Genomic DNA, 288358 nt, shown 5'->3' on the forward strand with positions numbered 1-288358 from the left:
ACAATCTAATATTCCCAGGGTCAAGAAGAATTTACTGTGAAAGAAATCCTTGACCCTAAAAAAAGTGCATGTTATAGCTGTTGTGGTAAATGGTACCAACCCACACACCACAATGGAGCCTCTTGGTACTGCTGCAGAAAAGGAAGACTTGCTTTGACGGGAAGCTGCTTCTAATTTTCTCAGGGGAAAAAATGTTACTTTGAAGTATTGTAGGCTTGACATTTTTGGCAGATAACTTGAGGAAGTGCTGGTATGCTTTTAAGTGTCTTATGCATCTACTCACTGGTACTCAGTTAGTTTTAATGAGCACATATGTATCTATCAAAATAGACCTTGAACCCAAAAACTTAAGCCAGACACTTAGACAAACTTGTCCTGTCTTCTCTGCCACTTCTAAACAATCTTTTATCATTGGTAGATGATATAAGTGAGCCTGATACCAAGCAGGGGTCAGATACAGTTTCAGGAAACTGTCGTATCCTTCTTCACGTCATTAATAATAGAAAGAGCATGCACAGCCAGGAAGCAGAAGCTGGGGCTGTTTTCATTGTTAGTCTACAGCACAGAAACATGGACCTCTCCGTTTTGCCAAACAACAACCATCCTGATAAATTCCTGCAACTGGAAGTTAAATCTTTAGTGAAAAACTCTGCCTTTTTACCAGCCAACTGGGCAAAATTCCCAGAAGCAGCTTTACCTGGAGTGCAGCGGTGGCACAACAGGATCTATTTACAGGTAAGGTCTAAAAGAGGCTGACATGTTCCTGATTTTTCTACCTTGTTTTAACGATCAGGAGAAAAATTACATGATGGTGACAGTTCAGCTGTAGTTCAGCTTCCTGCATCTCTTAATCCACACGGTTAATATTCCTGTGTATTTTCCCGTGGACATCAGCAAGGATCAGGCTCCATGAGAAGGGTAACTTTCTTCAGCGGGGGTCCACTGACATTTTTCAGTGTATGAGGATTTCTACTGCTCTTTGTAAATTTTCTTTGCATTTTCCAGAAAGTCTACTGAAGTCAAATACCACTTAATTGTACTAAAGTTGTGCATGAAATGTGCTCTCCGAAGTGAGAAAAGCCCCAGATTTAAAACTGAAAGTGAAGTTATATCCCTTAAACTTGATGAAAAGGCACATTACAGGGACATTAGAGATACTTGCTACAAATGTATATATCTACATAGCTCACAATAACTTCCTTTTTATTTTCCTTATTTTTTTTCCCCTCATTGAACTTTGCCTTCCCAGTATACTGAAAGACAACTGTTGAAAGTGGGAAACATGCTGACTGCATTAATCCAGGTTATTATATAGTGGTAGCAGCAGTTTCTTGGTAAAAATGTAAATGTGCACTGCCTAGCAGAGGCCCTGGAGCTGGCGGAGGAGAAGTTCATGTCTGGATCAGCAGCAGTACAGCTGCATCAGCTCACACCCCTCTGGGCCCCACTTGCTACTCCACAGCGCTCCTTCCCTGCTGCCCAGGGAGCCCCTCGCCTTTCCCCACCCCTAGCATGAGCCAAAGCTCCAAGGTCTGGTTCTTGTCAAGGGATGGAGACATACATAAGTGGTTGGGGGTGAGGGGAGTGATGGAGAAGGGTCTACATTCTCAGGATCCTTAGTGTGAGGATCTGATTCCCCAGGGAAATGAGGACGAAGAGCCAAAAAAGCTTGAACCTGGGGGAAGGGAGGACAGTGATGCTGAAAGTCTCCCACAGCTACTTCTTGTTGCGCTTCTGCCTTTTCAGACATTTCTCCCCATCAGCTCTCTAAACCCCCTTTGCTCCCTCTCAGAGTCCATTCCAGTCTTCTCCCAACTGCGAAAGTCCTCCCCCCGTGATACCTGCTTCCATCCTCCTCCCATTCTATCCACTTCCATGCTCCTCCCTTACTCCCCCTAGCTTCTCCCCTGCCCCAGACACCCTTCCCTGCGCCTACTCCGCCGCCTCCAGCCGCTGTGTTCGTGTTGTATAATCTCTGCTGGCGGCTCCCCACGCAGAGCTGGGGCGGGGAACACGCGGCCGCCCGTAGTGTCCCACGCAAACAGCCCGAACCGAGGGACGGAGCCGGAGGGATGCCGAACTATAGGGGATGGTGCAATGCCGGCCTCACCCCCTCCCCCCGCCCAAGCCCCCCTTTTGTGCAGGAGGGAGGCAGCCACACACAGAGCCTCCGCAGCAGCAGGGATCCTTCTCCCCATTGTTGTCAATCAGGACGCGCTGTCACCGAGCCAGGGCTGCAGAGCTGCGGGAGGATTAAAAATGTGTCGGGACGGGAGCCCCGTGCTTTTTGACTTGCGCTCTGCTTTTTTGCCACCAGCGAGAAGGTTTTCCTGGAACTCTGTGTCCCAGCCCGGGATGGCTGTTACAAAGGAAATGTCTGTACTCACCATGACTCCAAAAATGGAGTTTGCAAAGTGGTATTATTTTATAAGTGTTAAACCTAGGATACAATCTAAACTTTTTAGTGTAATCATTAGAGAATTCAAACTGTTCCGATAAAATTCATTGTGCCATTCTCTCTCCCTTACGAGCTCGCCTTCTTTTTCTCCTTTTGCTGACAATCAAATAAAGGAAAAAGTAGTGATGAGTTCCAGACATTAGAAGAAACACTATGGCACAGTGGAGAACTAATGGTGCAGGAATAACATATTTCACTTTAAGATGAGAAAGACAATAGGGTTAAGGGTTAGTTAATTCAGAAATGGAAAAAGGGGGGTTGGGAGGAGGAGAGAGAGAATTAATTTCAGAATATGTGCATGATCTAAAGATTCCTAAAGTCATTAAACCTTGAGAGTAGCCTAAATTTCCCTCTTTAGAAGTTAATATTCTCTAAAGAAACTAATGCTACTCAGGTCTCCCTATGCAAGGTGACTGCATGGTGGTATGTTTGTGGTCTCTTCCAAACGTTTATTATGACATCACTTAAATTCAAAAGCACTGAAGTGCTTATGTGTTTTCTCCACCTTTAGGTTTTAAAATTTTTTTCCATTATAAAAAGCAGCTTCATGTAATGACAGAAAACTGCTGGTCTTTCTCCTCACTTTCCTCTTTGGTATCAGGCAAACTGAACAGCTTCTCCATTTAGCATGTACTTTCATCATCTACTTTGACTAAAACAAACCATAAAACAGTCCTGGAATTTTGGCCCTTCCTTGTGAAAAGCAGCATAAAAAGCACAGACTTTCTCCAGCAAATGTATCACTGCTGACCGCATTCTGCTCACCCTGACAATTTCCAGTCCTGCTGGACTCTCTGCCCCACAATATGTTTTAATGCCCAGCACACACCAGATGATTAATCCTCCATATCTGTTTCTCATGCATGTCTTCCCTGTAGTCAACGTGGTAGTTTTCTGCAATTCTCTGACTTCTCTTTCTTGTTGATATTTCCCCTTTCTCCCCCCTATTTTTGGAAGACAACAGAGAGCATTCAGTCTTAGCAGCATGCTACTTCTTGGCATGATGGTTTTTGGCCTTACATATGAGTTAATGCCTGTGTCCTGTCCTTGCTTGTTTCTCAGTATATGAGGACAAGAGAGTTTTTAAAAATCTGTAAGTTAGGTGCCGGGCTAGAATCACTTCTTTGTCTCCTGGCTCATACATGCATTACATATTTCCACTCTCTCTCTTATTCTTCCCTAGACATCTGCAACTGGCCACAATAAGAGCCAGCTGCAAGGTTTGCAGGAGCTTTGGTCTATACAAAAGTTTTTATATAATGCTCTCACAGCCCTGCAGAGCTGCATTGCCAATGACAGATAAAACATCTTTTTAAACTAAAAAATTCTTTAGAAGTAGTAGTCTCAATAATGCACAATTTAAATAGTCCGTATGAATATTCACTTTTGTCTAAGTATTCCTGTCACTTTGGCTGAAGTGTTTGTAACCATCTACTGCTCTCTTTCCTGCCCATGTCTGGTGGCTTTTCAGTTTTGCAGTATCTGAGGCTGCCTTAATGTCTCTGACAAGGAATCCAGATCCCCTTTATTTCCTTCCTTGAGAAAAGTTTCATATCTAGAATCATAGAAAGGTTTGAGTTGGAAGGGACCTCACAGGTCATCTGGCGCCAACTCCACAGCCATATGGAGAGATGTCTTCCCCTTGAGCAGGTGTCTCCAAAGCCCCACTCAGGCTGGCTTTAACATGGTCAGGGATGGGGCATTCACAACTTCTCTGCGCAACCTGTTCGTGTCTCACCATCCTCACAAAGAATGTGTCATCCTTATAGCTAATCTAAACCGGTCCTCTTCCAGTTGAAAGCCATTTCCCTTGTCCTATTTCTGTAAAAATTCTCTCTCCAGCTTTCTTGTCAGACATCTGTATGATGGGTGTAGAAGGGTGCTACATGGTCTCTCTGTAGCCTTCTCTTGCCCAGGCAGAACAACCCCAGCTCGCACAAATAGGAGAGGTGTTCCAACCCTCTGATCATTGCAGCCTCGTCTGAACCTGCTCAGGCTTCTTAGGAGCCCTTGATGTGACTGTCTGCCCTACTGTTTTTCTTATCTCCTTATGCCCCTTTAGTTAATCCTTACCTTCCCAACTGCTTTTCCATTGCATTTCCTATGAGATGTGATTTGTTGAACAAAGCTCTCAAGGGCTAATATTCTTCATAAAGAAAGAGCTTTTAATTTTCCAAATGTCTAGCAATACCTGTACAGTTGATACACCTACCAGAGGGATTCTTAGCTACACTCTAGAAGTTGTTTGCCTTCAAAATATTTCTCTACATCAGAAAAACGTCCTTATGAGTGCAGGGAGGGTCCTCCACAATCTCTTACAAAGTTTTTGCATTACAGGGGATTATATTATTAAACAAACTACTCTCAAATATAATGACCACTCTTCTAGTCCTTGTCATTAGGATTGAGAAGGCTGTTATGAAACCAATCCTGTGCTATTTGGTGGCTGTAAGTTTCTGTAGGACTGCCTTGGTTAAAACTTCTAGTTGTAGCAGCCCATCAACAGCATTTCTCACTTCCCCTGAGCACTTCCACATCAAGTGGAAACTGGGGCTGGCCATGGGAACAGAGAAACTGGTCCTGTCTGGAGGGAAAGAAAGGCTTGACTTCCAGGAAGTATATTTCCTTGATTTTTATCTGTCTCTTTGTTGTCTTCTTTCAGGTGGATGGGCTTTAAACCAAGGTCTAGCCTTAACTGTTGATGTCCTGGGTTTTGTGGGTGATACGTCATATCACAGGCTGAGAAAATAATGGTTTGGTGCTTGGGTTGTTCAGTGCTATTAATAACAATAGAAGTGGGAACAGAAGGATAAAGTCAAGATAAAAATGAAATAAAAATATTTCCTAGTAATAAAGGCTAAATTATAATTTCAGTTATGTGTATTGTAAGGTATGCATAACTTGAATTATAAAATAATCAGCAAGAAAAAAACATGGAGTAGGCACATGTTGACTACAGTAATGGAACTAACATCGACCCTCTATAGATCTCTGGGCTTTTCACAGAGTACTAGTACTTGCATGTGACAGCTCTCTGGGTCTGTCAAAGAGGAACATAGTCTTCTTAGTGGAAAACGAGTTATTAACCAGTTATAACAGTGTTCTTGCTCATGAGCTATACGTAGATCAAACACAGTTATGTGTTTGCAGAGTTGAGCACTTTTCATCTTGTTAAATAAGTATTTCACAAACGTATTTCATCTACAATTTTCAGTGTTCTCCATAACTACTGCTTATTTGAGTATTCACTATCCATTCCTTCAATTTAGTAAGTAGTAATATAAATTTCCTTTGATTTGTTCTGTCCAACCTCATTCACACTGTCTTCCTATATTCAGTGTATATAGCATGAATTCTGTAATGGATATTGATACCTAAATTTACTGTACTTTTCTCTTTCTTTGAACATTTGCTGCATGAGTCAGAGTCTGTGACAAAGGTTGGGAAGTGTTTTGAATCTTAAAAGAAAATGTAAAAAGGTAGCTTTTGCAACAATTAATACTAGCAAGCATATTTATCTAATCTTATGTTTCTCTCCTTCTAGAAATGCATATGTTTAATGCAATATTTTTCATATTTCTTTGTATGATATCTTAGTCTTAAAAGTTTTGGGGTTTGTGTGTGATTCTGTCCTTACTTTTCCCTAACTAGTCTGTAGGACATATCTACCACAGAAATTTTACAATCAAGCATCTGCTGTACTCAAGTACATTCTCCCAATTAGCTTGTCACTTCAATGTCTGTTCTCTAAAATTTCTGCCAACTATATCTTACCCCAAATTCTGGTCCAGCTTTCATGATAAAACCTGGTTGCCCCTCCCAATCAATTCCCTCTCTATATCTGCTCCAAGCCACCACACTCTCCTCATGCCCATGAAAAGAAAGGTACTTCAGACAGTAGGGGAAAAAATGTTGCTACAAAGCACTGTTTTTATAAACAAATTTTTGCATAGTGCCATCTATTCCAAGTTTTGGAGAATTTTATGGAAAATAGCTTTTAAAATTACTGTCAAGTCACATTCTTCTCACAACATTTTAGCCTAGGGAGACCAATCAACCCCTGGTGAGACAGTTCGCGTTCTTCAACAAAATGTTCTCCAAGTTCAACTATTTAGCAAGCCTGAGGGAAGAGTCATTAGGGTCAATGACAAATCTTAAATAAGAAATAAAGTAAATAAAATAAAATGCAGTCAGAAAGAAAAGGCAGTTCAAAACACCAGCTCAGCTGAAATCTGGCCAGTACAGCCCAGAGGGCTTCATTGCCAGCTGTAACTGCAATGCAGAGAGTAATATTATCAGGGGATGTGTGGAGGCTTAGGAACAGCATGTGGAAATTATGAACTAACAGAAGGATGGGATGTCGCTGAGGATCCACCCGCCTACTAATGGCAATTATTGATGGGAAACCTGCTTAGTCACTTCTGCAGGATTTAGTGATAGGAATGCCAGCATGATGCTTCCTCCTAAAGTTTCTTAGACAAAGTCGGTTGTTTTCTCTTCTCCACCTTCACTTTCTGAGGGAAATCAATCCTTATGCTTCCTTCCACACCTGCCTGCCTCAGACTAATGTATAGGAATCTATACATGCACACATGACACTGCAGTCATTCAGCAGGTGATGGCACACAGGAGCTGATTTTCACTGAAAATGGATCCACCAGCCCACAAAGTGGGCAGAAAATTACTCAAGCAGAAGAAGCCAACAGTTTGCTATCAACTTAGGGACCTTCACTGACTTGATGAGGTGCCCAAGCAGTTCCCAAAGCCAGTGTGCAGGAGATCAGATGCCCCGAGCTCCCACCAGAAAGGTGGAAGGAGAAGCAGAACATGCCCCCAGCACTTTCGCAGTTGAAGTCCATCCATCCTGGGGTGCCTTAATGTTTGGAGATCTCAGTAAAAGTGAAAAATTCAGGGAAAGTCATCCTTAGATGGAAGTAAGTTTCTCAGGACCTGTCTTCTTCATTGGCTGTTTACTATGTGCACTTTACCTTAAGGGCATTTTGCAGCAGGTGCTTTGTGATTTCTGAGAGCAGGAGAGAGGTGGGGATTGCCCCCTCCCAGCATACCTGACACAGGACCACTGGGTCAGGCCAAGGATCCCCTTGACTCAACATAAAGTTCCTAAGGATAAAAGTACTGGTGAGGAGGGATGAATATGCTCTGTGTTGGTTCTAAAATCCTAAGAAATGGGAGAGGTGTTAGTGTAAGACAAAGGCTTTGGAAAAAGCAGGTCTCTTAGGTAGCTGACACACTGTGGTACCACAGATCAGTACCAGGTCAATTGAAAGTCTTCGGGACAGAAGGTTGGGACAAATCTTGAATAGCTTGGAATAGAGAGTCTGATTGCATTCCTCCAGGCAATTACAGATTGAAAAGTATCATAACTACTATTTTACTGAACCCTAAAGAGGTCCTTAGTGCTGTTTTAAGAGGCTTGTGATTTCTCAAAAAATATTATCCCACCGGGGCTGTTATTCTTCTTCCTCTCTTGACACTCACATGTTGTAAAAGGTCTTATTTAACAGCTTTTGTTATTGGGAGAATGCTCAGAAATTTAATTACCTCAGTTGAACGAAGACCCTCTTCAACATCCTCACACTCTTGATCTGACATTCAAGAGTGTGAACAGAACTGTGTAAGTGTGTCTCACCCCTGCTATCAGAGATGCATTTCCAGTTGAGATTTTCACTTACACACCATTGCCCTGTGATCATTCTGCTTTGTCCTTACATCTTTGCTCCTGCATCATACATCCATGGCTTCCACCAGAACTATAATGTCCTACTGCAGCTCTCCATAGCACTGTTTCACTAAAGCAGAGGTCTTCTTACAGCAGGCATTGTAACATCAGTTCACATTTGCAAAAGAACTTAATGTACAGATTGTACCCACCTGCTTTCCCCAGAAGGAAGAAATCTGTCCAGAGTGAGCAGTCAGGCTCCCTTGTTGTAGAAGTTTGCCAGAAGGAGAAAAATTGTTGCATGCTCAGTTTTAAAATGATTCTGTTATATTACAAGTGATAATTCTGGAAGGGGGCCTGTATTGTAGGTAATGCAAATGAAAGCCAGGTTCTGATCTAACTTATGTCTTACAGAGAGAAAAGAAAACTGTCACCGAGCTGCCAGGCTTAGACTTGAACAGGGTCAGTCAAGAAATAATAGACAAATCACTGGGGAAACACATTACTCCCATCACCCTGAAATCCACAATCAAGAGCAACCCACTGTACAGTGACATTCATGTTGATGATGACTGGGAGGAGAAGAAAAAGACCCCTTCCTGGACTGTGCAAGACTATGACAGACAGTCACTGCACTCTAACTTGGCCAGCCACATAAAGGTAATTGCCTGCTGTGCTGAGTTTGAGCAAGTGAATTGGTGCGAGTTGTGTGGTGCGTGCATAAACCACTGTGCAGCCCTCTTGATCTTTAGGTGGTATTACAGAAGTAAATGTGGAGGTATTTTCTGGAACAGACATGACACTAACAGGAGTGGGATCAGGAAAGAAGTCCACACATCTGGCGAGATTCCAGGAATTTAAATTTTACAGTACATGACATCTGATGAGAGAAACTTAAACCACAACGCTGTGTAACTCAGCTCCCCTGTTTACATAGGGAAGAGCTACAAATGTGGCACCTAAATACTATATAGTCACTTTATAACTGTTTGTAGCAAAATTCTGTTATCAAATTACATCTTTTTTTCAGCCTCATCCACACCGTACAGGCTCCTGCCTCCCCGTGGGTTGGCATAAATCACTTCTAGGATTACTTTAGTTTTTGGTTTGGTTTGGGTTTTTTTTTGCTGTTCCATTTTTTTGAAAAGTCAGAACTGTGTTTCACAGCATGGCATCTTTTCTTGAGAAGACAACATGGTTTGTTCTGGGTTTTTAAATGCATTTCAATGGCTGGTGTCCTACTTTTGGTTCCTGGATGAAAAGTGTGGTTTTAATTTTCCCCAGTGCAACATTTGCAGCATCTGGAAAGTAGCACAACCTACATTCAAGTGAAAGTGTCTTGCATATGTGTTGTGATATCTTAAATTCATTAATCAGTGTCTGATGATAGCCAAAATACTTCTGGGTATGTTCTAATGACTTTGTGTGTAAAAGAGAGAAATGATTTCATCTTCTGATCTTTCTTCTAGGAAAATCCTAATGATCTACAGTTCTGGATGGGGGATATTTATACTCCTGGGTATGATACCTTGTTAAAAAAGAAGGAGCGAGAAAAAAAACATTCAAAATATTGCCGTATCGTTCTGCTCATGATACTAGCCATTTGCATTCTAATTTCTGTAATCACACTTAGTATTTTACTTACTTAACTTAGCCAAATGATGATGAATTTTTTTAATAAATATTTTTATTAAATGATTTCCTTCTCTGGTTTTATTTGAATTCAATTTTTTTTGGTCACAAACACAATTCATTTAATGTCACTTCTTCAAAATATTCCTGTACAGCACAGGGAATTGACCCTGAAAAGAGACAAATATTCTTTGCATGCCTGAAAGTCTCCTTACAGGTATAATTTAAAAAGAAAACTATATTCAATCTTTTTTTGTGCCTTCTTTAGTCTAATGATTTAAGTCAGTATGTGTGGTATGTTACATATAGAGAATCAGCTGACTATTTGTTCTAATAAACACCTACTACAGTCCTTGTCTTTTTATGATACATGTTTTTAGAATATAGAAAAGCATTATAAAGCATTATTCAAGATATCCCAAAGAATTAGAAAACAAATATTAACACATTACTTAGTCACTGAATGCATTGCTGCAATGTTGGAGCACATAGTAAATGCCAGCCTAAACACATAAATGTTTTCTTACACTTTTTCAAAGAAGAAAAACAGAAAATAGATCACTGTGTTTCTATCAAAAAATTCCATAAACTGTGACAAAGTTCTTCCATCACTAGTTCATATTCTTTCAATATATTTCTGTCATCCCAAAACATGGAGAGACAATATTTATTTTCAATAAAATCTGTGGAGTACAAGGGTATAAACTGGAATTAACACCCCTTAAAATATTAAAGTTATGTAACCAGGCTGTGAAAAAGAATATCTGTAAATTAAAGGAATAAAATGAAATGTTTAGAGCACTTAGACCGTTAAGTTAATATGCCTCAGAACAATTCAGAGGAATCAAAACATGAGATAAAATTACAAAAGAAAAAGTGAGTGAATAGGGAGACAAGAACTTCAAGTAATTATTTTCTTTCCGAAAAGATACTCTGGGTGCTGCAAACCCTTTATACCCCTGTATTTGGTATTAAGGAGCTATGAATACTGTTGAGATAGTTCCCTTTTGGAAGAGAATCTCACAGGTACACATAATCTGGAAAGTTGAGGTTATACCAGGTCTGCTTCTTATCCCACAAAAAATGCTTTGGATTAGTCAGGAATAGAACTAAGGTAGAAGGTTTGTACTGTGTCTTCTGAATTCTAGAATGTGCCCTACCTACAGCTGGTTTACAGTGCTTTAACTCATGTCAAGATGAATTCATCCTCAGACAAGTGTATTTCATTCTTTCCTTCTCATCTAGTTCATTGATTGATTCTTTTGTGTGCTGTAACTTCTTGGACCTGCTCTAGCTGACACTATAACCAGTTTGAAGATTCAACTTGAAAAAAAATTCAAGCTAAAAAAGCTTAGTGCTTTAATCTGATGTGCAGACAACAGTAAAAGAGTAGTAGCATTTAAATGCACGTGCATAAAATTAGTATCCCTGTTACAAAATTGTACATTGCTGTAAATATACAAGGGAACTCAGCCTCCTGCCTTGCTGCAGTTTCAGTGCAGATGGGGATTCTTGTCTGAAAGATCAGGCCCGTTCAGTTTACAAAAGTAAGAACTTGGGAGTATTTTACAAGACTAATAGCTGACATTATGAAGTAACTACTAACATTAAACCTACAATACTTGATTTTTTTCCAGCCCAAGTACATTTGCTTTAAGTGCCTTGCATATAATGCAGAGACGTACTTTTGTAAATTATTGAGGCCTGCAGGCTGGAAGCCTAAAAGCAAAGAGCTCTGTAGTTTCCAGGAAAACCGCCAATAATGCGAGTTTCTAAACTACATTACTCTGTGAGGGCTTAGTTGAAAGGATAAAGCCGTTTTCTCCACAAGTTAACTACGGGCTGTTTTAGTCCGATTTCACTGCTGTCACCTAGCGGAGAGCCAGCAAAGACGAAAAACGTGTCAGGCGCGAAGATGCCGCTTGGAACTTTTTTTTTTTTTTTTTTTTTTTTTTTTTTTTTTTTTTTTTTAATAATGTCATGTTTCTCTTGGATGTGGGGGAAGGGCTGCTCGATTTTTTGCGATCCTCAGGCATGGCCTGGGATGCGGGTTCCTTTGGTGACCCCTCGCGGCGGAGCGCGGCGGGCGGAGGGACCCGCGGATCCTGCTGCTCCCGGGAAGGGAAGGGAAGGGAAGGGAAGGGAAGGGAAGGGAAGGGAAGGGAAGGGAAGGGAAGGGAAGGGAAGGGAAGGGAAGGGAAGGGAAGGGAAGGGAAGGGAAGGGAAGGGAAGGGAAGGGAAGGGAAGGGAAGGGAAGGGAAGGGAAGGGAAGGGAAGGGAAGGGAAGGGAAGGGAAGGGAAGGGAAGGGAAGGGAAGGGAAGGGAAGGGAAGGGAAGGGAAGGGAAGGGAAGGGAAGGGAAGGGAAGGGAAGGGAAGGGAAGGGAAGGGAAGGGAAGGGAAGGGAAGGGAAGGGAAGGGAAGGGAAGGGAAGGGACGGCTCCTTCGTGCCCTGCGGGAGCGTCTGCCTGCCCGTGAAGGAAGGGGCTTGCTGCTGCGCCCCTGGGGGAGCGCTGGCATGGGAAGAGCCGATTGTCTGCGTAAACGCGAGCTGTGCTGGTGGTAATGGAAAATAAACAACACTCGGATACTTTGAGAGGAACCACCCTGCTCAACAGACTGAGAGACAAAGACTTTTCATCAGAGAAGAGTGGTGGAGCCTCGGGATCCTTTGTACTATGTGCTAACTCCAAAAATAGTAAATTAGATGCCCCTCCTTTAATCATTTGATGCAGTGTTGCTTTACTTATCCTGTAGAAAAAAAAATTGGTTGATAGACATTGCTGTGTATTGTTTCTTTTGTCATGTGAGTTTTTTGCTTTTGGGGAATTTAGAGTTCTTTTAATTCATTAATGACAGAGACTGAAAAAGACACATCATCACACAACATTAATAATAAAGGTATTGGTGGTTAGAGAACAGAATATTTAGTATATTCCAAAAATGCTGAAAACACTATAAGAAAAGGAGGCTCAGGGGGACCTTGTTGCTGTCTACAACTACATGACAAGAGGTTGGAGCCATATAGGTGTCTGCCTGTTTTCCCAGGTAGGAAGAGGAAATGGCCTCAGGTTGTGCCAGGGAAGGTTAGGAATGGATATTATAAAAAAATCCTTCACTGGAATGGTTGTCATACATAGGAACAGGTTGCCCAGAGAAGTGATGGAGTCATCACCTGTGGAAGTGCAAAAGAAACATATGGCCATGGTTTTGTGGTCATTACGGTGGTGCTGGTTTAAGAGTTGGCACTGATATCTATTAGAGATGTTTTCCAACGTTAATCATGATATGACTCCACAAATGAAACAAGTCTTACTGGAAACTTACTACTAGGTAAGTTTCCAGTAAGTATTCTCTGTGATCTACATTCATTGGTCTCTTCCTACCCTGAAAGCATGCTTACACACATAATTTCATACTTCACAGAATCATAGAATATGCTGAATTGGAAGGGGCCCATCAGCATCATCAAGTCCCACTCCTGGCCCTGCACAGGACACCCCAAGAATCTCACCATGTGCCTAAGAGCATTGTCTAAATGCTTCATGAACTCTGTCAGGCTTGGTGCTGTGACCAACTCCCTGGGGAGACTATTCCAGGGCATGACCACCCCCTGTGTGAAAAACCTTTTCCTGGCATCCAACCCTAACCTCTCCTCACTCAGCTTCATTCCATTTCTTCAAGTCCTGTCACTGGTCACAAGAGTGAAGGGATTGGTACCTGTTCCTCTGTTTCGCCCTGCTGGATGTTGAAAACCTCAGTGAGGTCTCCCCTCAGTCTCCTCCAGGCTGAACAGGCCAAATGACCCCAGCCACTCCTCATACCACTTCTCCTCCAGACCCTTCACCATCCTCACAGCCCTCCTTCAGATGCTCTCCAATAGCTCAATAACTCTTTTATATTGTGGCATCCAGAACAGCCCCCAGCACTCGAGGTGAGGCTGCCCCAGTTCAGATCAGAGCAGGACAATTCTCTCTCTTGCCTGGCTGCTGATGCTGAGCCTGATGCACCCCAGGACAGAGTTGGCCCTCCTGGCTACCGGGGCACTGCTGGCTCATGGTCAACTTGTCCTTAATAAGGACCTCAAGCTCCCCTTCCTGCAGCCCTCCAGAAAACTTAACTTCAACAGGACTTTAAACAGGTGCTTAAAGGCAGGAAAGAAGTCAAGTTTTCATGAGAACATAAACAATCCTGGTCTGATTTTTAATTTTTTATTCCAGTAGTAATCAACTAAAATAGCAGCAAAGACTCTTATGTAGTGAGTGAAACTTCTTAAAATACAAGTTGATACATCAATATCTTACCAGCGCCTCTAAAAAGATGTAGGACAATTATATAACTGTGGTAGAATACTACCTTTTGCTGGCAAAACTGGCATTTGCAGTAACATGCAGGAACTGCAGGAATTTGCTCTTATAAATTGCGCAGCAGCAACCAGGAAGCAAATGAGAGTTCTGCAGATTGTGCCCACTTATAATTGCACTGTCAATTACTGTATTTCACAAGTGATTTTAGAGAAATTACCTATTCTCCAGTAAATAAGGATTAGCTTTTAAAACTACCTAATTGAATCAAATTTTTATATGGCTTTCAGTACAACTACTCTCCCAAATCACTAGAATATATTGGAAGACTCTGTTGAGGAAATTCTTAGCCTTTCTCTTCCTTTGCTTCATTCTTCTCATCCCAAAAGTGTCCAGAAATATGCAACTAAGTTCCCATTTTATTTGGTTTTTCTGTCTGTGAGATCCTGCTTATATTGAAAAGATTTCTCTGTTCCAACTCTTATTTTCCATGGTATCAGTTTGGACTCAAAGCACTGCTACACCCCACTTCAGGTGCATGGGGTACCTACATATATTCATGGGAACATGACATGTGCTATGGTTCAAATAATTTCTCAGCAACCTGGTGGCACTGCAAACTCAGAGCTATAAGTCAAGTTTGATAGGCCTGTGCCCACTTACAGTCCATGATCTGAAAGGAGGACAACAGAACAAGGGTAGAGAACAATAAATTTCTTCATGTAATATTCATCTCTAAGTCCATGAATCTAAATCTGTATAATATTTAACTTGCAACATTTGGGATTTGTGGGAGCATTGCCCCCTCCCCTCCTCTCCTCTCCAAAAAAACCCACATTCTTTGCAGATTTCTGCTGAAGAACAGATGTAGTTCAGCCTTGAGCTGAGGTGGAGTTTGAACGAACACGTGCTTTAGGTAAGCAGCTTTTGACCAGATCGCTCTATCCCTCTTGATTTCTTCCTTTTGTAGCTGTCTCTTAGTGAGTTTCTCCCTGGGAGCAGCTGCTCTGGTCAGTGGTGGCAGTGCATCCTGACAGGCAACTCTCCTCCTTGTTGCAGTGATCCTGATATGGCCAAATGCTGATCCTGAGACATTGAATCCAAGAGCCAGAATATTATGTTACCAATTCCATATTGTTAAGGGTCCTTTTCCCTCACCAGAGTTGTTGTAAGTCATGTAGTTGTGGAAAAAATGCTGGTTGCTCTCTCCTCTGATATATTACATTCTATTTAGGCAACCCAGCAAAAAAAATCCTGTACAGAATTATATTTTCAATGCATTATTGTAACCAGTTGGCCGGCAATTTTTAGGCTGAGAGAGAAGAATGGTTAATTCATAGCAGCATGACTAGCTATGTCACTTTGATGAAAACACACAGATCCTGAATTGGTGTGCATTATTTTTTCCATCCATGTATTTAGCTTCACAGACAACCCAGTATATGAACCAGCCTTCCTGAAGAGGGCTTGTTTCTCTCTGGGGTTTTGTCTGTGCTGATTGTGCTCTTTTTGGAAATTCTCCAATAAGCCACTCTCAGCTCAGAAATCAATTTGCTGCAGCTGCTGTAGTAAATTGAAACTCTTGTAGCTGTAAGTGGGTTCATCTGTGGGAATTCTTCTTGCCTGTGGTAAGGTCAGTCTTCTTGGAGGAAGCATTGTGAAGTTAAGGCAGAAGGCAGAAAGTTTTATGGCAGCACAGTTATTGTTCAATACACAGCACAAATCTACTGAGCGTTGGGCTTATTTGCTTCAAATTTGGCAGACTGCTGTTTTTAATACCTGTGGGTGTGTGTGCCTGTTCAGTCTTTAAAGCTGCTTTTCTCTAGGCACAACTCAATACTGAAAACACAAACATAAGCATGCATTCTAAAGCAGTTTTTTTGTTGTTGTTGGTGGTGTTGTTCAGCTGTTTGGGCCTCTCTTCTAAAAATCTTGTTTCTTTCTCAGAGGGAAGTGATAAAGATAATGGAAATAAGAGGGGATGATTTTGTTGTGGCAGACGCCTGCTTTTGTTCAAAGTCTGAGTCCTCTTCTCTACACCCACCTATGCATTTTTTTATTTTCTGAACTGTGAGAATGATGATGTTTTAAAACTGCTTGGGACATAAAATAATCTGGATACAGAAGCCATTAGTAAATAATGTTCTGTGTGCTGGTGAATTGCTAAAGGAGACACTGTGTGCCTCATGAAAGTAGTTCTTAGGCTAAAATGAGCACAGGGCATTCAATCTTTAAATCTGCATTAGTTCTCTGGCTTTTTTAATGAGCAATGCCATAAATATTGTCTCAGCTCATTGAGAGCTGAACTAAGTGTTAGTAAACTGGCATGTTGGTAATTTGTGTAGTTGAGGGCCTAAATGTTTTTTACTTTCATTTTTTAAATGTCTGCTTCTTAATATTAACTAAGCATCTAATAATAACTGACTCATATTAATTAAGCATCAAGTTTCAGAATAATTTGTGGGGAAAAAAATTTCAAGTAAGGAATCTGAAAGCCCTGTTTTGTCTGAAATTGTCTGTGTTGCTCTAAAGGTTTGACAAGTTATTGCACCCCATAAACACTTCTGAAATGCATGCAATATTAAGTTACCATAGAGCACAGTTTATAGAGACTGTTTAAAAATAAAATAACGAGAAATTGAATGGAAAACCTCCTAATTTGTTAAGATTAAGCTGAGGATAAAGAGAAAGCTATGACATTAAATCAGGCTTTATCCCTGATTGAAATGTGACATAGAAAGTATACTTAGGACAAGGATAAATCCTGGGCAAGGCATTTAGAATTGAATGAGCTGATACAACAGTATTTCTGACTTTTTACATATGGGTTAAAATACTAAATATTTGAAGTAATTAAGCTGGAAGTATAAGTTTATGCAAAGCTCAAAGCTAGAGAAAAATGGGCTCTCCTGGGAAATGGAATAGAGATATTGTTTGCAGCCTGGAAGGCAGTGTGTTAAATTGGCAAGTTGTCAAGTCCTGAGGCAGTAGAAAACAAGTGAGTAAAAATGTTTATAGCAGTAATGTTGTGTGGAAATGAATGTTGCAATACCCTGCAAACTGCTGAGGGAGAGAAGAATTCATTTAGGGCCTGAGTGCCTGTCGGACCTTGAAGTGAGAAATGAGCTTCTCTGGGTGTTTTTTGACAAAAATAAAGGTAGGATCTGTACAGTGAAATCTACTGAATTTTACCATAGTGACTACATTTAAGAGTATGTGCCTTGGTCAGATACTTTCCCTAGTGCTGTGTCCATACCCCCATCACAAGAGGAAAGCGAGTGGCCTTGTTTTCAGAAGGCAATTCTATCATCAGAAAATCTGCTTCCATTCCAAGTGAGGTCTCCTTCCTTCCATTATGGTAGATTATTCCCTGCACCCCTGAGTTTGGCCACAACAATTGTGATGATGGCTCAGTCAGATGCTGCCAAAGTACCTGGCCTTCCTCCCTCTGCATCCTGGCAGCAGGCAGCTACCACTGACCTTTCCATTTGTTTGACACCTGTTTGCTGGATCTTCAGTTGCGCACCTCTTGCTCCAGGCATGCTCATCAGTGTATTTTCATTCTGAATTATGCCTGAATTAACACCTGAATTACGCAGAGGTCTGTAAAGCTGCATTTCTCACACAGCTGTGAGCTGAGGCTGTTGAGGGGATGCAGGGCTTTGGGCACCCTGCCTGTCAGACAGGCACTTCAGACAAGGAGCTGGACACTGAAGCAGCTCAGCTGGCTGTACTGGCAACCTGGGGAGTGAGGCAGCCCTGCAACTGGGGCAAACCAGGCAGGCAGAATTGGTTATCTCTCTTGGCTCCCACTGAAACTTTTTGTGGGATCAGTTCACTCCAGAGAGATGACCCTGACCTTTAATGAAAAAGTTCCTCCCCACTTTCTCCCCTGCAAATGTTTTAACATGTTATGACTGGGGGCTGAAAGCTTGCTGAAAATAAAACTTCTTTTTGCTGTTGTTTTCTTAATCTGTTTTAACTTCATTATTCAGCATGGTGATGTGGCCCATAAATGTGAGATACAGTGACAGGTCGCCAAAACCAAAATTATATATATTTATGTGAATTAGCAGGAGTTGTTTAATGTCCAAAATCAGTTTCAAACCTACTAATTAAGTAAACTGCTGCTGCATGCTTATGAAGTGTTAAGGAAGAAGCTGTTACTGATAATTTCCGTAGAATAAATTTGAGAAACCTGTTGATCAATGAGATGATGAAGAAGACATCCATTATAAACTTCTGCAAACCAAAGACTTAATTCTGTCACTAGTAGCACATGGTATACTTGATTGAGAGGTACTAAAGTCCAGGAAGTTTTCCCTGCCTGCTCTCTGTTGGAAGATGTGCTTCCAGATATACCTTTAAAACTTGATAACAATAACTTGCATGTCTTGACAATTCATTCTAAGGAATCTAAATAATATCCTACTAAAAAAAAAGTTCAATGGCTTAAGATTTTGTAATTTTTTTCCTTTCATATATGGCATTTAGAGAGAATGTCAGGATCCCTTGGTTGCTGTTCTTTGTAACATCAGCAGTGTTATTAGACAAATCCTCCTTTCACAGTACAGTTATGAGATTCTTCTCAAGTTTCTTTTCTGACACAAACTTAGCTCCTGCTTATCCATACTGGTTATATCTGTATATACCAACATCATATTTGGTTATCTGACATAGTTCAAGTTTATGGAGCCAACTACATCCACTGCTTGCTTCTATCCAGTTTCTATTCATGCTACACATTGACAGTATGCAAGTTTGGCAAGCAGGTTAGGGTTCAAAATAAATCAGTATATATTTGCAGCTCCCTCTGGCATATTCTTAAGTGCACCATATTTACACCACAGGTGATGCAATATTCTGTGGAGACTGGCTGACCACACTGAGCTATCTCAGCCATACCATCTGGAGGAAAGCAGCACCACCACCTACAGCAGAGTAATGCTTTGCACTAGGGCCAGCGACCTCAAAAGGTGGCCATTGCACATTTAAATGAGCAGACTTCAAAATGCATGGGTAAAGACTGATGAAAACAGGTAGACTCTGAAATATGATGCTCTCAGAGGCAGGATGCAGGTGACCAGGTGCTGTTAAGCAGCAGTCCTGGGCTGCTTTAAGAAGCGGGAAGCTGAGAACTCCTGGGGAGTTGGTGGCTGTCACTAAACCACCACCCAGTTCCTGGGTGCACAGATCCTACTCCTAAGGAACATAGCAGGAACTCAGAGCTGCCTGGCACAGAGACACTGCCTAAATTATCACCATGCTGCAAATAGCAGTAACTGGTCTTCATAAAAAAATTAAATTCCTTGCCCTCTGTAAAGAGGTGAATAATTTCGGCTCATCTTGCACATCATTTCTTCAATGTGGCAATGTTAAGACAAAAAATGAGTTACTATCTATTCTATAAGAAAGTGAATAATGTTCTCAGTAAATGTTGGTCATAAACAAGGATTTTGTTCTATTTTAATTATGCTGGCAGAATTTGCCCAAAACCCAGATATTTCTCTCTTTTTTTCCCCTCAGGAAGTAAAGCAGACAGCTTTGGGTTCTGTCTTCTAAGTACTACTGTTTTGCAGTTTCCAATGAAATTAAAAGAAAGAAAAAAACCCCAAAAATTAAAACCTATACAAGTTTGTTTTATAAAGTAAATTACTATAACTACTAAGCATTATAATGGCAGGATTGGGGTCTAGTTTACGAACACTTCTTCCAGAGAATATTAACACATCAAAGCAGTCAATAAGCTCTATTATGAAAGTACATTTTTTATTATGCAATATAAATTTGCTTTCCACTTAGTGTAACCTCTCCATTGACAGCTAAAATGCTCAGATGACAATTTACATGAAAAAAAAAGAGGTCTTCAGCTAATATCTATTCCATTGATGAAAATATTGGCATCAAACCAGGGAACACAAGTGTGATTACTGTTGTATTGAAAAATGCCGTAGAATTTATTAAATTATTTTTAAAAACTTATGTTTTCCTTCAAAGTTTAATTTGATGCTTTTTTGAAAGTAGAAATAAATGAAGAACCAGAAAGAAAAATGCTTATCTTTAATTTTGGAGGTTGAACTTTGATATTATCTTTCTATTATTTTTATTTAAAAAGCACCAAAAACCCCTCAACAAAATAATTTAACTATGTTGTTGTGAATTGAACTATATTTTGTTATGAAATACACCCTGGCAAAACTTACTGCTAATACAAGCCACAGATATAAACCCAATGCTTTTCTCCTAAGACATCGTAACATTGCCCTCCTGATATACATTTTTTCTAAAAAACCTAGGTTTTTTGGTGGCTTTCCTTTGGGAGATTGCTGATTGTTCAAATGCATTATTGCAGTCATCATGCATAAAATGCATTATTGCAGACAGACAAATGGCAGACAAGGAAGATAACCTTTTAGAAAGAATTCATTGCTGTAAGCGTACCAGCAAATGTTTGCCAAGAAACCACAACTAGGACATTTTATTGCTCAGACTTGGAGAGTGATGTGTGCAGCATTGGCATGGCAGAGGATCCCATGGTCTGTCAGGGCAACAGAGCTTCCACATGCAAACCTCAGCAGAAATATTTGGGAAAGTTCACCCAAGATCAGGAGAGTTTAGAACCACTGTGGAGGTGTCCATGGAACTAGAAGCAGGAATTGAAGTCACTTGAACTTAAGCAGAGGGCAGATGGGATCTCCTGATCAGAACAATGGTAAAAGGCTTTTAAAGTACAGGCATCAGTACAGATTTCTAGTTTTCAAAGTCAATCTCAGCAGTGGACCAGTGGACTTGAAAAATCTGTAAAGAGTTAAAGAATTGGTACTAAGAATAATATACCAATTTTTCCTGTTCTAATTTTGAGCACCATGCTCAAAAATCTAGAATTTTTGGGTGACTGAACCTAAGTCATCTTCAAGAAATGCTGATTTGATTTTGTAAAGCATGTTGAAACCTCAGGACATGTTTTTGTTTTCAAAAGTGGAAATTGGCCGAGCACAGCTCCCTGTGCTCAGAAAAGCCCCAAGTTCATGAGAACTTTCTACTCTCAGCTCTTGTTAGGCTTTTACATAGCAGGAAGTTGCTGGATTTGCTTCAGGCTATTCTCTCTGGAAGACATAGTTAGGCAAATGATGAGATTCTAAACACTGAAGTTTGAACTTTAAATCAGTTTAGCACTGGTACTGTTTTGTTTGTGTAGAACCTCACCAAATTCACTATTATGAGATGCAACTTCTGGTTTTACAGTAGCAACCCAGTTCTGGAAGCATCCCAGAATTCACGTTTGCTATATATAATTTCCCTAAGGGTTCTCATTGGTACCTTCCTGCCCTATCTTATACTGAATTCTTATGTCTTTGGTGCTGACTATGTTATCAACCAGTTCAAAAATAGCCTCCTCGGTTAAAATGAATGAAAAATGTAAGTATTATGGCATTTTAAAGGAAAGAAAGATGTAATGAGTGCTCACATATCTGCCCTCTGGCCTGTTCAGCATCACTGCTTTTTCTGTAACTGCACAAGGAGCTCTTGTTACCTCTGATACCTACTGTTATCCTGCATAATTTTAGTCCCTGAATACTTTATTAAATGTTCAGCCTTGTTTTCAGTACTTATTTTTCACATTTTGCATACCCCTTTGTTTTATTTAAGGCACTAAAAATATAAAATTAAGTCAGGTGGGTTCAGTTGTTGTACTTAATGTGTGCACTGCAAATGCACACAATGGGAATTTCTCTTAGCGCTGGCACTGTTTCCTTGAGAAACCAATTTTTTGCTTCCTTTGAAACCCAAGGGATTTTTACAAAGCAGTGCTCTAAACTTACTCATGCCTGCCCATTCTGTAATGTATCATTCTGCTGAAAACTGGTGTCAGTGGTGAGTTCTCTTCTAAGAATATGCCCCCATGCTAGCCTCAGCTTCATTGAAAATGAGGCATTGAAAAGGAAACTCTTTTCTTGTGCAGGATCTGTCAGCTACTGTTTAAGCATAAAGCAGCATGCTGAGCACTCTTCAGTGTGAAAAGGCTTTCAAAAACAACTCTGAAAACAGAAGAGATGAATCACTGAGTGTATTGAAGGTGAACAGAAGACTTATTTCCCATGTCCCTGGTTTAAAAGAGTGAAGTTAAATAAATGGAAGAGAATGGCAAATTTTAGATCTTCAATAAAATCTATAATTTCCTGCCTGACACTGCAAGAGACAGATAAGGAATGTTCTGACTCCCCTCTACTCCGGAAATCACACTTTGGGAAAAGGCAGATATGAGAAGTGTTGAGGTTTGAACCTTTCCATCAAAATAGGGAGGTCAATCTGTAGAAAATGTTCTCCAGCAAATAAATTCTGCAGCCTTATGCTGCTGGGGAAATACTACTTTGAGGGTAGTAGCAGGGATCTTCATGTGTGCTTGACAGAAAAAATACTTATAAGCTGTATTTACTAATAACACTGGTTTAGCATATTAATCACCTTTTGTAGCATGGCAGAAGAGAAATGCTGCAAATGACAGGGCATGGTATTATTGAATTTGATCTTATATTGCACTAGCTGCTGAACAGCTGAAATCTGTTTAAAATATTATTGAGAGAAAATAATTAGTTAGCTGAAAAATATAAGTTCAAGTGTTAAAATTCCTAGTGGTGATTTCTTGAATAAAAGGAGCCAGAGACGAGGATTAGCCACATACACACAGCAAGGACTAAGAAATGCCAATTCCTTGCTTTCTCATTTACAGCTACTGGTGAAATAAAGACAAATACAGCTAATAATAGACTTGAACCACCAATTTAATATAAAAATGTCTTTAGGTAACGACTTCAAATGTTGTTTACTGTCCTAGGAATAATGAGGAATGGGGTTGTCACCCCTCTTCCAATGTTTTTGTATTGTGCTGCACATCTATGCCTTCGCATCTATCTCCAGCCTTTCAAAGTTTGGTTTAGTTCGTTGCTGGCTTCTCCTTTCCTTCCTTCCTGTTTTACAAAAGATTATAGTGAGAAAAATGACAGAGGGTAAGTTTTGATGGCCACAGCAATCAGTCTTACCAGTCCAGCCAAAAAGAGCAGTGCGTGACTTCTTGCTAAACTGTTTGTGGCTGTTTCCTTTGGGTGATATGGTGATGTCTCTCCATATCAGTCCTGCTTGTCTCAGCCATGTGGAAAGAACTATACAAAATGGAAGTATTGGAATATACTACTTGAGGAATTCCTAGGTCCTTTGTTTATTAATTCAGAACAATTGGCAATTTATCCTCCTTGCCGCAGGGGAACTTTCGCATCTTTGTCCAGAGAGCACTCAGAAGTTCTTAACAGCCCATTCTTCTATGTCTGCCACATAGGCCGTAGCAGCTTGGAGGCACAAGGCATATAGAATTGTTACATAATAAATATGAATGGAATGAGAATTCATGGGGATCAGCCTGCTGTCATCAACCTTGCGTCTTCCAGCCTGGAAGGATGGGTGCCCACAGGGGACAGTAGCCTGACGAACGAGCCTACCTTTAAAATCCAAAGCCTTTTTTACTTTAGCTAGATTTTGCATAGACACAGCTCTTGGAGACAACCATAGTCAGGATAATACAAAAGACACATATGCTTATTTTATCATCAGAGAAATTAATTCATATTTGTCTTATGATCATCTGAAATTCAGAAGAGAATTTCAGATGATCATAAGAACCTATGAGAATATTTCTCGTAGAAAATTGTGGCATGAGACTGTAAAACTGTAAATTTTCTTCATTCTTACCTCAAGGCCACAATCTAAATCGATAAACAATCCTGAGCCCTGGATATGTTCTGCAATTTGTTACATGCTGATGCTCATCAGTGTTGTTAATGCCAGTTCTCCAGCAAGCAACGTTTCCTTTGTAAACATTGCATGAAATACAAATATCTATGTAAGCAGTGGGATGTTGCAAAGCAAATTTGCCAGACTTCACGCTTGATGCCATTGCCCTGAGAATGTTAAATTCTAAATGCATATGTCACAAATTGAATTTCATAGTTTCTCTCTTCACTACAGCAACTTTTAAGAGTAAAAATACATTTTTAAAAAAAAAGTTAAAATGGACTTAATTACAGGCACTCTATTTCTCTAATCACAACAAGCTTAATTCCCATGCAATGGGACAATGCATTTAAATGCAAACCTGAACTTTTACTTGTAGCATCTCTTAAAATATAGTCATTCTAAAGTAAAATACTGTGGGGTTGTCCTTATTTTATGCACAAAGTTAACCTTTTATAATTTCTGGTTTGAAACTTCTAGTTTAACTGTCCTAGTTCCATTAGGATAGCTTCTATGCTAAAAAGAATATATTCTGGTGAATTTGGGCCACCATGTACTGGGTAACTGAGCAGAGAAAATACGCCGCAAACTGCTCATTGAATAAGTCAAATGATAGACAGGAAATCAGGGATAATTCCTTCTTCAGCTGTGGGGTTCTTTTCAGCCAAGTGCAGGTTTACATTACTAATCAAATCTACAAATTGTTTTATAAGTAAAAAATGCTAGTAAAAATTATGATGTATATATTTTATATGATGTATTTTTAAAAGAGACCAACTGTGTTCTTGTAGAAATTTGTTGAATGGATTTCATGGTTGATATTTCAAGCACATATTTTTACTCACACAAATATCATATATTTTAAATCCAAAAAGTTTTCTTTCAATTTCTTTAATTTTTAAAAAATTTTTGAATGCAATCATATAAGATTAAGATAAAACAAAAAATCAAACTTTTTCTTTGGGAAATCCCTTATGCCTCTTGGAAGATTTGTTTGTTTGTTTGTGTTTCCCCTCAAAATTCTAGATTCTGTGAACAAAATATTTTATACAATTATTTACTATTTTTGACGAAGATAGAATTATTTTGGAAAAATTTCTGCTATTAATAGATATCGACTCTTTGCACAAACTATTGCAGCTACATAGGGCAGAAATGAGCAGGTAAATGATAATTTTTTTCAAAACTGTGATAGCATTTTCAGCAAATAAATCAGAAAGCCAGAAAAGTTGTTTCTTTCAAAGTATTTTTCTAATAAAAGGTATAAAACAAAACAGTGTAATAATAACTTGGTCCAGAAGACATTATGTGAGGGTTTGAATTGTAATGAAATGCTGCCAGAAACAATCTGACTGCAACCATGATGTTGTTTCACAAGGTGGCACAACTACTCTTCCTATTGTGCATGCATATTTTCTTCATCCAACATCTAATTAGGCTCCCAGTGTAGCTGTTAAAGAACTTACCTGTATTCAAATCAAGAAAGCATAAACAAGAAGTCTCGGGCATAAACAAGAAGTCAGGACCGTTCCAAGGCTAGTTGAAATCAATAAGCATCTTTCCGATGTCTTTTATAGGAATTTAATCGTTTATCCACGGCATGTTTAAACTCTCCTGTCAGGCTTTCTAATCCTGTGTGTGATTAGCTACAGCAGACAACATATTAAACTTCTCAGGAAAAATAATCTCATAATGCTTAGCTCTCATCTGGCTTTTTAGAAATCTTAGTATGATTACTAATACACTAATCCAGTAATAAGAACAAGAAGCTGACATATCCATAATCCTACCAAATTCAATGGGACAGCTTCTACATAAATTACATAAATTTAGTCTATCAGAATACTGATAGACTAAAAGAGTGGATTCTAATCAAAATTCTTTCTATTTTTCTCTCTTAATGTTAAGTATAATGATTTATATCCTTAATTCAGACTTTGGAAATTTGTCTCTAGGATCAAGTGGAAAAGTGACATAATATTCAAAAAGAAATTTTTTTCTGGCTTTTTATAATAATTGCAAAATAATGTTATTGCAATATTTGATGAAGATAGTGAGTCTTGTAAGTATCAGTATTTGTCCTTCATCTAGGCATTTCAAGTTGCAAACTAGAAGGATATTCCATTAGGTGACTTCGATGTCAAATCTGAGTAAAAGTCATATTTTAGTACAACTCCTAAAAAACTTAGAAAAAATGTTTGTTATCAACTGGTTTATAACCTTTTCAACAGTTCCTAAAAAAGAATTACGTAAATGCATGAAACCAATACACCTAGAATCCGGCTTCTGACCATACAGTTCTCCCTTCCTAGTTTTTCCTTTTCAGATGTCACATAGTTCACTGACACTGGATGTTGGAAGAGAGGATGTGTATGTTGTTTGTTGTCACTACTGTTTTTGGTTGGTTTATAATGAAAGATAACTATTCAGTTCTTCCTCTGGGAACAATAGCTGTTTGTGTCTGTAGACATCTTGCTATTATCTTTCCAGAGTTCTCTTCTGAGTGGAATTTTTTTTTTTTTAAATTCAGTTTGGATTTTTATTTACTTTGCCAGACTTTTCTTTTCAGATTGCTTGAGCAGCCTTAAAGCAGTGACCTCTATCTTTCCCAAACCATACAGCAAAGTATCTCACACTGCATGCATTACTGCAGTCTGCAGACTACCAGCAAGGTATTTGTGTATGTAGGATACTGCTATTGCTATTAGAAATTACTCCTTCATTTTATCTTCTCTTCTTTTCAAGGTGGAAAAAGAAAAAAGATTTCTTGTGGCCAGGTTAATCAAATGGTGCTCTTATCTTTGGTAGTAAAAAAAAATGCTAAAAGCTATTAGAACTAAAACTTTTTCAGTCTTATGAACATATTTTACAATTTTGAACAAAAACACTACACAGTTTATTTTCCTAATGCAGAAATTGCAGGGAAGTTATGTAAAGCAAGAAAGGTTTTTAGTTTCAATCTTGATTTTCCTCCATACAGGCTATTCTCAGATGGAGAATGGAGAATGTGTTCGCTAAGTTCTTTAAAAGAGAAATTTTCTGTTGTGCTCCTTACAGCTGTAGCCATCTCTTTACCAGGATTGAGGTACAGTGGATTTCTGTCTATCCTAAGCATTTGGAAACACAGCTTTGCTGACTTTCTTTCAAATGGCAACTTTGCTGACTTTCTTTTAATTCTTTCATCTCTCATTAGAGATGAATGAACGCAATAATGTGTGACAAAAGTGTTAAGACAAATCTGTTTAAACCGCTTGAGACTGTGTCTTCCATTCTAGTCCCTGGCTATGTACCACGGGGTACCTGAGAAGGAAGAGAGTAAACACTGTTGTCCACCACTTAGAACCTTTTAGTGCATCCCACGTAGAGATGGGAGCTATGTATGGAGGTCTTCTATTCATAAAAGACAGTGATTTTGCCTAATTTATTTCTCTTCTAAGAAGACAGGAAAACAACTACAAAGTACAGACAAGACAAGCAGTTTGAAATAAGAGTAAAATAAAGCAGGTTAAACAAATTTACACATAAATTGCCCATGTAAACTTTGGTGTAATAATATTTTTTTATAAATAATGAAGAAAATGTTAAATCTAAATGGATTTTCAGAAGTACAGATTTCCCAGCATAGTCTATAATATAATTTAAATTTTTTTTTAATTTAAATTTGAGTATGAAGCTCCACACTTTAATTAAATTGCAGATCGCGTAGTTTGTTTGTTTTCCCAGAATAAAATATGGGTTTACTAATAGGTAATGTTGTGAAATCATCTTGAATCTATAATTTTAACTACTGATGGATTTTTAGAACTGCAAATAATTCTAGAAGATATAAAGGTTTTGTTTTTAGTAATAACTGTTGCACTTCACTGATCTCAGTCTGGAACAGGACTGAATACATGAGCATCAGAATTGGCCCTGTGGACAGTAGTGGAGGAGCAAGATATTGCAGTTGGCCTCCTGCTGCACTATGTCTAATTTCTCTGCAAGGAAATTCTGGTAAAACTGTGTTGGGGATTAGGATTTTTGTTTTTTTCTCTCATGGAATTTTGTCCTATCTGTTTCCAAGAAACAATTACTACTGATACTTACAAGAAAAAAAAGATGTTGCTGCGAGGAGGAGGAGGAAGGAGAAGGGTGCAGCTTGCTACTCTCTGTACCTGAGCTGGGATCCATGAGCCTCTCCCCCCTCAGAGGGATGCTTCCTGTAGCACTGGCAGTTGGGAATCACTTCCCAAGCACTGCTTCGCAGGACACATGAAAAGGGATTGCATGAGATATTTAGCCTTAACTGAACCATACCAACTTCAGTTTGAAAACCCAGCAAGTCTGATATTCTTTAAATAAATTGCACTGCCTTGTATAGACAGAGGTAGTGAGCTATGCTGACCAAGGGTTTCCACAGGTAGAGGAGGGTGCTGCCAATTGGGATGTCACTTTCCCTGGTCCCACCAAAACTCACCTCCTCCCAGGCAGACTGCCAAGAAGGGAGGAAAAAGTCAACCAGTTTCCTCAGAGGTGTTTTGTTCTTCTGGTTCTTTTTGTTGCCTCTGTCGTTGGTTTTTTGCCTTATTACACAAATATATACTAGTAAAGAACTGTTCCTTTTCCCATATCTGCCTGAAGGCACCTTTATTTCTAAGTTATAGCAATTCAGAGGGAAGGGGTTAATTTTTTTTTCCGTTCCAAGGGAGGTTCCCACCTTCCATGGCAGACACTTGCTTTCAAACCAAGACAGATCTTAAGGATTTAAGTCGCTGATCTCTCTTGAAAGAAAGGGGCATGTTCATCTGAGATGTGGCTGTGTCCAGTGCCCAGTAAAAACAATTGAAAAGGCTTTAACCACATTCAGTCAGATGCTTGTGAAGGTTAATAGATTGGACATATAATTGCCTTTCAAAATAAAACGGTGCATAAAAATGCAAATGGTTATAGAGCCAGATGTTGCAATAATGCAAACACAATGTAAAAATACCAAACTCAGCCATAAACCCTGAGGAGTTTTGGAACATTATAATAAAGACTAAAGACTATTTATTTGTTAAGATACAATTAACGCATATGATTACCCAGGTGTATCAATGAATAAATATATGCTTACAAAAATGTTATAGGATGTTTGGCAATTACAACTACTGCTCTGTAAATGATGTCTGTATGCCTCCCTAATGAAACCAAATGCCCAAGGGGAATTTAAAGCTTGGAGTTCCTGTAAGTTTTCTCTACAAAGACAATTGATATTTCTTTATCTTTTGCAGGTGGCTGTGCTAGCTCTGATATGAGCTATTTTTGTGGGCTGGGCACATAATTTTCCATCACTTAGAGCCAAATGCTCTAATTAGTTTTTAATCTCACACACCTAAAAGGGAGTTATTTGCTCATTTGTGGGGATACTTTAAAGAATGAAAGTGGAAAAGTAGTGGAAAAGATTTTGTTTTGGATTTGAGCACTGCCACCCTATTGCAAATTTTTCAGATTTGTCTGAATAGTTATAGAAATAGCTCCAGTCCTTTCAATAATTAATATACAACAATCTTAAATTTCCTCTTTCTTGCATCAAATATATCTACTTCTCACCACTTTTTGAGGCTTTTTTTGTTGGTGTTGTTTTGAAAATGGCCTTCAGCCATTATTCTTTCTCAACTTTCTAATGGAACACCTAAAGGACAGCCAGATTTAGTCAGTGCTTTTCACCTATGGCTGCTATGAATACATATTGTGTTTTAGATGACCTTTACATGATTTTTAAAGGCTTTCTCAACACGGGTGCAGGACTGTTATTGTTAACCACTAGATGCCACCATTGCTCCTATAAAAGTGGTCCTATCTACATGTGTCCATTAAATCCCGCAAACCTTCAACAGATTTCTCTGCAGTGTATCAAAACAGCGGAATAATATTGAACTAAAAATGCAAATGCAGGTAGATACACACGTTATAAATTATTTTGACAATACACAACAACTTGCGGTCCATTTTCAACTCAGAAGTGTGTAAAGGGCTTTATAATCACCTCTCATGGGTTTACCTGCTCTTTTTGTGACAAAGAGTGCCAGATCTGAGGAGCTGGTGCAGCTGACACTGACTGTATATGCATAAGCAAGGGAAGTGGCTAAGTGTCATACATTGTACCTCTGCAGCCCCAGAGCAGTAAGCTGTCTGAAAATTTAGGACACCATTATTATGATGGGGCTGCGAAGGTCTCAAGGAGATTGTACTGCACATGACTCACCGTGGCTCAGAAACTCCCAACTGTTTGCAAGCAGCCGGGGGGGAGGGATGGGAGATTGTATTTTAAAATGCAAGGCTCATACAGAAAGCTGAGACTCTCATAACACCGGTAATTCCCAATGCCATTTAACGCCTTTCTGGAGGACATCCTCTCCACTTAGCTCGTCTGTTAATAGCTTGGGGAAGACTCAGGATCTGCTTGCTACCTTGTTGCTCACACAACATCTCGGGTAGTGATCCTTAGTCCAGACACAACGCTTGGGCTGTTGTTTTTAGTGGTGACAGCCTGTGTGCACATGGGGAGGAAATTAACCATGGTCTGTTTGGAAAGGACACTCAGTTCTGGGGAAGCCATAGAGTATGCTTCCTGAGCCTGATGCTTCCACATCTCAAAACCACAAAGAGCATGCAGCCTGCTCACTGCATGTGGCCAGTCACATGGAAAAACTGCAAATTACTTCAATAAGTGACCTCTTCACAGCTAAAGACTATGCAGAGTATACTCGCTTTTTAGGTGGGTAAAGCGGTATCATTTTCCAAAAAGGCTTGACAATTTTTTCTCACTATTTGCATACTTTTACTAACATCACAGAGCACCAGCCTCCATACTCCTCCCCCCACCCTGACATATGTCTAACAATTGATAAAGTCACAAGAAGTGATAGGCAAATTCACAGATGAGCCACAAAATGGGTGGTTTTCCTGAAAACTTGTAAATATATGTTACTGGATCTGTTGTATTGATGTATTTCAGTGAAAAGATGTATGGATGTGAAGAGCAATTTATGCCTTTTGTTGGAGATAGACATCTTGCACAATTAAATAAGGGATTCATACAAACATGGAGCATATGCAGGCAACCTTAAACTTCAGAATTAAAACTGTCCCTGTAGCCACAGTATCCTTAACGTTTAATTGCTGCTGCCAGTCATCCTGGACTGTGGACAGCGCTGTTACCCAGAGGTTACCCAGAGGTCAGGAGGATGAAGAAGCAATGCTCCAGGATCTTGGAGCTCATGAGAACCAAAGCAATATTAACAATACCAATAATACTAACACTACTAAAATAATGATATACTCAGGCCGTGGGAATCCACGCCACAGTAAAAGGCACTTTTAGCTGGGGAGTTGTTAACTGTCGAGGGCAGAAGGCAGAGGCTAGAGCGGAGGCAGCGGAGAGGGCATCCCTCCTCCCGACACGACACCCCGGACCGGGTGCCTTCCACGATCTGCTCTCCACAATCTCTGGAGGAGACGACCGGGCGGAACGCCCCGCGGCCGCCCTCGGAGGGTGCCGAGCCGCGGCCGCTGTTGAGACCCCGGCCTCGCCCGCTACCACAGCGGGTCCGGGACGCATCGGGGCACCCAGAGCTAAGCGCGGCTGCCGGGGGGGGACAGCCCCACCGCGCCCCACCCTTCCGCACCGCCCGGCGGGCGGCCCCGGCCCTGCCCCCGCCCCGGCGGGCAGGAGGGTCGCCAGCGGGCGGCGGGGCCGGTTCGGGTGTCGAGGCCGCGGCGCGGGTGATCCGCGAGAGGCATCTAAAAAAATCGTTTCCTTCCGGAGCGGCGGCGCCGGCCGCTTCTCCGCCGCTTCTCCGCCGCAGCTGGGGCGCCGGCGGCGCTCTCCGGAGTGAGGCGCTCGGCAGCCGCGGAGGAAGGCGGCGGGCGCAGCGCGGGGGCCGGGGCGGAGGAGGCTGAGCAGTGGGAGGGGCAGGGAGGGACCAGCCGCGGCGGGGACAAGGTGCCAGCGGAGCGGAGGCGCCGCCGCTCTTGCTCCGCCGCCCTGCCGCCCGCAGAAGTTTGACTCGGGAGCAGCGCAGCCGCCCGAGGCCGCCGCGGCGGGGCAGGGACCCGCGGCGGGAGACGCCGCGCTTGAGGCCGCCGCGGGACCGGGGTCGCCTCCAGCGGGACGCCGGCGGCGGTAGCGCTGCTCCGGGAGCCGCCCCTCCCGCGACATGGCAGCGCGATCCCGGAGACCCTGGCTGAGCGTGGTGCTGGGGCTGGTGCTGGGTTTCACCGCCGCCTCCTGGCTCATCGCCCCTAGAGTGGCCGAGCTCAGCGAGAAGAAGCGGCGCGGCGCCAGCCTCTGCTCCTACTACGGCCGCGCGGCGGGGCCGGGGGCGGCCCGGGGCGCGGCGGCGGCGGGCGGGCAGCAGGCGCCGCCGGGGGCAGCGGCGGTCCTGGGCGGCACGAGTTTCAGGAGCAGCCCCTGGGAGCTGCCGCCGGCGGCGGCGGAGGGCACAGTCTCCAGCCCCGCTGCCGGCGGGGAAGGGGAGCCGGAGGAGGAGGACGAAGGCGGCGAGAAGCGGAGCGGCCGGCCTGGCGGCAGCCACAACGGGAGCGGGGACTGGGGGGGCGCCCAGGGGTGCACCAAGCCCCGCAACTTTCTCTACGTGGGGGTGATGACGGCCCAGAAGTACCTGGACAGTCGGGCGGTGGCGGCGCAGCGGACGTGGGCGCCCTCGGTGCCGGGCCGCGTGGAGTTCTTCTCCAGCCAGGGCTCCGCCGCGCCCCCCGGGATGCCCCCGCTGCCTGTCGTTGCCCTGCCGGGAGTGGACGACTCTTACCCGCCTCAAAAGAAGTCCTTCATGATGATCAAGTACATGCACGACCACTACCTGGACAAGTACGAGTGGTTCATGCGGGCGGACGACGACGTCTACATAAAAGGTGACCGGGGCACATCCCGCCGGCGGGAGGCAGGGAGGAAGGGGAGCGGTGTCTGGGAGCCCGTCGGAGTCCCCCCGTGGGTCGGTTCCCGCCTGGGGCGGGGAGAGCATGGGGCGCCTCGACCTGCCGCCGCCCCGCCGGCGTTTGCTTCCAGCCCCAGTGTGCGGGGTACGGGGAGCCGCCCCATCCCCGAGGGAGCCCCGGCGTGCCCGGCCCGGGCCGTCTCTGCGGAGGCCGCGACTCACTGGAGAGCCAGAACTGCGGGTTGGACCGCGCGGGGCTCGGTGAGCGGTCCTTTGCATGGGTGTGTGGTCCCGGTTGTGCCGTCCCCTCCCTCGCTTCCGTGGCGATCCTGCGGACGAGCCTCCGCTGTGGTCCGGCGGAGAGGGTACCGTCTGACCGGGCGCGGCGGGCTGCGGGCACTGCAGGACTCGCCACCCGACCGCGGCGTGTCTGGAGGTCGCGCCGCGCCCCGGCCCCCCGGTGGAGTCGGTGCAGGACTCGTGGGGAGCGCTGCTGTCGCCGGTGCCAGCTCCCCGCCTGCCTCGACCCCGGGCTGGGCGAGCGCCGTCGCCGCGGGCTCCCGGTGAAGCTGCTGTTCCGTGCAGAGAGCGGCTCCGGGAAGCACCAGCCCTGCTCCCGTGCGAGTTTCACAGCAACGTTAGGACGTGATGTTCTGCAGCCTTCTTCCTTTTGGTCTGCGCTTGAGGCTAGCATTGTTTCTGCCGTGTCCCGCGCTTACGAAAGGGAAGCTGAAGTTGAAAGCATAAGCCCAGGTTGTGAGATTGGTTGCTTACACTGTTGTAAGTTCATTGGTGGTGGCTGTACCCATCCCTGTTTGTCACTTAATTTTTGAATCGTTTAATAGGCTTCCTGCTCATCAGCTGTCATTCACCTGTCAAATATTTGCAGACTTACACATGTGTATATGTATATACATTCAGTTGCAGGCTAAAGTTGTGTTTTCTTTGAGCTCATTTCGATGGAGTACTGAACCTGTGTTTAACTGATTACATGGTACCAAATTAAATCAATCCAGAAACTTTTAATTTCAAATAAATATTAAAATTTCCTAAAATAACTAACTAAGTGATGATAAATATTGTAGTACTGGAACTATTTGAAACTAACAAGAGTTTTATTTTCTTTTCAAGAATTAGTCTGTAATCAAACCTGATTTTCCTAGTTAATTTAGATTGGCTCTGGTATTTTCTAAAATTAATGTAATAAATCTTACCTGGTATTTCCCATCACCTCCCTTTCCTTCCCAGCCTGGAACTATAGTGTCCAAATTGTCCAACTTTAGGGACTTCTATACTAGCAAACGCTTTCCATCAGTATTGTTTGAACAGAACAAGTTCATAGTCAAAAATTAAGTTCTGGCCATATTCCAGCTTGTGGCTGGAAGGAAAATGTCATTGTAATGTTAATTTAAAAAAAACTGTTAACTTGTTCAAGGATGTTTTTTCTGTGAGGTCTGGGATATTGCTTTGGAAGTCCTTTCCTCTGACTCGGGTACCTGTTACATTTTTTATAAAACTTTGAAGTACAGGAAAAGAGATGGCTGGCAGAGTAGTCAGACAAATAACAGTAAATCTTGTCTTTTTTTTTTCAGGTGAAAAATTGGAGGAATTTCTTCGCTCACTGAACAGCAGTAAACCTCTCTATTTGGGGCAGACTGGTCTGGGTAATATTGAAGAACTCGGAAAACTCGGGCTGGAGCCTGGAGAAAATTTCTGCATGGGAGGGCCAGGAATGATCTTCAGCCGGGAAGTTCTCCGGAGGATGGTGCCACATATAGGTGAATGCCTTCGAGAAATGTACACCACTCATGAGGATGTGGAAGTGGGCAGGTGTGTCCGGAGGTTTGGAGGAACTCAGTGCGTTTGGTCCTATGAGGTAAGTGACAGTATAAATTAGCAGTGTGCTGTTTGTTTACAGAGTTTTTCATCTTGCAAGGTAAGTAGCTGTATCTGCAAACTCTTTCCACCATAATTATCTTCCAGTGCTTGCATCAGGATGTGAACTAGAGACTGTAAGGAAAAAAGAGAGGAAAACATTCACAGCATATTGCTGTAATCATATTTATTTCTACTTGTGTCCTACAGTTTTCATTGGTGACAATTTACTGCAGCCATGTTGTAAGCGTTGCTATGCTGTAAGTTGCTAGAGCATTACCTAGAGGGTTTCGAAACAATCCTTGACAGGAAGCTGTTGCATTTGGTATACATACTGTTCATGACAGATTGTTTTAAGCAGATCTTTTCAAGTTTAGGTAAGCATGAAGCATATCTGTTTGCTCTGCATCTCAGTCTCTTAAAGTACATTGTAGCATTTGAAGAATGGTCTGTATTTTCTTAATTACCCAGATGTATCTTACTCAAGTTTGTTATTTACAAAAGGAGAAATAGGTGTTGTTTGGCTGGGTTTGTCTTTTTTTTTTGTACTTTTATTTGCAAGGCTATCTTCATAGATAAAAATAGGCTGAGCATACAACTACAAGAAAGGGTAAAGGGTGAAACCTAATATGATAAATATTATTTCACTTATTTTGACCAGTTATTTAATATTAATATGTGCTTGCTCTTGTGGCACCCCCTCCATTAATCAGGAAAAATCCATTTAAATGGGCCACAGAAAGAGGCTATGTGATATTTAGTGTCAAAAAGTCAGAAAAAAAAATTTTGTGTAGCAGCGTTTTTCTGAATGGCCCAGGAAAAGGTGACCATTTATAAATGTTTTTGGTAGGTTTCAGTGTATGTAAACAGATGAACAAAAGAAAATGCGGCATGCTTGGTACTAATTAGGTAGAAATCTTAGAGGGGCAAATCTACTTTAGAATAGAAAGATGCTTTTCGAGCCTACTTCATTATGTGTTGTAAATGCTACTGTGAAATAATATACCTGTGACTCTGGCAGAGAAGAGAAGGCATTTATGATGTTGATGGAAATCCATGTAGAACTATATAGGACTGGTGGTTCCTGATCCGACATCCAAATTGCGTGGTACATCTTCAGCCTACTCGTACACTCTGATGCGTTTGGGCTGTGTCTGTACAAAGCTATTTTCCAGCCGTTATGGGCATGTGATGCTTGCTGATCTGTATCAGGTGGCAGCATTAAGATTCTGCCTTGACAGTTGTATCATGGAAGGGGTTTTGGTTTTGTTTTTATGGCTTGACTTGGGGAGAAATCTGTGGAAGAAAACTGATAATATTGTCACCATGGTTATAATGTATTTTGATGTTGAATGTCAGGAAGTGTTGGCTCCAAGCACTGATCTTTCTGGGGATGGAACAAAATAATACAGTTTTGGAGACTGGTTTATATGGCTGCCCAGAAGCTCAGTTTTTCATGGTAGGATTGAGACCTGAAAAAAAACTTTTTGAAAAAAACTCATGCTTGTATGAGATCTGGAATAGTGACACCAGTCTTGGTTGTCAATTGCTCTTGAAGGACCTAGGTCTATGTAATAGAGAATAAAAGAAAAAATGTGTTGGGCATTGCCATAGTCCCCACTACTTTCTGACCAGTATTTCTGGCTGATTCTGAAGAATCTTTGTTGCCAGTGCAGAAGCTGCTTGAGAAAATGCATATGATTAAGACAAAGCTGCTTAGGATGTTATCCCAGCATTAAACCTATTTAGATGGGAAGGAGTGAAATGAGATGTCTGGAAAGAGAAGCTGCATTTGTGCTTTGGCATAGTTGGTGCTGTACAACAGTATGATACTCCACCCGAGCAGATCTGTGTGTTGCAGATTGCTAGATTATTTGGTGAAAAGAGTAATATTTTTCCCTGGGGCACTGAAACAGTTTCTGTGTGCTTTTTCATTCCTGTGTTAGATCAGAAACACTCTCAATGTGCTAGAAGGGGAATATTCCTTCAGATACATGTGCACAAAATCTAAGATTGGGATCAGGACTTCCTGTATAGCCAGTTGCACTTTTGTCCTCTTGTTCTATGTAAGTAATAAACTGAGTCCTGTTGAGCTGCAAGATTATTATGAACTTAGTTGATTTTAGTAAGATAAATAATTTGTATTTTGTATGTATTTGTGAAGATTAGTGTAAGCTGGAAACAGTTACATTAAAATTCATGGGAGCTTTTTAACTCCGGAAGAGTTGAATCACTGTTGCCTCTAGATTTTTTCTAGATTTCTTTTATAAGAACTGGATTGGAAAGTCAAAGAGTTGCTGAGAAAACCTGAAATGCTTGATCTTTTCTGTGTGGCTTAGCTGGTGTAGTTGACTAGCTGCCTGTCAGAGTTTGTTCTGCTGCTACTTAGGGCTAGCCAGAAGCATGTGGTAGCTTATATGCATAATAAGCTTGCTGACAAGAAGAGGGTAACAACTTTGTTTTTGGTTTTTATTTTGGTGGTTTTTTAAATTTTGGGTTTTTTTAATTTTACTTTTTGTTGCAAGAATGAATAAGATAAGAAGATATTTGTGGTCCTGCAGTGAGCCATTCTTATGTTTTCAGCTTTCTAGAGTTAAATTCTAGTTCTGCCAGATTTGAAGCCAGGTCTAAAGACTGGGACTCCCACGTACCAAGTGACTCACAACTGAGGCGATGAGCCTCTCTCTGTGTCTGCTGATGGGGCTCCTGCACTCCAAATAAAGAATTAGTCATTAGGTTGCTGAGAGAGGGAATCTAATGACAGTGTTTTTAGGGTCCTTGTGAAAAATGGAGGACAGAAGGAGGAGGACACTCGAGTTAGTGTCTGGTTTTTGTTGCTGTCCTGTTCTGCTGGACTTGGGCAGCCCTGTGGTGGGCTGGAACAGGGGAGAGTCCACTTTGCTGAGCATGAGCATCAGGAGAAAAAGAGGTGGTCCTAGACAGGAATAAAGGACTAGCAAAGTGTTGAACTGCTATCTTGACCGCAGCTTAGATTCAAATTGTCCGAAAGCAACAGCTGAACTGTAGCCTAAATCTAGTCCATTTCCTTGCTTCATGAGAAGGTATCTGCTAGAAGTGTATTTTGGATGGATCATTGTCTTTCTACAGAAGATCCACTCTTGTTCTGGTATATTTTTTCAATTATGTTTTAATTTACCCTTAGTTTTGATGATGCTGTAATGATTGAGGTACAATAAACCTGACAAATTTGTCCAAAGTATCTCTGTAAAACAAAGTCTGTTCATTTTTGTAAGGTCATAGCATCTTCTGCTTTCCCAAATCAGGCCTTTTGATTTGTTTTCAGAATCTATATTTCAAGCTATCATTCACTTCCACTAATTTTGAAGCTTTCAAATGTTTTTATTTTAAAGGAATGAAGAAATTAGCTTGATTTTAGTGAGTCATATGTTTTCGATTATTTTAAAACAAAAATATAGCTAAAAAGCTAAGATGCTGTGTACTTCCTTGTTTTGGGATTTGAGTATAGAGGACGATTTGAAATAAAGGCTGAATTGCTTTATCTCTCTTCCCTTCCCCCTTGCTTCCCCCCCCCACACCACACCCCCACCCCCCGCCTTTAAAAAATATATTTTGGGTTTCAGAAGACCATTTTATAATTTATAACCTGAGATTTGAACAGATCAAATAGTGTAGTTCCATAAAATGACTAAAAAAAATGCTGTGTATGAAACAAGTGGCTATAACAATTGAAGAAGACTTTGTCAGGGTGTAAATACTGTTAGACAATGTGTTTTTTTAGAAAATAAAAGTTGTCAAATGCGACATAAAAATTGTCTAAAGACAATTCATTGATGTATTTGTAACATATATTCAAATGCTTGCAAATATTTTCTTTTTGTAGCCTTTTCTCCCTTTCTATGGATGAAAATGATGCAGTATCTTAAGGTAGAAGAGACTCATAAGGATTATCTTTATGTTCACTTTAGAGTTAAAAACTACATTCCTCCAAAGCATCCCATACAGTAGCGTTCCTTTGGTATTGTGTAGGTTGATGTTGAAAGAAAATATGGTACTTAGTACATACAAGTAGTCCACATAAATGATATATCTGTTTTTCCTTTTTTCTCCTTTGTTTCCAAAGTTCAAGGACGGCCATAGAATACAGTCTCATTACTGCAACATTCTTTTACTAAAAAGCTCTCAATTATCCTATTTGTTGTTGATTCCCAGTAGTTACAGTAAATATTGCAGTAAATGTCATGGGAAAATGCCTCTTTGGATCAAGCTGTGCACTCAGAAACTTTTCCTTTACAGTGCATTGGTATATTGACTGTCTGGTGGTACTAGAACTTTGTAAACCAGTTTATGTCTCTTCTTCTAAAAATACTTTATATTTTCTGTTTTAGTCTAAGACTTCCTTCCTGTTGTATTTTAATCTGTCATTTGAGGCTTTATCTCTCTCTTTGGTGAAGATCTGTACTAAGCTTTGAGTTCAACACTGCACCAAACAGAAGCATTAGAGGCATGGGTGCCTTTGATGGTAGGATGGTGTTTTGCTCATGTTAGGTACTGAAATGATCAGTCTTGAAGCAGCTATGCTCCACCCCCAGTTAAGTTGTTGAATTCAGACAGTGACATGAGGTAGTTACATAATTGCAGCCAATACTTTAAGAAAACATCAGTGATCCTAGGATAAAAATGCGTAGAAGAGTGGACGCCTGCAGTAGGGGTCTCTAAGTGTGTATGAAGAGAAATCAGATGATCCCAGAGGCCTTAGAACTTCTTGCATAAATGGACATTTTCTGATAGAGGATTGCTTGTGTGCTGCCTTAACTCTTTGCTACCAACATCTACCTGATTGGTGATGTTAACTGAACATATCAAATTTCTTTACTTTATGTGATTCTCACCCATTTAGAAAAATCATAATATTGTAGTATAGTGTTTCTGTGTGCCCATGCTACAAATAATTGTAAATCCTTAAATGCATATCCTGTTGCTTTAGCCATGGTGCCAAGTTGGGTCGTTACTCTTGCCCTGTGTGCCTCTGCCTGGTCCTCACTTCAGCTGCCAGCCCTGACTGTGCTGTGCAGATTTCCTGCTTTTTTTTTTTTTCCTATGGCTTTCTACATAACCTCCTGTCATTCATTTGCTCTTTTATGTGGGGAATTTGGGAGGGCCTGAGGGCCCTGCCTCTCTTGTCTTCATATATCCTGGGGATTCCTTGTCTTCTAAGCTCTTCTTGATCCTGTCATCATCAGCTTGGCTGGGAAGTTGAGGAAAGTCGTGGTGAGAAAGCAGAGTCACTCCTGATACTTGCATGTTTCTGAGTCATAGGTGTTTCTTCATGTGGCTCAGCACAACAGCAAGAGCTGGAGATACCTTTTCTGGTATCCTTGTTGTGATGGATAGCATTCCCATAGCTACCATGTAATGTGCAGAAGAACACACAAACCTATGGCTGTGGTCCACTGTATGAGGGCATCTGATACATGGAGCCAAGTTAGGAGGGCCATTTCTCACCTGGTTGAGTGCTAAGGTCTCTTACATTCCTGTCTTGTTTTCAGGTTTACTGTCCTGTGTTTTCTGCCCTGCCCCAAGGGGAAATATTACTTGTGCCATTTTGGAGTTTTACAGCTGTGTAATTGTGACTTGGTGCTGAGTTACCAAGTTGCTTATTTTCTGGGGCATATTTTCATGTCCCTGGTATGAAAAATGCATGGCTACACCTTCCTTCCAATGTATTTTTATCTAACAGCAGCCCTTTGTTTAGAGGACTGAATGGCTAGCTAACCGTTTTTGAGTCAGTTGCAAATGTTTGAATATTCTTAAAGCAAGTATTTAAAAACTTTTCCTCTAATAGTAAGTTCTTGTTTGACTTACTAAAGGATCCCACAGACAAGAAGAAAAAAAGTTCCTAAACTATTAGAAATGTGTATTTAGTTCTGCATATGGGTATCCTGACCCATGTCTCAGTGTCTCTGAATGTTTAAAGCTGACCATGTTGGATTTTTTTCCCTCAAGTTTGCTTTAATTTTGTTGGAAGTATTTTCTCAAGACGTTTGTGATATTGTATATATGTAGGTGGTACTTCCACAGATTTCTACTGCAGAAGTCTAGGTGTTCAAGTGTTTAAAAGAGTGTTTGTCATGAGCTGATGCAATCGTGGCACAACTGTTGTAGACATATCTCATTTAAACTCATCAGATCATCAGTCTTTACAGTGCTCTGTTATTGTACAAAGAATAAGCTTGATTTTTAGAATGAGAATAACAGATGAATAAATGCATTAGTGCCAACTTTAAGTGAATTTATGAAGCAAAGCAAGATGAAACACTTATGTTTACTTTTATTTTCTGAGAGCTTTCTACTTTATCTTAAAATCAAGTAAACCTAATCACACAGGAAGCATTTGTTTCTATAGATATTTCCAGAATTACCTATGCTTTCAAAGTTTTTCTGACAAGTTCTAAAATAACTGTATTTTACATGTACAGATCTGATTGTGGTAATGGGTCATGCTTTGGCTAATAGTTTTGTTAAACTGTCCTATAGCCTTTCTGAAGATTAATGTTAGTTGAAATGGAATAGTAGAGGGTTACTGAAAGTGTGTTTAGTTTTCTCAGAGACAGACAGTCCACAAGTTGTTTCCTCCTGCTCCCTCCTGACCCCCAGTGTAGATGGGTTTTGTTACTTGTTCTGGACTATTCTTTGTGTCTCTTCTGAACCCAACTCAGAAAAATCTCACAGAGATAACTTTCCTGACTTTGACTTTCCAGCTTCACATCTTTTGAGATCAAAAGACATATTTCTACTTAAATAGAAAATGCTCACAAAAGAGAGAGGCTGGAAGTTGTAAACTGAGGGAGTTACAAAAATTATTTGAAATAAAAACTTATAAAATGTACTCTTGAAATCTAGTGGAATACTACAGTAGGATATGTCTTTTTTTTTAGAAGAATAAGCTTCCTAGCTACTCTTCCAGTTTGTATTTTTCTTGGGAGTTTTTTTCAGGTAGACAACTAGGCATAAAATGTAGCTGGACCATTTGAAGTCTTTTTGCTTTATTTTATGCTTCTCATTACGAAAGCGCTTGCCAGCTCTTTTCAGTTCTTATGTGAGAAGGCATATATTAACTCATCATCAGCATATGCTGCTGTACCATATTCTCTGCAATATGTTTTTATTTAGTTACTTCATTGCATGGAATGACACAAAGTACTTGAAGTACCTCTTGTATTAAAATTGTACCAAGAATTGCCAGCTTTGAGGAGTTTATTCCATCAGACCAGTGCTGGGTACTGATTTAAGCTCAAGATGAGTGCCAGGTTGGTCACTTTTTAGTATATATTTGGAGCTGGGGAGCAAATAAATGTGTAGTTCCACCCTTGCTGCAATATTTTTAGCTTCTGGGTATTACTCTAAGCAAAGATTTTTGGCATGCCTGTAAGAAATCTTTTAAAGCACTCATATACTTTCGAAAATAAAGAACATCTTGAACTAGAGGTATAATTTTAGGAAATTCTGGAGGAGGACTAGCAGCCTGGTAGCTGATACAGGCTTCTTGGATGCTGTTTTATGTATGATTTAGTCTTAAAATGAACCTAGGAAAGGAGTTAGCTTTTTTTTTTAAATGTAGTGGTGTTGAGTTACATTTTCATTATCTTTTATGAAGTACTCTTGAGATATACCTTCAACACATTGTTGAAGTTTTACCTTTAGTAAGATGAACATTTAAAAATATTTTAAATGAGGCTTAAAATAAGTCTTCTGTAGTATGTTGGTTTAACCATGCAGTTGAATACTGAAAGCTGAAACCTGAAGTTCTGACTGGACAGGTTGTCTGTTTGGTTTTAATTTTTGGTTTGTGCTATTTTATTTAGAAACTTGAAGCTGTTCATTTTAATAATTTTAAAATAGGATGGTAGGCTTCTTGTTTGGTTGGTTTGGGGTTTTTCTTGTGTGTATGTGCTTGTTACTTTGAAGGCCTTTATGCTTTCAGGAGTGCTTTCAAGTGCACTGCCTTGCTTTTAAACACTTGAGTTCCTAAACTGTTTCGCTTTTGGGTTTTTTTTTATTCTTTAATTATTAGTATTTTTTACAAACATTTCAGGGACAAGTGAACACCTGAAGGACAAAAAAATCTGATCACCAGGGACACTGCTTCTTTTGTCTCTGCATTTGCTGTTATAAGAGAGGTGCTTGTTCATGGGGTCCTTTCTGAGTGCAGCATCTGTGAATGAGCTCCTCATGATGTACAAACAAATGCATTGAAGGAATGCAGCATTTCTTTAGCAGTATATGTGGCTGCAAGGCAGTGGAAATATATGTGGGCTTTGCTGCTACATGAGGCGTACACTGTAACTCTGCACGCACAGAAATGTGCATGTGTACGTATGCATGTTTAAAGCTTGTGCCTAGGTGATAACCAAGCTTCTGAGAGCACCAAAGTCCTTGGGAGAATAAGCTGTGCTTCCAAGTAGTTACTGCAGGCTCTCTACTGTAAAGCTAAAGAATTTAGCTTTCAGTTTGTTTTAAATTTATCTTTCTGGTTAGATCAGTGTCCTTCTGTTCTGTATATATTTGCCTTCAATTTAATATAGCTTTTTTCAGCCTTCCTTGAAAGCTTTTTCTTTACTGCTGCAGACTGTAGTACACCTATTATTACAATGACTTTTCATCATGAAAAGGCCCATCTTATGGACCAGCTCTTATCCTACCAGAATTGCACAAGTTCCTATTGTTGATCATGACAAAACACAATGACTTTTTATGCCATTTTTATCAGTTTAGAGAAAAATTTTCCAAAGTGCAGTTGAGTTCTAGAAGTCAGGGAATTTAGCTACAAAAAATATAGGTGATGACTAAGCTTTTAGGCAAGTGCCTAACTCATCAAATGAAACAGTTTTGTTATGTGCTTTTGATATATTTGTTGTTTTTAAATAATAATATGTTGGGTATGAATCTGGCCTGCAAGGTGATGGAATTAAAGCAGAGGCTAGTATTCTGCATCCTTTTCTTCTGTGCTATATTTCTGTGATTTATGTTTTCTTCATTTGATAGGGGGAAAAACTGCACCTAACTGAGCATAGTTGACTACCATAGAAAATATGGTCAAACAGTACGAAATAAATTTTAAAAATATAGTATTGAAGGGTCTAATAGGGACGTGTAAATGTATATGCATTTCTTTTGTGGGATTTAATACTTGAGGCTTGCTTAGAATTATGGAGTGTGTCTGTTACATCCTTGCAAAAAATGATTGTTGTTTTTACTTTCAAGAAAGAATTCTGTACCAAACCTATGCACTGGGCATTGCTCCATCCTTGCCATAGGAAGCTGGTGCTCATGTTCCCTCTTCCAAATCTTTTACCCTTAGTTTTTAGTCTATTAATAAAGTCCAAGAATACAAACACCTTTCTGTTCTTAAATTCCTAGCCGTGCTGTGGTGCTGACATATATGCTTGAAGGTGGCAACTCTATCACAGGAATGAGATATAAAAGATACACAGTCTTTGGGGGGCAGAGAGCCTTGAGTGAGCTAAGATTCTTTTTGCAGTATGATTAACAACTTGCCTAACTCATGGCTGGAAAAATGTTTTGAACAGCAGTGGCTTTATTACTTTAGTTGTACTTCTCCTAGAAAAACTGACTACTCATGTCTTGGATGGGTGGACTGCTTAATGGGTAAAACACTGGATGGCTGGGCCCAGACCATTGTGGTGAATGGAGGTAAATCCATTTGGTGGCTGCTAGCTCTGCTTGCCTGGGCCTGATTTTGATGCCAGTCCTATTTAACATCTTTATTGATGGTCTGGACATGGGGATTGAGGGCACCCTCAGTAAAGTTGTAGACAGTGCATTTCCTAGGTGAGAGTGTTGATCCTTTCGTGGGTAGGAAGGCTCTACAGAGACCTGGGCAGACTCAGTCAGTGGGTCAAGGACCACTCCCCGAGGCTCAGTAAGGCAAAGTGCTGCCCTTTAGTGTCAGCAAACCCCTGCTGCGCTGCAGGCTGGGGGAAAATTGGCTTAGGAGCTGCTGGGCAGACCTGGGGGTGCTTGTTGAGAGTCAGCTCAGTGTGAGCCACCGTGTGCCCAGGTGGCCAAGAAGGCAGTGGCATCTTGGCCTGAACCAGAGCAGTGTGGCCAGCAGGACAATGGACATGATCATCCTCCCGGACTTGTTGTGGCTGAGGCTGCACCTCGAGTCCAGTTTGGGCCCCTCTGACTCCTCCAAGACATTGAGGTGCTGGAGCTTGTCCAGTTAAAGTCAACAAGGCTCATGGAGGGGCTATCAAACGTGTCTTATGAGGAATGGCTGAGGTAGGTGGGTTTGTTTAGTCATGAGAAGAGCAGGTTCGGGGAGGACTGTGTCATTCTCTGCAACTCCCTGAAAGGAGGCTGTGGTGAGGTGGGAGTTGGTCACTTGTACTGTCCCTGCAGTGATAGGACCAGAGGAAATGGCCTTCAGCTGAGACAGGAGAACCAGATTAGGTATTAGAAAAAAGTTATCACTCCTAGGGTATTCAGGCATTGAAACAGATTGTCCTGGGAAGTGGTGCATGTGCTGTCCCTGGAGGTGTTTAAGAGGCATCTGGATCTGATGCTGAGTGCTGTGGTTTATGGGTACAGTGGTAGTGCTGGATGGATGGTTGGACTTGATCTTGAAGATCTCCTCCAACCTCGAAAATTCTATGATTGTGTGAATGCTTGAAGCAGGAGAGGGAAATACTGGAAGAAGGTAAGTTAGAGTAATAGACTGACTTGCCTTTGAGTTTGGCAAGTTAGAAAACAGCTATTACGAATCAGCTGCTTGTGACTGGGTTTCATCCACACAAGTAGGACTTCTTTCATGAGTTTTTGCCTCATGAAATAGGCAAATAGGACGTGGTGTTGAAGTTCTCTCTGTGTCTGTAGATGTGTGTATATACATATGTGTGTGTAGAAGTATTTAATTATATTTTTAAGTATAACACAGCTAAGGTAAGTTGCAGTTAAGTTGGCATTTGCCTTTTTACTCCACTTTGAGAAGCGAATAACGATTCAAAGACCATTAAATACTTGTCAATTTGTTACTTTTTCCGGAGACTGTTTGTTACTATAACAATTGTGGCACCTAGAACTGGCTGATAATGTAGGCCCCTCGTCCCCATGTCAGAATCCAGCATTAAAATGTTGTTTTGTTCCTGTTAAATATGCCAGTGATTTTCTATAGTATTCACTATAGTATTCACTCACTGTCTGTGTATTCCTAGTGTACTGAGGAATAATACACTGTCTGTGTATTATTCCTACTTAATCATCCACCTTGATCACAATGGGATTTCCATTAGCTATGTATAGTGTTGATAAAATGCTGATAAAATTTCCTGAGTTCAGAAGGCAAAAATCTAACTGAGGACCTCAGAACAATCAGGTCAAAATATGTTCCTGAGTGTAGGAACAGTCAAATTTTTCGTATTTCTCAATGCTGTGGTACCTTCTTTTTTACACAAAAATATGCTTCAGAAGTAGCATTCTTGCAGGGTAAGTCCAGAACTGGAGGAACTTCCTGCTCATGTCAATTTAAAAGAACTTTGCTGTTGCTTATTGGAATGTTTAGTTTAGTACTAAACTCATAACTTCAGTCAAAAACTTCGTTGTTAATTTTTCATTGCTAAACATCGTTTGGGGACATAATGCTTTCCTTGGAAATGGCCTCCTAAAAGATTTTTTTGAGGGTACTATCATAAATCCGCGATGTGGCCAAAAAAAACCAAATGAGCTGATGTTTTTACTAGTTTTAATAGCCATGTTACCTTCAGTGTAGGTACACTCTGTATTCTTTCTAACTTGAAATAAAGAAAAAAAATGATGCCCTGAGTTGGGGGGAGGAAGGGATTTGTTCTTTCCTTGTCAAGTTTTATTTAGTTATTTCTGTTTGACTTTAATTATATTATTCCTTTTGATCTAACCTTCTGTGTAGAGTAGACACTAGCCTATACAAATGAAGTAACTTTTTGCCCTTCTCATATCCATAATGACCATGTAGATAGGTAACAAAAATAGTTGCTGGGTTAAGTATTTCAGTTATATGGGAAAATAAGCTGTAGTGAGCAGTATAAAATGGAATTGTAAAGAGTTACTCTGTTTTTATAAACAGTTCAAAGAATTTTTTCATGTTTTTTGGTATAATTATTACTTTTTGTGCACTGGGGAAAAATACATAATAATGAGAGATGTTAAACAGAGTTTTTGGCATCTGTTAATCAATACAGAAAATAAACCGGCAATGCTTTTGTATTTAACAAATTGAAATTTCCATTCATTCACAGACTCTGAGGAAGTATACCTTCCACACATCCCACCCATTAATTTATTATAAACACATTGGGCTCTGTCTAAAATAATAGGATTTTCCATTTTATTTGTCCTGTTCCACTAGAATATTTTTGTATAAATGCAGTTTCCTCAATAAGTAGCACTTTAAACTTATTTGAGGCAAATATGCAGCCTTTTTTCTTCGGTGAGCTGTTATTACTTTAGAAAGCTCCTGTTCTTTCCCCTTGTATCTATATTGATAAGGTACTATTGGGCTTTTATTTGGTGAGGTATAAGGATTCATGATCCTCTTGTTCCCTTAATCAACTCTCATTTAATTTGCCTCAGTCCCTCTTTTTATTTATTTATTTCTTAAATGTATGATCAGGATTGTGTATGTGTGGGAACTTGTGTGTAACTTCTACTGTGGTGCTCAATGTTCAGCCTTGCTACTGTGGCTCTGGATTCTGTTTATCATTTTTAAGGCTTTGTCACTCTGTAAATTCATCACCACTTTTCAGTTGGTAACTACTGCCAGGTCAGTGTCATCTTTGGCTGTTTTCACCTACTGAACTTCTGACTGGCAGAACATCCTAGTTGTGCTAAAATTTGCTAGTATAGTAGTTGCATTGTTTAATCCTGTTGCTATTGGAAAACTGTGCCATCCTAAACATTATGTTGCAATATCAGCCAAAAAATGGCCTTTTCTTGTGTGAAGGGAATGTTCCTGGCTCCCACTGCAGCCTTCACAGCAAAGGCAGATCCTATGATAGGACGAGAGGAAATGTATATTATTGTGTGTGCATTTTCCACATGTCCCATGTGGAAAATGCAGCCGTTGTGTCCAGTAGGCTTGTACCCTCCTGGCAAGCAAATGGTTAGTGAATAAGAAGGGTTTCATTTCACAAAGACCTAAGTCACTTTATAGTACTTATTGAGGGCTTTGATTCCAACTAAAGGGGGCAATTCAGTGCATCTTAAAAGGAAGTTTGGTTTTTCAACCTTATGCTCTATCATTTGCCATTTTCTGTTCTGCTGTTCATGTTAGTTAAATGACTCCAAATAAACATGGAGATGATCAGAAACCCCCAAAGGTATATCTTTGAACACTAGAATTGTTTTTCAAATCTGTTATGTGAATCTAAAGCTGAACATCTATGGAAGACAAATATAAGTGGTTTCCCATTTTGCTCTGCACCCTTCATAGCAAGGACAAATAATAAACAAATACTGGAGTCTGCTGGCAGAGCTGATGTTTCTGGTTAAAGCATATTGACTGTGTAATACAGGTCCTTTTGTGCTACGAATTCATACCCAATTTAGAAAAAAAAATCTGCTGTGTACTGTTCCTCAATGTTTTAATTCATGAAGAATTGAAGTGGAAGATTCCAATTAATTGTTTTAAGGAAATAAAGGTTGAAGAAGTGTGTATGTATACGTGTGCACACACAAGTGTGTGTGTATGTAGATATGTATATATATATATATGACAAACACTAGAAGAGTATGCCATTACTTTTCAATGTGACAGCTTGAGGAAATTTCCTTGAAATATCTAAAATAATATACAAGATTTTAAAAGAGGTTTTTGGCTAGGTTGGCACTCATGTTCTTGTGAAAACAAGACTTGCATAAATGCGTGGATTTTTTCCAGTCCTGATGCTTCTTCAGAGCTTTTAAACCTCAGTAATAAGTAGTAAATATATGTGTGTTAAATCTTATGTGTGCCTATATTCCTTAGGCAGTTTAGTTCATGTCTGTGTGTTCAGGTTGGCACCAGTCCTGCAACTGATACCAAACAAATGGCTCAGTCATTGCAGTTTAGAAGCAGTCTGCTCCTGCCAGCTCTGGCAGCTTTCTTGGAAGAGAGATGTCAACTTGTGCCGAACTTAGCTTTTGCTAAGTGAATAAATTAATGCAAGTTTTAGACCTAAAACTGCCTTTGGAGTCTGCTTGCAGTGATCTTTTTTACATGCTGATATATCCTTTAGTATGAAAAGATATGTTGTGTGCCTTTATGGCATTTAAAGAAAGACAAGAGTCATAAAAATCTTGAGGAAGCTCTAGGGCCCTTAGTATGTGCAGATGTTAAAGCTACTGCCCGTGGAGGGGTTCTGAGCTGAGATGAAATGAGTCCACCTTCTCTCTTTGCTCTGATAAAAATCACTGTCTTTTTATGTCCTTCACTTACAGCTGTAGCAGGGAACCTGTGGCTTGCAGGAGAGATGCAGCTCTTGGATTTGTCATAGTCTGCAGCAGCTTTTTGGTGTTCTGCTTTTGGGTGACACAAAACCATATGGGAGCAGGAAACTCACCAAAGTGTTTGGTTTAAGAGGAGTAATTTCTCCCCTAAGGAAAGTTTGTCTCCTTTCCTACCTTGCTGCACTTGCTCTTTGTATACATCTCTTTGGCCTACTTTGTGGGAAGTCTCTTCAATTTAAAGTTCAATTAAATGTATGTCGCATACTGAATATAGTGACTTATTTTCTGCCATAAAATTGCCTTCTTGCTCAGAGCTTACATTCCCTTCATCCTCTGTCTCTTTCTGCAGCTTTGCCCTTTGTATTCTGTTGTATTCTGTTGCCACTTGTTCTCATTTGCAATAAAATTTTTGCTCCAACTATTGCCTCTGCTTTTGAAGTGATGTGAAAGCCTATAAAACCATACAAAATTGCTCCATGTTACTGTGGAAATGAAACTGTTTCAATAAAAGCTGTGATCTGTCTATGAAAAGAAAAAAAATCTTGCTAATGAAATAGATGTGCAAGGCAAACGTATTAAATGAATGATGTGTGCTGTTAATGTTTCCTTCAGTGGTTTGAACACACATAGAAAGGAGAGATGTCATTTTCAGTGCATGAAACATTAATCACTTTCAAAGGTTATTAAGGAAGAAGCATTTTTTTTTTCTGTAGTTTTTGAGCTTTTTTCCCCCCACCAAGGTCCCAAAAAAGTAGCTTTTAAGTAAGTTGCTTGCTTCAATCAAGAAATATGTCCACAGACATATTTCTCAGGTATATTATCTTCCTCAGATCTTCAGATTTTTTAATTAATACATGTATTTTCTTGAGACTACTGCCTCTTCTTCATAGTCTTATGTTTCCAGAGAAAGTGTTACAATATTTAAAAGGTTTTTTAGCTTTGTAGGGAGACAACAACTGGAAGGTAATTCTCTGAGGTTGGATGGAGTATAAGTTACTGCTGTGTCAACTTGTAGTGCACTCTATCCTGAAATGAAAGGATGTGAGACACCAGGTTGTTTTTCCTCATAGTGATGATGGCATTGAAGATGGTGCTCTACCTTCTTCCTTCTGTGTTACCCCATAGTGCTGAGCAGCTGAATGCTGTTGCCTGAAGTGTTGCTTTGACACCAGACAGATTTTAAGATAAATTCAGTTTTCTTGGGTCTTCCTGTACACCTCCGTGTCTTGAGTATTTTTTATTGTTTTTATTATTATTTATCTTCAGTATCTTTTTCAGTAGCTAAAGGTCATATAAACTTCTGTGGAATTAATAAGACAACATTTTTTATATATACCCTCTTTGTTCACTCATAAACCGTAGTTCTTCAGCTCTTAAATATTAATGACATGTAGTATTCTTTGTTACAAATTTTCAAAACCTGAACAATGTAATTTTCATGGGACACATCTTCAAGGTTTTCCATAATAAAAGGGCAGTAATAGCTTTTAGAAAGCATTTTTAATGTTTAATAATTTCATACACGTTAATACCATAATGTTCTCCAGATGGTGAAATCACAAAGCAATAAAAATGCTTTCACCCTGGTAATGTGTGTGTCTCCCTGAATGCCTGCAGCCATGTTCTCTGTTCTAAATCTTTCAGATGCAATCAGTTAAATGTGGTTAGTTCTCAAAATCAGTTAGTTGGATGGGAGACTTATGGAAGACATTAGGTAATTGAAAGAAATTATCTTGGCAGTACCTGGTGCATTTCCCTCTTTCCTTAATTCACACTTGGGGAATGCCTGCAGACCAGAGTGAAGAATGGAGCTATTGGGGTATGCTTGCTGAAATACTTCCTCTAGAAGAGATACCAATAGTGGTTCTGGCAACTAGTGACCCAAAGAAATCCCATATTAATCTGCTTGACAATCTTCATCTAACTTTTTTTGTTTTATGGTCTGCTTACATAAATCTCTTTGAAAATCATTACAGTATTGCCACACATTATTAACCAGCTCAACAATGTTGATTCATTTAGCTGGACGAATTCTTGCCCTGTTTGAGAGCTGAAATGTTTGGACTTCTGCACAAGTGATTAGAAAATATTCCAGTGTTCAAATGGTTTATAATCTTCATCAAGGTGACTTTTTTACAATGTGTGTGCATCGTAAGTAATTGGCAGTATGCAAAGTCAAATTGGTTGTTTGGATTGTGAACTGCCAGTGCATACTGTTGGCTTGGCTGCAGAGTTTCTGTAACAGGACTGTGAAGTGTTTCTGAAATGTAGGTACTGAAAAAAATACGTTCTTTAAGAGGGTATATGCTCTCAAGGCCAGGTGCTAGCAAAGCCCTGCAGTGCTGAAGAGTTGGAGGGGCTGGGAGCATCACATGCACGTCTTGGACATCTGCACAATCATCACTGAATATGGAAGGCAAGATTGAGAGATGTTTTTATTGGGCAAAATGAGGATACCTGAACAGATCCTCAGCTGAAAAGTTTTCTATGAGTTTTGAAGAGAGAAAAAAGAGAACAACGTGCAACAGTCTCACCATTGTGCCCTGTGTAAGGGGGGATGGATGTGAAAAATGAGAGAGTGAAAGACGAAAATGGAGAGAAAGGAAAAAATATGCTCATCTAGGAAGGGATAGAACCAAGTATCTCCATTCTGGGGTAACATGTATAGCCTTGTGATAGGGCCTTGAAGTTGAGGACTTTGAACCAAGTGCTGTTAGAGCTGAGAACAGAGGGAGGTTTTCTGAGGTCATGAATTATTTGTTTCCACTAAGGAGATATGTTTGGGGCTCTTGTAGGTGAATGAAGAAAGGATAAACTGGAAGAACTACTAAATGCTAATAATATCAAAATATAGTGGTAGTGATGATGTGATGTTCCCAGCAAAATTAAAATTGCACTAATTAAGACATGATATATATTTGATGGAGAAGCCAATGTGCTGTCACTCCTTAAAAGACCCAATTAATTAAGGGTTCACACTTAACGTAAAAGACGTTTGAATCAACTGCAATTTTAATAACAAAAAATCCTCTTCTTGAGCAGTCTTAGAAAACTAGATTTTTTTTTAATGGCTCTCCTGGTTTAGTTTTCTTTATTAATTTTATAATTAATTTTAATTTTTATAACTTATGTCATAGGCATCCAAACAGCACAAAATTAATAAAAATTTACAAAAAAGCAATAATTCATACATGCAAGAGTGAGAGTAAGTTTAAGTGTATGAAGCTGTATTTTATAGCAATTTGGTACTATTGCAGTTTTGGTTTTTGTTGTTGGTTTTGCTGGGGCTTTTTTTTGTTTGTTTGGTTTTTTTTGTTTCCTTCTATTGGAGTTTTTTTGTGTTGCTTTCTCCCTCCCCAGTTTAATGGTTTAGTGCTGGCGCTCAGACATCCTTGCTCTCTTCCAATTTCTTGGAACAATAAATCTGCAGCCTTTCACTGTTATCTACACTACCAACAAGTCACACCAGAGTCTGTGCAGTAGGCTGATGATGTTGTTCATCACCTTCACTTTCACAATGTGCTCATGTATCTTTCTTTCTAGTTGAATGCTGGACTGAAACACCCAATTTTAACACCTGGTTACCTCACGATCTAAGTCAGACAACTAGGTCTAGGTCTGCTAGGTCTACACCTGGTTAGGTTAATTTTCTGTAAAAGTTTTGGTATGGGTCCAGTCTAAGTGGGCAGCAGGGGAGGAAAACCATATAAAGTTGCAGCTTTTGTGACTCCTTATCAGCTTACAGTGATAATTTATAAGTGGAAGTTAGCCCATGTTAAATACGTGTTAGACTCATGTTTTCCTTCAGGTGCTGCATTTCAGGCACTGGATAAAACCGGAAGTCTTCTTCTAAAGTCCAAATGCATAGTCCAAGTCAGGAGCACCTCTCTGCAGAGGCTCTGGTACCTACCATTTGAAACAGGCCTTCCAGGTCATGGGGAGCAATGTTGTGTTTGAGGGCAGGATTTTCAAATTCATGGCATTTTTTTCCTCTCTATTTATTGAATGCTTCCCATCTTGCATGAAATATTTTTTGGTTTTGGTCAGTCTATTCTCTTCCTATGAAGAATGTCAATAAAAAAAGAAATAAAAGGACTGGAAAACATGTTCCTGTTTATTTTGTAGATTTACTGTTTTGTCCCCTTGGCAGTCTCACATCAAATTTCAGTCACCTTTTGATTCTACTTGGTGATTTTTTTTGACAGATCTCATTTTTAAACCAGTGTGTATGTTGTGCTGCATACTGTTGTTTCCTACAGACTTTCAGCTGAAAACTGTACTTCATTTCTATCAACAGTTATCTTCAGTAAACTTACTGGAAAGCAGCTCAGTTCTTAATATGATACATTCTAGAAGAAGTTCTGCAAGCGTGAGCTAAAGGTAAAATTCACATCTGGTGCTTGGCAGATGTGGTTTTTGCCGACTGTTGTGTCTGAACAAAACAAAGGAAAAGCAAACCTGTTGCGGTGCACATTTGGCCGCCAGTGATCTCTCTGACCCACTAGCAGCAGAGGGGCTGGAGGTGGGCTGGCAGCAACACCCCGAGGGATCTGCAGAGATCATGGGGAAGCCTCTGGTCCCGGGAGCTTGAGGATGCTGTGGTCACATGGCACAGCAACAAGGAAACAACGGGTGCAGCTGAAGTGCCAAAACTGTAGATATTTATTAAATAAATAAAAGGGCACAAACAAGGCTGCAAAACAAAACACAAAGAGGCTGCTTCAGAAGACTCCAAAGTGGGGTTGACACACATATATATAGTCTCTCATAGAATGTTCTAGAAGCCTCTGGCTGATCACAGGCTGTTGATCTGCATGGCTGTTCCCAGTTAGTCCCAGATTCCTTTCCGAGTCCCTTGCTCCTCACCATAAGCTTCTTGGATGTCATTAGTTGTAGCTTTTTATTTCTTTAGGCATGATGTTGGTTGTCTGTGGTGTGGCTGTGTGCCCAGTCTTCGGCCTGTCCTCTCCAGGACAAGATCCCACACAAAGTGACTTCCGAGCATCTGTTGCTTAGAAACTGTGTAGTTTACACAGTTACAGGGTTCTTTGTAGTTCACCTAAAGATGGTAGCTTTAAATGATATGGCAATTGTGTGGTGATTTATCATAATCAATGTTAGTAATTCTTCTTTGCTTACAGTTAATAAAATGTAATTTCTTTTAAATGTTTGCTAGACAGATGATATTCGTCTGTTTTACATCCCAAAATTTCAAGAGCATTATAATGGAGATAGCAATCCAACATGAAAGCAAATGATTGTCTCATTTAAAAAAAAAGCCTATAAAGCCAAGTGGAGGCATATGAGTTGTGAATGTTCTGATTTTTCCTTACTGTCATAGTCCACAACTCTTCAATTATGCCTGTCATCTATCATGAAAAGCTCTTTGGGAGGAAGCACTGTGAGGAAACTCTCCATCAGCACATGTGTTAGTTTTAGGAAGTGTTAGGATGCATCATCAGCTGGCTGAGGAATGCAAAGGAAAAGGCAGGAGCCTTCCTCTTGGCAGACAGAGAGGGACCAGAAGGTGTTTTGCCTTTCTAGGTGCAACCAGCCATGGACTGGTAAATGGTAGTTTTTCCTCACTTCAGCCCATATGCTGGCATCCTCCAAGACTGTCCTTAGTCACAGGAGAGTCCTCACAATCTGAGCAGTCCTTCACTTGCTGTAACACTGGAGGAAAATCATGTGTTTGTTTGTGAAAAAATTGGGTATGACCATGAAACAGAGGCTTTTCTGAATGCATTCTTCTTTATGCTCTGACGTTGCAACTCCCAGGATTTGTCCCATCAAAAAAAAAAAAAAAAAAAAGCAGGTATGATTTGCCTTACAAATTATCAGCTCCATAAGTATTAGGGTTTTAAATTTTGGTTCAAAATTATAATATCTGAATATTTCAAAGTATCTAGGATACATATGACACAAAGTGGCATTTCTATCCCTGACTGATTTTCAATAGAATATTTTTACAGACATTCATTGTGCCATTTTGTCACACAAAGTGCAGGAGAATCAAGATATTATTTAAGGGCAGAGCATACATATTTCCCTTGCCTGGGGTTGTTTTGTGTAAATCTGCTTGAGAGGCATAGGAAGAAAAAAGTTCTCACAATTATTTGGTCAATTGTAAATTGTGATTGCACATTTAGTACTCTGAGAACTTTTCTGCTTCATGATTACTTTATCAAAGCTGATTAATTCAAGGTTTTATTTCACCTTTTATTTATAGTCTATACTAATGGTAAACCCGTGTTATAAGCATACTTCCTCTGAATGCAATTTAAAAGGTGTAGGATTTTAAAAGGTGTAATTTAAAAGGTGCAGGATTTTTCTGTCACACAGTAATGGCTATTTTATTCTGTCCAGGTGCAAAAGGAACATGTATGTATATATAATGAACTTGCTACTTATGGAAAAGTACTTCTGTGACTGTGTGTAAATACCTATTCTGTCATTTCTTCATCCAACTTTTTGTTCCAAAATTCTTTTCATAGATTTTATATTTGTCATGAAATTTTATTGTTGCTGAAAAAGTTGTAGTCCAACATTTTCTCCCTGAGATAGTGAGACCCTATAAAAAAACCTGTATGGATGACAAACAGACTGAAGACTTTGTTACCAGATGAGTAGTGTCTGGATTTCAGCAGCTTTGCTGATAATCTAAGCTTTACTATGTGGCTATGTGCTACTTCTGCAAAGAGGAATCCTTTTTTATTAAAAGCTAAACCATAATATACTTTATTCAAAGATAACAAGCATGTTTTTCTTCATTCAAAGATAAGCAGCGTGTTTCCCTAGCTCAAACCTGTAGCATTCATGCGCTGTGTTACTGACAACTTAGCTTATGATTTGCATGCTCTTTTTTATTACTTCTTATGATTCCTGGGATGAAGTGTTGAAATTTTTCCCATTTGTTGCTGTATTTCTTTTGGTTCTTAAATTCTAGATGTTCTTCCACCATAGTACTTTTTGTAGTTATCCAGCAGTTTCCCAGGACCTTTAAATATTTGATACAGAATCTGTTATTTTAACAAGAATTAAACAGGAATGAATAGGGTTCCTCTGTAGGATTTATCAAGTTTCCCCTTTTGCTAGGTACTATGAGGATTTATGTTGGTTTTTTTTTCAGATGTTGGTGTGGTTTTTTCTTAACTTGGTCAAAAGTTATGTGTTAAGTTTATGATTAAAATGAAAATACAGATTGTTTGGCTAAAAGCAGTATTTAGGTATTACAGAGTTGAAGGATACATTGCTTCACTTTAGCTTTGTGGGAAAGAGTCTATATAGTTTTAAGTTTTCATCTTGTCTCTTAATAAACCTTCTCTTTTGGCCAGTATGTAAGAAATAGAGAAACAGTAAACTCCATTGAACAGTTAGAGGTGGACAGACATTTCCTTTGATGATACATCTTCAGTGATGCTATCTTCAATAGTTTCTAATAGACTTCCATAAATGATCAGATGAATTCACTGGCAGTGATTTAGGCTATGATGATTCGACTAGTTTGGTTTTGGTGGACTCTGTTCACAATTAGTAAATATGCTTATTTTCTTATGCCATCTCTGAAAGAGTTGGCACAAGAAGAGAAGCATTATGATGGTCTTCTCTAAGAAGGTTGCTAAAATGGCTATCTCATACTATTTTGACTTAGAGAATCAAATGCAACTGAATCTAAAAGGACTTAAATAGTAAAAACCTATTTAAGAAAAACTTTCTATATCATTCTATCTGTTCTCAGCTTTTCACAATCTGATACTTTACTTACTTACATTTTGAAGTTTGCTTTCTGTGTCCATGCTTATGTTCTTATGTTGTAAGAGCTCTGATGCTACTTCTTAGTTATGTTATGTTTCAGTGTGTAAAGAAACTTGCTTTTTAATGTTTTTAAAGTAGAAGAATGCATAAATCTGACTCCTTGGTTTGTTTACATTGTTGCTGGAGAAGATGGAAATACTTTATAGCAATTTCAAAAGTGTTTAAAAAAATCAGAAATTTTTCCTGTAAAGATTAAAGGTAGTCTTTATGTCAATATTCTTTGTGTTCAGAAAGTAATTACAAGTGCAAAGAATTTGTTTTCTTTACGTGGGAAAAAAGGGAAGATCAAAGTTTGAGAGATGCCCTCATTCTTCCCAAAAAGCAGTTACTGTTTAAATTGGTTTCAAGGCATGTTATTTACAGTGTCTTCTTGGCTATAATGGTTATGTTTTTGTTGCTTTAATTTGCACACACTCGTGAGTTTTATTCCAATCCATTAGTATGGCATAAGGGTAGGTTATATTGGGAAAAAATTCACTTCAGATATTTGGTTTTAAGTGAGACAGTTCTTATTTATTGCAGGAAATACAGTAAAGCTACATGACAGAAACAATAGCAAGGATAATCTGTTTATAATATGTTTTCTCTCAGTGATTAAATAGTTTCAGGCAATTCTAATTGCAAAAGCTGCTTTTTGGTGTTGAGTTTTGAAAAAAGGCATTTAAATTTTTTTTCTGTAATTTTATTAATTTTTCCATTTGAAAATTTATTTTTCTCAGTATTCTGTCAGCATTTATTTGTGCTAACAAAGTTTTTGAATAAACCCCTTCTTAATTCTGCATTTCTCTCAATATTAAAATACTATTTGTTAATATCAGTTTGAAATTAATCTTCAGGCTCATAATAAATGTGGAAATATGACAACAGAATTTAAACTAGTAATGATAATTTTTATCTAAGAAATTTCTAATTTTTTTTTGGTTATTATTCAAGCTACCTTCAAAAATTACTCTTGTCAGTGCTTGACAAAATTTACACGTTTGATATTTTCTCCGTACTCTAATTAATTGTGAGTAATTTTTGAATATGTTTTTGTGTTATTATTATGCTGGATTTGTACTTCATTAGCTGTCATGCTATGGCCGATTATATAGTTCTCATGGAGGCATGATGAAAATTGATAGTTTATAGTCCTGGAATAAGAATTGTAATGTTTGTATTTGATCAAGATAATGCGGTGCCATTTTTTTTACATTTCCAGGAAGCATATTTCTTCTGGCATCTCTTTTAAAAAATGGTTTGATATTGTAATGGAAATTTCCAGTTTCCAACAAATACCTAAAGGAAGATGGATTTATTTGTCCAGTGGGTTTCAGTTCAAGTTTGTATGCTGAAAGCAATTAGTCCAATGCACTTTCTGTAATTTCCTTGACCACAAAGTCACAGTAAAATACTGCTGTGGTTAGTCAAAGTACCATGGTTTGATGACAGCTCTGCAGATCTGTTTGGTCGACAGAGGTAAAATGTTGCAAAGGGACAAATAAGTGTTATGCTTATCTGCTTGTATCATAAGTAGTGATATGGCTGTAGGGAGTAAATCAATCTGGTTAAAAGTGGTTTTACCTCTACCTGACAGCTGGCTTTCTTCATCTGCCTGTGGAATACTCAGGGTTAAGGAACATGTGGAAAAAGTGGATAAAAAAGAGGTACAATTTTTTCCCTTAGCAGAAAATACATAGTAATCAGTAGACGGTTATTTTGTCAGTTACAAATGCAGGCCTGTTATTTACTGTTTAACAAGAAAAGGGAATGAAAATATTTTATACTTTTAGTTGTAGCAATTTGATATTAATCCTATTAAGTAGTGCAAATTCTTTAATAAGAAGTATATCACAAAATGCACACTGTAAAAATTTGATGTCATGTTAGTTTTCAGTTTTAAAATTTGTTGGGTAATGGTGACTGTTCAGTAGGTAGTACGTAGGAAGTAATTTTGATTTGCGCACAAAAGACACTAAGGTGCTGAACTGTCAGTGACTAATCGATGCTGCCTGATGCTAAGGAGATCTGTGCAAGTTATGCCTTGTTTGAGTGAAATGTCATGACACCAGTTCTATCTTTTCAAGTTTAGACGACTGCTGTAAAATGTGCCTTTGGTATACAAATATTTGTACATTAGTAGGCATTTTTAAAGTACATTTACCCTTGCTAAAGATAGCTATGGACCAGCACAGGAATTAATTTGAAGAACAAAAAGTAGGAAAAAAATGGGTTGTCTTCATAATTTCAAATATTCATAGCACTAACGTTATGGCATTAGAATTTGCCAAGATGTTTTATAAAACTGAAGTTTCAGCAGTCTTAAACCATAAGCAGAGAGAAAATAAGTGTGACTTAAGCTTGAAAAAGGTAGAATGATAAAAATCAGTAGCTTAAATACTGTTTTTAATCAGAGTCGAGTCTTGTAAAAAACACACAAAAATGTCTAATTTTCTGTAATGGTTTTAAGTGGCATACATTATTTGGTTGTATTGACTGGCTATTTCATTATAGCTTTCATAAATTTCATTCAAGCATAAGACAGGATTATAATATTTTTCCATTGCTCTTATGGCTGACCGACTCGCTGCTTCATATTTTTATCTCAAATATTGCTAATATTCTCTAAGTAAAAAGGTGTCTGTTGTATAAACTCTTTGACTTGGCACCTTTTAATGATATCAAATTGCAGCAACATTTTGTCTTTAGGAAGTTGGTCAGACTTCTCTTTGTCAGATTGAACCTAACTCACAGACTCAGGGCTACTTTTCTTTCCCTTTTGTAGTGTTTTTTATTTCCCACTGTAGAGAAAACGCTTAATTCATGAGACTATTAGGATGTACAGCTAGCAAAAATCATTGTCACTATATGCAGCAAACTCAAGTGTTTTAAAATATGACAATGCACAGTTGTCATCAGAATGAAAGACTTCCTGTGAGATCGATGTGCTTTCTGTCAGTAACATATATTGACAGTGAATGGTCTTGCAGTGTGGCTATGCAGCATTGGTGATCAGAAATCAGATCTGTGACTGTTCTTTCTGTTTTGAAGACATGTGAGCTTTGCTTGCCTGCTGGTTACACTGCAGTTGTGGTTAATCAAAGGAAGGGGCCCCTGTTTCGGGTCTCCTGTCCCTGACATCCCCTAGCACCCCAATTGCATTCTTAAATCCTATTGACAGTATCCCATGACTTCTGTATGAATATTTCTTTGAGTCCCAAGGGAAGTGTCTATGTCATGTGTCTCTGTCAAAGCTTCACACCTTCTTACTCAGAAATTATAGTGTTGTTTGCAGAAATGATAAAAGATTTAAGAAAGATGCCTGCATATTTATAATCGTATCTAGTGAGCACAATGAAAAAATATGTGTGAACTGGACAGTTCATAAGAACAACATTTTTCTTGTTACAGGAGCAAAATCTCCAAGCCTCAAATAATGTGTGTACTTTGATTTATGATATATGCAGAAAAACTTCACTTGACTAGTGTGGTGCTCCAAAGGTAGTTGTTTTTCCTCTCTGAAGGAGAAAAAAATAAAACCTGCTACACTACCAGGAAACAAATTTTCAGGCGTAATTTAACAACTAACGTACTGCACAGGCTGAAATCTGTTACAGCTTGATTTCAGAGGCTTACAAGCCTGGGGAGGATTGAATGAGCAAGAAAGCTGACTCTGTAGATGAGTCAGATTGCCTCTTTATAGAAATTTTTGTGTTACTTAAATTTATGTATGTGTTTTACAAATTAGTCTGAGGAAGTGAAGACTAAAAAGGGCTTTAAATACAGAAAACAGCAATTTTGCTCAAAATATGAGTTTTGTGCATTTAATATGTTTCTAGAAAGTATTAATTAGTTGAAATCAAGTTACTGCAAAAGCTTATGTTTTAAGCTCTTCCAGAGAGCACATCAAGTGAGATTTCTCTTTTTCAGAACTGAACTCCTCTTAAATTGTTCAAAAGGGCTTATCCGTGGTTAATATCAATATATGTCAAGGTGGATATTGAAAATGCCAGCTGTTGCATTTTTAAATACAGATGGCTGATCCAAATTCATCATTATTGAATACTTTGAGTGGTAATTTTGCTAGTTGTTTTTTTCCACATTGTCCTCTGTTGTCTTTTGGTGACTGGTTAGCTGTTAGAGACAGCAAATGCCTGTATTTGTATTGATTATAAATTACTGTCTGTATGAAACTTACAGTAGGTAATCTTGCTTAACTGTATACATACACAGAAGCAGGAATGTGATTCTTGTACCAAGTGCTGCCATATACTTGTACCAAGTATTTCAGACTTACATTTTAAATCACACAAATGTTGAACACATGAATGTTTTATGACCTGACTCTACTGAAGCAGTTCACTTGATATGCTTTTTTAATGCTTTTTGCAGATTGGAAGTTATTTGAAAGTTATTGAAAGGTGTTGTATCCATTATATCACTTTCTGATAATAAAATAGAAAATATATTAAAAGGAATAGCATTCCAAGTTGTTTCAAAAAGGATGGAGTGTTCTGTTGCAAAGCCCCTAGTGATTGAATATAGCCTAGTTACTGAGGATTACTTGGGTTAATTCCATTTTTGTTAGATCTGCTGTACAACAGGGATATAGGTCATCTCTTGAAGCAAAGCAGAAGCTACAATAGCTGTATGAATTACTGTAGCTGTAGCACCAATCTCCCTCTAGAGTGTGTTGAGACAGAAGAATGAAATGGAGACACTGCTGTGCAACAATACACTCTGAGATCAATGTAAAACTTAGGAGATTTATCTCCCTTTTTAGGGATTGCTTCTCCTTGTATATAACGTAGTTGAAATAATCCTGCAGCATAAAAAGACCATTTAATTAAATGTGGTCAGGTAATATGGCTTATAATAAATGTCTGATGTGAAAACATAAAATAAATGCAAAAATATTTCAAAACTCTGTGGAGCTGATTATTGCTTTGTGTATTATATAATAAAATCTGGAACCTTTTTAGGAAAGCTGTGTCCTCAAGTATGCTTGTTTAAAAAACTGCCATTTGCTATTAACCAGCCTATTTACTTTTATAGGCCTGGAAGAGTAATAGAGTGATGTAACTGGAAAAGTCATGAAGAGACTGTGCAATACGTTGTTATATGAATTCATAATTAAATTTGTGGTATGTCTTACCACCATATCCTGCTCAAGGCTAGATATTTACATCACCTGCTGCTCAGCACAGAGATTACTGCCAATATGGGGTGTTGCTCCCTAGTGGCAATCTTTGGTGTCTACCAAATTCTGGGACAAATTAGTGTGACAAGGCTTCGTGTTGTGCTCTGGGCATTTTTAAGCCCTGGACTAGATTCAGTTATCATGGTGTGTTACTAAATTACTGCCAGTAGGGCAAAAGGAAGCAACTTAGTTTACTTAATTAGAAATCCTTCCCAAACTGCTCTTTGAAACTTGATTCTGGAAGCTCAAGAATTAGTTTGCTTTCTAAAATGATTCTTCATTTGGCAGTGAATTAAAAGCATATATACAAAGTAAATGAAACCTATCTATTAAAAACAATTAAGGTTGCTTTGTCACGCACTTAAAAATTGAAGCACCAGGATGTAATTTCAATGCATATTGCTTGTGTTAAAATAGAATTTCTAATTAAAGGCTTGCATGTAGGTGTTTTTTCAGTGGAAAAATGAAAAATTTGGTTTTAAAGGATATTCATTAAATCATCACAAGCTGGTGGAGCATTCATTGCTGAACAGTCACATATAGTGACCTTGGTAAGGCAGCAGATCATGATTTCTTTTGCCTCTGTTAGACATTTCATCCAAAATGGCAACAGTCTTGTAAATGGGGTAATATAATGAGTAATGAATTCTTCTATCTAAAGCATATTTTAATTCCTTAATAATGTGTTATGTAGGCTATAAAACCACGCTTTAATACCATGCCTTCAAATAGGTTTAGGTAACTTAAAAAGTAATTCACTAATTGTCTAGCATTTAATGATGTTTGAAATGAAGAAATTTAGACCTATCAGCTGTGGTTTGTGGACCATTGGTTATTTTGTAGTCAGATGCATCTTTGAATAAAACAGAGATTTTGTGTAGCATCATCTAAAGTTGCTCTCTTAATTGCCTCTTCACTTCATGTATCATGTGATGAATCATTACATATTTCTTGGCTTTGAACTTTTGAACACAATTTAGCTTTGACAGCTCATAAATGTAAAATTACTTCTACAGGCACTCTTTGTTGACAGTGTAAAACTGAAGTACTGCAGGTCTCTGTATCTCAAAGATAACTGACTACAGCCTGCTTTGTCACTTCTGTTTGCTTTCAATATTACTGAGTTGCCCGTCAGATAATGCTTTACAAGTTAGAGGAAATTGAGTATTGGTTATGACAGTAGAGTACTCTCAAATGGCTGGAAATATTCCTTCATCAAATAGTATCTTCAACATATATAAATTTATTTTATAAATTGCTTTGTCTCTGTCCAAACTAAAGTGTAGAACAATAAATTTTTGGGTTGTTGTTATAAGAGAAGTGTTCAATGGGTTGAAAATACATTTTTCTGTTTCTTTGCATGGGAGGTAAATTCAAAAATAGTTGGCCGAATTAGAGGTTTACTTTTGTCCTACTTTTAAGAAGTAATTCCAGCAACCTTTAAAAACATGCAATCTAAAAGAGAAAATTATTTTTCACACTGATCTGTGGAGGATTGTGCAATAGCTTTTCCAGATGGATGATGTAATGTGTGTTGCACTGTTAGAACAAGTTAGAACAGAGAGCCAGTGAGTAAGATGTTTTTGAGGAGTTAACAATTTCTGTGTTACTGGATTAAAGTTTAGGTATGGATGTTTCATGTAAGTAGGTGTCATGTTCAGTATAGCTGAATTACTTGCTTTTGGCTGCGTTAGTAAAAATGAGTTAAGAAGGTATTACTGCTGAACAAGTGAAAAGGCATATATATTTTTTATAGTTTTATAGTTTTCAATGTATAACTTACACCTTTTAAACAAAATCTGTATACTGAACTGGAATCAATGCATTTTAAATCTGTTTGTTTTAGCAGTACAGTATTTAAGACATTCATCTCTGTGTCTAAGCATCAAGATTCAGTATTACAGTCCCCTAATATTTTACTTGCTAAACCTGTAAGCAGTAATCCCCTTGGGAATACTTCCATGTTCTTATGAGAAGGTTGTGTGTCTGTTTCATTACTTCACATACTCATTTTCTATCACGATGCCACAGTGATGCAGCTTTTTAAAGAATTATTTTGGCTACAGTTAAGAATTTAATTTTTCTAAGTCTTGCACAGGTACAAGGTACTTTCTTATAAAATCACAGAATACTTTGTATTGAAAAGGATTTTTAAAGGCCATCTACTCCAACTGCCATGCAATGGCAAGGATCATCTTCAATTAGATGAGGAGGCCGATCCAGACTGACCTGGAATGTTTCCAGGGAGGGCGCATCTACCACCTCTCTGGACAACATCCTCCAGTATTTCACCACCCTTATTGTGACAAACATCTTCCCTGTGTGTAGCATAAATTTACCTTTTAGTTTAAAACCATTACTCTTTGTCCTATCTCAACAATCCCTGCTTAAAATCTCTGTGCCCATCTTCCTTGTAAACCCCTTTTAGGTATTGGAAGGCCACAGTGAGGTCATTCCAGTGCCCTCTCTTCTCCAGGCTGAACAATCCCAACTTTCTCAGCCTTTAATTATTGGAAAGGTGTTCCCTCTGGTTGTTTCTTTGTCTCTCTTCTGGACTCCAACAGCTCCATGTCCTCCCTGCACTGGGAGCCCAGAGCTGGATGCAGGTTCCAGGTGGGCTCTCCCCAGAGCAGAGCAGAGGGGCAGAATCCCCTCCCTCCCCTGCTGCCCACGCTGCTCTGGATGCAGCCCTGGACACGTTTGGCTCTGTGGGCTGGGAGTGCCCATGGCTGGCTCATGTCCAGCCTCTCACCCACCAGTTGGTCAGGTAGGACTTGCCCTTGGCAAAGCCATGCTGGCTGGCTCAAGTCACTGTCCTGTGCTCCATGTGCCTTAACATAGCTTCTATAAAGCTCATCCTAGACACAGAGAGGAGGCTGACAGGTTGGTGGTTCCCAGGATCCTCCTTGCTGCCTTTTCTAAAAATGGGTGCAGTTTTTTTCTGGTTTTGTTCACCAGAGTCTTCACCTGACTGCAATGGCTTTTCAGATATCATGGAGATACAATATCTGAAATATATCAGAAATAAAGCCCCATGGAGAGGGACTTGGCAACTGTGAGGAATCATAGAGTTGTTTAGGTTGGAAAAGATCTGTAAGATCATTGAGTCCAACCATAAACCCAGCACTGCCGCGTCCAGCATCCTTACATAGGACACCTTCCTTATGCTCTTCCTTGAAAACCTGTTCCTGCTTTCACCATGTCTGCATTTGTTTTTTGCTCTTTACTTTGACAAGGTGGTCTGTGCTCATCCATGCTGGTCTCTGGCCTTGTTTGCCTGATTTCTTGCTCTTAGGGATTGTGCTCTATGGAATGTGCTCTTTAAGATCTGCCAGGCCTGTTCTGCTTCCTTGTCCCTGAGGGCAGATTCCTCGGGCCCTACTGACTAGCTCCTTTAGGTGATGGAAATTTGCTTTCATGTGGTTCAGGACTTTCTTTCCTCTTCACCTTGCCTTCAGGTCTGCAAACTCCACCAGCGTGTCTCCACTTCACTCGAGGCTTGTCTCCAATCTTGGTGTTTCCAAATGGCTCACTTGCATTGGTGACCACCAGGTCCAGCCTTTCATGCCCTCTTGGGTAGAGGTAGGCATGTCTTAAGAAGTTATCCTTCATGCATTCCAGGAGCCTCCTGGGTTGCTCACCATCCAACCTCTACAGTAGATGTCAGGGTGGTCAAAACACCCCAGCAGGACAAAAGCCTGCAAGCCTTTGATTTAGACTTATTTCCACATTAGTTATTGATTTTTTAAAATATTAGATTGCAATCTACAAATAATGTGTTGATTTATTACTAACATAGTGTTACTAATAAAGACAACAAGCCTGGATTTTTTTGCCATTTGAAGTAACTGATTATGCCTTATGCTCAGCTCTACCTTTTCATTCTCTGTTACTTGATGTCGATCTTGGGTATTCAAATGAAACAGTTCTGTAATAATAAAACCAAAAACTGATAGGGAACTTGCAGATTTCAGTGACTTATCTTCTGTTAAAAGCATGAATAAAATTGATTTATTGTACAATCTTGAGAAGACAATTCAGATATTTTTGTGGCAGTACATGTGTGTTGTGTTTGAGAATCTGAATGTTGGAAACATGAGGCAACCATTTTGTAAGTATTTAGAACATGCTTACCACCATTTTGAAAAGAAGGAATCAAGGAAACAGATTGTGAAATCTGAAGGATAAAACAGCCTTAAACCAAGCAGTTTTGGCAGGAAAATTCAAGAAAGTAAATGCCTGCTTCCTATGACCAAAGTATTTAACCATCTTAGTTATCTAATCTATCTATCTATCTATCTATCTATCTATCTATCTATCTATCTATCTATCTCTCATCTCTCTATGTGAGTGCTTGTGTCTGTATGTATGTGCTGTGGTTCGTATCACAAATAAATGATTTTACACTAGAGGTCCTAAGAGCTTCTGCTATAAAGAAATACAGCAGCAAAATATATATTTTAATATATCTCCAAATCTTAAAAGAGATACTATAATATTGGTTCCTAATTTTTCTAGAATTTTGCGGAGAAGAATATATTTTTAAAGGGTGATTGTGAGTACTTTGGTATCTAAAGATAGGGATAATGTCTTCTGAATGTCTGATATCTGTTGATGCCTAATGCTACCATACATTTTCTCCTAGGTCCGTATTTCTTAGCTTCACTGAAATCAAGACAACCATAGCATTTTTCTGAATTTTTCTTAGGGAATTTCTTTGAAGTAAGTGACCAAAAAACCAAAAACAAACAAACAAACAAACTCCCCAAAACACAACAACAAAAAAATCAAATAAAACCCCCCAGAAGCAACAACAACAAAAAAATCCAGCTTCTGTTCTGCAGAAAAGATGAGATTCTTTTTCTCTGAGGCAAATCTCCTCTAAGGTTTCTTAGTGTCACCTTGTTATTTCATGAAGCTGACAACAATGCATTACAATGATTGGATTCGTCTGCTGGCACATTCTGACTCAGCTACATTTTTGGCAAGACAAATATAATTATGTTAAATTGGAAGAATGATACCTGATGTCCCATTTGCAAATCCTCTTGCATATCTATCCTGTTTGAAGATGTTATGCCTTGGTATGAGCACTGCGGAATTCTTTCCATTCTTCCACAAACTATGCTTGCATTGAAATTTTCTGGGTATCTCATTGTTTTAAACAATATTTTTAGAAGAATTGTGGAAGATGAATATTCATGTCAAATGCAGGGCAAATTAGTAACATGCTGGCATTTTATACTGTCTGTTGAAAAGTGTGTTCAGATACACTTCATTATTAATAGAGGGCAAAAACCTTCACATCTGGATATTCCTTGAGCTGAAAAGAGTGTCCCAACCAGTTTATTTTGGATGATGGCTGAACAGTTCAGCTAATTTGGCAGTTATTTCCTGGACTGTGGAGATAACTAAACTGTCTGTAGTATCTAGTTTAAACAATCTCAGCATAGTCTTAGGGCTTTTATGATGCACAGAACCATTTATTGTGTGTACATAATTGCCATCAGTAATTTTAAGAATTATGTGGCAACAATACAACAGTGTTTTCAGAACTGTAGTTCTGTTGGCTTCTGTGCTGGGAATCCTGAAGTTATTCATCATCAGCAAAGATCACGTTTCAGCTTTTTTTTGTGTTCACCCAAGGCAAACATGGTGACAGTTTTGGTGAGACATCTATGTTGAGAAGTAGACTTCCCGAGGAGGACAGACAATTTCCCAAACAGTGAAAATTGGTAATTATAACAGCGGGGTTTTTTTTCACTGTCTTCCTCCTTAATCAAATCAAGCTTCCATTTGTGTTGTGGGAAGTGTGAAACATATTGGTATTTCAGCCAATACAAGTAGCTGATAACTCATCACTGCATTTGGAGATAGGTGTGACAGGCACAGTGGGCAAAAACTAGTTATACGTGGAAACACAACCGTCACGTTCCCCTTTCTCCTCACCTTTTAAGAATTGATTTCAATGGCAAGTTCTAAATAAGTCCCACTCATGTATTTGTAATTAATTACAAACATGCTTCAGGCAGAGCGCAGGGGTGGATGCTCGTCTCCAAGAAAAACTGGGAGAAGCCCCAAGATGTTTAGGGGCCTGTCTCCCAGGCTAGCAGAGGAGTGCAGCATGGCACTGATGTGATGAGTGTCCAGGCCTTGTTCCTGAAGCACAAGCAAGTATCTGTGAAAGGTGCAGGCTGAGGCCAGGCACACCAGGGGGCTGAGTTACAGGAGCCTGTGTGGTACTGGACAGGCTGAAGAAGAAACAGAGGAATGCTTTTGTAACCAGTCCCTCATGGTTGATGCTACTCTGAGTAAAGCCCCACAGATCCTGGTGACCCATGAGAGCAGAGCTCTGGTGCACTCTCCCCTCTCCTGCATAGAAACCATGATGAGATGAGAATAAAGGCAGTGTGGCCAGCAGGTCAAGGGAGGTGCTTCTCTCTAGCAAGATCCCAGCTGGAGCCCTGCATCCAGCTCTGGCGTCCCAGCACAGAAAGGACACGGACCTGTTGGAGTGAGTCCAGAGGAGGCCAGCAAGATGATTAGAAGGACAGAGCACCTTTACTACAAAGAAAAGCTGTAAAAATTAGGGTTGTTCAGCCTGGAGAAGAGAAGGTTTCAGGGGATAGACTTTGAGTACATCAGGGAGCCTACAAGAAAGATGGAAAGATTTGCAAGGGCATGTAGTAGCAACAGGACAAAGGGCAGCAGTTTTAGGCTGAAAGAGAGGGCAGGTTAACATTAGATATGAAGAATTCTTTATGTATGGGAGGCAATTTCTGGCCCAGGTTGCCCAGAGAAGTTGAAGTTCCATCCCTGGCAATACTCAAAGCCAGGCTGGATGGAGCTTTGAGCAACCTGGTCTAGTGGAAGGTCTTCCAGACCAGGACAGGGGGATTGGAACTGGATGGTCTTCAAGGTACCTTCCAACCCAAAACATTCTTTGATTCTAGGATAACTTAAAACTTGAAGACACCAATGGGCAAGCTCTGGAGGGAGAAACCATACCTGCAGCACACATTAGAAACCACAAAAAGCAATTATGAGTGCTCATTAGGGGTATCTCTCTGCAAAGGAGTACTGACCCATTTGTCAGCCTGACAGGGATTCACCTGAAGTTTGCTTCTTTCCAGGTGCCATGGCCTGGGATGTCACAGGTAGCACCTAGGATACAACCCTAGATACAACCTAGGAGAAACAGGGATTATTGTTCTCTCATGTAGGCATGAATGACACAGCAAACCAGGGCTTGGGCAGAATCAAACAAGATGGCAAAGATCTGGGCAAAAGTATGATTGAAAGGGATTAGTGCTCAGGTTACCTGATCCTCTCTTTACCAGTAGCAGAAATAGTGTAGGTAGGAAATGTTGGAGCAGCAGCAGTACCATCTGGGCACTTGACTGTGCTTGCTGTGGATGGCTTCCAGGAAGCACTTTCCCAGACTTGCTTTTCTCCCCCCATGACAGACTCTGTAGAGCAAGCCAAAGGTCGTCTTGGAACCTGCACGTGATGGAACCATGAGCAAATTGCACTGGGCAGAGGCTTTGGCTACTGGGGCACCACCTGTTACTTATCTCCATTTTGATATTGAGCCACTGACTGCAGTATTTTCTCTTTGGCTGCTGCTGTCCAGCCAATTCCTTGTCCATGGAATAGTTAGTTCATACAGAAAATCCCCTTCTCTCCAGTTTATTGGCAAGGATGTTGTGTGTAACTAAATCAAAGGTCTGCAGAAGTCTGGGGAGATACTGTTGCTCTTGCCTTATCCAGCAGCACAGTCGCCCTGTTGCAGATGGCAATCAGATTAGTTTGGCACAGTTTTCCACTGGTGAAGCCAAGTTGGCTGACTCCTATCACCTCCCTGTCTACCATATGCCTTGGCACAGCTTCCAAGAGGATGTGTTCCATGATCTTACTGGGCTTAGGATGTTTCTGAGGACCTCCATTTTACCCCTTTCAAAAATGAGTGCAATGTTTCTCTGTTTTTCTGTCACAGGGCTGCCAGGGCTGCTCAGATACGCTTGAGAATGGCTAGTCAACGGCATCAGCCATTTCCTTCAAGAACCTGGGGTGCATCCTTTTGGATTCTGTAGTCTTCTATATGTTTGGGTTCTGCAATGATCTTACAATAACAGAAAGGAATTAACTCCCCCAGTCCCTGCCTTAACTTTCAGGGACTTGAGAGTGTGCGAAGAGTATCTGCCAAAGAAAACGGAGGCTCTTGCTCTGTATTTGCAGCATCCTGTTTTCTCTTTCCCCTTCTTCCTCCTCCCTACCCTGCTTGGTTAGCATCTGATAATCTGGATTAATTCAGGACACAAATCCTTTTAATTTTTTTTTTCCTGGCTCTTTCCATTCCACTACTTCCCTTGCTTCCTATTAAATTTTATGAGCTAGCCTTATCCTTTAACTTTTTTTCAGATCTGCTTGGTTACAAACTGCTTTTAATCCTGGATTTGGGATAAATAAATCCTGGATTTAACTAAAATTACATCATGCTGCTGAACACCTCAGTGATGCACGTCTTTGTCTGCAGCAGCGCTGCCAGCTTTTGAAGTCTGGTTTGGTGGAATGTTGCAAAAATGTTACAAAGATGTTAACCTTAACACCTTTTTGATGTGATACTCAGTAACGGATTGGAGATAGATGTTCTTAGTGCATTAGAATTTAAAAAATACATTTTGCCCCTTCCCAGTTTTAGAATTTTGTTCGTTCTTGTGATTCACAGTGGATTATTTTCTGCAGTGTATCAGTATTGTTTGCGTTACTACAGTCCTTTATATTTTCAAAGCAAGTCTTCATGCTGTAAGTATATCCATCATCTCTTCAATGCTGCTGATAATAACTAAATAAGATACAAACTCACTCTTGGAAGATTTTGTCTTGAATTTATAAACTTATTTTATGATGCTTACTTTCTGCCACTTGATACCACTTTTCAGCTGGTGTAAAATCCTTCTATTTATTAGGACAAGCCAAATATGTCGGGAGTTCCTTAGCAAAAGGATGTATGTTGGTTTTCCATCATGGAAGTGATGTTCTTGGAGAGATGTCCCAAAAAGTGTCAAAAAGACAGAATAACAGTAGAGAGCTTTAAGCCTGTATCTGCATATCTGTAATGGGCTTGTGATTTTTGTGGGGTGGCTATTAACCATACACTAGACACTGGGTGAATGTGTGAAGGATAATACAAAGACACACTGTCTACACAGCTGTTTTTGTCCTTAAGCATTGCACCTTTTCACTGACAGGTCTTAATTACACAGAATACTATAGATATGATATACAGTAGGCTGTGGAGTTATGAATTAATTACTTTAAATTTTAGGCAAACTAGTTATGTTGCGAAGACAAATGAAACTGCAGTATGGTCTGCTGGAGGAATACAATCCTTGTGAATTAGATTGTATTGCGTTATAACAGAAGTTTGGGAACTCACTAAAATGTGGGTAATGTGGTGCCTTTGAGCTTGAAAAAACATTTGCTGATGTTTTTTTTAAATCTGCTTTTGCATTATGGGAAAAAAGGGAAAAGTAAAGAACAAAAAAGTGGTATTAAAAGATAGGATGTTTCTTCCTTTCCCTCCTTTATTTTTTAAAATGAAATGTAGGGTGGTTAGAAGAACCCTTGATCCATCTTCATTTCCACATTGTAAATCAGTAATATTTGTAAACCAGTAATAATAACATAATAATTTATATTGCCTAAAAAAAAGAGAAAATAGTATGTTGGAAGAAAAGAAATACTGATGATACCCTTAAGTAAAGTTCTCTTAAAAAGTAAAAATCTTCTTTTATTTTAATCTACGTAGCATCATGGCTCTTTGTGTATGATCAGACATGTTGTTTCTGTTTGGCAGTTATCCTAAAGTTCTGCAGAACAAATTTCACTCAAAACTTGGAGCTGTAATTACTTCCCAATTAGATTTCTGATGAGTACTGTTGTGACCACATGTTACTTTTGGTTTGCACATGACTCTCCTAGGATCACTGATTTTTTGCTTTGAATCAGGACACAGAGGTGATGGAGTACAGCTTGGGAACTAAATTCATCAGCACCAACACTCTCAGTAACAGAGAAAGTCTGTTTGCCTGAAAGGATGAAGAATGTGGCCTGGAAACCTAGTGGAAAACTCTGAAAGCAATATCAGGATTGAAAAATGGGAACCTGATTTTAAGGGCCTTTGCTGGAAGAAATAAATTTTTGATGCAGATCTGAGAGAATTTAATAAATGCTGCTGAGTGAAGATAATTTTATTTTTCATGATAATTCCTGAGATGGATGGTGCCTATCTTGGCTCTCAGCCTAGACTAAATTTGCAATACTTCCAGCTAGGAAAGCTTTTGGTCTACCACCTGGGCATCTTTTGCATGGAATCTGTGAGAAAAGATATAGTGAACATCCAAATGCTTTTTCTGAGTCACATCACTCAAGGATGTGTCCAAATCAAAGCACCAAATGCTTTTGAGTCACACTTAATGGTATTTTTTTTCTGAGGCATGTGTCTCTAAAGGATTGTGAGTTAAAGTCATTGCTTCATATAATCATTATAATCCTGGTCCCCATGGTCTTCAGTTGGAAAATTCAATACTAGGTTTAAGGGATTACATCTGAAATACTGCAAAAATTGTTTCAGTGAGCTAAATTTTGTAATGTTTGAGGATTAGTTCTTGTGTGTAGCTCATTCATACCCATGGATAGAAAGGAAAAAAAATCAAGTGATCTCTTTACAACTGAGGAATGAATACCTACATGGGGAGTATAACTGATGAAAACAATGAAACGCAGTGTTGAATCACAGACGCAGTCTGAAAACAGCTGTATGAATTCAGATTCAAAACAAGTTCTAATGTCATGCTTAGAATGAGGAAACCCAAAGCATTTTAACCACTTGCAGCTGAGTTGTAGGCCACAGAGAGGCATACAATACTCAAGTAGACATTGTCATTTTCCAGCTTTGTACTCCTCCCAAGGTTTTCCCTCTGTTTGAGTTTTGGAAGTTGTGACTCCTGAATCGATGAAATTTCTTAAGAGAAAAAATTACTAGAAAAATCACCCCGCCCCCTCACCGTGAAGTACCATATAGTGTTGGGAGAGCTTTTTTGTTTTGTTTTCCACCAAGTACAATTCTGCAGTTGTAATATTTTGATCCAATATGTGTCTATTTCAAGCAAGTCTCAATTTGGTCAACTGGAAGTGTGTGTGGGAAATGGAGAGTACCATACTTCTATCGGCTAGAGTCACAGTGATCGTTGGCTCACTACACAGTGCTTTTTCCAGCAATTTTGATCAACTGGTATTTCCTTAGCACTTGGTGGGGAGAGTTTTCATATTTTATATTAAATCATAGTGGTGAGATTTAAAGCAAAGTCTTGTTTTCAGTACAGTAGTCAGTTTTTGGAAGGTTTGTGTTTTAGACTCATGAAGAAAAATCAAATTGCAGGAACTGATCAACTTGAATCATTATGATATGGAAACTTCAGTAGGTCTTTCCTACCATGTTTAAAAGGAGTGCACAGCATACTCTGAAGAACTGAAAAGTACTTAAATATATTTAGTGGGCCAGAACAGGGCATGTGTTGTTTTTTTTCCAGTCAAGTAGCTTAGCCACAGGTATTCAGACTCTGGTATATAGAGTGTGGTTTTCTTTTTTAAGTGAGTTCACATCATTTTCACTAAGCTAATTGAGCTAGTGGTAGAGGCATCTTCTGCTCCAGAATCAGAAAGTTGTGACATTTCTGTTTCTTGAGTTCCCAAATGAATTGGCATTTGGAAACTTATTTTCAGTTTTATGTAAAAATATGCAGTGTGCCAAAAAAAGCTTTCAGTCAAACAAGGTATATCATTCAGTCTGAAACTAAATACGGCCATGGTCTGCATTGACTTTTTCCTGTGGGGAAAATGAAAAGAAAGCCTTCACCTCAGACCCTGGAAAGTTGTTGGAATGGCTTTCACTGTGGATGGCTCATCCTGGAGGCCATCTCTGAGCATGTGGAAGACAAGAGGGTGATCAGGAGTAGTCAGCATGGAATTGTTAAAGCAACCTGGTTGCCTTCTGTGGTAGGAAAGCTGATAGACAGGGGAGAGAGCAATGGTTGTTGCCTACCTAGACTTCAGCAAGGCTTTTGGCACTGTCTCCCATGATGTCCTTATAAGCAAACTCATGAAGTGCCAGCTGGACCAGTGGACAGTGGGTTGAAAAATCACTGAATGGCAGAGCTCAGAGAGTAATGATCAGTGGCACAGAGTCTAGTTGGAGGCATGTCACTAGTGGCGTCCTTCAAAGGTTGAAGCTTAGTCCAATATTATGGCATCTTTCAAGAGGATGTAGTAGTGTTGGATGCCAGAGGATCTGGTTATTTTAATTGAGGTGGCAGGAAATTATTCTGGATTTGTGCATGAAAATAAGATAGTCAGATTAAAACAGTTACGTTTATAAGGTTTTGAAGAACTATTATAATTTCATGTAGCCATTTATGTGTAAAGTTTTTAAATTGTCTTTAATCTCTAGCCTACTCACTTTGATGAGGAGACATACATTATGGAAGCAATAATAATTGCATATTTAAAAATCCAGCTACTGTAACATGCTTTGAAACAGTGCAAGTGTTTGTGATACTAGAATTCTGTTCTGACAGCCTTGAGGTGATAATAGTAATTATTGGAAAACTGAACAACTGTGTGTGCACTGCTTAACTTTACTCCTACTTATTGATAGTGGTTTGCTTCTGTGCACTTGAGAACTGAGTTTTATGGTTACTTCTATGAAGCAACTCCACATTCTGATAACTGACTCTGCTTTGGCAGGAAGAGAAAGAGCAATTGCCACAGATAGGATTAGTAAAACCTCAGGATTATACAGATAGAGATGGAAGCAGGTACGTTGTAGAATTTTTAGCTTTAGTGTAGTACAATTCGGTTTCAAGTTTCCTTTCAGCTCTTAAAACTTGTGGGCTTTCCCCAGTTAGCCACAGCCTCTCCTGCTCTTATCTAGGATGATCTGTGCTTGCTGGTCCCTAAATCAATTGATAATCCTTTGTAATCTGGGAAGTAGAATTATCTTATCACTTAAGCAATTTGGATATATTCAGAAAGGCATCAAGGAGCAATGCAGTCTTAATTGTGTGACTCATCCATAGAGCACCTTTAAATGCAGATGTACTCTAAAAATTGGCTACACAAAGACAACCTTAAAAATTACAGCTTCACGATCAGTCTTTTGGGAACCACATCCTACTATTTTCTGTGGGCTTTTGTGAAGTTATTTTGTAGTTTCCTGACAATATGCACCTTAAAAAACAAGGTTGGCCAAGTTATGTGGAAAATTGGAAGTCACTCTACTTTATTGCAAAAGTTTGAGTTAGCATATGCTCTTCCCTCCTGTTCAAGCCATGTCAGAGGTCACTGTGTAATGAAAAAAAAGAACATGGAGTATAGCAATCAGAACACAACTTGAATATTTTAACTGCAATATTTAGTTTGACACTGTGACATGGGTTAATAAGAGGTCAGTATTTTGAAACACTTAAGACCTGATTAAAGCAAATCTATGACCTAAAGTATGGGGAAAAAGGAAGTCAGGTGGTGATTCTTGGTATCTTGTCAAACCACAATAGCTCTTCAAGTATAATTTCAGAATATTTGTATTAGCTTATTAATTTCTTATTTTTGAATTTTGTGCTTTACTTGCGTATATGCAGCATGAAACTGCGGTATATTCTTCTTTGTTACAATACAGCTTTTTATAGAAACATCCAGAATCTCTACACATATGGTAGAGACTTTTTTTCTGGTGATCTCTGCCCAGGAGAAAAAAAGCCAGTGTTTTTATTTTTAAATCTGGGGCCTCCTAGAGTTACTCAAGGCTTGTCTGACAACAGATACTTCACAGCTGTTGGTGCCTTTCTCGGTCATCTCAATGCTACACATCAACTCTCTGATGTTAAGCACATAAAAGTAAGGTCCAGATCCTTTGTGGGATGAACTTACATGCTGAAGGCTGAGATGTGAATTGTCACCTATGCTTCTAGGTCAGCAAAATACCCTAATCACCTGATGTCAAGTGCTTGCTTTATTACTGTTCATGTCTGAAGGCATTTACACTCGCAGACCTTAGGAGCTGTCATTCATTTTTGAGGCTGTTTAGATTTAATGGTGTGTTTTAGTGCTGCAAAATTTTCATTACCTCCAATGCCAAACCTGTCACAGTAAGATTTCTGGCCTATCTCTCTCTTAAGTATTTTATCTGACTTAGCAAACTGAGGCAGGGAGAGAGCAAGAAAATGTTCAGTGTTGCACTTTTTATTTTATTTTTAAGCTCTTTGTCCTTTTGATGAATTGTGCAGTGAAATTAACAGTGTAATTTGGGAAAACTTATGCTTTGTGGTGGTAGAAGCCCAAGACAATAATTTCTACGGTCAGTATCATTGCTGTTTTTTTAAATGGGATTCTGAAAGTGTCTTTCTGGAAACCTTGGTACTAAAGCCTGATGTGAAAACATAACTTTGAGTATAGCCCTCATCTTTCTTGAGTATGTTATTAGCTAGCATGGACCTCTGAACAGTTATGGTGTCCAAGGGTAAGTAATCTCTGAGATCAAAGCTGACAGCTTTTGGCACTGGAATGCAGGTCCTAAAGTACAGAAAAGAGGAAGAAGGAAGATAGGAAACAGAGTAACAGTCTTCTGCCAGGTATGAGGCAGAAGGCTTTGGAGAAGTTTTTCAAATAGGGTAAGGTAGAGAAGAAAGTATTCGAAATAACAGAATAACTATGCAAGTTCAGCATGATAGATGGACTTTTAAACTTGGCCTTTGATACCTGTCATCAAGTGCTGCAGAAGTGACATTTTTTAATAATGCACTTGTTTTTCTTGCAAAACTCAGTTTTGTTGCTCTTCTACCAGTGTGTTTCTCTGTTGCTTATTAGGTTATATTTATTAATATTTTAAAAAGTTTTTTAATCTTAAACTTCTCTCAAGAGTGTGAAACATGCATCTCAGGTTTGCTATATTTGCAGCTACTCCTGTTGCTATTTAAGCAATTACTCCTGTGTTTTGTTGGGAAGACTTACATTTCTCAATTGAATTTATGCCATGGTGCATTTTATGAAGTTCTTAATAACTGGCTCTATCAAGCAGTTACAGCTTTTTAGATAAGCAGACTATAAATCAATGACTTTTTAAGTGGCAGCCTTAACACATGTGTCTGTTAATTGCTTTGGTGATACTAGAAAAGTGGTATGTGTATATCGGAAGTGCAGGAAGAGCTGGTGAAAAAAAAGAGAAAGAACACTGAATTTCATTCATTATGCATGAAGGCAATAATTGAGTAACAGCGAGTGAAAAGTATCAATTTGGAGTTGTTCTGAAATTAAGTAAGTGTAAAAACACTAACTTGGGGAAAAGAAGGATCAAATAGAAGCAGTTTTCTCTAGGTAAATTGCAATTTCCCGGATGTGATTTCTTGATTTGACTCTGAGATACTAAAAAATAATTCATTAAATGAGAAAAATCCCTTTGTGCTCAAATAAGTTTTGAACTGCTGTGTGATTTTTTGACCTTGAAACATCAGGCTTGTGGAGGATAAATCTCTTGTTAACATGTCTTGCACTTTCACTAACTGGATGACATTGGATACCCCTAAATAGTCCAGAGCTTCTGCCAGGAAAAGACCATGAAGTTTGTCCAAAAAACAGATCCAAAGCAGGCTGTTTTTCAACAGTCTGACATTTTTGCATAAAAACCAGGAAATTCACATAGGCCAAAATTATTCTGATCTTGAAAATGAAGGCAGTTTTAACTGGAGGAGACACTTCAAATTGGAAAATAGTATATTTTGTCTTTTGCTGAGTAACATTTGCCTTGATTTTAAAGTACAAATATTTCCAATGTGATTTTATAATCACAGTAAGTGGAACACAGTGCACAGCTACTACTATTAATTTAATTTGATCACATTTTTTTTTGTTTCACCATGGAATGGAATTTAGAAATGTGGCTTTTTCTATCACTTTTAATTTTAGTACATGCTAGAATGTGAGATATTAGAGCACACAAATTTTAAATCCAGCTGAGGACACTGTCAAATTACTATATTGCAAAAGCAGATGGAAAATTAATCTTTCATGCAACTCAATAAAATAAAAAGTTAAACCTTAATTATAATCTTGCCTGCTGCTGCTTTTGTATCAAAAATTATGCTACAGCTACGCCTATGGCATTTTTCATGGAGCACTCTGTCAGTGACTTCTATCCAATGACAAATTGTCCTTACTTCATTCTTACAGAGATACTACTCAAGAAATAAAGATGTTGATTTTTATTAGGCATTTTCCTGCTTGGAAGAATTTCCCTTTTATTGTAATTAGTCATTACATTCATGGAGGGATTGCTTTGAATTATAACAAGTTCAAGTAGCGTTTGTAACAAATTTTATTACTAGAAGTTTTTATTACTAGAAGTTTTTATTGATAGAAGTTTTGGAAATGATTTGGGAATGATTTATTTATTATAAATGTGGAAAATTGCATCATTTTATAAATCATAAACCATGTTGCTAATAGGCTCCATTATTAGATTTCATTGATTTATATGAATAATATCTTTACAGTGGTGATTTTTTTTACTAGATATAAGCTTATGTAGAATTTCTGCAATTGAAAAGGAAAAATGGAAATTGATGGGACTGAAGACTAATCAAAATTAATTCCTTTCCAGAATCTTAATGTTGCCAGTTGACCACTGGATTTTGATTTTCAGTTGCCTCGTGGATTAAACGGCTCTGCAGAAGAGCAGTCTTTTCTTAAAGAGCAGGACTTTTTTCCATTCCTTTTAAAATGTCTCTCATTTGTCAGCCTTTCCTCCCTTTTTTTATCCCAGGGACTGACCCAGCAGCTGGAGTGCCTGATTTGACTCTCTGAAATTAGATGAAATGTATTCTGGGACTGGGAGTGTGAGAGGGTGCTATGTGAATAGTATTCACGCTTACTTAATTAGATGCATACATGATGTTTCTTTTGTGGCTCCATTGTGAATATTTGGTGCAGATACTTGGGCTTTGCAAACTCTGACAGTTTCATTTTCAGGAATCTTACACACATCTGCTGTCATTCATCTGAGATATGAACATCTTTTGCTGCTGCAAGAATGGTATTTTCCTTTCCCTGTAATCCTTCTGTGTTTGTGAAGTGCAGTCCTTGTGTCTTCAGAATTATTCTGCTTTAAATGATTTCAAAGTAACCTGGTGTCTCATGTGTTTTCTAGATAACTAAGGATGTAGATGTTGTATAATTAGTATAGTAGCTATTATATGTTGTTTCTCAATTAGGGTTTTCCCTTTTTCATTTTTTAAAATTTCTTTTGAATGCTCCCTTACTGCATTAAAGTATCTGATTATTTTAGCTGAATTAGAAAATAATTTAATCTTAATGATGTTTCATAATTTTCAAATACTGTTTCTTGAATATCAGTGGCTTAATTCCTATTTGGCTAACTCCTCAGTAAGGAGAAGATTTTGCAGAAAAATATGTGAAAACATTGTAAGTATAACTCAGTAATCCTCTTATCTAATCTTGCTGCAGCTTAACTGTGAGGTAGTGTTCCCTTCTGACACAATTGTATAATTGCTATTTTTTGAGCAATCCTTTCTGAGGATTTCAATCAGTGTAAAACTGTGTTTCTTGCAGAGCAATAAAATATATGTGTCAAAACTATAATGACTTCCAATTCCATTCAAATACCTTGGTTATATGAGTTCTTCTGTACTGCACACTTCAGGGTAGTAGAGAGCTCCATGAAGAAGCTTGGATAACAGAGGTGCAGGAGTGTGTGAGGTGAGTTTGTGTGCAGTAATGTAGCCTGCACCACATGAGTTTTGGTAAATTATTGGATGGTATCATGTAGTATACTGTAATTGTAAGCCAAAAATATCCAGCTATGTTTGTGGCTGGTGCAATATAAAACCAGAATTATAGTGAAGCAGGGCAACAACCTGAGCAGTTGAGAAAAACAGAGAATAACCCTTTACATTCTTTATTTCTGTGACGTATAAGTAATTAACTCCTGTCATCTTCTTTCACAGTTGATTTCAGCACAGGGAGAAGGATCTGAGATCCTTCTTTCCCCTTTGTTGGCAGCACTAGTGAAAGCTGTAGGAGACTTCTTTACAAGCAGCTGTACCTGTAATTATGCTGGTCCATCTATAATGAAGGCATGAAAATCAGTGTGTTCAGATCTGGCTTAATAACAGTCCTGGAAAATCTTATGAACACTCAAGTGTTCCCCTCAAATCTTCTTTTTGCTTCTGGGCATGCAGCTGCAATTGCTGAGACATCCACAGCCATGTCTCCACAAGTATGTTAGATCCAGGGCAAGGTTAGAGTTCATTAGCTCACTACAAGGAATAGGAAGTTTTAATCCTGATAACAAGTTCCTAAGGTTTAATTTTATTTTTCAGAATACAAGCATAATGTTTGTCTTTAATCACTTAAGTCTTCTTGTCCTCTAGATGATACTGATACTGGTGGCCTGTAAACTATGCTAAACTTTTTTCTCAAAAGTATCATGTTGGAAAAGGGGTATTGCATCAATCAAGCGTTTTCTTTTCCTTTAAGATTGACCAAAGTGAGGCATGTTTTAGTAGCCCTTTATGTTTCCTTTTTCCTTGCGCGATTTTAAAAAGGTATTTACCCCAGTGAACTCTTTAGTCATTTCCTAAAGCCTCAGTTCAATGTAATGTTTTTAGAAGCAGAAGACTTCAGAGATACCTTATTGTTACTATCTGACAGCCTGATCTGTTTCTTCTTCCTCTAAAAAATGCATATGAGACACTAGAGCTTCTACATGTGAAACTGATTATTAGATCCATCAGTTCTGTAATTGATGAAAAGGTGAAGTTTAAAACTGCAGGCTGTGAGTGTCTTCTTCAATGCATTTTACTGACTGCCTGGAGTTTAGTTATTTTAAATATGTACTCTCAGTACAGCTCAACAGTATTTTCTGCTTAGATTCTGTAACAGTTGGCTTTTGGAGCTTTAGTCATGGCTGTGTAAACAATATCATGTTAAACATATTTAACTGGTATCACAGAGGATCAATTTTTCTATGTTACATTTCTCTGCTGATCATCTAAGATGTCTGTATTTATTCCACGTGTTGCACTCAGAAGAGAAAAAAATTTAGTAGCATTGCTTTGCCCCCTTTTGGGTCCAAGTCACAGTATAAAGGAAATAAGGAGTGTCTTGTTTGAGGATAAATATAAACTTTCTGAAAACATCCTAGCTTTTATTGCTGTTACCTTTACTGTTACTTTATGGTAGTCAGTCTCATTTTCCATCCAATTACCCACGATGTTAAGTTTTCCCTGAGACCACACTATCTGTTCATAGGCATGGGAATCATGTGCCTTTTCAAGTAACAGTGTTTTTGGGCTGTGTTCTCATGACAAATATGTCTCTATCAGCAGTAGCAGTTCTGTGGTAGTAGAAGGAGGTCTGCTGCTACCGGCACCCATCTACTCTAATGACTACACAATGAGACATTTGAATTACTCAAGAAGTTATACTGTGCTGTCAAGAGTCAGTTACGAGTCCTGAGAACAACAAGTGCCAAACCAGGCTCCTGAAATGAGCTGAGCTCCAGGTCTGAAGAGAAAAAAATAAGATTTGTGGCTTTGAAAGTGTATTTGAGGAGAGAGAAATTGATAGGAAAAGAGATGGCAGCTAGGTAACACGTAACATGAAAACCAAGACCCGAAAAGTCTTTCAATGAAGCATCAAACTGAACAATATTGTACAGCCTTTTCAAGCAAGTTTTTCTACTTGGTGGTCTTTTTCTAAATTCGTGGTCTTTGGAGGTTGAATGTACTTACAAGTAAATTAAATAGTTTCTTCTTTTGTTCTTTCTCTAATTCCCTATGTGAAAAAATATATATGTGTATATACATTCATGTACAAGGCAAATGTGAAGTATATGCTGATGTTGTATTCTTCAATTAGATTTGATATCTTTTATATCCTTCATGAGATGTAATGTAGTCTGTAAGATGGTAATTTACTATTTGAGAGCAGAGGTAGTGAGAGTCATAATTTTTCTCCTGAGGCCAAAATTTTGGGGTTTTTTAATATGACAGATTTAGGGAATTTTACTCTGTTCGGTACATTACCTTGATACAAATTTTATTGTTCAATTACTTTAAAATTGTTTGCCTGTGTAGGTGCTTTTTTTAGCAAACAGCTTTTGGAACCAGTAAATTGATCGTTTTTCTGCAGGCTTACTATGAAATGTAGCTGTGTGAAGGGGCTCTTTCTAGCCATCTCCTACAGACTCTTGAGTGGTCAAGGGAAGGAGAACCAGTTTGCAGAAGCATTTGAAGGGGACCGTTTTTTCGCAGTTGTAAACGTGCAGTACTTCACAGTATTCTCATGTTTGACAGGGACATTTGGAATTAGTGACATTGTTAGTGTGCTTAGTGTACCTCTTTGTGGCACAAACTTTTGTGGAAAAGAATTGGAAGATAAATGCATCTTTATATGTGCTCTTACTGAAAAGGCTAAAGAGCCATTACTTTTATTATTTCTTTATTAATGTATATTACTAAAAAAGTAATAATTTCATTCTAGAGAAACTGTTGGCAAAGTTAAGGATAAAATACATCTGGGTACCAGTAGCATGATGTAAAATCTTCATATTACTATTGCCATGGCATCTAGTCACCCAGTACAGAATCAGAAAATGATCTGGGATGAAAAGGACCTTAAAGATCTTCTAGTTCCACCCCCCTCACTGGATCAGGTTGCTCCAAGCCACATGCAATCTAACCTGGAACACTTCCAGGGGTGTGGCATCCCCAACTTCTCTGGGCAAGTTGTTTCAGAGCCTCGCTACCCCCACAGTTAACGAATATCTTCCTAATATTTAATCTAAATCTCTCCCCCTTTAGTTTAAAACCATTCCCTCTTATCCTATCACTCTTTCCCTGTGTAAAAAGTTGCTCTCTCTTTTTCTTTACAAAGAAAGGGGGATATTTTAAATACTGGAAGGACCTTGCAGTAACATCTGCCTTGAGCCTTCTCTTCACCACGCGGAACCACCACAGCTGTCTCAACCTGTGTTTGTAGGAGAGGTGCTCCAGCCCTGTGTAACCTCCTCTGGATCCTCTCTAAGAGGTCCATGTCTTTCTTGTGCTGGAGGCGCCTGTGCTAAACACAGGACTCCAGATGAGGTCCGCAAGGGCAGAGCAGAGGGGAAGGATCACCTTGCTAGGCTGGACATGCAGACTATTTGCTTATCTCCGGGTTTTCATCCAGAATAACTTCAAGTCCTTCTCCACAGTACTGCTCTCAGTTCTACTTCCAGTCCGTACTCATGTCTCTGATTGCCCTGAGCCAGGTGGAGAGCCTTGAACTTGCATTTGTTGAATTTCTTGAGGGTGTCATGGGCCTGTTTCTCAAGCTTTTCCAGATCCCTCTGGATGACATTCCATCATTCTGGCAACAGCAGACTCATCTTCGTGTCATCTGCAAACCTGCTGAGTGTGCACTCCATCCCACTGTCTGTTTCATTGAGGAAGGTATTGAAGGGCACCTCTCCCAAGAGAGGGCCCTCAGGAACATCATTTCCACTTGCCTGCATCTGGACATAGAGCCTTATACCAACTGGCTGTGTCCATCCAGCCAGTTCCTTATTCCCCAAATAGTCTACCCTTCAAATGTATGTCAAAAGACTTAAAGAAATCTCGGTAGATTATGTTAGTCAGTCTTCCCTTTGTTGACTGTTGCAGTCCCTCAGTCACTGAAGGCCCCCACATCAGAGGTTGGTCAGGCAAAATTCAGACTTAGTAAAACATTTTTGGGTCTCTCAGATCACTTCCTTATCTTGTATGTACCTTAGCAGGCTTCTGTGAGAATCTACCCTGTGATCTTCCCAGGCTCAGAGATAAGGCTCACCAGTCTGTAGTCCCTGGGTCTCCCTTTATGTTTTCTAAAAGAAGAAATGCTGCTTTCCTTTTTCCTGCCATAGTGGACCATTCAGATATGATTGAGAGTTGTTGCAGGCTTGGCAACAACCTTAGCCAGGACCCTAGGATGCATCTCATCAGGCCTCATAGACTTGTGGCTGTTCAGTTTCATCACGTGGTACCAAACCTGCTCTTTGTTTACAGTGAGAGAGATTTCATTTCCCCAACTTAGAGGTTCATGGATTGAAGTGAGAAGCCTGAAGTACTCTAAGTGAAGCCAGTGAAGGCTGAGGTAAACCCAGCCTTCTCCATATCCATTGTCACTAGTTCTACCTTCACATTTACTGAGATTGCATATTCTCCTTGGGCTTTCTTTTATGACTGATACACTTACAGATCCCCACTTAGTGTTCTTCATATATCTCTTTCTAAGTCCCTTTATATCTGTGCCTTAGGTTTTTTTATCCCATCCTACACATCTGAACTGTATCCCTCTACCTTTCCAGGCCACATGTACCTGCTTCTACTGGCGGTGCATTTCCTTCTTATTCCTCAGTTTGAGGAGCAGAACTTGCTCTTCAAACCTTACAGGTTTACAGTTTGCCTTGCTTGATTTCCTAAATAAGGATGCAGGATCCTTGTGCTCTAAGAAAAGTGTCCTTAAAGAGTTGCCAGCTCTTACCAGCTGCTTTGTGCCTAAGGATAATTTGTCAGGGGATCTTGCCCACTAATTCTTTGAGCAGCTGGAATCTTACTCTTCCAAACTTCAGGGTCTTGACTTTGCTCTTTGATATTTGCTGGGCCTGTGTTCCTCAGGATCATGAGCACAACAAGGATGTGGTCACTACAGACTGCTACAGACTGCTCCAGCCTTAAGCCCTATAAAGAGCTCATCATGTGAAGAAAAGTGAAAATTAAAAGCTAGGATTTCTACTAGGTGCTCATGTTTCAGGGTGTAATTTCTAAATTTGATATTTAGTTCTTTGTAAAACTTAGAAAGAGATTGCTCCATAACTGAGGTAAAGGACAAAATCATAAAAATAAATTTAATGAAAATTATTTGAATGAAATAGTTCTCTGTAATTTTTTTTAAATCTAGGTTTGTGCATAAATTTAATTTGATGAAAAAATGGAGTATTTCTCATGCCTCAGCATTGTCTAAACCTAGCATCTTGTGTGTAATTGGTTGCTGTAAATATACATTCTCTCATCTCACAGATTCTGCCATTACAAATGCTCAGCCATTTTTTAGTATTTTAGGCAAAAATGAGATTTTCTTGGTGTGAAAAGACCAGCCTGTCTTTCAACATTATGTCTAACTACACAGTCTATTTATCTGAACTAAAAATAACTGAAGTGCAAAATCAACCAAACTCTAATATGATAGTTGTGACTGCTGAATTTAACATTGCTTTAGCATTAGCACAATGATTTCTATATTTAATAATTTGTAAATTAAGTCTACATTTCTCAAACTAGACATTCAGAGCTAGTGCATCCTTAGGATCTTAATCTGTTTTTATTCCTTCACTTGTTAATTTGGAAAAATTAATGAGTCTGCTGTGAGAGGGAGAAAGGTATTGATGTGTGTGAGATGTTCTTTTAGGTATAATCATTGCAGAAGAGCACAGGAAAAACTAATCATCATTAGTTCAGAACATAACTTATGGGGTGTGCATATGGATAAAAGAAAAGGTAGTGAGTATTTTTTCATCATATTTTTCCAGCAACTACAGTACATTTTATGCCTCCATTGAAGTGTCAGCCCTTTTGGAGAAGTGTACACCCAAGATTGTATTCTGTGAATACCTGTGGCCCAAATTAAGGAACCTGCATATTCTTATTTCTGAGTGATCTTATAAAATGTTGGACTTCATTACTGCAGTCCTTAAAATGTTATATAAAAGGTTTTGTCTGTTAAGAGGTCTGTTTAGCACAGTAATTTTTCCTAGAGGATAGCAGAAAGCAACATCTCTTTCACTCAGTTTTTGCCAGATTTCAAGTATCTGTTTTCTGCTTTCAGCTTCGCTAAAACAGTTCTCAAGCATTTTGATATGATCAAACAGTGGCTTGTTTAGCTGGCATGACCTTTCCCTTGTCTGGCTTCCCTCCTTCTACAGAAAATGACATTTATTCTGTGGTAGACATTAGCAAAATTTCCATGCTGAAACTTAGGTATGAAGAGTTTGCTAAAGTTATATTCCAAGGGAGGAAGGGGTGAGCTAAGGGTTCCTTATTAGTGTTTTATGATAATACACACCACTGTGCAAGTGGCATGACAGCAGCCAGGTGGCTGTATTGGCCTTTTATCCACAGGAAAACAGCATCAATCCCAATGTGCATATTAAAGATGGATTTCTGAAGTATTGTGTGGCCTGAGGATGTAGACAACATCCACAGCACATATTGTTGTACACTTTTCTTTCTAGGCTTTTCTATCCAGTTAATAAGATATTGGAAACAGAAGTGGTCAGTATACAAGATAAAATCAAGTAGATTTGTGTGATTCTTTACTCAGGATTAGGCACTCTTTTAAGAGCAGAGGAAGATAGTACATCAGCATATAATATTTAAGATGAAAAACATAATGTCATCTGTAAAGTAGCTGGTTTATATTTTCTTCTTATGAGTAGAGCACGTGTAAGTGACATATGAAGTACCTGCTGCACTGAGATACCTTACTTTTCACTTGACTTTGGTTTCCTGCACATTGGTATTAATATGATGTTTCTCTTTACATTTTATATTGAAGAAGTAACAGTAAAAATCTAGCATTTTAATAAATAGTTTTATAGTGAATTATACTGTAAGTATTTAAATTAGTATGCTTCCTTAAAATCTTAAAATTTTAAACATAATCTATAATCAGCAATTTTCCTGTCAGGGATTGGTGTGTTTTCAAGCTGCTTCTTTTACCTCAGTTCTTAAGTTGGATTGCTTAAATGTATAGGATCAAAGCAACCACCATATTAATGGTAAGTGATGTAGAAGTATTTAAGACACGTAACAAAGCCTGTTGCAAGAAGCCTGGCAATTCAGCCTCTCCTCCATCTGCCTCACTATCTGCTAATGCAGCCCATCAGCTTTTTTCTGAGGATCCTTTATGAGACAGTGTCATAAGCTTTTCTAAGGTCAAGATAGACAATATCAATTACTCTTCTGTTGTCTGGCACTATCAGTGGTATCTGCTTCCTGGCTGAAGATGAAGTTTGTAACAGAAGAACTTCTGTCAGTATTTTTTGAAAATAATGCAAAGTAAGAAATGATAGAGTATAAGAGTCACTGTCATGGGTGGCTGTTTAGAGAACTGGTAGACTGTAGGTACCAGAGAGGCTTTTTTTTCCTAGGAAATAGAAACTGGAATGTCAGAAGCTCAGTCTGGTAAAAAGGAGCAGATCAGTGAAGATTGAATAAATACTTGAGAGAAGTGAGTGAAGATTGAATAAGTACCTAAGAGTGAAGATTGAATAAATACTTAAGAGAACCTTTGAGAAGAATTGCCTCTAAGATTGTTAGTGTGCTTTATGAGTGACTTGTTTCTCAGCCAGACAGCACGGAGGAATGAGCTGGACTCAGAATCCCAGAAAGGTCGATGCATCTGATGCAACCATGCTGTTTAAATAGGGGATCTGTTTTCCTGGGACCACAATGAGCTTGCTGTGTATATCTTCAAGACTGAAGACTCCACCACCTCCTTGGATACCTTGCTCAGGTGCTCAGTCACTCTCACAGCAAAGAGTGCTTTCCAAAGTTCATACAAAGTTCTTCTGTATTTCAGTTTGGACCCACTTTGGTCCTGTGACTGGGCACCAGTGAAAAGACATGGTCATATTTTTTATTACCCCTTCATTTCAGGTTCATTTCATTACCCCTTTGTTTCATTTTATTGCCCTTTCACCACTATCACCCCTTCAGATATTTACATTAAAAATGGCATTATGTCATTACATACTGTAGTTGCACATTTACATAGTTTGAGTTGAGTACTCAACGAAAGGTACTGTAGTAGGACAGCAGTCCCATCCTGTCCTGATCCAGCTGAGGTTCATTTGAGTCAGAATCTAGATCTGCTCCCTGGAAACATCAAAGTAATGACATTGAAACATTAATATTATGAAATGGCTTAATGGAGCTTGGTTGGCTTACCTTCTGCTTGGAAAGTCATCAGAGTTAGGCGAAAGTAAGCAGTGGGTGCACAGTCAGAGGTGAGTGAATTGTGGATGAAAAAGGAAAGAAAGAGCCAGAAAGAGCCTTTATCTTTGATGGTAGAAAATTACTAATTCAGTTAAGCAGGACAGAAAAATTACTCTCTGATAAATGATTCTGAACAGTGGCAGAATCAAAACTGTTAAATTTAGGAAGAAGAAGAGTATGAAGAGTATGTATTGATTAGAGAAGAAACACAAGTTTTAAAATCAGGAAGCTAATTAGAGTGTCAGTTTATTGGATATCTTGTGATTTATGTTGTAATAAAATATAGGGCATGTGTGTGAGTTTAAGTGCAGTTACAGTTTCAGGTACATTGCACTTAGTTTTGGTGGTAAGTCTGTAATTTTAACAGTGTTTCAATGTGGGATCTCAGCACCTCAGGACTGATGTGCAGAGTGACTGAGACCACCCTTGGGGGGCTCGGAGGTCCTGGAATGTTGCCAGAAGTGTCTGGTGGCTGGACTTTGATCCTACATGGGAGACGACACCTGTATGAGGATGGGAGGATTTCACTGGGGTAAATGGTGAAGGGATAAGTTAATTAGAGTGTAAGACACAGGGTTTAGGATTTCTGTACAGGGGGGTCTAAAGAAGTAAGATGGAGGAATTGGGGCGTGTCCTGTCCTTCTTCTTCTTCTTCTTGGCCTCCATCTTCTGTGGTGATGTTGGCACTTTGGGATTGGTTATTACTAAAAGTGCACTGGTCAATAAGGGTAAAAGGTATTGGGGAAAATTGATAAATATTGTATATGTAATTTTGAGTATAAAGATAGGTGACCGCCCCGGGGGCACTCAGTGTGCTTATGGCTGGCTGCTGTGCAGACCTCTGTCGGGCTGAGAGAAAATCTTTTAGATAAACAATTAATAAACACCAAGACCGAGAAAGAACCTGAAGCCTCTTCTCGTCTTTTGAAGCGCGGGCTGTCCAAGGCCACCCTGGGCCTTTCCAGGTCATTAAAACAGCCGAAAAACTGACATTTCAATATTACTGAGATATATTACAACAGCATAATTTGCAACGGAATGAAAATTAAATTACCTTTTTTAATTTAACATTAAGCCATTTTTCAGGATTATGGCTTTAAAAGCAGCTTGTTGTCCACTGTACACAGTGCAATGTAAATTTTTGACACATTCTGGATGGGCAAATCTTCATGGCTGTTCTTAGATGTACATCAGAATTAGATTTACATCAGAAGTAGTGGCTCTCTTGCAAGTATTCTGATTTTGTAATGAGGCCTTGGCTCATTTCGTTGTAATTCAGCTCTACAGAGCCATACTTTGTTCATTCAGCAGTTTAGTTTCTTGCTTGCCAAGAAGATCCTGATGAGTTCCAGTTTTCCTTTTGAAGAACAGAAGCACTTGAATACTGCAAAACAAATGTGCTTTCAAATTGATTATCACTAACTGCTGCTGTTTTCCTTTGTCTGCTTCACAGCAAAATAGACTGTATTTATACAGAAGGTTTTCTTTGGCTACTTACTTAGATAGAGGTAATGTTTAGGAAATAGCTTCTCCATTTCACCACACCTGTGCAACTCTGTTTTGAAGAGGAGTGGTTATTTCTATCCAAGCACTGTCACTTCAGACAATATGTCAGGCAAGTTTTGGATCTCACAGAGCACCTATAAAACACCAGGAGTCCTTGGTTCTGTCAATCTGAAATCATTGTATTGGTTGGTAGTTGTGCAGTTTTCATACTTTCGTGATTTGTAGTGTTGCTGGGGAGGACTTTGTAAATCAGTGAGATTGGTAGCTAAATCTACTGTGAAACTTGAAGTTTGGCGATTTTAGTGCAATGTTGCATTTTAATACTGCTTTATTACATAGTGAAATTTTATATTAATGAGTAGCAAAACCAGAATTTTGTATTAGTAAAGTAAATGCAAGCATTGGTTGAATATATAGAGGTCAGTGAATGAACATTAATTTAAATGAACCTTATCTTTCAGTCTTTTAGGTTATCTTAGCAAGTACATTTACTTCCTAAATCATGCGTTATTCAGTAACATTTTATTTATAAATTATTTTAATGCTTTGATTATACTAGGTACACTTGGATTCTTTTGTGTATATTGTCAAAAGGATCTGGCACTAGATAAGGAAATAAACAGAACAGCTAAAATTGCTAAAACAATGGTGTGCTTTTTTTCCCCATTTCTCTGAACCAAAACCGTTGGGAGTTTTTAACATCAGATTATGGTGACTTGCTTGATCCATGCTTCCAGCTGTTCCATTAGGAAGGAATTTGTGAACCACTTTAGTCTCAAGTACAGTAATCACTAACATAGGGAGCTCTTTCTCCATGATATCACAAACAGAAATATGGCTTTATTCCCAGAAGCAGCATTTTATTTTGAAAATAAGATACTATTCCTTCCTTTGGAGAAAAATGCATTTGTTTATTAAATAATTATGGCAATTATATTGAAGTTCATTTTCAGTATCAAGTTTCTTGGTAATGCTGTTTTTCATACCATCTCTAGAAGTATATATTATGCCTAAGATTTCATCACCATGGGGTGACATTTCCACAAGGGAAAAAAAAGCAAATCTTTTAATTTAAGTAATTTCTATTGTGTTTTTTTCTTATAAGTGGTACTTAAGAATAATCATATTTTTAAGGTTAGAATATAGAATCATATTTTTAAGAATAGAGGTGTGGTAGGTTTGCAGTTGCATAATTCTGATGTTATAGGTGGTAGGTGATCAGATGTATTTAAAATGGTAGGTGATCTGATTCCACTGATAATGCTTTCTCTTTTTAAGCCATGCTGATGCTTTTCGTTTTTGCATGCTGTTTATTTCTATCTGCTAATTTATTACATTTCTGCTCCAGAGAGGGGCTGTTAAATCTTGTTTCTATAGAATATGTGGTCTCTTTATCCATTCTCTCCTATAAACTGTACTGTGGTCTCTTTATCCATTCTCTCCTATAAATTTCTCATACCTAATAGCATTTTCAAATCCTTTCCTTTTTTGTCTGCGTTCAGCTGCAGTATAATAAGTATGTCTCCACTGACTTCCAATACTGTTCTTTAGTTTAACATATTTGAAAGTCTTTTAGTCCTCCATGTATCTTCCTTTATGTTCTAATTCTGTGCACTGCTCTGGGACTTTATACCCCTCCCTGTTTTCACTCAGTCTGGTCAATCAAGTCATACTTCCTATCCATCTCTAAATTATCCTTATTGTTTACTTTATTGGGGTTTTGGTGCTTAGTTGTTTATATTTGCCTCTGCTTTCCCCTATGTAAAAAGAACACCTTTTTTTTTTTTCTCCTGAACCTTACTTGTGCTTTTGAAGATGATTATTGCAGTGTGAAGTACTTCAAGTGCATTTGGTGTTGGAATTGTCACACTGTATTTCTTTTATGAGAGACTGATGTCTGGGAAGTGCTTTATAAAGTATGTTTTCAAGTTCCCTTGTTCTATTCATTTTCATATTTAAAGTGGGTATTACTTCCCCTATTACTCTGTCTTTATTCTGATCTTTCACTATTGTCTTTTCTGTGATTTTGTTTTACTCATTCTTGCATATTTCTGCCAGTCTCTAGAACCTTGTCAGTATTCAGTGTCTTCTGAGTTCTCCTCTTCATCTTGTGGTTTGGCATATTTTCTTTTTAGCTTTTTTAAAAACATAGCCAGTTTATATTATGTTACTGTTTCTGGTGATCTGCATCAGCTTACATTATTTTCAAGGTGTCAGTCTTCTCTGATGCTGTTCATATGCACACCAACAATTCTGAACTGCGTAGCAAAAATAAAAAAAAATCTTTCCAGTGATCATCTTCTTCCAGTCTTTTTTCCTTCCCATTTCATATAGGGGGAGGAAGTTTTCCTGTAGCTATTAAACAGTTTCTCATTCTCTATATTGACTTCACCTATATTCTTAGGCTGGTTTTTGTTCAATGCTTGCCTAAATTCTATGTACTTAACAATCTCCTTTCATTTAATTTAGTATTATTTGTCAAGATCTATTCTAATTGCGGCTTTTTATCCCTTTATCAAATTCTTTATTTCTATCTACAGTTCCTCTCATTGAAGATAATGAAAACATTGAAGGCTTTTCTGGAATCAGGAATATCTGGTCTTCCCTCTGTAATGTCCTGAAAAGTATTAATTTCCTTTTGAGAACTGTTTTTTAGTAAGTGTACTCAAGTGTTTTTCTGAGTTACTACCTTTAGGAAGACAGAAGACTTTTTTTTAAATGTCTGTTTTGTTGTTGTTGTTATTGTTTGTGGGATTTTGTTGGGTTTTTTGCTGTTGTTTCCTGGGAGAATAACATTATAGCTAAATCTGCTTCTATGGTTTTTCCACTCTACTAATACTGCTCAAATCAGGAAGTGATTGTAGATTTTTTGCACATCTTTTGTGCATCTCTGACACTTTATGTGTTATGTAACACTGAGGTTTGATAATGTGTTGAACCTGTATTCTAGTCACTGGTTGTTTATTCATCTGCTTGTTTCAACAGGAATTTCAGCAAGGGTCTGTAGTAGATTGTTGCAGGGCTGCTTCTTTGGGGGATTAATTTATTTTTTTAACTGCTCACTTACACAATAATACATTTGGAACAAGGGTTAAATGTTTTCATTTGTGCTGCCTCCCTTGTAGTGATTATCAGTGTAGGTTGCAAACACTGTATTATAATCTCTAAAATTTTTATTTGTTGTAAAGTGTAAATTACAGTGAAATGGTATTTCTACAATTACAATATATTTTGATTTAGAAAAAAAAATCCTACAGTTCACACTAGTAGCTATTCAGATGGTTTGGGTTAGTGTTATTTTCTTTTTTTTAATCCTAGCTCTGGCTCATCAAAAAATATTTTCTGGCTGGTTGTTTCTCTGAAAATGAAGTTATGAGAGTATTAACAGTGCTGTGCCTGTGTGAGAGACAGAGAGGGATTTGTTTTTTGGCTGCCTCATTAAGCATTTCATTCCACCCCTTCTTCTGAGTTGTCCCTTCAATTAGCTCTAGCACACTACTACTTATTGGAACAGAAGCACAAAAATATTGGCCTTTTTTCTTCCAATGGCTTAATCAGGGACATGTTCTTTCCAACTAGAAACAAGTCAAGAAATATAGAGATCAGACTCGAAGCTGGTTTTCCAGATTCTAACTTAAAGGGACCATTCCTGAGGATTTTAAAGGAGCACTGAAGAAGTTTGTGATTGACTCTACAGGCAATGTCTCAGCACAGTCTTCTGTCATACCTGATCTAGTTTATTATCCTGTGCAAGATAACATAATCTGTGACTAAGCCAGAGAAAAATAAAAAATATAGAAGTATATAAACTGAATGTATTGCTAATGATGTGTATTTTATTGAGAACTGTGGCAAAACAGAAATGCTTAAAATTTTGTGGATGTAAACAGAAAGCAATAATCCCCTACTATTTAATCTCTCCTGTTCTCTCTAGGACAGTTGGATTGCTGACATATTTTGATACTTAACGCGCAATACAAAACTGCTCAGTTACTATTTAGAAAAAAAAAATTGGAATTTGAAAGATGTACTTGAAGTCTCTTTAATGAGAAATTAATATATAAAAATGTGTATATTCCACTGAAATGTTTTGAATTTGACTTGAAAGAATTTAGGGAAAGCTATATAATTACATGGGGATTAACAGTTTTTTAAAGGTTTTTCAACTTTTTAGAAGTTCTTTTCCCAAATGCTATTATCCTCATGTTTTAGTAGTAAAGTTCTTTATACTGAGGCTTTTATTGAATGTAAAAAATTCTCATAGAATGTATTTAAGGGAATTTTTTTCTAAAGCTTATTTTGTTCACATTTTTTATGCAGATGTTAACTTTGAATGCTCTGTCAAGGGGAGGTCAGGCTTTTGCTTCATTTTCTTAGCTGAATGTTAAGATGCAGCTAGATTTATTTTTTCTTCTCCCATATTTGGTAGGGTATTTTGTATGATTATTGTAAAATAGCTTAGTTGGTGGCAGTGAGGTGTGAAATGGCAGGCATGAGGGTCTGTACTGAAACAACCACCACGTTGTTCAGGTACATAAATGCTGTCAAAGTAGATGCCTGCTCGAAATTTTACGAGGTTGATGTCTAGAATGTATTCCATACCTCCTTTTGTCTAGTGTACTGCTTTAGTCAGAACATGTCAGTTCTTCTAATTTAAGTACTTCCTCCCTAGAGGATTCTCTTTCATTGTATGGGGTTTCAGATTTTCTCTTTGGGTAAAGCATTTAATTATGAATATTTTATTATTTACTATTTCTTTACTAACTTATTATTTACTCTTTCTGCCCTCTTTGCTTGATATGTCTATATTTTTTGCAGAGAGGAGGTTTATCTGTCCATTTTCTCCTCACTTCTAGGTTTGCTACAGGATATGACAACTTTGTTTTACAGCTCTCTGTTTTTGGATTCTCAAATTATTTCTATTTTTGAACCTGAAACTAAGTGTCATGGGATTTCATTAATTATTTATTTATTCTTAAAGGCAGTCTGTAGGTTGAGTTGGTTCTTAAATCGAATGTAGAGGAAAACTTTGTGTGGCTGCTTTGATGTTTGATTAATATCTTGAAAAATAATACACTTGAGATTTTTACAATCTTTTTTAAGACAGAAGCACACAGAAGACACAACCAAGATTTTATGGAAGCTATATTACTGTAACATTCTCCTGATAGAAAAATATAAAAGCAGCAGAGTTAAATGAGCTGACTGTAGAAGGAGAATAATTCATTCATCTGACTCTTGGATTGAATTTTAAAACAAAATAAAAGAAGAATGAGGAAGAATTCTGTTTTGGAGACTTTTTCAAGCTGGCTTCATATTTTCTAAATTTCTGTCCTTGTAGTTCTTCCTTCTTCCCTCTCTATTTTCTTTCCCTCAATCTAGAGGTTTTTTTACTTGTTTTTTTTCTTCTTAATATTGAAAAAAAAAATAAATTCCACACTCGTAAACATTGACTTTGAAAAACTGGAAACTTTTTTTTTTATTTATTACCTGAAATTGAATATTTTTAAATTTTGCTTGATTATTAGTTTTTCTGGTGTTGTGGTTGTAAAATTTCAGAACATCATTCATTCAGAAGAACATTCTTTATTACTTTTCTGTGGAATTATGTGTTAGAAAGAGTGCTGTTGTCCTTCATTTATGGTAAGACAGAACTATTATATATTTAAATTTTATTACTCTTTTACTATTTTATTCAAATATCCTTACTTGAAGAGTGATTTTATATTAGAGTGGATACAAAAGTGTCTATATCAAAACAAAACATGATATATGAACTGTGTACTGTGAACTTTATCTCCTTGGGGCATTCTTCTTGGTCTTTAAATTTTCATTTAAATTTTTTGGTATATAAAAATTTAGATTTCATTTTCTTCTTATGATGGTGTTTAAGTTTCAAAAATAGGGGTTGGCAATGTAGTTTTTCCGGAAGAGTGTATTTTTAGTTCACAGTTTCTGGGAATGTGTTTAATGTCAACCATAAGAACTACTGACATTTGGAATGTAACATGCTACACTAATGTGTGGTACTACACCCCTGCCCAATTTTCCTGTAGTGACAGAAAATGCTGATTGGGCTAAGTGAGAATTCTTAAAAGGCTGATGGTAAAATTTGTGTAAGAATATAGTTATGCAGCTAAACTCTTTGATAAAAGGGCTTTGAAGCCAGAGCCAATGTTGTTGCTGGCAGGTGGTGTCAAATAGAAGTGTTCACTGTATTGTATGCTGGCAAATTGAGTTTGTTATTTTTATCATTCTTTATGATTGAGATTCTAGCAATATTACTAGCACTAAACCAATGCTAATATCAATCAGTTTCTAACATCCAACCCTATTCTGTGCAATCCTGCAAAAACAAAATGAACCAAAACTAACTTACACATACTTAAACTATGAAAACAACAATAAAATCTTTGAATCAGATATTTGGTGTACAGAAGGTTATGTTCACAAAGATTTTAGAAGAAGATGCATTTTGCCAAATAATTCATTCATTGTTCTTTTTTAGTGAGCTGTACCCTGAATACATTCATAAGCAATTTGCATTTCATAGCCTTCCACTGCATAGTACAACATTGCTTTACTTGTTGATGGCTAGTGATAGAAATATTACTGCTTTATACTAATGTTTCAAAAGGACATATATTAAATTTATAATTACTTTGGACAATAAACTACTTTCCTTTTTTAAAAAATAAATCATGACGTTCAGTGTGTTTGGACGGTGCCCAGTTCTCTGCAGTTCCAAACTTGAAGATCCCTAGATGTTAGAAAAAAAAAATCAAAATTTTTTTAGCAGTTGGATGACTATTGATGCTATTAAAAAACTGTCCTCTTTTGTGTCTGCATTCATTTAAGGTATTAAATTCTTCTAGCATTGTAGTTTCGGTGCTCTCTGTACAGTGCTCATGGGCCGTTGGTTAACTATGACAAGCTGCATAACTATTTAGGGTTTCCACTAGGCCTTATTTCCATACAGGCAGTATAAAGCAGCACATATGCACAAAATTGGTTTAAGGACAAAATATTTAGAAACAGATGCAAAATTCAATATGAACAAAATATCAGAATGTTCCAAATTAAATTAGCAATATTAGAAAAAAAATGAAATGCCTTTATAATACTTTTTTTTCAATATTGTCTGTTAGTTTGGTATGTTAAATAGAAAACAATATATAAAGCACTCATGTCTCCACTATTGGTTTGGGTCTTTTAAAGAAAAATAGGCACAAGTACATGAATTTGATAGTGCACAAGAGGAAGTCTGTTGTTTCATGGTGTGAAATAGTTCTGAAAATTCCAATGAACTTTATAAAAAAAGGAAAAAGAAAAAAAATTTTTGCTTTTAAAATAACTTGGATTAATATGAATTTATCATTTCCCCCAAGTTAATAACTATCCAGACAACAAAATATTTTCCCATTCTCACTATTATTAGACTGTTTATTTTTAGTACAGGCAATTTCCTTCCAGTTTCCACTGTGGTTTCTGCTGGTTTTGGCAGAGGTGAAACCTGAAACCCTTTCTTCATATAATTGTGTGAAATTAATTTTAAAATTTGCATTAAGATTTCTGTAACTATTTTTTAATGCAACCCATTAGTCTGGGCCATCCGGCTAACAGATCGTAAGCGTTAATTTCTTTAATTCTAACTGGGATTTGACAGAGTTTGAAGTAAATCAAACTGATATTTTTTTCTCTTTGCAGTAGAAGCTCCTCTTCTCTGACTCATATTTCTGAAACTAAAACCCAGGTCTTCTTATGTATTTTTGACCTTTTTCAAAATGTCAGAGCTTGACTTCATCCTGCAAGTGAAAAATGTGTGTGCAAGAGTGGTGTGTTGGGTTCTCTTTGGGAAAAGAACATGGATATACATTATCCATGTACATGGCTGGTTGCTCTGAGCAGAGGGGACACAATCGTCAATGTCTTTTTTTTTTTTTTTTCTTTCTTGTCTTGATATGCATGGAATTTCTGACTGTTGGGACTGTAAGTAGCACATTATCTCTGGAACTGTTTAAGCAGTTCAAACCTCCTGTACACACCACAACTTCTTGTTGTGGCAAGCCAAAGCCCCAACAAAGTGAGCAGAAGGAGAAATGAACCACCAGTTGATGTCCCGACTGGTCTGGGCACTGGTTTTCTGTCTCAACTGCCTTGCAGAAAAACTCAGGATATCAGCAACTCACCACTTTTCTCCTGGATTTTTTTTGAAATCTTAAAGGAGTATAACTCCTTTTTTAGAAAGAAAAGTCGTGAGTAATTGATGTTAATGCTTATTATCCAGAAAACATTCATTCTTGCAATGAGATGAGGGAAAGAAATGGTCAGCAAATACTCTGTAATAAAATAATTTATTACTCTTAGCTCTTTTGAATTACACAGATTCATTCATACAGTTGCACCCCATATACAAAATAACATTAAGAAGGTAAGTTATTTGTCCCATAAGCCAAATGAGAAACTAAAAAGTTCCCTATATTAAATAATTCCAGGGTGCCCTTTTAGATGCACAGGGGGCATTCAGGTACATTGGCTCACAATTTTAGCAGTGTCTGGAGTATGTGCTTTTTTAAGGGATAAGCTGTTGGGTTTTAAGCATTTTCTTTTTTTTCAGCAGTTTTAATTAAAGGTGTTTTAATGTTAATAGCAGTTATTTTAATTCAAACCTAACTTTATTTTTAAGAATGCAAGTTTTCAATTTAATCTATTCTTGTCACGCTTTTCTCTCTCACAACCAGCTAAATGTGGAGTCTCATGAGAGCTTCCATAGATCTATGAATATTTTTTCATGAGACTCTGAACAGAGTCTCATGAAAAAATATTCATAGCTCTATGGAAGTGGATTGAGGAGTCAAAGAAAATTTCAGAAAAATAAAAGGAACCAAAACATTAAGATATGACAGGAAAAATAAACGTTTAAAAAAAGGCCAAAAGCCAGTATTCTGCTAAAGAGAATTATAGTAACTTGAGTTTCAACTACAAATAGTAGCAAGAGATGATTTTTTCATAGTAGCTTTAACAGAAACAAATATATTTATTTTTTTCTTAGGTGTAAAGGCAAATAATACCTTCCTTATTAGGATTTTTTGTTTCAGTTTGATTGACTTCAATAACCTAGGTACCTCAGGATAACAGAAAATTTGCACTTCTTTTACTTCTCCAAGTACTGATGGTAATTTCCCATCCCTATGTTGAGACCCTCTATAAAAATTTAATTTAATCATGATTTATTCTACAAAACCTTTAAAAACTCAGTTATAAAATTCAAATCGAGGGGGTGTTTTTATAAATACTATTTGTGATCATAGATTTTTAAAGACACTTAGCAGATATTTCTGGTTTAATGCTGAAATAAAGAATCAGATTTTGAGTTTTCTTATGGCCAATGACAATCAATCCTGCAGGAAATGTGTTATAATAATGAAAAGAGTCACAGGAAAGTCAAGTACAAAAATACAGTAAAAGTGTCTCCACACTCAATAACTTTACATTTTAATCTACCTCTCTTCCCAGATTTGATTTGGAGATCAACTAGCTTGTGCAGCTTTGATTTCTCCTTTTATTTTCAAGCTCAGAAACACTGACTTTTTTCCCCAACTTTATATATATTTGTATCTTAAATGCTCTTTGACGACAGTTGTAGGGGTTTTTTTGATTTCCTAGATTATCTTCTTCTGTAATAGTCTAAATTATTTTGAAGCAAGCTTGAGAAGAAGTACCTAATTTTTATATGATGAATGCTTATAGTAATGAAAAGGTGTAAGATTAGATAGTGTCTTGTTTTATATACATGCTTCTTTTATTTACTTTTTTCTTGCTTTTGAGGAATCTTGCTGAATACTTGCAAATAGGGATGTGTTTTTTAAAAAGACTTAACAATAGCTATGGAAAAAAAATAAATCATGACGTCCAGTGTGTTTGGATGGTGCCCAGTTCTCTGCAGTTCCAAACTTGAAGATCTCTAGATGTTACCAAAATTATGCAGTCACAAGTCTAGTTTCAGAGGATATGGGGCTGCTTTGCAGAACTGCTGACTGCCAGTGGCTGCAGAACAGCATCTGTTAGCCAGCATACATTTTAAAAAGTGCAGTCCTTCAGTAGGGATAAGAAAATCCAAGGAACAGAGGTTTTATAACCTTATTTTGGAAATTCTGGTTAGCTGCAAAATGAGCAAAACTCCTGTGTCTTAACTGTCAACAGCCAGGCCAGGAAATAGAGCTTTCAATTGTATTCTTTGCTGTGGGTTTGATCAAAATAAGATGGTAAGAGTCTTGGTACGAGAGTTATTAGGATCAGATGTTCAAGAAGCCAAGGGGCATCTTAAAGTTCAAGAAGAGCAGTCAATCAGGCAAGGGCGGAATCCATATTTAGATGTGACACTAAGTCAGGATAATAAACTTGCAGAAACTAACAGTCAAACCTGAAAGTTTTGTTTATGCTGTGTTGTATTTTTAGTGTTCATTCAACGGACTTCCAATTTCAGCATAAAATATTTTCAATCCTAACATTTTTTTAATGAGCGTCCACGTGCATTTTATTGACCTCAGCCATTCGTATTATCAGCAGGTAAAGATTTTACTATCCTTTAATCTCTCTCAGTTTAATCTCCTGAAGTTAGTATTTGTTTCCTCCTGCTTTTTAGGAATGGTATTGTTAATTAACATTTAAAAATCTTTATTTTCTTATTTGTGGTAGAAGTTTTAGTTTTATTTTTTAGCAATAAGCTGATTCAGTAAACAATTTGCAAGTTCTGTATGTACATACTGTGCATGTATGTGTGTGTATATAAGTGTACTAGTTTGCCAGTTTCTAGAATGCAGCTGATTACTGGTGTACCACACAGGAGTTTAGTACAGAAAATGGAAAAGCAACTTTACACTTAAAAGGGAAAGGCTGTTTTGTGCTACAGCATGTGTTGATTTGGGTTGAAGTTGAGATAGGGGTACTGATTTTGCTAGATATAAAAGGGAGAGGGCATGAAAGGAATGAATCTGCCTTTTAATGAAATCTGCTGCATAGCTGGATTAGGTGCACTGTAAATGCACAGATACCAATGTGGAAATTGAATGTTGGAATTCAATCTAAACATAATCTCCAATGATGCTTACTGCTGGTACAGCTTAGCCAGGCTTTAGTGGCATACTTGATCCTTAATTCCTGACTTTGACAACTGTTTCTAGAAGATTTATAATTTTTCAGCCTTTTCCTCCTGCAGCCATTTTTTTTGCTACATGAGCATTGGCCAAATGGGACTTGAGGATGAAAAGAAATTTTTACTCTGTGGATATATCTATGTACTTATCACCTCACTAAAAATGTTTTGAAAAGAAGATTTTTAATATTTAGATTCAGGTTCAGGGCTAATAAGTAAGAGAAGAGCGGTAAGAGATGTAGAAAAGTGAGCTTCCCTAAAGAACTATTGCAAATACTGTATGTGTATCTGTGTATATAGGTACACATATTATTAACTAAAATGAGCAACTTTTATATCATGTCCAAGACAAATCATGCATCTTAAAACTGACTCTTCGATTCCTTGTTGCATACTTGCTTCAATAAATCAAATATGCAGTTATTACCTTTTCATATTGTTTCTACATAAAGATAGGATGCTTAGATATGATATATTTATCACTGAAATGACAGGCATTTGCTGGTATGGAAAGAGCATAAGGAGCAACTCATTAGGGATGCAAGAGCCTGTGTTCAATGAAGCTTAGATCTCAGGCTTCACCATTTCTGAAAGGAAAAACTGATGTAGTTGCTTCTCTGTCAAACTCATACCTAATGCATGTCAATAGTAAAGGACCACTAGAACAAGGAATTCAGCTGTTAGGTTGTTGACTGCAGGAGTAGGTGGGGCATTCTTGCAGGCAGCCCTGTTACACAGCCCCAACACAGAGGTGACTGTCAAACTGATATTGTAAGCCTGGTGTACAGGATAGTGAGCAATTTCCATGAAGTTCAAAGGTTCAAGGAAGACAATAGTAGCATTCTTTTTCATAGTTCCTGTTGAGCCATTTTGTAGAAATTCAAAGTATACAAACTTCCATCAAATTTCATTGGTATTTACAGAACTGTGTGGAAACCCTGAAGTTTCCTATTTAATTAAATATGAATATTCTGTAAAGAAAAGCAGTGTGCATAAAATCTAGGGTGAAGTTGACTGTGCATCACAGAGAAAAACCTGTCAGATCTTTCCTTTGGGGGCCAGTGCACAGGGCTGTGAGTATGTCAAATCAGCACTGGTTATGTTAGCTTGTGATGAAAGTACCTATGAATCTGCTGTAAAATACTAAAGTGGTTGCTGCTTTTCTGCCCTTCTGAAGAACTGTGATTGGTCTCTGCTGTTTCTCCAGAAAAATAAGTGTCTGTCTGTGTCCTTCACTGTGGTAATGCCCTGTAAGTTGCCCCCTGTGAGATGCAGGTCTGGGCTGGGGCTGCTGGCCCCTCAGCAGTTACGAGGGAGTTACAGAAACTCTGCCACAAGAACTGAGGCTCCAGCCCTGGCAGGAGACTACTCTGCCTCTAGCTTGAAGTAATGGCACCGAGATAAACCCAAAACCACCTCCTTCAGATAAGTGGTAGCATCTCTTCTGTCAGCTGAATCCTACATTTTTTTATTGAATAGGACCCATTTCTGCAATCATGCTGCCTAACCCCTTTGATGCTTTGTTGTTTTGGGCTGAGTGCATTGCCCCAGAGATGACTGAAAACACCTGTCTGCTATGCCAGGCATCGTATTGCAATAGCTGTCATGGGTGGGTTGCTGATTCCGCAGGTCACTCTTGAAATGCTGAAATGTGGAGTGTCTGTGGTCCTAACAGACCTAATGGATTTCAGAGATTACTAATGGATTTCAGAGAGAAGTGATAAAAAAATTCCTGGGTATTGTCTGCATAGAGAGCTGTGAAATGATAGAGTGTGTCTGTGTTTCGAGACTGAAGAAACCGCTCTTTAAATCTAGTCAAATCTTGGTCAAGGATCAATTCCAAAGTCAGTGTTAAGCCCACACTTTGTGACTGAGCTAAATTGAAATGTTGATTTTAGTTCATTATTTTTTCTGAATCACTTTTTATGAGTGCACTTTATGAGATTGCATGGCTCTGACTTCTGAATTACATTTATTTTTATCTTCGAAATAGCCTGCATATTCTCAGCAAAGGTGAAGGTATTTGTTGGTATATCAGGAGGATTAGAATTCATTTCATGGTGAATGTTAAGCCTTTGAAATTTGATTTTGTTCAACAAATGCAGGTAAAATACTCTTAACATCAAAAGAATGTTTCAGTAAAAATTGTTCAGAGGTTTGACTGTATCTGTATTGCATCAAGTAAGTAGTGCCTATTTTACTGCCCAGTACCTGGCATTTTTTCCACTGTTACTGTCTGTGGATGTGTGATTGAACTTTGGGGTTTTCCCTACCCATGAGTATGCACACAAAAGAGTCGAAGAGAAGGAATGTAAGATCTCTGTTAACTGTAACTTAATTTGAGCTAGGCAACATATGAAATTGTGGTATTAATTCTGCCTTTGGATTCTTAGTGTAGCCATTTTTTTCAATTGTATTATTATAGTACCATGATGTCTTAAATTTATGTTTAAATATTAATACATACATGAAAATCTCTTACACTTTACTTGATCTCCTTCTGCCACATTGCCTACAATGTTTTTTATTGCATCAAGAAACATACTTGTGCTTTTAAAAGTTGGCACTGTTTTGTTAAACAGAATTGAAATATCACATATCATAGTATTTCATATCTGCAGGAAAACCAAACAATAAGAGAGAAAATTATTTTATTTAGCATCTCAGGTGTTATTAAAGAGATTAGAAGTTGTCTTTCATGTAATTCAGTTTACCTAATTTAGATGTTAAAAAGTAATGTAGTTCTGCAAGTAGCTTTTACTGTACCCTGGTTCAACAGGAAGTATAAACATTCATCTCAGAGTAAGGGAAGCCTCTGATGTTGGAGTGGCCAGAGAGGGAGAAACTTGCTCAGCTGCTGATGGAAGGGAGATTTGACACAGAGGGCAAGCTAAAACAGCCTGGACTCAAGTCAGCCTAAAATGCAATGTCACTGCAACCTGCAGAGCGTTCCCCGTGGGTAATGCGTTTAGACTCCTTGACTCTTTCACCAATTTTATCACTCTTGAGAGTTTCACTTTTCAGTTTGTAGTTATCATATGGAGTTGTCACTATAGCTAAATTAGCTGTGAATAGGTCAAAATGCTATGGGGAGTTTGTTGGTTTTGTTTTCATACAGACGATACAGGTTTTATTGTTCAGTTAGACCTAAGTAAAGATCATTTATTCAGGCCATGTCCTGTTGATTCAGCCAGACTCTGATTCAGTGCGTGTTACATGCTCTGGCCGTTGAAATACAAATTTAAATTTCCACATGAAACAGGTTTGTCCTAAGCTATACTGATTAGCTGAATTTCTAACTTTCTTTAACAGAACTTCATGAACTGTCAGACGTTTTAATATTTTAAATGCAGTTTCTTATTCATGAAACAAGGATTATTTATAACCTTTTCACTCTTTCCAGTTGGAAGAGACTGTAACCTTTGTCTGAACCTATGGTAACTTAGGGACTGTAATGCCTATTCACATACTGAATCATAAAAGTATCACAGCACCTTTCTCAAACTACTGCACGTGTCTCTAACAAAAACAAAGCATTGGCCTTTTATCTGAATTTAATCAAGGATCTTGTGGAATATCTTAAAAAGAATGAAAGTAAATTGATGGAAGTTCCAAGCAGAGTCAATTTAAAATGAAAGAATTAAAGTATCCAGGGGTTTGCTAAGTCTTCATGTTTCTCTAGTCATCTACAAGATCCTTCTTATAAAATGAAATTAGGAATGCTGCCTTGCATGAAGTCTTGGCCAGTAATTGTAGAATTATAGAAGGTCAGGTTCGTATTCTTTTCATTTATTCAAGCTTATACAATTCTGAAAGGCACAGATTGAACTGAGAATAAATGAAAAGTATACACTTCTTCCCATTTTATTTCTGCCTTTTAAGTCTGCTTCTCAGTTAGAACAGGGGTTCCTGCCTCACTCAGTTAAAATGTTGCTCTCTATAAAGAATTTTGATGATGTGTAAATAACAGCATTTTTTTTCATGGCAAGCTGAAAAGAGTTTTTCTTTAATATGGCTGAACTGCATGCAGAGTGTCTACTATGTTGTGACATAATTTCATTCACTAGTAAAATCATGGGTGAGCTCCATCTTAATGTGCTTGCTGCATTAAAATTGTATTTTGGTATTTGCAATCACAGAACTGTGTAAAACTCCTTAAATGCTCCACAAATAGGAACATTTTTCTGCATGCTGTTACAGAACAGATTAGAAAAATAAAATTGTGAATGTGTGTTTTCTCAAGCCCAATTGCATTTGTTGTCAGGTTATTGGAAGTCTTTGCAATAAATTTAAGAGATTTCAGGATAATTGCTTTTGCAACTTCCCTTCAATTGGATAGATTCTTGCTTTTTAAATTTTTGTGCCAAAAAATTAGTCTCACAGAGTTGCATTCAGTTTGACTTCAAGAATCAGCTATGAGAAGATGCTACAATTTCATAATTTTAGGAAAGTGTAACAGAAACTAAAAATATACTTGCTACACTATATATAATATAGTTAATGCATTTAATGAAACTTGTGCAGTATTTCAACTCCTATGTGATATTTATTTCTTTGTAGGGAATATTTGTCTCTTTCATTAGTTTGCATTACCTATATTCAGTGATAGACCATAACTAATTAACTGGTGTTCCTGTAATTGTTTCTCCTACAGTGTCTAGATATTCTTTTTGTTGGTTATTTTTGTTTGTGATTTTTTTTTTTTGAATATTGCATATTATCCATGGAAATTCTAGATGAAAAAGAAGTGTTAATAGAAAAAGATAATATGCAACATGGCAGTGAATTTTTTGAGTGTTTATAACTCTTTTAAAATCAGTTATGCTATCTAAATATATACCTAAATAAAAATAATAATTCTGTGTACTACATGGAAAAAAGAGAAAGGGAATATGAGTCTGGATACTTTAGGAAATATACATACAAACAGTATTCTAGTTAAGAATATGTGCAGTTGGAAGCTTTTCTATTATAGATAACAAATAGAGTTGAACATCCTAGAGGCAAATGTGTACTGGCAATCACAGTTTGAATAATTATCTTCACATCATACTTAACACTTCACACTTCATTGTTTTAATGTAGAATGTAGTTTGTTGGTTTGGGGTTTTTTTGTTGTTATTGGGGTTTTTTTGTTGTTATTGGGGTTTTTTTGGTGTTTTTTTTTTTTTTTTTTTTTTTTTGGTTTTTTTGGGGTTTTTGTTGGGTTTTTTGGGGTTTTTTTTTTTGGGGGGGTTTTTTTGTTTTTTTTTTTTTTTTTTTTTTAATTTAATCAGAGCACATGCCTAAAATTCCTATCTAGAACTGGAGGAATGGAATTCTGGTCAAGCTGTGGAGCTGGGAGCAAGACTTAGCTCCTTCAAATGCAGACTTTAATTGTAAATGCCAAAGACATGCACTCCTCAGGCTTTTAAAATACTCTTGGGCAGGACCAAATGAACAGTGCTGGCAGGTCTAGACATTTTAATTATTTGAAGACTTTGATTTTTTTAGAAGAACAGAAAGGAGGTTATGGAGGCTTAACATTTTAAATGTATTTTGCTGTCAATTGCTATTGTGTATCCAATAGCAATCATGGATATTGTGTACAGTATAGATTGCAATATTTTCTATTATTTTTGTCCTTTTTTTTCCTTTAGTTAGTTAGTGAATGTAAAATTTTTCTTCATCGAAACACACCAGAAAATTTAATTATTTTCCCCTAAAACTTAACCATTGTCACATATTTGTGAAGTACCATTGCTGTGGTCAGACTAATAAAGAAGAGGAAACAGGCCCTTGGAGAAAACTTACACTAAAGCTGGCCTTTCCATATTACTCCATTCCCCACCTCTTCTTAATTGAGAACCAGTCTAAACATCCAGTCAATTAAGATAAAAGCTCTCATTATAATTAATCTTTGCTTCCTACCCAGAAAAACAAATTATGATTTATGCTAAGAAATATCAGTGTGGAAGTGCAAAAGGCAGTGAAATAGAATCAGGGTAGTGTAGACTACACTTGAATATGATAGAAGCCATACAAAACTGTTCCATTTTATTTCTTCAGTTGCTGCTTTTCAGCCTAATTAATCAGTCTCTGATTAATAGAGGGCTTTTGAGAGTCAGTATTCCTCAGTATAGTATCTCTTCACTAAGTGTGTTTCTTGACATGTTAATCAGCTCATGAAAGGAACTTTGCCCAAATGGCTTGGCAGTTTTGCAGTCTAGAGTATTTGCAGTTGGAATTATCCAGTTAAAAGTACACTTTGTTTTTCGAGGTTAAGACTGGAGCACGGGATATTTTGAGATGAGGAGGCTATGGTATTTAGATAAGTGCCTGAGGGTAGCTGTTCCTTTATTCATGAGCCATCCGAAGAGGTGAACTGCGTTATGTCTGGGCTGCAGCTGGATTGAAGTTACTTTGTTCTACTCTAAGTCTAGAAGACCCAAATAGTAATTTGGTTCAGAGTTATCTTGCATTAGGTCAAAAGTTTTCTTTTGATAACTTTTCTTCAGGCTTTTCAAGACATTACTGATCAAGATCTTTGTGCCAAGATCTCTTGAAAATCATGTGCTTTTGTTTCATTTCTGAGCACATCCTATATTCGCAGCAGTGAATACAGTTCATTGACCCAGAAAGCCTTTGATGGCAGCTACTGGGTACTTGAAGCAAACTTCCAACAATTAAAGCTGTGCCCCATGAAAGATGAGGGAGAAAAAGATGACAGTATGTTGTTCATGCAAAGATAAAGGATAAAAGATGGTAGTGTGTTGCTTTCTGTGCCAAAGGCTTCTTTCCTGCCTCTTTTTCTGCAGCTGTTTTTACTTATGTGTTTGGATATTAGCATAATAAAAACAAGTGCTCTTCTAAGGAACCACTTGATGAATGTGAATGTTTTGACAGTAGACATTGGTGCTTTTAAAGCCACACAGACTAATAGGTATCTGTGCTTAATAGCTTTCTAAATCATTAAAAAACCATGCAGCAACAAAATACACATTGCAGAAAAGTGTATTAGCTATCTTGTTGCTTTCATGTGGAAATTAATTTTACTGTATTAGGATTAGAAGCCTGAGCTACCCTTTTGTGGAAACCCCATCTTTCAGACACTTGAACTCCTGTCATTTATTATACTGTATACTAATTATTTACTATCCAGTGCTTGATTGCACTATGTGCACTCTGTGGAAAAGCATTCTCCACAATAAGTTCATCTGATGAAGTACGCACAAGTTTGTGGAATGCACTTCCATTTTTCACTTTTATTTCAGCTTATTAATGTCTTCTTATCTTACTTACAATACTTACATTTTTAATCATTAATTAAGTACCCACAATTGTTTGAAATAAAAATAAAAATTACGATGTCACAGAGGCTTTAGAGTGCTGACCCACACCTTCACCCCTTGCCTGCATGGTAGTACTTTTGTGGTTCTTATACATTTCTGTGTTCTACTTGTGCAACTCCTTTGAGATTAAATTCTGCTGAAAAGTTGAGAATTTTATAAATGTGCAGGCTGAGGGCCATCATTTCCTATTGCTGTTGTCATTTCAGATAAGATTGCTTCTCTATGTGGGACTGCTTTCACTGGAATTGTACCCTATCCTGTTTTAATGAAAATTAACTGGCTACGCTTAAGTAGCAGCCTTCTACTTCGAGGGGCCAGAAGTCTCTGGCAGTGATGCACACATTGGAGTGATATTGCAGTCGTGTCAGGGGGATTAGCTAGCCCTAAAGGGAGGTCCAGCCCTAAGCTGTTAGCTTTGTCAGTCCTGCTTGATATACATAGCATGAGAAATTGATACATTTGACTATATTGCCTTACAGGATGAAGCTGCTTAGCAGACAGTGATTTTCCTTTTGTTAGTCGGTATATAAACATTAAAGTTTGTACTTCCTAGAAACTAGTAATATTGTAGCTGTTAAATTTCTTCAGTTTAGAGCAGCTCATTAGCCTGTAAAGTTTATGGATATGCATGTAGAGGGACATTACAGGGAACAAAACTTACATGTCTTGTTTAGAAACAGGTCTCCAGGAAAGCTGGGCTTTTGGGGCTATTAGATAAATATCTTCAATGTAGAAGCAACTGTATTGTTCTTCTCCAGCTAGGAGCTGCAAGGCAGCTGAAAAATAGTCATGGAAAGTTAAAAATAACAGGAGAACATTTGATAAGTTAAGGCCTTTACATTCAATGAAGCAAGGTTTTGTGGGTGCTAGGTACACACATGGTTATTTTTGCCATAGGTATAGATTAATATTTATTTGTTGATATTAAGAAGGCACTTAAGCATCTTCTTATTTAGTTCTCAAATAATTGATTTAAAATCTCTATGTAATTTAATGATTAACAACTCTTAGCTATTTACCTCTTGGATGTAAATTCAACACATTACTTATGATAAAAATGTTGTTTGTAATTACAAAATCTCTGTATTTGACAACTATTTTGAATGGTAATTTTGATCATGAATGTCTGGATTCTGATATATGAATGTTAAATATTCTTTAAGAGCTTATCTGTAGGGGGGAAATCTCTTAATTAACTCCTGCTGTTTGTGTGTGTCTATTTATTTTAATCTAGTTCCAAACTATTTCCTTTAGAAGGAACGTATTTATATATTTTTGTGTGTGTGTGTGCATGTGTGCATTTTTACACTTTGCACAAAAATTAAATAAGAACAGTGTTTTTTAAATACTAGTTTATTTAGTAGACTTGTATAGGCAGACTTGAATAGTGTCACAAATGGAGAATTAATTCTTCATTGAGGAGGATCTGGTCAGCCTTAGCAATATCCCATTTTTATTAACGATTTGCCTTAACATTGTGGCATTTATAAGAAGTACAAAAATATTTTTGTGTTTTGTGTTATTCCACTTCTGCTTTGTTGAGTATATGATATATCACTTTTATCTCCAAAAAGCAGCAACCCTGGAGCAAGTTTTGAATGTGATTTGTAAAACGGCAGTTATGTGAAAGGTAGATCTCAGAAGATAGTATTTTCTAGTGACTTCCTCTGCAGTTTTATAAAGAATGGTGAGATCCTTCTCAAGGACATTTTATTTCTGCATTTTCAGTCTTATCAATAGCCTAATTCATTAAAAATGCATGGCTGCTTCAGCACAGAGAATGTACTTACTCCTACAGACAGTGCTCTGATGCGGTGGTTCACTCTTAGGAGATGACTTTATTTTCATTAATGCTTTCATAGTTGCGATGAATTATAGGATAAAGAAGTTGATATAATCTTAAGAAATGCAATTAGAGGGTGGCTGTTTATATTTAACAGTGGTATTTTAAAGGCTTCAGTACATAAGGTATATAAAAATATCCTTTAAAATTTAAAAATAGGAAAGCATTTAAGGAAATAAAAAAAAATAAATTGCAAGAAATATCTTCACAAACTGCTTGCTTTTTGCTGTCTGCAGAATATTATATCCTTGCTGTTCTTTTAAATTTTTAAATAAAAGTTGACAAAAAGTCTGAAATAAATCAGTTTCTTACCATCTCAACTCCAACAGCTGATTTATCCTCTTGATGGTTAAACCACACTTTTAGAACATAAAGACCAAAAGCTGAGTAGACTGACCTCTCTGGGTGAATGAAGAGGATGATTAATCTTAGAATATTTTTAGAACTTCCTAGCATAATTAACTTCTATTTTGGATACACAGTTCATCACTGTGGCCCTGGTAATCTTGTAGCGTTAAATTAAGGTTGTATTTTTACACTATGTTGAGAAGAGTTGCTAAATCAAGTGCCTTTCCTGTGAGGCCAGATAGAGAAATTTGGGAAATTTTTTACCTAGAACTTCTTTCTGAAAGTCTGTAAGCAATTTTAATAATCAACTACAGATAAAATAAAAATCTGGGTTTAATGGGTTTAATTTTTTCTTCTTTTTTATTAGAAAGTATTAAGAGGTAGCAAGTTTATCAACTAAAACCTGTCATGTTTTCCCCTATCTTTATAGTAATATTGATAATGATATGATGTTGTTAAAGTGGTGCTACTTATTCTTCAAGCATTATGGGTAGTTTTGGGCTAGTTTCAGTAGGCAAAAAAAAGGAGGGTGAAAAGATGAGGATCAGACACATAGCAGCTTTGTTACTTATTCTTTCTTCTGTACTGTTAGGGTGAAAGAGGCTGTAACAAGAGCAGAACTGCAATTGTTCATGTTTGTTTACTTTCCTTTTTTTTTTTTTTTGTTTTTAATGATTCTTATGATTCAAATTGAAAATTGCCAGGTCAACTCTTCGGAAAAATTGAGGAAGAAAAAATCCTGCATGCATGCCTTTTTTTTTCTCTCTCACATTGGTATGTATATAGTGAAAGTTAGTGGAAAAAAACTTTATTTAATTCCAAAATGAGATAAGTCTTCCACCTGTTTTCTGCACTAGACTATGTAAGGAAGGTTATTTGTACTTGTCAGTTGCAGAGCCATTCGTTCCAGTCATTACTTCCTCAACCTATAAGTCTTTAGGCTTATAACGTAATGTACATTGCCTAAACTTTACATCCCAGCCATGCTACCCCACCACACATGGGATAATATTGCTTCAGATATCAAATTTAGGTATCTTTGCATTTAGCCTTCACATAAGAATTATTCCTTTTTTAGTTACGTGCCCTTTTTTATTGCAGAATTCATTCACATAAGATATTATTGTTTATAATGAGATGAGTAAAGACTATCTCATTTACATTGCTGCTTAATAAGGGATGCTAATATTATTGATGTTTTTATAATTTTCACTGTATTGTTACTCCATGGAAGGACTGACTAAACTTCTGGAAATGAATATTATAAAGTTTGGCTATTGAGTAACTTAAAATTCTTTGCCAAAATTGTTATGGTAATATTATATCTTTTTCATCTTCCTGTTCATCTTAAATGCCTATAACCTTAAATGCAATAAAATCCTTATGTTATAGCAGCAGTTCTCAGTAGTGAAGACCTGCAGAATACTTGTGTCACTGTTACTTGTTAAATATAAGTGTCACTATGAACAACCGTATTTTTTACCAAAAGTCATGTAGGCTAAGGAGAGACAAGGTATGGCTTAAAATTTCTAAAGGCAAAACAGTGACAGAAAGTCACATCTGGGAAGAGTAAGGATAAGATTCTTCCAAAGCCAACAGCAGTTTAGAGCAGAAACTTGAGAGCCATAAAGGTTTTGATAGTCATGATGAAGCTTCTGTCCTACATCCCTGGACATAGGGTGGCGTTTTTTAGAGATTATGAAACTTGTAACAAAGATTAAGGGACATTTCAATTCCTATGGATTATCTGTTTCTACGGAAATGGAGTTTGGATAGAGTCTGCTCTATGGTATATACAGATTTGTATAGTCATAGCACTCCAGCAGCTGTCACATTTTAGGCAGCAAATTTAGCCCTCCATGCCTGTCCTCTTGGCAGCTTTGAATGATGACTGTTTCTTGTGGGAAGGCACTGGGAGCTTCTTGTTCTTAAGACAATGGTAAAAGTAAGTTGCCATCAGACAGAGAAAACATTATATTTCGCTGAACAGAAGATTTTGAGGATTACTGGTAAATAGTATAAACCCATAGCACTTAATGCAGTACAAATTGTCCTTAATATATTCCCATTTTAGAAGAACATACTCTCTAAAGAATATAATTGTTCTTGTAGCTTTTTAAAATGAAAACTCTAAATTTTGTTTATAAGAATTCTCATTTAAATTCTTGCTTGTTGTAGGGAGAAGTAATGAACAGTGATAACTGCTACAAAAAATAAACTGCAACTTGATTTTGCAAAACGAATGTGAGGGTTTATTGCATGTCTGCTACAAAGCAGTGTCATTCAGTGCAGGGACATGTTTTCCCCACATTAAGGTTGGTGGCAGTCCAGTGCACCTCCATACTCAGAAGGTGTGGGTCTTGGGCTGTTAGGCTGTTCTGTAGCACAGAATATTTCCTGTTGCTGGCTCCTTCCATCAATAAATGCCAGTTTATCCCATCCTACTGACAATGTTAGTTCAGTGAGAGAACACTGACACTGAATTAACCAGCTGAATTGAAAGTAAATAATTTGGTCAACGTTAAAGCTTTGAAAGAGATGGCATTTTAATTTAAAATGTATTTAGGGGAAGTTGTAACTTTTACAAATCAGAAAGGCATAATGTTGCCTATCTGGTTTAAAATTGGACATATGCTTTTATTTTTAGCCCTCAAAGCTCACCCTATAGGCCCTTAAATTAAAATACATTCATGCTGCTCTGTATTAACTTGAAAGCATCACTTCATTCAAGTCAGCCTGGATATCAAATATCTTGCCAGCTTTCAGAATCTGCATTGTGGTAGAAAAAAAAAAATTCTTTCTTAAAATCAGATGCAAGGTTGTACTGCATCATTTGTTACTTTAATAATTTACGTGTAGCCTTTCAGACTTGGTGGCAAAGAAATACATGGAATACTGACCATTTTCAGTTTGGTGTAAAAATTTTGCCACTGGTTTTCTGTGCAAGCCTCTCAATATTTGACCTTAAGACACCTTATAGAAAAAAAGCAGAGAAACATGATTCCTATTATTTTGTGTTATGGATGTAAAATAAAAATTTTTCTGTAGGATGTCCATTATTTTGTCACATTTTGTATGTTTAAGTTGATTTTCTTTAAAGCTGTTGGAGTGAGATAGTTTCTTCAGTATACTGGCTGTTCATAAAAAAACTTAATGCCTAGAGTTTTCAATATTAGAAGTATGACACTACTTTTTTTTTTCAGTGTTAGTGCTGGTTAAGAAATCTGAAATGTTAATTTAAAAATACTTAAGTTGTTTTCATGTCTGTGTAGAGAGAGATGATTGTAGTAGAGAGAGTTTATATTGTTTTTATTTATGGGAAACACCAAATGTGTTTTTATTTGCCACTACTTTCAGGAGCGTTCTGAAAGTGTTAAAATTCAATGTCAACAAGTTCTTAAACTTGCCAATACAAGGCAGAAGAAAATCTTAGAATTAATTTTAGAAAGGGATTGTGTTGATCCTCTGTTTAACTTCACTGCTTTTAAAATTGGCAATTGTCCTTGACTGTACTCTAACATGAAGTATTTTCAATAGTAGAAATGTACCTGTTAATTTACTCAGTGTCGTGTAGTATATTTAGTGTACCTTTGGTAGCTGGATTTCAGAGATATTTGTTAAAGATTTTAATGAAAAGAACTAGGTGAAGTGATCCTTAGGGCTTTTACATTCCAGATCAATCTATGCAAATACACCTAACAGAAGAAAGTCCTTTAGCATATTTCAGAGCACTGTTACAAATCTCAGCTGGCCCTTCTTCTTTATTACATCTATAAAGAAAATGGTCAGCAGGAGATTGTGTTACTGTAGAATTGCATTGTCAGGATTTTTCATCTACAAGCAATGTAAATGTATAACATTTTAGAATGTAGACTTGTTAAATGCAGTTTGCTGCAGTAATACTGTATTTGTGTGGATAGTACAGCCTGATTTGTTCTCAAAGTCATCCCATTGTATGCTTTCAGCATTATTTTAGAGGCCTCTGTTGTGCAGAGAGTAATTGTGCCTGATTAAAAGGCTGTAGAAATTGACAGTGAGAGTTGGAAGAATAAAAACAACAGAGTTGAGTTTACTCTAATGAAGTTATTGAAATGATGTAATGCATTTCAAACTGTTACTGGAAATTTTCAAAATCTTTTAAACTTGTTAGTACTCCTGCTGCATCTTTCCTAAACTGTGGTTATAATATGCATCCCACTTAAAGCTGTTTGAGGTGCAGAAATCAATTTTAAGTAAATGAAGCAGAGAAAATACTGGTCTTATATTTTGAGCTGAAGAGTTTTTCTGGCTTGCCTTTAAAGGGACACTGAAATTTACAATGCAATCTATGCTTAAGACCCCAGACAGGAGGTTTGGCCAATCCTGTTGCTTGGGTGCTGGGCTCAATGTGCCATTGACTGGATTGCAGGCTTTTCCAAAGCCTCATCTAAAATGTACCTCTGTTGCATCTGATGTTCAAGGAACATTGCTTACCTCACAGGTCATGCTTCTGGAATCAGCCTTGTAGTAGGTATTTCCATGTGTAACCTCCTGGCACCTTCACTTCAATTAGAGAACTTACTTCAGCATTAAGAATAAATGAAATGTACTGATAATTTTCAGTGCTGTTATCTAAAAACCTGGTATTGTTTACTACTGTGAAGATGAAAAAAACATTTAGCTAGACAGCTCTGTTTTTGCATACACTATGAATCTTTCCTAATTCTTCCAGTACTATGTGAGAATCACATGGAAAAGTAGATAGAAGTGCAAATAAAATATCTTTGTTTGTCAAAACACTAAAGATATCAAATGTATGATACCTACTGTTAGTCACCTTTCATGAAATCAGCAGGAGACTATTGAACAGATTTTTTTTCAATGGTACCTGCTAAAATGCCTTGTATCATCTGTTAAAATACATGATTAGTGAAACCTCATGTGAAACAGTTTATCTTCTTTTCCTCCTTCAGGAAGAGTCTATAGTTAAATTTACTTTAAAAATTCCTTTCTTTCATCATTTGGAATTATGAAATAACTTTATTTGAAGCATGCTCTACTAAAACAACAGAAATTCTTGCTGTATAGAATAACTATTTTTCTCTCTTCACAGGAAGACATAACTTAATTGCTCAATTATTTGCTAGTTTTATTCTGAATAATTTTATTTAAATTTCAGATTGGATAAAGTAAATACGGAGATCTCTACAAAATAGTCTATGACTATTTTGGTTGTCTAATACTTGGTTGACTAATACCTCCTGTTTTTCCTACTCTAAATATAGGCTTTTATCAATGTAGTGTTAATCTTGTCATCCACGGAGTGGATCATGTAGATGTGACAATAAGGAAGCCATGACATTAGTTCTTAAATTGTGATGTTAACCTGATGATTAATTTTTAAAAGTATTTGTGTCTTTAGAATACTATATTCTTTCAAGTAAGTCTTCCCTCTAGCATATTTTTTTATTGTTAACAAATAGAAAAAAAATCCTTTACTATATTTTAAGATTTATTGAAATGTATGCCTGCAAAAGCCTGCTGTTTTGCATGAATTCTAACAGCCTTAAAATAAACAAACTCACCAGAAAATCTACGTTAGCTGTCAGTTGCATATCCACTGCACAGTATAGTCATATTTGTTGCAAATACATCCTTAGCAAATGTGAAAGGAATCACAGTTCTAATGTTCTCCCAATTACTAGAATAGAATTTTAGATTTTGCACTTCCTTCCATGTTAAATTAGCTATTCACAACCTGCTAATATTATCACTTTTGGAAAAAGTGATCTAATGATGCTGCTACAATAGCCTAAGAATTTAAAGAAAATTATTTAGGAAGTTGTAGATACTATTTCAAATTTTGGCCTTAACTTACACTATTTGTTTATTGAATATTGTTGTAACTCCTGTAATCTTTTAATTAATGCCTTGTCTTGTGTCAAGAAAACAGCAAGAGGAATGTTTTCATTAGGTAAAGCTGCAGAAGATTTGTTCTGCTGGCTTCAACATTAATCAGCAGGAGTCAAGTGGAATCTTCGTTAGTAGAAAGTGTTTCCTTATCTTTTTATTTATCTTTTAAATATAAACAGCCAGAAGAGAAGGCATTCATCACTAATTATCATATAATGACATTCTAATGTCATCTGAAATAATCATATTAACTTCAGATCATATTAACCTGTAGTACAGAGATACTATACAAGTAGGCTTGAGTGTAGAAAGAGTGCAGTTTTGTAACAGAAAATGATGACTCCTTTTCACTTTAAACCTAAATTTAATAGTGATTTTCATTCTTATGAAGAGAATGCAGAATGAGCAGGAAAATCACAAATGCAACTAGATTTTTCTTCCCTGAGCTGAATGCTCTATGGTTTTAAGTGGCACATACAGATGTATTTGTGCATGTTTGTCATTATCTACAAAGAATAAAGGAAATATCGAGCAGATTAACAACTATGAGCTCCAGTTAGTAAAGACTTAGTAGGACTTACTGAAAGAGCCATCTCCCCATTTTTCTGACTTGTTAAATGTAAGTGAAGATGATCGTCTCCAAGACATACTGGAAATCAGAAAGCTGTTTTAAGTTTTTAGTTGCTCAATGGTTGTGTTCTTATTATTGCAACAAGAAAAAACTATGGTTTTAAAAGCAGGGCCAAATCTGATAATACTTGTTGGATATAGTGAAATATACTCATGTTTTAAATTGTGTCAGTGTGCAGATTGACCATACCTATTTTCATTTGATCGCCTCAGCCTGTGCGTGCAGATTCCAGTGTTATATCCAAGTTCTTTTTTTACCTGGATAAATGAAATGTATAATACTTAGGAATGCTTTGATGGGAAAAAGGAGAGAACATAATGAGTGATTGCTGTGGTTCAACCCCAGCCACTGAAACCACCAGAGTGATCTAAGTGTTTGCAGTGTGAAACTTCATGTTGAATTCTGTGCCATAGTTCTTTCCTTATAAAAGAGATACCAACTTATTCTCATAAGGGGTACTAAAAATTTTTTAATTTCTCTATTGTACTTGCTGTGAATAATGGGGTGTAGATTAATAAAAATGGTGTTTAAAAAAGTAATTTTAAATCATCTACTGAATATGATTATAAATATCAAGAGTCCATTCCCATGCTGATAAACAACATCAATTTCTTTCCTCTGACTCTTATCACTCACAGGCTGAATCCCTTCAACAGTGGTGGTGTCTTGCAAAGGGGCTAGCTAGATTTCTCTATCTCCAGATGTCTCTGTACATATAAATACGTATCATACTTCTTCCTGCAGTACATCCCCTCTCTACCCTTTGTTTTACTAATAGTAGATTACTTGATAATTCAAGCCAGGCAACAAGCCTGTAGTGCCTCAGAGGAAACAGATGAGTGAATTCAGAGAAAAAAAAATTTGGGAGCTGGAGCAGGTTGTTAAGATAAGAACACTCCATGAAGGAGCTGCATGAACTACATAGCATGAACTACATACAGAAAATAAAACTGTTTCTGCATATTCCCAGACAACTGTGAGAAGGGAAAATTTTTATCACAGATTTGCTCACAGGGTGAGCTATGGCTTGACAATATCTCAGGCCTCTTGTATAACCTACACTGAGGACTTTACCCTCAATTGTTGTTTTTTTTGGTTTGTGGCTCTTTTAATCTGATTTTATCAGTTTTTCTTCAAAACCTCACTATTATTTGGAATGTGTGAAATATGATTTGAATTTCATTTGCAAGGTGTACAGTAGCATAAGTAGACCCTGAAGTAACTGTGAGTACTCAAGCAGTATTCATCTTACAAAGGTAAAATGTCCCTCAGAATGTAAAGTATGTGAACATTACTGATATATTTTAAAGCATGACAACCCTAGTTTCTAGGTTATCAATATTTAAGTGCAGTTGGCAGTCTTACTACTCGAGATCGATGTTTTACCAGAAGACAAATTATAATGAGTTAAGAACATGAACAGGAGCATGAAAGATTAACAGTGGCGGGGATTTGTTTTGGTCATTGTTTGTTTGATTGTGGGACAGGTTTGGTGGAGGTGTGAGTTGGCTTTTGGGTTGTTTAGTCCAGAGGAGAGAAGACTGAGCAGGGATCTCATTAGTGAGCACAAATATCTCAAAGGTGGGTGCCAAGAGGACAGTGCCAGACTCTTTTCAGTGGTGCCCAGTGACAGGATGAGGAGCAATGGTCATTAACCAAACCACAAGAAGTTCAACCTCAACTTCCTTGCACTGAGGGTGTCAGGGCACTGGAACAGCTGCCTGGGGAGGTCATGGAGTCTCCCTGTCTGGAGACATTCAAAACCCATCTGGACATGCACCTGTGTAACGTGCTCTGGGGGACCCTGCCTTGGCAGTTGTGTTGGACTAGATGATCTGCAGACGAGGTGATCTCTAACTGTGCTATCATTCTGTGAAATTGTTTACCTATAAGCTTACTTTCCTAGCCTTCTGGAAACTCAGATCAGTGTCACTCTCTTGCTGCTTTCCACTGATGGTGTGGAATTAAACAGTTGTTTGATATGGTATTTTGTGTTACTATAATCTGTAACCTCTTCAGTTACTTCCCTTTGGATTCTCTTCTTTGCTCTCCTATCTTCAGCTAGTAGTGTTAATCTCATATTTTAATACTTCTCTTGTTATAAGGATTATGTTATTAATTTTGCTGTAATCTGTGAATTATGTTATCTTGAACATTTTTGTCAGTAAGAATCAACAGAAGACTGGGAATGACTAGAGCTGGGGCTGCAAATACAGTATTTATTCAGTATCTCAAATCTTAGCCTACTTTCTTCACAAGTAGGAACTTCCCTATAAAGCTTTCAAGTTATATAGTAGTCAGTGTCTACTTATATCTTAATTTGACTAACTGTAAAGCCTTATTACATATATTAATAAAGCTAAATTAAATGTCTCCAGACAAGGTCTGTTTCCTTGTGTTGTACTGTGCAGAATCTTGCCACAAGATGTGGAAGAGAAGCCACTTTTCAAGGTTAGTCAAGATCCAGTAGTTTTCATGTTGACTTCACATGACTATGACTATCTAAGAACTAGATTTTATATAATTTATAGATTTTTACATTCCAATTTAGTACAAAAATTTAGTTTCATGTTCTGTTTCCCAAATTATTTGGATGCATACAATCCATAGGCTTTTTTTTTTAAAGAGCTGTCTCCACTAGTAGTGTCTAATTTTCTGTACATAGTGAGGAAACGATATTTCCCTGTATGTACCTTATGTGTATTATCCTCATTGTCAAACTCACTCAAATAGTGGATCACATTTTCATACCCTTCTTTTCTGGAGAATGAGTATTGGAGGAACTGGGTGGGGGGAAATCCTGAAACACACCTGCCTGTGTGTTTCTGAATTCCAGATGGGAAAGATATGCAGAGACAGAGAAAGTTGTGTGCAGAAGGTTATGGTAAGATTAACTTTTTGTAAAGTTAGACATGAAAGAAAGGATGAATTTGGGCACTGTTCTATTTTTAAAAATTATAATCAAAGATGATAAAACAACAATTATGCTGATATTCGAGGATTGCAATCTATCCCTTTAATTCCCTCCTATGTTACCAGCTTCTATTAGTGCTCTGCTATTTTAGTCTTCAGATAATTTTGATCACATGTAATAGTTCTAAGACACCTGTAAACAATGTATTCACCTGTAAACAATGTATTCAAGGAAAAAGACATCAAATTCTTTAATCTGATTTGCAGCGTAAAAATTAATTCTCTTAAACCTCATATTTTTTTAGTTTTTATAAATTTTTCCTCTGTGACTTCCTTCTGCACAAGTTCTGTCAATTAGACATTTAAATATACATGTATCAGTTTTAAAGCCTAGGTCAGTCCTCTGTTTCCCTGAATCACACACAACTCATTTTGGATATTTACTTACATTTGTCTGTTTAGTGACTTCATGCTAGAACAATATGAAATTTTAATAAAATGAAGTACTCTTCTGGTAACAAAATGAGTGAGAATTTGACTCTTAACACTTTGTAGTAGAAGACCTGTAAAATACTTGTCCTTTTTTTTCTCCTCTTTTTGATTGGTGAAGTATTTCAGAAAAAATACAGTAGAAATTTATATGTGGAACTATGCCTTTAGGAAACATAAGTCAAGGACAGCTGTATTACATGGCAACAGACATGAAGGATTACATATGACTCAATTTTTGCTCACTTGATTATTAACATGTGAAAGTTAATTAGAAACACTTCTGTAATTTTTTATATCTGTTTATTTTAGTTATTTTAGATCTTTAAATGAAATCCAGCTCAACCAACCAATAACCCACAAACCCTAAATCTATATGTTAGACTTTCCCAATTGCTTTTGAATTGATTATGTTTTTCATACTCATCTAGGGCAGTCAATTTGTTGCTTTAATCAAACCTTGCTGTAATATTTTTATGGGTAAAAAATTGAAAGAGCTTATTCTTCATGACTGAGAATCAGGGATTTTGTCATTATGGCTTTATTCTAATTTAGATCTATTTTAGGCAATGATGCACTTATATGTGTATTTAAACAAGACTTCTGCATTTAAAATTGCATTTTTGAATAAACAGTCTTCATGATTTTAGATGGTTTGTTTTCTGGGGTCAACTACCTCTTAAGTAGAACATAGAGTGAAATAAAGCTTCCAAAATATATAGGATTTAGGTACAATTTCTTCCATGGTGTAAAATCCTTGTACAACTTCAGAAGGATAGACATCAGACAAGTAGAATAACCCTCAAGGAATCCGTATTTACACTACCATGTTACATATATGTCACAATTGTAAAAGGGTGCTTCTGTTTATTTTTTCTGCATGCCAGTCTAATGTGATTATCTTTGTGTTGAAAACACTTTATGAGAAAAAAAGCACTGTAAATAAATGTAAAAAAGTTTCAAAAATCACCCTCAGTCTGTGGGAATATTGGAACCATAGATTAAAAATAATACATTACAAATAAATCTTATATGGGACTTCAACATATTTTCAGGCTGTAGAACTATCAAGTTTGAAATCTGAATTAAGAAATAAAGAATTTTAGTATGGATACTTCTCATTATCTTGATAAGATCTAATTTCATATATGAAAATTTGTTTTCTGATTCTCTACCATAAATGAGGTTACTAAATTTTAGGGGATTTGCAGCAGCTGTAGTGAGGCTTGAAGCCATTCTGCTGGCTAAAATACACACTGTCTCACCACACCATCAAAAGACTGGACAATAAACAAACAAGAAATAATTTTTTGTTTTAGGAGTGAGTGAAGACAGTGCTGCATGCAGTAGCTGCACTTGCAGATTTTCAGACTTGTGATGGGAATTGATGTGATATGGTCCATCTAACATACAATTTATTCATTACAACACCAATGCCAAACAATGTTCTCTCACAATTCCCTGTGGGGAACTTGCCTGTGAGGGGTGGGTGTTGGGCAGGGACATGACAATGTTTTCAGCAACATTATTCAATTCTCCCTTTCATTTTTTATCATTCCCCCCCCCGCCCCGATATTTCAGTTTTAATTATATCTGTACTATTAACAGAAAAGGAAAAAAGGAATATGCATATGAAGAATCAAAAATCTGAGTGGGTAGAAATAAATGGAAGAACAAACGGTGTGTCAGGTATCTGTCTTAATAGAGTAAAGTCTGGTAAAGTTAAATATCAGCAGTTGAATCTGACCAGGTAAAAATAACAGCGGAAGTAGTCAAGGGCGCAGAGAAAGGCAGAAATCTGAAGCAAAAATTTGGAACTGAGAGAGCAGCCTCAGGACAGTAAAGACAACTGTGGGCGTGGAGAGAATCCAACTAAGTGAGAGCACATTTAATGAATATAACAGGAACTAGTGTAAGATGAAACTACAATTAATTGCTGAAGTTAATATCTTTAGGTGTATTTAAATTTAATTAATTAGGGTGAAATACAGTTACATTCCTATATGTAAACATTTGGTGATGCATAAATACATGTCTGCTGCTGACACCTACCTTGTCTGTCAGCATAAATATGCCAGTCCAGTAGTCCATGCTGATTATCAAATGAAGACATTTCTATTTATATAATTTGTAATTTCATTTTCCTGTAAGATGATTTTACAGCTATTGTAAACTGAATACTGTAATATTTTACTGATGCTTTAGCTCAAACAGTAGTAGTAAAACTCTCCAGATTGTAGGTTTACATTTTGTGAAAAAAAACTTCTGGGTTTTAAAAAAAATCAGTGTAATACATATTTTCTGAATGGAATTAGGTATTCTTTTCTGTTAAATGACATTACATCTTTACGTTACATTGCCCAGCAGGCTCTTAAAAGCTCTTCAGTGTCTTCATATGGAAAATTTGTTTGACAACCAATTTTGTTTTTAAACTAGCACTTTCATGCAGCATCAGCCCAAATGACCATCATGGAGCTGGATTATGTCTGTGGATAGTTATAGGGGGAGGTTACCTGGTCTGGAGATAATTGGTTGGAATATTGTTAGGTTTTATGTGGCTAGTTTGGCATTAAATTTTATTTGATTTAATAAAAAAAAAAATTGGTGGCATATGCTCACTGCAGCCTCACAAAGCACTGAAAGTGTGCTTTAACTATAGCAGTGCAAAGCTCTGACATTATGTATAAAAGCAGGAACTTCTATACGGCTTGTTAAAATCATTAATTTTTATTCTGCCTTGATAGTGACATCAAGTGACAGCACAGTGCAGGGGAGGTTTGAGGGAGTGCTCTTGCACAGAACAGGAATGATGTGACGTATTCAGTGTCAAAAAACCACTAACCAGATGGAAATAGCTGTTCCATGTTTTAGAAAATAAAAATGGATAGATTCTAATGGAATCATTACTGACTTCTATTATACAGCAAACTGATAAGATTCCTTGTGAATCATGTTGTGGCTCTTCTCGACAGCTCTTGGAGTTCAGCCTGAGCTGACGCATCCCATTTCTGCAAGCTTGGGACTGACAAAGTTATTCCTGAGACCTGAGGTGGAGTGCTGTTTGCTGTGAAAACATGGCCTGGCCTATGGAGGTGGCCATTGTTACCTGGGTTTTAAAATTTATTCACCTGGGCACCCCACAGCATAGTCTTGATAACAGTTAACCTGTACTGCTCTTGGCACAGCTTTCTGTGCATGGAAGCAAGGGCCCAGTTTTCCCCTCATTATGTTCTTCACTGTTTGTTGCAGCCCATAATTCAGGATATCCATGGGGTTGGCATACTATTGAGAGGCTCCTCCTGTCTCTAGATTAATGTCTTGGGGACTTGGCAGTGATATACTTATTTAAGAAATAAATTAAATAGTTACCAGGGAAGTTTATTGTCATTTCCACTGAAAACCGTGGGATTTTTAAAATGCAATATGTAACCCATGTTTTCCACTTATTAATTCTATATAAGGCAGTAATATCAGCTCTGTAAAAAAGTAAGCAAAAATAACTGATTAAAAATAAAAAGAAAAATTTTTACCCTTTGAGAGAATTGTCTTTATTGTATTTGGAGATTAAAAGTAATTCCTGCAAGCTTTCAAAAAGCATACACAACTCATTTTGATTTTCTTATCATATTTTGTGTTTAGTGTGATGGAAATATTACTACATAATAATGAAGTTTTAGTTAAATAGATCCAGATTTATTTAATATCTGCAATAGTTATAAGGAGTCACTGTGATTTTAATACATGTTTTTGGTCTGTGAAACCTGGAAACCTGGAAGACCTACATCAAGCCTAAAACCGTGGGAAATGTTGAAGAATACCTGGTGCAGGTAGCTGGCTCTGCAAGCTGCAGTTCGGGATGCAGGTTGAGTTCTGGCTGAGAGCCCACAGAGGCCGTGGGCTGCTTACCCTTGCACGGCAAAGTGCACCAAGAGCGGTGGCACCGGCCAGGGAAAGGGACACCGGGACACACAGCGGGAGCCGAGGGCTCGGGAGGAAGGGTGAGCTCTGGGAGACTTGAGACTTGCTCACGGCTCGGACTGTGAGGGTGTAAAAGCCCAGGGGTTCCTCTGCTCAGGATCCCCCTGGAGGCACCAGCTCAGGCCGTTTCTGTGTTACTGTGCTGAGAATAAACTTTTCTGTGGAACGAGAATCTGAGACTCTGCCCTGGGAAGTCTCCTCTGGCCGAGAGCGGGGTGACTCAGGTGGGGCTGCCAAGAGCTCAGGGCAGCCCCTGCTTGCAAAGGGGCTGAGGTCCCAACAGTGACAGTCTCCGACACTGGGACTGCAACTGCCAGAGTCTCATCAGTGGTGACACTGGGAAGTTTCCTTAACAGGAAAACCTTTTCTGTGGTCAAGATCTTGATTACATGTCTATAATTAACAACAAGCCACTGATATTTAGCATTTAAAAACATACCCTCCATTCCCCTCCACTCAGCGTTTTAATTGTGGAAAGAGTGTGCTTTTAAAGTGAGTCCTCCAGTCACAGCTACCTATAGCATCATTGCCTCCCTGATTTAATATAATTACCATACCAAATAATGACATATTATTTTTTAGGTTTGAAAAGCTTTAAGTCTAATAAAATACACTAACCAGTATACACACACCGCAAATACAGACCTCTGTGTTGAGTAATTTTCAGCTGGATAGCTCTGTGCCAGTGCCGCAGGCCTTTTCTACAGAGGACTGAAAGCTTTAAAAAAAGGAGTTTTGTTTTGCTCCATAGTGGCACCATAGTGAGAGTTTGCCTGCTAAGACACCTGTCTGGATTTTAGCTGGTTTAATAACGTGGCCAGAAGCAAAGCACAGGAGCAGCAGGAGGGTGTAACTGTGGTGCAGAACCAGAGAGTTGTCAGCAGAATTGCTTCAGTGTCTTGAGCACAGCACTCCTTCAGCTATGCAGAAGCCAAATAGGAGCAGGTCAGAGAAGTGTGACTTTCTCTGTGCCGCATCTAGAGTTATAAGTGTGCAGCTCTTTGACTTACAGGACTGTGGATTGGAAATGAAAATAGTTTTATTTTTTATTGGCATTCTCACAAACAAGTCCTGCTGACATGTGCAATAAGTCAATAAGTACAGCAATCTGTAGGTTTAGGTATTTAGAGTTAATTTTTGCTGGGGAAAAAATGAGTAACTAAAATATCTAGTCAAAATTTCAGCACAAAACATTACTCCACAGTTATAAATATTCCCGTCTCTCTTCATCCACAAAAAATATTTCTAATTCCACAAATATACTGTTGTATTTTAGAAGGTGACTATACACAGAATGCCTGGGAACTTTGTGTTCTTGACATAGAAGCTTGCTTTTTTTTTCTTTAATCAGTTAATTTTTTGGGATTGTGTAGAAGTTTTTTTCTCACACTCATATTTTGTGATAGCACATTCTGGAATTCTGGTGACATATCAACAAGGTGGTATCATGTGCTCCATTTATTTCAAAGAAGTAGGTTACATGTAAGTTAGATGTAGTGACCTGCCTCTCAGGCAAGTTCATTTTTAACAGATCCTTTGGATTGGATTAAAGGAAATTGATGCTAGATAACCAATAGAACAACAAACTTTATAAGAAAAAATTCTTTGAAAATGTAACTGGGGAAAAACCATAATGATCTGGAAAAGGATGTATATAGATGTTCTGGGGTGTATGATAACCCTATTAAAGGATAATTGGCAGGAGAAAAACAGAGAAAAAGATAGGAGAAGATTCTGGAAGTCTGGTGGTGTTGAGAGGAGGGGATGAGTGTATGTCTGTCTGTCTGGGTGTGCTTGGACAGACTTTGGGAGTAAACTCTGAATTTTATGGTTGCACAGTGGTGGCTCACAGTGTGGAAAAGAGACCAGCATTGGAACACTGAACCTGCTTCTGCAGGATCTGTTGCTTGATGGTAGCTTCTGCTTTAGCTCAAAACCAGCTTGTTTAAGGTAAAATTTAGCTGCAAGATCCCAGTGGCTCACTAGAAATGTTCTTTCGTAACAAAAGAAAACAAATAAAGCCCCAATAAACTCATTGTCCTTCAGAAGGAAGACTTGAAAAAGTTTTGAACTCAAGTACCAAAGCCATGGAAGCACTTCTCTGCAAGACACTCAGTAGAGAGAAAACGAACAAACAAAGAGCAAAAAAAGCCAAAGTTTATCAGCAGGAAAGTGAGACACAAGTTGTTTGCCTCCACCTGCCTGTTTTCTGCCTAATACAAAGCTTCCCTGCAGTACAATATTCAGCATGGCAGGAAACAGAAAACGGGTTATATTCTGTATGTTCACTGTGTGAGGAGATCTCCTTTGGCAAATTCTTGCAAGAGATACTGTTGCAGATATCTTTCATGCTGGATTAGAGAGATTTGTATGCTGAACAGAATGAAAAAGAAGGAATATAATACCCTCAGCCTTCTCTATTAATGCATTTGGAGGACTGATGTTCTCAGAGGAGCAAGCAATCCTCTTGTAGGTAATGAAGATTTAGGAACAGATTTCTGTGACCAAACAGCCTATCCAGAGTTTGACCAGTTCTCACTCTTACCTAAGCTGAACACTTTTCCTAATATCATTTGCTAAGTAGCTCTTTTATTCATTGACCCTAATGGGAGTTCTTCATCCTTAAAACAAATTCTCACCTTCTCTGAAGTGAGTGGTGACATCAGAGTGATATTGATTAATTCCTTGATTTCATTTTAGCTTTGTTTGGTCCTGAATTTGGAAACTGCTTTTTTTATGCTATTTTTGCACTTGAGTCTAGCAACTTCACTCTTTGTGTAGCTCATAGTAACATATTAAGAAAAACAGAGCTACCGAATGAAGTTCAAAGGATTAAAAATCTTTTTAAATTAATTCCTCTCAAAGTTAAGGATGCAATTGCTTGCAAAATGATTCTAAGACAACACTGTACTTACAGCCTTACCTAAATTGCCCTAAGTAAAAGCTACATTTCAGACTTAGTGGGTTTTTGTGGAACTCCTAAAGATTAACTGCTATTTTATTAATAGCATTTTCAGTGTTTTGCTATAATGGCAGTGGGTCAGGAGGAGAAGGCTGGGAGGAAGCTTGAAAATATGTGCTGGGAAGAGTTTCAAATTACTTTTAAAACTATAAATTGTTGTAATACACAGTGCATAGTCTATTTCTTCTTCAGCAGAATGTCCTAGAGTCAGGCTGTTTTTAGTAGCCCTTCGTTGAATACTGTCTCTCATATTAAAATATTTAAGTTTAAAAAAAAAAGTGAATCTTTTGTATTTTGCATGTTAAGATCCACAGAGAACAGTAACAATTCTTTTTATTGGTTATGCTAAATAGAACACAGCATATAAAATCCTCTTTTAAAGTGATACTTATTTTATCCCAGTGGTTCTCAGTTTTATCTGATTCATGGGTGTGTTTAATTTCCTGTTCTCTGTAAGCCAAAAAAATGTTCCTAAGGCATACAAAATGTGGTGTCTCAGCTGCTCTTCACAATATCTTTTCCTGCACCATATTCCTAATCTCTTTCACTGTGGAAGTACCTCAGCCAGATAGTAGTCAGACCATGATATTTGCCTGTGAACAGTTCCAGAATAATTTTGTGTCTTCCCATGTGACCTTGAGAGTCTAATCTTTATTAATAGCTTTCCCTTTCAACTAATTTTTCTATCAATATTTAATTGCTTTCAATATTTGAGGTCTTCATGGTAGCTTCTTTCTTTCAAGGGATGACATTTAAATATGATATCTTTAACTATTACACTATTACATGCAAGCTACCTATTAGTATTCAAATATTTGTCTGCTTATGTATCTTATCAGGAAAGTTTAAAAGTGAGACAATACTGGAGGGCCAAATAAATCAGGATGATTAATGGTGTAGTGCAAGTTTTTAAGTGGCGTGATCTTTTAGGTGAGCACTTTTGAACAATGGCTTGTGTTCCTTTTTTTCTTACAACAGTGCAGAAGAATAGGCTTAATAAGAAAAGAGGACATCTTCAAAGATGGAAAGGTACAGGTGGAAATGTTGTGGTCACGTACCTGTGAATCTTCATATTGGCTTGCTGTGCATCAGCCTCATCAGCTCATCTTGGACTCATACTATACTAAGTGGAAAAAGAGGCCTCCATATTTTTGAAGGTGATTCAGGAAAGGAGGATAAATAAAGGTCTTGGCTTGACAAACAATTCAAATGTTTGTCTTTAAGAGATGCTTTTCTACTGCCTTCTACTCCCATTCTCCCCAGAGTACAAGTTATAATCTGCCTTTGAGATCTGTTTGGTCAAGGAGGATAAGGAATTGGATGCTGGTGGTGTGACAGGCACAAACTACTTTTTGTAATTGCCTTTGATTCTGCAACATCCCATTTCAGCCTGGGGATTCCTGGAGTGGGACCTTCCCAAAGACTGGCCTTGCTATCCCACTCCTGAGGGACCTCTTAAGGGCCTTGCATTACATTGTTCCATGGACAAGCTTGTAACAGATGATTGAAATGTCATCTAATGTGAAAGAGTCATGTTTTCTGAAAATATTTGGTGAATGCCCATGTAAAGAATTGTATCCATGAGTGGTGTCTGTACAGACTTTTATAACTTAGTCTAAATTCACAGTACAGAGGTGGCAAAATTCCACTTAACTGCTGTTCAAACCATACTACGTTAGAAAAAATATGGCAATACTGCAAAATCTATTAATGCTGTTTCACAAAGGTTCTCTTAGACCTAAAGAAAGGCAAGATATTGTTTCTTTCTAGAATGTGGCCCTTTTCTATACCTGTGACTTCTACTTGAACAGTGCAGACATGACATGCTGTCAAAGTTCAGTGTTTGTATATATTCAGAATGTGGTGAAATGATGAGAGGGTAAGAAATCTGATGCCTATTGGTGCTCGTAATTAAAGTGGTTTAGACTGAGTTAAGCCTGTGGAAGTTTCTGAATGTTTATTTTGGTTGTAGTGAAGTTCAGTTTCAATAGCCTCTGTTAATAAGAAATGTGTTTGGGTAGGCTGAATTCCTGCTAGTATTTTTAGCACTTTCACCAAACTGTTAAAATTGACTTTTACAGAAAACATTGCTTTTTTTAATAAAACGGAATGTGTATAATGTGTCTGAATTCATTTCTGCGTCAGATGAATGAGCTAAGAAAGGCGGCCTCCAACAATAACCATGCCAGCAAAATAAACTTGTTAGTTAGATATAAACCCAGATTCTACCCACCTGAGCTGAATGTTTTAATAGAGTACCCATAAAAATGTCCAGACCTTACCTGCAATTGTTGGTCGTTGATTTGGAACATGCCAAAGTGCTCTTTTCTACATGATTTGAGTGCTCTGTGTTCCATGATGACAGTCCCATTGTGACATTTTTACATCACCCTGAAAATATGGATAAAATGGCTGAGACTTTTATTCACTGCCAGTCTGTTTATAAAAGCACTGAATGGAAGAAAGTCAGAATAGTGTGTCATTATGAACCCTGAGTGAGAGTGACATTAACACCTGAGAAGAGTGGAAAAATGGGGAGATTATAGTGAAGAGCTCATAAGTGCAATTTCCAAGTATCCCTGCTGAAGTGGACGCTTCCCACCCCCTGTACGCTCCCTTAAGCTGAATTTCATAGTCCCTCTCTGAACATGAGCAGCAAGAAGAGCTCTGACGGGTGTTGTCTCAACACCTGGAAGGCTGTTGCTTGCCCTTGATATCCTATTGGTTCAGCTTAGACCTCTCGTGTCTTGCTGAATGTGTTGGATCAAATGGCTGCTGTCCCTGTGCTGGAGAGCTGGTGCTCTTGTGGGTGATGTAGTCTCAGAGGCCTTTTACCTTTCGGTTATGAATGAGCGGCCACATGTTGTCTGTCCTTGGGATTGTTTTTAAGAGGAAACTCTGGGTTTCTCCCCTTTGCAAAAGAATCAGTAAACAGGACCAAGAAAGCAATGGGAATTAGAAAACAAGAGTTTTGTAGTGGTCTTCAGGAGGACAAATTTAAGAGACAGAGAGAGAGACTTTGTTCTGGCTGATGTGTAAAAGCTTTGATTACTTCAAGAGTAGATACGGAACTTTTTAATACATGAAAGGCATTCCTCTGGGAAACATTGATTTTTTTTTTACCTGTCTTTGTGTTTTAGAATCAAATACAGCCTTTGAGTTAGAACCAGTTTTTTATTGCTGACTTTTGGGTTTGAGCAGTTTAAAAACTCCAAGGTTATTGGAAGTCCTCCAGAAGAATATGATGTTTATCCAGATACCAATGGTTTTATATCACTTATTCACACGTTTGAGGGGATTTGGTTTGATAATTGTTTTGTTTTGGTTTGTTTGTTGTTGATACTATGTAAAGTTCAGAAGTGTTTATTAAACTGTATCTGTATAAAAGTACACATTTCTTTATACAAATTATTGTATGATGAGCCCTCAGACATTTTTAAAAGGATAATATTAACCTAGTTCACTGTTAAAATTTATTTTCTGGTTTTTTCCTTTTAATATGGCTAAATAAATTTTAAATGGCTGAATTTAAGACACAGAAATACAACTGTATGAAGGTCATCTGATCTTAAGGGATTCAGTTCACTGAGGCCTTAAGTCTACTTTGATCACCTCTTCTGTAAATTTAAGAACATGAAAATATGTTCCTTAAAGTCTCCTGGTTAGAATAGTCTTAGTGCATCCTAATTAATGACATCATATAATTTTTCCACTATGTATGTATGTATAGTTGAAAAGGCTATTTCTAATGTGCAAGAAAAATTACCTTGCTGCAGATTAAATCCCATTGCTCATAGTCCTTCCCTGGAGGCCCAGTAAAAATGAGGAAAAGCTCATAGCCACATTCCTCATAGTGGTTTTCTTTGAGTGCTGGAAGGTTGCTTCTTATTTTTCACTCACTCTTCTCTTCATAGTTTCTGTTTTCTTCAGCTAAATTGTCTTTCCAGCATGAGCTGGGTTTCTGCTTTTCCCAACATCTTTACATAGTTGAAAAGATAACCTGAAGATAACACTCAAATTCACCAAATGGAGTGTGTTTCAAAATGTTTTTTTAAGATCCTTAGATCCCTTTACCTATATCTAAACATGATGGTCAGCATATCACACATGATCTGTCTTCTGAAAGCTGTGTGTGTAAAAACAACAGCAGTTTAGGCTATGAAACAGCTATATTTAAAAGAAAACACCAAACAGCCAGACAACTTTTATCTATTTCTTATATAAATAACAAGTATTCTATATTTGTATTATCCCATCCATGAGGAAGATGATCAGCTATAGTGATTGCTATTGGCCTTCCTAGTGGAACTCTCAACAGTAATGCTTGGAAAAACCAGGCCTGAAAAGATACTTAGCTCATGCTTTCAGGATCAATTCCTATTTTATTCCAGATAAATTTTTCCTTAAGTTGTTTTTTGAAACCCCTATGGGGGACATCCCATAACCTCATTAGGAAGTCTATTTCAGTATTAACCCAAGTTCCTTTTCCTGCCTTTTTTCTCCTTGCCTCTCTCATGCTACAGTTTAATATTAATACCCATTCCACTGTGGAGACAAGGAACGTCACTTTGCATCCGTCAGCATATTTCTCCTCCATCTTTTCTGAAGTAGTGAAAAGGATTAGATTTAACTATTGCATCTCAACTAGGATTTCTGATGGTGGTTTCTGTAGAAATTATTTTTGACTCACTGTCCTTTAGACTTTTGAAAGATTCGCTGGAAAACAGTATGATCAGTATTATGCAGAGTACTTGATTGCACCTTGATCACCAAATTGCTTGCTGATTTCTTCTTCCCTTACCACTCTATGAAAAGATTAGACACTGAGTTTTAGTAGTGAGAAAGGATCATGATGTTGTATAGAGGTAATTTTATATATTGGCATTTCTGCTCCTTTTGATGCCATGTCTATGTAACCTGTTCTGTTTCTCCATCCTCTGCTCTGGTCAATGTCTACTGTTCTTCCCATTTGCATTCTTGTTAGAGCTTTCAGTTTTCAACAAATACAAAGGTGGTTGTCATTCTGTTCCCACTGGCCTAAGTGACTGTTAATGCTTTCTGATGTGCATTAACTACAACATCTTGAGAATAAAGGTGAAAACTGATTTTTGGACATAGCTGTTCTCTGTTTTAGGCTCATATTGAAAAAAAAAAAAAAGTATTAAATCTGTGTACAACTCATTGCTCCCAAAATTTACATTTCTTCTTGATATCCTCACATACTCTGTAGTCAGATTAGCTCCAGACAACACACAGCTACCCTGTATAGGAAAGGAAAGAATAGTTCGTATTTTAAGGGTGGTTTGGGTTTGGTTTTGGTTTTTTGAGTTCTTTTAAGACCATTGATTGCCATTATGCAAAAAATGCTTTACTGGGTGTAGAGCACTAAATGCAAATAACTATTAAAGGATTTTTGCTTTCATCTGGTTTTGACATACTAAAATACCAATACTTCCAAAGCTGAGTGGCTGAGTGAAAATCTGTTTTTTAAAGAATTAAGGAACAACTGGTTTTTGGGTTTTTTTAATCTATCCCTTTTTTGTTGCTGAATTCTGTGTCTGAATGCTCTATAGCTTTGTATATTTTCGAGATGAGGAAGTCAGCCATCACTCAAGGTATATTGAAAAAGGTACAGACTGCATATATCAGTTAAATTTTTTTACTAACTTAGATTGAATTTATTCTTGGATCCAAAATGAATGTCATCATGATTTGTTCACCAAGCCTATTGTTTCTACGAGAAACTCAGTGGATTGCACTTTTGTTTAATTACACCAGGAGAATTTAAAATCTTTATTCAGATATACCTAGTGACTACAGTCTTCAGTAGTTTAGTAAACCCAGTATGTTCACAATGAGTATTATGCTTGTGCAATATGCAGTTTGAGAGTCAAGCTTACCCTTAGCTAACTGGCCCAGTGTTCTTGGGTATACATATCCTGGCAGCTCTCTACAGACAAAATTAGAAAATTAGGTCATGAACAGGCTTTGTGATGAATTATGTTGTTTTGTCTGGAACATAGAAGCTTTTCATGCCAAAAAAAGTGTTTGGACATAATTGTTCTGGTAGTTGCTTTTGTAAAACCAGAGCCACATTTGTTAGCATTTGACAAAGTGTGGTGGGTTAGCCTTGGCTGAGGACCAAAATCCTCAGCACCCAGCTGTTTGCTCACGCTGCTCCCTTGGTGACTGGGGGGAATAAAGATCCAGAGTGTGAGATCACTTACCAGTTGCCATCATCAACAACGTAAACTCAGCTTGGGTGAAATTAGTTTCATTTACTGCCAATTAAAAAGGCACCTCCTTCTCTGACCTTCCTTCTCTCCCTGCTGCTTCTAACTCTTTTGGTTTACCTCTTTCCCTCCCTGTCCAGTGATTTTGCCTGTCCTTTGCACCTCTGCTGGAGGTGGTTGGAGCTGCCAGTGCAGGCTGCCCCTGGCACACAGCGCAGCGCAGCCTTCTGCCACCAGCACAGACATCACATAATCCCAGAACACAGACTCTACTGTGTTGTGTAAGGTCCCAGCTATGGAGCCAACACACTATGATTTTATGGTGGAAAGACTGCAAGCTGTGTGGAATTTCCTTTTAGGTGTTTTTTGATTTTGTTGGGTTTTTTTGTTTTGGGGTTTTTTAGGTTTTTTTTACAGTGCAGTGCAAGTTTGTGCAGCTTTTATGGGGGATAAAGGAAATCCTCTTCTGTTCATGAAGAAATGTTTTATTCTATTCTTAAAAACTGATGAACACATTTTTCCACAACACACAGATTGTAAGTTGACTTAGAGGGCTTCATGCTTTCTTCAAGTAAATATGTTTGTAGTTATCACCATACTACTGGCTTTGTGATGGGTATTATTATGATTTTCTCCACCAATATCATTATTAATAATCCTCTAATAATGAGGATTATCTAATAATCTGACTAATAATGAGTCAGAGTTCATCACTATCTGTAAGGCCCTCTGTAAGCCTATGTTTATGATTTGTAGACTGTTTTTAATATCTCAAGTTACTTGCTGATAAGTGCAACCTGATTTATTGAGCTCTCTGCTCTTAAAGATCTGGACCTCTGCTTTGCACTGGAAGGTCTTTGTCTCTTCTAGAAAGCAAAGTGGGACTTCATTTCTCTAGTTTGTTATTTTAGCTCCATTCAATAATTGAAACTCCCTGGTTTTTTGCTTAGAATCCTGTAAAAAGCATACTGAAATACGCAGCACTCACATCTTCAGCATGTATTGTATGTATTGTTTGAGTGTGTTGTCATCTACTGTCAGGATCTGCAAACAGCAGCTGCTGGTCATTCCTGCAGAGCTGCCTGCCAGGATGAATAAAATGGTGAGTGGCAGATGCTTGAAAAAGTAGAGTAACAGTAGGATTATGGGAATCTAACTGAGTGGGTCCTATCCTGAAATATACAGTTGGCAGATGTATTTAATATCATAGATACAGTGTGTAGGGTCAGAGGATGTTGTATGCTCCTAAAATCACTTCAGTGATCTGTGTGAATTTCTGCTCCAAGCTCTGAAACCAACTACAATGTACCTCAGAGTGGAGAAACAAAAAACACCTGGGACAAGCTGCTGGTTATCTGTTGCATAGGAAATTATCTAGGGGAACTGAATAAGCCTCAGATGTTGAGTGCTTTCTTTTTTTATGAAACTGCTGTTTGCCTAGATCGTCTGCTTGTAAAGTAAGAGATTTTTGTATTTTGTTGTCATTGTGTTCATCATGTGCATTTGATGGCAAAGCAGATGTGATTATCCATGGATTTGACAAGAACAGCAGAATGAATCTGGTTCCTCTTTCAGTGGTGCTATATATAATATGTATGTATGTGTTTATACACATATATTTATACATGTATGTATACATACACAAAATTGTAATTGTATTGTAATCTTATGGGTAAAGTGCTATAATTGCAAAAGGCTGTAATGTATGTTAATGTATTTAGTATACTGGGAGCTCTTGTTTCTGGAGAAGGAGTAATGTAAAAGAGTGATAATGTGTATTTTTTTCCTCCTTTGAGAATTGAAACTCTGATGATACTACCAAAATATCTGCAGCTCTTTCTCTGTGCCTTCTTAGTACACTAGCTGTGCTGTTACAGTCAAGCACTTTTGGTAGACTGAAACAGTGTGGTAAGGTCTAAAGGTTAGGAAGATAAAATGCTAGAATATAGCCTAGTCTTTTAGAGTCTGAAATCTAACCAACACAGAGAAAGATTACACAAAGATTAGATTGCATTGAAGCAAATCTGGATGAAAGAGTCAAACTGGTCAAACTGGTGATGGTTTTTAATAGGACTGAAAAGTAATCAGTGCGGAAAAGTAAAGTAAGAATCGAGGAGACGGAATGCAATATTTGTTTATTGATTTGACACAGATTCTGAAAAAGAAACAAAATACTTTGAAGCTTGTGCCAAAATACATTTACGCTTTTGTACTTGTTGGATACTGACACCGTTGAAAGTTAGATCTGGAAGAGGTCACTTATCTTAATTTTTGAACCTAAGGAGATTTATATACAAACTGGGGCTAGAAAAAACATTTGGTGGTAAATTCAGGCAGATGTTGTCCTAAATATTCTTGTTCTGTTTATAAACAGTGTAACCAAGAATGACAGATTTGCCTTCAATCTTGCAAACTGCCTTAGAAATTGAAATAAGCTGAATAATTTTCCAGTACTTTCACCCCTTTCCAGAATGTCTTTTATGAGCCTGTTTATTTTGCTGTCCTTGGATTTTTTGTGGAGACTTTCTTGTATATGAGCTTAAGACCTTAATATCTTCTTTACGGTATTATGTATGGATTTATATTTTTCAAAGATGTTTGCACAACCTGCAATAAATATTAATCTGGCTAAGTAGTATCATATGCTCTTACTACCTTTTCCTTAATGCTTTATTTCTTTGTCTCATCGTGTTTTGTAATCATTACTTGTTCAGTTCTTCCAATCTTTTCTCATTTTAAGCTCTCAGAAGTTTTAGTGTTCTCCACCTCCATTTTTAAGTCAAGTCAAAAGCAAAAACTTATAAAATATACTTTTTGATTGAGTGAATTGTATCTTCCTAAACATGTAGACACAAATAATCCCATATTATGCTGTTTTCTGAATTCAGTCACCAGTTTACAGCCACTTGTGAGAGTTTACATTATGTTTAATTTCTGTGACTCCCAGTGAATACTGTATGTAGTGCACTTAGGAACAGAAATTATTCTTCTGGTATCACGTCTTGCACAAGCACTTAATTAAAAAATCCTCTTTTAAAGTGAACCTTTTAGCAGCTCCTGTTCTTGTTAGAGTTTGTTCTTGTGATCACTTTGTGTGATTCCTGGTAGTCTGCTCATTTGATGACTGAAGGTTATCTTTTGATTCACACTTTCCTAGTGAGATATTATCTGATGAATATATTCCATGCATTTCATTAGTATAGTCCCATTTTTTTGTAATTATACTGCTGTTTATTTTTTAAGAAGCAGGTTTTTTTTTCTGTCATCTCCCCACTAACATATGCAGTAAGCACTGTGCTTATGATGGTTTATTTGTTTTTATTTCCTAGGTAGCATATACCTGAGTACTTAACTTTCTGATTAAAATGAGCCTTTATATGACTCTATTTACCATTTTATAGCGGCCTCTGCATTTTCTGATACATTGTAAAACACAGTGTAAGATTTCAGGGCAGCTAGACTTCAGGACAGCTAGACTTTTTGACAGTAAGCTCACAATAGTAGATTTCAGCCAGAATTCTCAAGCATTAATTCAAAAATATGATGTCATCTGGTAAGGGGATCTACAAATGCAAAATTACGTAATTTACTGTAAAAGCATAGACTATTTGCTTATTTTGGCTGCTGGCCTCAGTCAGTTATATCCAAACAGAAGAAACTTTGTTTGCCTTGGAGGTTTCATGGTTGCAGTTCCTCTGCATTTGATCTTCTCACAGGTTGTGACCATTCCATATATTCTTGTTGTTACAGTCTTGATATTTTATGATGGGTCTGCAGCAAAAAGTGAGAGATTACTGTGCTTGAGAGTAGCTCAATGTTCTCAGCATTTCATGTAACCCTGAAGGTTGATCCTGTACTTAAGGGGGCTACAGAGAGGGAGAAGCTTTTGCTCAGGCAATGAGAAAAGATTTTAATTTGAATTTTTAAGGGCTTCCATTAGTAGTTTTATAAGACCTTATTTTTTTAAAATCAGTAACCTTATGAAGTATTTTCTGTATTAGATTCTATCATGTTTGTTGTAGACTCAGGCAGCTGTTTTGCAGTTGTCAGATATCTTTCTCATATATTGCTGGTCATTTCCTCTTGCATGCCCATGGAAAGATTGTCATGTTTGGTGTTTTGGAATGACAATAGGCAGTCATGTTGCCTGCAACATCCTCATTTCTAACTCATTTCAAAGTTTGATAACATCAACAAAATGTCTTGAGCATAGCTTGTTTTGTGGGCTGTTTCTGAGGGACTTTGCAAGTTCATGCATTGGCAGCTCTCAGTCCCTGTTTGCTCCTTTTTCACGGCTTACACTTCTTCAATAACATGATTCTGTAAATTTGTCCTATTGGGAACCACGTTAACATCTTTCTGTTCAACAGTCCAATATTAGTTTTAATTTTTGGAAGAAAAACTCATTGGAGTTTAAAGTGAAGAATGTAGTTAAAATTAATCAGAACTGTGACATGGAAAATAAAAACTGTCAGCTGGATTCGTTTGCATCCCTTGATGAGATTCAGATTTGATTAATAAAGGTAAATTGTGTAGAACTAAAGACTTTTATTAGCTGCTTAATATTGTTTGGTATAATTTTTCTTAATGGCATTGTATGCAATGAAGAGAGTACATGTTAAAGCTATTTAGATTCAACTAATGATGTGTCAAAATTTTAAGAGAAATGTGTAGGTACTAACAGATTAAATATACTGTTTTATGTACAGAGATTTTGTTGCTCCTCTGTTTAGAATGTCTATATTGTCTACACACTGAAAGAATCTAAAAAATTTGCATTTCATAGTTTAAAGGCGGATGCAAAGTTTAAAAAAGGAAGAGATAAGAGGCCCAGCTATATTCTAAAAACAAAACGCCTGTCACTTATCTCACAAAGTCAAGGAGAGTCTGCATTTCTTTATCTCTTACTCTGTTTTCTGGGAAGGAGTTAAGGAATTCTTCTGAATGCCTTGAAACATATTTCCAGGTTCACTGATTGTTGTTGTTACAAACCACTGTAGAGCTTTCTCCTATTTTAGACAAGTACAATTAATTTTTGGTGATAACTGACAGATTTCTTGTGGATTTAAACAACACTTTTCTTAATACATTGCAAATGTCTAATTATTTTTTCCAAGTGCTTTAATTCTGGTAAACTAAATGAGCTCAGAAACTCAATTGTGTAAGTGTCAGCCTCTTGCTGAAAAGTACTAAGCAGTCATACAGGATTTGGGTTTTCAGATACTTGCATCTGTCAAATAATTGCTTCTTAAACCTTTCCATTACTTCATTAAAATACAGAAATGAGAATAAGTGCTGAAGTATTTGAAACAAAAATTTTAAAGGAAGATTTGAAATTTTTACTGCCCTCTGTATTTTTTTCTTAACTTCAAAGAGCTTTTTTGTTTTGTTTTTAATGAGAAAAACTGCTCTTAGTGTTCTTTTGGAAAATCTTGGACATTGAGGGAGGAACTTTTTTGACCTGAGCTGTGCTTTAATCTTCTGTGAATAACATTGTCCTCTCACTTCCAGACAAAAAGCAAGAAAGAAAAAGACCCACTGCACAAGGGGAAGAGAGGAGCAGGGAAAGACAGGGAAAGGAAACAAACCCAGTCATCTCACATTCCTGGAGGTAGCTTGAATTTAGGAGAAAACCTTACATGAGCTTGAACTTTTCAGATCTTTAGGAGCCAGTGCAGTGATGGCAAAACAGTATCATGATGCATCTAGAGGTGTATCTGTATTTGCTCACAGTGCCTGTTGCTGCTGATGTTATTTTTAAATATCTTGTTGCAGTTGGCACTGCTCTATGAAACATAACAAGGCTGGCATGAGTGCCTGCTAATATTGCCTTATATGCAATCATTAGCATAAGCTTTGAAACCAGTTTCAGGGATACTTTGGCGACCTAAATCTCTTTTCAGTCCCTTTTTGCTTTGTCCTTCAGTTTTGTCATCATAACAGAAAATGACCAGTGTTGAGTGTCACCAGTAGATTTGTGGTGATGTAAGGAAATTTATGGGTGTTCCTCAAACTGCAGTGAATCATGGAACAGGGATTTCTTTCATTTTTGCTTATCTGCTCTTGCTCTCTGCTTAATGAGTATTTCAGCTACGATGCAGAAGATCAGTATTTTTGCAAGCCTTATGTCAGTCCATTTCTGGCACAAATATATGTAGTTTTCAAAAATGTGAAGACATTGTTTTCTGTTCTAAAACAGACAAGCACACACTCATAACCCCATGCCCCCAAGACACCCATTAAATAATTTCTAATAACGGATTTTGCAGTAATACATTTCTGTGAAGCCAGAAAGGTTTTACCATCAGATCTCTGCCTAAAGCAAATTAAAGACATGACTGATCTCTATGAAAGAAGCGGGGGACCAGTAGGGAGCGTGATAAAATGTGTTTGTGTAGCAGCAAGGTTTCATATTTTGGTCAGCATTCTGTACTTTGAGGTGTTCCCTAAAGAAACTTGAGGTTATTAATTCTTAACCATGGTTGTCAGACAAGTCTGACATGCCGGAGAGTGACTGCAGAGAAAGTTAACTCAAAGCTGATGATTTGTGTTAGGAGGTTCAAAAGAAAACCTGAGGTATTCTCCTTCCACTTGTAAATGCGATGTGATGATGTTTTTTTGGTTTTTTCTTTTCCGCTTGCAGAATCATTAAAGATGTTTTTCCTTTATATGTCTTTGGCATATTGGAGTAGAAGTTAGTGTTACACAATTAAATTTATGTTTTTTTTCAGAATTTCCTTTGTTACTCTCAATGTCAGAATCCTGTAGGCTGAGAAAAACAGGAGGTAGATGACTATAAACCTTTTGGGAGGCACAGATTGTTTATGTGTCTTTTCCTGCTGGAAATGTTGTTGGAAAAAAATAATGTTATTTACAGTACTGAAACAGTTAAACAGTATGTGCCTATATGTAATGGAAATACAAATTCACATAAATTCCATAGATATTCTCATTTTCTCAGGAAAATACTTTTTATTGTACTCTGTGTGGGAAAAAACCTTGTGATCTCTAATAGAATGTGACACCTAAAATAGATATGCTCATGATGGGTTCAGTTTTATGCATTCTGTATTTTTAGTATTAAAAGAGCTGTTTTCATTTCAGAAGCTGTAGTGGAGAGCCATTAGCCCCTTACCTTACCTAAGGATGGCAGTCCAGTAAGTGATACTCACTGCTGGGGTGAGCTAGTATTTTACAGAGTGGCTTTTTTTAACGCAGTTGGAGACATGAGTGATAATGGGAACTATTCCAAACAGTATTTCTGCACTGTGAACTCTGGAAATGATTTTGAAATATACTGAAAAATATATTTGCCCATAGTTAGGTTACTTCAGTGACACATTTTGATGGCATGAGAGAGCCAAGTTAGTACAGTAAACTAACCAGAGAAGCTGAACAAGCTCCCTCTCCAGCATGAATATAACTGTGACTTGTTAGTGGACATAAGGTGTCCATACGTATGATTTTTCCCCTGATTCCCTTTCTCTTTTAATTGGATTGTCCTTTAACTACCTATGTTCCATTTAGAAACTGTTTTGTCTGAAAACTGGAGTTTGAGTTTCAAGAGAAAAGTCAGATAACTTATGATACCTTTCTTTTAGTCAGATGGCACAAGAAATATTGTTGTAATCAGAAAAAGAACAAAAAGTATTACCTCTCCTTTTCTTCCCTTTCACCACATATATCAAGGTGACTAATTGAAGCACAGTAACTCTACTATTACAGTTTCATAATAGAAGCAAATAAGATAAGAAGGTAATAGAACACAGTTTTCTGTGTGCCTGTGGTTGCTCACACATAAGTGGGACCCTTTTGTTGCAGAAAGGGCTCAGACTCTGCAAAATCATTTAGGTAGAGTGGGTTATGGTTTCATCCCCAGTGCTTCTGCTGCATAAATTTTCACTATTTAACAGAGGAAAATACAGTGTCTGGCTCTGAAGACGTAAGACCAACATAGCAGTTTTCTTAGGTGGTTCTTGAATGATTTTATGATTTGAGAGCACCAAGCCCCTCATGTTTCCTTATGAGATTTTGTGAATATGCACAACCCACTGTCCTTGGCTGGATTAAAACCAGATGTTTATTGTGCTGTGTTTTGTTTTTGCTTTTTTTAGGGCTTGAAGTATAATTTATGTTAGATTAAGTAACTCCATTACATATATCTCAATATTAAAACATAGCATGAGATACTCTTCTGCATGGATCTGGAAATGTGATATAGGATCTTCAAATCTGAAACCAGCAATTTCTTCCTTTCCTTTAGTGAAGATCCTTATCCTTTTTGAAGATAATCCTTATCCTTTAGTGAAGATAGGAAACTCTGACACTTAATGCAGATATAACTAATATTCATTTTCAGCATAATTCCTTACATCAGTTTTTCAATATAGCACATGAAATCCAGTCTTGTGTCAGCATTACAATTTTTTTTATTAACAATGCAATTAGTTGGAAATGTCATTAAAATGCAAATGCATTTCAATTTTTGCTTTTAAAAAAAAAGCTTTTTGTGGGAGACAAGACTGCAGAACACAAGGAAAACAGTTTTGCAAAATACATTGCATTATTTTGCTTGTAGATAATGATATTAAAGAACAATTGTGAATACAATCTACAAGATTGCTGTATTTCAATTTACATTTGCAATACAATAATAATGATTGCTATATTGTTAGAGGACTATTAGTTGCTCTCTGCCATCTTTTAGCTGAAAAGAAAATTCAGTTTGCACAAAAGAGTTTAGTGGTTTGGGGTTTTATTTCTTACAGTGTTTTGCATCTGAGAAGCAAAAGCTGGGGAAAGGCATAAGAAGGTGAAAAAATATGATGATGAAATCATGGTTTGATCAGATTAGAGATAACAGCTGCCACAAAGTTATGGCAAAATAGTTTCATAATAAACCTGGTTTATCAGTAATATTGTTAGTTTTATTCACTAAGTGAAATACAACACCATGTTTTAACTATAATATCTAATAATCTAATACTATCTGAAGATGTCTGACTGAAATGGCTGGCTTTGTTTTGCTTAAAATTTAGCTCTTTTTATCAGTCAGTCTTCTTGAGCTTTTGTGTGTGTGTGTGTGTGTGTGGTTGTGTTCAAGTTAGCACAATCTGTGATCATGATAAGCGTATTTCCTTTAAAGTGCTGGAGTGCTTAGTTTTATAAGTTTATCCATCAATCTTCATAATAAAAGAAATCAGTAATTTACACTTCCTGCATTATTTATCTGATATATTCTTTCAAGGAATCAGTAGTTTAAGGATAGATTTATAAACGTGGATGATGTGTGTGAGCATGGGCTTAACTGTATGTTACAGCATTGACAGTTGTTTATATTGTATGTTGGACAACCATTTCAGAAGATTGCCAGCTCTGGTGTCGCTCCTTAAGGTTATCAGAGTCTACAAAGGAAATCAAACTAATTCTGGTCTTGCACACAAGAGTAATCCCTCTTCAATTTAACAATGTCTTAAATTGCGATTTTCTTTTAACATGTTTTTGACAAGTGAAAGAAGGAATGGGTGTCTAAATGGCAGCTCAGTTACTGTAGACACCCCAAGAAAAGGCTAAGGGGGAAGTAGTGGTCAAGGGAAGTGATGACCTATGATGAGATTCATAGCTAGCTTTAACATCACATTTCAAGATATTATGTTAAAGTTTTATCTTAATTAGATCTTGTCATATTTGTCTTCTAGTCTGACTGGAACACTTTAAAATTTTTTGAATAGCTTTATTTTCTGGCACCAAAAAAAAAAAATTCCCAAACATTTATTTCCTCTTTCCTTATTTATTATTTAATTTCATCATTTTATGCATACTTGAATGCTCCTCCTGGTTTCTAACTTTCTCTCTTGGAAGTTTTACCTTTAATCTAGCTATAGTAGTTGGAGAATTCAAGAAATTGCGTAAAGTTCTGACTTGAGGTAGGGAAAGAATGCGAGAAGTCCCTGTTTCTATGTAATAGTCCGTGAAAGTGTCAGATTAACTTCAGGCTGCTTGACATTATCTTAAAAAATTAGCTCCTGGTGTAAACTTAGTGTGTGTCTTTGTAATATATTTTAGCTTCATGTGCATCATTTGAAAATCCCACCTTTAGCTGAAAGTAAGTCCAGGTTACTCTCTGTGTGGGCTATATAGGGCATATTTGATTTTCTGATTTAGGGGTTGAAAAAAGGTGTTGAATATTTGGTTTATCAGAATATCATTGTAAAATCTGTGCTTCTTTGTGATTAGTTACTGAAACAGTCTCAGATCTGGAACAATTTTATTCAGTCACCTTGTGCAGCTCCTGTTTTTCCGGTACTTGCTCTTGTAAGTGGCTTACCATTGTACATTGTACTTTGCCCTGTCTGCAGTGAGACATCACAACTCTGCAGCAATGGCGGTAGGCAATGTTGCTTATATCTGAATATTTCTTAAATTGTATCACTGGAGACCAGGGTGGTCGCCTAAATAATTCGGTTTCTTATTTTGAGAAATTATTAAGTTAAAAATACTGGTTTTCTAAATGCTCTCATTTGTTTTTTTCATGCTGGAATTTACTATATATCTGTTTGTCTGTCAGTGAGACCTGTCTTGTTGAGTGTCTTTGAAAGGCTTTGTTTTCTGCAAAGTTCTATACTTCATCAGTTATGTATTTGTCTTTGCTTGGTATCTTGCTTTCTTTTTTTTTTTTTACTTCAATATCAAGGTTTCTAATGTATCTCACCAAAGAGGATCATGTTTTATTGCTATTTAAGTAAGGAGAGCTGTGATCTTTTGTTTAGGTCTAGAAGACCTAGGAAAAGAAGAACTTATCTAGGGAAATAAGAACTTTAGTATCCTTTTACATTAGGTAACACAGAAAACCCAACCATATTGCTTAAATAGCTAAAATGTCTCAGAAAGAAAAGCAAAACATATGGCTTTAGCACTAAAATAAGTGGAATAAGAACTTTTTAGAAAAAATAAGTCCTTTGGAAATCAGATTTGAAATGGTCAGTGCAATGAATGGTGATTTTGCAAACAACAGGAGACACAACAGTGATAGGTGGTGCAGGTTAAGAGCTGGTTTAGAGTCTTCTCAGTGCTCCAGCCCTTTGGCAGTGCTCTCACTTTAGCTAATCAAGACTGAATTACTCATCTGCAAACTCATTAGGGCACAGAGCAGGGCAGAGCTGATCCTCTGCCAAGCTAGCTCAGGGCAGGCAACGTGTACTTGCTCCAGTGCCTTCGCAGATCTGTCCCTGTGGCTTCCAGGTGAAGTGGAACAGCTGCTCCAAGGAAATGTGGTGCTTGTATCAGCCATCAGCACAGAGGCCCATGCAGAAGCACACCTGCACAGCACCACTGCATATGCACACACACCCATTCCCACTGCTGTCTAATCCTGTGTGATATACTTTATCCTTTTGTTGCAGGAATCCTCTTTCATCCCATTACTCTGGGTAATGAAAGAGGACTCTAACTGGTCTTGCCTTTTACAGATTTTATGTACAAAAATGCTTTATTCAAGTTAAATGATCAGTTAAACTAGTGTCAGGCAGCTCAGGTCAACGTGTGAAAGGGAGCCCTAAAAACCACAGGATGCTGACAGCATAACAGTAATTGAAGGGAGCTGTGGGACCAGGAGCTACAGAGGTGCTTGAGGTCTCAATCAATCACACTTGCTTCAGTATTGATTCGTAACTGCTAAAGTAAGGAGAGTAACTGAAATATAGCAACCTGAGCTAGCTGCTCCAGTAAGGTCTTAAAATGACTTAACAGGGCCAAATTAGGTAAACTTGCTTGGTAAATCTTTTTATTTTTGGAAGTCTTTGTAATGCTGTATGATAACTGGTATGAAAGTGTGTTCTTAATCTGAAATAAAGTTCTAGTAAAGGTGGTGGGTTGACCCTGGCTAGATGCCAGGTGGCCACCAAAGCTTCTCTATCCCTCCCCTCAGCTAGACCCTGACATTTTCTCTTCTCAGATAGAGAAAATATGACTAAAGGTTCCTGGATCAGCAGAGGTGCAGGGAGGGATCACTGACATGTTACAAAAGTGTCATGGACAAAAGTGTCCATTCAGGGACATTAGTTTAATTTCTTACCAATCAAATCTGGTCAGAATAATGAGAAATATAAATCCAAAATTTTTTTTTAAATCATGCCCCCAACCCCTCCATTCTTTGCAGGCTCAACTTCACTCCTGAATTCCCTACATCTTGCCACACTGTGATGCAGCGGGACAGAAAATGGGGATTGTGGTCAATTCATCACATGTTGACACTATCTCTCTTTCCTCCTCAGGGGAAGCGCTCTTCCCTGCTCCAGTGTGGGGTCCCTCCTACAGGAGACAACTCTCCATGAATTTCTCCACAATAAGTCCTTCCCACGGGTTGCAGTTCTTGAGTAACTGCTCCAGCATGGCCCCCTCCCAGGGGCTGCTCTCCTTCAGATACAGGCTGCTCTGGTGTGGGTCACCCATAGGGTCACGAGTCTTGCCAGCAAGCCTACATGTGTGTGGGTTCCTCTCTCCCTGGGTCCACATGCCCTCCCAGGAGCCTGTTCCAGTATGGGCTTCCCATGGGGTCACAGTCTCTGCTGGGCACGTCCGTGACTTGGGGTCCTCCATGGGCTGCAGGAGCACAGCCTGGCTCACCGTGGTCTTCCCCACAGCCTGCCGGGGAAGTGCTCATCTCCAGCATCTGCACCCCCTTCTTCTCCTCCTTCTTCACTCACCTTGGTGTCTGCAGGGCTGTTTCTCTCACATGTTCTCATTCCTTTCCTCTGGCTGCAGTTCTTAGATTTTATCCCAGAGGCATTGCAACCGATGTTGATGGGCTCAGCCTTGTCTTGCAGCTGGTTGGCACCAGCTCTGTCTGACATGGTGGGAAGCTTCTGGCGTCCTCTCACAAAAAACCACCCATGTAGTCCCTCCACTACCAAAATCGTGCCACATAAAACCAATGCAGTACAACAATCAACATGCTTGCGCTTTTTCCTTGGTGATAATCACAGTGGAAAAGATAATAATTTAATTACAATAAACCCTGTATTCTTGGTCAGTATTGCAGTTCAGCCTGTGAATCTGTCAGTTCCTCCAGAAGGATCTTCTCAAGTTGTTTCTGTCACTAAACACTTCAGCTGTCATAAGGTGGCTTATGAGTTCTAATCTTTCACAACAGCTCTGATATGAATTAAATCCAGCTGCTGTTTACAAAGAATGGTGGCATGGCTTTTGCTTTCTTTTGGGTTTTACTTGGTCAATTGTAAAAATGCCCTTTTCTGAATACAATTCAGTTCCTTTTGTATCAGCCAGTTAAAAAGGTACACACAGGCTTGAAGGACTTTCAGAACCTGGATTGATACACACATTAGTTTGTGGCAATGTTAATGCTTGGCTGCAGCTTTGTACATTGTTGTGCTTAGATTAGGAATGCTAGTATTTAATTGTAGTTATTTCTCAACAATTGTTCTTGGAGAAAGATATGATTTGTGAGCATGGTAATAAGTGATTATGAGGTTTTATACTCCATTTAGTTGGAAACAGCTTACTTACGTAGAAAAGATAGGATTAAAAAATTTAAAAAATTAATCTGATAAAGCAGTTTTACTAATCTCGGTGAGCACTTAACTCTCTAAAGAGTTAACTATACGATTTTCCTAAATTTTATATATATTCATATAGGTAACTTTCCAACTGTGAATTGTGAACTGAATCCATTGTACTATTTCTTTACTGTTGCTATGTTTACTGATGACTGTTGAAGTACCTGTGTAATTTAGACAGGGTTGTGTTAAAATCTTGGAATGTTCATAGCAGGACCCACTTTAGGATTTATGGCATTACTAAAAAAAGATACATTCTCAAAGGAAAGTGCTGCCACTTTCTCTGTATCTGCAGAATTACATAAAAATCAGAATGAGTCTATCTATGTTGGAACTGGGAATATTGCTACTATTGTAGTGTTTATATTAAAAAGTGACAAATTTTTTCAAAGACCCTGAGATAGAGTTTGTAAATATGCAAAGACAATTGTAATGCATTTCTTGGCAAGTTTTATGCAAAGTAAGGTTGAATCAGATATTGATTTATTGTCTAAATATTAATGTGTATATATACTATTTTATCTCATCAACAAAACTGAGTTTTACAATTAGCTGATAAAATACAGAGGCTAGTAAAGGGAACTGCAGTTACAGTTCTCACTCTTCAGTTTGTTTAGTTATTTGTGACATGTCCTAACTCTGCTGTCTTTAAAAGATGTATCACCAGTTTTATGAGGAAAACAAAGGTACTTGCATTCCTCAATATAGACAGGAATTAAATATGTATGGATGGATATCTTACTAAAAAGGGAAATAAATCAGTAATTAAACTGCACAGATGGGATAGAGATAATTAAAATATATATAAAAATTGGCTTTACAAGCCATAAAAAGAAACCCATCTGTTTTAAAAGAAAATACAACCAAGTATAAAATCAGCTTGACTCATAATTTTTTTCATAGCTCTTGAACATCTGTGCAAAGCACTTTACTAGTGTAAGTAATGATGAATTTACTTTTATCAGCGAAGATTTCACTTACAGGAGTAGAAGGCTACAAATGCAATACAAACACTGCTGAGCCTGCAAGTCTAACTTGGATTCCTTCCACAGAAAGTTTGGGGTGCTGCTGTTCTATAGTGCAAGCCCCTGTCTCACATCATGCCTGAAGATCATAGGAACAGTCATCATCTGCATAAGCATGCCTTCTGAAAAAAATAGTATGTAGGAATTAGTTTTGTGAAAGAATTTTTTTATTGCATTTCTTTTCCTTACAAGTTTTGCATATATTTGCACAGCAACACTATATTGACCAAGCCTGCTCCCTTTCTTGGAGTTTTTTTGCCTTTCAGGACTTAAACTTATCCAGAGAGAATAAGTCCATAATCCAGTAAAGCTGTTTTCGATCTTGCTTTCCTCAATTGTCAGATTACAGGGTTTTCTACATTTTCATCATAGTTCAAATCTGTGATTATACATTGCAAGAAAAATCCATGAGCTTTTCTATCTCGTGCTCATAGTGCCTGAAGTACCCAATGCATTTTTGGATACTTAGGAACACAGCTGGTACCCAGAGGGTTCCTCTCAGAATATGTCTGGCCAAACCTAAGGACAACTAAATTTTTAAGTTAACTGTTATCTGCAGGAAAATGTCTTATTATCTTACTTTTCTAACAGAGAAATTAGAAATTTCTAATAGAAATAAATTATGTGTTTTCCTATCTAAACTATGTAACTCTCTGATGTGAAATGAACATTAGAGTGATCCAAATTTTGGATGATATCAGGGAATATTTTTTCTCTTAATGGGGTAAAAAACATCTTATGACTGCAGTTTAAAGGTAATAGAAAATTAGGTAAAAAGGCAGGAGCATGAGTAAAATAAGGAAAATGTATGAAAAAATTCTGTATTTTAAATCTTAAGCAATTTTTTTGAAGTTAAGTAACATATTTTAAAAGCTATGCACAATTTAATTAGTACTAGAACAGCTACTAAACTAGTAACAAACTCTGAGGAGTTTACAGTGACAAAATTGCTGGGAAATTTTGGTAAACAGAATGCCTTTGTCATCATGCTTAGACTTCTGATCAGAGATTTGTCTTTTCCTTTAGTGAGCAGAAAGAAAATTTTATTCTCTATAAGAAGCCCAAGGTTGCTCTGCTGTTTCACAGACATATGCAATTATAGTATAGCCTGAACTAATTGTGTTGCTGTTAATTATGTGTGCATAAATCTTCCTGTGAAAAGGCTTTATTTTCTTTGCTTATATTTCTGCTAGATTTGAACCATCAGATCTAAAATTTTCTATGCCATGAACAGATTTATTTAAATTTTATAAAAAATATCGTTGTCCTTTGAGGAACAAGATTAGGGGAACTATATTGCTGATCTGAAAACAGAAATGTCTCCTAACAGACAAATTGCTTCACCTTTATCCTTGGGGTAACTTTACTCATTACTTCAGTGCAGTGACTTGAGGGTGTGAAGTGGAAGGGACTGGGGAGGAGAAGAAAAATCACATGAGATTGCAGATAGGAAGAGAATGACAAAGTAGGCACTGCGACTGCAGATGAGCATTGGCCTGGGCATCAAGCAGAAAATACAGTGGGAGTGATCACAAGATCCAACAGGAACAGGGAGAGAAGATATGCAGGGTTTAGAGCATTCACTTTCTGGAGCTCAAAATTGAAATTTTCATTCCTACACTCCTTTCTGATCATCCACAATTCAAACCAAACTGAAAGGGTTTTTTCTAATTTGCCTTCATTAATTCAAAAATTAAGCACATGCAGAGGATTTCATATTTAATTTAATTAATAGTAGCAGCAGGAGTCAAAATGGCCCTACCTGACTATGTCTGACCCAGGCTCGGGGCCCTGTGCTTTGAACTTCTAATCTTCCAGTTCTAGGTTGCCATGTTCCATACCTTTGATCCTTAACTTTATTGTAAAGTGCAAATTTGGATAAGAGCAATTCTTTCTGTAAGATGGATGTAGTAATGGGTACTAGCTTTTAATTTTTGGGTTTTTGTCAAGGAACAGAAGATTACATGCAGAATTTAGTGAAGAATAGAAGCATTGAAATTTCCTACCCTTAGAAACTGGGGATTGTCAGGCTTAATTCTTTCAGTGTATCAATGTTTTTGAATTTTTATAAGAGAAAAAGTGTTTATGAAGACAGACACAATTTTTTTGTTCAACCTGCTCAATATAGGTGAGAAAATTTGGTCATAGAAGCCCCCTTCAAGTCTGCGGTACAGACATGAATTAATTAATCCATTGATTAATGAAAATTAACATTGTATTTAATTGGAAATTAATCTCAAAAGAATTACTTGGCACTTTCATGACATAAAATCATGTAGAATATCTGAGGAAAAACTTCAGTGAGTGAAAGGGAGTGTTGACAGGATTGAAAATGTGATAGAGTCATTTATTCCAAAGGCATGTTATGCTATGGGTGGTCATCTTGTTTATGGAGAATGAAAATTGAATTTTATTTTATACTTGTAGAATACAATAATGTAGTATTTTTCTAAAGGACTCTGTGTTTCCTAACTTTAATTTTCAGACTTGCCTTTGACCTTTGCTAAACCTCATGAGGTTCCCATGGGCCCAAGTCTCAAGCTTGTCCTAGTCCCTCTGGATGACATCCTGTCCATCAGGTGTGTCAACTCAACTACACCACTCAACTTGGTGTCACTTGCAGACTTGCTGAGGGTTCTCTTGATCCTGATGTCTGTGCCATTGATGAAGACATTAAACAACACTGTTCCGAGTGAGGGACTCCACTTGTCACTAATCTCCATCATGACATGGAGCCATTGACCATCATCCTCTGAATGCCACCATTGATAGATGGTTTAAACATGAAAGAACCCAGCTGACACTAAAGAGAAAAAGACCAAATTTAATTTCCAAATTAAAGATAGCTGATTCTTCTATTGTTATAGATAACAAATAACTATTGTTATTTGCTGAAATTCAGGAAACAACTGATCAGATCAGCATATTCACAGCAGTGGTATGAACACTAATGATTACATCTGTAATTTCTAGTTTTAGTGCATTTTGGCTTACTAGGAGGAAGTCCCAATACATTATTCTTTCTTCCTTTTTGATAAGATTAATTAACCTCATAAACGAGTGAGGACATTTGCACATTTTAGTATACAGCTTTCAGAAGGCAAAGGCTACCTGGTTTTGAGGCACATACACTTGATACTTCAACCCATCTTCCTAAAACTTGTGTCAATATCTTTGTGACTTAACTACTGCATATATTCCTTCATTCTACCTGTCTTCAGTCACCATACGAGAAAATTAATTTAGTTGCCACATATTTAAATGAACTTTTAAAATGTTAATTTAAATGAACATATTTCTGTTGTCATCTCTCTGAAAAGTTCTTTGAAGCTTTCCCCATTTCGTTCAGTATTCTAAACAAGTGTTGTCAACCTCAGCAGCAGGTTGAGGGAGGTGATTCTCCCCCTACTCTGTCATTGTGTGTCTCATTGGTGACTGCATCCAGCTCTGGAGTCTTCAGCTGTCCTGATCACAAAACTGATGCAATGACTGGAGCTCCTATTTTATGACTACAGGATGAAGGAGTTGCGGTTGTTAGTCTGGGGAAGGGAAATCTCCAGGGAGACATCATTTCACTTTCCAGTACATAAAGGGGACTTAAAAAAGAGGGGCAAACAATGGGCAGATAATGGTATGGGCAGATAATGATATGGACAGATAATGATATGATAAGGGGGAAGGGTTTTAAACTAAAAAAGAGGAGAGATTTAGATTTGATATTAGACAGAAGTTCTTCACTCAGAAGTTGGTGAGGCACTAGAACAGGATGATGCTGTGCATGCATCATCCCTGGAAGTGTTCAGAGCCAGACTGGATGAGCCTTTGAGCAACCTAGTCTATTGAAAAGTGTCCTTACCCATGGCAGAAATTTAGAACGAGAAGGTCTTTAAGGTCCCCTCCAACCCAAACCGCTGTATGATTCTATGACTGCCTAATTTTACTTTTTAGAGGATTTAGTTGTAACAGTAGTAGCAGCTCTCTGTAGGGACACATGCAAGCAGGTACATGTAATAAACACATTGGGTGGGTTTCAAGCAACTCTGTCTTCCAAGTTATTTCAACCTGATCATAAACAAAAATGGTGTAAGAAAGAGTTTCTCTTAATACATGTTTTCACCATTGTTAAGCAATAGAACTATTGGCCACCTTCACAGAGTACTTATTTGCTTAATATTCATCCTATTAAAAAATTTGTAATGTTATCCTACAGAAATAGCCTCAGCTATGTATAGTTCTGTTTTCATTCCTTCAGGGTATTATTACCTTTTGCAGTAAGAGACAAGAGAACATAAAATGGATTATTGCCTTTGTTTAAATTTTTACTCTTCTTTGCCTATTCTCTTATGTCTCATGTACTCTATTCAAAGCACTACTCAAGCCAATCAACAATTTAATAAAAATGAAAGAAATAATTTCTGAATTGTTTAGGTCATTTGGATTGGTAAAATCTGAGGTCTTTAATATTTTTTCTGAATTGTTTTCACTGAGAATTTTCCAAATATATAAATCACATTTATTTTCTGTACTCCATTGTACCTCCCTATTGATTATCTTTTAGAGTTTTTCTTTTTGCTTTGTTTGATTTGAAAATCTATAGTAAAGATAGAAATGCTTTCTATGTATTTGATTGTTCTGTGACAGACTACTGTGTGAAAACAGTGACATAATGTAAAAGGAGACATAGAGACAATATGAATTCCTTAATGAGTTAAATGACCAAGATACTTCAGTGATCTATAATGTAAAATATCATTATTACTGAAGAAACAATCAGTAAATGTGCAGGTCTTTTACTGCCTGGAAAAAAATTAGTTTCAAATCTATGACTTAAATAGGAGGGTACTGCCACTTTTTTGGTAACGTACGCCTTCAAATCTCCATTAAAACCATTAATATTTTCAGCAATGACAAGATATGAGGCAGTATAAAATGGGTTTCAAATTATCACTGTCTATCTGAAAGACTTTTTCTTTTTACTAATCAACCACACTTTCTAATTCAGAGGTGCAACAATGAAGGATCTTGTTAAGGATATTTTATGATAATGGGAGGATGAAGAGTCACTGTTCAATCTTAGATCTCCTGTCACCGTGGAGCATGGGTTGGATTTTTTTTATTTTAATGTAAGTGTAATTCTCAGTGATGCTATAAGAACACAGTCATATTAATTAATGTTATATTTTCATACTATCCAGTCAGAAAGCACAGTGTAAACCCTGTGGAAAAGTATAACAGTGATATAATTAGGATTTCTTCTACGGAAAACATTGTAACAGACATCTTGCCATGCTTATGTTATTTTAATTGGATGTTTAGCTCAAGGGCATTCATAATTTCTCATAAACTTTAATGGTAATACAATCAGCTGGAAGGAAGCCATACTTATCTCCTTGATTACACCATAAGAAATGAAATCCTAATTTGAACATCCTTGTTTTAATATTCTTTTACTGACATGGCAAGATGGGAAGACTTGGTTGACAAGGAGGTCATGCTGTTCAGTGTCTCAGCTGCGTAATGACTTGATGTATTACAAGTGTAAGAAAAAATAAATAAAAAACTGAATTAAATTTGGCCTATCATGCAGAAATCTGGCCAGTGTGCAGCCTGATGAAAAGCTTTTATGTTAACGGGAAGATGAAGTATTACAGGAAATCTTACTGTACGTATTTTGCCTTTTCTTTCTTTGGAAGAACTCAGATCTTGGATCCTCTAGTTCAGTCATTGGTTCACCAGTGGTAACTTCTGAGAAACTACTTTTAGGTCTATCAGCCACCAGAACCAGGTTGCAGTCATTTCCAAATTTTGAAGTTGTCACAAATTTTATGGTTAACTTTCCTGTAAGAATGATGGCATATTTCATTAGTGGGGATAGATAGAGAGCCTTGGTCCATGTTAGGTAGATCTGCTGGCACTTCTGCTTTCTTACTTAGTATGAGAGCTTAAAATGTGATTTGGCAATGCATTTAAGAGTTCTCAAGATATGTTTATCAAAGAAGATAATAGTTCATTTTTCATCAGTCTATGTTTATTGTTTTGTTGTCCAAAGATGTTGAAAATCCTGTGTTAAGAATGTTAATGTGATGCAATACATTTTTTAACTATATATATTTCCCTTGGAGAAGTTACTAACATTGCATTCTGTAGGCTTGATCTTTGTGATGAGATTGTGCTGAAACCTTCTACTGGGCTATTATGAGCTACCTAATTGCTTTTACCCTGAATCAGTAAGGATTCTCAATGATCTTATTCCTTATAATATCATCTTGAATGCTCTTATTATCTGTATGTTTAATTCTTTTAGCTTCATGCTAAGTTATGAGCTTTGATAATTTTAAAATGCAATAATTTTGATCTCCCTTAAGTATTTTTTGCACACATTTTGTATTTTCCCCTTTTTGCATCTGCTTTTTGTTCCTTGTCCTAGTAAAACATATATGTCTGATTTACATTAATTATTATTTATAAATTATTCATGTTTTATTGTTGCTGCATGACTGTATGCTTCCTCCATAAAGCTAATATTCCTAGCACTAAAAAAACCCACTGGAGGCTTTGCTTCCAGTACTCAACTCAGTCATCTGCTACTGGCTGGGAGGGATCAACTCTCCACCCAGGCAGGCAACAGCTGTGGAATACAAAGCCTCACCACTGTATGAGTGGGCAAAGAGGGGAACATAGAGGGAATTGGCTGATACAGCAATCTCCATGATTTTTGAAAATCACGGCAGTCAGATGCCATCTCTAAACTGGAGAGAGATGGATTAGATGGGTAGACAGATCAATGGGTAAGGAACTGGTTGAGTGGTGAGATCCAGAGTGTGGTAGTTAACAGCTCAGGGTCCTCATGGGGGGACATCAGTGGCAAGCAGTGTCCCTCAGGTGTTTGTACAGGGGCCTGTGCTATTTAATGTCTTCATCAATGACACTGACATCAGGATCAAGTGAACCCTCAACAAATCTGCAGATGACACCAAGCTGAGTGGTGTGATTGACATACCCAAAGATGGGATTGGACAAGCCCAAGAAGACTCCAGGGGAATCTCATGAGTTTTAACAAGGCTAAGTTAAAATGGCCTGCAACTCACTTGTAGTCCTGCAACTGTGTTGGGGCAAACCCCAGTACCAACCCAGGCTGGGGGATGAACGGATGGAGAGCAGCCCTGGGGAGAAGGACAATCAGTCAGGTTGGAGCTGCTGGTGGGTGAGAGGCTGGACATGGGCACTCCCAGCCCAGAGAGCCAAACGTGTCCTGGGCTGCATCCAGAGCAGCGTGGGCAGCAGGGGAGGGAGGGGATTCTGCCCCTCTGCTCTGCTCTGGGGAGAGCCCACCTGGAACCTGCATCCAGCTCTGGGGTTCCCAAAAAGACAGCATGGACCTTTTGGATTAAGTCCTGAGGAGAGCCATGAAGATGATCTGGAGTGATGGAGCATGTCTCCTAATGAGACTGAGAAAGTTAGGGTTGTTCAGCCTGGAGAAGAAAAGACTCTGGGGATACTTTGGAGCAGCTTCCCAGTACCTGAAGGGAGCCTACAAGAAAGCTAGAGAGGTAGTTTTTCCATGGAAGAGGAAATAGCTTAAAAACTGAAGAGCAATCAATTTAGATTGGATATAAGAAAGCATTTTTTACAATGAGGATGATGGAACACAGCAATAGATTGCCCAGGGTGTGAAGAGGTTCTCCATCTCTGTGAATATTCAATATTAGTGTGGATGAGGCTCTGTGCAACCTGTTCTACTTGAAGATATCCCTGGTCATTCCCTCTTGCCTCCTGTCGATATATGGCACCCAGAGAGGAGCATTTCTCACTGGATCATTGCTTTAATGATCCAAGATTACCACTCGTCAGTATTTCCTGCTGTTGGCCGCTGCTTGCCATAGCTCTTAAGTCTCCCAGACCACTTCCATATAAATATAAATATAAAATATAAATATAAATATAAAATATAAATATAAATATAAATATATTAAGTAATGGCTGAGTGTTTAAACACACTTCAGTAATCTATTTCAGAGAATCACACAGAATCAATCAGGTTGGAAAAGATCTTTGAGATCATTGAGTCCAACTTGAGACCTAACAACACCTTGTCAACCAGACCATGGCAGCCAGTGCCACATCCAGTCTTTCCTTAAACACCTCCAGGGACACCACTTCCCTGGGCAGCCCATAACAGTGGCTGATCACCCTTTCTATGAAGATCTTCTTCCTGATAACCAGCCTAAGCCTCCCCTGGTGCAGATTAAGACTGTGTCCCCTTTTCCTGTTGCTGGTTGCCTGGGAAAAGAGGCTGACTCCCACCTGCCTACAGCCTCCTTTCAGAGAGTGGCAGAGAGTGATAAGGTCACCCCTGAGCCTCCTTTTCTCCAGGCTATACACCCTCAGATCCCTCAGCCATTCCTCACAGGACTTGTGTTCTAGACTCTTCCTTCACCAGCCTTGTTACCCCATTTGTCTGTCTATCCTAGCTAATATGAAATCACACTGTTTTTCCCCCTTGGGTGCTGTCTTTCAGGAGTTCTGTGCTCCAGCACTTCCATATCTTAACACCTAATCTACTCAACAGCTTTTATAAAAAGCCAGATTTTGATGACAGTTTGAGTAAATATGCAGACTTCAAAGCAAATCAAATAGCTTCAAGGCTCTTAAGAGTTCTAAACAAGAAGTCAGTGTTCTGCTACAAGTGTTGATCTTCTGAGATTGCTGGTTTTTATCTTAAAAATTTCTTCCTTGAAAGTCCTAGATAGGCACTAGAGACACTAGTCCTGATCTTTTTTCTCTTTTTTGTCTGCCAATTTCCATAACCCTTTATCTCTTTTGATACCTCAGATTTTGTCAGTATGTTGGATTTATTACCAGAAAACAGGAAGTGAAACAACTTGGCCTAGCTTAAAGCAAGGAGATTAGTCTGCTGTTTAAGGTATACAAAAGGCTTCCAGGTAGCTTTAGGTCTTCAAAACTTTGCTTCCCCTATAAACATGTTTATATGTCCATTTTGCTAGATAGTTTTAGAAACATATATTACCTCTGTCTCACATTCTTGGCTTTATCCTTAGACCAGCACTGTTAAAAGGTGGCACTGAGTTTTTACCTGATGTTGCCTGGATGAATGTAATTTAAAATGGATGCTGCAGATTGAATTCCTATTCTCCGTAGGAATGTACAATCAAATATGACTCTTGTGCTAAGCTGCTATGTTTTCCTGTTATGTATATCTCTTGATAATCTCTTGATAACTCTTATCTGGTCTTTATTTTGCATGGAAAAATCTATCCAAGTAAGGCCAATGGACTAAGGAAAATACATAAACTAATATTGGAAAATTGCTAATTATAAATAAACAAAGTCATCCAAGGTCAGGTGTTTTCCTACACTGTTTTTTTGCAGATGTTTACGCATTAATGTAAACAAAATGTGTAATGTATGCAGACAGTTAATTTTTTGATTGATGAAGTACTTAAACAGAATTCATGGTATCAATGGAAGTTATGGATGTCATTTTTATGCATTATTTCAGCATTATCTGATAGTGCTGGAATATAAACCTGTAGTCAATTGGCTAAACAAGCATTTATTGAATTTTTCTTTGGATAATTAAAGGACTCAAAAGCTTCTTTAAAGGGTAGACCCAGCAGTTTTCTGAAGTGTATTTGCTGTGGAATGATAACATCTTGAGATTAAAAGAAAAGACAAAATTGTAGCTGGTAAACACTAGCAGGAAAATAAGCTGCATGCCTGTGCCTCAAAAGAAATAAAATTTTACAGGCATAATTATACATTGTGTTGAAATATATAGGGAGTTGCAGGATTTTTTTTCCGAACCAGTCTCATTTTTTCTTCACTTCTAGGCATTTAAAACAGTTTTTCTCATTTCAGTGCTTGAGGTAATTTTAATTAGTAATATGATTTACTGTTAGAAGTTACAATTATTTCAGACATGAAAAGACTTCCTTTCAGATCTGCATATACTGGGGAGAAAATATCTCTAGAAATATCTGACAAGTCACAGTGAAGGCAAGTGCAACATTCTGCTGTTTCTGCTCTGCAGATCTGTTCAGAAGAGAGATCTGAACAAACTCTACATTGAGAAACTCACCAAAATTTGGTTCCAGGCATGGCGAACTTCAGTCCTCTGGTACTTCTGCCTGGGATCACTACTGCTCTGTCTAGCAGTCCTTGGCCACTTTTGGGCCGATCTTCTGTTTTGTTTTAGGAAATTGGCCTTTTTCATTAACCTAGTGCTTTTTCATTATGGTGCCCTGAAGTTAAATCCCCCTATTCTGACTATGGGAACATTCCTGATATGGCTTAATTTCCCAGTCGGAAGAGGTAGGTGTAACTTATGTTGTAGTAGTGGTAAGAGCCATCAGTATTCACTTGCCTGCATAAATGCAGTTTCTGACAAAGCAAGGCCTGTATGCAGTAGTACTCTGCCTTGTTTTCTTTACTGTTCAGAAGTATTTTGGTATCAAAGATGAGATGTGCCGATGCACTGCATTCTTCTGTATGTGGCAAGATATATTTCCTGATCAAGAAGTTCCTTCCAGTTTATCTGACCTTTCTAACTTCTGCATGTTCATCTGATTTAACAGATCTCACCACTCCCCAGGATAGGTTAGCATCCTATCTCTTCCCTCTTGTCATGCTTTCTATTTTGACTTTTTGAAATTTCTTACTTTCTTACTAACTTCTATTCTCCACCTTCATGGGCTTTTCAGGCAATGTTGGCAAACTGATGTTTCTCCTCAGGCAGTACTGTAACAGCTCTACTTTGCCCAAGAAATAAGCATTGACTATTCTTGCTTGTCATTTGTCTGGTAGGTGTGCATCCAGACTTGTTAGCTAAAAAGAGATACTGTATTCTCCACAGGATGATATACTGCACTGTTTATGGCATTACCTGTGTGATACTAACAAATCAGTCAGCCTTTTTAATTGCATGAAAGTTCAGCTAAAGAAACTGCCATTGGTGTAATTTTGTTTAACTGGATGTGTAAAATACAGTCATTGAGAACATGTGTTTCATCTTCAGGTATGTTGTACTCATCTTGTAGGACTCCCAGTTCATAATTTTGAGCATATGTAGGACATATGGGAAAAAAAAAAAAAAAGATATGTGAATAAATGGAAGGATATCACTTAAACACAGGAGAATTATTATTTTTTACTGTACTGTGTACTTTCCACAAATCTGCAGAAGTGTAAGACACTCCCAAGAAAAGAGGTAAGTGAAAAACTTAACTGTAAAATAATGGTAAAAAAGGATAAATGAACAGAAAAGTAGCATCTCTTTAAGGCTGAGTTACTCAAAATTATTTTGAATCATGCTATGTGCTTGCCACTGCACACATGCTGTATAATATAGATCATATTATACAAATTAAAAATTATGCTGAATTGTCAGTGCTTCCAGTCTTCCAGTCTTCCAGTTTGTATTTTTGTCAAATACTTTTGGAGGATGTCAGGTGCAGATTCTGTAGTATTCTACCGTAGGCATTGCTATCACTCTGTTCCTTCTGAATTATGTTTTGTAATATAAGTTTACTTATTAATAAGGAGTAAGGCTATGAAGTAATATAAGCTTAACAGGTCACAGAGATCATCTGGTCCAGTCCCTTGGTCTTCAAGCAGGATCTGTTTCAAGACTGGAAATCAAAATTCCATCAGGTCACAGTGGATTAACATTACTTAATAAGCTCCAAAACCTCATGTTTTTGCAAACAGAAGTGTTAGAGGGTGACAGACAGATGTAATAGAATGCTTATCACTGTGCAAAAGTAGTTTATATTAAGTAGCTCTTTGTAAATAATTGAGACATAAACTTAAAGGGAGAACATTTTTAGTAGATGGCTTGCATAGATAAATCCTCTACTTAAAGATGATTCTATTTTTTCTTTTAGTACTTACGGAAAGTGAAGTTCTGTTTCCAGATAACTGTGGACTTTTGGAAGGATAAGGCTGTTTGGTTTTGCTGTCTTGTATCAAAATGGATTGTATGAAAACTTAGGTAAAACTGAGGGTAAAAAGCAATAAAAACAGCTTGACAAGAGTATTTATTACTTTCATTTTAGCCTCAAATTCTAGTCTCAAATAACAGTACTATTAAAGACTCCTAAAACAATAGCTAAAACTTTTTGTGTCCCAATAATTGACTTCACTGATGGATAGTAGGTCACAGCATTTCCTTTCTGTAGACTATAATGATAAATATACTGGGAATAGTAAACTCAAATTATTGTTTTCACTTAGAATTTTTCATTTAGAGAGAAATGTGACCAACTTGTGAATGCAGAGAAATACTGCAGTTAAACTCAGCACTTAGATCTCAGTATTTGTAGCCCTAAAGCTTGATTTTTAATAGTTTGTGGGTTTTTTTGAGAATAATTAGAATTTAAAATCGCTTTTTCTTGAATTTTTCTTCAACATTTGCATGGGTGAGTTACTTCAAAAGTAAGGATGCTTAGGACTCTGTTTAGAAAGTCCTTCTAAGCTCCTGATGAGCAAAGTAAGATGTACATTTTCTGTAGTTGGTGACAGGTTTAGTAAGGCAGATGCACGCAGATTCTTCAGGAAGATTGATTTTTCTAAGGGAAGTCATAAATACCAAGGAACCCTTTGTGTCAGACTGCTGTAGTTTACAGGATGCTCATCTACCAGCAGGAAGAATTATAACTTGCAAAATATCACTGCAGTATAAGGATTTTTCATGAGACAGGAGCCTCATACTCTTTATAGCTACTGTTGTTACTGGGGCAGGGCCATGCAGAGGGCTGCTTTCTCTTGCTCTGTGAAATTGTCCTCTCCCAGTGTTTCAGGATTACACATTCAGAGTGCTTGAAGCATAAAGGCTCTAGAGACATCACTTTTGTTATTTTGCACTGCTGAAGAAAATCTCCAAATCTCCGCAGTTCTTCGTTCAGCGTAAGAGGTTTCCTGCATTGAACGTGGCAGGTTTCTCACTGGAGCAGGTCACTTCCCCATGCCAGGCATGTGACAGGAGTGCACATGGTGCACTGGGCATCTGAACTGGTCTCAGCTGGTATGACAGGAGTGAAGTCACCACCTGAAGCAGGCAGCACAGCCTCAGGCCATTACAGGGTGTTAGTTTTGTGGCTTCAACTTTGTTTGGTTAGTGTGAAATGGGTCTGGATGGACAAAGATTCTCAAACATGTACAAGGGGATTTATCTCAACAAGTGAAAACCAGAAAGGATACATTACCACTGTTATTTTTTAGGAATGGTTCTAGCCAAGTGTGAATGAAATACTCCCAGGCATCTCCATACTATCATAAACCAAACTATTCTCTTCTGTAATGCTTTGTAGAGTGCTGAGTATATCCATGCTAAAAAGTGTTCACCACACTAGCTGTCAGTATTTGGATGTTTTCTTTAGAAGTGTAGGGTTTTTTGTAGGAGGGAAAGCTTTGGGGATAAGGTAAATGTAAACATCTGAGCACTACTGAATAGGAGTGAAAAGGACGTGATTGTTGGTGTAACAAAAGGGAAGTTTCTCAGTAAAAATTCCTTCTGGGGTAATCCTGTAAAGTAGGGTGTGTTGCTAGTTCAACTGTGATACTACCCACAAAGTACCCAAAAAAAGAAAAATTTCTAGTTTCTATAGAATTTGTATATGTGGAATCATCATTTGTGGCATTCATGCACTTCAGAGAATAATTACAGTATTTAAATCTTTCGTCAGATACACAAATGTAAGAGTCCATGCTTTAGAAAAGTTTATCATCAAACAAATATAAATACTTTAGGTCACAACACATAGAAACAATTCAGAAATTATGATTAGTCATCAAATAACTTTTCCATATTTTTTCCTTAACATATCAAGTTAGAACTTGATATTTCTGTCTAAATATATAACCTTAAAGACTTATTCCTGTTTTTCTGTTGTGTACATTGAAGGCTAATATTAGACACACTTAATATTTCTGCCTCTGTATGGCCAAATGTGTCACATAGTGACAAAGGGACAGACTATAAAATAAAAGTATTTACACACTTTGAATACATGTATTCTGTAATAGATTTAATTGTAACTTTCACTTAGTTTAATAAATAATTCCATAGGCGCACTAAGACTTTAATAATTCTTATTTTGCTAACAAAAGGATTAGTTTTTTAGTCTTATGGTTCAATAATTATTATAAACTACCTTCAGGACTATGCTTAAGGGTAGGAGGTTGGCAAAATAAGTTCCTTCTTTTGCTCCTTAATGATTAAGCATTGTTCTCAACTCTATATTTTAAAAGTTTGTGTTTTGTCAGAAGAAATATTGATAAATGCTCGGGTGCATTGCTGTGTATGAGCCTTCAGGAAGGTTTAGGGTCTTGCACTGAAGATGTGTTGGTATAAAAGAATATGTATTACTTTTATGGTCAAATTTTACTATGTTTTTAAAATATAGTATGAATTCTGTAATAATAAAACATGTACATAAAAAACTAGGGTTTCTTACAGAGTGTACTTGATGCATGTTATAGCTAACTAGTAGACAATAATGTGTGTTCTTTTAACAATGGAGTATTTTAGTGGCTTGATACAAATGAAGAAAGAATTAATTATTGATTAATGTTCTTTAAATTTGTGAAATACCACTTAATAATAAATTCTTTGTCTATTTCATACTGTATGACACATGGCCAGGAAGCGTATTTGGTTGTAAGGAGCTGAAGCACCCTTTGTGGCAGGGTACAAACCTTGGCAAGATCCAGTTTGGAATATAGCCCTGATGTTGTGGGAGACTTGGCTTCAAGGAGGGTGGATTGCTTCTTTACTTGATGTGTGGAAGCCAGAGAACAATTCTAGCCCTTGGAAAATTTTTTAGCATCAAGCTGTTACCTAAGGAAGCACACATGCACTGCCAGGATGTTCAAAAGTACGTACATGCTGAGGATTGTCACCTGGATGGCAACGCTACTGCGGTAAACCACCTTCTGTAATGAGGGAAACAATGGCAAAACTGCCGATGGCTCTGCCTGCTGGACTGCAGGGGTATTAGTTTAATGCCATGGAGGGCACGTTCAGCTCCCAAGACTCATGGTGTAAACATTTAGCTGGTCCCAGTGCATTTGTTGGTGTCTCACTGTGTAAGCCCCTGATAGCAGAACCTGCTTTTCTCTGCTGAGCTCTCTCAGTGACCAAGTATGTAGGAGCAACCACAAGTCTGAACATCACTGAGTTACATGAAGCTTAAGCTATGACAGAAAAATTAGTTATACCTTTTCTGTGATCCTTTATCATCCTTTATCATCCAGAACAGGAAATGAGTCCGATCTTTGAGATCATAAAAACTGCTGAGTCAGCCATTTCCATTTCGCATCCTAGGGGAAAGATTGGCAGTGAGTAGGGGGCTGTTGTTCATTGTAGCTGGAACTGTTATTACCAGCTTCTTAACCTGTCATCCCTTCCACCTTACCCTGGTGCTTGTCTTCTGAAGGCTGGTTTGTTCCAAAGAAGGGGCTTAGTGACACGAGGCAGTCCAAACCTGAGGAGGCTGGAAGACTGTCAGCCTACCTTCCTTAAATCTGCTGACTATTAAAATGCAGCCTTTTCCACAACTGTTTCACTTAGATTATGCCCAGGATAATTTAAGACATTTTTCTGTTTCTTTCCATGCATGCTGCTGTCCTTGTATACCAGTGCTTTTTAATTTGTCAATTTACAAGCTAAATCAGAAAAGTCCTGGCAAGTTTCTTTTACATTGATTTGTCCCATGCATTTGGTAAAAATGCAGGCCTAGAATTGTGTGAAATTGTTTGTTGCATCTTTCTAAAATATTCTGACTGATGCAAAACTAAGTTTTGTGTCCCTTTTCTGTAGAGGATTCACACTGAATTTTAATTATGTCTTCATGTCACCTTATTGTCTGATGATATTCTCATGTTTTCTTTGTATGCCAATTATTTCCAGTTTAAAAAGTCAGTTTTCCTAAGATACTTAGTCACATACCTCTTACAACCATGGGTATAGCATTTTATGTGTTGTTTTATTATAACGACTTAATTTCCACAACTTCTTAATTTACAAGTTCTCTGGCTCTTATATATTCTCTTCTTATTTTGTCAAAATGTCCTTGACTATGTGTCATGAGCAGTGTCTAAGATTTTGTGCCAGCGTCACTAGGAATGGTTTTGTTCCTTAGAAGTTTCTGTAATAACTTCCCTCCAAACTGATAATTGCCCACTTGTACATAGCTTGTTATTGCTTCTCTGTTATCTAGTTCATATGCATTTCATGATTCCAGTCTTAATCCGTGTCTTCTCCAGGCTCATAGTATTTCTCAGAGCATCAAAATTTACCTGCTCATATCTGTCTTCTTGTCCAGAAACTTAGATTAACTGTTACTTAGTGTTGCATTTTATTATAGTACATATTATTAAGGCCATCCTAATGTACCTATAGTAATCTGAATTTTTTTTAAGCACTCAACTTCCTGTTGTTCAGCAAAACAGTATCATCTCAAATGCAGTAGATTTACGTATCTTCCTCATACAGATGAAATGTCCCCTGAATTCACTGGCAGCAGTGAATAAATCTTCATATTTAGCAGAGCTAAACTTTAAAGAGCAGAGGGAAGAAAGACCGGGAGTGATTCCTGTTCATCTTATTTCTACATTTATTAAAAGTCCAGTTTAGTTAAAATGGTCAACAGTTTAGCACTCCCGTGGATTTAAGAACAGCTCGAGTGAATGGAAAATTTTTATGTCTTCTCTGTTAAATATTGTTAATGCTCAAAAAAAATTGCGTTAATTTAAAAAGCACCGTTGGCTTTTTTTTAATATGTGATAGTCTTGCAATAATAAAGTTGGTACGTTTGAGCTTTTGTGTATATGCAGTAAGAACCTTCCTTTTTTATTACATCAGTAAATCACAGTGATTACAATGATTTCAGAACTTGCAATGCAAATTACTTTGTGCTTGTGTGTTAGCTATTGTATTTTTCTTCCACAATAATAAAACATTGCCTTTATTCTGATTTCTTTCTTATTTTTTTTTTTAATTCCTGCTTGGAGTTCAGAGTTCCTCAGAGCATGATTAGATCTTTAGTATTTCTTGCCAACTTTTAGTTTCATCTGGCATGGAAAAAGGCAAGCAGAAGTCCATGCCAACTCTTGTATTAGTTGTGCTCTAAGAACCATTCAGAAGACAGCAAACTATTCAGAAAAGTCACAAAGTCATGCATTGTGAACAGATAAAATGTTGGACCTCCAGGTATTATATTGAATTGAAGAGAAATTCTCCCATTCACTGCTTTCAGTGAACATAAATTGGTTGTATGATGTCAAAGTAAATGTTCATTTGGCGAAATATTCTCTCTCTGGGGTAATTGGTAGAAGAAACTGAGGAGGGGTACAGGACAATAAGGTAATATTGTGATATATCTTCAACTAGAGCTGCAGGATTTCTGGATAGCAATGATTGTAGTTTCCCACTAAGCTGTTGCTTCACTCTTTAAAGTGATCCAAAATTTTACCATCAGCAGCTTGCTGTGCCACTAAGATCTGTTTCTGAGTCTTGAGTGCATCCTTGTAAGTGTCATAGTTCTTTATGTGAGAAGAGGTGGTACCATTCCTATCAATTTTTCTTATGGTGCTTATTTACTCTGACTCCATTGATCTCAGAGTTGGCCCTCTTTGGATTTCTCTCTTTTGCCCTAGTTGTCTGTTTATTTAATGATCCAGATGTGTAATCATTTGGTAGCCTTGGCTGGTACCTTTGTACTTACATGATGGTTGATGGCAAACTCAAAATGACCCAGCCATGGGCACTCCCAGCCCAGAAAGCCAGTGGGATCCTGGGCTGCATCCAGAGCAGCGTGGGCAGCAGGGGAGGGAGGGAATTCTGCCCCTCTGCTCTGCTCTGGGGAGAGCCCACCTGGAGTGCCAGTTCTGGTGCCCCCAACACAGGAAGGATGTGGGACTCTTAGAGCAAGTGCAGAGGAGGACATGAAGTTGATAAGAGGTACAAAGGCTGAGAAAGTTGGGGCTGCTCACTCCAGAGAAGAGAAAGTTGCATGGAGACCTCGCAGCAGCCTTCCACTATCTGGAGGCCTACATAAAAGCCAGAGAGCAACTCTTTAGGGACTGTATTGAAAGAACAAAGAGTAATAGGTACAAACTAAAAGAGGAAAAACTTAGGCTACAGGTTAGGAAGAAATTCTTTCCTGTGAGGGTGGTGAGACACAAACAGGTTGTCCAAGGGAGGTTGTGGATATCCCAACCTGGACACTGTTAAAGGTCAGGTTGGATAATACTTTGAGCAACCTGGTTTAGTGGAAGGTATCTCTGCCCTTGGAACTAGATGATATTTAAGGTCCCTACCAACCCTTAACATTCTATAATTCTGTGTTATCAGTTTCGGATGGGACGATACTGACAAGGTGCCTGGCCACAGTCTTCAAGATGCTGGTGTGCTATGGACATTACCATGTAATGAAGCTTCTGATTCACTCTAGACTTGTCCTCATGCTATTTGCTTTTCTTTTCATCATAGCTAAACCTCTGTGTGACACCTACACAAAATTGCATACTGTGTGGACTGGTACTGTTAGGACAGAGTCCTAACAGCTTACATAGTTTTTCATTCTTCAGGCAGAGTTAGGATTGTGTTCCTCTTATGTACTTTGCATTTATCTATCTAGAATTTAATCTGGCATTTTATTACTTTGCTATTCAAAATCATGAAAACTTTTGCAGGAAGGTTTACTGTTACCATGCTGAATAATTTTAATTTATAGTCAATAAATCTTGCTACTTCCTAAACCCACCTCCTTTGCGCCATAATTTATAACTACATTTTTCAATTCAGACTCTCACACAAATCCATTTTCCGGGAAATTTAATCATCCTTCCCTTTGCCTTCTGGGCTTGACCATCTTGCCTAGAAATTTCAAAGCAAAGTTAGGATCAAATTGAATTGCTTTCATTTAGGTGTTAATAAGTTGAATTGTAATAAGACATTTTTTCTTGCAACATTAAGAACAAATTTCTGTGCCAAGATTAAAGCAGGCTATCTTCAGTTGTCATGTTTGTTCTGTTTTCTCTAAATGAGGATCTATTAAGAGTTTCCAGTAACATACCTGAAAATGGATTAGTACAGTTTTGCATATGTGTCATAGTACTGCATTACTGAGTTGATTGAATTTCTTTTCATTGCTACTTTTAATCTGCTGTTGATTATCAAAACCAAAATAAGTATTATAATGGAGTATATCTTCTCCCCATTTTTTCAGTGGAGCATATAAAATAAACCCAGGCATCTGAAATTGGAATGTGTAAAAAATGCAGTATTTATGTCAACATAAATTTATTTCTGTTAAATAAGTGATGCTAATGAATGTTCTGTAAAGCTGATTTTGTAATAAGTCAAGGGTTACAGAAGAATTTGCACAATTGGAGGACAGCATTTAGCTTTGCAGCAATATGTCATCTGCTGCAAATCTTTTGGATAAAATCCATTTTGCTACTTTACATAAAACTTTCATGTACTTAACTATGAAAAATCACATACTTTAAATGTTAATGGTTGTAAATGGGTAAAGTTAATGGTTGTTTCATTTATACTCAAATAACATTGTTCATTAGACTACTTAGAAGAGAAAGTCATGCAACCCACCTGCCCTTCTTTCTTTTGTTTTCAACATCACACATTTTCCTAATTTTCCTTTAAGGGGTCTTTGCTGTGAAATTGTTGATGTAAAAATCATGCCTTCAGCTTTTTGCAGGAAAAGTGGACAATGCAAAAGCATAGCGTGCCACCTTGCAGAGCTCACAGCATACAATTTTAAGTAAAGCAGACCAGGAAGGAAGTGTAACTTATAACTGGAGAGCTGGAAATCTAGCCACATCTGCTGTTCTTTTTTCTTTATTCAAAATGTAAATTGTAGAGCGAGAAGAGAAAATAGTTTTTCCAAAGAGCAAATGCCATCACCCAGCTCTTTCCTAAACACTGTTTTCCCTTTCAATCTCTAATCCATCTGTCCTGCCTGTGACCATCTCTAATTCTCAAGAAAGCCATATTTAAGTTTTTTCAGCACTGCTAGTTAAAACACTAACAGGCCTGATGATGTTGGTTCCTATTCTATGTATTACAAGGAAATCAGCCAAACTCTCATCTCATCTCATCTCATCTCATCTCATCTCATCTCATCTCATCTCATCTCATCTCATCTCATCTCATCTCATATAACAAGCAAACCACCCGCATTTCAAGACAGAACAAATGTTTTCAGAGAGCTTTAGGTAGGTTCTGTGAATAAGGGATATATGAGTAATGTTGTAACATTGTATCTTTCTTTCACATTCATTTTCACTTTAATATAACAGAGATAGCTGTTTTATCAGAGGCAAATTTAACATAGCTTAAGGTATTTATCAGAATGTGTCTGTTGCTTTTCTACATGTTATATGACTAACTTCAAAAATGGTAAACTGAGTGATAGTAGCAGCCATGTTTGCTCAAGCAGAGGCATTTGAGGTCTGAATGAAATGGGAGGGGCAGTCCAGAAGTTCTATATTAAAGTTCTGTTTTTCTAAATGTGACAATGTTTATGTCTTCTACATGCTAATGAATATTACATAGCTTTTGTGATTCTTATCTTAGGAGTTATTTAGGAGTTAATTGGGAGTTATGGAGTTATTTTACATCTATTGCCCTATTCTTAATATTACTTCCAGTGTCAAAACTTCTGTTCTTGAAAGAGTTGAAGTAAAATGAGCTAAATTATTTGAGTCAGATATACTGTGCAATTAGGACTAACCTCTCCTGATTTCTTCAATGTATAAAAGACAAACTGCGATACCCATGTCAGAATCTGATTACAGCTCAAGCTTAAAACACATTCTTGAACAACATTTTCTATCTAAGCAGTACATTTTCCTTATGTATTAATTACAGACCAATCTGTTTGCAGATTAAAAAAAGTGAGCCCTTTCTCCTTTGTCTGCCAGTCATGGGAAATAATTCTCTGGAGTTAGTGGGTGTTAGCAAAGAGCAGCAGGTTTTAAATATATTTATGATATCAGTATTTTACTAGTTCATATGATTTCCCATTTAAGAATAAATACTCATCACATTAATAATGAGCTAAGTTGTCTTCTAGAGAGGAAACTGAGTCAAAGATAGTTTCATGATATGTTTAGTCAGCACAGAAAGTATCAAGGCCAGATGTTTTGGATACTAGACTTGTCAGCCACAAAACATATCTCTTCAGTCTATCACAATTACTAATTTGACAGAAGTAGAATGTCTTTTCTTGCTACAGAAATAAATTGGAAATCACTATCACAATCGTTTAATTGACATACTCTATTATATGTGTATCTTACAAAATGTATATTAAAATGATTTTATTTCAATTATTGAATTCTCTGTCCACATGAAAAAAAATTTTTCGTTAAGGCCATTCAGTTTTTGAATGTTAAGCAGCACTAACTATTTGCATATATCAGTACAGTCAGCTTTTTGCTCCACAGACACAAATACAGGGTGCTCTTTAAAAAATTGTGAATGTTGCTAACCTTCCATTAAGGATCTGTGCTAACTGGGGTTTAGATGGAAGTGAAGTCAGTGGTTCATGCATAGCACTTATGAACTCCTATTACCCACAGACCTATGCCTATGCATTTCCCTTAGTTCTGCAGCCGAATAAAATGAAGATAAACCAAATATAATTGACCTTTTCTTTAGACAATGGACAATATTTGCTTACTGTGGACACTACTGAAACTCTAATCAAAACAATGTAACTATTTTCTACTGAATGCTTTAAAACTCTATGCCTAAAAATAACCATGGTCTATAAGAATAGGTAATGATACTAGTACCAATGTGAGTCCTTTTTCTGGGTAGAAGACATTCAACTTAATGTCTCTTTCCCCCTGCACCCCTCTCTCTCTCTTTGTAGATGCAGCAATTGTTCCACGAAAACTATGAACACAACCGCAAGGGTTACATTCAAGATCTTCACAACAGCAAGATCCACACAGCCATAACACTTCATCCAAACAAAAGACCTGCCTACCAGTATAGGCTGCACAATTACATACTGAGTCGCAAAATTTCCGAACTGCGCCATCGGACCATCCAGCTCCATCGAGAAAGCATCCTGATGAGCAAGCTCAGTAACACTGAAATAAATAAGGAAGATCAGCAACTGGGAGTGGTGCCGTCTTTCAATAACTTCCAGCCACGTGAAAGGGATGAAGTCATCGAGTGGGAGTTCCTGACAGGAAAGTTTCTTTACTCAATGGTGGAGAACCAGCCACCCCGGCAGAGCCTGAGCAGCGTCCTGCGGGCTGCACTGGATGATACTGTGATGCAGGTCATGGAAATGATAAATGAGAACTCCAGATCCAGAGGAAGACTCATTGATTTCAAGGAAATACAGTATGGGTACCGCAGGGTAGACCCTCTGCATGGAGTAGAGTACATCCTGGATTTACTGCTTTTGTACAAAAGGCATAAAGGAAGGAAAGTTACAGTTCCAGTGAGACGCCATGCTTACCTTCAGCAATTGTTTAGCAAACCTTTCTTCAAAGAAGCAGAGGAGCTGGATGTAAAAAGCTTGCTGGAGGACACCAACGGTGACACTCAATCTTTCTCTTTCCTTTCAAATTCTTTAAAGATTTTTTCCTCGTCATTCCAAGGCACCAAAGACACTGGGGGACAGAGTGACAAGAAAATACATATTCTTGTCCCTATCACAGGGAGATTTGATACTTTCTCAAGATTTATGGTTAATTTTGAGAAGACTTGTCTGATTCCCAAGCAGAATGTAAAGTTGGCAATAATTCTCTTCAGTTCTGATTCGGGCCCAGACTCTAGCAAACACATAGAGCTAATGAAAGAATACAGCATTAAGTATCCCAAGGCAGATATAACCCTGATTCCGATGTCAGGAAAGTTTTCTAGAGGTCTGGCTCTTGAGATGGCCTCATCTCACTTTGACAATGACACTTTGCTGCTGTTCTGTGATGTTGATCTAGTATTCACATCTGACTTCCTCCAGCGATGCAGAGATAACACTATTCAGGGAGAACAGGTTTACTACCCTATCATCTTCAGCCAATACGATCCAAAAGTAATATATGGAGGCAACCCTCCAGCTGACAGTAGTTTTGTTTTCACAAAAAGAACTGGATTTTGGAGGGAGTATGGATTTGGAATTACCTGTATTTACAAAAGTGACCTACTTACTGCTGGTGGATTTGATACCTCGATTCAAGGCTGGGGACTTGAGGACGTAGATCTCTTTACTAAAGTGATAACATCTGGTTTGAAGGCTTTCAGAAGTCAGGAAGTAGGAGTTGTCCATATTTTTCATCCTGTTCAGTGTGACCCCAACTTAGATCCGAAACAATATAAAATGTGCTTAGGGTCCAAAGCAAGTACATTTGCCTCTACCATGCAGCTCGCTGGACTCTGGCTACAGAAACATTTGGGTGTCAGGTACAATTGGACTCTCTCCTGACAACTCAGCCTATTTGGCCTTTTTAGGGGAGTTTACCTCATTGCTGTTATTTGATTTTGCTGTTGTAGTTTTAAACTCCCTGCTTGTAGTCTTCCAAAGACTGTTGACCTCAAATGGGCTGACTCTGCTGTTCACTGACGTTTCTTATACCTAGTGAACTGGTGAGGTGACTTCCTTCATATTTCCTTTATTTGAAATTCAGTCTTGTCATGGAAATCACACAAGCCCATGGAGCATATTCATCACAAGGGACTGTATTAGAAGAATGTTGTCTTTCAGTTTTTGGATTCAGTATCATCTTTGTTGCATTTCTCAGATTTGATGTGATACAAATATTTACTGGTGAAGGTACCACAAAAGTGCTTTATGCTTTTTCTGGGGATGGAACTCTCTAAGATAAACTTGAGTTTTATAATTTATATGAGGACTTATATGTATAAACGCTACTTTCCTTCATCTTTAGAATTTTTAAAGTAAATGAATAACTATAACTGTACGTTTATTTTTTAAAAAAAAGAGTAAAGCTGAGGAGCTACTTGCAAATACAACTGGTACTGGCTACCAAGGTCCTTAAATGTCTTATTATTAAAACAAACTCCTTATTGTTATTCAGTCAAAGTGTAAATGAACTTTGTTTTCACAACAAACAGGATTTAATCAAATGCTCATCTACACTTTGAAGATTATTTGAGCCAAGATCCTTCATTTGTAGGCAAGAAGAAACTATGACTCAACATGGTCATTTATTGTAAAGTGCAAGCATACAGTGTTCTTACTTTGAAACATATAGGATAAGTTGTTCTTTCTCTTTTTAGAATGAGTCTCTAATACATCATTTGCTTTTACATTCCTTTCATAAGGCTGCACTTCAGTGTTAAAAGTTAAAGCTCTAGTTTTTGTTTTACATTTTCATGAATATTGGTAGTCAGTAACAACTTGTTGTTAAAATTAGAGTAACTGTAGAATAGTTATTTAAGTTTCAAAATTTACTATTGCTGGTCAAAGTTCCTTGCCAATATATTTATATTAGTGGAGGTTATAAGACTGTTTTCAGATTTATTTCTCCAAACCACCTGAAGGTGCCATATCGTGGATTCATGAAGTAAAGTATTTAATACCAACAGGAGAAATGACAAAATTAATTTTGGTATTTTAAAGAAATGTTTATATAGGGATATATATGTGTGTGTGTGCGTGTGTGTATATCCCTATATATATAGATATATAGAGAGAGTAATTTCAATGTTCCACTTTTCAGTTCAGGCAGTGATTTGCTACAATCATTGGGTTTCAGGCAATGATTTGCTACAATCATTGGGTTTCTTTTGCCAGATGCTTGGAGCATTTCATGCTATACTGTGGTAAGAGCTTAGAGACATTCAGGAAACCATCAGAATTTAGCTAAACTTAAGCTATTACAGTGGGTACATCAATAAACTCAGTACCCTTGATTTCAAACTGTATTTCAAACCGAGCTGGGCAAGAAAAAGTGGTGAATTTTTAGCTGTAACTGACTGCTTCTGTGTTTCCTTAAAAAAGAAAGCCAACCAAAAAAAACCCCCAAACCCCCCAAAAGAACTAAGTGATTGGAATTCACTGGCACATCTGTTTGTGGGAGGAATCCAGGTTATTCCCTAAGGTTTGAAGAGGGTATGTAGGTCAGTTAATGTCTGTTATCTGTGGTTCTCTGTTCTGGAATTACCATGCAAAGAAAAAGGCAACCTTGACAAGGAGTGAGTAAATTCAGAATTAAAAGACTGGCCATAGTGTGCTCTAAGAAAGGCCATTTCCTTGCCCTGGAAAGGCATGAGGTGAGAACAGAGACTGTAATTCATGTTTGTACCAGCCCTCCTCAAGCAGAATTCCTGGGCTGTTATTTTCCTGGAGGCTCTTGCCTTCCTAGCCTAGCATTGTTAACTCAAATGTATGACAAAAGAAAAATTAACTTTCAATTTATATTATAATTCTTGGAAATTGCTCTTCAAACTGAGTGCAAAAGTCACGCTTTTTTCCTTAAAAAAGCCAAGAATAAGGAACCTGATATATTTTAAAAATCTCAATTAACCAATGCAACTCAGATTGTAAATACCAAAACCTGATTGCCTGTTGATAAATATTTGTGATGATTTCATAAACAAGAAAAAACCTAATGACTTAGAAAGATATCTAAGGAAATCATTGTCTGCTGGGATGTATTCCAGTGTTTATTCGAATTACTTAACTTAGTGGCCAGAAAGTATTTGCTCAGCTCAAAGTAAAATAGTAGATTAGAACAAGCAATGAAACCAATCATTCAGTGGGGATAAAGATGTATACAGAGGGCTTGCAGGATCAGGTCCTACACGATATAAGCAAAATGCTAGCATTTACCAGTACAAATATTTATTTAGTGTCTTGACTGATTCATTTGTTTATATGATGAATTACTTTGTTAAAAACCTGATTATAAATGTTTATTATGAAATATTGCATTTTCTTTTGAAATAACTATCCTGAGATAACTTGAGAACTTGTGTTAGTTTGTCTAAGGAATAATATGCCTTCTAAGGAGATCATATTAAAAGAAAAAAAAAAGCACAAAAGTGTTAGAGTAATGTTATGTATGTATAGATTAAGATGGGAATATCTGTGTTAATCAACTGTTTGCTGTTCTAATCTGAATCATAATCTTGATTGTAAAATGAAATTTCTATGTGTATAATGTCCCTTTGTAAATGCGTGACAAGTGAATTCACTATAGAACATAACAATCGATTCTTCCCCAAACCTCCTTCCCCTGGGAATAATTTTCCTGGCTACATTGTTGGGAAGTGGGTTGTGAACAGCTCATACTTTGGCTTTTCAGACACAACCATTCTTAAAAAAAAAAATAAAATCTCAGCATTCGCTACTCAGAAACCTCAGAAATCCCCAAACCACTGCATCATGGCATGTTTTCCCAGTTGCAGTGTTTAATTTAACAGAGCATTTGCATCTCCTGGATGAAGGAAAAACATCATGTTGGGCTCTCTGGGACTTGATGAGTGTACCCTGCATCAGGGTACTGGCTCTCAAGCTGAAGAAAGGCAGAAGGCCAGGGGGAGGCGTGAGGCTCAGCCACGGGAGTCAGCACCTTGTGCCCAAGTCACCCCTGTGCTGCCACCTGTGCTGCCCACGGCCTGCCATGGAACGATGGGTTGGCAGCTCAAACAGGCACAGAGGAGCTGTGCTTGCTGCCACCCGCTGCTCTTAAGAAGCAAAAGGGCCATTTTAATCAGGAAGGAATGAAAGGAGGGTCTCAAACTGGGGATTCATTGAGGGGGTGGCAGGTTGTCTTGTGTAGATCATGTTTCTCACTGTCCCCAGGTGAAAAGACCCTGGTCTGACATGGCTTCCCTCTGTTTGCACTCCAAGGGCTTTGAAGGAAGGGGCAAAACCTCATGGGGCGCATGGACCTGCATCATGTACTTGGGTCCTACCATATCATGGAACATGTTGGGGGAAAAGGTGCCAGATGGTGTTCCCAAAGAGCAGTACAGAGAGAGGCGCCTTCTGCACTCTGCAAATGCCAGCTGTGCAGAAAACTGCCTTCTGGAGCCTTTGCTCTACGGTGTGCTTGATAATAGTTCAAGATACTTCCCAAAAATTACTATGCTGATAAAATGACTCCTAGGAGTGTATTGCACATTCTCTGTAACTGGGTAGTTGTAAGCAGCATGAGTTAAAAACCACTTATTTTTAATCAGAGGGAAATAAACAATTTGAACTTCTTTTGATGTCTTAACTAGTCACCACAATTACTTAAGATGTAGTTTCCTACATCAAACGTTTTGCTCCAAAAAATGATGCCAGCTTTAGGGCACAAAAAACCCCCCACACGTGTAGTCTATATCATATTTTCCTGCAACTTGAAATCAGTTAAAATTTGTGGGAAAAAACAGGGGTTAGAAATTGATGAGTTGCTGACAGAGGAAAAGATTTAGGTTTCTGCTGTATTTTTAAAAGATAACCAGATCAGGAGAAAAAAAATCTCTGTGTTAGATACACACAAAAATTAGCCATGATGTTAAGTAATGATAATTGTGGTCCTAAAATGCAGCAAAATGAGATGTTTCCCTAAGTCTAACTATTTAAAATTACTGAATATCACTGAATATCTGTTGTACATCTGTAAGTACTGTGTAATCCATTTTTAATCATTAATTTCTTAGAATAATTTAAATTTTCTTCCATCAGCATGTATTCACTTGATTAATAAGATTACTTGTCATGACTCACTCTCAATTTCCTATTTTTCTTTCTCTTGGGTCTCCCCATTTGCAGTATGTGTTGCTACAGAATTGAAACTTTTTGAGCTAATATATGATATTTCTATTACAGTTTTATGATTTCGCTGCCACACAAAACTGCTGAACTAGAATATTTTAGTGAATAAGTTTCCAGGCCTACTTCAAATAGTTTCCATTTGCCTGTTGCTGTAAGTTAAAAGTGTTCTAAATATTATTACTTCATTTCTTCCTCTGGTCTCCTTCATACCAGAATTACACTAAAGTAAGGAAAAGCAAAAGCTTTGCAATGCTTACATCTAGGAAAATTAACATAACCAGGGGATTTGTGTGATCCCTTTTTTTTTTCCCTTTTCTTTTCCTTTGTTGTTTTGTTTTGTTTTCAAGTCTTTTATCTCAAATTTCAGAACCTTACTTAGCAGTTCTATATTTTAATAAAAGAAATAATGGCTATTAAGATGTAAGGCAGCACATATATTAACTTCTACAAACTGTCATTTTAAATCTTTATTTTCCATTCACTTTATTATTCAACAGATGTCTTCTATTTGTAGGGACTTTAAAGATAAATTAAAAGCATCCTTGCTGGTTCAGTATTAACCTGGTCTTAGTGGAGAGCTTAACCATGTAGGCAGAGATCCAGTGATGTAATCTATACTGCAGGCTGCAGATTCAATAAAGATATTCCTAAAAGACATGTATTCTAGTTAACATTGGTGCCAAACAGTTTTACTTAGAGCAGGTAAATTGCCTTTAGGTGATTTCTGTAAAAAAAAAGGAAAAAAAGAAATTAAAACAAAATTAAAAATGCTTGTGCTTGAGATTACTAACAATGTTATTACTGGTTATTTCGGAAGCCTTTATGACTTGCTCTCGTTCTTGATTAGGGTAATATGGAGCAATAAATTATTCTTGTTTTTCACATCTATCCATGCACTGTTGGCTAAAGGAAAGAAAAGCAAATCAACTGCTTTGGAGATGATGGTCTAACTGTGAGTGACCAGAGGGAGAACTGCTTGGTGTAGTTCGACTTTGAAACCAAAACTGAGACCTGCTACTAGGTAAGGACAATTTCAGGATAAGGAGTAGCAGCCTGAGTTTGTGCAAGGTATCATGGTGCCTGGGGATCCACCTTAATGCTTAGTGAGTGATTGCCAGGAGCAGGCACTGTGCAGTCTGCGTACAGTGCTACCAGCACTTGAAGAAAAAAGTGAGCAATGCAGTAAAATGTGTTTCACAGGTGACAGGATAGATAGTAAGGATGTAGATCCAGAGAGCTGTGTATCTTTTCTTATTTTAGGAGAGTGGAAGATAAAACATCTTTTAAAGAAGACCTCTGCTTTACTTTCTTCCTGAAAGCTTTTCCCCTTGTACATTCCACTTGTACATGCAGAGAGAGGAATGCTGGGGCAGTCTGGAGCAATATCAAAACTATATACCTTCCACACCTGATTTGTTCTGACCAGCAAGCACATGTTTTGGAAGCGATAGCTGAGCTGGCAATTCTTAGTCCCTCTTCTTCTCTTTTTAGATATGATGCGCTTTATTATTATTTAAACTAAATGGGATCTTTTGCAGCTTTGTGCCACAGGTGCTTTAGTGCTTTGTGCCTAAAGATGCTTTAGTTTTCCATTGTATCTTCATATATTGAACTGTTACATGGTACATCATCACATTTTAAATTATGATGTTCCTTTAAACAAAGGCTTTTGGGCAGTAGTTTTTATCTGATGTAACCTTGCAACCACATCTGTATGGCTGAAACAAAGTACATTCACCTATGGTAATTTATTTGTTACATTCCTACAATGGTTTTGTTTGGTAAAAAATTGAATGTGAGTTACAATTGAAGACTTTTTGGTGACAAAGTTAAGCAAATCTGTTTAACTGGGACCAAGCATTGAGCCATTCCTCCAACATGTGCTGTTACTGGATGACATCCAGAAACTAAGGTGTTTTTAACCAAAAAGGTTATAGGGAAATGTTCTAGTAAAACTGAATGGGAAACACTGTTTTGCACTACAGAACAGCTGGTAACAGAAGATCTAGCTTGTCTGTAAAAATATATCAGTTATTACTTCTGCCACAGTCAGCCAATGTTTAAGGGACAGACACAAGGGCAGATCACTTGATCTTGCACTTGTGTGAAAGAGACCAGAGAGATCAAGATTTAACATGGAACCCTTAGAAGAGAGTCCACTCTGAAAGAAACATGGATGTGGACAAAGGGAGCATGCAGGAAACCACAGAGAAGATTCTTCTTTTTCTTTTAGGCTTGACATGGTGCTGTGCTCATCAGGGAGCTACCAGGTCTTCCTGGATTGAGCTTGGCACCAGGCAAAAGAAGTACAAAAAATAAAGCATAAATATTGTGTATATGACAGGTCTAGATACTGGTGGGTGATGGGAAAGAAAGTGCATGGGAAAATATATAAGGAGTCAAGAAAATGATTTTTGTTTTTTGCACGTGAAATAGAAAGATAGTGTGTATATAAGCTATTTTACAAGCCCTGATATGTGGGGGGAAAAGTGAGTAATTAAAGGACATATATTTGAAAGGAAGGAGAAGACACAGTGCACGAAACAGAGTCTGTATCTAAACACAAAATTTAATTACAGTAGCCATTAAAGTATATGTGAAAAAATAGCACAAGAAATACCAGGAAAGAAATCACAGGAAGAAAGGAAGAACTGAAAAATATTTAATAAAAAGTCACTGAAGGACTAGCATAGGGCATAATTTATGCCCTGGATACAGAATACTTCATAGTGCCATTCAAGAAGCAATGAAAACATGTTATGAAAAAACATTTCTGTAGCACTGCATCCCACTGCTTTGCCTGAGTGCTGCTGATGGACCAAATGACAAGGTAATACTAAAATATTTTTTCTTTTGCTTGATTTTTTGGACCCCAAAATACCTACATTTTTTTCCTCTTGGTTTTCCCCCACGCTGCATTGTAAATATCTAGTCAGCTACTGTGTTACTGGAATTTTGTGGCTTTGAACTCAGTAAAACATATGGGAGATATCTTTAATAAGCAAAATGGCAGTACCAATGCTATCACACATCTGAATTTATCTTTTTGTGGTTAAAATGCCTTCCAATTACAAAAGTTGGCAGTCAGCAGGAACTTTTGCAGTCTTGCCCCACCTTTTGTTCCTTCACACTTTCAATGTCAGCCTTCTGCTCCATTTAGGTACTGATTACAAATTTAGATTATGGAAAAACTAAAGGAAACTAAGGAAATCTATCTCCTTTTAATAGCATCATACCAATGCATTTAATTTTTTACACAAACTTTGTTAAAAAATTATGTATTTAAACCAAAATCATACATCCCAGATAAAATTATGTTTTAGAATTTTTCTTGTTTATTCATACGAGTATGAAGTTAGACACTGTAATGATGTCACTGATGTGTAAAATTGCTGAACTACAGCATTTTGTTGCATTAGTTCCCAGCTCTGTTTAAATCTTCCCAGATTTAAAATGCATCTCCAAAATTAGGTCTGAAGTGTATGGGAGTCACCGATTCAGCAGATGTTAAAGGGCTCAGTGACACAAGAAGGCAAAAGCCTTGGAAGCTGAGATAGAAAACATTGAAGAAGCAGACCTTGAATGTTCTCAGGGATGGGGCATCTCCCACCTCCCTGGGCAATCTCTTTCAGTAATTTACCAATCTCATTGAAACAAAACCTTCTTCCTTATGTCTAATGGAACTCTCTTATCGTTTAAAACCATTACCCTTCATCCTGTTGCAACAGAACTGACAAAAAGGGCTGTCCCCACCTCTCTTCTAGCCCCTGTTGAGGTACTGAAATGTTTCTGTACAGTCTCCATGGGGCCTTTTCCTGCAGGATGAACAACCCCAGCTCTCTCAGGCTGTCTTCATACAGGAGGTGCTCCAGCCCTCTGAACATGTCTGGACCTACTCCCACTCCAACAGTTCCATGTCCCTCCTGTGCTGGGAGCCCAGAGCTGGATGCAGGTTCCAGGTGGGCTCTCCCCAGAGCAGAGCAGAGGGGCAGAATCCCCTCCCTCCCCTGCTGCCCACGCTGCTCTGGATGCAGCCCAGGACACATTTGGCTCTCTGGGCTGGGAGTGCCCATGGCTGGGTCATGTCCAGCCTCTCACCCACCAGCACAGCCAAATTCTATTCCCTAGGGCTGCTCTTGTTGACAGTCTTGCCTGTGCTGACAGTGGGGGTGGCTCTAACCCAGTTACAGCACCTTGGACTTGGTCTTGTTGAAACTCATGAGATTTTCATGGGCCCAGTTCTTGAGCTTGTCCAGTCGCTCTGGATGGAATCCTATCCTTCAGGTGTGTCAATCCCACGCTCAGCCTGGTGTCATCTGTGGACTTGATCCGTTAATCTCTGTCATGTTAATGAAGATATTAAATAGCATTGGTCCCTGTAAGGACCCCGCAGGTGCACCACTTGTCACTGATCTCCATCAGGACATGGCCATTGACGGCCACCCTCTGGATGCCATCCTCCAACCAACTTCTCATCCACTGAACAGCCCACCCATCAAATCCAGTTTAGAACAAAGAACGTTGTTGTCGACCATATAAAAGTCTTTATGGAAGTCCAGGTAGATAATATCCATAGCTCTTCCCTTTCCAGTGATGGAGTCACTCCACTGTAGAAAGCCAGTGGGTTGGTCAGGCAGGAGGTGAAGCATGCTGGCTCTCTTGAATTATCTCCTTTCCCAAATCCTGCTCAAAGATGGGTAGAATCCACTGATTTCTCTTTCACTTAGTAGTCTGAATTTGTTTTCACAGGTAATTGTACAGGTAAAAACTGCTGGATTGCAAAACATCAATGGAGCAAATACAGGTGCCAAAAATAGCTTCTGTCCAGGATCTGCCTTGTCCTGCAGCAGTCACTAGGATACTCAATGATGTAAATATGCCACAGGGACAAGAACAAACAATGAGCAGGCAGAAGAGATATGGACCATCTTCTCTGGAAGCTTTTAAATTGATATTTCTAAGATAAACTGCTGTGCTGCAGTTGTTAAGAAGTCAGCTACTGCTGAGGACTGAACTGAGACAGTAAGTTAACCACCAGTGTGCCCACAGCTTTCTGTTAAGTGCTAACTTAACAGAAGGGATACTTATATTGGTAAACTGAGCTATTGCATATTTGGCATTTAAAAACCTGGGATTGTGATCAAACTGCTATTGAATAGTGAATTTATTTTCCCCTTTCACATGCTTTTTTAATAAAATCAGGTAATTATAGATAAAATTTTGGCTGAGCTTCAGTTCCTGCAAACCTAATCTAAAGCACAAAAGAGCAATTATAATTTCCTGATGGCAAAAGAAAACATGCTAAGGCAAATCTCACTGAATGATAGAAAACATTCTGTATGTGTTGCTATTTATTAGGATTATAGAAACAAGAGAATCTGTGTTTTGTCAGTTCTTGAGGGGTTTCTTAGAAGGAGCCACTTGTTGCCTTTCAAAGAAAGGCAACAAATGGCTCCTTCTGTTACTGCTCTATATAATCTTTCTTTTTTGTCTGCTAAGGGTCACTTAAACTGGTTGAATAGGGTGGTTGATAGTAGTCGTAACAAATATATGACAATTTTTTTGTCATTGGAAGGCTGTCAAACCAGATCAATAAAGCTAAAAACAGCTGGAAAGCAGCAAGTGGCTAATTAAATTATTGCTGGTGGCATTTGAGAGGGGAAAAAATGACAGTTTTATGACGCTGTTAAGGAATACCTATAAGACTGAAGCACTTGCTAGAACTCAATATTAAAAATTCTCTAATGTTTCCTATATCTAAAAACCAAGCTAGTTTATAATGGCAAGCTTCACACTCCAGATTACTCCAATTCCACAGTTCATAAAGTAGTATCGGTAATTGAGACTGTGTTGTACATGTTTCTGGAATTAGAGAGCATTTACCTATCACCACAGTGGCATATTCACCCCATCTTACTGTGTTCACTTACCAAATTTTTACCTGAGTCAGACCACATAAAGCCATAACCTAATTTCCAAATAGTCTTGGAGAGCACTTCAGGACTAAAGGAGGAGCACAGTGCTAATAAGATTTCTCCCCAAAGTGCAGGAATCCTTGTGGCATAAAGTTTCTGCTGTTTGACATAGGAGCCTAAGTGGTATCACAATGGTAGTGGTTACCTTATCATTATTTAGTATTTTCCATCTTGTCGTCCAACAAAATTTGATGTGAACCAGTTTCCTGTTCTTTCTCACACACCTTCAATGGATGAGATTTGTTAGGCACAAAGAGATAAAATATTCTGGAACCACTTGCCTTTCCTAAAATTTCAATCAGTTTCTGAGAAACTGAAAAAAGCAGTCCTTCAAAGCAGGATATGTTTGTATTATTTTGATACACAAGCTCACTTCTATGTTGAAGAGGGTCTCTTTTAAAATGAAGTGATACAGAAAGTGCTAATTGCTGTAATACAGGATTCATAAATCAGACTGATAAGATAGTCTGCAGTAGGCCATACTCTACATAAGCCATACCTTTGCGATACGTTTTCTTTACAAAAAAAAAAAACAAAACTCAACTTTTAGAAAGGATTTTTGAAATCTGTACCACTGTCAGTTAGCCATATAAGTGAACCACTGTTGCCTCTTCATCTGCCCTCATTTTGAGAGTAAGATTGAAGGAATTTGTATCATTTCATGGGCCATTTATAGATAAACTCATCTTTACAGAAGGGTTTAATGGAGGATTTTTAAGAAACTCTGTAGGGAATTTTTTATTAAAATGGAAATCTGAAAGAAAGTGGTGGAATAGAGCAAGGGATGAATGTCATTTGGATGACATTATTTGGATGCTTAACGGTACACTAGAGATCATTTGAAGCACTTAAATTTTCTCAAAAGCTTTGCAGTGTCGTTGCTGTTGTGGCATGGGTAAGATCACTTTTGGATAAGTGGTGTAAAAATCATCATCTAGGAGAAAGCAGATTATGAATGCAAAGTATCTGGTTTACTGGACATAATTTATACTGAAAACTTAAAAAAAATAAAACCTAATTTTCTTACATGCTTTTATGAACTCTTCATAAAACTTCAGCCCTGGTACAGGCAGCAGGATTTCTGCAGCTGTTGCAAGAGGAGAACTGTGAGTTATCCTTTTAGGTAAGCTTTGTTACTGGGACTACAATCTATGCCTAAAATGCTCAGAGAAGGCAGCAAGATTGACAGTGCCTTGCCTCTACAGTGCCTGTAGAGCAAGAGAATAGGAGCAATGGTTGCTAACAGGTCTGTAGAGGTTGTTAGGGAATATCTTCACTTCTTCTGAAGGGCATGGAGCTAGCAAATGCCTCTGGAGGCACTGACAAGGGAATTGCTATGCTAGTCTCACACAGCTGGTGAGTACACATGGCAGTTATCCTATAGCTGCTCTAATTTATGCCAGCACTTGGGTCACAGCAGATTACCTGACAGACACTTCTTGTGCTGTTGATACCCCACAGGCAACTGTGGCACTACATTTGCAAATAGGCAAGTTGTGCTTCCTAACCTATCAAGAAATAGAGGGGATCTGGAGGAAACACAGGGTGATAGAGAGAAATAACCGCTGTAAAGATTTTGTGCATCTTCCTTCACCTAGAGAAGAAAAAGATCTTTTGATATGGCCAAATGTCACACAAAGAAAGAGTGGAGAAGCACAATGACAGCGTGCCCAGGTGACTACTTCTGTGGGGTTCGTACCCAGACCCACTGCATGCCATGGCTATGCAGGTAAGTATTAAAAATCAGGAAAAAATTTACTGCTTACCCTGGAAAATAGATTATAAACTTGTTAATGAGAAAAGGTGTGGATAAAAATGTCAGTGAATCTATGGAACTATTTGAGGAAGCCCATGCTGTCAGACTCAAAATGGTTCAGGGCACCTTGCTGGCAGAAGCTGGTGCCCTGAACCATTTTGCCCTGAACCACTAGTTGACAAAGCAAACCATGTTTTATTCCTTTGGCATTTGTTCAGAAACAAATCCTGTGACTGGATTTGTTTCTGAACAAATGCCAAAGGAATAAAACATGGTTTGCTTTGTCAACTAATATATTTTTGATCATGGGGACAATTGGTTTACTACTCAAAGTTTATTCAAAGCAATGCAATTTGACAACTGCTAAAAACGATGAGATTGAGATGCCTTTCCTGGAAACAGGATGCCATTAAATATCATCATCACCATTACTATTCATTGACCCTTCAGAAATCCTCCCAGTTTCCGCAACATCAGTTTCAATTAGGAGTAATAGTTTATGGAAGGTACCTGTCTGTCTTGAGTAATCTTTGACTGATTGAGGCATGTGCTCCAATTTGTATAGTGCAGTTTCCTAAAGTTTTATCAAAGAGTGGATATGGAGTGTACATTTTTGACAAAGGCAATTATATATATATATATATATATATATTATATATATATATATTATATATGTTGTTATAATGTGTGAAGTAGAATTTGGGAATGTCCTTACTTTTTACTTGAAAAGCTTCAGTGGAAGTCAGAGTTAAGAAGACAGCCATTAGAAACCTGGGCAAACCCAAAGCAGAGTTTACATTTTTTTTGTTTTGTTTTAGTCATGTACTTTCAGTAAACAAAAGTTAGGAACTCGACACCATGCTAGCCACCAGTTTTCTTTCCTGTTGTGAATACTGCTTCTCTGCTCTTCTGGAGCTGACCTCACCCTCATACACATCACACCTCTTTCATCATCAGCATAAGATACTACTACAAAACTCTATTATTACATTTTAAAATAATAATCTTACACCATTATGAGTGGATTCTGCTTGCCATTGCTGTCTCTTTCATCTTCCTTTTATTCCTTTCTCTTAGTTGGCACATGAGTAGTAGGTCTCCGAGACCCATTCTACTTCTCAGCCTGTATTTACGCCATGTACAATAGGCTGACAAGTCGGTTCATGGGTTCCTATGAACCCTAGAAAAAAAAAAGCCTAGTGTGATTTTTGTCTTATGTTGTGTTTGTGTTTCACCCTCCAATAGAATTAAATACTAATTCAGGATCTCAGAAGGCGAGGTTTGCAGTGATAATGCTTTTTTCTGTAGATCATAGCATTCAATCTCTTGCAAGTTATGTAAACCTTAATAATAGGAATATGAGCATAAGAAAAATTTCTGTTATAGAAACTTCTAATTGCTTCAATTTACATAAAAATACTTCAGTAAGCAGAAATACTAAAAACCAAAAAGGAAATGACTGCACAACCATATACACAAAAGCTTACCCCTACCACTGTGTGGATCTCACACTTTAAATGTCCCTCTGACAGGCTTAAGAGGACAATTAGTTTGGTCATATAAAATCTTTGCATGCTTTTGACTTTCATGACTTCTGCCTGAAATAAAAGGGAGAGAAACCATGCCAGCAGAGGGAATTTATCTTCATGGATCAGTTAAAAAGAAAAACCCAACAAAGCACAACAACAACAAGACCACAAACAAAAAACCCCAAAGGAAAAAACCAACCTAGAAAGACACTTGTGCTTTCAAGATCTTCTTTAGTTAGGGGCTCTCTGCCTTTAAACTTACTTGTTCTGAAACAGTGAAATGGAAGTTATCCTCAGAACAATATTGGTGTTCGTAACTGTTCAGCAACTGTTTTTGTCCATTGGGAATTAGTGAAATGTATCACCCCTTGTCCATCTCCACAGCTACAGCTATTCCTGCAGGCCACTCATGCTGGAAGGCAGACTCGGGCATCTGGTAACCTACCCAGGCAGCAGAGAACTGTCCAGGAAACTGGACTGAAACCACAACTCACTCCAAATAAAATGCAGTGAAATCTGTTTTTTTTCTCCTTTCCCTCCACACATGTTGATTCTTGATGTGTCCCACACAAGGCTTAGAGTTGAGTGTGATAATCCTTGTGGGTCCCTTCCAGATCAGAATAGATCTTTGCTAAACATTTACCTTTATTCAACTCATATCAAAGCCGTGTCGCATGAAATAACAAAAGTGGGATCCATGATGGCTACCTAATCATCTGTGTGGTAGATGATTAGGTAAATTTTGTCCTGTATTAACTTCATTTGCAACTGCTGGAGTCATTGCCTTCAATTCAATATGACGAAAGAATGAAGAAGGGAGTCTGTGTGTGTTTATCAAAGACCACAGATGAAAATTGGAGTAATTAAGAGCCAATCATGAAATAACCAAGTGTAAAACTAATGACAAGCTAATGCAGAAACGCATTTTGAAAGCATTTCCATAATTGGACATGAGCTGACAACTGTGACCAAGTGAGAGAGGGAAGGCAAGCCTGTTAAGGAGCACAGCTCCCTGCTCTGTTGAAGGTCCCAGCCTTGTCTTACCTCCCACTCATCTTCCATGTGCTGTGAAGTGAAGAGACTGCATCTATAAGGTGACACACTGCAGCACGTTTGTTTTGTAGTTCTGAGCCTGTAAGCAATCACAAACACTGTTGGATTTGCATTATGAAAAGTGATGGATACAGTGACTTTCTTTCATCTCATGAACCAGTAGCTTTCCCCTAGATTTCTCACTGCTTTTGCAGGGGCTTCTGAAGCCAGTAAAAATGTAGTTGCTTTGATTGCTGTTACTTTCATCAGAACAAAGAAAATAAAAATTCTCTCACTATTTTAGCACTGTATTTAACTGTTCATTGAGCAGTACCTGACTACATAAAAATGAGAAAACTTTTTTCTTGTAAATAATTTATTTTCTCTGTCTCTGTTGAGAGATGTGTATACTATAGCCCTATTAAAGAGATATTGAATTATGGGGGGATTATGTCTCAAAGTTAAACCTATTGTTTTGAGACTTGAATCAGGTATCTAGACCAGCAAATTTCTGATGAAGTCAGTGGTCTTCAGTATTTGTTTTAGATTTGACATCTCATACAAAGCCCCTTACACCCTGGGGCTTTGGTGCATGTCTAGGCTCTTGGAAGACATTCAAGCCCTCTCCAAGAACTCAGTGCAAACAAGTTTTATGGATGCAGTCATTCTCCTTCCATTCTCACCCACTAGTGACTGAAGGGAGCCATGGGTCAGTCCTGTGGTGACCAGCTGAGACTGTAATGTGTGTGAGAAACAGCAAACACTGCAGGGCTGCCCTTTTCCCCTGAGCTGGGAGCATTGTTGGTATCCTCTTCTCGATCCTGCATGACTTACTGCTGTACAGCCTTCATTTCCACATTAATTTAAAGCAGTTAAAAAGTGTGTAGAAATGAAAATCTGTAAGTTTCTCTAATTTTATTTTAAGATTCTCTCTTACATACTAGAATAACTCAGGGGTTTAGCTGAAACCATGCTAAATTCAGCTAGAGTCTTGATAGCAAGGTGGGAATAACAGTGTATATTCTTTGGTTTTATTATAAATTTTTATTCCCCCCTTCCCAAGATAAATCTGTCTTAAAATCTATTTTTCATTTCTAAGCCATCAAAGAGCAGGTTCTGTGCCTCTCAAGTGGACCATTGACATTCCTTGATTGTTTCAATGGGTGATATTTCCAAGTTTTACTTCTCCACATAGATCATTGCTAGTTGCTACTTTGGAAATAAAGCATTTTAATAACTGCTGAGATAAGCAGGTGCTGAAAGCAGTTTCTATCTACTTTCCAAACCACATTGTTAAGTTCTACCAACAAAACTTCTCTGTGCAGTATTTTCACTTCATATTTACAGTCTTTCACAGAGTTTTGTGATTTCTATTTGGATGTAAAGGTTTTCTATGGAAAAATATACCTACATTTCAGTATTTTCTCTATAAATTAGATGTAGCAAGTGATGTTGGATTTTTTCCATTTGGAGAAAAGGGCAAATGTAAACAAAAGTATTTAATTTTAACATCAGAATTTTCAGAGATGCTATAGTAGTTAGTGCTGACATTTTAGTCTTTGCATATTCCCCTTCAATATGACAGCCTCTGTATCTACAAGAAGTGAGCTCTGAAAAGAAAAGTAGTTACAACATCATTATGAGCTGGCTGGCTGTGCCGATAGAATTAGCTATACTTGCAAGACAGGCCCTTGAAAGGGCAGGGGAGCAGGGTAAATCTTCAACAGACATTTTCTGGGACTCCTTTGTAGCTAATTCTGAACTTATTTGTGCTGGTGCTGGTCCTGGTCCTAGGTGGCAATGCTGTAACATATTTTGCTTACAAAGTGAACAGAAATTTCCATACTGAGGCATGTAGCATTTCCAGTAAGGCACCTTGATTAATCTGCATGATGAGAGGGTTCAGAAGTCCTTGAAATGGGAACTAAGGGAAAAAATAGAGACATAATTGTCTTCTTGAATTTCAGGAAGACCTGATAATTCCTTACAGCTTAACAAATTAAAAGTTATCTTTTTTCCATTTTAGACATCTAAATGTAGTTATTTTAGAGCCCTTCCTTATGCAATTTTCTACTTAATAAGAAGACAACAACATGTGTCAAGGGCATTCATTTGCAAACCAGATTGATACACCCCTGGTTTCCTCTTCTTTGATGGGAATGCTGTTAAGAAGCCTGGGCAGCTGTTTTGTCGTGGAGCAATGCATTTGACAGTCAACAAGAGGGTCTGGCAAAAATGCAGCATTTCCACACAAAGGATAAAATCATAAGGCCTAAAGTGCAGAGTACAAAGGATGACAGAAGCATGTGCTTCCAGAGCTGCCCATGTTATTAGGATCCACACTCCATCTCCATTTAAAGAACAATAGCTTGAAGAGTTTTAGCTGCTCATCAGGATATTTCTGTTTGTGACTAGAGTAATGTTCATGGCTCAGTTCTCTCATTTTTCACTATATTGCACTGCCAGGATGCTAGATTTCCTGGAGATAAAATACAACAAAAAATACTTTTGTTCTGGCCTACGTGCAGCACAATCTTAGCGAATTAAGTGGGGGTCACAATTCTGAACAACATTGGGGTAATTTTTGTGACATTAAAATATCTAGATAATGTGAGTCAAACTTAATACATTATTTTAATATTTGAAGCCCCAGCTTGAATAATTCTGGAAAAATAACCAGACTCTAAAATTGGATAAGTCAGCACAATACATTTGCTATATTTGCTATATTTTTTTGAAATTCATTTGAAAAAACAAAACCAAAAAACCACCAAACAACAACAGCAACAAAAAGGAACCACCACCAAACCAAACTAACTAAAAAAATTTTAAAAAAATCAAAACCCCAACCACCAAAAGCCAAAAACCCCAGTCCAAATTATATGTGAGAATAACTTTGAAAAATTACTGAAGGGCTGGCCTCAAAAGGATAACTAGTTTATGTGAAATGCCTGAATTTCAGATACTTATTGAGGCTGTTTTGTTGGAAATTGGTCAGAAAATCTTCCCAGAAACCAAGTTTATTCCAAAACACTAAAAATTTCTGGGCAGGAATTATGGCAGCATGGTGTGATGCTATATTTAATTATCTCAATTTCTCTGAAATCATATATGTGAAAATTGACATAATTCCCATAGACTGAAGGAAATTATTTTGAAACACCACCAGAAAATGAAGCAAATTCATTGTAAAGATCATCTGCACTCAGAACATCCTGTAACTACATCCTATATCACCAGCTGAGAAGATTTTAAATTGCTTTCATCACTAATATTTACCAGTAGACTGATAAAAAGGTGACTAAAAACTGGAAGCAATTTTCCAAATGTGTTTGTGTTGTTTGAAAGCACTTACATTTCTGTTGCAGATTCAAGGAAAATTGAACATGACAGCAGAAACTACATATGAACACCCATTTCTTTCTCAGTGAACTCAGATTATTCAGGAGAAATGCATGCTCATTCTTTTGCATTGAGAAAAAAATGTGTGATCCTTCTCAAGCATCACATCACTTATATCAAATGAAAACAAGTGGAAGCCCTAAGGCTTTCATACTTATGCTGACAAATAACTTTCATACAATGTTTCAAGTAGGAAGGTACTAAAATTGATATTTGGCCAATAACAGATCCTGATTTTCCTGAAGGTGTAGAAATTAGAAAGGAGAAAGCTTAACTTTAACTGCTCTGGGCAAAACAGTGAAAAGCTGTGTTTATGAAATTTATTTGAAGTCTAAGAGTATATTTTCATGGTGCATTTTCATATACAAACTCTCACCAGCCACAGATGAAGTACAGAATTCACCAGATTTGGGGTTTTCAACACCCAAGTCTGGAGTATTTTCAGCACTCAAATTTTTTTCAGTGGGAGTAGTTGGGGTCCCAGCACCAAGGTGGCACTAATCTGTGCTTTCTCTCATGACAAAACTCTTTGACACCCTTTTGTAGAAGTGGTCTTGGCTTTCCTTTCTCTCAATTCTTTACATTGCTTAGTTGAAAAATACTTTCTGTATAGGGAAACACAGTAAAGTATAGGCCTGAGTGGTAGGCATGAGGTGTGTGATGGGCATGAAGCTTTTGCATTGTCTGATGATGATCTCATAATTACATCTACAAGATCTCCTGGGCTCACAGGCAAATCTGACTGCTGCACATCTTTGTATGTACAAGGTCATTTCCTGAGGCTCTGCAGCAGCACATTTCCGAGCCATTTGTCTCCTGCTCCTCTGCCTTTCACTGCCGCTACAGGCTTGTTATACTTGCCCAGAAATGCGTTGTCTGATTACTGATTTTTCTTCAAGATATGACACTGATTGGTTTTCCTTTCCTGCAGCTTTTCTTGTGCTATTAAAAAAAATGGATATTAAGATGAATGGAAATGGGAAAAAGGAGGAAGTGTTTGCCAACATGTGTTCTCAGTTTACAAGAAAGCTCGACCTGAAGCAATGCTTCCTCTGTTTTTCCTTTGTAGTTATCTATTGATTAAAGACCAAACTCATTTGTAAATACTAGCATATACTATATCATTTATAAACTACTTAAAAGTTAAGTTTCAGAAAGAAGTAATAAGAAAAATAATAAAGAGTAAATATTGTAAATAAAAGCCCCAGATAAAAGATATACCACATAAAGTTATGTAAATATTAATGGCAGTAATTTTAATTTTTTTTTAATTTTTATTGTTTCAGTTCTCTATCCAGCGTAAGATCATATGTAAAAGCTATGCCATGGCTATTGACACTGTGTTTACTGTTAGGAAACACCATCATAATCCCAAAGCAAAATATTATAAAGAAGAAGACATTTATTGTAATTTGAAGTTAATTTCACTCCTCAAAGGTTGCATAACTTCCTATGATTAAATTGTATATTGCTTTATAAATAACATTTGTCAATTCTGCAGACAAGTTTTAAAAGCTTAGTGTTTGTGAAGGACCAGTCTTTAAAATCGTTGAAGGGAAAGCATCACTTCTTTAACTACATAGAAAGTTAAAAAAAATTGTATTTCTGGGCAACTGCTAATTCTCTTCAATTTTTTTTTTTTTAAGAGTGAGAAGTCACCCATTCATCCTAACTATTTGTGCTAGAAGAAGCATCATTTGAATATTGCAACAACAACAAAAATATCTACTTTTACGAAATTTTTTCTGGTGGGGAATCTGTTAGCATACTGGGAAATGCCCGGCCTTTTGGATACAGCCTATTAATACTTTGTCTTAAAGAATTCATCACCACATGTCACTTTTTAAGTAAAGAGAGCAGGAGAAAAATAATAATACTGTTTTCTCAGAAGCCTAATTCTGTATATCAGAAGTACTTTCTACAGCTTTCAGTAATCATAATTCCCTGCTCTGCAATATGTGAGACCTTCTAATCCAAAATGTTATATGCATGTTTGTTAGCCCTGTCAATTTGTTAAGAAAACTCTGAAATATTTATTATTCCCTTACAAGATCCTACATTTCCAGTCACAAACAATGTTCAGTAAGATAAATTTGTGCAGTCTCTAGATTTCACTGCCACGAAACACTCCATCGCAGTCAGCACTCGCTGCTGGAGCAAGGTGACAGATATCAGGTCTTCTGTAGTTCAATAGCTCTGAAATGACCAGTGTGAATGTGAGGAGGAAGAGTATTCATTCAAAATTCCAGGAGAATCTTCATCATGAAATATTTAGGCTAAATTGTTGACAAGTGGCTTAGTTCAGATCCTGTACTTCCTTTGAATAATGAAAAAGATTATGTGACTTCTTATGTGACTTTTTTTAAAATTGTAATTTGTCATGCTTTCAAGAATTTTGTCCCCCTCAGTTTAAATAATTCAGTAAAATGGCAAAGGAACTGAATAATTTGCTGGTTTATAAAGGTAAGCTTAGGAAATTCAGTGAATACACATGAAAATAGGATGGTAAGAATTCTGTAATATCCTTTAGTGATAGCTCCTCAGTGTGAGAAATGTGCCAGAGAGGTGATTATTCAGATATCTGCCAGATCTCTGCAAAGTGGTGTTTCCAGTTACTCTTCAGGAATACTTCTTGGGATCACAAGTGGCTTGAGTCCTTGTGACCCCAATGCACTATAGGGTTTCCTAATCAATCAGAGAGTCCCATGAGGATGAGCAGCAAATACTGGAGGAGAAGTATTCCATACTTCTGAATACAGCATCTCAGCAAATTCAGTCACATATTTTTCTGAGTACACATAAGACATTGTTTGTAAGCATCACTGATAATAGAAAATGATACTCTCATGATGATATAATTGATGGTATATTCACAAGCTCTCAAAATCTATTTAAACTGATTCCAAGCTGAGATGAATAAATTTTAAGTTTTGCAGCTGCTCTTGACAGAGATCTGCAACAGGATTTGTAGGTAAATTAATTATTTCCACAGCCTTCATTTCATTTCATTTAATGTGTAATAATAAGGAAGAGAGAGAATAAAAATTACTGAAGAGATTCATATCGTACCAAAATTTTAGCCTGGGTGTCAAGGACCTCTTTGCTTCTAATGATCTCTCCTGTAGGGCTACAGTAAGGTAGATCAGTCTAATATCAAAGTTTGGACCAACTGAAAGATATACCAAGAATCCAAAACTTTCTTAAGTCCTAGGTTAAAATGTCAATTATACCTTTTAAGAAGCAGCAAAATGTGCTATGTACAACATCGAAAAACGGAAATAAGACAAATCAGTCTCAATGCTTGGTGGATTCACACCAGTTCAGTGCCTAAGTCCAGCACATCCTCATAACCGTTATAGTCTCATTTTGTGGACATTAGCAGCTTAAAGACTCTTGGGTTGCAGAAGAGCTAACATCCAGCTGAAGTCAGCATCCTGTGAACATTCAAAGGCCTGACTTTTAAGCCATGAATAGTTCCTAATGCTCTCTGTTAGGCAAGAATGACCTCAAGAAACAATTCAGAAAATTAAATATAAAAGGAATGAGCTTACAGAGGCAAACTCACTGTTAAGATGAAGTGTAGCAGAGGAAAGGTGTTACAGTTGCTCATTAAGTGTAAAAGGACAACATGCCAGGTTGTGCCATGCACCCAACATTTAATGAAATGCCATGATATGATGAAAAACCTTAAGAAGAAATACAGAAACAGCGCCATAGTTGTCTATCTTCATATCATTCTTCAGAGCTCCAGGAACCTTCACAACATTTAGGGTAGACTGAAACTCCCATGAGCGACAAAAATGTCACCTTGTGGCCCTCACTAATATAACATCTCTTCTCTAATGAAGGGAAAATCCACAGTTACTGCCACGGGGGGTAATGGTTGTTGACCTCTACAGTATTCCTGAAGCTGGTACTGAGTTTCACTACACTGAAATTCATAGCTGAGGTGTACCCTAGGCTCTGCTTCTATGATTTCCATTAAGGATGCAGTGGCCAGGGCTTAACTAATGACTGAGACCTCTTGGAGCATAGCAGGAAGGTCATAGCAAGGAGGAGCTCTCTAGGGGATGTTATGCACAGAGGTGAATGGCTGATCTTTTACAAGTTAATGTATGGCACAGAATTGTTATTCAAATTCTGAACTTGTACTAATATCTCATGGTTTGGAAAAGGTACTTCCTAGTTTACTGCTCCCATTCAGATTCTCAAAACTGTATCACTTGCTGTGATCCCCATCTTCCTCCCTTCTACTCCTGAAGATGGCTGGAGAGGCACCAAAAGTCAAAATCATGGGTTGAGGAAATAACAATTTGTTATTTTATTTTAACATTTGCTGTTGGAAATAGCAATGAAATAAGAAAGTGAACAGTGACAGCAACAATATTAATAATAAAAGCACAAGAGAGGGGAATCAGCTTGCTCCAGTATGTGATTGCTGAGAACCAGCATCACCCTCCATCACATTCAGTTATCCAGCAGGACTCTCCTCTCTCCAGAAGAGACTTCTATGCTCTTGCCCTCAGCAATAAGGTGAGGTGGTGTATAATAACCTCTGGGTCCTAGATGTGCCTCCTCCCCATTACTGCAAGAATGAACCCGCACCTGACTGGAATCAAGGCATATTTCGATAGCACAAATGTATTAGGTATCTTGCCCTTTAATCTTTAATTACCACAATGACATAAAAAGGAAACTGAACTCAGCTGCTAGACATTTTAGTTCAGTTGGATTCACAGAATCACAGGATAATTGGGATTGGAAGGGACCTGTGGAGATCATCTAATCCAAACCCTCTGATAAAGAAGGTTTGCATAGAGGAGGGTAAATAGGATTTTGACCAGGCAGATTTTGAATGTCTCCAAAAGGAGACTGTGAGCCAAGTTATCCTGATGAAAATTATTCTATTTGGAAAGATCCTAAAATAAAAAGTTGCAAAGAATAGATTACATTTTCTCATCTAGCTGAATTTTTTTTATAACAATAATAGTAACAACTTCTTTACTAGAAAATGCCATTAAAATGAATGTGTTTCTCTACCCCTCCCTGCTCCCCTGCTCCTTTGTTTATATTTGCTGTGGTATCAGAAGGCAATAATAACCTTTTTTACTTCTCTTTACAAGCCTGATCTGCATCTACACAACCTGATCTGCACTGTCCTTGGAGAAGAGGCATATTCTTGGGGGCTTCTACTGCTTCTTTCTGTAGCAAATGTTTTTGGACATCACTGATATTTATCAGGACAATCTCAACTGGCTGTTTCCTTGAAGCAGAAACATGTAAGACTCCAAAGCCCTCTCCAGGGAAGACTCTAATATTAATTCAAGGCATGGAACAGATGGTAAAGAAAAAATTCTGCTAACTGAATCACATCATGATCCTGTATGCATTTCACAGCCAAAACTCAATTTCAGCAGAAGTTTTTCTAGGTTCTAGTTTATCACTGGATTTAATTTACATCCACTAATCCATATCCATTAATTTGCATTCTCATGTGAAAGCTCAATGATAATAGGGGGAGCAAAACATAAAACACTCAAAGGTGATATCCAGCAAATACATGTTCAAACTTTTCTTATCTTCATTCATGTTTTTTCTTTTAAAGATACATATTTTATTAGTTCTTTTACCTGATCAACAATTCTGTCAACTATACACCAATGTCCTATTTCTGTTTTCCCTGCGTTTTTCCTTCCTCCTTTTCTCCAGACAGTGATTTGGCCTTCAGCCACTGACTTTCTGTTTTATTGCAAAGAAAATATTTCTATCTACTTGTAACAGTGAGGCTTAATTTCTTCACTATTTCTTTCTTTCCTTCCTCAAAGTGCTGCCACAAGTACTTAAAAAACTACTCAGAATTAATTTCACTTTTTGTGTCCCTCTTGCTGAAGCATAAAGGGAAAAAGAAATGTAGTGAAACTCTACATTCTGATGCAGTAAACTCAAGTAGTTACATACTTCTGTCTTTTGGCAATATTCTTCTCAAAAGACATGCAGTCAACAGCTGTCTTGTGTTAACATGTGATGTGCAAGAAAGCGATCCTGAGCTGCAAATCAGGATTTCACAAATAATGCTGTATATAACTTTAGTTTACCTCATGATATATGATAGACTATTAAATATGTTACATGCTAGCTGAAAAGAAGAAATTGCACTTAGACTGCTAGAGAGGTTATAGCCTGTATGGCTAGTGGAAGAGGCTTAAATATGAAGCTGGTTAAAATATTAATAACATCTGATCCTGAGCCTTTGAATGGTATTAGGACTACCATATCAATTCCTCCAAAGGCCACCCAGGTACCCAGTGTCTTTATCCTTTCTTTAAAAGTATATTCCTTTTTAATTTAGTTGATACAGCTGGCATGGCTTTCAGTTGCATGCCAGAATCAGTGGAAAATGCTCCTGTAATTGGTCGGGAACATTTTGAACTGGATTTGCAAGAAACATGCTAATGCCCATGCTGCTATGCTCTGCCTCTGAACAATGATGTTCTTGTGGAAGTGATATACTGTCTGCCCATGGCATTTCACATGAGGCAGAGGAGGTGGAGTGTCACCATCCAGGCTGGCCTTACAGGTCACTGCTAGTGATTGTTTCATAGAGGTGGAGGATGGATCAAGAAAAGGATCTATAGACTTCCTCTGTCATTACCTGCCTCCTCAGAGGATGAAGCAGTTGATGATGTAATTTACCTTCCAAAAATTGGATAGGCTGGGCATGTAACATATTCCTAGAAAAATTTCAGGACACCTTTTTAAAATATAAATTAGTTTTTATTTCTTTGCCCAGTTATTTACCAATCTAGAGTAAAGGCACAAGAAGAGAAAGGATGCAAAATGTAGCACAGGTGTTGGGAAGTGATTTAGTTGCCTAAACTTTAAGCTTTTGTTGTTACTCACCTGCTTCTGGGTAAGCAGCATATCAGGATAAAGACAAGTATGAAATGGAAAACCAAGGTTCTGGTATACAGCAGGTGACCTCCTAGGCAAGAAAAAATACTTTGTGGTCTGTATGGTGCCTTCATGTGGCCATGGTATTTTTTTCTCAAAATTGCATTCTAAGCACAAAAATTAATGTCATCCTGATGTCTCTTATTCAGTGAGAATTTAAACGGAATATACTATGATGGGAAGACTTCAGTACCTTAATTTAATTTTTAAAATATATCTTTACTTTCAGATGGAATTTTCTTTAAAGAAAAAAATATGACCTTGCTAATTGCTACAATTACAAACAAACAAACAAACAGAAAATTGCAACAACCCCAAGCAGATTAGCACTTCAATTTTATAAAGGCAATAAATCAAATTCACAGAAAGGATGCCAGCCTATCTTGAAGAAGCACATTTGTATTTTCCATGAAGATTCTTGCAGTTTGACATTATGGACTATGACTATACACATATATTTGGTGTTGAAATAAAGACCCAAACTCATATTCATTTTATGGAGAAAACTATATTCCTGAATTAATTTGATATATCTTTTATCACAGTTTATTTCAATTTTTTTTTATAATTGAAGAATAAATAAACTGGAGTTTCATTTATTAATGATTTAAGATCTCAAATTTATTTTGTTTGGTTGGCATAAGTGATGCTGACAGTTAATATTATTGAATGCAGATAAAATTTAATATTTTTTAAGATGAGTGTGACATTTGCCTCATTCCAGCCTTGATGACCAATACCAGTGTTAAGGAAACTTCCCAGTTCAACCAGCCAGGAGCCACTTCCATACTTGCACCACCTGAGGTGGTGCTGAAGCCCCTTTGCACAGATCGGGTTTCCTTACTGGCTTGACCCCACGTTTCCCACGGCAGAATCTCTGATGTCCCAGTTCTTAAAACAATTAAATTGGTGCAGTAACTAAATAACAGAATAGCAGCTTGAGCTGCCCTCTGAGGAGGGATCCTGAACAAAGAAACCCTGAGCTTTTATATCTTTATAGTCTGAAAATATGAAAGTCTGGGATTCATGGGCTCCTGCAGTGCCTGTGTCCAGTCCCTGTGCCCTTTGCTGTGCCAAGGGTCAACAGTTCCTGGTCTTTTCCCTCAGGCTCCCACCCAGAGTTTAACCTGCATCTCCCATTGCAGCTTCACCCCGATCCACCTGCTTAAAATCAGTCATCATGATTATTTAAATACTATCAAGAACGGCCTTGCACTAAAATCAGAAAGCTTCCTCAGGCCCCATGGACATACATATGCCCAGTGTTTTTTAAGCTCTCTCCAATTTAGTCTTCTTCTGCAAAGGACAAATTTTCCTTGCTCCAGACTTTGCCTGTGGTCTGAGGGGCCTGGAAATACTGAAGGTTTTTCTTACTGATAAAGACCAAGTCAGAGAAGATGAATATGCTGGCCTATTTTGTGTTCTTCATCACCAGCTCCCCTGCCCCATTCAGCAGCAGGTCCATGTTATCCCTAGTCTTCCTTTTGCTGTTTATGTACTTGTGAACAACATTTCTTTCCCTTTGCATCCGATGCTCCTTTCATGTAGACCTTGACTTTCCTACCCTCATCTCTACCTGACATGACAGCAGCTCTATGCTCCTCCTGTTGGTGCTTCCACGTATTGTACAATTTTATTATGTCCAAGTTCAATCACAAGCTCTTCACTCATCCGTGTAGACCCCCTGCCACATTTCCTTAATTTCCTGTTTGATGTGATGGACCACTTTGAACTTGGAGAAAAAGATCCTTAAATATCAACATGTGAAAGTCTGGTGGTGTTTCAAAAAAACCTGCGTCCATATGAAAAAACAAACCTGAAGAGAATACTTATGGAGACTGTGGAACAAAAATGGGGTTACAACATGTGTGTCAGAATTATCCCTTATTATTCCATGTTAACAGGTCAGTCCTCAGCACCAATTGACAAAATGTTATTTTTCATATGTTATTGTAGTGTCTTTGGATATTCTAAAAAGCAATTTCCATGGCTTTCTGATTTTTTAGTATGAACATTTGGTAAATTGTCCTGAAAGAGTGGTGATATCATAATCCCCTGAAATGAGGAATAACCATTTACAGTAGGTACATACTGAGAGTGTCTGGATTTAAAAAAAAAAAAAAAGAAAAAAAGTATTTCTCTTTGCTCATTCCAAATACTCATTCTCTTCCATCCCTGGCAGCTAACCCCACTTTTCTATTTTTAATTACAGCAGATGTCAGCTTATCCAAAACTCTTCATATTTCAAAGACATGATGGCTATTTTTGCCAGAGTAATTTTCCTTAAAATTACTGATTGCATGGTTCATAGTATACACATCAAATGAAATAAAGGTTTTCTAGTATAAGATTTTCCTAAAATAATCCCATTGCAATCTATCTTTCCTTGAATCTGTGTTCCCCACCATTTTCTAAATTTTCCTTCTATACCGTCCCCAAATACTTGAAAGTAAGAATAAATATATTATATTTATGTATTATATTACATATAATATTATGTTTTATATATGTAAATTCCACATCTGAAATACAAGTTTTTAATGTCTGACATACAGGTCTGGAATCAATACGGACAAGATTTATTGCATGTTGGCCCTGAATGAAGCAGTGAAGAAGGCAGAAAACTTAAAAAAAATTTCTTTAATATGTTTACAGATCATAACATCTGGTTTATGAGAAGTGGCTCTTTTCTACCTTTGATGTGTTGAGATAACTTTTATCTGGCAGTAGATCAGGAAGCATCTTCTTCAGGTCTAGGTGTAGCCCCATGTGAAGAGGAGACTTGAGTGCTTTGGCCCAGCTCAGGATCAAATGAATCAGAAAAGTGTCTAAGCAGATCTAGCCCCTGCCTCAAACCTAACATGATCCCTCCCTGTCTCCAGCCAAGCCTTCTGCCAGAGAAGGACAGGGTAGAAGGCTTTTTCTCTACTTTGCTTTTGTCCCCTTCTGGGGAAATGTGTTACTTAAGGGAGCTTAATGTCTTTCTTTGAAGCAAGTGCACCAATTTACTTATACTATACTAAGCAGATGAATTGAGACTGGCAGATTCATATGAAAATAAAACAGATCCTCTTTCCCTGTGAATTAAGGGAAATACTTTGTCAGGTCAGCTGAGCAGCTCCTGAAGAATGGACGACCGAGGAGGGGAAAGAGAGAGAGGAAAGTCACTGATAATTCAAGTTTTCAGTCTCTCTGGCAGCTCTGGTGCCTGAAGCTACATGGCTATCCTTCCAAGAGAAACACATCAGGGCACATTTGTGCAGGACTCCAATCTGATGGTCAGCCAGGAGTACCCAGGGAGTATTTTGCATGCTGTGCAATGGCCTAAGGGAAACATAAGAAACATAACATTGAGTCATTATATTTCCAAATACTGGAAGGGCTGCTAAATCAATCTCTTGGAAATTATGAACCATAAGAATTGAAGCGGGCAACACAATTGATTCAGCAATTCTGCCTTACTTTGTGCTGTGGTTTGAGAGGAAGTGAGTTTTTTGGGATGCTGTGGTCAAACCAATAGGTGCTCAGATTTGAATATTGGCACCTGGTGTGGCCACTGAGGACATGGATACGCCTCAGAGAACAAAGGGGGTTAAAAGCAGAGACCTGCCAGGAAAACTTTCTCTTGGTTCCAGTCAGAGAAAGTTTCAGACCTCCCCTGCCCAGCTGCTGCCGGCTGGGCGGGGGTGAGACGAGAAGGTGCCTGGCAGGGCAGTGTGGGAGTTCTGGACAGGCACAGCCTGAGATTTTTAACCCTTTTCTTGGATGATGGAAACCTTACAAATGCTGATCCTCCTGGAGCTGAATGAGAAGAGAGATAGAGATGAGAAAAAGGAAATGGGCCACGAGAGAAGTGGAGAAGAATCCTAGGTGGGCGGAGGTGATGGAGTAGCCTTTGGCTGGACTTTTCTTGTACGGCCATGGACAGAACCAGTTTTCCTGTGACAGAGAGACTGCTTCCAGGGGTAGGCAATGGCTTGGAGCCAAGAGAGTGCTGTGATGTTATGTGAAGGAGTGTGTGAACAGAGACGGCCGGGTGAGGAGGGTGGTTGGTGCCCTCAATCTTCAGTGCAGGAGAATATCTGTGTTCTTGAGACCCCTCAGCCCCAGGGGGTGAAATGTCGGGGGGGACAGGTGTCCCGAAAGTGAGAGACTGTGCTTTTTTTGGAACTGGACAAAGCAACCTTAAAAGGAAAACCCTAGAAGCAGCTCTGGTCCATGCACAGTGGTGAAAGCACTGGGCATGGAAGGAAGATGTCACGATGATCTCCGGGTGGTGCCACGTTTGACATGGAAACACACGAGGTCTCAACTGTGTTTCCAGGGGAAGCCTATGGCACAAGAGGGACTCCTCACTCCTTGATGAACTGAGAATTGATTATCTAAAGGGTGGTGATGGACTGAGAGTTGGTGATCTGAGGGATGGATGTATTGGAAATTTGGTGGGGGAAGGAGGAAATGTTTTTGGAAGGTTTTCATTCTTTCTGTGTGTTCCTTTTTACATATAGCTGTAGGTTAATAAAGTTTTCTCTTCTTTGTTTCTAAGTGGGAGCCTCCTTTGCTCTATTCCTGGTCACATCTCACAGCAGACACCGGGAGAATGTATTTTCATGGGGGCACTGGCATTGCGCCAGCATCAAACCATGACACTTTGAAATACTGTCTTCCTGCCATTGTTACGTGACCTTTTCCACCACATTTCTCCATGCATTTTCAGTAATTCTTAGAGTATATCCTTTCACCTTTTCTACTTAAAAAAGCAGAAGGTGCAGGAGAAATGCATGTGCAAAAATAGAAAAAGGCAAAAATTTAAAAAAATTTATACAGTAAGTATAAGCAAAATATTTAGCAAGTTGGAATGCAAGTGTTAGAGGGAGCCACCTATTCCTGTCCGAGAAGCCTGTTTCCACCACTTGGTGGGTTCATGCGGCGAGGTGTCCAGCCTTTAAGGTCGAATGTCCGGCTAGCTGAGGTCAGCCAAACACCCAGCTGCAATCCTGCCAGCACCCCTCAGCGTCTAATGGCCTCGGGCTGTGCTGGCTGCGGACGGGCTCGCTGCTGCTAAGACGAGTAAAGACGAGCTGGACACTCTCTGGGGTCAAACTCAGGTTTATTGTGGATCCCAAGACGACAACCAGGGAGCGACCAAGAGAGGAGGGAGAAGCAAGGTTTTAAAGCGGGGAGGCATATAGGCGAGGGGATTACAAAGAACCAATAGGGAAAGGTAGGGGAGTTAACTTAACATAATAGACATTATGGAAAAACCAATTGCTACTTTGTAAGGGAGGGGCCCCGGGACCACAGCCAATCATAACCCCCGCAAAGAAGCTTCTGGTAACTTGGGAGGAGTGGGGGGTGATTGACTGGGCCCAGGGAGGAGAACAAGCATATATATAAGGAGATGAGAGGGAGGAGGAATTATATAACTTAAGGGATTGACAACACCAAGGGCGGGAGTAACTATAGTAACAAAATGAGTGGCAGGGCTATGGTGGGGAAACTGGGGAGGGCAGAACCGGTTACATAAAATGGGGGGAGCAATACAGAACATGGGGGAGCAATACGATAAACTTAACAAACACACTGCAACAGGTTCATCTATTCTGAAAAGAAAACTGATTACGCCAGGACTACAACTCCAGTACTTGGATGGGTGGGCACCCTGATTCTTAGAAGGTTCTGTGCTGTGTTTCCCTTATTTTCCCATGGGCAAATCCAGTCCTGTTAGGCTGAGATAACTTCCAGCGAAAGCCTCAGCACTTGACCTCTTGCACCAGCTGCTTTAGGCACTCAGTACCAGCTGAGTTAGAAAGCACGTTAGGTCAATCTATGTTAAGCTGACTGCTTTAAAGATGTTGCTGGACTGTAGGGTTAAGAATAACTTAGTAACATTTTTCTGATATATGAAATTATATTATTTCCTTTTAAAATTTTCATTTTTGTAATTTTTTTTTGTAAATGTTTCAGCTCTGCTGCAATGTACCATTGTTCTCAGAAATTTTTGACACATCTGTGGTTCAGTTTGAATAGGCAGTAAAAGTACTCATCCTGTTTTCCCCATCTGATATAAAAGAAGATAGGGCCTTAATTGCTTTGAATTACATATTTTAAAAAATTATATTCATTAATTGCTTTTCAAATAGCTACTTCTCCCCATACTGGGGAAATAATGTGAATCTGTCAGAAACAATGTGGTTTTAGTAACAATTGGTATTCCAGTAAGTTGAAGATAATTGAGGTCCTTCTTGTTTATAAAGGGGCTTTTAAATCTGTTAGATGTGTGCCTTTTACTTCTGCATGCTTTTTATGTGTTGATTGATTCACTTTAGTATCAGTTCAATCTATCTATTTTGTAAATGGCAAGAGCTTTCTTTCTTTGTGAAGACTGTTAAGGTTGTTTGGAGTAATTAGCCCAATGTTAATGAGGTAAGGTCTTCTTTTCTCCTTGAAATGCAAAGAACTACTGCAGTGCTGAGCAGCATTAGCAAGAAGGAGCATGGTAGATTTTGTATTCACAGCTGGCCATATAAAGTCGTGAGCTTTGCAGCAGGGAGGTTTAGACTTTTGGGGCATCCAGCAGAGTAAAATGGAGTAACAAATGTATTTTAGCCTTCCTACTGAAAACTGGTGAGAAAGAAAAGGCTCTGTACTTCTTGTTCATAACCAAGGATGTGCAGAGATGAGGATATGGTGCTGTTGTCCCTTAACTTCCATGTAGTGAAAGTTTTGATGTTCTGCCTTGCCCTTATAAAGCTGACTGATGAAGTCCAGGATATACTCCCTGTCAGGCCATGTTGCAGTTGACAGACTCATGTGATTTTTTGGATATGTCACTGAATTACGTTTTCTTGGGTTTAACAAATGCTTCTTCATCGAGGAACTGAAGCATCCACCTCCCTGCTATACAGCATAGGAATAAACAAACCACTTTTTTAGTCCTTGTGTTTTGAGTTTATTTGGAAATTGCCACAGAACAACCTGAAGTCTAGGAGAATGCAGCTAAAAAAAAAAGGGGGGTGGGAGGGAATTAATTTTTGATTATTTACTTAGTTTTTGCTGGGAGGTTTGGGGGTTTTTTGTATTTACACCACTCTGTTACAGCTGTGTCTGCTTTCCGAGACATGCTCATCATGACATGAAATGCTCTTAGGGCCTCATTACTTTCCTTCTCTGTCTCTTACAAGGTAGCTGACCTGCTGGGAAGGAGTTCACCTTCAGACCACCTCACTGCATACAGGTCTGATATTTGGTGTCCACTGCAGTTCAAAACAAACCCAAATTCTAAAGGAAGCTTTCCTCTCTGCAGTAAACATGTCATAGTAGACCAATATTTCATTGCCAGTCCTTTGTCTGCCCCATTTTTCAAATCAACAGAGCACTGCCAGAACAGCACAAGTGACAGGGGGCATTTCTGGAACTGGTCATTCTGGGGACTTTAATTTGTACCTGAGTTTGCTTCTGAATGGCTGTTGGCTGAGAAAGAGAGGATGGAGTGGAGCAATGCAGCATCGCCATTCCTGTGATGGCAGGCTGGCTGTAGTTGCACTAAATCTCCACAGTGGTGAAGATTCTAATGGTGAAAAAGAGTACCTCTTTTTCCTGGGCTCCGCATCAACAACCAGTTAATATGGCAAGATTTACCTTGCCGCTTAAGAGATAACTGGGCAGAGGAAGGGAGCACAGGTAGTACTGGTAACAGATGTGTCAGACAGGAGTATATAGAAGAGGAGCACTTTTAATGCCATTGTAATGTCTACTTATGGGAAAGACAGCCTTAAATGGTACATATTTGTTTTCATTACCAACTTCTACCAAGGCAGTAAAAAAACAAACTAGAAGGTTAGTGCTTTAAATGTATGAGAAGGCATACTGAAACTCAGTTCAGGTCATAATGATCAGTTTCTTATCCTCTGAGACCCCTGTAGAATAAAGCAAACAAATAGTGCAGAGACTTGAAAATCCCCAAACAACCATTTTGTGTCTATACTTCATTTAATACTAGTTGTAATCTGGGTTTTTCATGCTTACAAAGATCCTTTTTACAGGAAAGTAAAGGAAAGAGACAAGAGAAATTCTGCCAAAGGAGATTTTATTAAATCAACCCTGAGCATGTTCAAATGCAGCGACAAGCAAAAGAGTGATAAATACAATTACATGTACCTCTATTTTATTATATTTAACTTCACTGAGTGGCTGAACTGCGTTAGTGACTCAGCTGTAGCTATGAAAATCGCCTTAAGGTTTGCACACTGACATATTTGATTTCAGCATGACTCTGCTTGGATTACCGCCTTAAAATATACTGAAATATGTAAATTAGAATCTGAATGAGTTTTGGTTTTGCAACCTCATATATGGCAGAATGCTTAAAATACAAAACTGAACCCTACATAACGATTGAATGCTTATGTTTGCTTTGAAAAATGTCTTAGATCATCTTGATATTTGTTTTTGTTAGCTTTTAGTCCACTTATTGTTGTCTGCCTGTGTTTTGGGTCTGGGACAATGAGTTAAACCAAATGTGCTGAAAACATCTGCTCCAAAAGTAAACATAGTCTTTCGCTGGAAATTCGGTGCAACACCCCTTGCTTTCTGTCCTTGTCAAATTTGCTGGGAATAGCAGTGGTGAGATTTAACTGATGAAGTTATATAATTATTCCTTTGAATTGCTCTCAGCCAGATTTTGCAGTCCTTCATCAAACAAGAGAGGCTGGCTGAAAAACTGTTAGTGCAAACAGCCAAGCATTATGCGGTGTGCTTTTAATCAAAATCACTTCCAAAATGTTAAAAAAAAGGCATTTAATTTCTTTTTCTTCACTAACAAAATCTTTTCAGAAATTCTACAGAGTCCCCTAAAACCCAGTGAGTTGGATAATCAATTGTTTGGCCCTGTTTTTCTTTGTAGCCAGTAATTTCCTTCTCTTGATGTCACATTGGTATTTTGCTATAAACAAACTCTTAAGAAACAAACCTAACCTTTCAGATTGTGGTTGCTAATTCTGCATGACAGATAATTACACAGGTTTCCCATATGTGTGTCAGAAAGCATATCTGAGAACATCTCGTGTACCTGGGAGGTATGAACTGAACTAATAACAGTAAACTAAAAATCAGTAAGGAAGGCCAAGAAAGGAAGTTGAAGCATCAAAAATCATAAATCCCATTTTGACATTTCTTCAGAACAGTCTTGTACATTCACCAGACACTATATAAGGGAAGAGTCCTACTCCATATGAAAGTCTTGGCTGAACACATCTAGCTCAAGAGAGGAAGAAAATACCCACTTCTCTCTTTCCATTTAGTACTTAAAACAATTTCAAACTTTTGGATTACGCCTCCTCAGAAAATGATATCTACAAATGTCCCCCCTCTGTAGCTCACGCAGCTTAATTCTGAGGCTATGGAAGACTGCTACAAGTTACTGGTCTGACTGTTCCTTGCCTAGATATTATTCCATTGTTTTGCACTGGGGCTTTGGAGGTTTTTCTTTCCCTACAATGCTTTGGAAGCCAATACCTGACCTCATAGTAATTAATTTGTTTTACCTACCTCATCACTCTACTTGTCCAAAACAAATTTCCTGAAAACTGTAGTGGAAGCTACTGATTTACATAGCTGGAGACTAGTAATATTTGAATCATTCCTCTTTGGCTCTACATTTCTGAGGGTTTTAAAATTAAGCAGAGAGGGATAAAAACAATGTGTGAGGAAATTATTATGCTATGGCCTGTTTTGAAATTAATTTGTGGAGCTTTTTTTAATAATCCTCCTGTTTGCTGATGGCTTGTTGATTTCATAGATCTACTGGAAGAATTTATAAAAGCTAGAGACTCCCAGGCCTTGGTAGACTTATATTTTTTCACTTCCAATAAAACTATGGATTTTCAGATGCATTTTGGTAGGTTTGCTTTGCTCTAAGAGGTTGATCACATCCTGCTTCCCCAAACACTGAACATTGGACCTGAAAATGGCTTCAATCACAGAAGAAAAATTTTGTCAATGGTGAAGCAGGTAATTTAAACAATTATTGTGCTGAAAGTACTACATCCTTAATAAGTTGTCTCTGTGAAATAAGTAACTTTCATTTTCATGGAGTTATATGGATTCTGAGTTGTGGGTTTGTCTGAGCATGGCACTTCTGTTCGGAATATACAAGGAGAGAAATATTTTCACTGTCACATACTTAGAAAGCAACTATGTTTGCTTATACTGTAGAAGAACATTCATGTTTTAAACAGACATGGAGTATAGGAAATGTTGGTCCCAAAGAAAAGTATTCATGAAGGCATTTAAACACGAGAAAATAAATGAAAAGGCACAGCTAGAATGAAATTATAACTTAAGCCTTGATTGCTGTGATCTCTTTAGTGCAATATAATGATCTGCCCAAAAGAACAATAAATGCATATTTTTCATTTATTTTTAGAAGAGCTACTCTTCAGCAGGCTATTGGCCTTATGTCAATGCATTTTGCAGCGTAACAAAGAACAATAACTGCTACTGTCACAGAATCATACATAGTGTAAAAGATTAACAGGACCAATGTAATTATGGTCTTAATCATGATGTCACAGTGGTGTTTACACTTATAACAAGCAAAAACTGGAACAGCATCAGACCCCCAGGACTGAAGACAAGCATTGTGATTTACTTAAAATATAGAAAACTGTCTCTAATGTCCTGTTTCTTTTCAGTTTATGTTTAATATTGCATAAAGTTATGTTCTGTTGTTCAATCTTTGTTATAAGACTATAATGCATTCTGACATATGTGTTTACTTCTTCTGTCAAGGGGCTGCTATGTGTATTGTCTTTCTCTTTATTAAAATTTCTTGCATTATGTGCTGTACTTGAGGAATAGCTCTTGACATTGTTCTTATTCAAAATACTCAAATGAAGTGAAAATGATGGTTTAAAAGTGACTGCTTGAAAACAGCCATCACTGAAGTAACATTGTGGTTGAAGTTGGAAGGAATCTTTGGAGGTCATTTAGTCCAACTCTCTGCTTTAAGTAGGATCAGTGCAAGTGGCTTTGATTCTAGTTTTTCTGGCACTATCCCTACGCTCTTAGACAGTGTCTAGATAAATCTTCTGGGTCATCTGTCCCTGCTTCTATCTCCAGTATGCTTCCTTGTTTCGTTTGATTCAAGTCAGAAATTCATTCATTCTGTCACTCTTGCTTGATTTCTTGAGCCTGGATAATGTCCTTGAAAGTCAACTAGTTCTTCTGACTCCTCTGTTTTCTTTGATCAGCTCCCATGGGATTCTTCCAAGCCAGTCCCTGAACAGGTCCAAGATTGTTCTTTTGTAGTGATCCTGATTGTTGTGGTTTGAGAGGAAGTAAGTTTTCTGGGATGTGAAGTGGTCACCAATAGGTGTTCAGATTTTAATGTTGGCACCTGGTTTGGCCACTGGGGTCATTGGATACGCCTCTGAGAATGGAGGGGTTAAAAAGCAGAGCACTCCTGTGGGAAGTTCTGTTGAGTTTGGGTGAGGGAAAGAGTTCGGATCTTTCCCTGTCCAGCTGCTGCTGGGCAGGGGAGGGGCAGCCATGCGGCCGGGTGAGGTAGGCTGGAGCTTGGACCGAGACGGGAGGTGAAGAGGCCCTTGAGGATGGAAGGGTGGAGGAGCACGGAGAGGCATCGGGCAGCCACCCATTCCCCAGGAGAGAAAGAGAGAGCCAGCCTGTGTCTGTGCCTGTGCCACCTTGAAATCTGATAGCACGGCCAGCCAAGGAGGAGAAGGTGACGCTGCAGCGACAAGGTGCCTGGCAGGGCAGTGTGGGAGTTCTGGACAGGCACAGCCTGAGATTTTTAACCCTTTTCTTGGATGATGGACACCTTACAAATGCTGATCCTCCTGGACCTGAATGAGAAGAGAGATAGAGATGAGATAAAGGAAATGGGCCACGAGAGAAGTGGAGAAGAATCCTAGGTGGGCGGAGGTGATGGAGTAGCCTTTGGCTGGACTTTTCTTGTATGGCCATGGACGGAACCAGTTTTCCTGTGACAGAGAGACTGCTTCCAGGGGTAGGCAATGGCTTGGAGCCAAGAGAGTGCTGTGATGTTATGTGAAGGAGTGTGTGAACAGAGACGGCCGGGTGAGGAGGGTGGTTGGTGCCCTCGATCTTCAGTGGAGAAGAAGATCTCTGTTTTTGAGACCCCTCAGCCCCAGGGGGTGAAATCTGGGGAAATTTGGGTGTCCCAAAGTTGAGAGACTGTGCTCTGTTTTTTGGAACTGGACAAAGCAACCTTAAAAGGACAACCTAGAAGCAGCCCTGGTCCATGCACAGTGGTGAGAGCACTGGGCCTGGAAGGAAGAGGTCACAATGGCAGATGTTCTCCAGGCAGTGCCTCCAGTGACAGGAAACACACGAGGTTTCAACGGTGTTTCCTGGGGAAGCCTATGGCACAAGAAGGACTCCTCTCCTCTTGATGAATTGAGAATTGATTACCTAAGGAATGGTGATGGACTGAGAGTTGGTGATTTAGGGGATGGATGTGTTGAAATTTGGTGGGGGAAGGAGGAAATATTTTTGGAAGGTTTTAATTTTCCCTGTGTGTTTTCTTTTTACTTAGAGTTGTAGTCTAGTTAATAAAGTTTTTTTTCTTTATTTCTAAGTGGGAGCCTGCTTTGCTCTATTCCTGGTCACATCTCACAGCAGACACCGGGAGAATGTATTTTCATGGGGGGTCTGGTGTTGCACCAGCATCAAACTATGACACTGATATTTGCAATGTTTCCTCCTTTTAGATGTCCTGAACTCCAGGTTCTCTCGGCTGCTCCGTCCTTATGTCCCCATTGTCCTTGTTTGTAAGAACCAGATCCAACATGTTTGCATTCAAAAACACATAATCACGGGGGATTATATGCGGTGCTTTTTATTAAGAGCTCTGGGAATCGGGGTATATTCAACCCAAATCTGACTCCGACCATACATCCGAAATGATCATGTTTTATACTCTATCATTACATAACTTTCATGTTAATTATTAAACTTATATTGTTCTATTGTATACATAAATTTAGCCCCTCTCTGAATTTCCAACATAGTTTCTCACTATTCTTCTTATGGTTATATAATAATTACATTTAATTACTAAACAATCATCACATCTAACAATTATATAATTTATCATACTGCTTACGCAGGTGCAGTTGATCTGGGAAAGCACAAAGCCTAACATTTTAGATTCTATCTTAAACTTTTTCCAGGGTTCCACTATCAAACAGATCACCTTACCTCATCATCCACTTCTCAGTCACCTGTCTTAGGAAATCCATTAACTTCAGATATCTCTATGACAGCTTGTGTTTTGTGGTGTTGTTCCTGCAGCAGATCATCTGGGTGTTGCCAGCCCCCCATAAGGACCAGGGCCTGCAAGTGTGAGCCTTCTGCAGCTGCCTGAAGAAGCCTTATCTACTTCTGGCTGATAAGATGGTTTGTAGCAGACATTCACCACAATGCTGCCCACAATAGTTTGCCCTCTAATTTTGACCCCTAAACTCCCAGACAGCTGACCACCTGTCCTAGGCAGAGCTCTGTGTGTTCCTGCTGCTCTTTCCCATTGAAGGGAGTCCCTTCTCTCAGTGCCAGCCTGTCCTTTGCAGAGGGCCTGTGTGAATCCATCACAGCACTCCAGCCATGTGACTCTTCCCACAGAGTTCCTGTGATCCAATCAAGACTGTAGCCCTGCTGTGGGACACAGATCTCCAATTGACTCTGCTGTTCCTCATTCTGCCTGCATTAACATGCAGGCACTGCAGAGAGGCCATGATCATTTCTCAGATAAATTGTTAGAGCTTCCCACAAAATGCTCCCTAATTACTGAAAAAGTAGTGAAAAAAAATTAAAAATGGGTTTGTTTTTCATTTTGTCTAGGACAAGGCTCTTGGATTTCACTTATTGGCATTATTCCAAAGGATGCTTTGAAAGTTCTGTAAGTTGCTTCATGTAAATTAGTTAATCTGTCTCAAGTCTGTGTAGAAGATATTAAATAAAACTTAAGTGGTTTATATCTATTTTTTTCCCTTAAAACACGCACACAGGTTACAGAATCTCAGAGTGTTTGAGGTTGGAAGGAGTCTCTGGACATCATCTGCTCCAATCCCCCACTTAATCATGGTAACTGAGAGCTGCATAGAAGCATTCATGCATCTTCCAGCTTCTGACAAAACCGCATCGATAATGCACCTAAATTGGAGAAGAAAAGTAGCTGGGTATGAAAACACTTGAACATATTATGACTAAAATTCTTATTCTACAGAAAAGCTGCTAGCAACATTAGGGAGAAAAATTATTAAGACATTAATAGAAACTGGAACAGTATCTTCATGCGAAGTGATTTACCTGAAACATCAGCCAGACTGTTGATTTATTTGACTTGTGTCTCTGATTTTTTGTGAATAATGTTCTTCCTTGTTGCAGAAAGGGAAAATATACCATGACTTGCTGAAGAATAATAAAGACATGAAAAAGCCTGGCAGTAAAAGTGAAACAAAGAGTGATTTTTCAGTGACTTCCATAGAAGTTCCTTGAGATTTATGAAAATCCTTCATCTATAAATTCTTTTTATCCAGACAATTGGAAGCTAAAGCAAACAACTCACAAATACAAAACACGTTTTTTAACAAATGGTTGTAAATTTTTATGTATCTAATTGGAGTTTACTGAAATGAATAATGCTTTAAAGAAAATTTAAAATATAAGAATAAGTTGTATGATACAAAAGACACAAGATATGCCTTTGAAATGAAAATGTGAATTAAGAGACAAAACCACCATAATTTCAGTTAAGTAAGAACAGAATAGACATAGATTTACAAATTCCTCAGAGATATCATTTTCAGGTCTTTCATACCCTTATAATATAATGTGATTTCTCAATCAAATTCAATGTCTTGCAGGGTCTAGGCTTTCGCCTGTGTAGAGAAACTTGAGATTATGGAAACACAACTAGACACCTTCTGCACCAGTTCTTTGGACATAGTAAAAATTATCCAAATAACTGCATTTAAGGCCCCCAGGAAGAGCTAAAGAAAATTTGGTTTATGCTGAATGACTGCAAATGAGAGGGCAAATTTCATTCAGGATCCATAAATGCAAGGAAATGCACTCAAGAAAAACTAACATTATCTTCACTTCAAAAGGTATTTTAATTACTTGTTACCTTAAGAAAAAAAAAATGGGTCCATTAAAAACTGTTCTCTTAGGACCAGTTGCAGAGTTGGTTAAAAGGATGAAGAGAGTGAAGAGCTTCCCTGGGAAAGAAGAAGAGAAAAATTAAGTGAAGAATAATGTGGTGTGTATATACCTATGGGTCCTATAAGCCTAGGGCAAAATCTTTAGTCATCAGGCTGTAGAGAGATAGAGTACAGGAGTGTTTAGAATAGCACTTAGGCAAAGTAATGGAAGACAGCTATGATAAACATCAAGTGTCTGGATGTATCTGTAATTTTCCAAATGTTAGAGATGTTAATCCCCATTAAACCATACTTTTTTAGGCTTTTTTCTTAAAGTCAAGGTTGTCAGCAGCACCCAGCCACAAAAGATTTCATGTATTTCCATTCACAGTATCTCCACAACTATTTTACATCACATACTGAAATGAGAAATTGAGTATTATCTACTCAATCAAGAGAAGAAAAGGTGCCATATCATCAGCTCAAATTTTCCCTTCTGTCAAGAATAAAGATCTACAGGGAGAGCCCTACTTGCCCTCTTTATTTTGTCAAAAATGAGGTGAGAGACTAAAATTATACCTGTGAATACCTCATCTTTTCTGCAGAAGAAAAATCAAAAGCAGTAAATTTAGAAAGTACAACAACACATAAACCAGTTTATAAATATATACATAAAATGGAAAGTATATGATGAGAATGTCTTTTATCGCTATAGTAGGTTCTTAGGATGCCAAAAATATGAGATTTCAAAGATTTTTATTTGGGAAGGCTATTTTCCGCTGTGACTTCCAAGCTCTTAGTTTACAAATTCCTTTCCTAAAATGTCACATTTATTTCTAAGTGGCTTTGATGTGAAATATTGTCTGGTTGGTTTTTTTCTGTATTACGGTAGAGTACTTAATTTAAGGTAATTGCGTCTTTTGATGTACTGTGATTTTGCATAATTTTATTAGTCACAGAATAAAACCATGGAATTGAATAAAAAAAAGAGAACCTTTCTAAGCATGTTTGACTGCTAATGATATCTATGGAAGTTATTAGTGTTTTGAATATAATACCATGCCTGCAATATTCTGCAATATGGATTAAAATTGAGTGCCATACAGTAAATGAAGACATGATCTACTGCAGTTAAGATTTTAAAACTGTGATTAAAGGACAATTTTTCTGACCTGATCCCCTGAAAAAAAAAAAAAAAGCTGTGTAACCACATTAGAGTCCTTAATACACAGCTGAGGTGTTTGTTCTGCAAAGGAAATGGTGAAATGGCTTTTCAAATGCAGCAGTTATAGAGGGAATGATTTTTTAGAACTCTTTAAAGTGTAAGACTGACTGCATTATATTCAGAAGGATATAAATAGAGCAAGAGTATATTGAAAATAAAGAAAAGAATTGCTGTTCTCTATGTCTGTGGTATACCCTGTTTGATATTTCATTCCTATTTTGCAACAAAGAGTCCTAGAACATGAAAAACAAATTTATAATAAATAGCCTTTGCCATACCTCCAAAAAAAAATTGATACAACTTCCAAACACTGCTATCAAAACCCTTTACATTCTGAATTATTTTAAAAAGTATTTCTTTGATAAAATACCCAATTTCTGTTTCACTGCTACTCTTTTTCATCCAAAGTCATGCACTGCATATGGATACCACTTAGAGTAAAATTGTGTCCCCAGGCAACTGTCATTCTTCTCTGCAAAGGAACATCACACTAAGTTAACATATATATTACTCCTTTACACTGCCCAAGTATTTGGGGCATCTGCACCAGGAGATTTCACATGAGTACACCCTGAGCATTTTAAAGGCAGTGGCAAGTGAAAAAAAGATATGTTGAGGGTACATTTAATACACATTTTTGAGTGTCTAACCCTTTAGAAATCCATTTTATATCCTATGTCCTGTCCTGTTATGAGCTGCATCCCATATATAACAGCTTGGTGCCCATTTGGCAATAATGCCTGGAACAAGCAGTTTTCTCCCTGCTGTCACCGTGGTTTTGCAACGGGACATTAGCATACCCCAGCAGACACTGCACTCACTTTAAGAATCTTTGCATCTAGTGTAAGAAGGACAATTTCACACTGTTAAAATAGAGATTGCTTTCTGCACATGAAATCAGGTCATTTTCCATACCTGCAGTTAGATTTGTCTGTGCTAACAGTCTGAAAACAGAGATACTGGCATCTATCAAGCTGGAAATAAGTGCTGAAATGCTGTGGTTAGTGTAAAATATGAATAAATAAAATTTAACTATGAAGAAGTTTTAGGCAGATGCCATCTTCACAGTGGAAAAAGTCTTTATTTTTTAAAATGGAACAGATTCTTCAGATCTAATTTTAACATTGATTTAGACAACAAAATTACACAGATTGGTTATGTACAGTTTCATAAATACTTAGGAACAGTAGCTGTTCCTTTCTATAATTTCACCAAATGTATGTGAAATATATACAAATGCAGCATTTAGCCCTTGCCTGGCTTCCTAGTGGAAGTCTTCAGCCTTTGAAGTATGTAAATTCTTCCAGCTATTTTTTTGAACTTCCTAGAGTAATGCTAGCCTGGGAAAATTCATTGTGAGTTTCATGGCATTTGATGGTTTTTCTTCTTTCAGCTGCCATTCGTGGATTCACAAAGACAAGAGTCTTGTCAATGAACTAATAAGCGCTTAGGTTTGCAGCCAACAAAAAGAACCACAAATATATGGGAAGTTCTGGGTTTGACAATCCTGCCTTCTAATGCTGGGTCAGATATTTTTCTGTATCAAACATCAGTTTTCAGTGACATTTTCCCACTCCTGGTGAAATGAGAAAAGTGAACATATGTGAAGAGGGTTTTTCTTTTCCTGTCTTCCTTAGTGCATGATGTTGCACCATTTTTTTTCTCCTTCTTCCTAAGTTGTGTGTTCATTGTTCTGTAAAAGCATATTATTAGAGCAAGATCTTACTCTTATATTCAGCTCACATTTGGTAAACATAGACACATAAACAGATGCAGTCTTCCTTATCTAGCAAATAACCTTAATAACTTTGTCCTTTCCTTCTTATTTTCATTTTTTGGCTCATAAATCTTTGTGTATTATAGCTTCCACACCATAATATAGGAAAGCAGATTCTCTCCTGGCTCACTGGAGGTGGTCAAAACCCAAGACCATTTGTTCTATTTAAGAAGGAACTTTCACACAGTTTGGGGTCTCTATGAAATAAAAGAATAGCTGTTGTGTATTATAGTACACAACAGTTAAGCATCTAATCTAAAATAATACAATATTTATTTTCTCCTTACTACTATATTAAGTTTCTTCTAATTGTATATGTATCTAGTGAAAGAGACTCAAATAGGTAATTGCTGGAGACATTTCATCTTCCCAGTCCTACAGGAAGCAGCTAGGCTGAACTGCTATGTATCTTGAGGATGACAGTATAATGTTTGAAAGTATGTTGTGAATAATTTCCTCATAACTTCCCCAGGCTCTCCATCTAATACCTAAAAGCAAAGCTTTGAGGCGTGTTCATGTTAACACATTGTGGCTTGCCAGCTACAGGAACTGCTCTGGAAAATCCCTGTATTATCAAAATCCAGGTCAGAATTATTATATAATCTCAAAAGGAATAGCACATTGACCTAAATCTAACAGTTTAGTAGCAACAAAATATCCTGTGTGTTAAGACACCTTGGATTTTAAGGAAAATTAGAGTATTACCAATCCTTTGTATTTTTCCAGTTTCAATCCTGTGTACTTTTCCAGTGCAAACAATTCTTTTTCCAATGAAATAGCAAGAGAACAGAAGGCGAGGAGAGGAGAGGAGAGGAGAGGAGAGGAGAGGAGAGGAGAGGAGAGGAGAGGAGAGGAGAGGAGAGGAGAGGAGAGGAGAGGAGAGGAGAGGAGAGGAGAGGAGAGGAGAGGGAAAAAGAAAAAGAAAAAGAAAAAGAAAAAGAAAAAGAAAAAGAAAAAGAAAAAGAAAAAGAAAAAGAAAAAGAAAAAGAAAAAGAAAAAGAAAAAGAAAAAGAAAAAGAAAAAGAAAAAGAAAAAGAAAAAGAAAAAGAAAAAGAAAAAAAAGCCATTTGAAATGAAAACAATATGTAAATTTAGATCAAGCTGATGACCATATGGAGATAAAAATTCTATATTCTCAGTAAGAACTAAAATTCAGCATCAAGTATTTTTTAATTTACATAATGGGTGTTGTTGTACATATTTGCATATGGAGGTGAGTAGGAAATATTCACAATAAGGCAAAATTGCCCCAAATAACACTGTCAATTATGACAGACATGATCATTACTTTTTAAATGAATTTTGCTTTAGTAACCTTTGTTTGGGTTTTGTCTTTTCTTTGTTTTACTTTTCTTATCTTTGTCTTTTTCTTTCTTTTGTCTTCTGCTACCTTCAACAGTAATCATATTTAAACCAAGATGAATTTGAAGATTAAGGGATGTAAAGTGTTGTACTAGGTGATATTGATGTGCATATTTTTTAATATATATATGAAAGAAAAGCAGGGGTGTTTTTCTAACTTCTTTACTACCAACTCTATGCATTTATTAGATATGAAAAATAAGAGAACAGATAGTTTAATGATCATAGTCCTAGATATAAAAGTTATTTTAATGGTGTCCCTGAACTGTCCTCATAGATAATAAATAGGACACGGCTTAGTTTTAATTTAAAGATGATTAATTTTATGCAAAACATCGGTTTTTTTACCACTCAATCTATTTTATCTGGGGTCCCTAGGTAACAGATTTAAAATTATCCTTCACCTGTTTCCATGAAAAACAAATACAATTTGATAAAAAGTAAACATCAGCAAGAAAAAAATTCTGATTTGGGCCAACTATGCAAAATATAATGAAAATAAGATAAATTGATTCATCATTGTCTTATGGAAGTGGAAAAGAGAGAGAGATTTTCCTTAAAACAGAGATATTTTCCTTAAAACTGTAGATCAGAGACCTGACACACCTACACTGACAGCAAAATTTCTGTCAGCATTCAGAACAGTAGAGTAAAGGGAGGAATTTGTCTTCATCTTCTTCTGTTTGTTTTCTTAAGTAGACATTTTAAAAGTCCATTGTACATCTGCATATCAATGTTTATATGTGGAAAATGTGTGAGAATTATTCCTCTGATTCTGTCTACGTTATAATTTTCTTGGCACAACTTGCAGTAAAATATATATCATTATAGATACTCATTGTTTTGTATATATTTCTGATTTTAGACAGAATTAGTTTTGCATTTGGGAAAAATTAAATATTTCTTATAATTTTTAACAATATTCTTTAGTTATTTTGGTTTTTCAAATATAAGATATGCTGACAAATGATTATCCGTGTATTAAAGCATTGTCTGTGTATGCCAAATAGGGACAATTGTTCTTGATTACTGCAATTTGTTAAAGAAGGTTCCGGGCCCTAAATTTTAAGGCAGAGTCAATTTTATTTCAGCTTGATGTGGGTCACTCCTGAGAGGGACCCCGAACAAGGAAATCCCGGGGCCTTTCTGCCCCTGCAGTCTCTGCAGTTGGTCCCCACAGCTCCACACGCACCCTGCACGCACCTCTTGCTCCAACGGGCCAGATTAAGGGTCAGGGTTCTTCTAACTCCTTGCTGTTTTCATCTCTCTAACTCCTCCATGTTCACATGGGCAGGCCATTAATTGTTCTTATCTTTCAGTTTGGGACCAGCTTTGGGCCCTCCAGGGTCTCAGGCCTAATCTGAAGGGTAAACCTCTGTTTTACTCCCTTGGTCAGCCATTCATGTTAACAAAGTTCATTTGAAGTTTACCTGTGCCAAGCTTTAAGCCAAGGCGAAGTTTTCAATTAAAACTTAAACCTACACAATTAAGTTCTAATATTCTGTAAGTAAAGTTGCTTTAATCCCAAACAATCTCACTTCATGTATTACAGCATAAAGGGTATTTGGTTTAATTAGAATTCATATTATTGTTAGATGTGTTGTTTTGTGGTTGTATAAACGCAGTGTGGTGGTTGTAAAAATGCAGTGTGTTGAAAATTAAGATCCAACTGCGACTCAGGAGCCATTACAAGGATTTTTTTTTTGTTTTGTCTTACCTCCATTCCTAGTTAAAAATGTGTGTGAGGAGCTGGTTAAATTAAAATAGAGAAAAGTGATAATGTGAAAAGTCATATGTTGAGGTTTTTTTCCTTTCTTTTGAGGATTAGTAATCTCTTTATTGATCTGGATGACTGTGTATTCTCATGAAAACTATTGGCAATCTGTCAGAGGCATGGCTGAAATGCCAATGGGCAGCAAGAGGTAGCTTTCAATGCATGAAAAGCCAATCATGATAGCCCAGCAAGCATTTTTTGTGATTTGAGGTGGACAGAGGTCCTTGGGTGATGGAACCTGGCCTCTGGGAGTGCTTGCAGCACAGCAGCTGCTGTGCTGCTGGTGGAGGTGGACACTGCATGCCCAAACATAGTACAAACATAGGTTTTGGTGACTGACTGCAAAATAATGGCAATTACTTTACAAATAGAACTACTAACTGGGGCCCAAATCTGGAATTTTTACTAATAACATGTGATCTTGAGTCAGTGTTCTTATATGGAGAAGGATGGACAAACTGCTGTTCTGACCTTTTATCAGTAATTCTTATCTTATACTCCATACTCATGGGTTTACTAGATTAAGTAAGCCCCTCTGCGGATTGGTTTATGCTAATAACGTTGGAAGGTTTGGATTAAGTTTGGAATATGAAAAGACATAAAGCATTAGCAGTTTTGTGACTTAACATCTTTGTTTCATGTTTGAGTTTTTAAAAATAAATTATTATGATTTTATAATTTAAATATCAAATATGGTATAACTCTGGAAAAAATGTAAATACATTTTAGGCACTGATTATTTTTTTTCTCAGTGAAATTATAAACATCTTTGTATAAATGCATAATCCCCATTTCCCATTGCTTTATTTAATGCTGTCCCATGATCCTTAATACTAGATCAATACTATAGATCAGAAGGTAATTTTTTTCGAGGCTAAAGCTATCCTCCTAAGGAAATGCAATTTTAAATGGAAAATTTTGTAGGGACACTTCTTACATTAGGAAAATAATTAATGTGTTTGTCTGGGTAATGTTTGTCAGTGATTTAGAAAGTTTTCCTGTTACTCTCTGCTGTGTATCTGCTGGAGTTGGGGATTTCTAACTTAGCTTATTCAGGTGATGCCACCTAAAATAGCAATGGCTCTGGGTGCTTTTCTCCATTAGACAAGCACTGCTGAAAATGTAGGTTATAAGTTTCTATTACATAAATGAGATGATATCTTAGAAAGTTTATTACTCCAGGGAACTTTGGGTCTACTCAACAGACACCTGAGGGGCATAAAGCTAAGGCTCCACAGACTATTTTTAGGACTTTAATGAAAGAAGAGAAAACCATTCTGCCTGGGGTCCTGCCTTCACTCTCCATTTTGCACCATGTTGTAATTGATGGGGAGCCAAAAATCTACAGAGGTCAAGAGCTCTTATTACAGGATTTGAAACTCACATGACAGCTGTGAGGGCAGCAGTATAACTTGACCTTCTTTCTTATTTTTAAGGAAAAAACCCCAAAAAAACAGTGAATTCAATTCTTAAAGATACTTTCAAGTTTTTCAGGGACCAGCACTTTGATACCTCTATAAAATCATCTACCAAGGCTGGGAAGAGAAAGAGGGATGTTTCACAGGAATGCTTTCACCAGAATGCTGGTGAAACTCAAAACATTCCTTATCTGGTCTTTATTGGATTTAATTTTTCTTTCATTCTGTATAAGCTTTCTGCCTGTTTGGAGATTCTTCTGGTAGATTCCTAAAGGCAAGTCAAGACTGCCTTTCTAGTTCTCTCATTTTCTTCTCAGCTTTAGATATATATTTTAGAAAGGATATATGGTTTTACTTCAATAGTGCTTTTGTCTATACTTCACTGATAGTTTTGGAGATGTTAGTTGAATTTTTTGAAAATGTGGATTGCTTTCTTTCTCAGTTTCCTTAAGGAATGGTAGTGTAAGAAGTCAATCCATGAGATTTGTCTTCTTTTTAAATTATAGGTAGTCTCTTCCATTGAAATTAGATAGAAGTCAGTAGATAACTGTTAATTCAGGATATTTGTGTGGTAAGGACACCTAAGTTCAGGTGTTTTCCTGTTGTATCCATTATTTATTGCATTTCCACTAATCTCCAAACTGACCAGCAACAGCAGGAAGCAAACTCAGCTTTCCGGACTTCTCCAAATTGCTTTTGCATGTAGGGACAAAGGGATTATCTGCAACACTAGGAAGAATCCCAGCAATACTTATTATATTTTTCTGAGTTCCAAACAAGTTATTTGTTGCTGTGTGCCTAGTCTAGCAATAAAAAAAAAAAAAAAAAAAAAAAAAAAAAAAAAAAAAAAAAGTTAAAATCTGGCTTATAAATTTTGAAACTGTCTCATTTTAAAAAAGAGCAATGATATCCTTCACATATAGTGAGTTTCCCTATTTAGCTGGAATAGGACACAAACAGTCTAGGAGGGTGTGGGAACAGAAATTGTGATGAAAACCAGTCTTCTTAAATTCCTTCTGTGGAAAGAATATCTTCTCCCTCATATCTCCTTCAATTAAAATTCTACTCATTCTTCTGCTAGACAAAGTGAATGTAGCAGGAGGTAGGGCCCTCTTGTCAGGGCCCTGCTTCCATGGGCTTTAGGAGTTCAGCTTCGTTTTCCCGTGAGCATTAGTCAGCAAGTTACTTCTAGCTTAAAGATCCTTTCTGCTGTGGAAGTATTTTCAATACTTTCAGGCCTGTTCCAACACTTTAAAAATCACAAGAGAGATTGACCATACTTGAATCTTATTAAATTGACAGTCTCTAGCTTGGCATTTGTTCTTTGTGCAGTTCAAGTGTGACACAATGAGCATAAAATGCCATGCCTCTCATTTGATTTAGTTTTCTAAAACTTCCTACTCCTCTTTTCCTCCATGTTGTTGTCAGGAAGACATGAAGTTATATTTTATAATGTTGACCTTAAGTTATTAACTGAAATTAAAATGAACAATTAGGCACCTTTTAAGACAGAATTTTTGCTTTAACATGAAAAAGCAAAAGAACATAACAGGTGTAGTTCAGCTTCCCAAAGTACTTTTTACAGATGCTCCCAGTTGCATTTCCAGCTTTATTCTTACTGATGAAGTGAGTCTGTTACTGACTTCAATTTTTTTCATGGAAATAATTGAATTAATAACTAGATAATTTAACTCAATCAGATTTTTGAACAGATTTTAGACTGCATAACTAAGCAATGTGTGTCAGGGCAGGAAGTTTTTCACCAACAGTTGTTTTTTGGAGTTGGCACAGCTGTGCTTAATTCAGATTTAATGCTAGTTTGATTCCTGAATTAGTTACTGTATTTTCAATATCCTAAAGGTATTGGGAACAAAAAAACTGCACATCCTGGAAAATACATATGTGCAAGAAATATCAAATACTTCCCTTTTTCAAAACTGAAGCTAATATATTTGGTTCTTTTAACTAGTTTGTTTTCAATACTTTGTCTCAAGTGTGTCTGTCAAAGCTGAAAAAGTATTTTGTTTGTTGGTGCTACCAAAACCAGCCCATTCACAAGGTGAGGTTCTTAGTCACACAAACACCAGGGACAATTAAATTTCTATTTAAATCAATCTAATCACTGGAAAGTTAATTTTTCAGCTGTTTTTAAACACATTGCTGGAAAGTCAGCATGACGGAAATAAAAGTGCTGATAGTGTTGCAATGATGCATGCTGTCTCTCCAGATCTGGTCATACTCAGCAGAGATATATACAATTGGGCTGCTCCAAGGGTATTTTCAGACTAATGTTTAAAACTGATGTATCATAGCAAATCTGTAATAACGATTGTATTGGAGTACTGTAGGGAATCATAGTTGCAGGTGAGGTGATAATTCTTCTATTATAAAACATCAGCTGAGTAGTGTTTATTTATTTTTGTGTTACTGTGGGTTAGAAAGACATTGTCTCTGAAGAGAGAGGATTTCCTGTTAGTAGTTATTAATGCTCAGAGATTTTGCAGCCCTATCATTTTGGAAATAAAATACTTGGCTCTCATAACAGGCTTCTTTTTGTGTATTTGCTTCTTGTATCGGTCTCCTATCATGCTGAAGATCTACCTCATGTAGTAAGATTACTCAATTCACACTTATTCTTGCTATATCAGGTATTGATGGATAACTTTCTAACAGCTCTTGCATCTCTGCACAAATGAGATACCAAATTTTAGTGTTGGAGTTTCTGTGATTCTCAGGCTGCAGCCTGCCATAAATGTGAAGTCTGCCTGTGGTGAGGGTTGCATGGCTGAGTGGCATTCTCCTGGAGCCATTGTGTGAGCCTGGTGGTACAGGTGTGTGGCCAGAATTAGGGACAGGCCAATGCACTTTTCAGGGTACATCTCTTACAGAGGTCTACAGTGGGGGTGTCTGTAGGACTTGCTCTCTTGGGGACACAGCTTCTGCTGTTACATGCAAGCATCTCCCCAGTCAAATTGCTTTGTATAATCTTTTGGTAAAATCTTTTGGTAAAGCCTGATATAAATTGTGACGGGAGGTAGGAGTAAGACAGACCCCAGTAGACGGACACTCTTGTCTACTCTGTGAAATGTGGCTGGACAGCTTCTAGGGGAATCTGTCTTACAAAATGGTGCATCAGTTCTTCAAAAGAACTAAACACACTCCTCTGTCTGCCATGCACAGAGAACAGAAAAAATATGCGAAGAAGGCAAGGGTATTTGTGGGAAAAGACCTTTGCTTCCCTACTCTTGAAGACATGTCTTTATTTGACATAAACTGTGGATAAATTATTCAAGAATAATTAATCACCTAGAGATACTACTCATGTAATGCAACCAATGCCATTGTATTTTTTTAATTATTATATTTGTGGATTGCAGGAAGGAACATGATATGAGCAAAATCCAAGTCCTCTGTACCTGGATTTTGAATGAAAGATACGACTCTTCAATTAGTTCAGGGAGATTATGAGAAGTTTATCCAATCTATTCGATTTGAGATCTAAAATGATTCAGTAAAATTACAGAGATGAAATTTTACTAACACCTACTAGGGTTAATTAAGTCATACATTAGCATTAAGCCCTCTTTTCCTTAAGGACACAGCAAACAAAAATTACATTGACAGTCTGTGAAGCTTATTCCTTTCTCTGTAGACTATGGCTTGATATAATATTGCTGAGACTAGGATTAGATCATGTACTGATCAGAACCACCTGGTATTTTGCCTAAACGCAATGAATGGAGGATCTTGAATGTACTTTTAAAATTATTTTTATTTCTTCTTCATCTCTTCTCACATGAAATAATTGACAATATGGCTGTGAAGCTATCCTATGCACATAACTGCACATAGGAGGTGGTGAGCAATTGGTACTTCTTGTGAATGGATAATTCACTTCATAATGTATGCTGGAGTTAAACACCAGAATTTTCTCTTTGGTGTTTTTTTTTTTTTTTTCTTGTGGGAACAGTGTGAGGTTATCTATCAGCAGACAGAGTAAAGCAAAATCAAATAACTTTTTTGGAGTTAAGACCTGAAAAAATATGAGGAATAGCAAAACTGTTCCTGTGAAAATGAACCGTATGGTATGTGTGTCCTTCAGCTGGTCAGTGTGTCAACATGAAGCAGAAAACCCAGCTGAAATAGATATCTGAACTAAGTAACCACTTACACTCAGATGAAAAATATTTTATTTTTCTAGAGGTAAGTGGAAGCAAAGTTTTCAATTAATTATAAATGACATATCAGGCTAGGGTTCAGTGGGCTCCTTGGTGCTGTCTATCGTGTTGTCCTCCCTGAGGAGTCCAAGGGCAGCATTATGCTGTTCCTGTTTCAGAAAGAAAGATACTCAAGCACACAGTGCTCTGCACCAGCCACTTGCAACAAAGCTATGGAACAGAGGACAAGAAATCCATCCACATACAAGCTGAAGAAATAAAACAAATTCATGACTGTATCTGCATCTGCTTCAGGAACATATGCCATGCAGCATATAAAACTGACTGACAGTATAAATTTTGTAACCAGAAATTGTGTCAGCTAGATGCAGTTATACGGAAATTACTGCTTACATGCTTCTGAGTCCATCATCTTTATTTGGTTGTCAGGTATAAACAGTGATAAACTGAGGCAATTGTCAGTGTTAAAGATTTACAGAAAATGGACAGTCATAATGACAGCATCTTGCAGGCAAGTCTTGTCAAGTCAGGCAAAGTACTTAATATCATATTTTTTTTATTTAGTATTCCTTAAACACCCCTGCTTCATCAAACTAATGGGAAATAAAAGTTACCTGTCTTTGTTCAGATACATTCTGAATATCTCTTTTACCTCCACTATGACTTATACCATTAAAATAAGTAAGTCTTGATTAAATGTTGTGGTTAATGTTTTTACTGACTGTAAGCTTTCAATACACACGCATTGAAGTTGAATAACAAAAATACCTGTTTAATTCTATTGTGTAATCTGACTTAAATGCAAAATACATTCTTATCAGAGGTTTTAGACCAAAAAATCAGCTTAGACTTGGTGATCAAACTAAAGGAAAAAGTATCAGTTTTTTCTGCCTTTAGTTATATTTTCTTCTTAAGGATTGCTGATACAAAAAGGGGAGGGAAAATTATTCTTAGTGTGTCATAAGGTTTTAGTGTGTCATAAAATTTAAGTGTGTCATAAGGTTTGTTGTTTTATGTAGTCATATGTCATCACCAGGAAACATCAGGATTATTTTCGTAGCTGTAGCTTTTAACGCGTAAGTCACAAATGAGAGCTTCCCTGGACTAAAGCCACAAAAATCTTTTTGCCTTCAATACAGATTACTGTTTTGACATTTTAGCTCTGAAATTGGGAAGAGCAGATGAAAGGATGAATTACTTGATTGCTGATTTTAAGACAATTTAAAGTCTCAGTAGTTTAAGATGAGAGAAACAATGGAAACTGCATTGTAGCCTGAATTTAATGGGTTTATGAGGGAGATGAGAGTTCTAACCATAGCTTTGCCAAGGTTTTGATTGTTCCTTTGTTTCTAGGTGTGTTGATGGTAAATCAAACCAGATTGACAACTCTTTCTGAAGTTTAGTGGCTTGTACCATCCACAGATGGCTTTTGTAACTATCAGGGCTATATATAAGAAAATTATGTCAACTATGCATAAATGCTAAAAGAAGTAGCCTAGTGGAGTCCCTCAGATATCTTATCCTCAAAATCCATTTCTAAAAAGTATGATCCAAAGGGGAGTGTGTGTGCAACAAGACATAAAGGTATTGAATAGACAGTGACAGGAGGAAGAAAAATCAGAGGACACTTCTAAGGTGTGATGAAGAAATTTGTTTAGAAGACCCCTTCATCTAATGTTTAAAATAGTTGATCTATTGGTAGAGTAAGCATCCTGCAACTGAATTTATGGCAGAGGAATAAGGGTGATAAATCATATTCAGTGGGGTTTAAAAGAAAGTTCATTAGACAAAATGACATAAAATCAATAAAAACAATTCAGCCTGGAAACAAACAAAAATTCAGCCTGGAAACATAGCAGTGAGGGTCAGAAAACATGTAGCAGAAATACTGCTACTTGTTAAATTAAACTGTGCACATGATGGAGTTTCAGATGGAAGTCTGGCCCTGCTCAGCCTCTCTGTGAGAAATGTGGAAACTGCTACAGATCATGTAATTTCCAGCCAGCTATTATAGCCTGAAAGTGCTAGGCTTTCATAAGACACTCATAATTCTGACGGAAATTGGGCTCTGTTGAGGTGGAATAGACTTATAAATTTTAGGTATTTACAGAGAAGAAGCATCGTTATCAAAGCCAATCTGTCATGGCCCTGATGCAGCACCAGTTCAGGCACAACAAAGCCTCTGAATGCCGACTGTTCCCTATCTAGTTCATCATATTATGCTTTCATTTCAGTCAGAGGTGCAGAATCGGGTCACTGCAGCTGCCCTGGATTTTTCACTATGGAGAGGAAATGCTGAAGGCATTTTGGCAGAATCAGAACCCAAAACCTCTGGGTTCTTGTGAGGCACTGAGGGCTCTTGTAGCGCTGAGGGTTCTTGTAGCTGGCTCAGTGTCAGACACAAAGCTGTCAAACATGCACCCTGAAATGGTTACACTGTGAATCAAACTGAGGTCAACAAGGACTGGGAAGGCTTCCAGAGGTGTTGAGTCAGGGCACAGCACTTGACCCTAAAGCGTTACCATATCTATAATTTCTTGTATGATTTAATTCACTAGGGTTTCTGCCTTTGATTTCCCCTAATTTTTCTGTGATTAAGACATAATTGCTCAATCAATAGAATAGTAACACCATTCTTGTGCAATAAAGGAAAAAAATTTCCTCTTTAAATTCTTCATAAAATAGTACCAGTCAAAAATGAAAAAGGAAATAAAATTTTATTGTGCAAAATATAAGCTGGGAGATATAATAGAACTGATAGGAAAGAAATATTGTTTTCTTAAAAATAGTGGGAATTCAGTAGCAGTCTGTGCTCACAGCCCAGAAAACCAACCATATCCTGAGCTGCACCAAAAGCAATGTGACCGGCAGGGTAAGAGAGTAATTTCTGAGTTCATCTTTGGGGTCCCCAACACAAGAAGGATATGTATCTGTTGGAAGGAGCTCAGAGGAAGGCTGATGATCCAAGGGTTGGAGCACCTCTCGTATAAAAACAGGTTGAGACAATTGGGATTGTTCAGCCTGGAGAAGAGAGGGTTCTAGGGACACCTCACTGAGGCTTTCCAGTACCAAAAAGGGGTTTTTTTTCAGAAAAAGAGGAGTGATACAACAGCAAGGTGAAGGTTTTAAACTGAAAGAGGAGATATTTAGATTAGATCTTAGGAGGCAATTCTTCAGTGTGAGGTGTGAGACATGGGAAGAAGTGTCCCAGAGGAGCTGTGGGTGCCCTCTTCCTGGAACTGTTCAAGGCCGAGCTGGATGGGGCTTTGAGCAACACGATCTTAAGGGTCACATCCCTGCCCTTCATGGGAGGACTTGAGCTAGATGATTTTTAAGACCCCTTTCAACACCAATCATTATATCATTCTATGAATTTCAGTATGAAATATATTCATATGTTTTCTTGACAGTGTTCAAGTCATTCAATGTTAGATGATACTTCATGTGCCTTGTACTTTGTGTGGAATTTCCGAAGGTGTTCCTCTGGGAAACAGCCCTCTCAAAACAGGAAATCCTGTGAAAATGTGAATGTCTCATGTCCTTTCACTGTGAAAATTCCACATGTTGTACCTGGTTTTTTGCATAGGGCCTTTTGGAAAAGGAGGTAGATGTTACTATGTCCCAAAGGAGGCATAGTAACATCTACCTAGTGTTTCCTTTGCTAAAATTTAAGTGTCACAACTATACTGACATAGCCCCAGCATAGCAGAGCATAGCAGTCTGGTGTTCAAAGGCCAGTTTTCACAGGTGGGAATGTAGTCTTGAAATAACTCACCTGAGCTCTCTGGCAGTATAACATGATTTGTGCTTGTTATCTTACACTTAGAAATATTGCAGAATTCCCTAGAAAATATTTACTTCAAAATGTGACAGATGCACACAAAAGCTGATGTTATTAAAATGGGAATGGATTGCTTTCAGTACAGATGAATTTTTACTTCTAATCAGCACATAAAAATAGTTAAAACCACTTCCTCCCTGGGATGTTCTATGATCTTTTAAATATAATAATAAAACTAATGTCTTCAACCAAGAGAAGTTACTTTTCCCTGTGTTGGCTAGATTTAAGGTGTTTGCTATATTATAAAGAAACATTAATTAAAAGAAATTATATCTGATGGAGGCCATCTTGAGCATTACTAAGACAGCTGAATACACAGAAAGAGGGCAGGTGAGTGCTTACAGCAAAAAGATGAAAATATCTTTCTTTTAAAAGACACTTTATGAAAATATATTTGAGCTTGCAGCTGGACAACAGAACTAAATTTTACTGCTGATCAGCCCAAAAAGGAAGTAAATGGTAAATGTTGTGTGCTGGCTTTGAAGGTGAAAGTCTTCTCTCTTGACCTGTGGGACTAAATGTGTCTCATTCTCTTAACCTCTCACCGAGGCAGTGGTTGAGCAATATCACAGGCAGCATCAGAAGTGCCCATCATTAAATGACTTAGGAAGTGATAAAATTTCAGCTAAAAAAATGAGGTGAAGAAGTTAGTAAAGGCTTGGGGGGGTTAATGGTTCTCTTTTTGCCTCCTTCTCTTTTTCTTTTTTTATTTTTTTTTTTCTGTTTTTTTGTTAATCAGGTCTTTAACAGGGAACTGCATTTGAAACGTGACAGTACTTTTCTACAGCAGGCAAAAGGGTTATTTGCTGAGGCTTGTGGACACAACCAGAATGATGTGATTCTGATTTGTAGTTTGCTAGCTTGATGCCAGGGTAACGCCGGGGCAAATATTGTCCCTAAATTCATGGACACTCAATGAACAGTGCGCTGACTCCTCAGGTCATGATATTGCCTGCTATTTGGAAAACCCCTGCAGAATGGGGAAGGTAGCTAAACATTGTTATGTTACAAAAATGAAGATAATCTCAAATGCTACTTAACATACTTAAAAAAAAACATTCCCTAGGAGGTAGACTCCAAGGAGAAGCTCAGTGAAATATAACTTCCTGTTAAAAGGACTAGTTCAGGTACAACTAAATGTTATCATCCTTTAGTTCCATAAGTTTTGGTCTTCAAATGCAGAGCTGCAGAATTTCATGTACATTCAGCAGAAAATACTCTAGGAAAAGATCAAAGCAATCAGTAATTTTTTGGTGTTTTTAAAGTACAAATTGAAATATTCTGAGGAAAGAAGTCTTAAGTTTAAATGCATGTCAAAACTGAGTTGATTTTGCTAGAAATAAAACCACCTTAACTGCAAAAAACCCTTATTTTAGAAATACACTATTCGTTGTTGGCAAAGCTGTTTATGTGTGTAAAAGTGAATTAAAAAAGGATAGTTTTGATTCTCTGACAGAAGACTGACTGAATGATTCGGTGAAACAGAACGAGGACTCACAGTTTGATATTCACCAGCAACATTTTTTCTTCCCAAGAGAAACTGTTCAGCCTGGGATGTTTGTCAAAATATTTCCTTTCCAATAAATCCCACTCTAAGTTTCTCTCAGTATTGTCAGTCCCAGAGAAAACTGCAGAAAATTTTAATTTCCCTGCAGACACTGCAGTTATAAATCAGTAAGATGAAGGAAAGGCAAAACCCTAAGCTAATTATTTCTTGTTTTTAATCAGCATGTCCTGCCTGCAAGGTATTTGCCATGACATTGGCATTGGCAGGCATTGGCAGAACATTAAGAAAATGCTGGGAAAATAAAAGGGTATACTTCCTTTATTGACAGTCTTCCACCTTGGGAGCTGGCAATCAGTTCAGTGCACTTGGTGCAAGACCCTATCATCTCTCTTGAGCACTCCATGAAGTTTCTAGGAGCTCTGTTGTATTGACATAGGGTGATTCCCACAGCACAAAGTTACTTTTGGTGATGCGTGAAATGGGTTTTTTTCTGTTACTCCTGACCAGGTGACCTTATCAATAAGAGCCTGCCTGCTTCAGAGCTGTTCCTGTTGGAAGCTTCAGTACTGAAATCAGAATGGGAACAAGATCTAACCTTGAGATTTGTCTCAGCAGGGAAATTGTGGTTGTGCAGTGTAGAGACACTACCAAAGGTGTGTGGTGCCTGCTCATGGCAACAGCAGAGGAATTCCACTTGGATCTGTCTTTGTGTGTGTAGAAGTGTTATGGTGAATGGTTTGGAATAATACTGATATTAGTTGTCACAGGGTAAAAGTAATCTTGAAAATTTATTTGAAATATACTATTGTTTTGACATATGTTCTTCTCCCTCCCAAAAATCACTTGATCTAATTTTTACCCCAAGACTATTTTGTATAAAAATCTCATTAAGTTGCAGATAAATCTAGCAGATATGGAATGACTTTCTGATTTCAGTAGTGCTGCCATGATCATGATGATTATTTCTCCTTTGACATTAAATGACAATATTACAATTTAAAAAACATAAATGAAGGTGGGGGTTCATTTTTATTTTTAGCATATATAGTGCACTTTATTCTGATGTCTTCTGAAAGCCATGTTTCATGTGACCTTCCAATGTGATAAACAGCTCCATTAACTGCTGAAAATCCTGTCCTGAAAGTCATCAACACAGGAAGAGAGCATTCATCTCTATTCCATCTCATTTCCATAATCCTTTTTAACACCTAATGCATAATAAAAAAAATTCGAACTATTTATCTAGCTTTCACCCCCTCCTTTCTCTCCTTCTGCTCTCCTCTTGCTATTTTGCAGGAATGATTTATCCTCTAGATGAATGCTTTACTGTTTAATTACTTTACAGGAAGCTTAACTGAGATATGAATAATCCAATAAAAGAACAGATCCATTCCTACTGCTTCTTTTGTTGTCAGCATCTGATTTGCTAGCACTTGTCAGGCACTTGCTGATGACTAGAGAAATATTATAAAATACCAATTAGTTGTTATTGGTGTCAGAAGAAATTCAAGAAAACTGTATTCCCAAGGTATAACATCTCTGTTTCTATAAACATCAATTTACTACAGCTTTTAAAGTGAAAGCTTAGTTGTTTTCTTATTAAATATATTAAAAATTACCAAAGGAGGCATTGTGTATCTACTTTGATATGAAATACTTCTGGGAAATACGTGCAGAGAATTACTGGGCATGTCTGTCTTCTAGGATAGTTTGCTTTTAAATATCACAGTATTTTATTTATTATCATCTTTATTTTTTAAATTTATCTCAAGACATTAAGCACAAGTTCACAAGGCACTTTAAAGGATACGTTCAAGTATCATCTATTGTGATTAATTAAATTTAGGAGTCACAGAGAGTGAAAAAAAGTGTTGTTTACATTTTAATATGAAATAAAACTTGATTATAAACAGTTGTGGTTTATGCTAAAAAGCAGAAAATTTCCACTTAGAATGACAGAATATCCTGAAATGGAACAAACTTGTGAGGATCATTGAGTCCAGCTCATGACTCTACACAAGGCAATATACAAGTTAGACTTCTCACCTAAGTCCACATAGAAATTCTTCTTGAGCACAGAGAAACCTACAGCCACAACCATGTCCTGGGGGTCGGCTATTTCAGTGCTTTATCCCCAAATTCGTATGATATGTTAAAGTCAGCAACTGATACATTAAAGTGATTAATTTTCAGTATGTTTAATGAAGTTTAATCTTGAGCAAAGCAGCCTAGTGGCCCAGTTGGAATTAAAATTCACTTTTGTTTTAGCTTTAATAATTTGCCTGCATGAATATGCTTGAAAATTCTCATCACTTAACTATTTATTGGTATTTCAACTAAATCCTGGAAAATCTGATATAAAAACATAACCACTTTTTGTTGGATTGATCTTTTTGTGATATGTACTCCTCTGCATTTTCATTCTGCATTGCAAAACTGCTATTGCTCGCAAAGGAGGGAAATTGTTCTCAGAGTCCTAAATTTGGCTTTAGTAATACCTGTTTAAAGGTTTCTGATTTAACCCACCTCTTTCACATTTCTGCAAAATTGATTTCTCCTTCAGATGCTCAGGTGAGAGTTCCATACAGCTAATTAACCTGCACTCCTGTGGGACAGTGCTACCTAAATATGATGTCAAAGAAACATTTTACAGTTTCCTCTACAAACATCATAAAGTCAACAATTAACATTACAGTAATAAATATATATATTTTAATATTTATTTTTTTTTCTATCTTATTTGAAACAGCAGGAAGGAGTGATGCAGGGGATCTGATCCCTGAGCCTCTTAAAACAAATAGGTTCTTCACTCTAGAGATTCTGGTCCTTATGGTTTCTTTCAGTTTTCTTCTCAAAGCTCTTGTTCTCCTAGTATGCTAGGGAAGTTTTCACCCTTCCTTTGAATAATCACGGTTTCCAGGTAAGAAGGGATAACCTATACTCACCAAAATAACTATAATGATCTGTTTTATATTTGGACATTGTAGCCATTTTTCTGAGGTCCATCAAGTCCTAATGGCTCATCTGCTATCCCAGCTAAAGGGTGCAGCCTAATCAGGATGTTCCTGAGGGGTTTTTTCTGCACATACCAGAAGTTGTATTTGTTTAGTATCTTTAAACTGTTTCCTCAGCAGGCCTGCTACCACAGTGTATCAAGCAGTGCTTCCTCAGAAGGGAGCCTGGCATTTAATTAGTTAACATTGATAGAGCAATAGGATAATTTTGATTACAACTCAATGCTATATAAGCAGCAACAGATGCTGCTTGTTATAAACAGATGACTATTATTATTGTTTTAGATAGGAAGACAACCATATGTCTCAAGACAGGAGATTTCATAATTTTATATATGTAGTAGTAATTTGCATGAGAACCTCCTTTTCCTCATTAAATTACTGGGAGAGGTCATTGCTGTGGTCATTTTTACAGACAAAGTACTTGGAAGAACAGACAGTGCAAATTATGTGAATCATAAAAACATCTAATCTCCAAATGATTGCAATTCACTTGGAGATAATTATAATAGCTATGGTTGGTTAGTTTTTGATTTGTTATGTTTTTCCAACCATTTTATTAATAGCAATTAAATTTGGTGTTGCTTGATCTAACTATTGAATTTATTCCTAAAATAGATGTTCTTTTAGCTCCTTCTGAGCTTATTTAAAGATCTTATGTTTCAATAGCAATCTTTCCATCCATCTATCTGAATATGTAAAACAATAGATAAGATGAGGAATGGAATATTAATGAAACAGTGAACAGTTCATAAATTACTTTTATTTTCATTAAATAAATGTATATACAAAAGTAATGCTTACTCTGAGCTTGTCAGCAGTTAGGTTTGCTCGGGATCAGAATAAAAATTTCCCCTGCATTGGGTTATGTAACCCAGATATTAAAATATTTTTTGATGTCTTTTTAAAGCTAAGTGTAATACTTGCAAAAAAATGCTTTCGTGTCTTATGTACATTTAAGAATCATTCTTTCTTATATTGAATTTAAAAATTATGATAGAGATGCTCAAACAGAATCAAGACTAACATTAGCAAACTGTCAGTAACAAAATAAGTACCTATACAAGAAAAAATAGTAAATGCTGCAAAGCTCAAGTCGCAGAGATTATTATCATTTCTTCATTTGCAATGTGCATATAATGAAATTGAAATTTAAAAACTGAAGTACATTGAAAAATTGAAAGTAAAAGGTCAAATTTTAAAAAAGTTATTCTGAGCCTCTCCTATTTTAATGAGCTGAAACAGAATGTAGAGGCTTACACAGAATGTTATTGGTGATACAGACAGAAGTGAATTCACATTCCATATTGAAAAAAAAAATAATTTTTAAACTTCTCCTTTTGTGTAGAATTTGAGCAGCAGGAGAAGGCAGATCTGGGGCTTCAAAGAACGTATCTTTCTCAATATTCTTGTAGAAGTCCAAGCCTATTGGGAGTGATCACAACCTGGCTGACCTTTGCTCTGCAAATATCAGCAAAAATTGCTTTCTACCAGAAAACCCAGCAAACAAATAGAGCAAACCAGAAATAAAAGAAAACTAAAACCAAACTTCTTAAATTACTCTCAATTTCGAATGAATGCTCAGATCATGTGAAATGTCAATATCTGGTTAAAGATCAGAAACTGAAATAACCTCTGAAAGTCTTCCATTTCCTTCACTTAAACAGTCATCTTGGACATTACATTCTTGCTCTTGCCTTTACAAAGAAAGAAAATACATCTGCATCTTGGATTTCTAAGTCCTTGTCTGATCATATTTGAGGAAAAATGAAAAAAACGACATTAATGAACTTTCTATTTTCATTTCAGCTTTCCATCAAGGTATTCATTTGAAACAGCTATTGCCCATTTTTAGCCGGAAACAAAATTTGAAGGATGAAAAAGTGGAAATAGTTCAGAAAATTTAGTCAACTCATATGCTGTGTATCTTCGCCTATTAACTATCAATCCAGTATAGTCCCAAAGAAGAGGCTGTGAGACTGCATCCTGTATGTATTATTTCACATGTTCAGACAAAATAGGAATACAAAAAAGATAATACTTCTTAGGTAAGCCACAGGACAAATTGGATTTCCTTAAGATGTTCAGAAAAATTTTAGAAAATATAAAATCTTCGGGTTTTTTTATCTAATAATCTTCATTGAATATGGAAGAGTAAATTACTTCTTTGCTGTTACTTGTTATAATTATTTAAGTCTTCACCTGCCATGATGTCTACATAACATAAAATTAGAGAATCAAGATTCTCATTCAAAATCCTTAATGAATCTGACAGTACTAAGTTGTTGGAAGGCCCCTTCAGCCTTACCATTGTTTTTTTGTCATACAAAGTGTTTTTTATATCTGAAGGCTAAAAACACAGATTGCTTTGGAAACCAGGAAAGATGTAGCAAGTGGGATGCTATCAAATACTGAAACACTTTATTTTTCAAGTGAGTGTGGCAAACTGTCTCTGACCCAGGCAGGTTAGAGCAGGAGAGCTGATATATAAATGTTTTACCTACCAGACGCCAATACCATTGGAGTATGTGAATTTCTCTGCTGGCCTTTGCCAGCAAAGTCCTGTCTCACTTCTCTGGGTGTTAGAACATTAAGACATTTATCTCAAATTATAAGATCTAAACTGTCACAGGATTTCATTTTTTTAAAATGTGAAATCACAAATTATAAATGCTTGGGAGACTAAAAGTAATCCAGGCAGAGAAGCACAGCACAGAAATGAATCAGTTATGCCCAAATGATGCATAATATCAGTACCTTTGGAGTGGATAGTGAATTGTACGTGCACTTTCTCTAAAAGGTATTTGATGTGATAAGGAATAAGCCTTTTTTCTGCTAAGAGTACTGTAAACTGGCTGGCCTTTCCTTTCCAGAAAAGAGCAAGCCTTGGAGAGGAGAGGCTTACTGACCCAGGGAGGTGTTCAGTGATTTCGTGTTCAGTGATTTCGTGTTCAGAAGTTTGGGTAACAGTTTGCACAGCTTTTGTAGGGAGGACATAGAGGTTTCAAAGAAAAGGCTAGAATAATTCATAAAAACTTTCCATAAGCTCTTGAGAGGATTTTCAAAATTAGGAAAACATAGCCATCAAATACTTGTCTTGGTCGAGCATCTTTAGAAAGCACACTGCTGAAGAAGTCAGAGAGTTATTAACGTGGCTTTAAAATTATCACCCAAAAACACCTTTAAGTCACCAGCAAAGCTTTTTCCTTCTCTTCCCTCTAAAACAGCCATTTCTAAAGACAGAGACTATAGACATTTTTCTGTTGCACCAGAGACATTGTGATTCCTCTCCTTCATGTGAATTACAGTAAAGATTATTTCATTATCCCTGCATAAATGCTCAAACCCTCTCAAAACTCAAGACCTCAAGGAATGGTGCTTCTTCCTCTTTGGCATGAGAAAGAGAACTAACACAGAGTTTAAAACTGTGCAGGAAAAGTCACTTCTGATACAAAAATAATCTGGTTTTGTTGTACAATTCTTCATGTGTGGAAAGGGGCTGACAAGCATAATCTTCAAAAATCCTCAAAGCCCTAATGGTGCAATAAAAGGTATGGTTTTCAAAAGAAATCAGCCTCTTATTGACAGCTTCCAAATGCAGCACACTAACAATCAGTTTCATTCAATTATGAATGATTTCCCCAGTTTTTTAATGACTTTTTGCTGTGTCTTAAGTAGAAACCAAAAAAAAAATTAAAAGAAGAATATGAGATTTATAGGTCCAGTTCCTAGTTGCTATTAAAATAGTTCAGAACTTTAGTTCTAAAAAATACTCTTAAATAATTCTTTGTCAGTTGGCCACAGACATTGCCCAAGTTTATGAGGTTTCTCATATTGCAGAGTAACTGCCCTTCTTTCCAGTCAACTAAAAGAGATGAAAATTTTTGCAGTTTCTTGATATTTGTGATCATTGCAATAAATACAGTTGTTACTCTGATCTAAGCATTTTTGGCTTTGGGGTTTTTTTTGGCTAGTGTTTTATAGAGTGCCAAAGTGTAGCAGGAGTTTTGCAGAGACAGAGGCTTTGCAGCTAGAGATTGTAGATCTTGATTTGATTTCAAGTAATAACACACAAAGGAATGACGGTCAAGATGAATCTGAAACAAGAAGACTGCAGAGGCTGGGGGTAGGGAAACAAGCAGAACAAATTACAAAAGTTTTCCATCGGTAAAGACAGGGCACATGGGCATACAGCCCTGCCTTACTGTTTCTTTCTTTTGAGTATTTTTTTTTCTTCTATTTGGGTTTTTTTTGTTTCTGCTGTCCAGTCTTTTAAAATTTTATTTTCACTTTTGTTGAACAGAAACAGCTTCTCTAAAGTCATACTTTTCATTCTGATTTTCAAATGACATGAAAAAAAGGGACAACTCTACAGTTCCTGCCTGTTACTTATTATCCAGTCTACTTCCCCTTATGTTAAGGCATAATTTAAGAAGTGCCAGTTTGTTACTTGATCTTCCTGTGAGTCAGAGAGCTAAAATAGCTATAATTATCTAACTGCTTTGCAACCCCTTATTAATTTCCAGGATGTAGTCAGTTTGTTAATAAGAACTTTGGACTCTCAGAGGATTGAAGCAATCACTGCAAAAATGATATTTCTACCAATCTCATCTGACATGTCATTTGTCACTGAAGAACACTGTCATTTGTCCTACAGAGGAAAAAAAACTTCAAGAGTCTTCCCGTTTTCTTCTCTCTATACTTTTGGATAGCTATGAATAGATAAGGAAAAATTCAATTCTAAGTGTTGGTTTCAACTAGGAGGTAAAATAAAAACCTGCAGTTTCCTAGATAATGATTTCATAGCATCACCAAATGATCAAAGGAAGGGATTGTCCTGCTCTGCTGTTCTTTGCCCTGGTGGGCCCTCAACTTGAGTAATGTGTGCATTTTTGAGCACCACAACATAAAATAGATGATAGGTTCTCAGTAAGTGTCCAAAGGAGGCCTGCAAGGATGGTGAAGGGTCTGGAGGGGAAGTTTTATTGGGAGTGGCTGAGGTTATTTGGTCTCTTTCATCTGGAGGAAGATTCAAGGAAACTGCATGAAGCTGAGTGAGGGGAGATTTAGGTTGGATATAAGACAAAAGTTTTTCACTCAGAGAGTAGCTGGGCACTGGGCCAGGCTCCCCAGGGAAGTGATCACAGCACCAGCCTGACAGAGCTCAAGAAGAGTTTGGTCAACTCTCTCAGGCACATGGTGTGATTCTTGGGTTTGTCCTGTGGAGGGCCAAAAATTGGACTTGATGATCCTAATGGGTTCCTTCCAACTCAGGATACTCTATGATTCTGTTCTATGATACATAATTTTGTAACTTGTCATTATGAGACTGGCAGTTACATGGGTGATCTAAAAACAAGATTTTGAGTCTAACATGATGATGTATCATGATGCATATCATACTTAGTCAAGTAGCACTTGAGATTTCCATTGGACCCTGTAACAGGTTTTGACTGCTCATGAAGATATTAGTACCTTCTCTACAAATTTAATTCTTTTTTTTCCTTGAATTTTGAGCAACCAGCATAAACTGACAATATTTATTTTCTAGGTAATTTTGTAAATTGTTGACCAGAACACAGATAATATTTTTCTATTTGGGACCCAGGTGTGTTTCTGTGTTCTGGCCTCATGCAGACTGATCAACTCCAGTAATTTATTTTCTTTTTACTTTGGTTTCAGTATGAAATGAATTGAGGCAAGGCTTAGAATACTGATAAAATGATTGAAGCACTGCTGTACAAAACTACCCTCTAACATAAGATGATTCTATATTTTTATTATAAACACATGGTATAGCAGTCCAGATTTTATACTGTCAGGAGCAGCTTTATCAAAGGAGTTTGGTTGTTTGTCATTAACAAAGCCAAACTAAGAATATGTGAGGTCAGTCCTAAGGAGCATCAGTACCTCAAAGCTAGCTTCTCACTGGTCACCGACAAAAAACCTGCAAAATGAGAGGCATTACTGTATTTGTAAAAATAAATTCTAGTTCCCAGCAGTTTTTTAGCTCTCTGTGAACTGGAAGTTGTAGCAACGCTCAAACAATTCAATATCTCTGAGTTTTTCTACCATTCACTCATCTGACTGATGATTAGCCTTCTTCTATTCTGGTATTTTAAGCATCTTGCAACAGTGAGTTCACAAGATTACAACACGCACTTTCTGAAGAAGAACTTCAATCATTCTTTCTTCTCACCTTCAGAAATTTGTACATTCTGTCAAAATCTTCCCCAACTGCTTCTTCTTAGGATAAGAAACCTTTGTCTGTTCAGTTATGTGGAAATTTTTCTACAACTCTTATAATTCTTTGTACTTTTCATTTTGTTGTATTTGTATCCTTTTGACACCAAATAATCAGATCTCCATGTAGAATTTAAAACATAAGTGTAAGGGGAAAGTGTACAGTATTATAATTATTTTGGTCTCTGGTCTTTTCCTCACAGTTCTTGCCATTTGTCTTTGGCTAATGAAATAAGTACATATTTTCAGAGTCCTCTAGGTCCAGATATTTTTTGATTCATAGAGCAATAACAGACAGTTTAGAAGCAATTGTTACATATTTATGGTTGGAATAGCTTCTTTTTGAAAGTGAAGCTAACAAAAAAATATTTTAAAAGCAATGGAAGTATCCAGAAACTTCACAATAATTTCATAAAATTACCCTATTTTCCAGTGTGTTCTATTTCAGGTGCATTATTATACTGTTAACCATATGAAAATAAAATTTCACACTACATAATCACTTCTGCAAGTACGGACCAACATGAGTGATTATCTGATATTGCAATATATATTGACCAAGAGAAGATCAATAAATAACATGGATGACATAGGAGTGTATTGCTTTCCTGTCATATAAAATATTTGTGACAATTTCTCTAATATACTAGATTACAAATGCAGAAATCCATATCTGTCATTTTAAGAATGTCTAATATTGAAATCCCCAAACTTCCTTATCTTGAAGAGTCTTCTCACATTGAAGAAATGAAAGATAAATTTGTGCTTAAAAGAAAGGTAGTGTATAATGTTGAAATTATATTCCATGCAGCAAAATATAGTTTTCAAAATGTACATGAAACAAGCGCATATTTCTCTGTCAGTGGGCAACTCTGTTGTTTGTCAAAATGCAAGTTGGTAGATAGACTTCCCAATAAATATATATGTGTGTATGTTTATAGTTCTCTTTCAAAGAAGCTGTTCTTTGAAAGAGAGATTAGGTCACTAGATTTTACTAAATCGTTCTACTCACATTACAGAATTGTAAACTCTCATCTTCCACTTAACAATGTTTTCCTCTCACCAACCTTGTAGAAACCTTCTCAGTTCACAAGACTGGGAGGAAATTCACCTATGGGAGATGAAATGTCGCTCTCTTGGAGGCAGAAGATTGATTCAGTGAGGTTTCCTGCTGACTGTAGGTATCAACTGTCCAGCTGGGGGAGACAATCTAACTTTAACTTTGTTAGAACTAAAATGAAAGACTAAGAAATGGGAAAACATTGTAGCTAAACTGACCACATTTTGTTATTATGTTGTGGTGAAGTTTCAGCAAGTGGGCAGCAATAAGAGTAAGGTTAACACAATTAAAATTTAACACCACAACTGAATGAAAAAGTCAGTGTTAAACCAGAGTCTCTTCTTGGAGACACAGTCCATAATTAACTTTTTCCTTGAATAGTAGGTAGCAATTTTGAACATCTGAATATGACTTCAAGCTACACTTCTACTTCCTACATGAAAGTTTCTTCAGTAATATTAATAAAGGCTTCATTGACAATCCAAAAAATTGCGCTTTTTTTATTATTCAGTGAAGCATTTTATCCAGGCTTTTGAATTTAATTTAGCAGACTAGCAAATTTGGGATTTGGGAATATATATTGTGTATGCCTGAAGATATGCTTTAGAGATATGGTGAATTCAGCACTTGAGATAGTCTTACAGCTCAATGGAAAGAAAAGATTCTTGAGTTGTGTAAATTCCCCTACTTTCTCCGTTGTTAAAGATAGAAATTGCACCAATTTGCATGATTTGATAATTTGATCTCATTAAATTAAATATATTTTTTACATCTCTCAGAAAGAAAATCTGGAATGAAGTGCAGTCAGCAAAAAATTTGTTGTAATTGCAATGTTTCCCAGGAAGGCAGGCTTAAAGGAAGAGAATCCTGTGGGGAAGAAAGGATTACCTGTGTAATCTGGGGTTCAAATAGCAAGTCTAAAATGAGCGCTTAGCTTAGTCTCAGCTATTTACCTCTTAGTTTCCAGTTATTTACACATATTTTATAGCACTTCAGAGCTTCACTGCTTACCCTGTTGCTTTACTGCTGATCTAAGTTCTCCTACTGCATATGTGAATCAAAACTATATTTTCCAAGAATTCTAGCATATTTAACAAAACTGCTTAATTCTATAACCTGCATAATACATGCCATAGAAAATTTTGGATTGTAAGAATTAATATTAAATATCAAGCTTAAAATCCAAAATGTGTATCTTGTTTTAAAGCTGATGAAACTTTAAATTAGCATAGCACAAGACAGTGTTGATGTTAGCACTCACAGTCAGTCTTAGATTAAACACCAGCCAAAATAATCCTTCCAATGAACTTCTTCTATAATGTACTGAGATATCTTAACTAATCCTTTTGAGGTGGACAGCCCTTGTAAGGAGGTATTCCATAAAATATACAGATGTTTTCATTGTGCTTTACTCCGGTGTTTCATTTCTTGCACTTGAGCACAAGAAATTAGGCAAGCATCAAAGATGAACTTCTACTTTTTTTTCCTGAACTGAAGGCAGCATTTGATACCGGTTAAGAATTTCTCTATGAAGACATGCAATGAAGACATTACAGAACTCCATTTCAAAAAAGCATTGGCTGTCAAAAATATCTAGCTATGTCCTATAGATTGCAGTATGCAAGATGTATGATGACTATGCATGAAAATGTAGTAGATTCCTTTAAAAGCTAGAATTTGTTTATAATAAATATAGCTATATTTGAAAGGATTAATAACATCTATTTCCTTGTTGGTTGCAGAAAACAAGCAGTGTATGGAATGTTTTTACTAATTGCCTTGCATTCAGCAGAGTGCAAAGCCTCCTAATCAGGCCAAATTAGTGAATACTCTGTAAGCTAATCAAAATTTTTTTCTGTATCGTAACAAGATAATTTACACCATTTAAAGGCTGTTAGCACAGCATATAATTCTGCATGATTTTATCATTCAAATTTATATACTCCAACGTCTTGTGTATCCTATTCTTGAAATACCTCACACCCTACAGATTTTTTGATTTCTTAAAGAATGCTTTCTTTTATTTTACATCAGCTTGAAGCTGATGTATCTATAACTGAAATAAAGCAAAAATGGAAATCAATGATCTTCATGGGATATAAGTATTCCTTAGTCTGCCTGAAATTGTCATGGATGTTCCATCTTTATTAATGCTCCTTATGGTACAGACTTTTCCTTCAATATTTTCACTCAATTTTATATAGAATAACTAGTGTGATGAATTTCTGCAGCTGGCCTATAAATGGAAAAGTGTCTGCTTTTCTATAAAGAGACTTTTATTCCGCCCTTCCACTGGGACTGCCTATGTTTGGATGTTATAAATAAATACAGAACCAGCTAAATAGAGAGTTCTACAGAATGGAGATAAGATATTTCTTCAAACATATATTCAGAGGTTTCTCCCTACCATTAAATTTTCTCCTCTGCAAGCAGGAGTTATTTTATTTATGTGTGGTCCATAGACCTAAGGATCTACAGTTAGACATATTTTTACTGTATTTGCCATTAACTCCAAGCAACCGTGACTGGTATGTCTTCGTCTGGGTCTGGGTTTGCACTGTTACTGGAAAATTTAGAAATCATTCATCTGGATGCACATCACTTTTCTGCATCTCCCATGTACTTCTTCCTGTCACAATCTCTGCCACTGACTCAAATGCTCTTGATTTCTTAGGTAATTGGACCAAAAAATTACCATTTAAAATATATAGCTCTGGCTAGTTCAGTATGTTCTTTTACTTTTGTAATCCTTGCTAAGAAATCTGATAAATGTGCTGAGAATTCTTAGCAAAGAGACAGCATGGATTGTCTTGCCGTTCCTCAAGTATTTATGTCCCTATTTATTGCTTCAAACGAAGGTGCCTTGGGAGCATCAGTTCCCATGAAAGAGAAATTATACAATACTTGCTTTCCCGTGACCCTATGAAGAATGTTACCAAGATTTAAGTTTTTGATCTCTCGGAAGTTAATGGGAATCTCACTCTTCATCAGGCCCATAATTTTCCCCCTAAAATTGCATCAAATAGTTAAGTGGGGGACTGAAGCAGATCTAGCAGATTTTACTGAATGTAGTCAGCTGGCTTGAGCCAGGCTCCCTAAAGCTTTTGCTACATGTGACCCTGATTAGGGAGGGTCAAGAAACTTTTAGCCAAAGCTGAGGAGAAGCCTATATTGGAATCATCCCTAGAGCATGGAAGATGAAGACAGCCAACTGATACAGCAGTTTGTGCAGAGAGGCATAAAGAAGGGAACCTCAGCTGAATTTGTACCTGTGTAAGCTCTCAGGTACCGAGTTTACATGCTACAGGGAAGTTTCCCTGCAAATGTTGGAGAAGCTGACCCTGTCAGGGCAGAGGCTTAGGTGCAGGCAGATCTTCATATGGAGGAAGCATTCCTTCAAGCCTCATGACCCAGGGGATACCTGGAGCCTCTCTCCGACACCAGAAAAGATGACTCTTGTCCTGTGGGAGGTTTGCCATCTTGAAGGAACTGTGCATCCAGCTGGAGGAGCTGTAGGGGACAGTGATCAGTCTACGCAGCCTCACAGAAGGTGAAAGAGAGATAGACAAGGATCTTTTACATTAATAACCAGGCCCTAACTGCTGTTGAGGTACAGGCAATGTCCATCTCTGGCATAAGTGCAAACTTTGTGAGAAGGTGAAGGATGAAGGTGGTGACTTCAGGCACAAATAGGAAAGCTCCTGCCCTACCTAATGACTTACAACCACAAAATAGGTTCACTGACTTTGGAGTTGAAGAGGATCCAAATATGCTCATGAACTGAACTTCCTAAACCATTCGTGTCCATCAAGAAAATGTAGCAAGTCATTGAAACGGCAGATTTCATGCTGCAGGGGACAAAGCCACCAAACTGACAAACAAAGCTATCATCTACAGGTTTGGTCCCTGCTGGGAGCCCAGATCTGGGATGTTCTGGAGGGACTGACAAATATTTCCTGACCCTCAAAATATTATCCCCTGATTTTTTTCAATGTGAGTACCATTGATGCTGCTAGGAAGAACCTGGACAGTATGAGAAGTTATTTCAGAGTTCTGGAGGTGGTAGTTAAGGGCATGGGGCCCAAGAGGTGTTGTTCTCAATCCTAATAGTGAGGGTAAAATAGTGAGAAGGAGGGAATTGATAACTAATTTGACAACTGACTGTGGATCTGTTGCTAGTGACAGGGCTTTAGGTCCTACAAGCACTGGGCACTTTATGCAGACCATCACTTTTTTGAGAGAAACAGACTTCATTTCACTAAGATCAGAATTATCTTTGCCAGCATAATGCCTAATCTGACAAGGAGGGCTTAAAACCATGAATGATAGTGATGCAAAAGAGTTACTAACAACCCTGAGAAGGAATAATGGACAGGTATAATGGGTAAGGATCACAGAGTGTGATAGGAAAGGATCACAAAATCAGCAAAATGGGAGTTAAGCAGAGTCGCCTCCACCACTTTGCTAGTAAGCAAGGAAATGCCTACAAGATACCATTATGGAGAAATCTTAAAAAATTCTTGTAAATCAGTATGCTGGGGTGCATCTCTGAAGTACCTGTATACTCAAGCCTAGAGCAGTGGTAATAAACAAATGAGCTGTAGATCTGTGGACATTTGCAGGGCTTTGATCTTGCTGGGATGACAGAGATGGGATGACTTCATTGAGTGAAATGTTTCCTTTGAGGTTTACACACTTTACAGGAAAGACAGACCAGCAGGATAAGGAAGGGAAGTTACCTTTTTAGTGAGAAGACATCTGGAGTGAATGGAACACTGCCTGAAGCTCAACAGAGAGCCAGCATAATTTATGGATGAAGGTTAAAGACAAGGCACGTAAGAGTGACATTGTAGAATGTCTCTGCTGTAGGCCATCTGCTGAGGAAGAAAAAGAAGCCTGTGCAGTCAGAAAACAGTCATGTTCTCAGGATCTGATCCTAATCGGAGGATCCTTCAAGTACCTTTATATCTACTGGAAAGAAAAGCTTGGTGGACATAAACAAACAAAGAGGATTGCAATTGGAAGGCTTTTATGACAATTTCTGCCTGGAGAGAAACCATCAATGACAGGTGCAGGGCTGGATTTCATACTCAGAAACTGGGAGGGTCTCATTGGGAATGTGAAGAATGAAGGCAGCCTTGGCTGCAGGGACCTTGACATGGTGGGGTTCATAACCAGGAGACAAGAGAAGGAATGGTACAAAAAGTAAGATCACATCCCTGAACTGGAGCAGAGTAAAATTTGATATCTTCAGAAAAAGGACTTTTCAGTCCTAGGAAGAGTGTCTGTTTCCAGATCCATGAAGAAAGAGAAGGTGATAAGGGGTAGTCAGCATGGATTTACCAAGGAGGAATCTTGCTTGACCAACCTATAAACCTTCTATGACCCCTCCATCTTATGAGGAAGGCCTGGAGCAGGCAGGACTTGGGGAAATTTTTTATCAATGTGTTTATACACCCAGACAGGATACAAAGAGGATGGGCTCTACCCAGTGGCGCGACAGGACAAAGATTATGGGCACAAACTGAAAGATAAGTTTTGTAAAACAATTGAGAAACCCATTTCTACTGAGAGGTGACTGAGCACTGAGACAGGTTGCCTGGGGACACGATGGAGTCTTCCTTCTTGGAGAGTTTCAAGTCATCTGCTTGTGATCCTGAGTGAGCAATTCTAGGTCCATCTGGTTCAACAGTCCTGCTCAGGCAAGTTGGACCAGATGAGCTCCAAAATTGTCCTTTAATCTTAGCCCTTCTGAGTTTATGCAAACATGTGAATTTAAGAATTAGGTTCACAGAATCACAGAGTCATTAATGTTGGAAAAGACTTCCAAGATGATTGTGCCCAATCATTGACTAATAATATGTAGATAAGCTGTTCTGTAGATATTAAGAAAAAGATAATAGATAGTAATATATTATGTAATGGATTCTGATGAAATGACAATATTTTAGGTGAGAACCTCCAAAAGGAAGTAGACAGGTGTTCATTGGTAATTTTTCTCAGTAGTATTCGTGTTAATGTTATTGTCTCCAGGGTTATTTTGTCCCTGCATAATAGCCCTCTGGCTGGGAATTGCTGGCTATTCCCGTGCTCTGGTCTGGATACATAACAGTATGGGCTGACATGACAAAATATGTAGAGAAGGCATCTCCAAAGATCTTTGTAAGGCAAAGGAAGTGTTTAATTGCCTACATATGACAACTAATATTTCTCACCTCGCTATCTTAAAAATGAACAGCCTAAGCTATTTTTCCTTCATAAAATATTTAATAATTATTCATACACGTGAACACAGAGAAACATGTACTATAAAATTTTCTGTTGAGATCCCATCAATCAATGAAATTTAGAGATATTTTGGAGAAAAAAGGCATATGTTGGCCTTCTGTTATCAGGTTTTGCAGCTCTGCTGCACAGCTGGAGCTCCCCTATCACAGCAATGAGTCACACTGTGCATCAAGATTGGGTCCAGTTAGAATGATTATTTGACTTCCTGCTTTTCAGACTGTGAATACAGGCATGTTTCATTGATAAGAATTTATTTCATTGCTGATTCTAAGTAACTGATGCAGTGGTTAGTCAATCAAATCACGCCCAAGTATAATGATTGTGCGTGATTGATTGTCTTTCAAAGGTTTTAGCTACTTATAATAAGCAGCTAAAAAAGGTTTTCCTGTCCTTACCTTCTAGAATGAGCTGTCCACTTACAGTCTTTTTATAAACAGGATCAGAAAAATCGAAATTATAGAGAAACCAATCGTTTTTTCAAAGAAGCAAACTGAATCTTGTAGATCATATGGTCATCTTGGGTTTTTTATCTGTAGATTTATGTGATGACACAGAGCTACTTTGAAACAGAAGTAAGAGCCTTCTTCACTTCGCTCTTTGTTGCACAACATATTAAAACCCTTTTACATTATTACCCAAATTCATAATTTCCAGAAGTCACAAGTCTTAGTTTAGGAATAGGCATTTACTTTTATGGTTTCCTTCACACTTTATCAGCACTGAAAGCCACCTTTTATATTATTACAAACTTATTTTCTGGGGGTATATTTAAATCATTCTTAGACATATCTAATATTAATTTTGTATAGACCATAATTTTCAAAGAAGATTAATGATTTTAAAAGTTCTATCTCTTACATAAGAAGTGTGGTTGACATCCATATTTAAAGGAATAAAATGTTTTAGAATGTCTGATTTTCAGTGCCCAAAATTTTGAGGCACCCTGGAGCAGAGCTCACTTCTGAAAACATCTGTGACAATTGAAATTTAGGGGGTTTATTGGAGATTTTGAAATTTTATTTAGTAGGAGTTTGGTTACTTCAAATAATTTCTGTGTTTATCATTAAGAGCCTTTTATTATTCCCTTAGAAGACTATATAAAATTCTGACAAATACAACCAACAGTTTTAAGTCCTTTATTACCCTCTTGTGATCTTATTATGGATTATGAAAGTGATTATGTAGTATTATTTCTCCTTTGGCTCTTCTAGTTTCTTCAATGTACAATCAGGTAAATAATTAGCTTCTGACCTTCTTTAGGCAACTGCTTGTTTTTGAGATTAATAGAATCCATTTTGAGCCACACACAAAAGCATTGCATTTGCTGTGGCTTTCTTCATACACTTTTTATAGTCTTATGGCAGGGCAGTGCACTCAAAAGGAATGAATGCTCTTTTCCTGTCTTAATAAAGAAATGTTTATGAAACACAGACAGATAGTAGAGAAGGTAATCACCAGAAAACAGGAGCTGTAAACTAATAACTGGTTTACTAAATAAATGAAGGAATGAATGAAAAAATAAATCCAATTGAACTAGTTCAGCCAATGTCTTACAGGAAAACTATGTGGTAATCATATATCATTCGAACATAGAGACTTAATTGTCTCCCAGGATTTTCCTGGGAAGCTGTGAGAAAGCTCAGAGAAAAACAATTCTTATCTTAATCTCTGCACCTGTTGCTGTGCACATCTGGAATGTATTATGGAGATTGCTTACCAAGAGGTAGTTTCTTAATTGGACACTGATAATAGTGTTTTGATTCATTAACCAATTGGATCCACGTGTGTGTGTTGGACTCTCTGGCAAGGGCAAAGGGTTTTTCAAATAGTACAGTGTAGTATAGCATAGTATAGCATAGTCTAGTGACATTAAAGCATTTGATCAGCCTTCTGTAATCATGGAGTAAATGCTCATTATTACCCTGCTGGGGCCGGCTGCTACGATAGAAAACTACTGGTCAGTTTCTACCTGTATGCTGGAAGGCTCCAAGCATCATCTTATGAATATGGCATTTAGTTTTATTCTAGGGAAAAAGCTGGGTTCCAGGCTGTGGTCTTTTAAACTTGATCTGTTGGATGTTGGTAGTTTGCCTAAATTTTTAAGAATTTATAACTGCCTTATTCCTTCCTTCCCTAGGAAATGGAAGAAATAGAAGTCCAAGTATGTCTCCATTCCATTCCTAGGTCTGATAATTCAAAAATTTGTGAAGCACAAACCAGCCCACTCAGAGGAGCTCTATGGAATCTAAATATTCTAGGAAGATTCTGGGGTGTAAACTAATGCAATTCTTACACAGCAATAAAAAATATTATTTTATTAGAAAGTAGAAAGATGTTCTTTCTCATTCAAGTTTCCAAAAAGATGTACTTGCATTGAGTTTCAGGTTTGCATTTTATGTGAGACAGTAATCAATTTAACTTTGATAGTAAGTTCATTCTTTCAAGTCTTTTTTCCTTTGCCTACCTGTAGTTCACGCTCTTTCAATAGATAAGTAAAATAACCCTAGAAAATTGTTAACTACTTGCCATGGAATAACTGGTATGCCTCTAAGATAGAATTGTTTACTACTGGATGTATTTTCCTCACTTAGTCCATTGTTCTCTTTACATTCTACATCACGGTTCTTTATTTCCTTACATACCCCGATTTTAATCCTTGCTTTCACATCCGCTCACTTCCCACTGTGTCAATGTCCTCTTCCCAAAGCTGCATCACTATTTGTGGTGTCTATGTTTATATTTCCATCCCTTTTCCAGGCTCTTTTTCTCTGTTGTTTCTTTGCTGTCTTTCCAATTATTTTTCCATTTCTTGTTCTAATAGTAGCCCTTTACTCTTTTCACAGGCTAAAGGTCTTGTCTGTGGTCCTTTTTCCAGAGTAGTCATGGACAGATATGAATCTGTTCAGAGGCAATGTGCATTCTTCCTCAGGAGGCAAGCTACAAATTCTTATAAGCTCAATTTCTTCATTACCTAGCTAATATTTACCTCCTGTCAGTGTCATTATCATTATGATAAAATCCAGCAACAATCTTTGTTCAGAGATTCATCTGAAACCCCTGCAGTTTTTGAGTCACATTCAGAAAATGAATTTTAAATCAAATGCCATGTCTACTGCAGTGCCCTTCAAAAACCCTTCAAAAAAGGATACCACATTAAAAGAGATGAGCTTGAAAATGCCAGTAATTGATAAAATAAAACAGCATAATTATAAACTGAAATTTCTGGTTTTGCATACAGGAATATTCCTCCTAACTTTTGTGTGACATTTGTTCACCTTGTTCATTTATTCCTGTCACTGAATGAATCACCACATCAGTGTTGCTTAAGAAAATCAGGCTGTCACTATCCTGACATCTCTGCAGCTAAAAATGTTGCAATATATTTAATTAATGAAGCGACTTTTTAAGGCAAGCAGTATTACTAGAATAACAAGCAAACCCATAGCTAGAGTTCAGAAGAAATTTGCAGATGCTAATGGATGTTCCAAGTTAGAAGTCTGTACTGCAGAACTGGGTAAATGAAATCAGCAAGGAAGTTAACATTGGAATGCTGTATTTAAAAAATATGTCCAAAATCAATTATTCCTGGCACTGTAAAAATGGTTCAAGTATCTGTGTATTCACTAAATGCATTAGTATTACAAATATGTCGTAAGAGAGGAACCAATTAACTCTTGGGTATATTTTTGAGCCCTATACAACTATGCAGCACTCAATAATATATCCAAGAGTGTAGTGATTGTAGTTTGAAACATTCATTCAGATGTTCACTTTTCTCCTTCTGAACTTGACAGAAAATTCTTTTTATAAATTAAAGCCATGTAGGTTTTGGTGACATAATTGTAACTAAGTAACAAAATCTTCAGTCTCATTTACACTACATTTACTTTCTTATCTAGACAGAGTTTTGTCAGATACAATTGCTGTATTTTTTTTCTAGCGCATGCAGCATTTTGTTTTCACTGTTTCCTAGGAACTGTCTTTTCAGTACTGCAAAAACTGAATCATAGCAACCCAATTTTATTTTAATAAAACAAACAACAGTCAAAATCCAAACCTGATTGGCAGGTGAGTTAAGATTTCTAAAAATGCTACAATAAATTTCTATATAGTTATTGTTCTATCAGAGTAACAAATTACATATGTCAGATAAATAAGAGATTTATCTCTTTGTGCCTTTTTAATACTAGTGCTTAGATGTTACAATGATTGGTACTCTGGGAGCTGGAGCAAGGGCATTGTTCTAGCTATCTCCAAGTCACGTTTTCACAGAATCACAGAACAGATCAGGCTCTAAGGCATCATCTGGTCCAACATCTCTACTCAAGCAGGGCCATCCTAGAGTATGCAGTGCAGGATTTTGTCTAATACCTCTAGTGAGGGAGACTGCATACCCTCTCTGGGCAATCTGTTCCAGTGTTTGGTAACCCACACAGTAAAGAACTTTTGCATGTTGAAGTGGAACTTCCCGTGGATCTGTTCCTGCCATTGCCTCTTGTCCTGTGACTGGGCACCACCAAGAAGAGCATGGCTCTATCATCTGACACCCTCCCTTCAGATACTGACAGACGTGGGTGAGGCCCCCTCTCAGCTATCTCTTCTCAAAGCTGAACAAGCCCAGCTCCCTCAATGTTTCCTCGTAAGTCCCCTCATCATCTTTGTTGCTCTCCACTGGACCTGCTGCAGAACTCCATGTGTTTCTTGCACTGAGGAGCGCAGAAGTGGACAGAGTACTCCCGATGTGGCCTCACAAGGGCTGAGTAGAAGGGCAGGATCACCTCCCTTGACCTGTTGGCAAAGCTCTTCCTAATGCACCCCAGGACACCTTTGTCTCTCTTGGCCACATGGGCACTGCTGATGCTTTTTGAGGAGGCACGTGTCTATTTGTACAAGTTAAGCAACACTGGGCCCAGTGTGGAACCCTAGGGCACAGCACTAGTGACAGGCCTTCAGCTTGACTCTGTGCTACTGACTATGACCCTCTGGGAGCAGCTGTTCAGACAGGTCTTCATTCACCTCACTGTCCACTCATTCAGTTCAAACTTCCCAAGTTTGCCTGTGAGGATGTTTGGTGAAACAGTGTTGAAAGCCTTGCTGAAGCCAAGGTAGACAATATCCACTGCTCTCCCCTTGTTCCCCCAGGAAGTTGTTCCATTTAGAAGCCAACCAGGTTGGTGAAGCAAGATTTACTTTGATGAATCCATGCTGACTGCTCCTGATCACATTCTTGTCATCCATGTGGGTGGCCTCTATCAATAGACAGAGGCTGTCCATCCTTTCCCGGGATTGAAGTAAGGCTGAATGGCTGGTAATTCCCTGGGCTCCTCCTCTTGTCCTTGTTGAACAGGAAGACATACAGTTACTTTGCCTTCTCTGAATCCTGTTGCCAGGGTTCCCCCTCCATTTAGTAATGGTTTCATATTATCTTTTGTTTTCTTTTTGTTATTGATGTATTTGAAGAAGCTTTTATCTTTGTCCTTGACATCCTTGGACAGATTTAATTCAAGATGGGCCTTGGCCTTCCTTGCCTCATTTCTACTTACTCTGAAAACCTCTCCTACCCATTCCAAGTGGCTTGACCCTGCTTTCATCTCTTGTGTAGATATACAAGAGACAATTATGCTGATGCTAGCATATTGATGGGGCTTTTTTTCATCCATGCAGGTCTCTTGCTCCCTTTGCCTGGTTTCTTTCATCTGGGGATGTATTGTTCTTGAACCTGTTATTCTTCTCAAGCCAAGGACAATGTATCATCCAGGTTCCTATAGTGTGCAAGTAAGCTTTTACTGGAATTTGATGGGCCTGAAAGTATCAGGAGTTGTGCCTAATAAGATGCATTTTTAAAAGAGTATTCCAGTCTCTAACTGTGTAGTACCACAGTAGGTGGGGTTTGCTATAATGAATCTCCATATCTGTATAGGAGTTGGCATAACTGACTAATTTCTGCTTTTCTTTGTTAGAGAGCAGTCTAACGCTGTGGATGGCTGAGATTTGTGATTCTCCAATTATCCTGACCTGACAATATTCAGGAGAGAAAAACACAAAAGCACAGGACCCACAAATTCAGGAAAAAAAAAGTAGTCAGTGGCATATGGTAAATTAGATCAGAAAAAAGGGCCACCTATTTTGTATGTATGGGTGAGGTGAATGAAATCTGTAAGGAATGTTTGTGGTGGCTTTTCTGTTTATCTTCATTTTTCCGAGCCATACCACTAGATATGAGAAAAAAACCCCATATTTTTCAGGCACCATTCCTTTTTGGTTTTCATTACAATATGATCACTGAGTCCTTGGTAATAAGATGAGAGAGTGTTTTTACACTGTCAAGAGCCCAGCTATTGACCTCTTTAGTGGTTTACCTTAGTATGAACTTGCCTGTGGCCACCCCTAGTCTCCAGCATACTGTGTGTGGTAGAAAGGGCGCTCAAGGTGCATTTCCAAATTGTGCTCTCTTCCACATCTGGATGAAATTATTTATCTTCCCTCCCTAAGATGCAATAGAGGGAATGATGTATCCTAGGGGCTGAAAAGGAAGTTTTCTTTTCAGAGACAGAACTGCTGTGTGGGAAGGATTTTCCAGCCACATCCACAAGCAAGCAGAAGGAATGTGATGTTCTGGTTCTGGTAATATTGCCACAAGCAGTGGTGATCCAGTCTTTCTAAAAACTAGTTAACAGTACAAAAGGAAGCATCTTCTAAGAACTAGACATTCTCCTCACTTTTGGAAAGCAACGGTTCCATGTGCCTGGTACTGCAAGTGACTTGTACTGCCCCTGCGTGGGCATCACCCATATAGAGGGTAAGATTCTCAAGAGTTACCAGAGCTAGTTCTGATAAGGTTTGTGGCTATGAAAATCCTTTGCCGCAGAGAAATAACTAAAGAATCAAAGCCACATTGAATAAACTGTAGTGAGTCATTAATGAAAGAGTTAAATTCATTACATCTCACCTAATTAAAGCATTGTTCTTCTTATCTTATTTCAGATGCCCAAATGCTATTATTTTCTTGCTGGCTCTCTGAGAAACTGTACTTCAAGGGCAGCAGTGGGGAAGCCAAATGTCATAATGTGCTAAGTCACTGCTCAGAATAAGGCCTTTCCTTCCCCTGGTTTTCTATGGAGAGTAGAAAGCTGAGCCTGACAGGATGAGCACTGTGGCACTAATGAACAGAGGACCAAAATGAGATGCTTAAGCAAGTGACAGATAATAAAAGACCTGAAGCAATACTGCATTTATCACTTCATAATGTCTCCAATTTAGAGCAGCTTTACATTTCAATCATTCCTACATATTAGAATTTCTTTTTCAAGTTGGCAGGACTCAATACACTTTTGACATTTTATGTGTAATAAACAACAAAAAAAAGGTTATCCCTTTGGACTACCAGATTGTCTCTGGTTGTCCTACCAGAGAAAATCTGGTTGTCCCAGGCCTCAAAAACCAAAGCTTATGGACGCAGCTCAAAACCCACTGAAGGCTGTTTTGTCACTTGATCTAAAAGCAAAGTGTCTTTTTGTTGCATCCTCACAAGAGGACAATAATTCTATTGACATCAAGGGTTGGTCCCAGTCAGCCCTGAATAAAGCCTTTTCCTAATTGCTGTTATGACAGAGAGTAGCCTGACCTGCACTTGTTCCTAGACATCTGAAGTGTTTCACTAGAATTTTGTCCACATTCATCCATGTGTTTTAATGTAGAAATTAAATAAATTTAAATAAACTTCTAAGCAAAAGAATACTTCTGGTGATAAATAAAGCAGAGTGGGGTTGCCTGATCTAGGGTTCTGAGGCAGCATCTCAGTGAGAGCCTGATCAGGCCTATAACTGTCAACACACCAAGCTGTAGAAAGAGATTGCTGTTGATCAGATGTATTAGGAGCTAAACTAAACCTATAAACTTCTGGAGTAAAGCAATCTCCATCTTGGTGGTTAAAGCAAAACAAGGGATCTGAAAATAAGTCTGCTGCTGTACCCAAGTCCCAGGCCAAGCCCCGAATGCTGCAGCTCCCCAAGGAAAAACCTTTCTTTTCCCTTTTCATTACTCTGATTCTGAAATTCAGAAATGCAAACATTAAATAGATTAATTTTTTTTTCTCCTCATCTGACCTACGGCATTCACAGTAAAGTATCTCTTCAGTGCACAGGTTAACCTCATAATCCGTGCAATTTTTCTAAAATTTGATTTTGCAGCATGAGAGGAACAGAAAACCTTAATTTGCAAATTCAGCTTTGAAACAAGAGAACTGCTGAAGATTGTAGCTTTTGTTTTTGACCCAGTTTCAGATAAATTAAAAGTTTTTGTGTAAACATGCTATAAATGCTGCTCTCTTGTTACTCTACTTCAGGGTAACACAGGGCATTCAAGAAGGAAAATCTGTACTTTGCTTATCACCCAAAGGATGAAAAAGAGGAGCTAGAAAAGTCTCATAAGAAAAAATATTGGTCCTTTGTGCAAAAGAGGAGTTCTTAATTTTCTTTTTGGTTGAACCGATCTCAGTGGCACTTTGCAAGAAAATTTGAGACCCATAAAATAATTTATTCCTTTTCTCTACACATGTACTCACTGGAGTACATGCACTCACTTGAATGATTCTGAGTCAGAGATCACCAGACAATGCAGATCACTGCTGAATGCCTTTCCTTCAATTCATATGAGTTTTCTCCTGAAGTTGAAGCAGACATGAATACTAGCAAGAACTGATCTGGTGAGGTTGTCTTAAAAGGCCAGGAATTTCTTCATACTATATTCATAATTGAGAATCTCCTAGAACCAGCAGATCTTTAACAAATTGTCTGTAAAATACTAAGTATTTTAAGAAATACTTCTTAAAAGCAGGAATGATATTAGCTTTTCTCTTTTTCTCTTATTGATACATGGTGTGGGACTCTGGAAATAAAATAGGCCTTTCGGTCGCTTAGCTGTGGAGCCTTTTCCCCACTTTGGAATTCAGTCAATATATTAAAACAGTGGTCTAGATCTTCAATATTAATATCATACAAGAGAGACAAATTGTCATAGGTAATCTTGTCTTCAGAATAATTTTAAATCCTGGAACTGCCCTCAGAAAAATGGTTGTTCTGACAATGACCTGCAGGAAAACTCATTGATTGCTGACACCCAGTACATGTACCTATTTCCCAAGCCTCACGCTCAAGAGCTTTGCTTGTTTCATAAACATACCATTTCAGACTGATTGGCTGCCCAAAGACAGCACAGATTGTTGTGTTTTCAGGTTTTACTTTGATTGAAGAAGTTAGGAAGAAACTATCAGATGCAGCAGGTATTAGCAAAGTATTCAGACCTTCCAGAAACCAAACTGCTGAGAAGTCAGACAATTTGGAGGATGGGGGCAGGGAGGCAGAAGGATTCTGTAAGGACAAGGAAATCAAATGGTAGGGAATTTTAGCTGTACTTTCCCCATCTTGGAGAACCTGGTACATCACCATTTATCTGGATGCAAGAAATAGTGTTATGTTCTTTTTTCACATAGTAGCTACTCAAAAGGCTGTGAAATAACAATATATGAAAATAAATAGAAATAGTTAAGCCTATTAGCCAGGGCTGATATTTCCACAGGTGGACAAATATTAGCTACATTCTTCTCACTTGTCTACCAAAAAGCCTACATTATTTATTGTATTTTTCATGGATTAGAAAAATGTCTACAGTTTTTCTGTTGTATTATTGTCTCTGAAATCACTCCAAATATGTACCATTTTGTGATGTGAAGCTTTGAATGCAGTTAACACCTCCAAAAAAGCTTTGCTTTTTCCTGAGTTTTATAGCTGCTGCCAAAATTTAAGGGACTCTTTGGAGTTTAGTAAGTTGCCTTCCACTATGGCACCTTTTACATCACTATTCAAGTGATATGAAAAAAACGATCAGATATTTGGAGTTGTACAAAAGATAACAATATACTGAGAAATAATTTGCTTAAATGTTGTTTGTTATAACAGGAAGAATGATGGTTCTCTGTGGCATATAGGTAAAGACTCATTAAATAAGGGCCTTTTTACCCTTGTAAAATCATGGCTCAGGCCTGTTACTTAGGCTAAAGAGAAGGGAAGTGTGGGAGAGTGACTCAGCTGGAATAGGGGTAGAGAGACGTGAGAGATGAGCTGGGTGACTGCCCTGTGTTCACATCATGGTGTATGATGATTGCCTTAAAACTATGTAAACTAATAACCAGATAACTGCTTTAAAAGGCCTGGTTTTTGCAATAAGGCAGTTCTCCTTTGCATCTGCCTGAGGACTCTGTGTCACTTGGCCTTGTACAGCTGTCATTAACTTAGGGACTCCCCTACATGGAGGCATACAAACTAATAAATATAGAATAAACTAGGTGCAGAAAAACTGGCATCTATCAGGGTGTAGGATCATCCTTTCAATGTTTCCCTGGCTGCACCTCAGTGAGGTATAGCAACTGGACCATGTTTGCCAATGGCTGGCCAGACATTTGAGTAGACTCATTGGATGATCAGAGTCTAGAATAAGGAGGTCAGAAGAGTTGGCTAGGTGTACCTTGGACAGAATTTTTCCAATGCACACATACAGATTTGATCTGATGTAAGGCAAAATTCCTGCCTGTAGTTCATATGCCAAAGGAGCCTCCTTACGGCTGCAACAGCTACTGAGGTACTGCATTCCTATTTTCACTTTCTGAATTGTCCCAGAAATCCAGCAAATTCAATAAACACATTTCATTGCGCAAATATCTTTTTACAAGAACAGTCCAGGGAAATATTTCCATAGTCATTGTACTGAGCCTAGCTGGGACCGTGTTAATTTTTTGATGGGCATCCTTACAGTGCTGTGCTTTGCACTGGTAGCTAGAAGGGTATTGATAATGCACCAGTGTTTTCACTATGGCTGAAAACTGCTGGCACAGCTTAAGTGCTGTCTCTCAAACATTCTACCCCAATCAGTAGTCTGGAGTTCGCCAAAATCTTGGGAGGGAAAGCAAACAGGACAGCTGGCCCAAACTGACAAAGGGGTGCTCCACAACAGATGGTGTTGGCTTGGATATAAAGGCTAGAAAAGAAGAAAGAAGGAGTGGCTTTCATAATTTCAAACACTGGCATTCTGGAGCAACTACTACCCATGTTGAAGCCCTGTTCTCCAGGAAGTGGCTGGATATTGCATGATGGTGAGAAGTACAGAATAGTTTCTTTTGCCTTTCCTTGTGCATGTGTAACCTTTTGCTTTTGTAAATTGCAATATCTCAACTTATGCCTTGTTTTCTATATTATTTTTTCAGTCCTGATCAACTAAGACGGGAGAGTGATAAAGTGGCTTAGTGGGCACCTGAAATCCAGCCAAGGTTAACCCACCACAGTCCTCCACAACCATTAGAATATTTGATCATAGTCTCTTACAGACCTATCAGCTGTACATGGTATAGTTTGTCATTTTGCAAAACACAGCTCATCTTTAAGTTCTGGGCATAAAGGAATTAAAATCTTACCATGTGAAAAAGCAAAAGGGTGTGACATCTAATGCGGTCATATCCAAATCGTTATGTACTATTGATAAGCTTCTGGTATTAAACAGCTGGGGCATTTGGGTCCTTAGTAGGGTGGCTATCATACCAAGGAGAGAACTACACATATGTAGTAAAAAAGAGAAAGTTTTACAGGAAGCACCACCTCTAGTTTTATTTAAGACTATTTCAGTTCATGTTCCTTTCTTCTAGGCACTGCATCACAACAACAAATGCAATGAACCCGAGCATCCTATAATAAAAGGAATTATTTTCCTGTATTTTCTTTAAAGCTTCTTTTTATTCCACAATGCTTACAGCAAATGAGTTGCATAGTTAACAAGCTGAATCTACAGCTCATCTACAACAGCATATTTCTGTTGATACCAATTCTAAAAAAGGAGGCACAGGTGTAAATGACTGTCTATAGCCCAATAAGGAGTCAGTGAGACAGATTGAATCTGGCTCTAGGTTAAGCTCTTACTAAACCTAAGTAAGGCTTTTTTTTCCAGATTATGCTACAAAGATTATCCCCTTATTTATTTGTCTTTGAAATATAAATATCTGACTAGTAACATAGAAATGCCTGGCCTGATGCTGATGTGATGGCTTTGGTTTAGGATCTTCTATTAGTTATAGGACAGCCATATTTTGAAGGAGCTGCTAGTTTAAGTAAAGCTTCAACACAAGCCTTGTAATATATCTAGGCCACCTGTTTGCAATTAATAGTAAAATTTATGATGGAGTTAAGGTTCAGATCAACAGACGATACTGGCCTTAGATTAAGCAGTTTGTAGAAATGCCTCTGGACAGAATCTGCATTCTCTATGTGTACCCTCTATAATGATAATGATTGAAGCATCTTGTGGTAGGACAGTCAATCGATAAATGTGAGTAAACAAACATAAGATATGGATTGGAAAGATTAGAAAAGCTAATCCTGAAATGTGCAAATATTGTTGCAGCTAAATTTAAGTCAAAATCAGGAGGGGCTGCTGGTAAATCCTGAGATTATGTTCTACTTCATAGAGGTAAATAATCTAGAATCCAGAATTTTAGTTCTGCAAAGATGGCTGTGGGATAAGATTTAGCTGCATCTCAAGCTGGACTATCAGACACTTCTCATTTTGAAAGAACTAGACTGTTGATCAACTGCATTGTAGGCTTGGTTCCCAAGAGCTTCCCAGTGTGGGATAGAAGTGTTAAAAAGCAGCCTAGACTGCTTATGTCTGAACAAGTAATACAGCTCACTCAAATCTTCTGGCAGAGCTGGAAACCTGCAAATGGGTCTGCAACATGACAGGCTAATCAAGTTCCTCATTTAGGTTTGAGATTTTATTTTCCATGTAAAACACCAGAGGTTCTTTACCAGAAGTTTAATCTCGGAATTTTTCTTGTGCTCTGTTGTGCTTCTGTGAGTGGATGCTGTCTCTCCAAGGTAGTTTAAATTGTTCCTTCACTATGTTTGAAAAAACGTACCCTAGGAATTAGGTTACTCCATGTTAAAGAGAATTTCTTCTTCTCCATTCCAGCAGATAACTACTACAACATTAAAATTGTAATCCTCATTGCAAAACAAAGATCAAACCAAGGAAAGGCAGATCTGTGCTTCACCCCTTATTCAAAGCTACAAATAACAAAAGCTTCTGTATGAAGAACATCACCTTAGTTGTTTCCTTTCACAAGACTTAAAAACAAAAAGAAAAATAATTTTTTTTTCAGTTTCTGGATTATTTTGTTTCTAGTTACATAGGCCTGCCAATCTGTTGTTCCTGTATAATATTTTGTCTTAGACTGAAAAGGGTTTTAAACTATACAATGCCTCCCTGTGGAATTTTCATGCTTCTTCAACATAATATTGCAATGTGTTTTCTAAATTACCTTGAGGCACTTGGACTCAAAATAGTGGTACGTTTCTATCTGCTTTCCCTAGAAAATAAGTTTTTAACCTGCAGTACTGTCCTTTACAGAATAGCTAAATAAGTGAAAATTGTTTCAAATTTATTGGTTCTTGTAGCTTGTTAACCTAGTGAAATAATAAATTCAGATTTTTGAATCAGCTGGAATGTCACACCAGTTACAAAAATATAAATTGCTCAGCACACAGGTGAGTGTACCATGAATAGAAGCATAGGATATCCAATCAGTGCGGTGGATTTTGTAATTTCTTTTCTAGCCAGGTATATGACTTCTGCAGGCTGATGGCACTAACTCTCTGAACATGTTCATGAGGATGTTCATGTGTGCCATTCTTCCTAGTGAATATACAAACAACCAGAGCTAACAGCATATGTACAAGAGAGCAGGCACCTGTGATATGTTTCTTGCTGGCAAGTAGTAGAAATGAAAGAATTTTCCCTAGGAAACGGAGTGTTAGGTATCTATTGTTGTTCTGTTGCCGGGCATAAAATCAAAGCGTGCTTCATTTTCTCTGCCTTTTTTTTTTAGCTGTCAGAAAAGGAGGAGAAGTTGTCTACTTGCCTTGATCTCTTGTAAACAGTGGTGCAGTGTGATCCTTAACACACACTGCTAGATGATAAATCAGCGATCAAAGCATTCCTTTGTGTCAAATGAGCAATCTGATCCTTTGTTTTTCAGTGTTCTTTTCTGAAATGACTTCACCCTTTGACAAAGATGGAGCAAAATCATTAACTTATGAAATGTAATAGCAAATTTGAAAGAGAATTGTTAAAATGCTTGTTGGGTGTAGGCTCGCTTAGACTCTTTTCAGAACAAAAGGAATGTTTCAACAGGTAACAAATCTGAGGATACACAACTATATCTTTTTTAAGCTGTGAAATTCTCAGTTATTATTAAAATGGAATGGGCTATCTGAATTTTTTTATTTTCTTGGCCACTATAAAAATTTCCATCATCTGGGGAGAAAGGCTTTCTTATTCTGTCAATTTTCCACAGAACATAAGTAAGGTGATTTACATGACTATTTTGAATTTAGTACTTTAGAGTTATACTTGAAATTGTCATCGTCTGTACTGAGCTTCATGCTTACAGAGTAAAATCTGTTAATATATAACTTTAAAATAAACACACATTAATTCATGAATGAATTAATGATTTCTTTGGTTGTTTTTTTCTATTTCACTTTATCTGTGATATGTGGCTTAGATGGCTGGAAAGTAATAGCTTTGAATTCACCATGTCAATGGCAATAAAGCTCTTCTCTATCTTTCTTTTACAGGGCTTGCTGCATGCTGTAAATGGATTGGAAGCTCCAGAAAGAAAACAATTTTTCCACTATTCCAGGCTGTATGTTACTTGATTGCAAAATGGAGGTTTGAGAGTTGAAATCTATTACAGGGAAGTTCCTTGGTTTATTTCAGTGGCAGTATTTTTCTGTCCTGGAAAGAGAGAGTAGGGGAGGAGAGCAGAAAAAGGAACATTACCTTTAGTGTTCTGAAAAGTTTTGGTGAACTGTAATTGCTTCTCTTACAGAAACTTGTTCCTCTTGGAGGTCTTTCTGTTCTTTCAGAGAGCAAGTACATTTGCTTAGAGAGAATAAAAAGTTTAAATAAAGAGTAATAAAGTTTTATAGCTTATTTAGCACTTCAGAATGCAAATATTGTGTCTTCTGTTCCTGAAAAAGGCTTTTATATGCAGCAGTAATTTTACTCCAGCTACATTTTCTGGCAAGGCTGATTTGGATGATTAAAAAGGGGACATTTCACTACATTTTCTGCTGTAACATTTTGCCACTTCAGTGTTTCTAAAATAGGTCACATAATTTATTTTACAGTCGAGTTAACATTGACTAGAAATATAAAGTAGTGACATCATGGCTTCCTGCCAGAAAAAAAAAAAGAAAATTAGTAGAAGTAAATGCTGAAGTGTAGTAAATGCAATAGGGTTGCAGAAATAAATTCAACTACTGCCTGAGGTAAGGAACAAAGGTGCAGTTGGGTTTGAGTTTTTTTGTTGTGTTCTTCTGTGGGTTTTGGAGGGGATTCTTAGTTGGTTGTTTGTCTTTAAATGAATGTTGAATCTTTGCAGCCTTTATAGGACTTAATAAATTTCAAGTCCATTGTTGAAAGTGACAGCAGCTGAATGGCAGGGTAAAACAAGCTATTCCAGTAAGTTTGACATAATTCACCTCTAAGGATTTGAAGCACAAAGAATGAAATATATTATCAAGGTTAGAACTCCACTTAAGAAATTGCATTAAATTAGCCTTTCTCATGTTTCAGTGGTTTAAATATTCTTAACTCAAGAATAAAATGCTAAGACAAGCCTTCTATTATAAAAAGGCTAAAAAAGATTAAGTGCATGTTTGACCTCTATATGTAGCAGCGACCACTTTATTCATACAAACTTAAGCCACATCTTGCTGCATCTAGTAAACTGTAAGATTGTGGAGTGCCTTCATAAGGTAGGGGAAAATTAATGTGTAAATTGCCAAATTAAAGGCTCTTTCTCAAAATAGTTGAGAGACTTAGTGTGAATGCTGTGTCTTTTACCACAGGAGAACCTTAAGACTGTTGTCGTTATCAAATAGAGCGGGACAGACACAAATAATAAAAAATTAGCTGAAATGAAAGCAGAACACCATGTCCTGCTTTCATTTCAGCAAATCTCTTGACCAGTGCAGAAGCTTTTAACAGTGAGAAGCTCTTACAAAGCTTTTTGTAGAAAGTACAAATTGCCACCTAAAGGGAAAAAAAAAAAGAAACAAAACAGGAAAATAACCTCATACCAGAGTTCAGTGTTGACCTCAGATTTTATTAGCTCAGACTAAATAATGTGCATGTTTTAAGATGTTGATATTGCTTCTTTCTTGAATATTCAGCTTTGAGTTGGAAGAGGCTTTAAAGATCACCTTCTACATGGCAGGGAACCCTCTCAGTAGACCAGGTTGCTTAGAGCACCCATCCAACCTGGCCTTGGACACTTCCAGGGATGAGGCATCCACAGCTTCTCTGGCAACCTGTTCCAGTACGTCACCATGCCTTGAGGAAAGCATTTCTTCCTAAGATCTATTCTAAATCTCTCTTCTTTTAGTTTAAAATGTTCTCCTCAGGCTTATGAGTTTCCTTGAAAAAATTTGCTCTTGGTCTTCTCTGTAAGCCCTGCTCAGACACAGAGGTGTGCTAAGGTCTCCCTTGAGCCATCAGTCCCCAGGCTGAAGAACCCAAAATGTCTCAGCCTGCCATCACAGCAGAGGAGCTCCAGCCCTTGGATTGCCTTCCTGGCCTCTTTTGGACTCACCCAGGTAGGTGCAAGCTTTCCTCATGCCAAGACCCCAGAGCTGTGTGGAATACACCAGGTGGAATCCGTGAGGGCAGACTAGAGGAGGGAAATTACTTCCCTAGACCTAAAGGGTCCGCACCTTTTTGATGTAGCCCAGAATGCAAGTTTAATGGACTACATTGTCTTTAGATTGCTTTTAATTAATTTTTCTAAGTACTATTTTCTTAGTAGTAGACTATCCAGTCTTATCTGATAATGACACTTTTTCCCTAGTGTTTTGAGTGATGAATCATCTTGCATGAAAGAATTTATTTACTTTTTTCCAGTACTTAAAAATAAAAAATCGATTGCACTTTTTTCATATCAAGAACAAAGTGCAAGTGAGCCTTTAATCAGACTGTCCAACTGTTGGAATAGAAAATGTTTTTCTCATAAATTAGTATTTTACAACTTTAAGAAAAATGCTGTATATCTTTGCAAGCCAATTTAACTAAGTTCTTAAATTAAGAACTTAACTGTTCTTATAACAGACACAAGATTTTATTTTCATCACAAAAATATGTGTGAAAAAATATCACTGCCAACATAGTACTTCAGAAGATAAGGTGATCATCTACCTAAAGTTGCCCATGTAAAGTCCAAGGAATATAAAAGGAAAATCTTGTTTGTTAAAGACAAATTGTTCTAAAGAGACTTAGGAATTATGAATTTTCCTTGATGCAGTTTTCCTGTATTGGCTTTCTCTTGCTGACATGCCAATTCTGTAATCAGTCATATGGATAGTGTAATTTAATTAAATAAGCTTGGTGTTTCTAAAATGTACAGCACTATCTTAATAGACATAACTATTTGCAAGATCAGAGCTTAAGTATCAGAAATTGCTAGATGCGGATGATACATGGACATACTGTATCAAATTACAGTATTTTATTACAAACTGGTACAAATGTTTATTACAGCCAAATATGCTTGGGTCCAGAAAAGACTTGTGAGGGCTATTTCTGTCTTCTTTCATGTGACAACTCAGAATTCTAGGGCTTAGTCAAATTAAACAGAGAAATTAGACAAGTTTAATTAGAAGATAAAATACTTGAATTGACTTGCAATTGCTTTGAGTCACTCAATTTAGCATTATAAGAGCTAGTTTACTCTATGTCCACAGAGAAATCATGGCCCCTGGGGAAGTGGTGGAATTAAACCTGTGTTCTCTTGTGCCTTTGTGGTGAACCTGGCTATGCTCCAGATCACTCTCTTTCTAGATTATGCATGGGCCCTGCAATATATTTATCAGGGTCCAAAAAGAAGCAGTACTCTTGCTCCAGAGAAGCAGAACCTGCATGTGCTTTTCTTACTAAATTTGGATACTTAAATAAATTCTGTAGGTTGCCTACTTGAAATTTGCATATGGCAAAGTAATGACATACGTCTGCTACAGAACTAAAAGAAGTTCATGACACTGCAGGCACCTTGCTTTTATAACTACATGGCTGTGTGCCTTGTTTGAGTGGAGGTACTCTAGTTGTGGAATGACTTTCTTTCTGTGTAGTGTGACAGATCTTAGGGAGTTTTGCTCCCTTTACAGCTCTGAGTGAAGTTTAGCTGCTGGTCATGTAGGGACAGACATTACCAATAGGTTCCCTCACAGTCGTGCATTTGTGACATTTGATATTGCCTGTTATCTCCTTCCACCTTGCATTTTTAAGTCACCAAATCACTTGAGATATGTGCATGCATATATGTGCATGTACCACTTGCTATGCTACAGCACAGTGCTGTAGCATAACCGAAGTACTCTGTCTGGGTGGGTTTATTGGCCTGATATATCCAGGAGCTTGAGCCTGGTGGCCTCATCAGACTTTTTGTCTGTATGCTTTATGGCCACAGCTATAGTACTCACTTTTCATGTGATACTTCTAGAGCAAAGAGAATGTGGATGTTATACATTCCCAAAATTTCATCAATTTCATGCATTTCTTTCTATAGCAAGAATAATAAGAGTGGAAACAATATTTAAATATTCTTGTCCAAGGGATATTTTTAATAGCAGCATTCTTAACGTGTGTGAGGTCAACATGTAAATTATGGGTGGAAAACTGAAATGGCTGGTTGCTGCTATGCAACCATCTAACAGAATATTCTACTCTCTAGCCACATAAAGAACTATAGAGATAAAAGTAGCACTCAGCCTGTTATGCATATAATTGTATTGCATTAAAAGATATGTATTAAGGAGCACAGTGATTTTGTCCTACATTTAACTCTTGTTATATTACCTCCTATTTTGTGTATCAGGGCCTTGAAAGGATATAAAGAGCACAGCTGCTTCTCTTAAACACCGTTAAGGCCACAGAAGGACTTTGCCATGCGATAAGCACAGAAGGGAGTGTCAGGATGGTGCTATCTCCAGGCCTGGTGGAGGCAAGATCTGGTCAGCACCTCCAGGGCAATTCATCTAGACAAAAAATTCCCACTTTGTAAACTGTGTAAAGAAGCAGCTGCTCACACACAGACCTATCACTTGTCAAACAAAGATCACCCCAACTTATGGGACAGATGCCCTCTGTGACCACCAATGACCAGAAAAGCACCCTTCGCCCCCTCCCCCCAAATATGCTTCCATGTATACCTGGAACTTGGACTGTAAAATAAACCACCACACCTGGAATTTGAGATAAGATAAAAGTGGTACTATTGTCCAGGTGTTATCCCAGACTTAGGGGGAGATTAACAAAGCTTGGGGAGAAGAATGGATCACTGATAATAGATGCAAAAGAATGCAGAATTTACACACCAAAAGGGAAGCTACCTCAGCAACTCTGCTGAAATCAGCTCCAACAAGGTAAAAGTTAATTCTGTCAAGGGGAGATCATGACCACTGACTCTTAACCACTGACTCAACAAACCCATCAACTGAAAGACTGGGCATATGCACTAATTACCATAAGAAGGGAGGGAATTATTTAATTGTAAGAATAAGAGAATTGTGGAGACAATAAGCATTAATTCCTTTGTTTGCTAAGATGTATAAATAGTAACTGCTTGGAAATACACATAACAGGCATCTTCAGCAGAGGATGGCTGGACACAAATTAATTTTTAATTATATGACTTGTAAAAAACACAGAATGTCTTGAAAAGGGCTGGAAAAACATTGTTAGGTTATACTGTAAATTCCATTTTGGTCTGAAAAGTTTTCCTTCTGAATTTGCATACTTGGGAGAAAATGTACCCATAACATACCAAATACTATCAGCCTTTATAGCAGATTTAGAGCCAGGGGCTGCTGCAGGAATGATTGGCTGTGTAGGTAACACATGCAGATTTCTCCTAACCTAACTACTTTGGTTCAAAGCTGCACAGAGCTCAGTTACTTGATAACAACAACTTAACATGCCTTTTCAGTGATTTGTTTTACCGTAATTCTTCCAAAGTTCAAATTGGTGAATAGACAAGGTAAAATAAATGAAAGCCACAAAGAGGCTGTGAAAAATACTTACATAAAGTAGCATTAGTAAAGAGAATTGGGAGATCCTCTCAAATTTGGAAACATTAAAAGACTGAAGGAAAGACAGACTAGATAGCAGAAGGAATTGGGCAGGGGAAAAGAAGAAACAGAAAAAAATTTAAGCCTTGTGTTAGGAGTAATTTTGCTCTGAACTGAATTTCTTCCTTTACAGTTCAAGCAGATGAAATTTCTCTTTCTGAAACTTCCCCCCCAGCCCAGCCCACCTCACATTTCACTCAAACACACGCATTTGCATTGTTAATTCTGCTGTTTTGTTGCAATTCATGTGTTCACATGTAACTTGCTGGGACGTTGGCTGAACATATCTGGAGCCAAGCCATCTCTGTGTCTCATGCAGCAGATTTTTACATACCAACCTGGTATAGTCATGTTATAAGTTCATCACAGAGGAGGGTGTCTTTTAAATGGTGGCTTTCTAGAGACCCCTGGGTTGTACAAATTTGGTGAGTTGACCCTGTTCGAAAGCCAAGTGGCCACCAAAGCTACTCATCTCTTTGGCTGTGCAGGGGAGAAAAAATATTATGAAAGGCTTCAGAGCTGAGATTAGGACAGGATAGGGAATGGAGACTGCTATCACTCTATCACACATTGTCTCTGCTTCTTCCTCCTCAGAGGCAGTAGTCTCCAACCCTTCCTCTGTTCCAGCATGGAGTCCTGTCCATGCCGTAAGAGAGGGTGCAGGCCTACATGAGCTTTTCCAACATGTGCTGCTCCCTTCGGCTGCTGCAGTGCTTCATGAACTGCTCCAGTGTGGGTCCCTCCCATCAGACACAGTTCTTCAGAAACAGACTGTTCCAGCATGTGACCATGTAAGGTCACAAGTCCTGCCACTAAACCTGCACCAGTGCAAGCTCCTCTCCACAGTCTCACAGATCCTGACAGAAGCCTGCTTCCCCATAAACTGCCTGCAGGCTCAAAACCTCCTTCAGATGTACACCTTCTCCGGCATGGGATCGTCTGAGGGCTGCAGATGGATCTCTGCTCCACTTTGCACCACCATAGGCTGCAAGTACACAGCTGCCTACCCATGATCTTCAACATAGTCTGCAGGGGAACATCTGGTCCAGCATCTGGAGGACATCCTGCCTGTTCTTCACTGCCCTTGGCTCTTGCTTTCACATATTCTCCCTCCTCTGTTCCCTGGCTGCAAATACTTCTGTGTAGTACCTGTTTTCTTTCTTGAATATGTTATTCCAGAGGTGGTACCACTGGAATACAGTGACCTCAGCCTTGGCTGGTATTGGGTCTGTCTTGGAGGTGACAGGGATTGGCTGTGTCGGACATGGGGGAAGTTCCTACCAGCTTCTCACAGAAGCAGCTCTGTAAGCACCCCTGCTACCAAAACCTTGCCATGCAAAGCCAATACAGCCAGGTTTTGTTATGCAGTGGGTTTTTGAAGGTGATGCCCTTTGCGGGGTTTGTGATTGGCTACAATTTCTACATCTGTATGGCTGGTGTGTGACAGCAGCCCCTCTCATGGCGAGCCAGCAGCAGCACAGGGTTGAGCAGAAGTGACTGAGTTACGTGGGCAGAACAGCTGGACAGCACACGACTGCACATGAGGGTCACACCAGGGAACAGAGATGTCTGGCACCAGCTCTCAGCCCGGCCAAGCTCTTGTTGCAATGAAGTGTGCACTGTCTTCAGTACTAGCTCTCAACAACTGTAGACGGAAACTGAACTTCCTTGTTTAGAAACAATGATTCATACATGTGATACCCTGAAGGAGAAAATAGTAAACTCTGATTATCTTACTAATTATCAACACCTTGGAGTCTTGTTGGGGGATTTTGGTTGGTTGCTTTGGTGGTTTTTGGTTATTTTTGTAGTTTTGTAGTTTAGGGGGGTTTTTGGTGGTGGGTTTTTTTTTTGGGTTTGGATTTTTGGGGGTTTTCTTGGTCTGGTTGGTTGGTTGGTTGTTTTGATTTGCTGTTGTTGTTTTTTGCTTTGGTTTGGGTTTTTTTTTGTGAAATCAAGATTTGAGGGCAGAAACCCCTTGTTTCCAAACTAAAAAAATGGATATACATAGATAGATAGACAATAGATAGATAGATAGATAGATAGATAGATAGATAGATAGATAGATGAGAGATGAAATTAGTACAGGGATTGCCAAACTCTCTAAAAGTCTTTTGTTTCAAGACGTAATGGAGATGGCTCATAATGAATCCCTTTGAGGGTATTTCACATTTGCAGTGGATAGGAAAATGGGAAAAGCATTGTGCCATAGTTTTGTAGAGACACCGTCAGATTAACAGCGTCTAACATATTATGATTGAGATTATACAAAGGCATGTTTTCAGTATTTCATGTACCCTGATAATAAGATCAATTACTGTCATTACCTACAATGTCATACAACCAAGTTCTGCATCTATTTTTCCAATCCCTTTGGAGTTCAGCTTGTACTGGCTTGTGAAAAAGTGCATTCTTCCTGTGTTGTTCTGCTACATTTATCCAAACTTATTTTCACTTTTGCAAAATTTTCACAGTTCTTATTTCTTTTGGTTTTTAACAATTTTTACCATGAATGACTCTTCTTGCCTCTCAGATGCTCACTTCTAAGGATTAGATCTCACAAACTTTCATTGTATATGAGTTCTCAAGCAGACACTGCACTCACTCCCAGGAATAGTCCAATTAAGTCAAAGTGCACTTTGGATCAAATCCAAGACCCATTAAATCAGTTGAAGCGTTTCCATTGACTTCAAAGGATGCTGGATCCAAGCCACCACATCTGCAGCTCTCCAAAAGTACCATTGCTTATCTCAAATGCCCCTACTTAAATTCAATTAAGAGTAGAATAAAATCTCCCAAAGAAAATGTGATGACTCTGGGCCACAGAAAATATTTAAATGCTATATTATAAAGCGTAGCAGAAAAAAATCCAAATAATCAAATACTGTAACGAACATGATGGCAACAGAGGCAGAGAGATTTCTTGATTTCAATCGGCTCTTGACTGAAATCAAGAACTGATTGAAATTTGCCAGAATTGCTGTCACTCATATCTTACTCATTTGATTTGTTGATTCATCTACTTTCATTTAGATATATACTGAAGTGTGGATGAATTATCTTAAAAGTTTCAAAAGAATTCATCTGAATTGATCATAATAGAGGCCAATTACTTCTGCAGTCTTACGTTCAAGATAATAGGTATGACCTGAGTTGAAGGATTCATACATTTTTGTTGTTGTACACGCACAGGAAATAATTTAATACATTTTATTGAGATTTTTTTTAGTACTAAATTATACCAGGTGAATGGAAAAGAAATGTGGATGAATTTTTTTTTTCTGTAGGTGTGTAGTTCTTCAGAGTTTTAACAATAAAATTGATGTCAATATTTTTAAGCTCCATTCTTAATAATCTGTAACCTACTAAAAACAATTTCTGTCTGTTATCAAGAAGATCTGTTTTAAAAAATCATCAGTCATTGTAGATTGCTAAATCACTTGCTGGTTAACATTAGTCAGTAATTCAGAAATATAGAACATTTTAAAAACTCTGAAAAAAAACCCCAAGCAAAACAGCTTTAATTCTTCTTTCCTTACATAATTTAGGCTTCAACCTGCATGATTTGACTACTTTAACCCCATTACAGCAGAGAGGACTTTTTCTGCATCAATTTAATATTGGAAATTAACTCTCAGGGAAGAGTTAGTCCATTATGGTCATAAAGGGTTATCTGAAGGAACCCACTTCCACAAGGTACAATATATAATTGGCTGCAATAAAATTAATGGGGCTGTGGAACTAAATTACTAGAATATATAGTCATGCATTTCAGGACAGATAAATAACTTCTCTGACATGCACTTGAATCTAACAACTTTATTAATCTATGTATTTCAGAAATTAAGGGAATCTCTTTGACAAAGAATAGATATGATGCTGTCAACAGTATCACAAAATCATTCTAATTATAAGGACTCACACCATAGGCCCCACAAATTGCTCACCCAATCATTTACCAGTGAAGTCCTATAGTTCAAAAGAAATGGAAGAAAAGAGATTTTGCCTGTCATTTTCAAACTAGCACTGTGTGATTCTGGATTAGGAGAATATGTCTGCGCATGAAGTATCAGTGAGGGCTGATGAACATATATTTGATTTTAATATTATTCCTGCAGTTGCACTGCACTTACTGAGTACCACATATTTGCAGAAAATAACTTCTACTGTGACATGCAGCCTCTATTTCTTATTTCCCAGGGATTGTTTATAACTTTTATAATATATGTCATTATTAGCATTATTTCCTGAAGAAAAATTCTATAGATGGATCTTAATTTGCAAATTATTATTTGCAAATTATTTTCTCAATAAAGTTTCTTCTAGGTACTTGTTATTTCACATTCAAGTCACTGGTTTAGCTGGGCCTGATGTGTAGCTGATGAAAAAGTAGTGACGTGATTATTAATTGAGGTTATTTTAAAGAAGGATCTAGATGTCTTGGGTCGCGCACTATAATTTGAACAGAATATCCTATAACATAATTGAGGCCGCATACCCAAAAAACTGAAATGCAAGTCACTTTTCCAGACAGACTATTATAAGAAAATAACAATAAAAATTTTGTTTAATAGCATTGAAAGCTACAGCAAAGGAGTTCCAAAAGCTACTTATAAATATGAGAATGATAAAGGAAACAGGTACCATCCTGCACCAGCACTTCCAGTATTCAGGAAGTGTGGTAAGAGAATCTGTATCACACAAAGGACAAAAGGTCCCTCTCCCCTTTTCTACTCCTTTTCTGTGTTTGAGTGGCTTAATTTCTAGCCTTAGGTAAAGGTATTTTTCACTGGCACAGCAAAAAGTCACCAAAAGTATGCTCTGCTGCCTCCATGATGGTCAGTCTCCTACGTCATCAGACAGTCGAATAATACTTCTTCTGTTTTGCTTATAAATATATATGATCTTGAAAACAGAAGAGACGTGTGCTTTTCTCCAGCTGTGAGTTGTCACCTGAAAGGTTTTAGATTTTAGTTCCAGTCACATAAATCTTTAAAAGATGTTTTTGCATCCTGTTTTAAATTGCCTGCTTCTTTTCTTTATTGGTGATCCATTTATTGGTGATCCACTGTAAACAGAATCCAATTTTAAAATTACCTTGTAGAGATACAATAATTTTCAAATATTCTTTACTTGTGAAAGTGTCATTGCTTTTTCGTTCTTACAGTAGAAAAGTTTCCTGATGTTCACATGTTCTACACACCTAATTTGTGTTCACTCCATCTTGCTACATATTCACCCTTGAGCACAGAGATTGCCAATAAAAGCCATGTAGAGGATTAATATGCAGAAACACAAGAGCACGAAGATAGAAAAAGTATCAATGGACATCTTCACACCCCCAACTGGAACACCCAACCTGCAAAAAAATAAAGTAATTTCATCAGAATCCAATATATTCCTACCTATTATCTTTATTGTAACATCTGCAGAAGCCCCTTTCTTAGATTCACATTTGTGCGTAAACTCAGAAGGGCTAAGATTAAAGGACAATTTTGGAGCTCATCTGGTCCAACTTGCCTGAGCAGGACTGTTGACCCAGATGGACCTAGAATTGCTCACTCAGGATCACAAGCAGATGACTTTTGAAACTCTCCGAGAAGGAAGACTCCATCGTGTCCCCAGGCAACCTGTCTCAGTGCTCAGTCACCTCTCAGTAGAAATGGGTTTCTCAATTGTTTTACAGAACTTGTCTTTCAGTTTGTGCCCATAATCTTTGTCCTGTCTTGGGGCGCCACTGGGTAGAGCCCATCCTCTTTGTATCCTGTCTGGGTGTATAAACACATTGATAAAAAATTTCCCCAAGTCCTGCCTGCTCCAGGCCTTCCTCATAAGATGGAGGGGTCATAGAAGGTTTATAGGTTGGTCAAGCAAGATTCCTCCTTGGTAAATCCATGCTGACTACCCCTTATCACCTTCTCTTTCTTCATGGATCTGAAGCATATCATACAGGGTGTCCGACATTTCTGCCTGGACACCTGCTCTTTGGGAGGGCTTACTCTTGAGCTTGGACATTATGATCCTTGAATATTGACCAGATTTCCTGGACTTCTATTGCCTGCACAGTGCCACCCTGTTTCCCCCTTCCAAGGATATTTTTCATGAGGCCAAACTCTGCTCTGCTGCAGTTCAGGGCTGTGATTTACTTTTTGTACCATTCCTTCTCTTGTCTCCTGGTTATGAACCCCACCATGTCATGGTCCCTGAAGCCAAGGCTGCCTTCATTCTTCACATTCCCGATGAGACCCTCCCTGATTCTGAATATGAGATCCAGTCCTGCACCAGTCATGGCTGGTTTCTTTACAGATGGCTCAGAAATTGGACATTAATGTCCTTCATGAACCATGTGGATTTCTTGTATTTTCTTTTTAGTATGCATTAGGATAGTAGAAGTCCCTCAGGGCCTGTGGGGCCACATCTGTGTGAGGCTTCATCCACTCATTCTTCCTAGTCATTTTCAGCCCACCAGTGCAAATGAAAGAGGATTCAAAGCTAAAAAGCTATTGTAAGATATCTTGCCAGATCAGATAGCTTTAAATTTATCAGACGTACTCTGTGCGGTGTTCAGCGGGGTCTGTTTTCCATTCTCGTGTAGTGAACTAATGAGATTTAGTGCAGTGACGGTTCACTTTAGAGATCTTTGTACTCAGAGGATGATAGCTTTGTGAATCAAAAATAATCTTCCAAGACCCATATCACCTCAGTAGTGATGTTCGTCTCTGGATGCTGATAGAGTGTTTGGTTGTAAGAATTAGATGTAAATATAGTTCCTTTGTATCAGGAGTAAATATGATTCCCTTGTATCTGGAGGACTGATACTTTTGCAAGTGCTGCACGGCTGCAGATCCATTGTAGCTTCTGCATTTGTCAGTTGTTCAACTTTTGATTGATTTACTTTGGTGGTGAAGTGTCTGAATGGGCTTGTTCTGCTCTTCTATCACAGGAATGTTTTTGCTGGGGTCATATCTTGTTTGTCAGAATCAAAACTCATTGTGATGATCAGTCTCATTTAGAGATTAAATACTGTGTAACCAATTTCATTCTTATCTTTCTATTGCAATTGTCCCAATAGTGGGCTTTATTTCACAACATGCTAAGTTTTGTAACCAAGCATTTTCTGGATCCTGAAAAGCTATTTAGGTGACATAGGGATGACCCACAGAATGTAATATAAAGACCAGTTCCACGTAGACATGACTTATTTTGTCATTTATTGCAAATCCCAACAAAACTTGGACAAATTTTTTTTGGTTTTTTTTTTTTTTTTTGTATTGCTACCTCTGAAGCTTCCTATTCAGTGAAGTATTGGAGGCAAGCCATACTAGGAAACAAGACCTATTCAATACTAAAATTCACTACACCTAGAAATCTGTTTCAACCATGTCTGTGGTGCTAGGTAGTGCAGCAAACTGTGAATAGAAAGAGCTGAACCTAAAGATTTTAAGATTAATTATAAACTACCAATAACTGTGTTTTCTCCTTGTTCTCTCTTGTCTGGTCAGGTAGAGAATCATATAATGGCTCCATTTCATACATCTTGGAACAACTGAAGTCTTTAGTTACTTTTGCATTTAATACTGACAAGGACAAAATTGCTATTTAGTGAGTAAAAAAGCAGCTCCCTTAAGGAACGCAGTAGTCTTGAAAAACACTGATAATTCACAACAATGTCTTATGAAATTGTATTCAAGATAAACATGTCTGTAGCTAGAGATTGAAGACATGATGGTCATTTTCTTGTTAATAAATGTCTAACTAAGTAGTGAGCTGGTACTGCATCTCTGGTGCCTGCTTCATAATACCTAAATATAACTTAGCCAAACTGTTTGGTAGAGCATGGAAAGCAAGAGATGGGACACCTTTTTCACAGGAATTATGCAGTGTTTAGTCAATTGTAATGTGGAGGGAAACAGCCCAGCAAATCTGCTATACATTAAAGTTACAGTTGTAGCCTACAGGGAATGATTTACTGAGAGATATTGAAGAGTTTTTCTCTTTTATAACAGACTCTTTAGGAGAATAGTTCCTGCCTAACCTTATGTGTAATACAGTTATTGATACAGGGAATTGCATTGTAAATATCTTGACATTTCTCCAGTATCCAGGTCATCTTAGTTGCTGAAAATTTCAGTGGCCCCTCAAGGCCCATTTTATAGTTATGAGACATTAATCACAGGAATACACAGGCAGCAGCTAGCTCCCAGCACTGAATTTAGTGGGAAGCACCACAGTCCTTAAATGTGGGCAATAACTTCAAATAGAACCTTAAACTTGTTGCTTTCTTTAAAAATCACTTTTTTCACCATTTATGAAAATTAAACCTTAACATTTCAAAGTGTACTCTCAACACTTTCTCACTTCAAAACGAATGTCTGGTGATGTGAAGTTAGTAGTCCTGTCATGGTAGGCATCAATCAGAACACGTGGAGAAGACAAAGATAGTGACCTTTCAGCATTTCTTTGCAAAATTGGACTTTTCAGTAGACTTGAAGAAATACCTATGTTCTTCTCTATGTCTGAAGCCTTGCAATCACTTTGCATAATCAGAGAGATACAACCAAATTATGATGTTAGTGGAAGAAGAACTTTGCAGGAAAAGATAATGCCCTTTCAGTACAGACTACTGGCGTAGGTTTACTTCACTGCATGATAGAGTGTATTTAGGTATAGCCAAAGGTGTATCCACAGCTTTATTGGAGTGTTCCAGGAGATATTTCGGAAGGAAATTAACTCTTCTAATTTATTTTTAGGATGCAAAATAATCTCTGACTATGGCCACCTATCTGGAATTTTAGCCCTACTTGAAATTAATTCCTTTTTCTTCCATGGTGCCCTGATGATGTTACCTGCCAGTCACCATCATTTGTGTGTAAATTTGGGGGGGGGGGTGTTTCTGTATAATTCTGTCATAATTATTAGAGATATACTTCTTGCTTTGTATTATTTAAGACAGTATTGATGTGCAACCTGCACAGTCAAAACAAACTCACAGTGACTTCTTGTGAGTGCTGAGCATGTTAATAATGCACACAGGATGTAATAATTTCATATACTGTACATCAATAAGTCTTTCAACAGGTGCAGACCAAAGGAAGAGCAGACCAAGTCAGACTAGAACTATTTACTTTACTTTACTGACTATTTGGACTGGATTTGAGCCACCAAACCATACGTCATCATCTTCTCCCTCTTACTGACCTCATTGTTAAAATTAGTCCTTTTAGCTGCTGGACCTAAACTCATTATTACATAATTTTAGCCAAGACTTATAAAGGGACTTTATGAAAGAGGGGTTTGGTAGACTGCAATAAGGTTTTCAAAAGTAGGTGAATTCATCCAGAAAAATTTTTGAATACGGACTCTATTCATGGAAAAAGAAACATTTGTCCTGTTTGGCTTGGATGAATAGTACAATTTGTCTGTGTAATGTGGAGGAGGAATTCTGCAGTATGTCCTGTTTACAAAAACCTCTGCGTACTGTCAGGGAGTGGAGACACACTCTGAAGAATTTCTTGTCTTAGAAGAATATCAGCTGTCACTACCACTGCATGAAGAATATATGTCTCCCAATGATAAACTCTGAGAGTAATATCTGCAACAGCTTGTTTTTCAGGCTATCCTATCCAAAAGCAGATTTATGGCCTATGATTTTACTTCTCAGTTTTCCAAAAAGTTATTGTAATGCTCACAATGAAATAATAAAGATGATGGTGTAGTGCAGAAAAAGAAGAATGCTATTATTTTCTTAAAAAGCATGTTGAATAATTCACATACAGACATGCTATAATGGTAAAGTTAAAAAGTTTTTTGTTTTTCTCCCATCCATTCATGATCTATCTCGTGCGAAACATGAAAACTCATTTCTTTTCAAAGGAATTATTTGCTAAAATATATAGTGCATGGTTACATGCAGATTTACAATGCAAAAGGACTCTTAGAAACTGTCAGGAGACTGAGTAGGACTGCAAACATGGTTAGCTGAGAAAACAGGCAACTTTGTTTCAACAACTAATTCAATATCAGCATTTACATGGATGCAGAGAGGGACGTCGGCAGGACAGAGCAGGTTTTGGCACTGAGGCTATTTGGATCAGCATGCATTGTCCCAGAAGGAGAGAGTTGTGGTCCACACTGCAGCTTGCACCAGAGCCGATCCATCGTGCTGCTCAAGACATTTTTCCCTTCAGGAACTGCAAGAGCTCCTGCAGCAGAGTAAAGAATTGCATCAAGTTCTCAGCTGGAAATGGACAGGGTTGGGCTGGTCTCGTACACGGTGTTTGCACAGGGGTGGAGGTCTAGGCTGGTGTTGGCATTGCAGTAGCTGCTAGTGCTGGGCTCAGGCCCATCTGGACCAGGATCCAGTTGTAGAGGTGAAGGTGGAGCCTCCAGGCTGTTTGGCTCTGCACAGCCTTTTCTCCAGCTGGTCATGCCAGCTTGCCAGAAGTCAGCATGGTTATCTCTGCAGACAAGGGTCCTCCAGCTGTCACCCTACAGTGGAACAGATGATTAAGGTAGAGGATTGGAAGATTGGCACTGGGTACTTGCCAACAAGCAGAACTCCACCTTAACTACAGATATTTTTAATAGCATATAACTTAGGTAATAGCTATTTTCTATTGCCACTACTTACTGTCTCATAAGGACTCAATGTCCTACAATATCATTCTGTCTGAGTGTCGTGGTTTGAGAGGAAGTAAGTTTTCTGGGATATGCTGTGGTCACACCAATAGGTGTTCAGATTTGAATATTGGCACCTGGTGTGGCCACTGGGGACATTGGATACGCCTCTGAGAACACAGTGGTTAAAAAGCAGAGCACTGCCGGGGGAAGATATCTTGGGTTTGGGCGAGGGAAATAGGTCAGACCTCTCCTACCCAGCTGCTGGCTGGGCGGGGGAGGGGAAGCCATGCAGCCGGGTGAGGTAGGCCTGGCCCCGGGTGAGGTGGGCCTGGCCCCGGGTGAGGTAGGCCTGGCCCCGGGTGAGGTGGGCCTGGCCCCGAGGGTGGAAGGGTGGAAGAGTGGAAGAGGGCAGCCCTCCCTTCCAGGAGACAGAGAGAGAAAGAGAGAGAGCCTGTGTCGCCTTGAAATTTGATATTATGTGCTGGCAGCACAGCCCGGCCGGTGAAGTGGGGAGGGGGGGGGGGTGCAGCGTGAATGTGTCCGGCCGCTTCTGGGAGGTTTGGGCGGGCAGAGCCCGAGCTTTTAACCCTTTTTTTGGACAATGAAAACTTTGCAGAACATTAACCTTTCCTAGAAGAGAGATAGAGATGAAATGGAAGAAGGAAATGTGCAAGTGTGAAGGTCTGGGCAAGTGAAAGACGTCGGGAGAGTAGAGAAGAATCTTAGGTGGGAAGAGATGATGGAGTGGCCCTAGCTGGACTCTTCTTGTTATAGCCGTGGACAGAACCATGTTTCCTGTGACACAGAGCCTGCATCCAGGGGGAGGCAATGCCTCAGAGCCAAGAGGGTTCAGTGTTGGTGCCCCTCGGCCCCAGGGGGTGAAATTTAGGGGGGACAGGTGTCCCAAAGGTGAGACTGTGCCCTTTTTTGGGATGGGACAAAGCATCCTTAAAAGGACAACCCTAGAAGCAGCCCTGGTCCATGTGCAGTGGTGAGAGCACTGGGCATGGAAGGAAGATGTCACAATGGCAGATGTTCTCCAGGCAGTTCTCCAGTGACAGGAAACACACGAGGTTTCAACGGTGTTTCCTGGGGGAGCCTATGGCACAAGAAGGACTCCTCTCCTCTTGATGAATTGAGAATGGATTGTCTGAAGGGTGGTGATGGACTGAGAGTTGGTGATTTGGGAGATGGACATATTGGAAATTTGGTGGGGCGAAGAGGAAATGTATTTGTAAGGTTTTAATTTATCTTGTCTGTTCCTTTTACATATAGTTGTAGTGTAGTAAATAAAGTTTTCTTTATTTCTAAGTGGGGGCCTGCTTTGCTTATTCCTGGTCACATCTCACAGCAGAAACCAGGGAGAGTGTATTATCATGGGGGCGCTGGCATTGTGCCAGCCTCAGACCATGACACTGAGAAACGGGTACAAAAATGTGATAACAAACACTTACTCTGTACCTATTCAGAAAAATGCACTGTAGTGATGCTCTTCTATCAGAGCCATTCATATGAGCAATAACCTTAATCACAAAGCAGAAAAAGATGATTTAGTCATAGAAATAGAAAGCTGTACTCTTCTTCTTGAAAGAAAGACAGACTAAGATTTGCATCGTTCATAAGGAAACATTTTTCCTTTACTAGAAAGCAGTGTTGGATATGCATTGTAAAGTCAAATGAGAATGTTTTGTTGAAAATACATTATTTTCGTGTTTTAATATTAATTATTCTCTTTGGGGGCTTTGTTGCTTAAAATTACTATGTGTCAGAATGTATAATTTAAACAATTAAATTGTGCGGAAAACCAATGTGTTTATACATGTCAGTATCTCAGGTGAACTGTCTGTAGCAAGTGAGAACCTATGCAGACACAGAGATTTGTGGAGCAGAAATACTTGTAAATGGTGCAAAAGTAAGTATAACCATGGGAAGAAATCAGAAACATAAGCTGCCTGAAAATGTCTATCAGAAATTTTAAAAGAACGAGTCTATGAAGCCAGTAAATTCAAATCAACTATTTATGGTGGCCTCCTCTGACACTTCTCTCTACTGACACAATGAAAGCTCTCTCCCTGTCTCAAAAGACAGCCCAATATTTCTAGGGCATCTTGTTGACCTCTCATTTGACATCTGGATCACATGTGCCAGGAGCAGCTTACCTAAAGGCAGATTACAGCTGGGAACTCATGAGTTCTGTGTAGGCTTTTTCATCTATTCGTGGGTGAACTTAAATTTAACTCGAAGAGCATAATCTAGTCTTTGTCCAAAGGAGGTGTCAACATAAAACAGCTTTCTCACATATCATTAGGAATCCTAGATGAGACTGAAAAGTCATGCAATCATTTGATCACAAATTTCTTTGCCACAAATACATTTATTTGAATTTAATGATTTAGTTATGGATTTCATGAATACAGGTTTGGAATATCATAGTTTTCAATTTAAATATATTGGCTCATTGTAATTTCTTTTACTGAGTTTTTGCCCTTGTCAATGAAGTCTCAGTGTTGACATTGATTACAACTGTATGTTTATTACTTTTGCACCCACAGGGAGGAAATAACCATTTCATATTGCCAGCATTTTTTTTTCTAACTGGGTTGGCTATGTACAGTGCTCACTAGATCTAAATATATCTTTTGCTGAACAATCAAAGTACTAAAAGTTATTACTAAAGATTCTCTCAATTTTTGAGACAAGCAAAAATATTAAAGGGAACCTTTCAAGTCTGTGAGGATGTAAAGAAATATATCAGTGCTAAGATATTTTTTAGTTAAAAGATATTTTAAAGAAGTATTACTATTTTCATAATAATCACATTATCATCAACTAGGAAAGGTTCTTAGAACTACTGTAGAGTTAGGGAAGCATAAAAGGCTTGAGGCAAAGAAGAACCACCTAGAGGCTAACTTCAATTATGACTTTATAAAAAGTTTAATTATTGCTGTTGGACATATGATAATTCCAGATTTGTAGTACTGGCTAAAAATTTAAAACGTTTCTATGAATCCCAAGCCATCCTTATAACTGAATCCCTGGTATTAATGCCAGGAATCCTGTCATGGAAAGTCAGCATTAGGGAGCACGAGAGCCCCCATAAGGGGGTGAGACATAGGCTGCCCCACACAGGTCATGTCTGCCCTTATGGGCCTTAGCAGGGGTCAGAGCTGGGGTCTGCAGCATTCACAGTTTTGTTAGGCAATGGCAAAGCAGAAGTTGGGCCTGAGATGGGGGTCTGAGAGGTCCACCAAGAGATGGGTTTGAGGATCAGCATCCCACGGCATAAATTCCACATCCACCCAGAACAAAAACCAGTTTGAGCTTATAATGGTCATACACTGGGGTGGGGTGGAGGTCCCAAAGTGGGGGCTGCTCAGCACCATTAAAGTCCAATGCTGGGTGGAATGTGAATTGGATTTTTAAGTGCTTCCAAAGTGGATTTTGATTTTAGTGGGACAACACTTACTACTGCACTACGTACTGTCTATTCCGTGGACAACTACCCAGATAGCTTTGCTGCTTCAATCCTTTTATTTTTATGTGCCTTAATAACCTCTCTGGCCACAGATTTTTCAATAAGACATTCAGAAAACAGCTGAGTTTGTTTCATTGGAAAACTGAGCTGTTTCAAAGGTAGTACTGTGAGAAGTTTCAAAGTGAGATATGCACAACATGGTGCAGATCATCTAAGGAAAGGGAAAACCTGGATAGAGGAGGTTGGCACGATCTGCAGTGCCTTACTTCTGCTTGTCTGTTCTACTTTCCCTTCAGAAAGAGTATGCTCCTTTTGTCAGCCCTCACAATACAGGAGCCCATTACACAGTGGGAGTGCGGAAGGGAAGGGAAGGGAAGGGAAGGGAAGGGAAGGGAAGGGAAGGGAAGGGAAGGGAAGGGAAGGGAAGGGAAGGGAAGGGAAGGGAAGGGAAGGGAAGGGAAGGGAAGGGAAGGGAAGGGAAGGGAAGGGAAGGGAAGGGAAGGGAAGGGAAGGGAAGGGAAGGGAAGGGAAGGGAAGGGAAGGGAAGGGAAGGGAAGGGAAGGGAAGGGAAGGGAAGGGAAGGGAAGGGAAGGGAAGGGAAGGACTTCAGCAGCATTTGCAGCTAAAATGTGTTCTCAAGAAGATCTAGGGGGAGATTTTCTTCTTTTCTTCCTCAAATATGCTGTTGAGTCTGTAAGCCTAAAAGCAAAACAAGACGATGACATCAGATTTAGTCCTTGAAGTCCTTGAAAAGAGATGGTGCAGGAGCATGAGGAGCTTTTTGTTGATATGATACCTCAAATTATTGTTCTACAGCAGAATTTTTTCTTCCTTGCCATATCTCACAACCGTCTTAGAATTCTGAATAAAAAATGCATGATCCTCTACTAGATTATTCTGCAGAAGTAATTTAAAAGGAAGTTTTTCCAGTCAAAAAAAAGGTCAGTAGAAGATGAAATCAATGTGGTTGTGCTCTGAAAGGTCAAGAGCTTACCAGCGTGGAGCAGTTTCAAGTCCATCACTAATGGACTTGAATCCACCATTATGGCATCCTTAAGCACCATATCTACAGGACTTTCAAATGCCCCCAGGGATGGTGACTCATCTATATCCCTTGTCAGCCTGGCTATTCTGATGTTTGGTATTTTTCCCTCATATCCAATCTAATATCTATCATCTTAAATCAATTATCACACCTTTGTACAACAGTATTTCTAACATGACAGTGTTAGAAATCAGAATACCATGTAAAAGGCAAGACAGGAAGGTCAGTGTGCAGTGCAAAAAATTTTGTGAGAGCCCTTCAGATGCTCTATGGCTTTATTAAACTTCCAGTAATGAAAGCAGAAGTATACTGTATCACGGTGTATGAAATGCTACTGAAGATACATCTAAAGCTCATAGATCACAATCCTTTTATCTTTTTTTTTTCTTTTTTCTTTTTTCTTTTTTCTTTTTTCTTTTTTCTTTTTTTTTTTTTTTTATGGCAATGGAAAATATATTAGCAATTAGGTTCACCTGCAGAAAACCCTGAATGCTGTGGTATTCTAGGTCCTGCCTTTATTGCCCTTGTTACTTTGTCCATAGTGGAGCTTGTGAAGTGCAATAGAAAACAGCATTGAAAGGAATCTGTTATGATAATTAACTTTGGTTTCAGTTGTCTCCACTTTTTCTGGCACAGGCAAGTTGCTGTCAGAGTAATGAAGGGCTCTGGCAGGAAAAAATGCAAAAGCAAAGAATCTTACTCCTGAACACAGAGCATAGTTATGGGAACTGTTGGTCAGATGCTTCACCAAATCTGGTGAGTCTTGTATTACTGTGTTAAAGAAAAGCCATGAAACTCACAAAATTCTGTTGTGGGCTGATAATAAAATATTCCTGTTCTCAGAGGACTCTGGCTGAAGCCTAGTGTTAAAATATAAGATATGGCTTGGGCTGCATGCTCTTAAAAATTACTATTGTTTGTCCCCTTCCTCCCAGCCAAATGTAACAAGCAGCTAATAAACATCAATGCTGTATAATAAATTTGATAAATAGCCAGTAAACAAGCCTGAAGTGCTTTTATATGAAGTGCTCTGGATCTCAGCAGATTGTTCAGCTTTGTTTAATCTATCACTTTTAGCTGTGGCACGTTCTGGGACTTCTTTACTACAGCCTAATGTAACAATTGTGTCCATGAGGATTTCTTGAGCAAACAGCTCAGTGCCTGCCCTTGATCGCATATGGTTTAGATGGCTTTGACTGTGGGCAAGATTGTTTTGATTTTCTTTTTTTTTCCCAAAATTATCCATGGCACCTCCATAATATATTCTCCTCCACATTTTGTCGTCCTCCTTTATTTTCGTAATTCCTGGAACTTCATATTTTGACTATATTGTTTTTGCTTTCTTTGACAATGTTAATTTCTAATGCAGGTCTTAAAAACTCAGTGGTGATACACTGTATTTCACCAATGCTATTCTGCTTTTTAACATAACTGAAAAGCATCAAAGCCTGTCTGCATCATTTTGGTAGGGGGTATTTTATTATTTTCCTGCTATTTTCCACTAAGACATTTTGCATGGCAAAAATGGGAAGTAGGATTTCACCTGTATTTTCTTGTGAAATATGTCTTCAAGGTAATTTCATAACAGATACTCCATCTAAAAATGAAACACTGGATAAACATAATCTCCTATTTATTGTCTTTGGTAAGACTCTCTTAGGGAGTTAAAAGATTTTTTTTTCTGGCAAAAATAAACTACTTCCTCTTTCAAGAGCTATTTTTAACAGTGTTGGTAATATAATCTCTTTTACTTGCCTGGCTTATTTTTGACTGTATGCATTTTGTAGTGCCTCTATTAATTTGAACCTAGGGAAAAAAAATAGTTATTAACTTTTTGGACCACAGATTATTTTCATGTGCATTAGAAAATGTTTCTTACATGTCAAGCTGAGGAATTGCCATGCTGACATCTTTCAAGATCTCCTCATGGTTGAGAGCACCACTCTTAATTGGTTGTAGAATATGGGCATATGCTGTTTGTCAGATACTGAATTCCAGTGACTTTTAATAAGGCTAATCTTTAGCAATGTCTCTGATATCCCTTGATGATTCACAGGCTTTTTGCCTATGTACTCTTCTGCTAGTTCTTGTGAAAATTCAGGAACTTTCTCCTCTTTCCATAAGAGTTTATCAAATACTATAAAAATTTCCTTGAAGTTTTAACAGTTTGTAATTCTGATGTTTTTACCCACCTTATTTTTGGATTTGGGAACATTATTTTGGTGTTGCTTAGCATTAAAGAGAGATGTTCATTTTGGCTAATCTTGTCTTCTTGCGTGCAAAAGCAAAAAAGAAAGCAATCAAACAAAACTCTTCACCTCTATAACTACAGACCACCTCCCTCCATTTTCCACTATTCAAGAGTACAGATGTCAGACTTTCACCAGAACTGTAACATAGAAAAGTACAATATTGATTATTTTTTAAGATAACACTACCAATAACTTTCTTGCAGTATCATGTGCTCAAGTCTGAACTTCCTGGGGGCCTTTCTTACTGAAATCTTCAAATTCATTTAACCTATTTTTACAAGATAATCTCACGTCTGTTGTTTATCCCTTCCCAATATTCTTCAAGTGTTGGTGTACACAGTCAAGACAGCAACATGTTCTTTCAAAAGCTGAAACTCCTTCTGTATCTTACTTTTTGAACTATGACCATAGCCATGTGTTTTGAACTTTGAGGTGCACTTAATGTATCTTGTTGCCTTTCTTTCTGCTTTTGAGCTCCTAGTCTAGAGCCTAGTATCTTTGGCTCTTTTAATACTCTAGTGAAGCACTGTATCTGATGAATTTACTCCAAATAGCAAATCACCAATGAACAGAGATTTTTGTTGACTACACATCTGCTCTGCTGTCATCTGCTTCGCAGTAATTGCCCTTACTAATAATCAGCAGAACATCTAGCAAGGTACCAGACATTCCCCACAAAATTTTTGCATGATAAATAGAACAAAATATGTTCTCCTTTTCTTATATTACTTTATTATGAGATTTCATACTTAAGGAACCACTTTGACATTTTGAAAACCTTTGACATTTATTATCTTTCAGATTAACTTCCATTCAGGCAAAATATTCTGCACTGCATTATTTCAAAAGAAATACATAGCACTTGAAAGAATTATTTTGGAAAACGTGTAGTGAGAAACAATGTTACTAATATATTTTACAATTGTGCACATGGAAGTAAGTCTTTTATAATCTTGTTAATCCTCAAGATTAAAATTTAAAAATTAAGTCATCAATCTCTATATGGGGTTAAGGGGATGTAAGAACTGTAAGTTTCTATTAGGTGAAGAAAATAGTCAGAAACACATTTTTCTCTGCACCACTTTTTAGCAATATCGGGACATAAAAATTGTTCAGTGATGTTAATGTTGAACGTTTCATCTTGAGCCACACTCTTGTGAAATTTGGTTATGTACTAATTTCAGAATGAAATTGGGCTTGCAGATACTTCAATCACAGAGCTGTGAGTGCTGGCTGGAGAAGACAATACAGGCATATCCCGTGTGCATCTAAATTCCTGAGTGGGATGTGTACTGGGTAATCTATCTTATGTACTCCATGAGCAGTGGCATAGCAGATATACCCAAGGCAGATGATCCCTCACTGAGAGGGAATGTAACATGGTACAGCAACACTGCTCATTTCTATCTTCCCTGAACCAATCTAGGATGACATAACATTTTCCAGCTTCTATAGATTATTGATTTTCTAGTGTTCACAAAGCCATTTTACGGGCAATTGATGCATTTAAAATTATTTTAGAAAGCAAACTTCATGAAAAGGTAATGAATTGGAAGCTTGCAACACAATCAAGCTGAAGAGAGAAGAGAATGACTGAGTAATGTTAAACTGCAAGAATTTAAGTAACCGCCAGTGATTTTGAAAGAAGCAAAAGAAAAAATCTTTTCAAAATCTAAAATTATTGGAAAATTGATCAAAAGTACTGTTTCATTTAAATATTGACTTATATACAGAATTATCATATAGTACTAAAGAAAATCAGCAGATTTTTATTATATTGGCAGCTAAGATAAACACCATAATTCTTATTGAGCAGATAAAATCACTCTTCCATTCTTAAGAGGCCTTAGTACAGCATTAACATTTTGATCATGGATCTCCAAACAAGACAATTTCAACCCATTTCCTGCTTTCCCTTGTTTATTTATTTTCATTACAAAAACTACATTTCATTTATCTGGACATTTACAAACATATTTTCAGGTCCTTGTAGGTTATAAAAGGAATGGCGCATGTTTCAGCCTTTAATGAGTCTGGCAAACTCTAAATCTTTATCAGAATTCAAGTTTAAAGATTTACAGGGGATTTTTTAAACTATTAAAACCTGGTTGGCCTTCTCTTCCTTAATCAGTTGAACTGATTGAAGTTATGTGAGTCCAATGCCAAGGCTATGATATTTTTGATAATCCTATGGTAAAGAGAAGAGAATGGGATTTTATAGGAAGTGAAAAGTAAGATTGGAATTATTATATAAGCAATAAGCATAGATAGGTAAGAACATGTCTGACTAGCAACTACAGAAATAGAAAAAGGAAATAAATCTTGACAATATTAGAAAACCGTTCCAAATACCTTACATTAAATTAGGGATGTCTGTAAGTACAACCTACCTCCTTATTTAAGCCAGGAGTCTTAATCAGTATTTTAACAAAATTCAAACCCAGAAACTATGAGCAATTAAGCCTATGGCACAATGACATACGATCAATATGATCATTTAATAATTTATTTTTATATAAATTCTTTTGGAATACCCAATTTTAGGACAACAAATTATTGGTACATCTTATACTCCAAAAAGAGGTTAAATAATTGCAAAAATCTCTGAAGCTCCGCAAAGAGAAAAGGAAAAAAGAAAAAAAAACAGCGTAAAAGAAATCAAAAATATATTATCAAATTCAGCAATAGGGTTAAGGTAAAAAAATCAAGCTGATCTGTACTAGTTATAGTCTGCAAACTGTATTTCACTATATGTATTAGTCATAGCAGGAAAGTAGTACCTACAAATACTGTTGTAAGACAAAAGAGATGGGGATTTATTTCACCAACTGAAGCTATCAAACAATGTAGTCAATATTTGAGCAATTGCTTTGAAGTCTTTGTTGTACAGCTACTTACCTCTCCACCTATTTATATATATCACTGACTTTCTAGAAGCTTCCTCAGCTCTGCTTGCTCAGCTGATAGAGAACTGTTTTGTCAAGGGTGGAAATCTTTAGAGAGGATGTCCAGCAAAGATTCAGGGGGAGATCAGCCCCAAGTATATGCATTCTTGGATTCTTGACTTCTTTTATGCAGAGTAGAAAAAGCAGAGACTTGTGGACTGTAGCACTGATAGCAAAGTTCTGTGCCACACTGCAGGCATTACTTCATTCACTTTAAATTCTTGAATGCACTTTGCACAATTCTGGACTTTTATTCCAGGACCTTTATTCCAGGAGAACTGACAAGGAATGGGTTCAGGATTAGGTTAGGATTGCGAGGGTGATCAAATTTGTATTTGGGGAATAATAAAAAACTTGGGTTTAACTTCATATTTTCTTATGGGGAGGAGATAATATAGGGATTGTCTCAATCATGTGTTGGGCTGTACTTAAATGAACAATGTTTCTCTAATCAGCACTTTCTTTTGCAGTCATTATGACCTATTGTTACTGCCAATGAATATGAAAAGTAACAATAAATGGACAATTTCTGTAACTTTTGATCTGAGTGGTGAGTAATAACCGCATCTTTAGGGCTTCTTGTACTTGTCTATTTACTAATTTCTTGATAAAGTGTGGTGTTCCATCTGCAAAACATTAAAAGGTCCCCTTTCAAATTTTGCTTAGCTGCTGAACATTTTTAAGTTGCTTCCAGATAAGCAAGGTCATGCAATAACTAATAAGCATATAATTCCACTGAAAAATTCCGTATTTCCCAGTACTGCTGGGAAAAGAAATTACCAGAAAGGCATCAGTTTCTAGTGAGGACCACACTTTGGTGAGTGTGTTTAAAATTATTGGCTGTTTAACAAAGATTCTCTCTTCTAATTTCAACACCCAGCTCAGGCAGAAAAAAAGTTCTCTGAAACAATGAAAGCCTTCAGAAAAGACTTTTCCAGCTGCTGCATGCAATCCCCATGAAAGCAGCTTAAATAAATAGATGCCTGGGTTTGACTGGAGAGGGAATGGTCTCACATGAAAAATGACTACTCAGGATGATGGAAGGTTATAAATAACATCCAGTTCATGTTCTGTGCCAGCTAAGAACTTTTTATGGCAAAATGTAGCACTCCAGTGCTGCATGAAATGCCATGCAGTCATCGCACCTTATCTGGAAGACTCCACAGAAGTATCTTTTAGCAGGCAGGTAAGTACTGTAATTCATTTTTACAGTTGAGGAAAATTGCTTTGGAAATATAAGAGCTCTGCAGTTCAGTCCCTCTTAATTTATCTGGATACACAGAGAAGAGAGAGTAGCTCACACTACATACAATAGCAGAAAGAAATTTGCATTAAAAGTGACAATAGAAATTTTCAGCTGTAAATATGATGTAACCTTTAGAAGACCTTTTGCTATTCTAGATGATTTGAAAGGCACTTACAATCCATTATTTAAATAGTTTGGTGGTAGATGTGCATTTTATTTGTAAAAACTTGTCATTTAGCTCCAATCCACATTGCTTGATCTCTTCTCCCCCCCACTCTCCCCCCTAAAAGCACACTTGAGAAGTGCTCTGATCCTGTCAGTTTAGACTGCAAGTATGAGCTGAAAATCAAAGCTTGTATAGTCAAAGCTTTGGCAGCTTCAATGACTTTGCCTTTTCAGAATGTATTTAATTCCCCTTTTTATGCATTGGCACAGACATGCCTCTCAGATGCTCTTCAACTACAGCTGTGTGCACTTGTATTGACAAACTTATCAAACAAACTCAAAGGGAAAGAGATAAGTAGAAAGACCTTTTCCTATAAAAAATAAAAAATGAAGAAAAAGAAGAAAAAAATTGATTTTTATTTTGAATAGGCCAAACCAATTTGCAAATATTTCCTCAAGCAGGCAATTGCAGTCTGCAGGGAAGGTAATTGTGGTAATTACTTGCAATTATTGAATATTTTTCATTTATCACAAGTTATATGCAGGTTATGCAGGAACGAAGTAGATTTGAATGCCCTTCTATTAGTACATAATATTTTACAATCTGCTTGTCTCATAGTGTGCTTATATTCCATTGTTCTGCAAATGGGCCATCCCAAATGCCTTTAAACACTTGATTGTGTTTGGATTTGTTCTCAGTGCTTAGTTTTGTACCTCAGTTTATGCAAACTCACTGCAGTTTGCACCAGTGAAAGGATGCTGCTGTACAGCACACCTTGCTCTGAGGACTGTCATTGGGAACATTTTTGACGTCTTTAAAATGTGAATGCCTTCTTTTTGGCCAGGGCACAAGGGAAAAAAACCAGTTGCAAGAAACAGAGAAGTCGCTGAAGATATAGAGGGAGCAGAAGAAAGACAATTTCTTACTAAATACTTGTCAAA

At 37.7% G+C, this 288358-nt stretch overlaps 2 protein-coding genes across 3 annotated transcripts; both read left to right on the forward strand.

Annotated features, from left to right (window-relative positions):
• Nucleotides 1–560: 560 nt before the first annotated feature.
• On the forward strand, nt 561–9787 carry MINAR2 (membrane integral NOTCH2 associated receptor 2). The gene is made up of 3 exons (XM_058824313.1): nt 561–735; nt 8553–8798; nt 9608–9787. The coding sequence occupies exons 1-3, from the start codon at nt 571–573 to the stop codon at nt 9785–9787; spliced, it is 591 nt and encodes a 196-aa protein (XP_058680296.1). The 5' UTR covers nt 561–570.
• A 22251-nt stretch (nt 9788–32038) lies between these two features.
• CHSY3 (chondroitin sulfate synthase 3) lies at nt 32039–172286 on the forward strand. Of its 2 annotated transcripts, XM_058824133.1 has the most exons (4): nt 32039–32260; nt 32447–32753; nt 34369–34652; nt 170059–172286. In XM_058824133.1, the coding sequence occupies exons 1-4, from the start codon at nt 32039–32041 to the stop codon at nt 171622–171624; spliced, it is 2379 nt and encodes a 792-aa protein (XP_058680116.1). In that variant the 3' UTR covers nt 171625–172286. The 2 variants fall into 2 exon arrangements, with proteins under 2 accessions (XP_058680116.1, XP_058680115.1); XM_058824132.1 differs by having other exon boundaries at nt 32039–32753.
• Nucleotides 172287–288358: the final 116072 nt, after the last annotated feature.

Source organism: Ammospiza caudacuta, chromosome Z (assembly GCF_027887145.1).
Source record: "Ammospiza caudacuta isolate bAmmCau1 chromosome Z, bAmmCau1.pri, whole genome shotgun sequence".
NCBI classification, from domain to species: Eukaryota; Metazoa; Chordata; class Aves; order Passeriformes; family Passerellidae; genus Ammospiza; species Ammospiza caudacuta.

Bases quoted from the DNA above. Each gene is read 5' to 3' on its own strand.
- CHSY3 (XM_058824132.1), top strand. From the start codon at position 32,039: ATGGCAGCGCGATCCCGGAGACCCTGGCTGAGCGTGGTGCTGGGGCTG. The intron at 32,754-34,368 runs GTGACCGGGGCA...TTTTTTTTTCAG, and splicing joins CGACGACGTCTACATAAAAG to GTGAAAAATTGGAGGAATTT. The intron at 34,653-170,058 runs GTAAGTGACAGT...CTCTCTTTGTAG, and splicing joins AGTGCGTTTGGTCCTATGAG to ATGCAGCAATTGTTCCACGA.
- MINAR2 (XM_058824313.1), top strand. From the start codon at position 571: ATGGACCTCTCCGTTTTGCCAAACAACAACCATCCTGATAAATTCCTG. The intron at 736-8,552 runs GTAAGGTCTAAA...TATGTCTTACAG, and splicing joins ACAACAGGATCTATTTACAG to AGAGAAAAGAAAACTGTCAC. The intron at 8,799-9,607 runs GTAATTGCCTGC...TCTTTCTTCTAG, and splicing joins ACTTGGCCAGCCACATAAAG to GAAAATCCTAATGATCTACA.